The following is a 288,358-nucleotide window of genomic DNA, read 5'->3' as shown; positions in this document are numbered from 1 at the left end:
ATTTGCTGGTTGACACCCACCACCTAAAAGGATCCTGGACAAAAGCCTGCACCATCTCACAGGCACGACGGGTATTACACTACCACAATTTCCCCAGCTGCATACCCCTTTGTGTATAAGGAAACAGGTGCCACGCCATCTTCACAGAATCTCCCTGGAATCTTGGTTACAGCTACTACTCGCTTTGGGCCCACCACATGGATACATAAACGGATAAAGACGCCTTGTTATTCCATTCCGGGGTGGTAACTATTTCTCTGAATAGGGGAACATGTAGGAACGGGTACATGTAGGAACGGACTCTCCAGGCCATTTGATGCATTGTGGATGCCAATTTAATTTATCTGTTATACTGCGGTGTGTTATTTTATTGTTATCATATGTTATATTATATTATATTAAATTATAAGACCATCCAATTTCTATATATTATTTTTCATTTATTTAATTTTGGTTTAGCACTGCTGTTTCCTTCTTTTTCGTATATATACTTTGCACACAGGACTAAGGGCCTTATTGTGTTTGGTACGGTGGGACCGTATACGGGCGGATCGGGTTTTTTTTTCATTTGTGCATGCATATCTTTATCAATGCGCATGTGCGGCGACCTCACACCGCTCACGGACGGGTCTCTCGAAAAAACCTGTTCGCAAGAACACGGTCATTGTGGGTGGCATGTGGCCATTTTTATGGGAGCGGCCGGAATAATGAGGAAAACTGGGCGTAAAAATGGGCGTACACGGGGGTGTGCACACAAAATGCACGTTGCCACAACCGCCTCAATCGGCGAACGCATTTTGGCCCAAAAACAGGCGGACACCAAAGATAGCTCCAGACCACCCCTAGAGATACCGCATGACAGTGGACGCCTGGGTCTGCTAATTAACGCTGATTACTACACCTGAATGTAATAACCAATGCTGCAGCCTATTAAGTGAAAACCATGATTTCACTACCTGCAAGCCACACACAGCACTCAAACACATTGGAAGCTTATCTTTCTACACTTCTCTACATGTAAAGGTTGGTTTAATTTTAGGTAATAATCATGCTATGACCTGCTTATGTTAAGGTAGTTATTTTATAACCATCTACACCCATTCAGAAAGTGTTTTTGTATACTTTAAAAAGCAGGACACTCAATTCACAGGAGTCGACATGTGTCAACCTTTTCACTGTGACACAAACATACCAGTTTTTTATTATGAAAAAGACACATAAACCACGTCTAATGGTGTGTACACACGGGTGCGATATGGTTCCGATGTTGCCGATATAGTGCACATCGGAAGCCATATCGCATACCGATTGTGTACCTTTCAGGGCTTGCGAGCCCGATGCGCTGCCGATGCGCGCTCCCGAGTGAGCGCAAATCGGCAGCGACATAGTGAGGGCAGGCAAGACTATATAGTGCAGATCTGCACTATACAGTCTTTGTGCCTGAATACTCACTATAGCTCCGGCGGCCAGAGGGAGAGGGGCTTCTCCTGTGGCTGCGCTGCAGGGCTGATGACCCGGAAGAAGTCCGCCTAAAGAGGAGGGCGGGGGGTGTGGCCTGATGTCTGCACGGCGGGGGGGAAGCTGTTTGATGTGCCGCGGCGCCGGGTGTCGCAGCACGCTGACATCCCGGCACCCTGGTGACAGGTACTGTCCTCTGCTCTCCTTCATGGTCCCACACGGTCGACATGCTGCCGTGCGATGCGAGTCCCGATGCCATCAGATCGCATCGGGACTCGCATCGCACGGCAGCATGTCGACCGTGTGTACACACCATAAGAGCAACAAGGATTTTTTTGGACTCAATTTCTACTTGCAATGGTGGAATGGGATGCAGTTAAAATCCCGGCGGTCGGGATCCCGGCGTTCAGAATCCCGACGCTGGAATCCCGACCGACGAAATCCTGACACTTTCTCCCTCCGTGGGTGTCCACGACACCCCTGGAGGGAGAATAAACTAGTGTGCCGAGCGTAGCGAGGCACCGGGCCCGCTGCGTGGCGAGCGCAGCAAGCCCGCAAGGGGGGGCGATCCACGTCCCCCCCTTGTCGGCATTTCGAGTGTCGGGATTCCGGCGTCGGGATTCTGAACGTCGGGATCCCGACCGCCGGGATTCAGTACGGAATCCAGTGGAGCAATGTCCTAAGGCCATGGCCACTATTTTGCACACAATCTGTATATTTTTGCCCAACAACATACATGATGCACTTTCATATCTGCTCTGAACTTTATGTAGCACACTCTGTATGTAAGATGCCACCAAGCACATTATTGCAGTCACATATCTCTAACAAAGGATCCCAGCATCTGCCTATCACACTCTAAAGTCTTATTTTAAACAATATTAGAACATGTTTGCATGTGGCGTGCGCTGAGATATACGGAAGGTGTCGGTGGGAAAATGGACGAGATCCGTCTGTGCACTGTGGCGTACGCTCTGATGTATGCCAGGTATCGGTGGCTGAGAGGGAGATCCGTCCGTACATGGTGGCGTACGCTCAAGTGTACGCCACTCCCCATTGTCGGTGTCTGTGACCGTCCGTGTGCGGCTGTTCTGTGGGTGGACTTACAGGAAACGTACAGTGTGACGGACCGTACGTACATTTCACCGTACCAACCAGAATAACCCCCTATGTACCTTGTTTTTTTTAAGAAGCTGCTGGGGAAACCACTCGTACTAAGCGCCCCAGTTCTAACCCTCCGAGCAGGGCTAGTCCTATATTCTCTCACTGTTGAGGACATACAAGTACTAGTATGTTCTGGCATCCACAGCACATTAGAACATGCTATGCACAAAAAAGAAATTGTTAAATAAAAAATAAATAAAAACCAGTGCCAGGACAGTTGGGACAGTGCCAGGATAGTTGGGACAGTGCCAGGACAGTTGGGACAGTGCCAGGACAGTTGGGACAGTGCCAGGACAGTTGGGACAGTGCCAGGATAGTTGGCACAGTGCCAGGATAGTTGGGACAGTGCCAGGATAGTTGGGACAGTGCCAGGATAGTTGGGACAGTGCCAGGATAGTTGAGACAGTGCCAGGTCCTGGAAGTCTCTTGAACCCCTTTCACATTGCATGTTGTAACTGTATATTACCATTTCAATACCGTTTTTTTAACATTCACATTCAACCCATTTCACCCATAGAAAGCAGTGAATGTCATTTTAAATGGACATTTCTGAGACACAGGCTCACATATGACATTTTTACAGCATAAAAAGGAGGGGGTGGGTAAAGATAAAAATAAAGTAAGGCAAAATAAATAAGTAGAAATAAATAAATAGGGTAAAAATAAAGTCTCCTCTCTGCACAGTATGCATGGGGGATGCTATCAGAGGCATCCCCCGGGAAAGACCACCCCCCCGGGGTCTTGTCCAGGTCCGGTTTTACTTAGTCCCGAAATGATGGTCCTGACTATTCCATTGAGACAGGCTTTGTTATTTATTTTTTATGATCGCCAGTTTTTTTTTTGCTGATTTTTTAATTATTTAGATAGATAACATTTTCCCACAAACAACTTCTGCTTTCATCTACTAATTAAAAAAACTCCCCTCTGCACAAAAAAGGAAAAAAAATCGATGTGAAAGGAAGTGCGCACAAAATTCCGCCTGCAACTTGTGGTGTAGGGGCGGCCTGTGAAACTCCCTACAGCACTCGGGGCCTTATTCTGATCGGTGCGGCCGGATCCGATTATGCGGCCAGGACCGTGCGTGCGAAACCCCACCTTCCATACGGATCGCCAACTCCGTCCGTACGCGGTAAGAAGCTGGCCGAACGGACCGCACGTGTATTTTTCACGGAATACGCCTCCTCCATCTAAGGGAACCTCCCCCATCATTCGATGGTCGCAGACCATCGAATGCAGGACCGAGTGCTCCACCAGCTCCCGCAACCTCAGACTACACGGACAATTCTCCGTGCAATAGCAGGGATCTGGGCGGGCAGCTGACATCCGGCGATGTCATATGTCCGCCTCCTACACGTGCGTCACGGCCGCATTACCATACGTACGCCCAGCGTTTGCATGGGAACGCCCATGAAACGCGGGGCGTATGCATATGGTAATGAGCCCAAATAGCCCTTCACGCCCCTCTCCACCCCCTGTTCGGAGTGTTCACATTTCATGCGGGATTTGGCCGTACGCCCCGCTCGCACATGCGCAGAGACGCCTCTGCACATGCGCAGATACAAAACATCGGCGTCCCGAACGCACGCGGATATATCCGCACTGACCAGAATAAGGGCCTCGGAGAGGTGTCAGGTGCAGTATAACCACCGCTATTGGACCTTTACAATGAACATCTGTATCAGATGCTAAGTGCTTGTTATTATTATTATTATTATTAAGTGTGGCTTTTAATTTTCTTACACATTGGTCTGATAACCTTCAGGTGTGTGTGCATAGATGTGGCAGGTTCCGGCTTGTGCAAAAGGGAGGTTATTCTAGTTGGATCACTCCCCTGTGTGCACATGTGCGCAGCCGCGTTGTGCGAGCAGGCCATGGCGGATACATTATTCGCTGGCCGCTTGCACATCTCACTGCGGGTGGGGGGTGATGGGCCATGCTCCCTTCATTGGGGTTCCCATGTAAATGCACCAGTGATGCGGGGGCCAGGGGGGCCGGCAGCTGGCATCAGCGGATGTCAGCTGCTTGCCCCGCTTCCCGTAACAGGGACCGGCAGATCTACCAGAGAGCGGCGCCTTAGATCTGCGAGCGCTGTAGAAATCATTCGATGATCGGCGACCATGACATGATTTTGCCCCCACATGCAAGGCACGAATGGCTGTTTATGCGAAACCTCCATTTGCATATGTGCGGGGAAATTGGCGTGCAAAGGGGGCGGACGGACATGTGGGCGGCGTTTAGTCAACCAGAATAACCTCCAAGATCTGTCTGTAAGTCAGCCTGCTGGGGTCAGCTCCAGTAGCGCACGCAGGGGGGGTTTCTGGGTACCCAGAAACCCCCCCAGGAGTCTAAGGGCCCTATGATAAAAGCTGAGGGTCCCCTCTTTCCATGGGTACAAGAATTTTCAAAATCGGCCCTTGGGAACCGGAGATATCTGACTTCAAAGCAGTGGTCCCCATCCAAGCCTGTTAATTGCTCTTCCGAGTCAGATATTTCAGGTTCTGTCTGACTCAGAGTTTCGCTGAGGATATATTCCAAAAGCTGGGACTCTCCCCCATTGGAGGACACTAGTAACTTGTCTCTACTGTTGCCAGAACCAGAGATATCAGCCTTCCAGCAGCTGGTTACTGCTCCAGCTCCACACACCTGGTATGTAGTATTATATACTCGTGGGCAGATTGCTCTGCCTCCTGAACTCTCATCCCCTAGTCCCCATTACCGTTTGGTAGGTGGGATTCTCTAGTTTTTAAATCCATTAAAATCTAATAAATGTATTTCTGGGAACTGGAGATATCTGCAGTCAAGCAAGCTGTCTCCCACCAGAAAATTATGAATAATAAGCCCACTCCACTATTCACCTCTCCTCTGCATATTAAACAAAACATCCTCTACCACCCTGGAAGTTATGTGTCAGGGCCCCTTCATTCAGCCCAGTGCCCCCTTCTCCCACCCCATCTCCCACCATCTGTGCAGTAAAGGGGTAATTAATGGAAATTACTGATCCAGGCCCTACATGCTGAGCAGTTGATATAATACCCCCCTACCACCCGGGGGACATCAAAGCTTCCCCCACCTCTACCGCTGGAGGATCAGTAGTGGCCCCAATACATTGCTATGCCCAGGGGTCTACACTGCTGTTGACGCCCCTGTATGTATATATATATATATATATATATATATATATATATATATACATACAGATTGATCCGGCACTCCCAGGGTTAAAAATGCAGCTTGCTCTGGTGCCCTTCCAGCATAAACAGCGATATAGACAATCTTGTAGCGAGGGCGGCACTCTGAGACTTCATAAGAATTTTCAAAATGCTTTATTGCATATCAATACACCGACACAGTGTTTCGAGCTACTGCTCGTCCTCAGGGCATGACAAACTATCATACAATACACAGTAAAATACCCAAAAACGTGAATATCCCCGCCCACACATAATTGCATACTCACCTGGATCAGCTGTCCCCGCCGTCCTGTTGGCGCGAAGTCGGACCGTCCGGTCACTCACTCAGGCTTCCTGGTTGCGTCACAGCCGCAACCAGGAAGCCTGAGTGAGTGACCGGACGGTCCGACTTCGCGCCAACAGGACGGCGGGGACAGCTGATCCAGGTGAGTATGCAATTATGTGTGGGCGGGGATATTCACGTTTTTGGGTATTTTACTGTGTATTGTATGATAGTTTGTCATGCCCTGAGGACGAGCAGTAGCTCGAAACACTGTGTCGGTGTATTGATATGCAATAAAGCATTTTGAAAATTCTTATGAAGTCTCAGAGTGCCGCCCTCGCTACAAGATTGTCTATATATATATATATATATATACTTTTATGCCGGCACTCCCAATCTCCAGGTACAGCGGGTCCGGTGCACTCCACAGCAAAACAAACAAACGTCCAATGAAGGAGGCACACGGAGAAATAATTTCAAACAACGACTGTATTAGGGCATAACAGTATTCGAGCGCTTTCGGGGAAACCTCCCCGTCGTCAGGATATCAGCCCTTACACCAGGAAAGTGAAAATCCAAATATATATATATTGGTCTATCTATAATACTTTAACTGACCCGGCATATACTGGGTCACCTAAGTGTCCATCTCCGTGCTTTGCTCCGCCCCTCTGGAAACCCCCTTCTAAAAATCCTGCGTTTGCCACTGAGCTCGGAGGTGAGACACGCGGCGCATTACCACTAGTCTGGTGCGCTGTGGTTCGTGCATGGATCGCTGGAGGGGGAGTGTCCTGTCCTTGGCTCCCGCGACCTAGATGTTAATACAGAAGGTCGACACAAGCATTAGGTCGACAATGGCAAGGTTAATGGTCAAACGGTCGACATGAGTATTTTTTTATTTATGCCAACATGTGCCGACAGGCGGTATTTTATGCCCTACCATACACTAGGGCATGGAGGGAGAAAAGAATAGTGTGCCGATCGTAGCGAGCCATGGGAGGGGGCACGATACACGTTGCCAGTGTCCATGTCGACTATGTCAACATTCAGTTAAAAAACTGTAAAAAACTCACGTTGACCTTTTATCTGTCGATCGAATGCTTTGGTCGACCTTCCAACTCTGTCAACCTTAGCCAGACTTATGGCCTGCTGATCTTTAGTAGTTGATGCAATGCCTGTCGACCTAAAGTTGGTTGACACAGTGACCTATACCCACCTTACATATTGAACCCTCCTCATACATCTCCCCCTTGGAGTGTTTCTTGTACTTGGCACTGTACCGGCTTTCCCCGCTCGGTATGTGGCAAGAGAAAACAGCTTTATTTCAGCAGCATACTGTATAAGGACATCACGGCTTTCATATAAAACACATGTATTTGGTATCCTCATACTGTACATAGAAGTAGCTGAATACATTCTGTGGCCAATGTACAGTGTGTCTCTGTTATTGAATATCAGCAACAAGGGAAATATTACTGTGAATATCTGTCTTTCATTACCTTCGCCTGCATGCTCAGCATTTCATGTTACTTGTCCAACAGATAATGAGGTGCAGTTCTGTCTACGCAAGATAAAGGTTATATTTCTATGAACGTATTATTACGATTATATAGTGTGACACGGATCACAAACACGGGGACTCAGATCTTTATTTTCAACTGCAGGTCACAGCATTCCAGGTTAATTCCCCATGCATTCATAATAACAGGCTGTAGCATACAGGCAACCACAGCACAGCAGACTCTTGAAAGGCTCCAAAAGTCCCTACCATAGTCCATGCACCCCGGCCTATCACTTGGGGCGGCTAATCCACCATCAAGAGCAACATGACTCTGCCCTGGAAATCCTTATAGCAGGAAATCCCAGGTGCTGCTGATTACACACCTGGGTTCTACTACTGCTGTAAAACCTGGTCTGGATCCTCCACATTACTTTCATGTCATGTCTCTGCCACACTAGGGACTGATGATGACTTAGTTAGGAGCTTATTGGCTGGTACTTTATCTGTCTGCGCTTGAACACTCTCTTGCCGAGTCTTTATTTCAGTCTTGCTAAGTATATATGTAACTGCTGTATGGGGACTATTCCTTCATCTTTATGGGCCTGTTACATACAGCTGCGTCCTCACTTACTGGTTGTCTATACACCATATGCGCGCGATGCCCGGAGCGGAGGAGATGCAGCTGCTCACAGTGTACTGGAGATGCTGTGGCTTAAATGGCATATAAATTGGTTTTATACAGATGTAGCCGGGCTCATCTTTGCAGGGGATCTACCGCCATCCCCCGCCAGCGGCCGGCTACTGCCAGGGGCACGCGCGCGAGACGTGCACGCGCCCCGTGGCAACGGAGCAATTCGATCCTGATTCGATCCCTATGCGACCCCGATGGAATCGGGATTGAATAGAAAATAAATTGCACGATGTGTACAGGGCTTTAGGGTCAGAGTTAACAACAAGGGATATTTGTGGTATCACTCATTACGACTGTTAAATGGTATTTCAGCCAATCAGTTTCTGTGTTTGAAAAATGACGGGAGCTGATGCGCTGAAGCCTTATTTATCATTTGTAGCGGGTGATAACAAAAATATCACTCGATGTTAAATTTTCCCCTTAATTGCCAATGTGACAGTGTAATGGTTAGCATTACTGCCTCACAGCACTGAGGTCATGGGTTCTATCCCCACCATGTGTTATATATACGGGGCAGTACGGATGGTGTAATAGTTACATTACTGCCTCACAGCACTGAGGTCATGGGTTCTATTCCCACCATGTGTTATATATACGGGGCAGTACGGATGGTGTAATGGTTAGCATTACTGCCTGACAGCACTGAGGTCATGGGTTCTATCCCCACCATGTGTTATATATACGGGGCAGTACGGACGGTGTAATGGTTATAGCATTACTGCCTCACAGCACTGAGGTCATGGGTTCTATCCCCACCATGTGTTATATATACGGGGCAGTACGGATAGTGTAATGGTTACATTACTGCCTCACAGCACTGAGGTCATGGGTTCTATCCCCACCATGTGTTATATATACGGGGCAGTACGGATGGTGTAATGGTTACATTACTGCCTCACAGCACTGAGGTCATGGGTTCTATCCCCACCATGTGTTATATATACGGGGCAGTACGGATGGTGTAATGGTTACATTACTGTCTCACAGTGCTGAGGTCATGGGTTCTATCCCCACCATGTGTTATATATACGGGGCAGTATGGACAGTGTAATGGTTAGCATTACTGCCTCACAGCACTGAGGTCATGGGTTTAATACCCACCATGTGTTATATATACAGGGCAGTACGGACGGTGTAATGGTTAGCATTACTGCCTCACAGCGCTGAGGTCATGGGCTCTATCCCCACCATGTGTTATATATACGGGGCAGTACGGACGGTGTAATGGTTACATTACTGCCTCACAGCACTGAGGTCATGGGTTCTATCCCCACCATGTGTTATATATACAGGGCAGTACGGACGGTGTAATGGTTAGCATTACTGCCTCACAGCACTGAGGTCATGGGTTCTATTCCCACTATGTGTTATATATACGGGGCACTACGGACGGTGTAATGGTTAGCATTACTGCCTCACAGCACTGAGGTCATGGGTTATATCCCCACCATGTGTTATATATATACGGGGCAGTACGGATGGTGTAATGGTTAGCATTACTGCCTCACAGCACTGAGGTCATGGGTTCTATCCCCACCATGTGTTATATATACGGGGCAGTACGGACGGTGTAATGGTTACATTACTGCCTCACAGCACTGAGGTCATGGGTTCTATCCCCACCATGTGTTATATATACGGGGCAGTACGGATGGTGTAATGGTTACATTACTGCCTCACAGCGCTGAGGTCATGGGTTCTATTCCCACCACGTGTTATATATACGGGGCAGTACGGATGGTGTAATGGTTACATTACTGCCTCACAGCACTGAGGTCATGGGTTCTATCCCCACCATGTGTTATATATACAGGGCAGTACGGACGGTGTAATGGTTACATTACTGCCTCACAGCGCTGAGGTCATGGGTTCTATCCCCACCATGTGTTATATATACAGGGCAGTACGGATGGTGTAATGGTTAGCATTACTGCCTCACAGCGCTGAGGTCATGGGTTCTATCCCCACCATGTGTTATATATACGGGGCAGTACGGATGGTGTAATGGTTACATTACTGCCTCACAGCGCTGAGGTCATGGGTTCTATCCCCACCATGTGTTATATATACGGGGCAGTACGGACAGTGTAATGGTTACATTACTGCCACACAGCACTGAGGTCATGGGTTCTATTCCCACCATGTGTTATATATACGGGGCAGAACCAGGGGCTGGCTGGCAACTTTAGGCCTGGGGGGCAAGTCCAGAGCACTGGCCCATGAGTAACAGCGTTTGGCTGAGAAAACCCCCTGCTCTCCCTGTGTAATAACAACAACGGGATGCAGTTGAAATCCCGGCGTTCAAAATTCCGACGCTTGAATCCCGAACGCCAAAATCCCGACACATTCTCCCCCCGTGGGTGTCCACTTCACCCACAGAGGGAGAATAAATTAGTGTGCCAAGCGTAGCGAGGCACCGGGCCCACTGTGTGGCGAGCACAGCAAGCCCGCAAGGGGGGGGGCGATCCACATCCCGCCCCTTGTCGGGATTTCGGCGGTCGGGATTTTGAACGCCAGGATTTCATACCAATCCCGCAGCAGCAGCAGGACCCCGCAGGCTGCTCCTCTACTATAATAATAAACTAGGACACCACATGCTGCTTCCCCTGTATAAAAAAATAGGACACCACAGGCTGCTCCCCCTGCATAATAACACAACACCACAGGCTGCTCCCCCTGCATAATAACAGGACACCACAGGCTGCTCCCCCTGCATAATAACACGACACCACAGGCTGCTCCCCCTGCATAATAACACGACACCACAGGCTGCTCCCCCTGCATGATAACACGACACCATAGGCTGCTCCCCCTGCATAATAACACAACACACCACAGGCTGCTCCCCCTGCATAATAACACAACACACCACAGGCTGCTCCCCCTGCATAATAACACAACACACCACAGGCTGCTCCCCCTGCATAATAACACAACACACCACAGGCTGCTCCCCCTGCATAATAACACGACACACCACAGGCTGCTCCCCCTGCATAATAACACGACACACCACAGGCTGCTCCCCCTGCATAATAACACGACACACCACAGGCTGCTCCCCCTGCATAATAACATGACACACCACAGGCTGCTCCCCCTGCATAATAACACGACACACCACAGGCTGCTCCCCCTGCATAATAACAGGACACCACAGGCTGCTCCCCCTGCATAATAACACGACACACCACAGGCTGCTCCCCCTGCATAATAACATGACACACCACAGGCTGCTCCCCCTGCATAATAACACAACACACCACAGGCTGCTCTCCCTGCATAATAACACGACACCACAGGCTTCTCCCCTGCATAACTGGACACCACAGACTGCTCCCCCTGCATAATAAGGACATCACAGACTGCTCCCCCTGCATAATAAGGACACCACAGACTGCTCCCTCTGCATAATAATGACACCACAGACTGCTTCCCCTGCATAATAATGACATCACAGACTGCTCCCCCTGCATAATAAACAATGCCACAGGCTACTCCACCTGCATAATATCAGGACACCACAAGCTACTCCCCCTGCATTACAGGACTGAAGAGTCAGGACATCACAGGCTTCTCCTCAGTCCTGTTCTTCCCCTGTACAGATGCTCTTACCTGAGGCAGTGAGGCTGGGATCTTCACTCCCACTGGGCGGACACCACAGGCTTCTCCTGCAGCACTAGCAGGGGGGAGGTGGACGCACAGGCCGGCCGCCGAAAGTAGGGTGCCGTGCGATGTTCGGCACAGGCAGGCTGCTTGTTGCTGCCAGGCGCTGGCCTCTCGTCCTGCCCACAGCTCCGCCCCCTAGCGGCCTCCTGCACTCTCTAGATATGTCCCCAATGCAGGAGGCCGGCGGCCATTTTCTTAAAGCCCGGACAGAGGGAGCTAATGACCCGGGGAACGTGGCCGATACTCAAGTCACTGGACCACCAGGCGGCCCTCGTACTGATTGACAAAGCGGCCCGGGGGGCACATGGCACCCTGCCCCCCGGCCCAGCCCGCCCCTGGGCAGAACGGATGGTGTAATGGTTAGCATTACTGCCTCACAGCACTGAGGTCATGGGTTCTATCCCCACCATGTGTTATATATACGGGGCAGTACGGATGGTGTAATGGTTAGCATTACTGCCACACAGCACTGAGGTCATGGGTTCTATTCCCACCATGTGTTATATATACGGGGCAGTACGGATGGTGTAATGGTTAGCATTACTGCCACACAGCACTGAGGTCATGGGTTCTATTCCCACCATGTGTTATATATACGGGGCAGCACGGATGGTGTAATGGTTAGCATTACTGCCTCACAGCACTGAGGTCATGGGTTCTATCCCCACCATGTGTTATATATACGGGGCAGTATGGACGGTGTAATGGTTACATTACTGCCTCACAGCACTGACATCATGGGTTCTATCCCCACCATGTGTTACATTACTGCCTCACAGCACTGACATCATGGGTTCTATCCCCACCATGTGAACGGATGGTGTAATGGTTAGCATTACTGCCTCACAGCACTGAGGTCATGGGTTCTATCCCCACCATGTGTTATATATATACGGGGCAGTACGGATGGTGTAATGGTTAGCATTACTGCCACACAGCACTGAGGTCATGGGTTCTATTCCCACCATGTGTTATATATACGGGGCAGCACGGATGGTGTAATGGTTAGCATTACTGCCTCACAGCACTGAGGTCATGGGTTCTATCCCCACCATGTGTTATATATACGGGGCAGTATGGACGGTGTAATGGTTACATTACTGCCTCACAGCACTGAGGTCATGGGTTCTATCCCCACCATGTGTTACATTACTGCCTCACAGCACTGACATCATGGGTTCTATCCCCACCATGTGAACGGATGGTGTAATGGTTAGCATTACTGCCTCACAGCACTGAGGTCATGGGTTCTATCCCCACCATGTGTTATATATACGGGGCAGTACGGATGGTGTAATGGTTAGCATTACTGCCACACAGCACTGAGGTCATGGGTTCTATTCCCACCATGTGTTATATATACGGGGCAGTATGGACGGTGTAATGGTTACATTACTGCCTCACAGTACTGATGTCATGGGTTCTATCCCCACCATGTGTTATATATACGGGGCAGTATGGACAGTGTAATGGTTAGCATTACTGCCTCACAGCACTGAGGTCATGGGTTCTATCCCCACCATGTGTTATATATACGGGGCAGTACGGACGGTGTAATGGTTAGCATTACTGCCTCACAGCACTGAGGTCATGGGTTCTATTCCCACCATGTGTTATATATACGGGGCAGAACGGACGGTGTAATGGTTAGCATTACTGCCTCACAGCACTGAGGTCATGGGTTCTATCCCCACCATGTGTTGTATATACGGGGCAGTACGGATGGTGTAATGGTTAGCATTACTGCCTCACAGCACTGAGGTCATGGGTTTGATACCCACCATGGTCCTAACTGTGCGGAGTTTGTATATTCGCCCCGTGCTTGCGTGGGTTTCCTCTGGGTACTCCGGTTCTCTCCCACAATCCAAAAATATACTGGTAAGTTAATTGGCTCCCAAAAATTAACCCTAGAATGTCTGTGTGTGCATGTACATGTGGTAGGGAATATAGATTGTTGCTCCACTGGGGCAGGGACTGATGTGAATGGTCATATATTCTCTTTAAAGCGCTGCGGAATATGTGTGCGCTATATAAGAAACTGTTAATAAATAAATTATACCAATTAACAGCTTTACTTTCATTTATTTGTCTCCATTTGGGAAATAATGAATAAGTTCATCTTTTCTGTACATGGCTCTTTGGCCCCGTCCATGCTCTCATCGACATCTCACCATATGTTGTTGCTGTTGCTTCTATTTAACTTTTTTTATTTTTGCTTTGAGATTTGTCTGACACTTGAGTTTAGGAACATTTGGCTTATCAATTACTGATGATTGGGGAGATTTTTCTCCTGTAAAGCAGGAAGTCAGGAAAACATCTGGATTTTTATTTGCCACTAACACGTTGAATAATACATCCGCAATCACTTTGCATAGTTTTTTCATATTTCAGTCTTTAGCTTGACCTATTGTTCTCCCAAAAAAAAAAAACATGAACCCATCGGGAACAGGAAAACACTTTGAAGAACCATAAAAAGATTTTAAGTAAGACACACAACAATACTTAGAGGTCTAATGGAAATGAATATCCGTTCATTAAGTGTGTTTTTTCAGCAGACCAGAAACTGTTGCTCCCGGTTTCCACGGCAACCATTTACACAGAACATCAGACATCCAGCTCATTTGAATTAAAAGAAATAACTTTAACTTTGACGTCCCCCCAAACCTCACCCAGTGGGTGTAGAGCTGACATTCTTTACAATGTTTAATGGTCTGGGTGACTTAATGTTTGTACAAGTAGGAATGTCACCAGATTCCTACTTGGAACAAAAGTACTCACTGAACTCAGTAATCTAGCTAATGTTGTTTTAATGGATGTTGAATGTCGGTCCAAAAACACTATATTTAGTCTACCATTTCACCGTATATAAATTAAAAAATAGAAAGAGCTTTTGTTTCGGCTGCAAAAAAAAACCCAAAACATTATTTACATGTTGTAGTTCAGGAAATGACCAGTATTATTAGTTAATTGCTGGAATTAATCATGGAATATTAAGCAACATTTTAAACTGGAATGTTTTTTTAAATTTGAAAAAAAAAGTATTATTTTTATTTTATTTTATTTTGGATTTCATTCAAGTATATTTAGTTTTATTGTTCTGGTGAAGTTTATCTTACAGATGTTTTGAAAGTTTGGCATCATGTAGGACACATACTGTAACGATAGCAGGACCATCTCCCTCTTGTTTTAATCAGAGAATCTAAGATAAATATAGTTGTAATGATTAACCGCTTTACCGCGGCCAAATCTGCCTTTGAAGTTAGTATGGGAATAACTCCCCCCCCCAAAAAAAATTAAAGTCCAAAGATCACAGCCGGCTCACCTTGATAAATTTAGACTGGTATATATGTTGAAATAGTATTTTGTTTGCATTTCAAGCTAGAAAATAACACTTAGGGCCTTATTCAGGCCTGTTCACTAGGCAGGTCTGAATCAGGCCTGACTAGCATATGTGTTTTTGTACACATCCCCCCACCGCCCGCATCTACTTGCTATCATGCATGGTGATGCGTACAAGAACACATCCCCTCACACGCAGCCGCCTCTTTCCCTCCCCTGCCTGTCCATACTCCCTGGCGAGGTCGATACTCGCTGAAATCTTTTTCACAGGGGTCTTCAAATACGCTAATTCTACCATGCGTAGACCCAAACAATCGACCCCAGACGATTGAGCCTGAATTGAGCCCTTAATCTTCTGTATGCTTTTGAAATTTACTGTATTATATATGTTACTTTATAAGGTACTTGTTTCCTAGAACAGCGCCCATCGCGGGCATCTCATGTACATCGCATGCCATTATAATGGCATGCAATGCGACCGATGCGATGTCCGCGATTTTACATAGAAATGCATGGTAAAATGTAAATCGCGTCGGTCGCATCGCATGCGGCCAAAAAAATCGCATGCGATGCAACCGACGCGATTACCGATTTTACATAGGGAACAATGTTAAATGGCCCACAGACCCCAAATAGCCACCCTGAAGTGTGAAATGTCCCCCCCAATTGTTAACGCCACCCCACGATCAACGTGAACCCGAAGCGTGGCGAGCGCAGCGAGCCCGCGAGGGGCGGCGATATGCGTCCTCCGACCCTTTCATACCCCCACTATCCACGTCGGCGTGGAGTTGAGAATAGAAAGTGTGGCGAGCGCAGCGAGCCACCGAGCCCGAAGCGTGGCAAGCGCAGTGAGCCCCGCGAGGGGACGCGGATACCTGTGAAGCCCGCGAGGGGAAACGTATAGCTGTGAAGGTATCCGCGTCCCCTCGCGGGGCACGCTGCGCTCGCCACGCTTCGGGCTCGGCGGCTCGCTGCGCTCGCCACACTTTCTATTCTCAACTCCACGCCGACGTGGATAGTGGGGGTATGAAAAGGTCGGAGGACGCGTACCGCCGCCCCTCACGGGCTCGCTGCGCTCACCGCGCTTCGGGTTGACGTTGATCGTGGGGTGGCGTTAACAATTGGGGGGGCCATTTCACACTTCAGGCTGGCTATTTGGGGTCTGTGGGCCATTTAACATTGTTCCCTATGTGAAATCGGGTCAATTGGGCCATTTAACATTGTTCCCTATGTGAAATCGCAGTAATCGCGTCGGTCGCATCGCATGCGATTTTTTGGCCGCATGCGATGCGACCGACGCAATTTTTTTCCTTGCGATGCCTAAGATCAATATCGTGGGCGCCGTTCTAGGAAACAAGTACCCTTTATAATTAACAGTTGTAGTCGTAGCCTAATACCACTTTTCCACCAAATCGGATTCAAGCCGGGTCAAACCCAGGACAGACTGCATTCCCACTGCAGCTTCGACCTGGTAAATTCCTGGGTCTGCACCATTCACAATACGCATGGATGCAGTCTGTCTTCTATGGTGCTTGGAGATTACATAATCTCCAAGCACAGGGCAATTGTGCTCCCCCACATTTGATCAGGACCCCAGAACATGGCCTAGGTCCCACTTTATCAATGATGCTGCTCCACGTTACACTGTGGATGAACCTAGCATGTTGGCAGCTGCTGGTCTGCCTTAGCCTCCTGAATGCAGCACTGATTAGACGCTGCATTCATGTGTCCAGGGGAACAGAGCATGCTGTAAACATGTCCCAGGTTGGATTACCCAGGTTACATGATTACATTGCAGCTCAATTTGGTGAAATCCTATTAGCTAAAGATGGTGCTCCTCTCAGCCAGCCCAGGGGCTTGCCAGAATGTCCTCGCTGGCGATCGCCGGCGGAGAGGCGCTCCATCAACCTGACATACACGAGCATCTCTCACGCACACGCGTCCCAGTGTCCAGGTGGGGGACACAAACCGTGGCCATCTCAGCTTCAAGGAGATGGGCAGGATTAGGATGGGGGGTGTGGGGAGGCGGCGGCGATCGACGGCACTGGCGGGGAAGTGGCAGTGACTCCGTCGGAAGGGGACGCGCGAGCATCTCGTGTGCATCCCCCTCTGGAGGCTGGCTGTTGGTGATCCGACCGCTAGACCCCCGCTGAATGAGCAGTGCTATATCTGTACATGGGAATGATTGCTGAGTCACTGGAACCAGGTTTTTTTTATATAGTGGGGACTCTTGTTTGCACTGACAAATATCCTGGATTGATTCACATTCATATACAAAAATATGGTATATTCATGTCAGTGGAAAAGGGGTATTAGACTCCAATCCTAGATCCTCGCAACATGACATTAATATCCTTGTGGGCAGGGACTTGGTGAGTCTGTACCATAACATACAGTATGAGGGAGTTTCTGGTACATTAGCTCTGACTTAAACTTAAACTTTAAGGGGTTAAACTTGGGAAGGGAATCAGCCCTCCTATACTAAGTCAGTCACTCACTGTTTCCTATTGATGAATCCATTGTCACTAAGTCATGAATTTCTTCTTCTTGAATTTACAAGTATCGCACCAATTGTTTCTATTCTTTCTCCAACCAAAACCCCTTATTAAATATCACTGTGATTGGGAGTTTTGTTTGGAGTTCGTTACAGATTCGGTTGAAGTGGTCCTTATACCCTGGAATGCCCAGCAGTATTTGCCATTGTGGAAACAATTACGCCATTTATCTACCTATATTTGTGAGTGCATTATAGGAAATAAAAAATATTCTGTTACCTCAGAAATATTGCACCAATTGTATTTTTTGTCTTTTTCTCCAAATACCCCGCCCTGGAACATAAAATCCTGCAATTGAAGGGGTATAGGAGAAACCTTTTTTGCAGATTACCTCACTTTGGAATCTGAGATCATTGATGCATATTGGACTTCCGCCATCTGGAGTTATGTATTGATTTATGATTATCTGTATGAAATAGGAGCTTAGCACTTTGGGTTGTATAGAAATTTTTCTTACACTGAAGTTTTTTGACTTGCCCCGGTGCTGATCCCAGTACGTCAAAATAACCAGTGATGTCAAAAGAAATAAAAATGTGCAAAATAAACATTATAAATACTGTGGAGAGCTCCCCTTTTGGGCCTACATTGAAATACTTACACATTTTCTAAGCCCCATTCTTAAGTCTAACTTAGCTTCCTGTTTTTCCAAACAATGGGTGTAATCCCCTTTTCAGTATTGCAATGTTTGCAAATGGACGAAGGAACCACAAAATCTTTTAATGATATGTGGAGATGGAATTTAGAACAAATATTCTACCTAGTATTATCTTTAAATCGTAAAGTATAGCTGCAGCTTTAGGCCTTTAGTCTTACCAGATATTTTATTACTGTCCGTCAAAGTAATAACTTCTTTAACTTTGAAATAAATAGAACGTGTTCCAATAAGTAAAAAAAAACGGCGTTTGGGAATTAGTATGTCAAAAAGGAAGTTACTTAAATATATTAAATCAGTTCTATAATCCCGTCAGGTTTATTTGAGTAAATTGATAATAGTTTCTATTCATGGTAACTGATGCCATTAAATTGTTATATATACATAGACATTTGATGTAATCTTCTTCCCCTTTTCTTTTTATGTGCCGAGATATTTACATATACATGTTCATATATTGTTTATTTTTTATCATGTAAGTGCTACTCACAGGGTGAGATTTACTAGGATGAAAGATTCAGAAAGTGAGAGATTTGGTAAGAAATACCCAGTTTTTTTTAAAGCGGCAATCATTTACACTGCAAAATCAAACTGGTTTTGCAGTGTAAATGATTGCCACTTTAAAAAAACCTGGAGATTAAGGGGCAGATTTATTAAGCTTGATGAAGTGATAAACTGTCTGGTTTTTATTACCGTCCAATCAGCTCCTACCTGTGAAGTTACAGGCTTGATTTGAAATATGACAGGTAGGAGCTGATTGGCCAGTGATAAAAACCAGACACTTTATCACTTCACGAGCTTAATAAATCTACCCCTTAATACCAAATCTCTCACTTTCTGAATCTCTCATCCTATTCAATTTCCCCCCAATATATCTATATAAATTGTATCATTATAATTGTACTGACATTTTTTGGAAGATTTGTATAGTGAATTCAAATTAATGTTATACAGTATGTTTGTTTTATTAGTGTATATATATATATATATACATAAACCCATTTCATAAGTTTCATGAAATGTTTTATTGTTAAGATGTTTTCGTACTGTATGTTACCAATATCAGCATACGGTGGCTTGCAACAGTTTTTTTATAAAAGTACTGAGGATTATAAAATGACATATGTCTGACAAATAACACGTAGATTATTCTATAGTCTAGACAGTGATGTCATTGTGCACCAGTGGGCTAATAAAGTATTCTTTCAAACTCATAATTCATTATTTGTCTGCATAAAAAACATGAAACTTGCAATTTGCATAAATATTCAACCCCTTGTGCTATAGAACCTCCAAGTTTACAGGCACAGATGATAGATATTGCCCTAACTTTTTATTAGATGCTACCTATGAATCATTACAAAGTCAGTTTATTGGGGATGAAAGTGAAAGACCCCCTATTTAAAAAAACAAAACATTGAGTATACTGTTAAGATGAAGGAAAGTTGTGAAATGAAGACCAAAGACCATAAGAATGAGGTCATGGGTTAGATTCCCACCATGGCCCTAACTGTGTGGAGTTTGTATATTCTCCCCATACTTGCGTGGTTTCCTCTGGGTACTCCGGTTTCCTCCCACAGTCCAAAAATATACTGGTAGGTTAATTGGCTTCCAATAAAATTAACCCTAGAATGTCTGTGTGTGCGTGTACATGTGGTAGGGAATATAGATTGTAAGCTCCACTGGGGCAGGGACTGATGCGAATGTACAACTTTTCTCTGTACAGCGCTGCGGAATATGGGCCTTATTCTGGTCCATCCACACAGACCAGAATATTCGCAGTGGCTCCGTTGGTGGGCATGTTCATACGCCGGGAGCGTTCAGCCACAGCAAACAGGGTATTCACTGGGCTCACGCACCCAAGTGTGCGGGCAGGGTGCGTGGAGAGGTGTGGGGTGGTGGCCCGGCCCATTTGCATATGGGAACACCTAGCGTTTCATGGGCGTTCACATGAGAAGTGTGGGGCGGCGACCCGGTTCATACGCAAATGGGAACACCCAGCGTTTCATGGGGGTTCCTATAAGAAAGCTGGGCATTCTCATGCAAATGCCTCAATGGCCCGTGTGCGGGGAACAGCCACCTGACATCACTGGATGTCAGCTGCCCGTCCACTTCCTCCTGAGCGTCCACGCATATGTAAGTGACTTCAAAGTCACCTTTATATGCTTGCACGTTCAGCATCATTCGAAGGTCGCCGGGATTCCGACTGTCGGAACGTCCCATTTTCGTCCGATCCAACAGTAACTCAACAGCCAGAATTCAATGTTCGGAAAGTCCATGGATTGGCGAAAACGGCTGCAGCCGTTTCCAACAAAACAGATCTGACTTTTTGAAGAGTTGGATCTGACACCCTTCAATCTGGAAATATTGGCACAGATTGAATACCCCCCCCCTAGATCTGCCATCTGCACCCGAGTCCTCATCACAAAAGAGCACAGTGGCCACCGGGTGACCTGTTGTGGCTGGTTATGTGTAGCAGGTCACATTTTTGCCATACCAGTCCTGCGCTTGGTCAAATGTCTGGGGATTTTGAGTTAGATTTGACTACTAGATACCTGATTGTCAAATGCGCTACTAAATCATCTCAAAATGGACTGAAACTGAAAATAGACCTTTAGTCGGTAGACCCCATGATCCCTACGGAGATCAGCATCCACAATATAACGTCCTGGCCTTGCTGCCAGACCACCTTGTACTGTACTTCCACCAGTGATCACAGGTGAAGAGTCTTCAGCAGCCTCAGAGACATCACCGATGTGCATTCAGGGAAAAGCAAACGATTGTTGTTGCTTAGATGTTAAGACTGTCTCACCAGCTGCGCTGTGTCAAGTAACATCCTCAACACTGCAGCTACGTTCTGCGCCTCACTCCCACTCTCATGTACATTCCTAGAAACAACTCTAACCTCTACGAGCAGTATTGGCTAATATGAGATAAATTAAACAACTCTAAACTAACGAGTAAGCTTTTTCCACTAATTATCTAATAGTTTAAAGACCTAAAAAGACCTTGAAATAAACACTTACAACAACATCTACTGTATCTCTTTATTTGTTTGGACCGCTACTTCTTCCCGCAACCTTCACTTTTCTTTAACTATCTCATTTCGCCCATTGTTATTGTTCCATGATATTTAGTGCCTGGTTCTGACCTGTTCGCTTTTGTGGATAAAAGTTAGTATACTTACTGTTATCCTGAATGGAGATGGCCGAAAAATCACATTTAGACTATTATTTCGACTATTATTGAGATGCAAATTCACAGCAAAACAAAATGCTATATGGTGCGAATTTTAGTCATGAAAATGTGTGAATTTGAGGACATGTGCGACTTGGGAGACATGGCAATATATGTATTTGTGTAAAAAAAAAATGGCTTGGGGTCCGCCTTCCTGAGAATAACCAGCCCCGGCTTCTTCCGGAGAATTGCGCTGTCAGAGTGGTATAGAAGCACTCAGCCCTGATTGGCTGTAGGCATCTCCATGGAGGGACCTTATGTAATGTGTGTGTCCCCGGCTGTGGCATGACACTGCTGGCTGTTGGAGTCCGGTGCTGGTTCCAAAATACAGAGGACCACCAGTTTTTTTGTCCCCCCATTTTTTGTAACCAGGACCGGGCTGTTTTCAGAAATATTGGGGACTACTATGCTTTTTGTTCCCTGTATTTTTGGAACCAGGTCCACCTCAATGAGCCCGGAGCTGGTTATGATCAGGAGGGGGGAACCAGCGCCATTTTTTTCTAAATTTTAACTTTGACATGCTTTTTAAGACAGAACCATGCACATCATATCAATGATCTGAGTATGGTTCTGTCAAATTCACCAGAACCTGTTCTATTTTTCTTTTGGTAACGTTTACCAAAAATTGCGCCCTATCAAATCTGCGAGTTGTATACTTCAACAGGTCAAAATGTGCGATTTCAGTGGGAAAAAAAAGATTTTTTTGTGCAATTCGCTTGTGCGATTTTTAGAAAATGTGCGAATTCAGCTTTTTTTTTTTTTTCGAAAAAAATTGTAAAAGTCTAAAAATTGCACTCTATATATATTAAATCTCACCCAGTGTGTCTAACATATAAGCACATACTGTAGTTGCTGAAATGAATGGAGGGAATCATACTTCCCTTACCCCTACCCCGCCCCCAACCCAAATCGGCAGGCAGCCTATCCAGCCCTGCATACTTACGTTCTGCATCCCAGCAGTCAGGATACAGTCACCTGGACCCTCAAAAAAGCTAATGAGAGAAATTGCATTAGTCCACTGTTACATGTAAAGGTTATTAAAATGGAAATGTGTGTCCCTATATCAACACGTAATTGTTGTACTTTAAATAATGGACAATGGGGGAGAGGTATTACCACAACATACTGTAGTAGAGGTTATTTTATTACTATTATGTTGAGCATTTATAACGGTTATATGGTATTATAATAAAAGTCAAATTAAAATTTGCATACATGGCTCATTGAAATGTATTTGGGTTTTCTGCTATTTCTCTTGTTTCAGTCTGTTGCCGCTGGAGACGGCTGATCTGTTGTCTGCGACTATAGATCATTACACGAGGTTGGGGATGATCCAATAAGCAGCAGCACAAAGCGGTCATTCATGGAAAGTCTCAGACTGTCACAAAGTTGGAGGACTAATTACCTTAGCATGTGTTTCGTTTTCCATCAAAGTCTTAGCTTGCTGGTTCTTGGCTACTGTAACAGTAACAAGGGCTGCTGGAGATGACGATGGCAGTCTGAGTGCTACTTAGAGAGGTGAGAGACTGCGAAGAGGCAGCAAATGCAGATTCCGTCCATGTGTCTATACTAACATGTTCTCTTTCTACCTATTTGGCTTATTTACAGCACTGAATGATTTGAGGGGCAAACAAATGTTTTAAACGTAATCTAAATGTTTCCTTACACAATATTTCTGGGATCATTACCTCAGCTACTTCTTGTGTTAAACCAGGGGTGGAGAAACCTGTCCTCAAGATCTACCAACAGTTCATGTTTTTCAGGCAACCTGTGGGGACATAATGGGAATCATACTTACCTTACCTCTACCCCGCCCCCAACCTAATGGTTAGCATTACTGCCTCACAGCGCTGAGGTCATGGGTTCTATCCCCACCATGTGTTATATATACGGGGCAGTACGGACGGTGTAATGGTTACATTACTGCCTCACAGCACTGAGGTCATGGGTTCTATTCCCACCATGTGTTATATATACGGGGCAGTGCGGATGGTGTAATGGTTACATTACTGCCTCACAGCGCTGAGGTCATGGGTTCTATCCCCACCATGTGTTATATATACGGGGCAGTACGGACGGTGTAATGGTTACATTACTGCCTCACAGCACTGAGGTCATGGGTTCTATCCCCACCATGTGTTATATATACGGGGCAGTGCGGATGGTGTAATGGTTACATTACTGTATCACAGTGCTGAGGTCATGGGTTCTATCCCCACCATGTGTTATATATACGGGGCAGTGCGGATGGTGTAATGGTTACATTACTGCCTCACAGTGCTGAGGACATGGGTTCTATCCCCACCATGTGTTATATATACAGGGCAGTACGGATGGTGTAATGGTTAGCATTACTGCCTCACAGCATTGAGGTCATGGGTTCTATCCCCACCATGTGTTATATATACGGGGCAGTACGGACGGTGTAATGGTTACATTACTGCCTCACAGCACTGAGGTCATGGGTTCTATCCCCACCATGTGTTATATATACGGGGCAGTGCGGATGGTGTAATGGTTACATTACTGTATCACAGTGCTGAGGTCATGGGTTCTATCCCCACCATGTGTTATATATACGGGGCAGTACGGACGGTGTAATGGTTACATTACTGCCTCACAGCGCTGAGGTCATGGGTTCTATCCCCACCATGTGTTATATATACGGGGCAGTACGGGCGGTGTAATGGTTATATTACTGCCTCACAGCACTGAGGTCATGGGTTCAATAATTCCCACCATGTGTTATATATACGGGGCAGTACGGATGGTGTAATGGTTACATTACTGCCTCACAGCACTGAGGTCATGGGTTCTATCCCCACCATGAGTTATATATACGGGGCAGTATGGATGGTGCAATGGTTAGCATTACTGCCTCACAGCGCTGAGGTCATGGGTTCTATTCCCACCATGTGTTATATATACGGGGCAGTACGGACGGTGTAATGGTTAGCATTACTGCCTCACAGCGCTGAGGTCATGGGTTCTATCCCCACTATGTGTTATATATACGGGGCAGTACGGATGGTGTAATGGTTACATTACTGACTCACAGCACTGAGGTCATGGGTTCTATCCCCACCATGTGTTATATATACGGGGCAGTACGGGCGGTGTAATGGTTATATTACTGCCTCACAGCACTGAGGTCATGGGTTCAATAATTCCCACCATGTGTTATATATACGGGGCAGTACGGATGGTGTAATGGTTACATTACTGCCTCACAGCACTGAGGTCATGGGTTCTATCCCCACCATGAGTTATATATACGGGGCAGTATGGATGGTGTAATGGTTAGCATTACTGCCTCACAGCGCTGAGGTCATGGGTTCTATTCCCACCATGTGTTATATATACGGGGCAGTACGGACGGTGTAATGGTTAGCATTACTGCCTCACAGCGCTGAGGTCATGGGTTCTATCCCCACTATGTGTTATATATACGGGGCAGTACGGATGGTGTAATGGTTACATTACTGACTCACAGCACTGAGGTCATGGGTTCTATCCCCACCATGTGTTATATATACGGGGCAGTACGGATGGTGTAATGGTTAGCATTACTGCCTCACAGCACTGAGGTCATGGGTTCAATAATTCCCACCATGGCCCTAAACTGTGTGGAGTTTGTATATTCTCCCCGTACTTGCGATGGTTTCCTCCGGGTACTCCGTTTTCCTCCCACAATCCAAAAATATACTGGTAGGTTAATTGGCTTCAAACTAAACTAACCCTAGAATGTCTGTGTGTGTGTACATGTGGTAGGGAATATAGATTGTAAGTTCCACTGGGGCAGGGACTGATGTGAATGTTCAACTATACTCTGAACAGCGCTGCGGAATATGTGTGCGCTATATAAGAAACTGTTAATAAATAAATAATACATAAATCTATAGTAGGAAGGAATGCAGCATGCTCCGACTTTATGGAACTCATTCAGTTCGAGAGACCCCCCACTCTAGAATGCTTTGAAAACAGACTCAAGACTTTCCTGTTTACTCAAGCATTTCCTTCATTCCCTTAAGTTTTGTTTATGAAAAGTGTTTCTGTACTTCATTGTTCCTGTACTGTATTCATACTATACTACCCCTGTTTTATACTCTGAAATGATGATCTGCTTAGGGGTGGTACATCCCCTGTAGAGTGCCAAGCCATACTTTGCCAAGTACCCTAGTAAGATGGAATTAAGAGAAGCAAAGGATTTGGGAGGACAGCAGCTTACCTAGGTGCTGGGCTTGCCTCCAGCGTGGCGGTCCCGGGCTCCAGTCAGCACCGCAGTGTAAACGGAGAAAATCACAGATCCGACCTGGCTTGGAACCGTGTTCCAAATACTGGGTCGGATCCAGGATTTTGGTGTAAAAGGGGTATTATTGAAACCTGATTTTCTACTGGATTTGTGAGTGCCCTTGTGTTGGTCTATATGACCACAAACCAGGATATATATATATATATATATATATATATATATATATATACATACATCCCAACTTCTGCAAATTGCCAGTCAGGATCCCCACATGCACTGCACAGCATCTATTCACTGCTGCTCCCAACTGCCCCCCCTCCCCGCGGGACACTGTCAGCCCCAGGTGGGATGTGTGACCATCTAAAAAAACTGGAATGGTCCCGTGAAAATCACAACAGTATACAGTACATACCTCCCAACTGTCACGATATATCTAATTACACACACACACACACACACACACACACACACACACACACACACACACACACACACACACACACACACACACACACACACACACACACACACTGTAACTATAAACCTCTAACCATCACTACGAGCCAGAACTGGAAATGAATCCATTCAGGTAGAAGTGATGTAGTAATTGTTGTACTTCATTAGGAATTACATGTATAAATAATCTCAGCGCAAACAGATCCAACATGTTTGATATATGAACCTATTATGAAAAAAAAATCTGCAGGTTTTAACATGGGCTATGATTAACCAGTAACACAGTCCGGGGATATCTGGTTCCACAACAGTGTTCTATAAACCGCAGTGACGTCAGTCAGGCAGCCACTGATTCCTAATGTTGTGGCAGCGATTTACCGCAGCTAGAAAATTGGGTACTTGTTTCCTAGCACGGCGCCCATCGCATCGCATACCATAAGCCATACAATGCGATGTGATGCGACTGAGATGGGCACCCGATGGCATACAATGCCATACAATGCGATGCGATTTTAAATTGTATAAGCACCCTAATGGGTGCTTACAATGTTAAAAGCATCCCCACGCCACCACCAATATCAACGCCAACCCGAAGCGTGGCGAGCACAGCAAGCCTGCGAGGGGCGGCGGTACGTGTCCTCCGACCTTTTCATAGACCCACCATCCACGTCGGCGTGGAGTTGATTTTAGATAGTGTGGTGAGCGCAGCGAGCCACCGAGCCCGAAGCGTGGCGAGCACAGGGAGCCCCGCGAGGGGGCGCGGAATAAAAGTACGCGTCCCTCACGGGCCTCACTGCGCTCGCCACGCTTTGGGCTCGGTGGCTCGCTGCGCTCGCCATGCTGACGTGGATAGTGGGGGTATGAAAAGGTCGGAGGACACGTACCGCCGCCCATGCTTCGGGTTGACGTTCATAGTGGTGGTGGCGTGGGGGTGCATTTAACATTGTAAGCACCCATTAGGGTGCTTATACAATTTAAAATCGTATTTGGGGGACATTTAACATTGAATAAACCCACTAGGGTCTTATACAATTTAAAATCGCATCGCATACGGGCATATGGCATAAGATGCGATGCGATAAAAAAATGCCATGTGACTGAATATTGTGGGCGCCGTGCTAGGAAACAAGTACTGAAAATTGCATAGGCGGATTTAGATCTTCTGGGGCCCTACCGATTTGGGGCCCTTCTCCTTCAAAGAAAGTCCACCTTCTAGGTAAATAAACGTCCTCCTAGGGTATAGTGGATCCTAAGCTGGTCCCCAAAAAGCAATCCTCAGGCCAATGGTAAGGTGTTTACCATTGGCCTGAGGATTGCTTTTTGGGGACCAGCCTAGGATCCACTATACCATAGGAGGACACTTATTTACCTATAAGGTGGACTTTCTCTGTTAGAGGAACTGCAACACACCATGTAAGCTTATTCTTCACCAGGAGTGCATGGGACTGCATTATATCTAAAGACAACCTTCTATCCCACTTGTGGCGACCAGCTTGGTAACTATAACCACCTCCGGAGATACCCCTTATACCTCCATCCAGATCTGGCGAATTATGGCTACAATATAAGCCCCTAGGCCAACCACATATTGATGTGGCTACTTAGCACCTCAGGCTGATTTATCTTGTTGTACCTTTTTAATAATTGTGTATTTTATTTAATGTGTTTTATGATGATATATTAAATGTGGTTAATTTCACCAAAACCTGTCTAGCGCTGCGTTTTTTGCTTATGTGGTATCCGATTCCTCATTAGCAGAATTTTGCACTTTTTGTTTTTTGTGAGGACTGACTATCCTCAAAATGAAAGTAGCAGCTATATGCAAGTTTATAGAGAATACATCTCACATCAAGCGCTCAAATTTGTAACCTCGTTTACTTTGTTACGATACACATGAACCGTCTGCTCTGTCCAAGAAATCTCTGCCGGCGGCTCCGGTACCTCAGGTAAACCAAATTAACATTAATTAAAATGACAGCTGGCAAAGTAAAATTTAATTGGGAAGAAATAGTTGAAATGGGCCTCAGGGCTGCGCTTTGTAATAAAAGATAAACTGCCTCATTAACTGCTGTATATGCTTAATTGTGAATGCCTATGGAACAGTACTTTGTTTTACAGAATCTGACATTTATAGGTTTACGTTTTGGTGAACGATTGATGGTTGATGCCATTGTGGAACATACTGCTCGTTTAATCTTGCTATACATTTTATAATTGCTCCTGCTCAGAGGCGGAACTACCAGCAGATGCATTGCACCGGGGGCCCTGAAGACTAAGGGGCCCGCTACTGCCATCCACTGCTGGGTGGCATATTGTAAACTCGGAGGGGGGGGGCAAAATTATATTTTGGCACCTGGGCCAACCACCCACAAATTCCGCCACTGCTCCTGGTGTGTGTTATATTGTATTCAGGGCCCGAACAGGTAAAAGTCACCCACTGCCCCGCCAAATGCCTGCCCCTCTCTTCCGCAGCAAACGGCCCGAGAAGTGTGAAATTCGCCGAAGCTGTAAGCTCCCAGGGTTAGCGCATGTGCAAACCTTGACCATCTGTGATTTGACCCACAACAAACGGGTCTGAATCGGCCTCTCACATTGAAAGTACTAGTTTGAGCGTATTTGTCATCATGCTTCAATAAAGAAAAAAAATGCTTTAAAAAAAAAAATAGCAAGGCTGCTTGGTAACGATCAACAACATATTTGTTCTTTATTAATGTGTTTTTTTATTGACATCCTTTAATAACTCGTCTCCAGCCACAGAAATGTTCCGCATAAAGTTTTCCTGTTTCTAGAATCCTTAGAAAAAGAGTAAGAACCGTCCACAATGTATTCAAAATAAACTCGTAAGAAAACGCTTATTTCTTGTGTTGTGTGTTATGTTGTCCTGTATATTTATATATAGACAGCTGGAACGTTTGCATGCAGTCATATCCTGTTTATAATGGTTTTTGAAGCTTGTTTCCGTCTTTTTTAGATTAACTAATTAATCGCAAGACTGGAGACTACATCTGTAACTGTGATCAGAAGAACGAGCTCTAATTCAGCCGACCCATTTGCATCATTGGTGCATCATTGTGTACATAACTAAAATTCAGAGATTCATTATAGTAAGCTGGATTGGATATGGTCAGTCAGCTGGATCGGAGGTATTGACCAGGATTTAATCACGGTTAATGTCCGTGGTTCATGACACTTGGAAGTCAATGAACTTATACGGAAGTAAAGTCAGGGCCAAAGCTGAAGGTTCAAATGGGTACCGGACGGCCTCCTGACAGTCAGGTTTTCCGATGATCAGTAGACGATTAAAACCCAGACAGTCTGGATCCCGACTTACAGGGGCTATTCTTCCTCGTGGTGGTCCACAACACCCAGGGGCGGATCCAGGATAAAATGACAGGGGGGGCACCATGATAAAAAAGGGTTTGGGTGGGGGAGGGGCAGTGTTAGTGATGCCAGTGTACATGCTAAGAGAGCGGCAGGAGAGGGTGGGAATGGAATTAAAAATAGGCCCTGGCATTTAAAGTACGCAGGCTCACCATGGCAACAAAAGTGAAGGATGTAGTTGTGCGCGCGCCAAAGGCGCGCTCCGGAAAAGGGTGTGTGGCCACTCAACAGGGGGCGTGTCAACACCATATACAACTTCTACACATTATGCAACAAAATACTAGACCCCATTATACTTGCCCCTTACACATGATGCCAAATGGAATGAGCCAAAATTGACATAATGCCACATGGATTGAGCCAAATTCAAATAATGCCACACGGATTGTGTCAAAATTCACATAATGCCACATGGATTGAGCCAAAATTTACATAATAACACACGCGGATTGAGCCAAAATTCACATAATGCCAAATGGATTGTGTCAAAATTCACATAATGCCACACGGATTGAGCCAAATGCATAAAATGCCATACGGATTGACCCAAAATTCACATAATGCCACATGGATTGAGCCAAAATTCACATAATGCTACACGGATTGAGCCAAAATTCACATAATGCCACACGGATTGGGAAAAAATTCACATAATGCCACACGGATTGAGCCAAAATTCCCATAATGCCACATGGATTGAGCCAAAATTCACATAATGCCACACGGATTGGGAAAAAATTCACATAATGCCACATGGATTGAGCCAAAATTCACATAATGCCACACGGATTGAGACAAAATTCACATAATGCCACATGGATTGAGCCAGAATTCACATAATGCCACACAGATTAAGCCAAAATTCACAATACACTTCATAAACAGTGACATTGTCCACCAAAGGCTTGCATTAAACATTTACACCATAATGTCCATTACACGTTAAGTTACACGCCATTATGTCCATTATGTGTTATGCCAAACACCATAATGCCTATTAAAAATTATGCTACATAAGTGCTGCTTCTCTACATGCTCATTGCCAAGGGTTCCATGCTCATTGCCAGAGGTTCCATGCTCGTTGCCATGTGGGATTACATGCTCATTGCCAAGGGGGAATACATGCTCAAGGTAAATGGGGGACAGCCGCCGCCAGGCAGAAGTGATAGCCACTGACAGTGGCAGAGCCTGGCTGTATTCAGAGCACTGCAGGTCCCGGCTATTTGAAATAATACCCCTTTCACATCAGAAAATGCATTCCCAGGTCGGCCCCTTTTACACCAGCCTAGTCCCTGCATTTTCTGGTGTGAGGGGAAGAGAAAACCACCCCCCCCCCCTTTAACCAGTTATCTCATTTAACCGGCTATATCTTCGGAACCAACTGACCCATTTACATGAGAGAAGTATTATATTGAATAACTTTTGAGTGGGCTTTGAATTATTTTGGTCCAGTGAAACTGGAACGTTTGGTTCCAGAGTAATCTGCCCTCAAAGAACATGAACAGCCAAAATAAAAAAATCGGTTTACACGCAATATCTCTGGAACCGATTGACCGATTTGGACCATCCTGGTATCATATTGAAGGCCCAGCTTCTGTGATGCCAGGGCGGGAACTGGCAGCTGTCGGAACCGGGTGGGGGTCGGAATTGACAGGTCCCATATTATCCTATGGGGAAAAACCGTTACAGGTTTGCCAGGCGATATCTCCGGTTCCCGGGGGGCTAGAGACACAGGGCTGGGCTCGTTGGAAAGCCCTGGTCCTCAGCTACAAAATAAATGACAGGGGGGCACGTGCCCGGGTGCCCCCCCACCTGAATCCGCCACTAACAACACCCATAGAGGGAAAACAGAATCGGTGGTAAGTGCAGTGAGCCACCGAGCCCACAAACGGCTTCATAAAGCTCCGCCCCCATCCCGAAAGTTTAGATTCCAACAGTGGCCTAATGACAGTGGGAAATCCGCCTGTCGGCAGCTCATACCACTACCGTTCACAATGCTCATGGACAGTCTGGAACACACTAGGCCATGCTAGATGTAGATATACGCAAAGCCCTTATGATGAACTAGCCCTCCCGATCCTGAACAAAAAAAGAATTTGCAATCACGATGTTGCTTCCCTCAGTTCAGAACTTGGACTTAGAATCAGAATCTTGGGTCGGATTCAGCCTAGGTTGCAGCTTTGCGCGGAAACATAAAACTACATCCCCCGTTGCTAGCATGTTGGCGCTATGCCCATTATAGAAGGTTGTGACACCATCATACCTGTCTGTGTGTAATAATATCCTGTCTGATTTGATACTGCCGGAAGTTTGACAAGAACACGGCGTATCCATGTTGCAGCCGGGGATAAGGTTATTCAGGGAGGTAAAGCAACGACATGTCATCTTTTACGAACTCTGTGGCTTTGAAGTGGTTCATACTCTTAGCACTAGCTAGTGTGCATTAGGTGAGCACAATGGGCCTGATTCAGACCTGTATACTCACAGCCTAGCTTACAGGTCAGCGAGAACACATCCTCTCACATGTGGCAGAAGAAGACCATGGAAAGATTTTTCTCCCCTTCGGTAATAAATGTCAGTCTAAACTGACTTTTATTTCCGCCGCAGACCGCCGAAAAGGGGGTGGCGCTGTCATGTGATGCCAGCCCTCTGCCCCAAGCAGGCACCTAGCTGCCTGCATTATGGTGATGCCTATAAAACGCTGTGCATTCCTCTGCTACCGGCCCTTGCCTGCCCCCTCCCCTGCCAGTGCGAACGGATGGCGATTCGCTCTGAGGTCTGCACATGCGCATATTCGCCCATGCAAAGACCCCCCCACCAACGAATAGGGGGCCAATTTCGGACCCATACGAACGGGTCTGAATCGGCCCAATATGCTGAGCATAATGTATGCTCAAACCAGAGGCGCTTTAAGAAAGGAGGAGGCCTGTGTGCTGCCTTTTCCTTTCGGGCCCCATTCTCTCTCCCGGGCCGCCGCTGCCACTGCATTGTGCAGCACAGTAGGATTGGAGCACTAGAGGGCTCAGACTCTACTGCAAATGTGCAGAACTCCAGAAAAAATGTTGGCCAATTTGCCTTCATCGCAATACTCCGGAGAGGTAAGTATTGAAAATGGGTGCAGTACATGCAGTGTGGGTACCCCTGCGACTCAGGGGCCCATGTGTATCGCGTGCATTTTACCAATCAGAAATATGCCACTGGCTCAAACCAACGTGATCGGTCATACTGGACCCTAGTACGGTGGCCGCTTAGGTACAACATAAGAGGGGAGCAGATGCTCAGTGCCACCCAGCATAAAAAATTGCAATGACATCCCAAAAATCAGGATTGGAAGCACCAATCCCAATATTCAAATCCCGATGATTTTAGGCCAAAATACTGGCATCCCGCAGATCCCGATGGTGGAATTGGCGGTGGGGAGGTTTTTGCAACATTTCTAGAACTTTGAATAATGCAGAATTACAGATATGCTTTTCCTGCAGACTGTAGCGTATTTTTATGTATTGGATCTGAGACACAGAGAGGGACATGATATTCTCCAAGATCTATCTATCTGTGAAAAGAAACTGCTATAAGATTTTTCAGATATTCTGACTTGCTGAATCTTAAGGTACTCATACACTAGTGCGATTTGGGCACTTTTAATCCAATTCTGATGGATCGGTGTTAGGGATGCCATCAAGGTGGCATAGGTGGCATTGTTGCACTTGCCTATCAGTCCTTAAAGCCTCCTGCAAGCTAAGGCTTTACCTATAACAGCCACGTTTGTGAGGGTGAATTAGGTCCGCCCCCACTCCAGTGCCGCCAGGTCTTACAGAGGGACAATGTTGCTACAGGAGGCTGGGCAAGGCAAATACAGGACTGGAGTCAGACTGGGACACAAAAGGAAGAACCAGACACACAGGATAAACCATAGACACTAGCACACTACTGTGTGCGACTAGCACGAGACAACTGCGGCAGATAGTATACATGAGCAACACAGCACTGGAGATGGAATTACCAAGCACTGGGCAGTGAACCGCAATGGCCGAGGTGCAATCGATGTAGTCACTGTAACGCCTGAGTACAATGTGAGCAGACAAACAGACAGAACTGGAATGCTGCAGGTTGGCAGGCTGACACACAAGGCAGAGTGCTAATTGCCTAATTATGTGACAGGTGAAACTGCACACAGAACAAATACAAGAGTCACGCTGCATTTACACAGACCCGCTAGAGGCAGCTCGTAACAATCGGTCTAATAAATCAGAAGAAAAGTTTTAAATCGCATGTGTGTCACCTGCGCATCGGATCAGAGCCAGAGATCACAAGGCTGTACTATTGATGTATCGATTCCCACAGCCCTTGTCGGAATGGGTTGCGATATATGTATGCGATATATGGCATGGGATCATGCCGCTCGGGTAGCTTCCAGGTGGTTCAAGGGGGGAACGTATGCGACTTCTCTCCTCTGAGAAGTTGCATAGTGTATGGGGTTTTAATAGGTGAAATTTGAGATGTTCATCAGGATAATCCACAGGTGTAAGCTTCACAGTTGTATTTAAATCAGTTGGATTTAGGGCTATATGCTCTAATATGCCCCACGTCATTGCTTAAATTGCAACTTTATCCCACCAAACACCTTCTCTGCTATCGGCAGGTTGAATATTAGCCAGTAAGGAGGGTTCAGTCCATTAATATGTTGTGGTGACTGATTTTTATTGTTTTGTCTCTGATTGTTGGTCTACGGCAAATCCCAGTTGATCTGTAGGAATCAGTCTGGCAGTATGCGCTTAAGACGGTTTACAATTAATGACTTAGCAAAACATTTTACTATATGTCAAAGAGAGACATCAGTTGTTTTTGGAGGGATGTCTGATATATTGAAGGTGCACAGACAAACTGGAGATAGTTTCCCTTTGACTTATATTATGTTATGGAGAACATCAAGACCTGGGCTTTTTCCATTTGGAAAGGTTGTTCTAATTTTAATGCAGCCTCAAATGGGAATGTTGAGACGTCTGTTAAGTTTAGATGTTATTTCCCAGTGAGGTTATATGGGGCAAACAGAATAATATACAGTATACGGAATATGCTTACTATTCTCTTTCGAATGATGGTCTTGTCCAGTTGACTTTGGCATCCGGATGATAGCTCAACAGTCATATGGCCGACATGGTGAAAAGGTCGACAGGTTCCAATGGTCGACATAAAAACACACAAGATTTTAGCAGCGCTCAAATGGATGAGTGAATCAATGTGATAAAAAATTAACAATTTATTATTTAAAATACATATATATGGGAACTCGATTAATAACACTAGAATTATAACACACGTGTCATTGTGTACATTTTAAGAGTTTAATAATTAAACAATGGCTAGATGATTAGATCTCACATGGATGGGTGAACCCCAATTGAAGGTGGAATTATGTCCTGCACTGTCCACAAAGCGAAGGTCCAGATGTAAAAGGAGTCCTTGTAATACGGCAATAGATCTGCTGTGCGCTCTCCGAAGGAGTGGCTGTTGTTAGTGTGAGCTTACCTACAACCTCGTGGCACTTTGTATCCAAATTGACAGGTAATAAGCCGGAGACTTCCACAGTTTGATGGACCCGTGGTCAGAAGAATGAGCAGGTATTTGGTCACACGTTCTCTCTGGATCAGAATAGCCAAAAACAGCACCACCCAATGGTCAACATAAATTGTCAACACAAGTTGTTGCGGTTCAACTCCCGGTGGTTGAGATGCTTGGCGGATAGAATCCCAGAAGGCCAGAACCTAATTGTTAGGGTAGAAGGGGGGTAGGATTAGGCTGTGGCGATGGAGTGTTAAGCTGTGTACACACGGTGCGATTCAGGGTCAGTCCAAATCGAATAGAAAGTGACGCTGAATCGCACAGGTACAGCTGCATTCCACCCAGATTCGCTCCTGATGCGCATCAGAATCGAAAGCAGAATTAGACTGCTTTGATCTGCTAGATGGTAAGGTGGACCACGCTGCTTGTACCCCCCCCCCCTCCCATCCACACGGCGTCCCTGCCTGGTGCCTGGTCCCAGTGGCTGACAATATTGAAATGATATCAGCAGCTGCCACATTGGCACTGTGTTGTACACATCGGGTGCCGGACGGAATTCCGACAGTCATTTACCCGACGTCAGGATCTCGACTGTTAAAACACCTACAGCCAGGTTCCCGATGGCCACCGGCTATTCTCCCTCGTGGGGGTCCACGACCCCCATAGAGGGTGAATAGAATAGGTGGCGAGCGTAGCGAGCCTCCATGCCCGCAGCATGGCGACAGCAGCAAGCCCTCAAGGGGCTTTGTTGTGCTCGCCATGCTGTCTGAGTCCAGTGGACTAATGACTGTGGGGATCCCGACTTTAGGGTTAGGCACTTGGGCCCAAAATTCTCAAAATGGGCAAAATGATGTGCACTGCAGGTGGGGCAGATGTAACATGTGCAGACTTGTAACAAGACTTGACTTGAGAGTTAGATTTGTGTGAGTTATTTTGTTTCTGTGCATGGTAAATACTGGCTGCATTATTTTTACACTGCAATTTAGATTTCAGTCTCAACACACCTCACCCAAATGTAACTCTCTCTGCACGTTACATCTGCCCCACCTGCAGTGCACATGATTTTGCCCATTTTGAGAACAAATTTGTATTGTGAACAGATCTGAATAAGGACCTTGATGTGGTTGACCACTCTTGGTTGAACGCATCTAGTTAGATGCCTACAGATAGTCGACAACATCTAGATTCACAGTAACTAAAGTTAGACCCAAACGTTCGCTCGATGGGAATGTGATTGACAGTCAGAAGGGTGACACAAATTTGTCATTCTTTTTTTTGCTTTAGATCCAACTTGGTTCATACTTTACCACCTAAGTGGGCATAGAATTAGATAATTAGAATTATCCATGCGAGGGGACACTGGACACCTATTTGGTGTCCATGCTGACCTACTGTACAGTATGTCGGCATAGGCACCGCAAAAAAATGTGTGTCGACCTAGAAACTGATGATCAAGTCCCCGTTGATCTAACGATTGCGTCTAAATTTCATTGCTGTCGATCTAGACGCTGTCGTCTATATTTAGGCGAATGGTGACCCACGTTATTGTCAATCTAGATGCCGTTAATCCTCTACCAGTACCGGAGGGTTAGGGGAAAGATGCAGAGGGGGGGGGGGGGGTGAAGCAGGGAGGGTTAGGGCTATGGTAAGAGGGTGAGGGTAAATTCGGAGCCCCTGTCGGGATGCCGCTGTCAGGCTTTTGACCGTCCGCATCCCCACCACTTGGATCATGTATATATACAGCCAATATGGCTGCCTCCGTTGTAATATGTTTCTAATTCATGCAAATGTAAAGCACTTTGAGCCCTTTTAAATTCTCATGATCCACCCCTATAATTCAGTTTGTACACAACGCATCAAAGATGCGGCCCAATGTGATGTCCGATGCTTAGTATCTTTGTTAAGTGCCCGACATTACAGCCTTTGGGGATTTTGTATAGTACGGTCTTATTGTAAATGTTAGATGGCTAGCAGCCACATTCCTCTGACATGTAATTGTACGTACGCACACATATTCTGGTTTATATTACTGCAAATCTTCTTTCTATAATTAGAGACATACTGCGCAGCGTGCGGGAACCGTACAGCCGCTGGAACTGTCTAAACGATATGAAACAGAACTTTCCAACCTCACATATTTTGTCTATTTATAAAATAAATGGCAATAACAATATACACCAATATATACACGCCAGCAACACATAGCTACTGATGAGCTTCCAGAAACGAATACAATCAGTACAAAACAAACACATTGGGGGACATGGTGTGAGTAATTAGTAATAATACCCTTTTCACACCAAAACGCCGGGTCACACCCGGGTTTTTGGACCCAGTTTCAACCCTCGTGCTGGGACCCGGGGCCTGTTACCTTTTACACCGGCGTCCGACATGGCAAACTTCACCGGTGCCCCCCGTCTATTATCTTCTAGAAAGTGCTAAATAAATAAGAAGTAGATTCTGATTGGTTGCCCATAGCAACATCACATCTGAAATAAAACATCTTAGCAAATAAATGCCCAGGTGTCAACACTTTCACAAAAAAAACCCTATAAAATGAATGTCAACCTAATTATGCGTCGACCATTTCCATGTCAACATTTGGGTTAACAGGGGGTGGAGAGGGGCGTGAACGGCTGTCTGGGCTCATTACCATATGTGTACGACCCGCGATTCATGGGCGTTGCCATGAAAACGCAGGGCCTACGTATGGTAATCCGGCCGTGACGCACGTGTGGAGGGCGGACCGCTGACATAGCCGGATGCCAGCTGCCCGCCCATATCCCTGCTTTCATATGGGGAAATGTCCGAGTGGTCTGGAGCACTCGGAGCGGTCTGACCGCTCGGTCCATCATTGGATGGTCGGCGACAATCGGAGGATGGGGGAGGTTCCCACAGATGGAGGAGGTGTTCACATGAAACATCCACTAGCGGTCCGTTCGCTCAGCGTCTTACTGAATTCGGACGGTGTAAGCGATGTAAGAACACTCGGTGTCCGTCCGAAAATACGCATCCGTCCGAGTCAACTAGAATAAGGGCCTATATGTCTGACCCTATGAATCCTCATTTCCCTCTTCTCCCACTGTGGGAATCAGGGACAGTGAGGATGAATTTATATGGATCAGTTTAGCAACAAACACATAACTTGTAGCATTAGGACAGAAGCAGCCGATCCCCGAATAATGTATTCAGCACGTTCTTTATCAGACAACAAATCATTTCCTTAGGAACTAAAGACACATCCGTGCTGTAGGCTGGTAACCCCGGGCTTTGCTGTGCCTGGGAAATGTTGGCCACACAGCTGAACATGACCATTCCCAGCAGCCAGATACATGTGTGGCATACTAAAGGCTATGTTTGCAATCCGTTATTTACAGCGGAATGCCGTCAGCGCATCCATGTCAGCACTGTAATCACCCAGAATGTCGACTGTACAATGTCAACATTGTTAAAATGTCGACACCTGCAAAATGTTGACATGTTCACAAAGTCGACAAGTTCATTGCTGACATTTTCCTTCTCCCAGTGACGTTTTCCTGACCTCAGAAACGAAGCTGAGGTGGCAGTGCTGCGTAACCGATGATTCGAGGCTGCTTCCTTGGATGATAGGGGGAGGGTGTCTACTTACACCAGATGCCTGCTCCTGTATTACCATGCTTAAGGAACCAAACCTGAATCAGGCCCTTTGTTAACATGATAACATTTTGCTGAACATGTCGACATTTTGTATGTTGACATTATGACCATGTCAATGTTTAAACTCCACACAGACATAGGCATTCATCCACACTCACTCCACTTATCTAAGAAATAAAGACGCGTACAACTGAATGGGCTTAAAGGGGACGGCTTATTTATTTTGAGCAGGGGCGGCCTATTTGAATCTAACTCAAATTTATGTCCCTGCTCTAACTAAGGTGGCGGGCAAAGAACGGCATGCAAAATACATAACATTGCTGGAAAATAACAAAGTAATAAAAATAACAAACTCCGGATCTAAGGGCCTCCTGCCCTTAATTGCCAAGGACCGGCCACCTGCCAGGCGTCCAAGACAACGGCTCAATTATGAAGCGGACTTTTCAAAAGGGGCCAATTGCCCTTAAGGTCAGGGGGTTGACCTTCTGCTTCTGCCCCTGACCTCGCAAATATCACTAAGGCAGAGCTCACCACTCTGCCCGAGTCATCAAAAAATTGGGCCACCTGCCCTAAACTACAAATGTCCGCATGAATTTACGCTATCCGAAGTAGATGATCGTTAAGGTCCAGATGCGGGCCCACCTGGATCGGTGATGCCCACATCTCGACATCAACCACCAGCTAAGTGCAAATACAGCTCTAATTTAACTACCGTTCTTTCCGCCAAGACAAATAAGCCGACAACAACTAACGAATAAATGCAAACGACTTCTCAAAAACTAATTCTAGATAATAATTGGGGCGGGCGGGAGGGCAACGTTCCCTGAAGCAAGAGACAGAATCTTCTGGAAGCAAGAACATCACCCCATCAGTCTCCACCTCTGACCTCAACCAGCCTATCCTGAACCGTCATTCAAATCAGCCAACCCGTCAATCAAGATAAGCCGAACCCCCGGGCCCAGATCAAGTGTGTGAGCTAAGGATTCCTGCCAATAGCCAGGTGAGTTTATGCTGTTTTTCAGCCAGACAAGCTGGCTTCTACAGTCTTAAACTCCACACAGACATAGGCATTCATCCACACTCACTCCACTTATCTAAGAAATAAAGACGCGTACAACTGAATGGGCTTAAAGGGGACGGCTTATTTATTTTGAGCAGGGGCGGCCTATTTGAATCTAACTCAAATTTATGTCCCTGCTCTAACTAAGGTGGCGGGCAAAGAACGGCATGCAAAATACATAACATTGCTGGAAAATAACAAAGTAATAAAAATAACAAACTCCGGATCTAAGGGCCTCCTGCCCTTAATTGCCAAGGACCGGCCACCTGCCAGGCGTCCAAGACAACGGCTCAATTATGAAGCGGACTTTTCAAAAGGGGCCAATTGCCCTTAAGGTCAGGGGGTTGACCTTCTGCTTCTGCCCCTGACCTCGCAAATATCACTAAGGCAGAGCTCACCACTCTGCCCGAGTCATCAAAAAATTGGGCCACCTGCCCTAAACTACAAATGTCCGCATGAATTTACGCTATCCGAAGTAGATGATCGTTAAGGTCCAGATGCGGGCCCACCTGGATCGGTGATGCCCACATCTCGACATCAACCACCAGCTAAGTGCAAATACAGCTCTAATTTAACTACCGTTCTTTCCGCCATATCAGTTCAACTTGAACTGACCCGCCACCAACCTAATTCCAAATACTCCCTGAACTAAACCTCTAAACTTCTCAATGCGTCTATTAAAGTCTGAAAAAACAAATCCATCCCTACTAAAGAGAGGTGCACCCCATCCGGCCTGTACAGGGTCTCATTTCTAAAGGATATGGCCTCGTGCCTGACGACCACTCCGCCCTCTGTTACTATAGCCCTGCCGACTACGGAATTGATCCGCCTACGTACCAAATCAATGGCGCCCGGATTGAGTGCATCTCTCCAAACCCTCCTAGGTATAATCTCTGACCAGAAGAAACGGCAAAATCTCCATTCTCTGATCAGGTCCAGCAATAAATTCCTAATCTCAAATCGAATATTGAGACCGGAATTATGCGTGAGGTCGTTGCCCCCCAAGTGGATGATGACAAAAATTGGGTAACCAAACGCCCTAACTGACTCATCCAAGAGACCCCTCAACGCGGACCACCTCATACCTCTACGCCCCAGCCAACGGATAAATCGCGTCTCAGGGAAACGTTCCGTATCCGTGGTTACCTGGGACAAAGACAACCAATAAATAAATGAATGCCCCACCATCCATATCATATTGGTGTCCAAGCGTTGACCTGTAAGTTGAAATGATATATACCGTTAGAAATTTTGAAATAATGGCAAACATCTGGCAAAATTTTAAAGGGGGGCCCGGGAGATTCCCTTAAAGGTGATTTTGGAGTTCTATATTAAATTGTTGATAACTAATAGGACTGTGATTTGGGTGATCTATTTAAGACTAATTGATTATTTGACCCACTTGAATTATGTATAATCCCTACCTGTTGTTCCTTATTCTACGGTGGGAGGGGGGGGGGGGGGTGTGGGTCACCCGATTTGACTTGAGGCAAAAAACACAAATCTTCCACCAGTTGGCTAGAGCCTAATTTAAGACTGGTGATAACACAAAAAATTCCTCAAGGCCCCTCAAACACTAAAGCGTGTTTGGGCGAGCGGCTACTCCTCAAATGGGTTCACTGGACTATGTCGGCCTGATGTATCGCTTAAATGCACCAGACCGCCATCTTCCGAGTGCTCGTATGTCGACCTGAGACCAACCCGCCGCAGCGGCTGCCGAAGCGGCGCCGATACGAAAAGAGTGTGTCCCAAAATCGGCTGGAGAAAGACCCTGATGCAATATACAGCGCCTGAAAACCGACCTGAACTGGAAGTTAGTAAGGGGGGACCCGTCGATGTGCATCAGCCAGGCCCCGGGCAATTGGGGCCGCAATTCCACGTAAGCCAGAGCCGCCGCCACCGGACAGATCCGGCGGTCGCCACTCCGACCCAAATGGACCCACTGCCCCCTGCCCGCTACATCAGTCTTTGAGCGCTGTATCTTGCACCATAAACCGTCGTGGTGCACGTCGACATGGCCGAACAGCATAGGCGAGGGAGATGCCCTGGTTGCGGACACCAGTTCGCCTACTCTGAACGCCCCATGGAAAGCCATGGCAAAGGCCAGCCTGAAAAGTCGAACCTCGTAATCGTTCGAGCAAATTACTCTTAGGGACCTCGAGATTCGACGCAACAGGCCGGCATCAATCGGCCGTCGCCTGTCGGGCAAAGCCGGCCTGGCTCTGGCCCATCCCTTTAGCATCCTGGAAAGCATGAAAGACTTGGTGATGTCTCTCTTCCCACCAAGACGCAAAAAGAATGATATGCCTGCCAGAGAGCGTCCAACAAAACTTCTGGACTTACCCTCTGTGTACAGGTTCCATACATAGGCATTAATAAGACGCTTGGAGCTCTTACCTGTGCCACCCTGTTCACGCATGAACTCGCTCCAGCACTCCCATGAGGCCAGATAAGCTCTAAATGTAGCTGGCGCTAGCGACCGCAGGGCCAGCTCCTCTACCCCTCCAGAGGCACCTGCCATAAAAAAGATGGACATTGTTCACCATAGTTCTGGGCTAAAGGCACAAGCTGCCTGAATCTTACCCATTCGAAACGGGACAATGCATCCGCTACTTCATTGAGAACGCCTGGGACGTGCTTGGCTCGCAACGTAATGTTGTTCGCCAAGCACATCATCACCATCCGTGCTAAAATACGCAAAACTGGGAGAGAGGTTGACCTTAGTTGTGTAATGGATTGGACCACCCCTAGGTTATCGCACCAAAAAACAACCTCCCTGTTTCCCAGTTCTGCGCCCCAGAGCTCTAAGGCGACCATTATTGGAAATATTTCCAATAATAGCATATTCTTGGTCATGCCGTCTCGAGCCCAAGATTCGGGCCATGCTTCTGCGCACCAACGTCCTGCATAAAATGCTCCGAATCCGGAAGATCCTGCAGCATCTGTATATAATTCCAACTCCGCATTTGCAACGGCCGGAGCTTGCCATATGCATATGCCGTTGAAATTATCCAGAAACATTTCCCACACTTTCAGATCCCTCTTCATTTCTGAAGCTAGACGTAGAAAATGGTGGGGTTTGCGAATCCCGACAGTCGCTCGCTGAAGCTTTCTACAAAATATTTTGCCCATGGGTATAACTCTACATGCGAAATTAAACAGGCCCAATAAAGATTGAGCCTGTCTAAGTGTTAACTTAGCAGCCGCGATGGCATAACGTATTTCGTCATGTAACCTGTGTACTTTATCTAGTGGAAGTTTACACAGACCTAGCTCGGAATCAATTTCAATTCCGAGGTACACCAAATCAGTAGTAGGTCCCTCGGTTTTTTCCCCTGCCACGGGAACCCCGAAATCTCTAAATAAATCAAGCGCTATTTCTAGTAACCTAAGGCACAGGTCAGAACTTGGAGGACCCACTAAAAGAAAGTCATCCAAATAATGAGTAATGCTGTCAACTCCCGACACTTCCTGCAGGCACCACTGCAAAAATGTGCTAAAGCGCTCAAAATAAGCACATGAAATGGAGCAACCCATGGGCAAACATTTGTCTATGTAAAAACCCCCATTCAATTTAAATCCCATGTACTGAAATGCGTTCTTATGCAAAGGTAATAGTCTAAAAGCTGATTCAACATCCAATTTGCACATGAGTGCACCAGGACCAATTTTTCGAATGATGTCTATAGCATCCTCAAATAAACAATAATTAACTGTGCATAAATCGTCATTGATGGCGTCATTGACAGACGACCCTCTAGGACAAGAAAGATGCTGAATCAGCCTGAACTTCCCTTTAACTTTTTTGGGAACCACCCCAATAGGGGACAAAATTAGTCCCTCAACTGGTGGTGTTGAAAACGGGCCTGCCATGCGACCTAGTTTTACCTCTGCTTCAACTTTTTGTGATATTATGTCAGGATGCTCCATGGCTGAGCGTAGGTTTCCTTTAGTTCCCGCACTAATTGGAGCGGAAACAGGTAATTGAAAACCTTCAGAAAATCCGGACTGCAAAAATCTTGCTCCATCTCTGTCCGGATACCGTTCCAGCCATGGTAACATCCTGACCAATACTATTGGAGTTGGGGCCCTATCCAACGACAGGTGCCGCTGGACCGCGGCTTTGTTTTGTCGTGGACTGAGCCCCACCTCCCCCACCAGTTGGAGGTTTTGAGCAATCCTTGATTGCGTGTTGACCTCCGCATCTGATACAAAGGTGCCGAAAACGACACCGGTTCCCCAGGCTGCATTGCCCATTATTAAATGAGTAGCACCTACCATGGCCATGCTTCGTATTACCTCCCTTATTAATATTATTGTAAGGCCTGCTCCCATACTGTCTTACCCACCCCTTATTTTCAGGAGCCCTAATAGGTGTAGCTGATTCGGAAACTTCGCCGTATAATTCTACGTCTTTCTTGCCGAAATCGTACACCTCCCGGCCATGCTGCTTCCTCCTAAACTCTTCGTCATAGACCCGCCAACCGGGACCGACGTAAGAGGTGTAGAGTTTATGAATAAGGAACTGGTATCTCACCAGGTTCACATATTCATCTGGATGTGTCTCTAAATAACAGGCCGCAAAAATAAGTATGCCTCTAACCCAGTTATTATAACTTCGAAAGGCATCCTCGCTAGCGGGTCCTTTTTTCCTTGCGGCTAGGAGGGCCCGCCTATCTTTGCTTGTTAAAGCAAAGACATCTACATACCGCCCTTTTCTAATCCTATCCCTAGCCCTAGGGCGCAAACCCCGCTTAACAGCGGTGTTCGCGCACTGCACTGCGTCGGACTCAACCGATACGTTAGAGGATCCGGAGCTATGGGACCTATATTCCCTACGCCTCTTTCGCTTGCGCCTGCGCACGCCGCCGTCCGAAGATGAATTACCTTCGGAAGACGTCGACGCCAATGAAGAATCAGAAGTCTCATGTCTGCGTCGCCTCTTACGAGACTTGGCAGCCCTTTTACGCTTAGACTTCTCTGGTGAAGATGAACGGCGGGACCCATCGCTACCCGAAATGGCATTACCCTCACTAGTCCAGTCTGGATCATTAGAGGACTCACCCGCTTCAGATGCTCCAGCTCTTCGTCCTGCTCCTTCATTGTTGCTACGGCTCGACGACGGTCGGTCCATATTTTGCTGTGAAAATCCTCGACCTGCCAATATAGTATCATTAACGACACCGATAACAGGCACATCAACAGGCGATGGATTTTCCCTCTCACAAATTGCTCTTTCGCCCCCCCGCGCGGCAATGGTAGGCGCTATGGCTCGGGCTATGATGTCAGACACCGAAGCCACTGTAGCCGTAGGAGCAGCACTCCCTTGTCCCCCTGGGCCGGTGGTCAGCAAAGGAGCCACTGCGGATACCACCGCCGCGCAAATGGACGTCAGAGTCGATGAATTTAAAGTCACCGTATCTCCGTCCCGATTAGATCCCCTCACTGCATCCGCATAGGAGCGACCAGGCAGTATCTTGTTACCCTGTATACTTACAACACTCTGCCTGGCTGGTTCGTCAGCTAACCTCCTGCGTTCCCTACGCCTAGATCTCGCGTTACTTACCAAAGTCCTATACTGCGCCTGACCTTGTTGCTCGCTTTCCTGGCCGCCATCCGACGACCCTCTCTGGTGGCCGGATGGACCCTGCAAATTTTGAGAACCACTGCCGTTACTACTGCAAACGGTCGTCCCTGAAGACCCATCGGATGACCTTGAATCGTCCGATGAGTCACTGTTGGACTGCCAATCTTCCATAACGGACTCAAGCATTTGGAATTCTCTTTCGGACAATTTATTCCTAAATTGTTGAATAAATAGGTGCCTGTCCATGTTATTTCTAGTCGCGCCACTAGATGGCGCTGCAGGCTCATTATTGATTCCACTGCCTGCATTTTCATCATTATGTCTACGGCGGCCACTTCTCACAGCAGCCACCGCAGTATTGCTCCCAGTGCCATCTGGCACTGCACCCTTTCCCTTGCCTCTTTTTTTACTTTGTGCCCCTCTGTTGCTAGGGGCAACGGGACGTCTATCCCGCCCCCTAGCGCGCCCGTTATTTTTTTGAACAGGGGGAGAGGGAGCCGGGCCGGGCTGTATCCCGGCATCCCCCTCGCCCACCACCCTCAAACTGTTGTGCGCCGTGGTGTCTGCCGCCGGGCGCGACACCCGGCGCTTATTGCGTACACGGGCGGGGGGAGAAGGAAGCAGAGATGGTGGAGAGGGAGCCGGGCCGGGCTGTATCCCGGCATCCCCCTCTCCCACCCCGTCAGCTGCGTGCTGAGCCGCGCTTAACGCTGCGGCACGCGACCCCCGGCGTCTACTGCCTACCCGGGCGGGGGGAGGAGAGACCAGCGACGGTGCTGCTGACAGAGCACCGCGCGATCTCCCCCGCTGCCCGCCGCCATTGAAATTGGCTGCACGCGGCGTCGCGGGTTGAGCTCCGCGACGCCCTGCACGAGCCCTGGAAGTGCTGGGCAAAACTTGTGCAGGGGGAAGAACCCTGGTGCCCGCATTTCTTCTGCGCGGCGAAGGGGATAAGCCCCTTACATCGCCGCGCACCGGAGGCCTGGCCCTGGCCCTAATATCAGCCTCATCAAGGCTGATATATCTAGTGGGAGCCCCCACAGAACGCTTGGGCCTGGTAGCCATTAGAGAATAGAGGGGATAGAAACAGGTAGAAAAGAAAAGGTGACAGAAAGAGGAGGTTTAGTATCTAGAGAATATAGATGGGTGAACAAAAGGTTTTTAATGGAAAAATACAGCAATTAAGTTCAGAATCTAGCTAATCAAATGGATCTTTGTACTTAACAGTCCAACGTTCCCTGAAGCAAGAGACAGAATCTTCTGGAAGCAAGAACATCACCCCATCAGTCTCCACCTCTGACCTCAACCAGCCTATCCTGAACCGTCATTCAAATCAGCCAACCCGTCAATCAAGATAAGCCGAACCCCCGGGCCCAGATCAAGTGTGTGAGCTAAGGATTCCTGCCAATAGCCAGGTGAGTTTATGCTGTTTTTCAGCCAGACAAGCTGGCTTCTACAGTCTATCATGTCAATGATGAAGGTCTACAGATTTGTCATGTCACATCAACACATTTTTTGGGCTTACAATTGATAACGCTATGGCCTTGGCGTCAGTCAGTAAGAAGTGTTGTTTTATTCCGCTAAAGATGAAAAATGTAACATAAAAAGTATTACATAATAAAACACATATACAATACGTTTCACTACCATGAAGACAGAACCATGGAAAACCTTATTATTTGTATTGTATATCATCTGTGTGACCATGATTTGTACTATGAGGCAATGTAACTCATTGTAGCTAGAGTTAAGATCTCACAACAGGTCAGCAGTGCCCCGGTACAATGGTGGAGGAGTGGCCACCAGGTTGGGTGGGGCCTCTGGGAGGGGTTTGGCCACACCCCCATGAAAAAAATAAACGAGAGGGAGAGGACAGGCTACCGTTGCAGCTGTCTCTCTCCCCAGCTCAGAATACAGCACTGAGCAGTGTGTGCTGAGTTGGGGAGAGAGGCTGTGCTGCCAACTCTCTCCCCACTGCCTGGCTCCCTGCAATGGGGGAGGGGGAGTGGGATCCAGACCCTTCCAGCAGCCCTGAGCCTGGATACAAGTACCCCCCTTCCCTCTTGACACCACTGCTTCCTGGAGTCAGATATATGCAGTTAAAGGAAAGAAAAGAAGACTCTCTGCTAGGTGAACTCTTCTTTTTCAAACGCATCCTGTAACATGACAATTAGGAGCTGAGATGGTCAGTAGTTTATCTCTCTCAAACACAGAAGTGACAAGCAATTCTTAGTGTGCGGCAGCGTATAGCAGTACCCAAGCAGCCATATACAGTATACTGCTCTGTAGATGTTAATTACCTTATTCAAGCAAGATATATAAAAGTTTGGTTTCTAGAATGCAAACGTTCTCCAGTGGGTTATGCAATTGAACTCTTTTTCTATTGGATATAAGTACAGTATGTAAATTAGACATCCATCCTCTTCGCATGCAGGCAGTAATTAATTCGCTTGATTCAGCTGGTAGTAGTGTCCCAGACTGTTAGTGCAGGTAAAGGGAGAGTGTTAGGAATTGCATACTATTCATAGCTTCCACCATTCAGAGAACACATGCAATCCCTATTCAATCCTAACATGCCTGTTATATGCTCAGCTGCCATTGAATTTGGCAGGAGTAAAGTCTCTAAATAGGCTTATCCAACAGTATGATCACACCGCATCATGGGAAGCACAGAGAGGGGTATAATGCACTCTGATAGATGTCCTGACATCTGTTCAATCTATAGGTGCACCAAAAACCATGATCCAAAAAGGTATCAAGTTTATTTTACAGCACAATTATATGGGTGCCGGACGGGTTCCCAACAGTCGGGATCCGACAGTCATTTACCCGACGTCGAGATCCCGACTGTCAAAACACCGACAGCCGGGTGCCTGACGGCCACCCGCTATTTTCCCTCATGGGGGTCCACGACCCCCATAGAGGGAGAATAGAATAGGTGGCTCGCGTAGTGAGCCACCATGCCCGCAGCGTGGTGAGCGCTGTCTGACTCTGGGCAGTTGGGATCCCAACGTCGGGATAATGACTGTCGGGATCCCGACTGTCTGAGTCCCATACCACACCCCAATTATATTACTTTTGATGTGCTCTTGCTTTTAAAAACACTAGGTACTGCAATTGGAACCAAGTTTGCCCCCAATTTTGCAAACCACAATATGGGCAAATTTGCACATATAATGCAAGCAAAACAGGGAAAACCTGGCTCACTACAGTAGATACATTGATGATTTTTGGGGGATTCGGACCTTGAGTCATTCACATTGATCACAGATAGTTGTCATTTAAATTCTCTAGTTAATCAGCACACTTAGGCCCTTATTCTGATTCGGTCGGTACGGCCCGCGTGCGGCCGTACCGCCGATGTTTGGACTCTGCACATGCGCAGAGGTCAATCTGCGCATGTGCAGCCCCCTTCGCCGCAGACGTATTTCGTCCGCCGCAAAGGGGGCGTATAGGGGCGTGAGAGGCTTCATGCCCTCATTTCCCTATGTGTACGCCCCGCGTTTCATGGGCGTTCCCATGCAAACGCGGGGCGTATGCATGGTAATGAGGGCATGACGCCCTCATTACCATGACATGGGGGCGGAAAGCTGACGTCGCCGGATGTCAGCTTTCAGCCCCCATACAAGCTACCACACGGACGATTGTCCGTGTGGTCTTAGCTTGCGGGAGCTGCCGCGGCGTGCGGGCCTGCCTTCGATGGTCGACGACCATCGAATGCAGGGGGCAGCTCCCACCATGGTGGAGGCGTAGCCTCCACCATTTTAATGCGGATCGCCAGCCGTCCGTGTACGGACGGCCGTGGCGATCCGTCTGGTGGGCGGCCCTTGGTTTGTGCGGTCGGAGCCCCGTGTGCGGCTCTGACCGCACCAACCAGAATAAGGGCCTTAGTTATCACTGTATTATTTGTATTTTTGGGGAGAGGGGGGCCCTAGACTGCACACCCTGTAATGAGAGGTGCTACCTTGCTGAGATTTTTAGCTATATGCAAGACAGAGGGGTTTTGCAGGTGCACTATGCACTCATTACTGCTGACATATATTCCTTTTATAATTCATTTATGAGGTTGTTAGCATACATTTGGCCAAAGATATGTACCTGCCAAATGTATGCTAACAACATGTATATACATACACCCAGAAGTTATTCCTAACAGGATAATCAACGGAGGAAACATAATATCGCCGTACAGCGATCTGTCTCTAACACATACTTCCTGGTTGTTATGTATCCAGGAACATATCTGGGTGGAGGTCCAGCTAATCACGCTGGGGCACCTCCGGCGGATAGGGGAAGATCCGGTTTAGTGGGTGGAACGCATATGCGTTCCACCTAACGAAATACATTAAAACAAGTGCCTAAAACCACTCGTTTTTAATTCTGCACAACAACAGAGTCGCCCTGAGTTTCCTGGGACCAAGCCCAGCATTATATAACGGTCTTTACCGTTTATAAACCCAGTTTGGTTAAAATAGCAGCCGGTCACATGACCGGGAACCCGGAAGTAACATTAAAGTAGTTAAACAGATTTTTTCATAATAAAGCTCTTGAAGATTTACAAATATAATGCATTACTGTTATTCTTTATATACCTTTGTCTCCTATTCTCTGACTTAGCCTTACTATTGATAATGAGTTTGTTGATTGTTTGATTGAACACCAATTGGATATCCATTACTATGGTTATATATACCCCTAATAGTCACATCACAAATCACCTTTGAAAAAGCCACAGCCAGTGGTGAAACGCATCAGTTGTTTGTTTTTAAACTTCAAGAACTGGACCAAGAACCACCCTACATTGCCACCCACCATTCTGTTGTCACTTGTTTGTCACAGGACACATACATGATACATTGTGGCCATCCATTTGGATAACCATCAAGCAATTACCTCCAGGTGAACTTTCCATCTCAGTCACCTGTCAGAGGACAAAAAAACCTTGGGGAATTCCCAGAGGACCTACAAGGACCCCATCCACAATTGGGATAACTCATCAGTTGAATCCGAGTGAGTCCCAGGATATATAGCTGCCTAAAGGGAAATATCCATTCAAAAGCATTGAAGACGCCCACCCATACAATCCTCCAGCGGCCATCGGGGCCACGTGGCACAAGAGAGGAGATTGGGCTCAGTTATATAACTGACTTCCTTGAAAAATCTTACAGATTCTTTCAGCGATAAGCATACAAGATTCCGTATCTAATAGTGAGAACCTGTAACACCCCCCCCCCCCCCTTTCTTCAATATTGGGACATACCGCTCTTACAGTGGCACCATAATGGTGGAAAAGTAAAGTGCACTTACCTTTAAAGGGACATACCACCAAAAACCAACATCATTCTTGGATCCAGTAATCCTCTTGAAAGTGAGATACCCTTCTTTTTATTAACTCTTAAATGTTATTGTTATTTTTATGTGTATGTATGTGAATGTAATGTTATTTCAGGTGTTTTTAATCTATATAAAAGGATTACACATTTGTTGATGGAGGTTCATTGTAGTTGTAGCGCTGCTCCCTTTTTTTTCTTTTTTGTTCAATCCGAATAGGGAGTGACTACCCCTATAACCTAGCAGCTGCTCTAGGGGAACAACTCTTGTTAAGGCGGCTTACAAATTCTCTAGTAGAATACACAGATTTTTTATTCTGAAAATCTGTCTAGCAAATCTTTACAGTATAATTATCTAAGCTATGTAGTAGCCCAGCCACTACATCTCTCCAGACCAACAGATCTGGGCTATTCAGAAGATCTGTCCAGCATCCCTTTACTGTGGAAATCACATGTGCTGTTTAGAAGATCCGTACAGCATCTCTCTACAGTTCAATTATCTGTGCTATTCAGAAAACCTGTTACTTGTCAGCATTTCTCCATAGTGCAAATCCGTATTCTTTATAACTGATATGTGAGCATTTCCCTACGGTGCAAATTATCTGTACTGTTAAAAGATCTTCCCAGCATTCATCCCCAGTGCAATTATATGTGCTATTTAGTAAACCTGCTAGCATACTTTTCCATGCCAAATACAAATTCTATTCTGAAGATCTAAGTAGTTGTTTCCTATCTCTTATATATTTAGCCACATCTCTCAATCTGTGACTGTGTGTATGATGCTGGGTGGAGTCAGACAGTGAACTCTGCCCCCTGCCCAGCGTTATACACACAGCCCACAGATGATACACAGATGTGGCCAGCCCAGCTGCACACTCCCCAGCCCTACACATATTATGGGTCACCCACCCCACCACAGACCTGCTATTTACCGCGGAACACGTCCGGACCTCCAGTGATGTCACCACTGGAGGCGTGCTATTGTGGCCATTAGGGGCATGCCTTCAGCTACCACACACCCCCAGACCCTGCCGCCGATGGACGGGGGAGGAGCCGCTCTACCTGTAGCCCAGCGCATTTGCGCAATCCTCATGCCGCCATTCCTACCCGCCGCACACAGCCATCTTCCCACCTTGCCCGCCCCCCTCCCAAGCTTACCGGTATGTAGCTGGAGCCAGGCTGCATATGGCGCTGCAATGCTGAGCCGGGCGCTGCCAGCATCCCTCAGCGTCAAGCTTGCATCAAGCCTAACCCTCCCTCCCTCAGCATCAACCCTGACCCACCCTCCCTCAGCGTCAACCCTGACCCTCCCTCAGCGTCAACCCTGACCCTACCTCCCTCAGCGTCAACCCTGACCCTCCCTTCCTCAGTGTCTACCCTGACCCTCCTTCAGCGTCAACCCTAACCCTCCCTCAGTGTCAACCCTGACCCTCCCTCAGCGTCAACCCTGACCCTCCCTCCCTCAGCGTCAACCCTGACCCTCCCTCCCTCAGCATCTACCCTGTCCCTCCCTCCCTCAGTGTCAACCCTAACCCTCCCTTAGCGTCAATCCTGACCCTCCCTCCCTCAGCGTCAAGCCTGACCCTCCCTCAGCGTCTACCCTGTCCATATAGCATTTACCTGTTAAGGGGGCGGAGCAACTTACGACGGTGTGAAGAGCGCCCATAGGGCACCATGAATCACCTAGTATATAATAATTATTTATTTAGTTGCCATATTTAGCTAGTGTTTTTTGTTGTTAGTGCCATCTAGTTAGATATTGGTACATTTAGCTTGTGCTTGGCTTGTCCCTTTAAACATGTGTCTCTTTATCTTGAGCCTGCACTACTAGGAGTTGAAGTTTTGGCAGGAGCTGCGTACCAGTGAATGATAGTGGCTCTGGGCAAAGGGGTTGTTATAACTGAAGTACCCTGCACGTTGGTTCTGCAGGATGAGGGCCCTCAGAAGAGGTAATTGGAAGCACTACAAAAGAGTGATGAACACTAGAGAAAAGCACAGTGCACCTTGTAACTGTACTGAGACCCTAACGTCTATTGTGGTGCAGCTAAGGACACCTCTTTAACGTGAAGTGGTGAGATCATACTACTGGATAAGCCTTTTTAGAGACCTTACTACTTCAATGGCAGCTGAGTATACAACAGGCATTTGGGGATTAAATTGGGATTGGGGATTGCGTGTGTTGTCTGGTGGCTATAAATAGAATCATATTCCTAACACTCTCCCTTTCCTTAAATTACACTAACAGTTTAGGACACTGATAAGCTCCACTACAATCGGCTGGATCAAGCTAATTACTGCCTGCTTGTGAAGAAGGGAGGTCATTCTGGTTTGCTGGCTAAGCAGCGATAGTTTATGCTTATCGAGCCTTGTAACACCGCCCGCCGGGATTTGATTTTGGGATTAGACTGCGCATGCTCAGATGCTGTCCGGCTGTTCCTGACCCAAGCATGTGGCTCTGCTCAGCATGATGGTCAGAGGTCACGCTGCAAAGGCTGCGCCACTGCCGCCACTCCTGCTGCCCAGCCGACAGCCCTCCTCTTTTGGTGGCACCCCCACTCTGCAGCACTTCCGGCCGCACCACCCACCGATGCATATACAGTGTGTAATTGAGCGGCGTCGGTGCTTTGGGGGATGGGCAAAATACAGCCCAATATTTACTGTATGAAGCAATGTACTATCAGTTATAGCACAGCAAATTGGGGCTCAGCCTCCTCCCATCCCCCACGACCCAATGGCATTGTGTATCATTGAGACACCAGACCGCCCTCTTCTCTAGGGGAGTGAAAGAACCTGGAAGGTTGGTTTAATCTCTTATATATTTGGCTACATCTGTCACTCAAAGTGTGTGAGTGTGTCTGTAACGCTGGGTGGAGCCTCTGACTCACATGACAGAGAACCAGCCCAGTGAGCCCACAGTGCCAGACACCCTCTGCCTCCCCATGTTGCCCAGGAACCTACTCCACAGCCACCAGGTGAGTGCTCCCCACCCCCCCTCCCGCGACCCCCCCCCCATGATTTGCGGCAAAAAAAACCCTCCCCCCTCCCGCGATTCGCGGCACCCTCCCCCCCGCGACCCCCCCTCCCGCGATTCGTGGTACCCCCGCGACCCCCCCTCCCACGATTTGCGGCACACCCCCCCCGCGACCCCCCTCCCGCGATTCGCGGCACCCCCCCCGCTACCCCCCCCGTGCGATTTGCGGCACCCCCTCCCGCGATTCGCGGCAACCCCGCCCCCACAACCCCCACACTCCCGCGTTTTGCGGACACCCCCCACCTCCCACGATTCACGGCAACCCCAGGATTAAATGGCACATGCAAAACACTGACATGGCTATGGTCGACAATGAAAAAGGTTGACATGAGTTTTTGAAGATTCATTTTTCAATTTTTTAATGTTTTCATATTCATTCTCATGTGTCGATGTGGACACCAATGAAGTGCCACACTTATGTCAACATTTCCATTTGTTGACCTTTCTGTGTTTATTTTTTCTTGTGGCGATTCACGGCACCCCCTCCCCCCGCAACCCCCCCTCCCACGATTCGCAGCCCCCCCCGCCCCGCGAACCCACCTCCTGCGATTCGCGGCACCCCCCCACCCCGTGACACCCCCTCCCACAATTCGCGGCACCCCCTTCCGCGACCCCCCCTCCCACGATTCGTTATCTATATAGCACATTTCACCTATAACTCAAGGTGCAATACAGGCATCTTTCATACAATTCTCACCATATTTCTCATATACAAATGTTCACAAATTAAGGGGGCGCAGCCCCTTACGCCGGTGTGAAGAGCGCCCGTAGGGTGCGATGAATCACCTAGTCTCTCATAAGAGCTCCCCAAATTCAGGACCCTCCAGACTTTCCCGCATTTATGAGTTAAAAGACTGTGCTGAAGACTTAAGTTTCTCAGAAATTCCTATTGAAAACCCAGACGCCTGGTGAGTTGTTGTCCAAGTTATTATCCAGCTGGAACTGAACATTTTCCCTTTATGTTTTGCTATGAAAACATCACAGTAAACTAACTGTCTACATCTGCTGCTTCTAATTATTAGAAGGGCATCTGAGTTCCTCTAGATATGAGAGATTGCAGACCTAGATCTAGAATCATGTGCTTCCCTCTTTCATGTCTTGTGGGTACAAATCCAGTTTTCTCCAACGCATTTTGCAGAATCAAAATGTCAATTACTGCTGAACATGCCACGGAAGTATCAGATTAGTGCCCTATGCTTAGCAAAAAAGGCTTATTTATCAAGGAATATTTGCAGGATAGCCTCTGAAAACACCAGTGATCCACAAATATTAAGCATCCAATGGTATTTTCTATGTGGGTATGCAATAAATATGATGGATATCTGCTGCAATCTCACATTTTCAATCACAAAAGCATCCCCGCTAGGCTTATACGAGTTTGGCCAGATGATGTGAGCCATTGTAGCCTAGATCAGTGGTTCTCAAACTGTGTGCTTTGGCACCCTGCGGTCCGAGCATGCGCGCAGTTCCTGAAAGAGAAGTGATCACAGTAGCGTATATTTTAAGATAAAAGGACATACTTAGCATGTAAGCTTACTTTGAGTTGCACGGATAACTCAATGGGACCAGATGGGGTACATCTAAAAGAGTATAAGGTGGTGCTAGAAACTCCATTAACAAAATTATTCAACCAGTCACTAGCTACAGGAGTAATTCCAAAGGACTGTAAAATAGCAAATGTTGTCTCACTGCACAAAAGTGGAAGCAAGGAAGAGGCAAGCAATTACAACCTTACAAAAGGAAAGGGATCTAGGAGTCCATATTTCAGATACCTTGAAGACAGGGAAGCAATGTAACAAAGCAATGAGGAAAGCAAGTCAGATGATTGGTTGCATAGGGAGAGGAACCAGCAGCAGAAGGTAGTAATAATGCCAATGTGTAGGTCATTAGTACAGCCTCATATAGAATACTGGGTTCAATTCTGGAGGCCATATCTGCAGAAGAACATTAATACATTAGAGATGGTACAAAGACAGACAGCTAAAATGGTGCATGGCCTACGTGACAAAACTTACCTGGAAAGACTAATGTATAGTTTAGAGCAGAGAAGGGAACGGGGAGGGGGATGTAATAGAAACTTATAAATATATGAAGGGTTTATCTATGAGGAAGACATTTTTCAAAGATGATTAGAACTCAAGGATATGCACTGAAACTGGAGGGAGGTTCAAGGTAAACCTGAGGACACATTACTTCACAGAAAGGCTAGTAGACAAGTGGAATAGCCTCCCATCAGAGGTGGTAGAGGCTGATATAGTAGAGCAATTTAAATGGAATAGATATGGATGACCTGCTTTGGGGATGCCAATGGTCCAAATACCGACGCCAGCATCCCAAAGGAGTGAATCCCAACAGCGGTCTGGTAAGTATACTTACCTAACCTTCCTCCTGCCCCCCCTAACCTTAGCCCTTCCTCCAAATAGCCTAACCATAACTCTCCCTCCTCACAGGGCCTAAACCTAACCAGCCCCCCGCAGCCTAACCCTAACCCTCCCCCCGTAGCCTAACCCTACCCACTAGTGCCTAAAGGTGCCAATACACTGTATCTCACAGCAGTGTATGGACACCTGATACCCTGCGAGCCGCCGGAACCATGCAATCCCTTACAATTTGTTGTGATGGATTGCAGGCATCCCTGCTCCCCGCTGGTCTCGCCACCAGGAGGGAGATCCAAGGAAGGATGGTCGGACGGCCAGCAGGTCTAACCACCTGCTTTGGTCCGATATGCACGGGACCGCACATCGGACCGGACGGCATGTCAGGGACAGCCGATTTGGTCCGATTTAACAGGCCGATTGGTCCAAATTGGCTCAGTGTATGGGGGGCCTTAACTCTAACTTAACTATCCTGCTGTTTAACCCTACCCTCATGCCCCACAGCCTAACGCTAACCCCCCCTTCCAGGTGCCTAACCCACCCTCTCTGCAGTCTAACCCTAAAACCCCCACTAGTTCTTAATCTCTGTTCATGAAGAAAAATGGTGCATTTTTGTATACAGGGCGTGTGATGCGAAATGTATGCATTATGTATTCATGTGTCTACCGTTTTCATGTTTTATTTTTGACCCTGTCGACCTTTTGACCCTGTCGGCCTTCCTATATCGACCTTTTAACCATGTAGACCCTTTGAGGTAGACCTATTGACTGTATATCTTGACATTGTGGAGAAATTTACTAGGTACTTGTTTCCTAGCACGGCGCCACCGATGTCAATTATATGACATCGGGTCGGAAAAATCGGTCGCATCGCATGTGATGCGACGCGACCAACCCGATTTTTACATTGGACCCAATGTTAAATGGTTCCTCAGACCCGATTTTACATTGGATCCAATGTTAAATGCCCCCAAGACACGATTTTTAATTGTATACCCACCCTAATGGGTAATTACTATGTGAAATGCCCCCCCCCCCATTGTTAACGCCACGCCATCAATGAAAGCCAACCCAAAGCGTGGCGAGCGCAGCGAGCCCGCAAGGGGTGGCGGTATGCATCCTCCGACCTTTTCATACCCCCACTATCCACGTCGGCGTGGAGTTGATTTTATATAGTGTGACGAGTGCAGCGAGCCCCGCCAGGGGACGCGTATTTCTTCACACGTATTACGCTTCCCCTCGCGCCCCATGAGGGGACGCGTAATACGTGTGAAGTAATGCGCTTGCCACGCTTCGGGCTCACTGCGCTCGCCACACTATATAAAATCAACTCCACAACGACGTGGATAGTGGGGGTATGAAAAGCTCGGAGGACGCATACCGCCGCACTTCGCGGGCTCGCTGCACTCGCCACGCTTCGGGTTGACCTTTATCGTGGCATTGCGTTAACAATGGGGGGCATTTCACATAATTATTAACCATCAGGGTGGGTATAAAATTAAAAATCGGGTCTGGGGGGCATTTAACATTGGATCCAATGTAAAATCGGGTCTGAGGAACCATTGTATCTGGCTGAATGTATCTGTGAATTCAGGTCAAAGTATGAATGGAAAATAGAACACATTTTGCATGCACGCATCAATCAGATCCGAGCATGCTTCTATGTGTAAAATTTTAGAAATGAAAATAATTATATCTTAAAAAATGGCATGAGGTCCCCCCTTCTCCCCTACTAGTACAACCAGGTTCTTTGAGCCAGTCCTGATTTCCGAAATACAGAGGAAAATTGGGACGATTGAGGTCCCGCCTGTATTTATAAAACCAGCACTCTTGGACCGGTCCTGGTTACATAAAAATGGGGACAAAAAGACCAGGGGGAAATTTAATAGGGTGAGAGATTCAGAAAGTGAGAGATTTGGTCAGAAATCTCCAGTTTATTTAAAGCGGCAATCATTTACACTGCAAAATCAAGCTTGTTTTGCAGTGTAAATGATTGCCGCTTTAAAAAAAACCTGGAAATTTCTTACCAAATCTCTCACTTTTTTGAATCTCTCATCCTATTAAATTTCACCCACTGAGTCCCCTGTATTTTTATAACCAGCAAGGTGACCCTTTACTTTGCAGTCAGGGTCATTTGCCAGTTTCCACCATATGAGGCCGTATTAAACTCCTTACATGGGCTCCTTATGATGAGAACCACTCATAGACTCCCATGTTAATTTCTTAACATGAAAGTCTATGGAGATGCGCACAGTCTCTCAGGCGCCGAACTCCTATGGAGCTCGCTCCTGATAGGCTGAGGGGAGTTTCATTGACTGATGTTAATGGGATTCCCTTCAATCTCGGATGGTGCCACATGTGTAAACACACATGCGGCTCCTCAGTCTGTCGATCTGGGACCTTCGTTTTTTTTATTTTAACGCCTGGGATGCCTACTTGGAACGAAGAGGACCGATCTACACTGGAAGAAGTAAGCATAATTTTTTTTTTCAAAGGTCCAGATTTGATTTATCTGGAGAAGAGGACCAAACCTATGTGTCAAGATAGGCGAGTAAATGTATATATGTTGTATGTATGGTCTGTGCAGGTATGTAAATAACGTTTTTATAAATTTTTGCCTTATAGTGCCCTAGTTAAAATATTATGCCCAGTCGTCAACCACATACACAGAGATGTTCTTGAACATCTTCCATGGAGCTTACCTATCCCACATCGAAGCTTCCTAATGGGGCGCTCCACATCCCATGCGTGTTATAGATGCGGAGAACCTAATGCGGACTTATACCATTGTTTCTGGTCCTGTCCGATAGTCCGGTCATTCTGGTTAAAGGTCAAACAATATGCGGAATTATCATTAATTAATTATGTCCCATTTACACCAGAATGGGCCATTTTTGGTATAACATCATCCTCCACGAGAACAACTAAGGGGGTTAGGCATCTCCTGCTGGCGATCAGCGCAGCAGCACGGAAAACTATCCTTCATGAGTGGATCTCTAGTTCACCCCCAACATTCCCTTTATTCAAATGTAAACTCTTGTTCAGGATGGGCCCTTATTCTGATTGACGCGGACTTTACCGCATACTTTCGGATCGCGTGTTTTCGGCGTCTGCGCATGCGTGGAGAACGCAACGCGCATGTGCCACGCCTTGACTCCGTACCAGTTCGGCCAAATCCCGTACAAAACTGTTCCCCGCAATCAGTCGGGAAATATGGGCGTATTATGGGCGTCATGCGGAATGACACATGGGCGTAGTTTCAAAGTGGGCAAAACGGGGCGGAAACATGGGCGGATACGGGGGAGTACACTTATGTTGGGGGGCGTACATTCGGATAGCACTCCGAATGCACGCGATCAAAAAGGGCAGAAATGTGCGGTGTCCACAAGTGTACTATTGCTTAGCGGACACCACTCGTTCATGCGGTAGGCGAACGGACCGCCTAATGACTACAAGCATTAACACCTGAACCCAATAGAATCGACTCCTTTACTCATTACTCACTAATAGGACGCTTGTCAGTGCTTTAATTGAAACCATTGCACTTCAATTGCTGTAAGGGTTAATGTGTGCAATGCATGTGTTAGGCATGCTTGTAAGGATATATTGGCATCTAATTGATTCCAATTCCAAATAAGAAGTTTTTTATGAGGATAGGTATTTGAATAAGTGGGTCATGTGATGTCTTGCAGAAGATACATAATAGTGGGTTGTTTGGCGTAAATACTCCGCTTACGTGCGGTAGCACCGCTTGGCTCCCGTTCGGATGCGGTATTCCCGAGCATACTCTGTAATACTCTGTAATACCGTGCAGAATCGGAGTGTTTCTCCCGCACACGCATGGTTTGTATGTCGTCCGTAAACACGCCCTGTTCTTAAAGAGTGAGTCCGTCCGAATGCGGAGGACCCGTGGGCGTTTCTACGGACGATGGCCGCACGCGGCAGAACACCGTGGCGTGCGGACCGCACCGTAAGAATGCGGGAATATCCGCACCGATCAGAATAAGGGCCATGGACTGGATTGAGGTCAGTCTGGACAAGGAACACAAAATAAATAAGTTCTTTACAATATGGGAGAGTTATATCGCCACATTGTCGGTGGACATGAGACAACAAATCCACCAAAGTTTACAAAACACATCTTGGTATCTACTTCGCCTAGTGGCCAATGACCCTCCCATTACATTTGATGAGAGAATAACATGATTTCACCATTTAAAAAACTGGGTCGCGGGATGGGGGGTGGGGGTTACGGGATGAGAGAGAGAGTCACAGACTACTAAATATTCCTTATTAGGTAATTCTATCAGGGATGCGGTCATTTGGTCTACTGCATTATGGTAGAAAGTCATTAGGTCGAATCCATTAGGTCGACATGCTGAAAGGTCGACATGACTCTAGGTCGACATGGGAAAAGGTCGACATGATTCTAGTTCGAAAGGTCATTAGTTCGACAGGTCATTAGTTCGACAAGGTCATTAGTTCGACATTGTCTATGTCGACATTCACAAGGTCGACATGGAGTTTTTCACTGTTTTTTGTGCCCGACGCATTGCGAGCGCAGCGAGCGATGCGAGGGGATGCAGTGCACTTTAAACTGTGTCCATGTCGACTGTGTTGACATTCAGGTAAAAAAACAGTGAAAAACCCCATGTCGACCTTGTGAATGTCGACATAGACAATGTCGAACTAATGACCTTGTCGAACTAATGACCTGTCGAACTAATGACCTTTCGACCTAGAATCATGTCGACCTTTTCCCATGTCGACCTAGAATCATGTCGACCTTTTAGCATGTCGACCTAATGGATTCAACCTAATGACTTTCTACCATAATGCAATAGACCAAATGATCCCAACCCTTCTATCATTATGTAATGTTTCAACGTAACATCTTGTTTAATATATTTATATCGTGGACGTAGATGTTATGATATAATAACGGACCATATCTGTGCTGTCACATGGGTTATATATTGTTCACTATTTCGCTACTTAATGCGTCATTGTAGAACTCATGGATGACAAAATATAATACCAAGCTTAACCACGAAGTTATACTTCAGTATTTATCTATGATATTAATCCGTCCTCACTGAAATGATGACACTGTACAATCTACGCATGAAAAAGTTGTATTTTATTGTTCACAGTACCTCAATAAAAACATTTTTGAAAAAAAAAAATATATTATGCCCCCTAGTAGTGCCCTAGTTTATTTTATGAACCATTATACTTTAATTCCTTAGTTTACATTATGTCACATACACTAATAGGGCTGCCAGTACACATTATGCCTCACAGTATTCCCAATTCATATTATGACATACAGTCCAGATCATACTGTTCCACATTAGAATGTCCTAGTTTTGTAACCTTATAGGGTACTCTTTACCTAGAAGGGCGCCAGCGATTGAAATCGCGGTCGTCGGGGGTAAAAATCGCGGTCATCGCGGTCATCGCGGGCATCGCGGGTAAATCGGGATGGCCGCGATGCCCGCGATGACCGCAATTTTCCCATAGGGAACAATGTTAAAAAGGCTGATTGACCGCGATTTGACTGTTAAATGCCTCAATGGACCCGATTTGGCCCTAGGAATCAATGTTAAATGGGCCACAGAGCCCAAATAAGCACAATTAACCCTTAAATGTCCCCCCCCCAATTTTTAACGCCACCCCACGATCCACGCGAACCCGAAGCGTGGCAAGCGCAGCGAGCCCGCGAGGGGCGGCGGTACGCGTCCTCCGACCTTTTCATGCCCTACTATCCACTAGGGCGTGGAGTGAGAATATAATAGTGTGGCGAGCGCAGCGAGCCACCGAGCCCGAAGCGTGGCGAGCGCAGCGAGCCCCGCGAGGGGACGCGGATACCTTCACAGGTAGACGCGTCCCCTCGCGGGCTTCACAGGTGTCGGCGTCGCCATGGACACCTGTGAAGCCCGCGAGGGGACGCGTATAACTGTGAAGGTATCCGCGTCCCCTCGCGGGGCTCGCTGCGCTCGCCACGCTTCGGGCTCGGTGGCTCGCTGCGCTCGCCACACTATTATATTCTCACTCCACGCCCTAGTGGATAGTAGGGCATGAAAAGGTCGGAGGACGCGTACCGCCGCCCCTCGCGGGCTCGCTGCGCTCGCCACGCTTCGGGTTCGCGTGGATCGTGGGGTGGCGTAAAAAATTGGGGGGGACATTTAAGGGTTAATGGGTTCTGTGGCCCATTTAACATTGATTTCTATGGCCAAATCGGGTCCATTGAGCCATTTAACAGTAAAATCGGGTCCATCGCGCCTTTTTACATTGATTCTTATGGGAAATCGGGAGCATCGCGTCGCGGGCATCGCGGGTACATTTATGGCCGGCCGCGACGCGACCGACACGATTTCCATGTTTAACATGGGTTTCAATGGGAAATCGCGGGCATCGCGTCGGTCGCGTCGCGGCCAGACATAAATGTACCCGCGATGCCCGCGACGGGCGCCCTTCTAGGTAAAGAGTACCCATTATAGTGACCTCCACATTACAATGAGCAGATCAGTTCCTGAAACACGACAGTGCCCTCCTGTGTATATTGTGCCACATTACAGTGCCCTCCTGTGTATATTGTGCCACATTACAGTGCCCTCCTGTGTATATTGTGCCACACTACAGTGCCCTCCTGTGTATATTGTGCCACATTACAGTGCCCTCCTGTGTATATTGTGCCACACTACAGTGCCCTCCTATGTATATTGTGCCACACTGCAGTGCCCTCCTGTGTATATTGTGGCACATTACAATGGCCTTCAGTTAATGATGCCAAATTACAGTGCCCCCTTACCAATATCCGTTACGCACACCTCTCACCAAAAAATACAATGTCACATAATTTAGGCTGAGCATTAGGCTGAGCATTATAACCTAGGTCCAAGCTCCCTATGCCTTTGGGCCATACCTGCCGACTTTTTATAACTCCTCTCCAGTAGAAGCCCGGAGAGGAATGAAAGAGGGGCGGGTCGAGGCTACATGTCGGGGGCGGGATGAGGCTGATGTCACCAAGCCCCGCCCCCATGACAGCCAGCCGTGTTAATTTGTAGGTCTGCCGATTGGGGGAGGTGTTAAAATGAAGGGGCGGGGGCTGAGGCGGTGATGCGGGAGACAGCCTTCCAGGGGGCCGGGAGGGGGACCCTCCTGGCCACTCCGGGAGGGTAGGCAACTATGCTTTGGGCCCCATAACAATGGCACCCCTGCGCCCACTATAGTCCATGATAGCAAATATACCTAGTGCATACATTTTTTTATTTATTAATAGTGCACACATATTCTGCAGCACTTTACAAAGAATATTTGAACAATCTATATTCCCTACCACATGCACACACAGACATTCTACAGTTAATCTTTGTTGAAAGCCAATTAGTCTACCAGTATATTTTTGGATTGTGGGCGGGGAGAATATACAAACTCTGCACAGTTAGGGCCATGGTGGGAATCGAACCCATGACCTCAGCGCTGTTAGGCAGTCATGTAGCCATTACACCATCCGTACTGCCCGAATATATAACACATGGTGGGGATAGAACCCATGACCTCAGCGCTGTGAGGCAGTAATGTAACCGTTACACCATCCGTACTGCCCTGTATATATAACACATGGTGGGAATAGAACACATGACCTCAGTGCTGTGAGGCAATAATGCTAACCATTACACCATCCGTACTGCCCTGTATATATAACACATGGTGGGAATAGAACCCATGACCTCAGTGCTGTGAGGCAGTAATGCTAACCATTACACCATCCGTACTGCCCTGTATATATATAACACATGGTGGGGATAGAACCCATGACCTCAGTGCTGTGAGGCAGTAATTCTAACCATTACACCGTCCGTACTGCCCAAACATGATAATGTACCACAGTAATAACAGCTAGGCACTGTAATATATATATAATTGAAGTGCCCTGTCCGTATCCTGTATATATTACACACACACAGAGTTAATTATCTGGGTGTGGTGGGAACAGACTTGTACTGGAAAGCTCGGCAAATTTCCAGTCTGCATAATATTGATTTGAGGTTTTTACTCTGGAGATGGAACAGTAAAAACAGGAAAATCTCCTAATGGTTCTTAATGGTTTTAATGCAAATGACAATTTTTCGCCGTTTGTTTTATTTTGTTCAGTAAAAACAAGAAAGGACAATGGACAGATGAGAGCGTAACAAAAATAAGCAGAAGGGGTATAAATGACAGCGTCAGCCCCCACGTAACGGAACAGAGCAGCACAAAGACTGAGCCACTGAATGCATAACATATAAGAAATGCAGCATGCGGCAAAATGCGGTGCATTATTTACCGGAACCATATTCATACTTGTATGAGGGTCGCACCATGTAGTTTATCTATAGTAAATAATCTTGCACGATATGCAGCTCATAGATGCCTTCCTATTACACACCACATGGCAAATATAACTGGTGTAACACTGCCCTACCGGCTCAGGGTGATGCAGCCTGTACCGGTTGTCAATATCCGAGGTGGTTACACCAAAATGTATGCTCCTGCTCAGTGACCAAGAGCTGGACGCTGCAGTGTGACATTATCGTGCAGTGACAGTCACTTGGTTGAAGAAGAGGTGTTGGCACTGCAGGGAGAGTCTCTGCTGGGCGATATTAACGTATGGGCTCAATGGGCAACTGCCCAAGGACCCCCCAAATCTAGGTATGATTGGGTTGTGGGCATCCACCTCCTGAGCTTCTTGGGGGGCAGTAGAGAATGTTGTCCGGTTCTATCAACCAATCAGAGCCCAGTATTCTCTAGGTGCCTCCCATCCTAAGCCAGACAGTGATTGACTGTCAGCATGCTGATTTCTGACAGGATGGAGCTCTCCACCAATTGGAGTCCAGCATTCTCTAGCTGCCTCCCAACATGCAGTGAGACAGTGGATGCTGATTGGTGGATTGCTGGAACCCTGACAGCCATTCACTGTATGGAAGCAAGTGAAGAGATGGCGCACAGGTAGACAGGAGAGGCATGAATGGGTGTGGAGGGGCCCCAAATGCATTGCTTTGCCCGGGGCCTACAATGCTGTTACGATGGCCCTGAGTCTCTGGGGGCGCTGGGCATAGCGCCATAGTAATGAAAAGAGGACTGCATGAGGCCGCACACAGGCCACACCCTTTTTTTGTTGTCTCTTTGGTGTATCAGATGTCACTACCCTTCACCAACAATTAAAGGGGGTGAGCAGGGCTTATAATACACCACAAAGTAATGCCCCTTATTTACATTGTGTCTTTCAGTAGTGCCCTTATTCATGTTATGCTACACAGTAGTACACGTTACTTATACACAATGCCCACAGTTGTAGTGCCCCTTACACACAATGCCCACAGCAATAGCACTTTTTGATGGCTTGAACTCACATACATTGTGCCAAAAAAGGAAGCTGCTACGACAGTCTTATCTGCTAGAATTACTGTGCAGGGCTGTGGGGGAGGGGGGAAGGGGCTAGTTCCCCCTGCCATTAGAGGTGGTGTAACTCAGTTCCACCCAGTCATCCCCCCCCCCTCCCCCCACACACACACACACTTTAACCTCTGATGGTGAGTTAAATTGATTTGCAAATTCCACATATTAAGCTGGCAGAACACCGCCTGTTCTGAATACTTTTTGGGGGGGATTACAAGAGTCACATTACAGGTAAAAAGTCTTGTGTCATTTATTCTGATTTCAGGCTTTACATTACAGATCCCTGCAATATCAGTAAGGGTGCATAGACTTCCATCTACTGGTTCTTTAGAATCTGGGAATTACACGATGGGAATCTGGGAATTACACGATGGAGAAATGCAAGAAAGTTTAATCCGCACAATCGCATAGGTTTTAGTCAGTCACCCTATTGATTCTATCATCCAAAATTCGGGTATTAATATATAGGGAGGTGCTTCCCAGGAATTGGTATACATGTACAGAAAACGAAAGAGACAAGAATTCCTACAAGGGGCACTCTGGGCTGACATATGCAAATTTCATCAGCATATATTCCATATATTGTGTTAAGTGTCCCAAGAAAATGTTAAAACTTAACTTTTATTTATTCTACTGTTAAGAACTGCGAAATATTAAAAATAAAGTGAAAAAAAGGTGCATTCAAGTGATCAAAATAATTAAAATAGAGCTGTCCGTCTTCAATGTGTCTTAGATCTTTTTGTCAAATGACTTATTGGCTCTGCAGCTGTACCGCGAAAAAGTATAAAAATCAGTCAATAATTATCCCTTTAATGGTATAGAGTCTCTCAATTGATTACTATGTGAGAATGGTCATTGGGTACCATATAACCACTCTGTCTTTATCATATATTGTGGAGTGAGCTGGATCCAGTTATGGGTTAAATTGCCCTTTTAAATGAACACATCTCCTCAGTATATGGATGAATATTCGCCTGATAGTATTTTCCCCGATGGATATATAGCACCTTTAATTAGCAGTATAAATACCTGCAATTTCTCTAAAACTTATTGTATATATAAGTATGTGCCATTTGTCAGGGTTGAATGTTGGAAACTGAGGGGATGGTCCTCGTTTAATAATGACTGATCTCCACACTCCACTAGAAATCAGTGGTTATTGGGATTAATATTATAATACAGTAGGAGGTAGATTGTTAGTACATCCTCTATCGATCAAGAATGATTAGAGGGAAATATCTTTATTATAATATCAAATCGATACAATATGTATCAGAGCATCCACATAGTAATATCCTCTGGTGAATATGTAGCAGTAGTTTGGCAGTATAAATACCTGCAGTTTTTCACTGGACATTAATTCTACAGTCATATATGCTACTCATCAGGGTTAGGTGTTAGGAATGAGAGGAGTATCTAATTATAATAACTGATTATTATATATGTCATTATTAAACCACTAATGTATTTCACCTTAATAAAATTAAAAAACAGCCTCATATACCACCTACTATGATAATACCTATTGGAATATGTTTAGGAGAAATTAGACATATAAAAATACAAAAACATCCAATTGTGACAAACTTGACAATATCCATATGATATTGACATAATTTTAAGATTGTTCTACTCTCAATATGTTCAATAATCTCATAAAAAAGAGATAAACATTCCCAACAATTATAATCCATAAGAAAAATGAAAAATAAATAATAAATAACACATAATAAATATAAAAATATAAAATAATTAATAAAGGCAATAAATAATAATAAAAAATGTAGGTGCTCTTTGATATATTTCTATATTTAAATATATATAAACAAATAACTAAAATCCATAATATTCAGCACTTGATTATGATAGAAAAGAAGTCACTTCGTGGTCATTTAAAATCAATTATATAATTTAATGGATAATTGTTGCCAATGTACATGTTTGATAAACAGTCAGTAAGAATGAAAAAGAACATCATAGGCTGTTAATCCTGCCAATCATCAATTGTAGACAGACCATTCATCTAATGGGAGATCGAGAAATATAGCTAAACCACCATTGGATAACTAACATGTCACTCAGAGAAAAAGCCAATTGATTGGCGGCTTTTGCTAATAAAAACCCCTTCCAGCCCGTCAGTCGGGTTGGTCCTATGAGTAAGCGTTTGCGAAACGTACGTTAGGAGAATACAGGGGGGATACGGCACTGATATTGTATGTGACCGACCCACCCTGTTAGAGTCTGTCCGCCTTAAGAAATGTGTTACAGCACACGCTGTGAATAAAAGGATATCTGCGCTGTACCGCGCCTGCTAATATTACACAGACTACACTATGTGCAAATAGCGGGTTCACTACACGTGGCCCGCCGCCAATTAAAACCATTATGGGATTATCTGTGTAGTTCTGAACATATTGCTTTCATGTTTTAACTATATATGTACCAGCCTGTATTAGGGGGAAGCGCCTGTTAATATTACACAGACTATACTACGTGCAAACAGCGGGTTCACTACACGTGGCCCGCCGGTAATTAAACTATTACGGGGTTATCTGTGTAGTTCTGAACAAATTGCGCTCATGCCTCAATTATATGTGTACTAGCCTGTATTAGAAGGAAGCGCCTATGCTACATAGCAGACAATTTGTGAGCGATCCACAATACAGTAAATGGATACAATTTAGCACAATGTGGTAAATGACCCCCAATGAGTCACAAACAATGTGACCATATTAAACATTACTGCTCGATATTTATCTTGTGAAAGGGCTATATTTGTGGACTGTGTGATACTCCTGATAATAACCAATCGATCAGGATAGCACAGCCATTTTATTGGAAATCATTAAACCACAGTGCACGATCACTGCATAGGCATGGTAAAATTAATCTATTAATGTGATATAATAAACATGATTAGCATTTTCTTTTTGTGATGAATCACTAATAGTACATGTTGAATATAATAGCATCTTAATCCATACCATCTGGTCTGTAAAAATTGCGGATGTTTGTACCGCTAATCACAGTTACCAATACATGGCCAGAAATTTCCTGTGATAAACTGTGAATACAACACACACAGAATTAATACTATTACCATCTACATCCATCTATCTGGTAATTGGTATACTTGACTACAAACCCTACTGTCAGCCAGCAAATGCGGGTATTTATACCGCTAATTATAATTGCTAAAACTGACTAGATAAAAAGTAGATGGATGGTTTAAACATGTATAATAATAATCAGTTATTATAATTAGATACTCCTCTCATTCCTAACACCTAACCCTGATGAGTAGCATATATGACTGTAGAATTAATGTCCAGTGAAAAACTGCAGGTATTTATACTGCCAAACTACTGCTACATATTCACCAGAGGATATTACTATGTGGATGCTCTGATACATATTGTATCGATTTGATATTATAATAAAGATATTTCCCTCTAATCATTCTTGATCGATAGAGGATGTACTAACAATCTACCTCCTACTGTATTATAATATTAATCCCAATAACCACTGATTTCTAGTGGAGTGTGGAGATCAGTCATTATTAAACGAGGACCATCCCCTCAGTTTCCAACATTCAACCCTGACAAATGGCACATACTTATATATACAATAAGTTTTAGAGAAATTGCAGGTATTTATACTGCTAATTAAAGGTGCTATATATCCATCGGGGAAAATACTATCAGGCGAATATTCATCCATATACTGAGGAGATGTGTTCATTTAAAAGGGCAATTTAACCCATAACTGGATCCAGCTCACTCCACAATATATGATAAAGACAGAGTGGTTATATGGTACCCAATGACCATTCTCACATAGTAATCAATTGAGAGACTCTATACCATTAAAGGGATAATTATTGACTGATTTTTATACTTTTTCGCGGTACAGCTGCAGAGCCAATAAGTCATTTGACAAAAAGATCTAAGACACATTGAAGACGGACAGCTCTATTTTAATTATTTTGATCACTTGAATGCACCTTTTTTTCACTTTATTTTTAATATTTCGCAGTTCTTAACAGTAGAATAAATAAAAGTTAAGTTTTAACATTTTCTTGGGACACTTAACACAATATATGGAATATATGCTGATGAAATTTGCATATGTCAGCCCAGAGTGCCCCTTGTAGGAATTCTTGTCTCTTTCGTTTTCTGTACATGTATACCAATTCCTGGGAAGCACCTCCCTATATATTAATACCCGAATTTTGGATGATAGAATCAATAGGGTGACTGACTAAAACCTATGCGATTGTGCGGATTAAACTTTCTTGCTCTCTAATAAATTGTAACTGAGATCTGATCTCAGATTCCTCTAATCCGAGCACGTCCATTCAATTGAACAATAATTTAATACAGTGTCCCATATAGTGACGTGTTATCAACCAAACATAATATCCAAAAATGGCTGGTTTTAACCTATCAGCTGAATTGTTGGGAAGGAGACAAAGATGGGATAATGAAGTAGACACCGTCTTCTCAACCAATACAAGTGAAGGATCTCCACAACAGGGATGGGGAGAAGATCTATTACAACTAAAACACTATTTACAAAAACAGACTAGTGTATGGTGGGAAATGACCACATTTGAAAATTATATTAAGCATAGAATTACCCCTCGAGGCTTAAGGCCAAGAGTCTTCCCCTCCTTCGATTTAGCGACCGAAAATTTGAAAACTGAGTGGGAAGATGCACTCAAAAAATGTTCACAGGAACTGATGTTGATCTTGATAAAGCATGATAACCTAATGCTGGAGCAATACAGCAAAGAGATTGATCAACTAAGTGAAAAATTAAAAGTATACGAACAAGATCAACAATTCCAAATCAAATTTGAGGTATATAAAAAAGAACTAGGGGAATTGGAGTCCGTAATTACTGAAAGGAAGAGGAATAAATTCTCTAGGGATAGAAACGATTATGCAAAAAATCAAGTATTCAAATGGAATTTTCGAAAAACAAGGAGAGGTAATGAAAGAGTCAATCTGAACCCACATGGGTATGAGACCACAGATGTGGAATCCTCTGACACAGAGGGCTCAAATCACTCTTTTAGACTAAAAGACAATCTACCCTCCCACAGCTCGAGGAATTTTTTAGAGGTGTCTCCCGGAACCTCCCTAGATCCAGGAGGAGGAAGATCAGAAGGGGGCAGAAACACCCAAAGGGGCAGACGAAAAGGCAAAGAAACAACCAAATACCAGAGGAGAACCCCACGAACCCAGAGACCCTAACTAATTCCACTAACGAGAAAGAGAATAATTTGCGAATCATAAATCTATCCAAGAGGCAATTAAATCAAGGACATCTAATGATACTAAATAAAGGCCTCACTTTCTCACCATCAGCCCACTTCAACAGGTTCAAGTGGGAAAAGGACCTTAATTTGTTTGGGAGAAAGCTCCTACTTAAAAAATTCTATAGCAAAACATCAACGGAATCCCAGCTGAGATCCAACACTGAATCCTCCCCATCGAACCCATCCATTGAAGAATATGATCCAAACACTCTAACCCCAGACGATGAAGTAGCGGTCGAAATTTTGGAAGAATTGATGACGGATGAGGAACCTCAGTCATCATCAAGGCCCATCTGTAGAAAGAAAGGAACTTTCTACCCCCCCACAAATGTATGTCCAGTAGTTGGGACTTTTGTCGGATTAGTGTCCAGAGATCTTGACACACTTTGGACCAAAAAAACAACAAAAAGCTACGACAATCTAACACCAGAGGAGCGCATAGCACTCAAAGATATCCAAACCTGGGACGACGTCGAAATTAAAACCTCCGACAAGGGAGGGAACGTCGTTATTTGGCCCAAAAGTGAATATATTAAGGAAGCCATGAACCAACTGATGGACCATACATGTTATACACGCTTATTGTTTAACCCAATGCAGGATTACAAGAGACAATACAATCGTATTATCCAGAATGCTCATGACCAAGGTATAATTACAAAAACAGAACTTCAATTTTTGGCAACTGAAGACCCCAAGATACCAACATTCTATATGTTGCCGAAGATTCATAAGAATGAGAGCACCCCTCCAGGCCGTCCCATAATATCTGGGAACGGCTGCCTTACTGAACAAGCCAGCAAATACCTAGATACACACTTGCGGAAATATGCCACCAGCGTACCATCTTATGTACAAGACACCAGTGATGTCTTAAGGAAATTGGATGAGATCCACATAGATGACGGTGTACTTTTAATAACTTGCGACGTTGAATCGCTATACACCAGTATTAAACATCTAAATGGTATAAAAGCCCTAAGACATTTCTTGAGAAACGAAACCAACTCATCATATGCAGATTTCCTGGTGGAACTAATGACCTTTGTACTGAATAAAAATGTCTTTGTCTTCAATGACAAATTCTACTTACAAGTGCGGGGCACAGCTATGGGGGCAGCCTGTGCCCCCACTTACGCAAACATGTATCTGGGATGGTGGGAGGAGACCATGGTATTCTGTGAAGAACACGAACAGTACACCCAACATGTCCTAATGTGGCTACGCTACATAGACGACTTGTTGATTGTGTGGGATGGCCCAGTAGCTCGATTCATTGAATTCATTAACATTTTAAATGATAATGACATGAATCTGAAACTAACCTATGAAACGAGCGATAAGGAAGTAACCTTCTTGGATCTTAAAATCCAAAGGGATCCAAGTGGACATATTCAAACTGACCTATACAGGAAAAAGACTGCTACTAATAGTGTTCTACACAGATCAAGTGCCCACTTCCCACCAGTTCTGAGAGGTATTCCATATGGCGAATTTCTCAGGTTGAAAAGGAACTGCTCAAATCCTACCCAGTTTAACATCAGAGCTGAAGAATTAACAACCAGGCTAATTACCAGGGGGTATAGCAAGAGAGCAGTCAAACGAGCCAAATATGAAGCCAACCGGAAAGATAGGAATTCCCTCCTATACAATAACAAGAATAAACAATCAGAATCGGAAGTCATCAGACTGGTGGGGGATTTCTGTTCTGAATGGGAAGAGATTCAGGATATAATCAACAAGCATTGGAATATCTTGAATATAGATCCTGACTTGGCCAAAAACTTGGGCACAAGAGCCAACATCAGTTGGAGAAGATCCTCCAATCTAAAAGATAAGATTGTCCACAGCCACTTCTTACATTCCAGGAATAAGAAAACCACAGTACAAGGGTCATACAAATGTGGTGGATGCAAGGCATGTCACCACATGATTAAGACCACGGAAATTACAGACAAGTACAACAAAATCCACCCAATAAAAGACTACATTAACTGTAAGTCCACAGGAGTGGTATACTGTATTTTGTGCCCTTGTAATCGACGATATGTCGGTATGACCACTAGACCCCTAAAGCAGAGGATCCTGGAACATGTCGGTACGGTGAGGAACTCCAAAACGGACATCAGCAAGTCCAAACAACTAACGACAGTGGCCAAACACTTTCATGATTATCACCAGGCCGATCCCCAAATACTGAGAGCCTTTGGGATTGAACAAATCCATTTAGGAATAAGAGGAGGCAATATTAATCAAGAACTACTAAAAAGAGAGAGTTACTGGACATTCATCCTGGGAGGATTACAACCCTCGGGGATGAATGAACATATTAACTACGGTGCCTTCCTATGAATATTCAATCTCATTCTCCAAAATTTTGAACTCATGTACTTACAGAATCTCACATGTACTACTGGCAACAGACCAACTATATAAAGGACCTTCGATGTGCTATCTTTATAATATAACAATACAATACAAATCGGCAATTCAGATCTCTTTTCAATAACAATACACTTATAGAAAATTAAGTGGTGGTAAAAATACATTATATATTTTAATAACAATAATTATTATTCCAGGCACCATTGTCACTTATATATATATTTCCTCACTTGTTAATCACTTTTTTTGTTTTGATTTTAATTTGGTCACATTATAACACTTTTTAGTATTCCCCTTATAGGATGACACAACTGACATACATGATTTGTTTATTATTATTCTGCACAGTTCAATCATAATTCACTATCTGTGGATTATATAGATATTATTTGATCACTCACGGACTTATTCCTAAATAACATAGACATGGTCAACATTTATGGATCATGTTCATATAGTTTGATTACTCACTTGTGCACATTTAATTATTTAAACACTGTCATTATTAAACCACTAATGTATTTCACCTTAATAAAATTAAAAAACAGCCTCATATACCACCTACTATGATAATACCTATTGGAATATGTTTAGGAGAAATTAGACATATAAAAATACAAAAACATCCAATTGTGACAAACTTGACAATATCCATATGATATTGACATAATTTTAAGATTGTTCTACTCTCAATATGTTCAATAATCTCATAAAAAAGAGATAAACATTCCCAACAATTATAATCCATAAGAAAAATGAAAAATAAATAATAAATAACACATAATAAATATAAAAATATAAAATAATTAATAAAGGCAATAAATAATAATAAAAAATGTAGGTGCTCTTTGATATATTTCTATATTTAAATATATATAAACAAATAACTAAAATCCATAATATTCAGCACTTGATTATGATAGAAAAGAAGTCACTTCGTGGTCATTTAAAATCAATTATATAATTTAATGGATAATTGTTGCCAATGTACATGTTTGATAAACAGTCAGTAAGAATGAAAAAGAACATCATAGGCTGTTAATCCTGCCAATCATCAATTGTAGACAGACCATTCATCTAATGGGAGATCGAGAAATATAGCTAAACCACCATTGGATAACTAACATGTCACTCAGAGAAAAAGCCAATTGATTGGCGGCTTTTGCTAATAAAAACCCCTTCCAGCCCGTCAGTCGGGTTGGTCCTATGAGTAAGCGTTTGCGAAACGTACGTTAGGAGAATACAGGGGGGATACGGCACTGATATTGTATGTGACCGACCCACCCTGTTAGAGTCTGTCCGCCTTAAGAAATGTGTTACAGCACACGCTGTGAATAAAAGGATATCTGCGCTGTACCGCGCCTGCTAATATTACACAGACTACACTATGTGCAAATAGCGGGTTCACTACACGTGGCCCGCCGCCAATTAAAACCATTATGGGATTATCTGTGTAGTTCTGAACATATTGCTTTCATGTTTTAACTATATATGTACCAGCCTGTATTAGGGGGAAGCGCCTGTTAATATTACACAGACTATACTACGTGCAAACAGCGGGTTCACTACACGTGGCCCGCCGGTAATTAAACTATTACGGGGTTATCTGTGTAGTTCTGAACAAATTGCGCTCATGCCTCAATTATATGTGTACTAGCCTGTATTAGAAGGAAGCGCCTATGCTACATAGCAGACAATTTGTGAGCGATCCACAATACAGTAAATGGATACAATTTAGCACAATGTGGTAAATGACCCCCAATGAGTCACAAACAATGTGACCATATTAAACATTACTGCTCGATATTTATCTTGTGAAAGGGCTATATTTGTGGACTGTGTGATACTCCTGATAATAACCAATCGATCAGGATAGCACAGCCATTTTATTGGAAATCATTAAACCACAGTGCACGATCACTGCATAGGCATGGTAAAATTAATCTATTAATGTGATATAATAAACATGATTAGCATTTTCTTTTTGTGATGAATCACTAATAGTACATGTTGAATATAATAGCATCTTAATCCATACCATCTGGTCTGTAAAAATTGCGGATGTTTGTACCGCTAATCACAGTTACCAATACATGGCCAGAAATTTCCTGTGATAAACTGTGAATACAACACACACAGAATTAATACTATTACCATCTACATCCATCTATCTGGTAATTGGTATACTTGACTACAAACCCTACTGTCAGCCAGCAAATGCGGGTATTTATACCGCTAATTATAATTGCTAAAACTGACTAGATAAAAAGTAGATGGATGGTTTAAACATGTATAATAATAATCAGTTATTATAATTAGATACTCCTCTCATTCCTAACACCTAACCCTGATGAGTAGCATATATGACTGTAGAATTAATGTCCAGTGAAAAACTGCAGGTATTTATACTGCCAAACTACTGCTACATATTCACCAGAGGATATTACTATGTGGATGCTCTGATACATATTGTATCGATTTGATATTATAATAAAGATATTTCCCTCTAATCATTCTTGATCGATAGAGGATGTACTAACAATCTACCTCCTACTGTATTATAATATTAATCCCAATAACCACTGATTTCTAGTGGAGTGTGGAGATCAGTCATTATTAAACGAGGACCATCCCCTCAGTTTCCAACATTCAACCCTGACAAATGGCACATACTTATATATACAATAAGTTTTAGAGAAATTGCAGGTATTTATACTGCTAATTAAAGGTGCTATATATCCATCGGGGAAAATACTATCAGGCGAATATTCATCCATATACTGAGGAGATGTGTTCATTTAAAAGGGCAATTTAACCCATAACTGGATCCAGCTCACTCCACAATATATGATAAAGACAGAGTGGTTATATGGTACCCAATGACCATTCTCACATAGTAATCAATTGAGAGACTCTATACCATTAAAGGGATAATTATTGACTGATTTTTATACTTTTTCGCGGTACAGCTGCAGAGCCAATAAGTCATTTGACAAAAAGATCTAAGACACATTGAAGACGGACAGCTCTATTTTAATTATTTTGATCACTTGAATGCACCTTTTTTTCACTTTATTTTTAATATTTCGCAGTTCTTAACAGTAGAATAAATAAAAGTTAAGTTTTAACATTTTCTTGGGACACTTAACACAATATATGGAATATATGCTGATGAAATTTGCATATGTCAGCCCAGAGTGCCCCTTGTAGGAATTCTTGTCTCTTTCGTTTTCTGTACATGTATACCAATTCCTGGGAAGCACCTCCCTATATATTAATACCCGAATTTTGGATGATAGAATCAATAGGGTGACTGACTAAAACCTATGCGATTGTGCGGATTAAACTTTCTTGCTCTCTAATAAATTGTAACTGAGATCTGATCTCAGATTCCTCTAATCCGAGCACGTCCATTCAATTGAACAATAATTTAATACAGTGTCCCATATAGTGACGTGTTATCAACCAAACATAATATCCAAAAATGGCTGGTTTTAACCTATCAGCTGAATTGTTGGGAAGGAGACAAAGATGGGATAATGAAGTAGACACCGTCTTCTCAACCAATACAAGTGAAGGATCTCCACAACAGGGATGGGGAGAAGATCTATTACAACTAAAACACTATTTACAAAAACAGACTAGTGTATGGTGGGAAATGACCACATTTGAAAATTATATTAAGCATAGAATTACCCCTCGAGGCTTAAGGCCAAGAGTCTTCCCCTCCTTCGATTTAGCGACCGAAAATTTGAAAACTGAGTGGGAAGATGCACTCAAAAAATGTTCACAGGAACTGATGTTGATCTTGATAAAGCATGATAACCTAATGCTGGAGCAATACAGCAAAGAGATTGATCAACTAAGTGAAAAATTAAAAGTATACGAACAAGATCAACAATTCCAAATCAAATTTGAGGTATATAAAAAAGAACTAGGGGAATTGGAGTCCGTAATTACTGAAAGGAAGAGGAATAAATTCTCTAGGGATAGAAACGATTATGCAAAAAATCAAGTATTCAAATGGAATTTTCGAAAAACAAGGAGAGGTAATGAAAGAGTCAATCTGAACCCACATGGGTATGAGACCACAGATGTGGAATCCTCTGACACAGAGGGCTCAAATCACTCTTTTAGACTAAAAGACAATCTACCCTCCCACAGCTCGAGGAATTTTTTAGAGGTGTCTCCCGGAACCTCCCTAGATCCAGGAGGAGGAAGATCAGAAGGGGGCAGAAACACCCAAAGGGGCAGACGAAAAGGCAAAGAAACAACCAAATACCAGAGGAGAACCCCACGAACCCAGAGACCCTAACTAATTCCACTAACGAGAAAGAGAATAATTTGCGAATCATAAATCTATCCAAGAGGCAATTAAATCAAGGACATCTAATGATACTAAATAAAGGCCTCACTTTCTCACCATCAGCCCACTTCAACAGGTTCAAGTGGGAAAAGGACCTTAATTTGTTTGGGAGAAAGCTCCTACTTAAAAAATTCTATAGCAAAACATCAACGGAATCCCAGCTGAGATCCAACACTGAATCCTCCCCATCGAACCCATCCATTGAAGAATATGATCCAAACACTCTAACCCCAGACGATGAAGTAGCGGTCGAAATTTTGGAAGAATTGATGACGGATGAGGAACCTCAGTCATCATCAAGGCCCATCTGTAGAAAGAAAGGAACTTTCTACCCCCCCACAAATGTATGTCCAGTAGTTGGGACTTTTGTCGAATTAGTGTCCAGAGATCTTGACACACTTTGGACCAAAAAAACAACAAAAAGCTACGACAATCTAACACCAGAGGAGCGCATAGCACTCAAAGATATCCAAACCTGGGACGACGTCGAAATTAAAACCTCCGACAAGGGAGGGAACGTCGTTATTTGGCCCAAAAGTGAATATATTAAGGAAGCCATGAACCAACTGATGGACCATACATGTTATACACGCTTATTGTTTAACCCAATGCAGGATTACAAGAGACAATACAATCGTATTATCCAGAATGCTCATGACCAAGGTATAATTACAAAAACAGAACTTCAATTTTTGGCAACTGAAGACCCCAAGATACCAACATTCTATATGTTGCCGAAGATTCATAAGAATGAGAGCACCCCTCCAGGCCGTCCCATAATATCTGGGAACGGCTGCCTTACTGAACAAGCCAGCAAATACCTAGATACACACTTGCGGAAATATGCCACCAGCGTACCATCTTATGTACAAGACACCAGTGATGTCTTAAGGAAATTGGATGAGATCCACATAGATGACGGTGTACTTTTAATAACTTGCGACGTTGAATCGCTATACACCAGTATTAAACATCTAAATGGTATAAAAGCCCTAAGACATTTCTTGAGAAACGAAACCAACTCATCATATGCAGATTTCCTGGTGGAACTAATGACCTTTGTACTGAATAAAAATGTCTTTGTCTTCAATGACAAATTCTACTTACAAGTGCGGGGCACAGCTATGGGGGCAGCCTGTGCCCCCACTTACGCAAACATGTATCTGGGATGGTGGGAGGAGACCATGGTATTCTGTGAAGAACACGAACAGTACACCCAACATGTCCTAATGTGGCTACGCTACATAGACGACTTGTTGATTGTGTGGGATGGCCCAGTAGCTCGATTCATTGAATTCATTAACATTTTAAATGATAATGACATGAATCTGAAACTAACCTATGAAACGAGCGATAAGGAAGTAACCTTCTTGGATCTTAAAATCCAAAGGGATCCAAGTGGACATATTCAAACTGACCTATACAGGAAAAAGACTGCTACTAATAGTGTTCTACACAGATCAAGTGCCCACTTCCCACCAGTTCTGAGAGGTATTCCATATGGCGAATTTCTCAGGTTGAAAAGGAACTGCTCAAATCCTACCCAGTTTAACATCAGAGCTGAAGAATTAACAACCAGGCTAATTACCAGGGGGTATAGCAAGAGAGCAGTCAAACGAGCCAAATATGAAGCCAACCGGAAAGATAGGAATTCCCTCCTATACAATAACAAGAATAAACAATCAGAATCGGAAGTCATCAGACTGGTGGGGGATTTCTGTTCTGAATGGGAAGAGATTCAGGATATAATCAACAAGCATTGGAATATCTTGAATATAGATCCTGACTTGGCCAAAAACTTGGGCACAAGAGCCAACATCAGTTGGAGAAGATCCTCCAATCTAAAAGATAAGATTGTCCACAGCCACTTCTTACATTCCAGGAATAAGAAAACCACAGTACAAGGGTCATACAAATGTGGTGGATGCAAGGCATGTCACCACATGATTAAGACCACGGAAATTACAGACAAGTACAACAAAATCCACCCAATAAAAGACTACATTAACTGTAAGTCCACAGGAGTGGTATACTGTATTTTGTGCCCTTGTAATCGACGATATGTCGGTATGACCACTAGACCCCTAAAGCAGAGGATCCTGGAACATGTCGGTACGGTGAGGAACTCCAAAACGGACATCAGCAAGTCCAAACAACTAACGACAGTGGCCAAACACTTTCATGATTATCACCAGGCCGATCCCCAAATACTGAGAGCCTTTGGGATTGAACAAATCCATTTAGGAATAAGAGGAGGCAATATTAATCAAGAACTACTAAAAAGAGAGAGTTACTGGACATTCATCCTGGGAGGATTACAACCCTCGGGGATGAATGAACATATTAACTACGGTGCCTTCCTATGAATATTCAATCTCATTCTCCAAAATTTTGAACTCATGTACTTACAGAATCTCACATGTACTACTGGCAACAGACCAACTATATAAAGGACCTTCGATGTGCTATCTTTATAATATAACAATACAATACAAATCGGCAATTCAGATCTCTTTTCAATAACAATACACTTATAGAAAATTAAGTGGTGGTAAAAATACATTATATATTTTAATAACAATAATTATTATTCCAGGCACCATTGTCACTTATATATATATTTCCTCACTTGTTAATCACTTTTTTTGTTTTGATTTTAATTTGGTCACATTATAACACTTTTTAGTATTCCCCTTATAGGATGACACAACTGACATACATGATTTGTTTATTATTATTCTGCACAGTTCAATCATAATTCACTATCTGTGGATTATATAGATATTATTTGATCACTCACGGACTTATTCCTAAATAACATAGACATGGTCAACATTTATGGATCATGTTCATATAGTTTGATTACTCACTTGTGCACATTTAATTATTTAAACACTGTCATTATTAAACCACTAATGTATTTCACCTTAATAAAATTAAAAAACAGCCTCATATACCACCTACTATGATAATACCTATTGGAATATGTTTAGGAGAAATTAGACATATAAAAATACAAAAACATCCAATTGTGACAAACTTGACAATATCCATATGATATTGACATAATTTTAAGATTGTTCTACTCTCAATATGTTCAATAATCTCATAAAAAAGAGATAAACATTCCCAACAATTATAATCCATAAGAAAAATGAAAAATAAATAATAAATAACACATAATAAATATAAAAATATAAAATAATTAATAAAGGCAATAAATAATAATAAAAAATGTAGGTGCTCTTTGATATATTTCTATATTTAAATATATATAAACAAATAACTAAAATCCATAATATTCAGCACTTGATTATGATAGAAAAGAAGTCACTTCGTGGTCATTTAAAATCAATTATATAATTTAATGGATAATTGTTGCCAATGTACATGTTTGATAAACAGTCAGTAAGAATGAAAAAGAACATCATAGGCTGTTAATCCTGCCAATCATCAATTGTAGACAGACCATTCATCTAATGGGAGATCGAGAAATATAGCTAAACCACCATTGGATAACTAACATGTCACTCAGAGAAAAAGCCAATTGATTGGCGGCTTTTGCTAATAAAAACCCCTTCCAGCCCGTCAGTCGGGTTGGTCCTATGAGTAAGCGTTTGCGAAACGTACGTTAGGAGAATACAGGGGGGATACGGCACTGATATTGTATGTGACCGACCCACCCTGTTAGAGTCTGTCCGCCTTAAGAAATGTGTTACAGCACACGCTGTGAATAAAAGGATATCTGCGCTGTACCGCGCCTGCTAATATTACACAGACTACACTATGTGCAAATAGCGGGTTCACTACACGTGGCCCGCCGCCAATTAAAACCATTATGGGATTATCTGTGTAGTTCTGAACATATTGCTTTCATGTTTTAACTATATATGTACCAGCCTGTATTAGGGGGAAGCGCCTGTTAATATTACACAGACTATACTACGTGCAAACAGCGGGTTCACTACACGTGGCCCGCCGGTAATTAAACTATTACGGGGTTATCTGTGTAGTTCTGAACAAATTGCGCTCATGCCTCAATTATATGTGTACTAGCCTGTATTAGAAGGAAGCGCCTATGCTACATAGCAGACAATTTGTGAGCGATCCACAATACAGTAAATGGATACAATTTAGCACAATGTGGTAAATGACCCCCAATGAGTCACAAACAATGTGACCATATTAAACATTACTGCTCGATATTTATCTTGTGAAAGGGCTATATTTGTGGACTGTGTGATACTCCTGATAATAACCAATCGATCAGGATAGCACAGCCATTTTATTGGAAATCATTAAACCACAGTGCACGATCACTGCATAGGCATGGTAAAATTAATCTATTAATGTGATATAATAAACATGATTAGCATTTTCTTTTTGTGATGAATCACTAATAGTACATGTTGAATATAATAGCATCTTAATCCATACCATCTGGTCTGTAAAAATTGCGGATGTTTGTACCGCTAATCACAGTTACCAATACATGGCCAGAAATTTCCTGTGATAAACTGTGAATACAACACACACAGAATTAATACTATTACCATCTACATCCATCTATCTGGTAATTGGTATACTTGACTACAAACCCTACTGTCAGCCAGCAAATGCGGGTATTTATACCGCTAATTATAATTGCTAAAACTGACTAGATAAAAAGTAGATGGATGGTTTAAACATGTATAATAATAATCAGTTATTATAATTAGATACTCCTCTCATTCCTAACACCTAACCCTGATGAGTAGCATATATGACTGTAGAATTAATGTCCAGTGAAAAACTGCAGGTATTTATACTGCCAAACTACTGCTACATATTCACCAGAGGATATTACTATGTGGATGCTCTGATACATATTGTATCGATTTGATATTATAATAAAGATATTTCCCTCTAATCATTCTTGATCGATAGAGGATGTACTAACAATCTACCTCCTACTGTATTATAATATTAATCCCAATAACCACTGATTTCTAGTGGAGTGTGGAGATCAGTCATTATTAAACGAGGACCATCCCCTCAGTTTCCAACATTCAACCCTGACAAATGGCACATACTTATATATACAATAAGTTTTAGAGAAATTGCAGGTATTTATACTGCTAATTAAAGGTGCTATATATCCATCGGGGAAAATACTATCAGGCGAATATTCATCCATATACTGAGGAGATGTGTTCATTTAAAAGGGCAATTTAACCCATAACTGGATCCAGCTCACTCCACAATATATGATAAAGACAGAGTGGTTATATGGTACCCAATGACCATTCTCACATAGTAATCAATTGAGAGACTCTATACCATTAAAGGGATAATTATTGACTGATTTTTATACTTTTTCGCGGTACAGCTGCAGAGCCAATAAGTCATTTGACAAAAAGATCTAAGACACATTGAAGACGGACAGCTCTATTTTAATTATTTTGATCACTTGAATGCACCCTTTTTTTCACTTTATTTTTAATATTTCGCAGTTCTTAACAGTAGAATAAATAAAAGTTAAGTTTTAACATTTTCTTGGGACACTTAACACAATATATGGAATATATGCTGATGAAATTTGCATATGTCAGCCCAGAGTGCCCCTTGTAGGAATTCTTGTCTCTTTCGTTTTCTGTACATGTATACCAATTCCTGGGAAGCACCTCCCTATATATTAATACCCGAATTTTGGATGATAGAATCAATAGGGTGACTGACTAAAACCTATGCGATTGTGCGGATTAAACTTTCTTGCTCTCTAATAAATTGTAACTGAGATCTGATCTCAGATTCCTCTAATCCGAGCACGTCCATTCAATTGAACAATAATTTAATACAGTGTCCCATATAGTGACGTGTTATCAACCAAACATAATATCCAAAAATGGCTGGTTTTAACCTATCAGCTGAATTGTTGGGAAGGAGACAAAGATGGGATAATGAAGTAGACACCGTCTTCTCAACCAATACAAGTGAAGGATCTCCACAACAGGGATGGGGAGAAGATCTATTACAACTAAAACACTATTTACAAAAACAGACTAGTGTATGGTGGGAAATGACCACATTTGAAAATTATATTAAGCATAGAATTACCCCTCGAGGCTTAAGGCCAAGAGTCTTCCCCTCCTTCGATTTAGCGACCGAAAATTTAAAAACTGAGTGGGAAGATGCACTCAAAAAATGTTCACAGGAACTGATGTTGATCTTGATAAAGCATGATAACCTAATGCTGGAGCAATACAGCAAAGAGATTGATCAACTAAGTGAAAAATTAAAAGTATACGAACAAGATCAACAATTCCAAATCAAATTTGAGGTATATAAAAAAGAACTAGGGGAATTGGAGTCCGTAATTACTGAAAGGAAGAGGAATAAATTCTCTAGGGATAGAAACGATTATGCAAAAAATCAAGTATTCAAATGGAATTTTCGAAAAACAAGGAGAGGTAATGAAAGAGTCAATCTGAACCCACATGGGTATGAGACCACAGATGTGGAATCCTCTGACACAGAGGGCTCAAATCACTCTTTTAGACTAAAAGACAATCTACCCTCCCACAGCTCGAGGAATTTTTTAGAGGTGTCTCCCGGAACCTCCCTAGATCCAGGAGGAGGAAGATCAGAAGGGGGCAGAAACACCCAAAGGGGCAGACGAAAAGGCAAAGAAACAACCAAATACCAGAGGAGAACCCCACGAACCCAGAGACCCTAACTAATTCCACTAACGAGAAAGAGAATAATTTGCGAATCATAAATCTATCCAAGAGGCAATTAAATCAAGGACATCTAATGATACTAAATAAAGGCCTCACTTTCTCACCATCAGCCCACTTCAACAGGTTCAAGTGGGAAAAGGACCTTAATTTGTTTGGGAGAAAGCTCCTACTTAAAAAATTCTATAGCAAAACATCAACGGAATCCCAGCTGAGATCCAACACTGAATCCTCCCCATCGAACCCATCCATTGAAGAATATGATCCAAACACTCTAACCCCAGACGATGAAGTAGCGGTCGAAATTTTGGAAGAATTGATGACGGATGAGGAACCTCAGTCATCATCAAGGCCCATCTGTAGAAAGAAAGGAACTTTCTACCCCCCCACAAATGTATGTCCAGTAGTTGGGACTTTTGTCGAATTAGTGTCCAGAGATCTTGACACACTTTGGACCAAAAAAACAACAAAAAGCTACGACAATCTAACACCAGAGGAGCGCATAGCACTCAAAGATATCCAAACCTGGGACGACGTCGAAATTAAAACCTCCGACAAGGGAGGGAACGTCGTTATTTGGCCCAAAAGTGAATATATTAAGGAAGCCATGAACCAACTGATGGACCATACATGTTATACACGCTTATTGTTTAACCCAATGCAGGATTACAAGAGACAATACAATCGTATTATCCAGAATGCTCATGACCAAGGTATAATTACAAAAACAGAACTTCAATTTTTGGCAACTGAAGACCCCAAGATACCAACATTCTATATGTTGCCGAAGATTCATAAGAATGAGAGCACCCCTCCAGGCCGTCCCATAATATCTGGGAACGGCTGCCTTACTGAACAAGCCAGCAAATACCTAGATACACACTTGCGGAAATATGCCACCAGCGTACCATCTTATGTACAAGACACCAGTGATGTCTTAAGGAAATTGGATGAGATCCACATAGATGACGGTGTACTTTTAATAACTTGCGACGTTGAATCGCTATACACCAGTATTAAACATCTAAATGGTATAAAAGCCCTAAGACATTTCTTGAGAAACGAAACCAACTCATCATATGCAGATTTCCTGGTGGAACTAATGACCTTTGTACTGAATAAAAATGTCTTTGTCTTCAATGACAAATTCTACTTACAAGTGCGGGGCACAGCTATGGGGGCAGCCTGTGCCCCCACTTACGCAAACATGTATCTGGGATGGTGGGAGGAGACCATGGTATTCTGTGAAGAACACGAACAGTACACCCAACATGTCCTAATGTGGCTACGCTACATAGACGACTTGTTGATTGTGTGGGATGGCCCAGTAGCTCGATTCATTGAATTCATTAACATTTTAAATGATAATGACATGAATCTGAAACTAACCTATGAAACGAGCGATAAGGAAGTAACCTTCTTGGATCTTAAAATCCAAAGGGATCCAAGTGGACATATTCAAACTGACCTATACAGGAAAAAGACTGCTACTAATAGTGTTCTACACAGATCAAGTGCCCACTTCCCACCAGTTCTGAGAGGTATTCCATATGGCGAATTTCTCAGGTTGAAAAGGAACTGCTCAAATCCTACCCAGTTTAACATCAGAGCTGAAGAATTAACAACCAGGCTAATTACCAGGGGGTATAGCAAGAGAGCAGTCAAACGAGCCAAATATGAAGCCAACCGGAAAGATAGGAATTCCCTCCTATACAATAACAAGAATAAACAATCAGAATCGGAAGTCATCAGACTGGTGGGGGATTTCTGTTCTGAATGGGAAGAGATTCAGGATATAATCAACAAGCATTGGAATATCTTGAATATAGATCCTGACTTGGCCAAAAACTTGGGCACAAGAGCCAACATCAGTTGGAGAAGATCCTCCAATCTAAAAGATAAGATTGTCCACAGCCACTTCTTACATTCCAGGAATAAGAAAACCACAGTACAAGGGTCATACAAATGTGGTGGATGCAAGGCATGTCACCACATGATTAAGACCACGGAAATTACAGACAAGTACAACAAAATCCACCCAATAAAAGACTACATTAACTGTAAGTCCACAGGAGTGGTATACTGTATTTTGTGCCCTTGTAATCGATGATATGTCGGTATGACCACTAGACCCCTAAAGCAGAGGATCCTGGAACATGTCGGTACGGTGAGGAACTCCAAAACGGACATCAGCAAGTCCAAACAACTAACAACAGTGGCCAAACACTTTCATGATTATCACCAGGCCGATCCCCAAATACTGAGAGCATTTGGGATTGAACAAATCCATTTAGGAATAAGAGGAGGCAATATTAATCAAGAACTACTAAAAAGAGAGAGTTACTGGACATTCATCCTGGGAGGATTACAACCCTCGGGGATGAATGAACATATTAACTACGGTGCCTTCCTATGAATATTCAATCTCATTCTCCAAAATTTTGAACTCATGTACTTACAGAATCTCACATGTACTACTGGCAACAGACCAACTATATAAAGGACCTTCGATGTGCTATCTTTATAATATAACAATACAATACAAATCGGCAATTCAGATCTCTTTTCAATAACAATACACTTATAGAAAATTAAGTGGTGGTAAAAATACATTATATATTTTAATAACAATAATTATTATTCCAGGCACCATTGTCACTTATATATATATTTCCTCACTTGTTAATCACTTTTTTTGTTTTGATTTTAATTTGGTCACATTATAACACTTTTTAGTATTCCCCTTATAGGATGACACAACTGACATACATGATTTGTTTATTATTATTCTGCACAGTTCAATCATAATTCACTATCTGTGGATTATATAGATATTATTTGATCACTCACGGACTTATTCCTAAATAACATAGACATGGTCAACATTTATGGATCATGTTCATATAGTTTGATTACTCACTTGTGCACATTTAATTATTTAAACACTGTCATTATTAAACCACTAATGTATTTCACCTTAATAAAATTAAAAAACAGCCTCATATACCACCTACTATGATAATACCTATTGGAATATGTTTAGGAGAAATTAGACATATAAAAATACAAAAACATCCAATTGTGACAAACTTGACAATATCCATATGATATTGACATAATTTTAAGATTGTTCTACTCTCAATATGTTCAATAATCTCATAAAAAAGAGATAAACATTCCCAACAATTATAATCCATAAGAAAAATGAAAAATAAATAATAAATAACACATAATAAATATAAAAATATAAAATAATTAATAAAGGCAATAAATAATAATAAAAAATGTAGGTGCTCTTTGATATATTTCTATATTTAAATATATATAAACAAATAACTAAAATCCATAATATTCAGCACTTGATTATGATAGAAAAGAAGTCACTTCGTGGTCATTTAAAATCAATTATATAATTTAATGGATAATTGTTGCCAATGTACATGTTTGATAAACAGTCAGTAAGAATGAAAAAGAACATCATAGGCTGTTAATCCTGCCAATCATCAATTGTAGACAGACCATTCATCTAATGGGAGATCGAGAAATATAGCTAAACCACCATTGGATAACTAACATGTCACTCAGAGAAAAAGCCAATTGATTGGCGGCTTTTGCTAATAAAAACCCCTTCCAGCCCGTCAGTCGGGTTGGTCCTATGAGTAAGCGTTTGCGAAACGTACGTTAGGAGAATACAGGGGGGATACGGCACTGATATTGTATGTGACCGACCCACCCTGTTAGAGTCTGTCCGCCTTAAGAAATGTGTTACAGCACACGCTGTGAATAAAAGGATATCTGCGCTGTACCGCGCCTGCTAATATTACACAGACTACACTATGTGCAAATAGCGGGTTCACTACACGTGGCCCGCCGCCAATTAAAACCATTATGGGATTATCTGTGTAGTTCTGAACATATTGCTTTCATGTTTTAACTATATATGTACCAGCCTGTATTAGGGGGAAGCGCCTGTTAATATTACACAGACTATACTACGTGCAAACAGCGGGTTCACTACACGTGGCCCGCCGGTAATTAAACTATTACGGGGTTATCTGTGTAGTTCTGAACAAATTGCGCTCATGCCTCAATTATATGTGTACTAGCCTGTATTAGAAGGAAGCGCCTATGCTACATAGCAGACAATTTGTGAGCGATCCACAATACAGTAAATGGATACAATTTAGCACAATGTGGTAAATGACCCCCAATGAGTCACAAACAATGTGACCATATTAAACATTACTGCTCGATATTTATCTTGTGAAAGGGCTATATTTGTGGACTGTGTGATACTCCTGATAATAACCAATCGATCAGGATAGCACAGCCATTTTATTGGAAATCATTAAACCACAGTGCACGATCACTGCATAGGCATGGTAAAATTAATCTATTAATGTGATATAATAAACATGATTAGCATTTTCTTTTTGTGATGAATCACTAATAGTACATGTTGAATATAATAGCATCTTAATCCATACCATCTGGTCTGTAAAAATTGCGGATGTTTGTACCGCTAATCACAGTTACCAATACATGGCCAGAAATTTCCTGTGATAAACTGTGAATACAACACACACAGAATTAATACTATTACCATCTACATCCATCTATCTGGTAATTGGTATACTTGACTACAAACCCTACTGTCAGCCAGCAAATGCGGGTATTTATACCGCTAATTATAATTGCTAAAACTGACTAGATAAAAAGTAGATGGATGGTTTAAACATGTATAATAATAATCAGTTATTATAATTAGATACTCCTCTCATTCCTAACACCTAACCCTGATGAGTAGCATATATGACTGTAGAATTAATGTCCAGTGAAAAACTGCAGGTATTTATACTGCCAAACTACTGCTACATATTCACCAGAGGATATTACTATGTGGATGCTCTGATACATATTGTATCGATTTGATATTATAATAAAGATATTTCCCTCTAATCATTCTTGATCGATAGAGGATGTACTAACAATCTACCTCCTACTGTATTATAATATTAATCCCAATAACCACTGATTTCTAGTGGAGTGTGGAGATCAGTCATTATTAAACGAGGACCATCCCCTCAGTTTCCAACATTCAACCCTGACAAATGGCACATACTTATATATACAATAAGTTTTAGAGAAATTGCAGGTATTTATACTGCTATTTAAAGGTGCTATATATCCATCGGGGAAAATACTATCAGGCGAATATTCATCCATATACTGAGGAGATGTGTTCATTTAAAAGGGCAATTTAACCCATAACTGGATCCAGCTCACTCCACAATATATGATAAAGACAGAGTGGTTATATGGTACCCAATGACCATTCTCACATAGTAATCAATTGAGAGACTCTATACCATTAAAGGGATAATTATTGACTGATTTTTATACTTTTTCGCGGTACAGCTGCAGAGCCAATAAGTCATTTGACAAAAAGATCTAAGACACATTGAAGACGGACAGCTCTATTTTAATTATTTTGATCACTTGAATGCACCTTTTTTTCACTTTATTTTTAATATTTCGCAGTTCTTAACAGTAGAATAAATAAAAGTTAAGTTTTAACATTTTCTTGGGACACTTAACACAATATATGGAATATATGCTGATGAAATTTGCATATGTCAGCCCAGAGTGCCCCTTGTAGGAATTCTTGTCTCTTTCGTTTTCTGTACACGATGGAGAAATGTTAAGAAAGAATAAAATTTACTTTTATTTTTTTTTAAATATTGTCTCAAAACTTTTACTGTCAGTATTATGTTAAAAAGTAACATATCTGTCACCTTGAAAGCATATAGTAATTGCAAGGCAAAGATCAAAAGTAATACCGATAATGGCAGACAGGGTTGCATGCACTTGCAGGGCTGTACGGAGACAGGCAGGGAGAGAGATTACAGCTACAGTATGTGCAGGAATTCATCTGAAGATAAGGCATCATCTACTCATAATGGCAGAGTTCAGGAGTACGTTAGCTATTAGGATACATATGATCATTAACACTCAGGAATTACCACTGATTAGTAATCACAGCCTCAGCCTATCGTAGCGTCGGTCGTACTGTTTCACAAACCAGAGTCAAAAAGATTGTGGGGTTTATTCTGGTTTATTCGCAAGGTTGCGAATTCCCAGCCTTTGCGAGTTCACCAAACCCTGCCTTGTGAATGGTTGGCTGGTGCCACCCATTCGCAAGGGCGTTTCGCAGGCAGGGGCTTGCAAGTGGATGTTACACAGTAACGTCCATTCGCAGGGCAGAGGGAACCTCCCACATCTTTTGATGGTCGCGACCATCGAAAGATGTGGAAGGTGCACGCATATAAAAGTGACTCTCAAGTCACTGTATGAATGTATGAAAAGTAAATCCGGTACTTATGTAATATCTGGGCTCCCGTTTTTCTTATGAGACCGTGTCCCCTCGCGGGGCTCGCTGCGCTCGCCACGCTTCGGGCACGGTGGCTCGCTGCGCTCGCCACACTATATAAAATCAACTCCATGCGTATTTGGATAGTAGGGGTATGAAAAAATGGGGTGCATTTAACATGGGAGTCCAGATAATACATAAGTACCGTAAATCCTGTATATTGGGCACAATTCAGCATCGATCGCTAAGTTGGGAAAACGCAATCCGTCCGCATGCCTGCTGCAATTATCAAATGATTCTGCGTACGCATTCTGCTTCAGTGCAATTGCAGAATTGTGGAAGCCTTTGCCTGGCGCATTGACTCTCCAATGTTCTGGTTTTCGCGAATGGATCTGTGAAGTGGGTAGAATGCGGGAGGGGTGCCCACTATACTGGGAGTTCTGGGTAATACCCCAAAAATCAGAAGTCCCCCGTTGGATTTGCAAGAGAATTTTGTATGGGTAAAAATGACCATCATAACCATAAACCCTGCAAGACGTCACGGCCAGGGCCAGCTTTGTCACTACACCCGTGAGGCACGGGCCTAGGCTGGCACCTATTATGGGCGGCAGGCTGTGACCAGAATTAGTGACCAGGCAGCAGGATGTGGAGCGCGAGCCTCTCTCCTCCTCCTCCCCCCCATCCTGCTACAGAGGTGCTCCTCTCCCTGCTCTGCTACACTACTGCCACCGGATGCCACTTGTGCTGCCACTGTCGCATAGGCAGTCATGCCACGAGCGCAAAGCACACTCCAAAGCTGCTGCCTCAGCAGTGTCCCATGTCAAACCGGCAATCCCTGGGAACCGCGATAGGGAAAGCAATGTAGTCCGGTGGTAGAGGCAGCAGTACGGCGTAAACCAGTCCTGACTCTTCACTGCCTGAAGTAAGTGCATTTGCCAGTGGCGGAGTGGGGGGTGGTTCATTTGACCCTAGACCACCAGGGGCAGCCTAACCATTAAAACTGGCCGTGATCACCGCACCACTAGATTTTCACTCACTCCCATTCAGGGGATGCAGTCAATTAACCTACTGTATAGTCAAAATACAGACCACCGTTGACTGATGGTCAAAATACCAACATGTTCAAAATGCTGACATTCATTATGTCGACATACAGTAGACACCCAAAAATAAATAGACCTGCTGACATATTAAAAGTTGCATTTGGACGTGTTTTGTCATTTTGATTGTGTCGACATAATGGAAGCCAGCGTTTTGAACGTGTCTGTATTTTGACCGTCGGGCGTCGGCTATTGGTGGACGGTACTTTGACTATAGGTAAATCATACTGAACACCCATTCAGAGGCACTCTTTGACCTTTATTTTTAGGTAGAATAAAATGAAATTCAGGAACAGTGAAACATATTATAATGTAAAGCAGTAACTGCACTTTGGAGGTTCTGAGCCCCCTCCGCCGCAGCTTCTTGTTTCCTGCGTACGGTTATGATACTCTTCTCATCTGTGACTGTGTATTTTCTAAAACCACAAGTGTCGAAATAACATAGTAACTGTCAGTGTGTTTGCTTTATTTTCTCGTTTCCAGATCATGTCTGCACTTCGCTCACTTTGTGCCACTGCAACTCTCAGACCGCATCTGATAAAAATAACCGAGTAACTGAGTGTTTTTGCTTTATTTGGCTGTTTCCGTAGCAACCCAATGTAAGCCTGGGTGTAGCTGTAAAGCCGCAGTTAATGGATGAGTGATTAGTGACATAGATGCCAGACAGTCTTTACATTTTAATATTGGGATTGTAGTTAAGATGCTTGTTCTTAGTAAATAATCTTTGACACTTCTGGTTACAAAAAAGGTAGTTTAGGCCTGTGCTACTGAGGTCCCATACATATAATTGTAGGATAAACGCTTAAATATTATACTTTCACTTAATCTGCAAATGGGCTGTGAGAATAAAGGCAGCTGTACACACAGTACAAACACTTCTAGCAGTTTTAAAACGATTAGGATTTAAATAAAAAAAAAAACTAGCAGATCGAATATACGGTAATCAACATTCTGGCCCTGATTCTGATTGAGTCGGATGGCTCCGAATGCGGACGGACGGTTGATGTTTTGTGTTTGCGCATGTGCAGAAGCGTATCTGCGCATGTGCGAATGCCGCGCACGTCCGAATACGGCGTGAATTCTGTACAGAAAACAATCGGTTGGAACAATCCGAACAGGGGGTGGAGAGGGGCGTGAAGGGCTGTTTGGGCTCATTACCATATGCGGACGCCCCACGTTTCATGGGCGTTCCCATGAAAACACTGGGCATACGTATGGTTATCCAGCCGTGACGCACGTGTGGGGGGCGGACAGCTGACATAGCCGGATGTCAGCTGCCCGCCCATATCCATGCTTTCACATGGAGAAATGTCCGAGTGGTCTGGAGCACTCGGTGCTGTCTGACCACTCAGTCCAGCATTCAATGATCGGCGACTATCGGAGGATGGGGGAGGTTCCCACAGATGGAGGAGGTGTTCACACTCGGCGTCTTACCACGTTCGGACGGTGTGAGTGATCCGTATGGAAGGCGGGGCTAAGAACACTCGGTTCCTGTCCGAAAATACGCATCCAACCGATTGAACTAGAACAAGGGCCTAAGTAAAATTATTTTGGTTGACTTGCACGGCTGCCCCATCCACCATCCCCCCCCCCACCCCCCGAACCCCCGCAGGCATGCGAATGAATGATTTGCATAATTATCCAATCGCAGCTGATCTCCTGGTCGGGTCAGAGGAGTATGTTTGCTGGGCTCCTCCAATCAGGGCTCAGCACAGTGTCTTGTGTACCGTGGAGGAACCTATTAGCACAAGTAAGTGTTGTATCAGTTGTTAGAATATTTAAAAATATATATAAAAAACTGTATATATACTGTGTATGTACTATATGGAAATAGAGATTTACTTGGGAAGGATCAATTAGACCTTAAATTACGGCGGTGCCTACACAAGGATTACTGGGCCCATTTATCAATGAGTTGCGTATGTCAAATATTGCTCCAGCCAAAGAGCTCCTATCATGAAATGACATTTAGGAGCTAATTGTCTGGAGCCCCGTAATCACAACAAATCAGTGTCTACTCATCTTCACAGGTGAATGGTTGCTTATGGCAACTTCTCAGCTGGTCCACTTCTCCACTCTTTTCACTGTTTCATACATCTCCCGCTATAGTTTCTTTTCTGGACCATATATTTATCTCTGTAGTACCATGTTGGTGTCATATTTTTAATTATTTAGGTTAACCTTAGAATATATATTTGTACTGTAGTATCCAGTGGCGCCGAGAGGGGGGGGGGTACTTTTTACAAGTGTCAGGGCCTGCTCCCCCTTTGCAAGCAGCGGGAGAGAGATGACATCAGGCCGCAGCACAGCCTCTCTCCCCACCCATCCACACAAAGTCTGTTGGTGTTTTTGTCCTTCAGATGGCCGCGGCCACACCTCCCCAGCGTGTGTGTGGGGGGGGGGGGGGGGGGGGGCAGTAGGTTGAAGTTATGCCTAGGGTGCTGAGAAACATTACACTGTCCCTGCATACGGCAATCATTGCTTTTGCTAAGTGGAACATTAGGAAACTGCCTTAATGGCCTCGCTTCCAGCAGAACATTCTTTTCATACTTAAATTATATCCCATTTACAGAAATAACTCTGGGACAAGCAGTAACCCCAGGAGCATACAGGGAACTGAACTCCTAAATATATTCGCACATTTCTCTATTTTTTCTGTGGGAAAAATGTACCAGCTCTAAAGACAAAATAAAAAGTATTTCAATGGAAAAGGATATATACAGTATACAGTATATTACTGACATCTTTATTAATGGTTCTGGTCCAAAGTTACCAACGTGGCACAATTAAACACTGATATCGATCATTTTACATGTGAAAATAATGTAATCAAATCAAAATTAGGTCTTCTCATTTGAATATTATTATTGTTATTACAGGAACACCATCGTTTAACCAGCACCTGATAGTCCAGCATCGGCAAAAATGGGGCATGGCCCCGTGGTAGCATTGCAAGTATAGGCAACGCCTCCTTCCTGCTAGGTCACACCCCCAATATTTTGGGCACATGCATTCGCCGTGCACAGGATCCCCCTTCCAGGGCATCGCATGTTTGGAGGAATAAAAATGGAGGAGCCATCACTTCTTTAAACAATTCCAAACGCCTCTATTACTCGTACCCGTAAGCTAGACAAATTAAATTGGATACTTGAAACTGAGAGAGAAAATAACATCCTGTCACTCCCTCTGATTGTAAAATGCGACTTTGTCTTTACAGACTTTTCTAACAAATGTTCGATGTAAAAGAAAATACACAGTGGCGTAACTACAAAGTTTGCACCCGCCTGCCCAAAAAGTTTCTGTCGCCCCTCCCCCCCTCAAATACATTAATTTTAATATTTTTTCTTTACCTACATGCTTGTTGCCTGGGGTTTCTTTCTCATTGCCATTGGATTGCTTGCTTGTTGTCAGGGGCTTACATGCTTGTTGCCAGGGGGCTAAATACTCACAGCGTGCCATCGCTCCCAGAATCTGCCACTTCTGGGTAGCGCTGTATGCACTGCGCTTCCCTGACAGATACTAGCATCTGCCTGCTCTAAGGCGGCGGACATTTTTGGAGGGCCATTTAACCATATTCCATGTGGACAGCCAGATCGCATGGAATCTGTGGCGGCCCTGTGCCCCCACGGCTCCGGCGTCCCCTAGCCACAGCTTGGTCTGAGGTGTATATATTATAAATGGTTAAAATTAGAGCTTGTGTTCTTTGTGCTTCCACTGGTTATTACAGACTCTGGGCTAGATGTACAAATGGTCATCATGGATGAGAAGCAATGTCAGTGGCATTATGTGCCCTGTATGAAGGAGGAGGTTTGCTACCACAATATACAGGGCAAGGTGTGAATAGTCATTAGCGATAAGGGGTGTTACATACTGTAGGTGGAAGGAATTAATAGGAATGCTAAAAAGTGTTACACTGGTCCCCATAGACAAACACAGGGGGGAGGTTTCTGGTTGCCCAGAAACCCCTCTTGGCAAGTGCCTTCAATTATGACAATAGCACTGGTATATAATATGATCAGTAGAGCTGCCACCACACCATGCAGTGTAAGGAACAGAGCAGAGCTGCTGCACATGCCCAGTGTACCAGCTTCTTCTACCACATTTACTGTATGTGTGGATATGAGCCCTCAAACATCTCAATGGACCAGAGAGCAGCTTCCAGGAGGAAGAGACCGGCGCCTTACAATGAAGTGGGAGATTGTGAGCTTAGAAAGTGCAGTACTGGTTTTCCTGACCACTTATCTTATTTAAATGTCTGAAACGGCCTATACTACAGACCATCTGTACTGTTAAATATTAATACTGTATTCCATATATGTATGCATGTATAAAAAGACCAATTTTCAGGGCTGTTCCGTTCCTCCAGACTCCCGTACTTACTCGAATGGGCTGCAGAGTGGGAGATTTTGGGGTACATTTGGAAACACCCCTCTGCCCCAAACTCATCCCTAAAAGTGTAGCTAAGTAATATTTAGCATTATTATTCTCTTTAATGAACCCCACCCAAAACCGAATAGAATTTTGGTTGGTAGATACTTTAATTATGTTATTAATTTTTTCCTTTATAGCTAATTATATTTATTTGGTATTCCCTTTTAGTGTCAAGGGAATTTGTCAAAATAGGTGTGAAAATTGCCAAGCAAAATAGTAATATTCTCTTATTTGGCATTACAGTTTGTGACTCACAGATTATATAGTAATTAGAGGACAGTAATTCAGAAGTAGCCGCAATAAATTGAAAAATACACGAAACAGTATTTAAGGAATGTTCTGAATACATTAAGGCCAATATTCCCAAATAAGGACAGCAGTGGTTGAACTTACCTATTTTTAGACATTCTAGAAAAACTCTGATCTATATTAATTTTGGTAATCTGTGCAGCATACCAGGAAAAGCTAGGAATGACATTTTACATGGGTGACAGTAGCAGTAATGTAGATTCAGTATGTATTGGACAATAGTTTATTATTATTTAGAAAATTGACATTACAAATCTTCAGAGATAGCAGGACTTCTTTTTATATTAGGTTTTACAAATTATAACAATATATCAGCCCCATTGCACAGTGGCTCTTATTCTGGTACACTCGCAAAGGCATATTCCTTCTCAAAAGGACAAAACCATGTGCACTGCAGGTGGGGTAGATGTAACATGTGCAGAGAGAGTTAGATTGGGGTGGGGTTTACTTTATAGTGAGATCTATATTGCAGTGTAAGAATAAAGCAGTCACTATTTTCCCTGCACAGAAACAGAATAACTCACCCAAATATAATTCTCTCTGTACATGTTATATATGCCCCACCTGCAGTGCACATGGTTTTGTCCATTTAAAAAGGGCCAAAATGAGAACAATGTAGGATTCGCTGGCCGGGGACACCATCTTGGATAAGGGCAAACCAGTGATTGGCCAGGTTGTGGAGGTTTCCCATCCCACTGTTCAGTGTGTCTATGGCAGCAACCCTCTTGCTATAAGGAGGGCCTGCTTAGGGCCTTCTGGGTCAGTGCAAAGTGTTCCTATGATTGTTCACTTCCTGGAAGCCTCCTGACTATCATAGTGCCTAAGTTCACAGCCCTGTCTGTATGGTTCTGCAGCACCCTTTCACTCTCCAGCATCCATTCTGTCTGACCACCTGCCTCCAGCCTTCCTGGCCTTCCTGGCTTTGTTGGACCCAGCAGCATTCCTCTATCTCCGGTAAAACCTTCCATCTCCTCTCTCACCACCGTCTGTTTATATTTTTTCAAGTAACCTCGCAAGGACTTGAAAATTATTTTTGTTACAGACTGTATCCATTTCCCTCCAGGTTCTCAAGCAAAGACTGCTCCTTTACGTTTATCGTTATTATTATTATTTATTCGTCAAAGAAGTATTTGACATATCTATGTTATCCCTATATGAGTTATTTTATTAAACCTGCACGTTTCAAACCTCCATCTTCATCCTCAGTCCTTGAGCACCACTTAACACCATCAACATCACCAGTCCTGACAGATTGCATATTGCTACATTGAGATATCCCTGCTACTATGTGCTCCAGAGTCCTGAACATACCTAGTACTTTATATTAGTACTCCTGTTAATTGAGTTCCTGCCATACTGGTATTGCCTGATGCAACTACTTCATCTGAATTCAGTCAATTATATCAGCCCCTACTGCTTGAGGTTTAAGACACGGCGGCATCCTAATTACCAGGGAACAACAGGTGGCTGTTATAGACAGAATATCCACTCTGGGTCTGATGTAATTGTACAGGAGTTCCCTAAAAGGCAGTCACTGGTACTCTCTCTATTAAATGCTGGTTAAAGATACTCTCCATATTATATGATGGTCACTGATGCTCTCTGTCTTATACGCCAGACACTGTGGTGTTCTGTATATTTTATGGCAGCCATTGCGATAGTCTCTGCATTAAACAGTAGGACAGTCATATAGTTGGAGGGTGACCACTATATACTGATCTACTGGCTGATGCTGGGGGGGGGGGGGGGGGGGTTAATCTCATCCACCCACGAGGCAAAGTTTACCCTTTTGTGCACTATATGCCTCTGCATTGGGTGTCCTTCAAGGTAAGGATCTGTTGCTAATACCAATACTATATTAACTATGCCCCCCCCCCCCCATTAAGAAAGGCATTGCACTCCATAGACAAGTATTGAACGAGGGGGCTAACCCTCTCTGCAGCACCAACGCACAGCTAATGTACCATGAAAGTCCAAAGTATCTTATTAAAAACAAAACACAGTTTTTGGGATGGGACACAGATCAGGTGATTGACAGAAGCCTAAGGCTTAACATTTAAACACAGAATATCATGATCTTAGTCATTATTTACTAAGTAAATGGTGACAAAAACAAATCATGTCTCGTCATGTAGATAGTGTTTGATTAAGTCTTAGAAAATGCAATAAATAGACGCTTTGTTTTTTTAGTTGGAACCTCGGGTCTGTCCTGTGCATGGCAAAAGGTTGAATTTTGCATAAAGGGTCCCCTGACGTCATTAATGTTCCCTTATAAATGAGCGATACTGACAAATCATAATATATTCCCTTGAATTGTACTTTTAGGCTTCCTTCCAGAGACACCGCAAGGACTGTGGCTGCTCCAGAGGCGTACTAGTTGGCATAATTGTTCCCCAAACATTTTAAGAAGCAGCAGTAAAATTATAATGTGACTGGAATTCATGCATTTATCATTTTAATAGTTAAAATATGATTAAGACCCTGCTAGTTTTAATGCCGCACGCCGCTGGTGCATTCGCCCCCCCTTCCCCCTCACTCGGCGAGGACCCCGGGACCAAATCATTCTATGGTTAGGGACCATGGAATGATTTGGTACATAAACGCAAAACTAAAACAGTCTCAGGTGTCTCTGTATGGGAACAGGGCGGGTGGCTGACATCCGGTGATGTTAGCAGCCAACCCCTGGAAGCCGCGTCACTGATGAATTTCCATGGGAAACGATGGGTGCTCCCATGGGCGCGTCAACGTGCCACCACACCACGCCCCCTGCCCACAATGGTGGGTGTGAATGGGACAGCGAACTAGTAGTTCACTGTGCCCGTTCGCACCCAGCATATGTACATGTGCAGAAATGCGCTGCGCTGTGCAAAATCGTCCCCCCTCCCCCCGCTGAGAGCGCCGGGCAAGGGGGAAAGCCGCTCAGTGTGTATGCACTGAGCAGCTCCCCCCCCCCCCAGCGAAAACAGCGATCATCTCTTTCCATACACGCTGAGCATAGGTGCCTACAGTGTATGGACCTTCAGGGATGCCAATCCCGGGGCATTTTTTTTATCCCGGGAATCGGGATTGAATAATCCTCAATCCTGGGATTCCTGGAATCCCAGGATTGGCACCCCTACAAGATAAACACCCCACATCTCCCATATTAACTTACTTGGGCGAGAGGGGGGAGCAGGTGGAGGCAGTGGGGGGGTCATGTGGAGGCAGTGGGCGGGTGTTGCGCCGGGCGGTGAGGTGCCAGGTGGCTGAACTTCTGAAGTGGAGCTGGGAGTGGGATGGGGGAGGGTTCTGGCAGCTCCGTGAGCAGGCTGCACGCCGGGGTTGGGAACAGCCGGGCAGCATTTGAGCAAGGGAAATCCCGGACATTTTGGGGAAAAATCCCAGGATCCTGCCAATCCTGATCCGGATCCCTTACACAGCGCGAGATTGGCCGGTTTGTAAATGGATAATTGGTTTACAGTAAAGGGTGGGGTGTACTGGACAAGGGTGGGGTGTACTGGACAAGGGTGGGGTGTACTGGACAAGGGTGGGGTGTTCTGGACAAGGGCAGGGTGTACTGGACAAGGGCGGGGTGTACTGGACAAGGGTGGGGTGTACTGGACAGGGGTGTACTGGACAAGGGTGGGGTGTACTGGACAAGGGCGGGGTGTACTGGACAAGGGCGGGGTGTACTGGACAAGGGTGGGGTGTACTGGACAAGGGTGGGGTGTACTGGACAAGGGCGGGGTGTACTGGACAAGGGTGGGGTGTACTGGACAAGGGTGGGGTGTACTGGACAAGGGTGGGGTGTACTGGACAAGGGTGGAGTGTACTGGACAAGGGCGGGGTGTACTGGACAAGGGTGGAGTGTACTGGACAAGGGTGGGGTGTACTGGACAAGGGTGGGGTGTACTGGACAAGGGTGGGGTGTACTGGACAAGGGTGGGGTGTACTGGCCCACAAATCTGAATTGCATGTCTGTGACTTTCAAGACAAAATTTGACTGAATCACTGCTGTTTCCTCCTATGTTAAATTAAGCCCTTAATACAGGGGTTCCCAATCTTTTTCTAATCACGGCACCCTAGAGTATCAGAATTTTTTCCACAGCACCCCTAGGCCCCCAAATAAATATATATCAAATTAAGTAGATTGTGTTTGTATGTTCTTCTTAGGTTCAGTTATGTGGTAAGGGGCAGGATTTGGTTCTGGTTGTAGACATTTTATGATTGGCAGCCACCAGCACTGGTTTTGTCCAGAAATAATTGATCATAAATCATTTGAATTGGTCCTGGACGACCAACCCGAGGCACCCCTGCAAGTGTCCCGAGGCACCCCAGGGAGCCTAGACACACAGTTTGGGAACCACTGCCTTAATAGAATCCCAAATGTGTGTGATAGTGTACTGAGTAATTCAGGATTTGTGTGCCTGCACTGCCACCTGCTGGGGGCACTTTATATCACAGTCTGTATCTGTTCTCCATTCTCTCAGCTGATATAACTTCCTACAAAAAGAAACTTGGGTACTTGTGTATTATCATGGCGCCCGTTAAGTAGTGTCCTATTCAGCGTAGTAGGATCGCATGCGATGTGATGGTACTTGTGCAGTTTCACGACACCCTTGCATCGCATTACTTGACGTGTATTCTGTTCACCTCGCGGGGCTCGCTGCGCTCACCACGCTTCGGGCTCGGTGCTCGCTCGCCACACTTTATAAAATGAAGTCCCCGTCGATGTGGATAGTGGGGGCATGAACGGGTTAGGAGGACACGTACTGCGTCTCATCGCGGGGCTCGCTGCACTCGCCACGCTTCAGGGTGACGTGGATAGTGGGGGTTTGGGTATTGGCAGCTCTGAATACAGCCCCCAACACAGGGAAACACCCATGATTATCGAGTTTGGAACGTTTGGTCAATATGTCGACCACTATTGGTTGACGGGCAGAAGGCCGACATACATTAGGTTGACACAAGCAAAGGGCCAACATGGAAAGGGTTGCAAGATTTTTTCATTTTTTGGGGGTGTCAATGTCGACATAGGTCGACATGGACACCTTATTAGTGTGATGTGTCCCCTCGCTGCGCTCACCATGCTTTGGGCACATTGATATATTCCCCCTCTCTGCCCAATGGGATGGTAAAGTATGAACAAGTCGGTTTAAATTTAAAAAAAAAAACATTGTGAAAAACTTATGTCGATCTTTTTCCATGTCAACTTTTTGCTTATGTCGACCTTTTGGCCATGTCAACCGAATGCATGTTGACCTTTTTACGCGTGGACCTTCTGTGGGGGATTATTCCAAAAATCTTGTATGACATACACAGCACACGCACAGGACCGCAGAGAGGTATGCTGGGACCAGGGACGTGCAGTCAGGGGAGGCAGGGGAGGCAGAGCCTCACCTGTCATAAATCATACATATACTGTGTTATAAATATCCTACTTCTATTTTTTATTTTTATAATTTATGGTGTGAGAGGCTGTGTGAGCGTTGGGAAGCAGCAGTAGCTGTGCCTCCAGCTGACAATTTAAAACTGTCAGCAGCAGGGGGCAGGGCTAAGTTGCGGGCACAAGCAGAGGCTGAAAAGCCCATTGAAAAAGAATGGGGAAACGGCACCTACTCCTCTGCCTCAGTGACAGGGACATGCCTTCAGCTCACATCAAAGCACGCCCCTGTCACTGAGACAGATGTCATTGGACAGCGGATCAGTCTGTCACACACTGACAGACTGATCCGCTGTCACACGTGGCTGGGTAGGAGGCTGCTGGACCCACTAACGGCAGTCGAGCTAGCCCAGGACCTGGCTGCAAAGATCGAGCTGGTGCGGGGGCAGAAGCATGGCCTGGAGCGGAGCCTGCTTTGCTCGCTCAGCATCGCCAGCAATAACCTGCAGTCCCGGGAGCGCAGGGTGCCCGGGGATCTGGTGCGGGACAGGCTGTGAGGACAGAGGTGTATTGGCTGCAGTGGAGGAGCGGGTACAGTTTACCCGACATGTTACGGTGGCCCAGCTATCCTCCCTCCTTCTACCCCGGCCTCAACCCCACTGGACCCTGCTCTCTTCTTATGCTGTGGCCGTATCCATGGAGCACGCTGGGAGGCCTGGCTCCCCTCACTCCTCCAGCTACCGCTCCCTGCTCTCTTCAAGATGACCCTGTAGCGGCTGTATATCGGGACCCCGCTGTGAGACCTGGCTCTCCTCCTTCTTCCTGCCACTGCAGCCTGGGATGACTTTATTCATGATCTGCGTCTGTATCATCCCCTCCGCTGGGCCACACGGCTGTACTCCCTCATCCCGCTGCCAATGCCGCAGGAGCCCTGGTAGGCTTCAAAAGTAAGTGATGATTCAGCCCTATGTCCCCACTGTCACTCTCCCCACTGTCACTCTCCCCCATCCCCCACTCTCACTATCCCCGCTGTCACTCCCCCATCTCCCGCTGTCACTCTCCCCACTGTCACTCTCCCCCATCCCCCACTGTCACTCTCCCCCATCCCCCGCTGTCACTCTCCCCACTGTCACTCTCCCCCACTGTAACTCTCTCCACATACCCCTCTGTCACTGTCCATAAAAGATCCTGCCTCACCTAACACTAACCTCACCGCACGTCACTGGCTGGGACCAAGTAACATTTTAGGGCGTGGCCTAACCGTGGGAGGCATGGTCACCTGCCGTGATTAGGGCATGCCCCCAAAATGTTTAAGGTGGGTGAAAAAACCCTGTAAAGTTGAGGGCGGGGTGTTATTGCCCACACTGTCCGTGAGACGCTCATGCTGAGCCTGCTGTAGGTGTGTGCTGCTGCCCGGGAGGGGCAGAGGGGGAGGTATGGGGGATCGGACCAGGGCCCCCGCCGGCCCCTCCAGCAAGCCCAGGCCTGGATAATTAGTACCTGCTTTTTGGTCCACCTTAAGCTGGCCATACATCAGAAAGATCGATCTTAAGATCGATTGCGCTCATGATTGTGTACAATTTCCCTTGAAATCCCCAGCAGTCCTTGGTGGTTTTTGGACACACAATCTGCATACAATCCATCATACAATCAGTCATACAATCCATCTGATGATTGATTGTATGATTTGTGTACACAAGCAGGGGCGGATTGGGATGAAAAACCAGCCCGGGAAATTTCTAAAAGCAGCCCAACAAAAGGGGTGGAGTCAATGAAGGGGGTGGAGTCTTTTAAAGCGGGAAAGGCAGGGAACCCTTTATCAAAAGCAACAGCTCCCTTAAGGGGAAGACTTAAAAGGAGGAGGAACAGGTAGAGACGTGAGAGGCGGAACGGAGACACTTCAGATGAGGAACAGGGAGAGATGAGAGAGGAGAAGAAACAGGGAGAGACCTGAGAGGAGGAGATGAACAGGGGGAGACATGAGAGTAACAGAGGGAGGCATGAGAGTAGGAGAGGAACAGGGGAAGATGTGAAAGGAGGAGAGCCTTGAGAGGGGAAACAGGGAGACATAAGAGGGTGTGACATGAGAGAAGGAATAGGGGAGACATGAAAGGAGGAGGAACAGGGGGAGACGTGAAAGGAGCAGGATCAGGGGTAGAGGTGAAAGGAGGAACGGGGAAGACGTGAGAGGAGGAGATGTAAAAGTAATAGGGGAAGATGTGAGAGGAGGAGAGAAATGGGGAGACGTGGGAGGAGGAGAGGAACAGGGGAAGATTTGAGAGGAGAGAAACGTGGAGATGAGAGGGAGAGAAACAGAGGGAGATGTGAGAGGAGGAGAGGACAGGGGGAGATGTGAACGGAGGAGAGGACAGGGGGAGATGTGAGCGGAGGAGAGGACGGGGAGATTTAAGAGAGGGAGAGAAATGGGCAGACATGAGAAGAGAGGAACAGGGGGAGACATGAAAGGAGGAGGAACAGGGGGAGAGTAGAGAGGAGGAGGAATAGGGGGCGACTTGAGAGGAATATATATTTGTACCACTGCTTCCAGCCACACAGCCAGGCTGCATTGCATCATATATTAATTATTAGTTTAATGTTATGTACCTTATGTATTCTTAGTTTTAATGTTAATGCAGTCACCTCAATCTGCAGCTGTGCTGTCCAGGTTCCGCCCATTCTGTTGTTGATGATTCTCGGCCGCGTGAAAAACTCCTGCATTGCCTGCTGGGTAGATCCAACCCTAGCCAATTGGGTGACCTAGGCAAAATTTTGGCTGGTGCCCCCTAGCCCTGCTGCTAGTTTCACCTATGTTTCAAAACATTCTCCCAGCAAAGGCAGGGTTAGGCAGGGTTAAACACTTGGAGGAGGTTAGGGTTATGGTGGGAGCAGTGCCAGATTAAGGGGGAGAATAGGGGGTTAGTACCCTAGGGCCCTACTCTTTAAGAGAGCCCACCGGCAAGAGCTGCTGCACAGGGATGACTGCCCATATTTAGGCTCCACCACCAGCGGCAGGGCTTGAAATGGTCATGGAGAGGTGGTAGAACTCACTTTCCCTGCCAATGCCCTCCCCAAGGGCTGGCGCTAGTGTGTTCAGTGCCCCCTACAAATTATAAACTGTGCCCTACCGCCAAAATGTTATAAAGGAATAGTGCACGCTGAAGGTGCACACCAAATAAAAAGGGTGGAGTATCACAAGAAATAAGTGTCGTCACAGAGTAGTACCCCCAGTTCAAAATATTATGCTAGAGTCAGTGGCGTAACTACAGAGGGTGCAGGGGATGCAGCTGCTATGGGGCCCGGGGCTTGGGGGGGCCCCAAGGACCAGCTTGCTATACCCTGTACCCTTCTGTAGTTAATTTTATCTTTATTTTTCATGCTGCGCAGTCGGAGCTTACCAGAGGTAGCAGGGCGTGAGTACAGTACGGGGCGGGGGTAGCGTGCCAGGCATGGAGAGATGTGTGTACTGTAGTGTGCCGGGCGGGAGTGTTGGATGTGTAGCGAGCCGCCTGGCTGAGGAACTCAGGGCTGTAACCTGTGCAGTGGGAGCAGCGCCTAGAGATGACAAGAGGTAGCGGGCGGGGGTAGCGTGCCAGACAATGGAGAGATGTGTGTAGTGTGCCGGGGTGGGGGTGTTGGATGCGCAGCGTGCCGCCCGGCAGGGGAGCTCAGGGCTGCCTGCTGCAGCGGGAGTTTACCGGAGGTAGCAGAGCGGGGGTAGAGACCGGGGGAGGGGGCCAGGCGCGGATCTCCCTGGTGGTGAGAAGTATTGGAGACGTAACAGCGAGATCTGGAAGTTAAGTTCTGCTGTGCGGTGAGCTCAGCAAAGTTTAATTAATTAAACTTCTGGTGACTAGTCGGTCCATACACAATGGGCAATATATTGAGCGATATTGCTCATTTTGGAATGAGTGATATAGTTCAATATATCACCCATTGTGTACACTGGACAATTTGCTAATCCTCACTGTCATCTGGCCACCACCTTTAACACACTGTCGTCACTACCCCCCCTCCCCCCAGCATCAAGTAGTGTGTACAGTATGCACTTACTGATGTCACCTGCTGTCAATATCGGCAGCCGCAAGAATCCCTCAGTGTGTATGAGCTTTTACACACCATATTCATGCGTACACACTTGGCGATGCAGGCAGCGGGGAGCAATGGGGGTGGGGGTTAACAATCCGCAGCCTCATCTGTACATGCACAGATGACAAAGGCGGTATTTAACTACCCGTGGGAGCGTGTGATGTCATGTCCCTATATCCACTTTTCCTTTTTTTTTTACTTTTCGGTGTCAATAAGGGAGGGGGGGGGGCCTCTTAAGATTTTGCTATGGGGCCCACGAGGTTCTAGTTACGCCTCTGGCTAGAGTAGAACAATCCTATTCACCTTACACAAGTAGTGACCCATATTGAAATTACACATCACGTAGTGACGCATACTCACATTACACAGCACGTAGTGGCCTCTATTCACATTACACAGCACATAGTGACCCATAGTCACATTACACAGCACATAGTGACCGATATTCACATTACACAGCACGTAGTGACCCATAGTCACATTACACAGCACATAGTGACCGATATTCACATTACACAGCACGTAGTGACCCATAGTCACATTACACTGTGCGTAGTGACCCATAGTCATATTACACAGCACGTAGTGACCCATATTTACATTACACAGCATGTAGTGACCCATAGTCACATTACACTGTGCGTAGTGACTGATATTCACATTACACAGCACATAGTGAGTCTAGTGACCCATATTTACATTACACAGCACGTAGTGACCCATAGTCACATTACACTGTGCGTAGTGACTGATATTCACATTACACAGCACGTAGTGACCCATAGTCACATTACACAGCACGTAGTGACCCATATTTACATTACACAGCTTGTAGTGACCCATAGTCACATTACACAGCACGAAGGGACCCATAGTCACATTACACAGCACGTAGTGACCCATAGTCACATTACACAGCACGTAGTGACCCATAGTCACATTACACAGCAAGTAGTGACCCATATCCACATTACACAGCATGTAGTGACCCATATTTACATTACACAGCACGTAGTGACCCATAGTCACATTACACAGCACGTAGGGACCCATAGTCCCATTACACAGTACGTAGGGACTCATAGTCACATTACACATCACGTAGTGACGCATACTCACATTACACAGGACGTAGTGACCCATATTTACATTACACAGGACGTAGTGACCCATATTCACATTACACAGCACGTAGTGGCCTCTATTCACATTACACAGCACATAGTGACACATAGTCACATTACACAGCACATAGTGACTGATATTCACATTACACAGCACGTAGTGACCCATAGTCACATTACACTGTGCGTAGTGACCCATAGTCATATTACACAGCACGTAGTGACCCATATTTACATTACACAGCATGTAGTGACCCATAGTCACATTACACTGTGCGTAGTGACTGATATTCACATTACACAGCACATAGTTAGTGACCCATATTTACATTACACAGCACGTAGTGACCCATAGTCACATTACACTGTGCGTAGTGACCGATATTCACATTACACAGCACGTAGTGACCCATAGTCACATTACACAGCACGTAGTGACCCATATTTACATTACACAGCATGTAGTGACCCATAGTCACATTACACAGCACGTAGTGACCCATAGTCACATTACACAGCACGTAGGGACCCATAGTCACATCACACAGCACGTAGTGACCCATAGTCACATTACACAGCACGTAGTGACCCATAGTCACATTACACAGCAAGTAGTGACCCATATCCACATTACACAGCATGTAGTGACCCATATTTACATTACACAGCACGTAGTGACCCATAGTCACATTACACAGCACGTAGGGACCCATAGTCCCATACACAGTACGTAGGGACTCATAGTCCCATTACACAGTACGTAGGGACCCATAGTCACATTACACAGCACGTAGTGACCCATATTTACATTACACAGCACGTAGTGACCCATAGTCCCATTACACAGCACGTAGGGACCCATAGTCCCATTACACAGCACGTAGGGACTCATAGTCCCATTACACAGTACGTAGGGACCCATAGTCACATTACACAGCACGTAGTGACCCATATTTACATTACACAGCACGTAGTGACCCATAGTCACATTACACAGCACGTAGGGACCCATAGTCACATTACACAGCACGTAGTGACCCATAGTCACATTACACAGCACGTAGTGACCCATAGTCACATTACACAGCAAGTAGTGACCCATATCCACATTACACAGCATGTAGTGACCCATATTTACATTACACAGCACGTAGTGACCCATAGTCACATTACACAGCACGTAGGGACCCATAGTCACATTACACAGCACGTAGTGACCCATAGTCACATTACACAGCACGTAGTGACCCATAGTCGCATTACACAGCAAGTAGTGACCCATATCCACATTACACAGCATGTAGTGACCCATATTTACATTACACAGCACGTAGTGACCCATAGTCACATTACACAGCACGTAGTGACCCATAGTCACATTACACAGCACGTAGTGACCCATATTCACATTACACTGCATGCATTGATCCATGTTCATGTTATAAAATAAATCGGTTCTGGCTCCAATCGGAATGCAGTTCCAGCTCACTAAACCCTTGGGTTAGTGCCGACATGATGGAGAGGGCCTATCAGGGCCGTAACTAGGGGGGGGCTAAGGGGTCACTCCTGGGTGCTGGATTAGGGGGGAACTAAATTACATTTGGCCACTGCCTGCGGTACTCTTGGCTGACTGCTGACCGCCACCCAACTCAGAGTCCCACTGATGCTATTCAAATCCCGGCCCTGCCCGAGGTCCCTGTTTGTGCCTGGGGTGATTTGCTGTTCCCTTCCTCCTGTTGCGCAGTGCGGATGACATCATGACACCATCGACTGCACATGCGTGTGATGTGGGAGGGAGGAAGAGCCGGACAGGACAGAGAAGGTGCAGAGAGGTCGGGGAGGGAACAGGGAGGCCACGCTGCACACGTATTAAGAAAAGCAGTGCAGTAAGCCGTGCAGCAAGCCAGGGACAGACTGCCAGGTACATAATAGATAGTTTTCCTTGTACTACAAGTCCCAGCATGACGTGTCAGTTTCTACTAGCAGTCTATCAGCAGCTGCCAGAGGACCACAGGCTATCTGATCCTCAGCATGTAGGTATACATGAATGAATGTTCAAATCTGTATACTAATAGAAACTAATCATGCTGGAACTTGTAGTACTAGCATAATTCAATATCCAACATATATGAAAATGATACTTTTTATGGTGTTTCTGGTGGGGGGAGGAGGGGGGGTGGGCAGTATGAAATTGCTGCCGTGCCCCTCTCCCTCAAGTCAGCACACATGCTGTATATCAACACACAGATATACAGTATCACACAGTGTGGTGACATGGTCCCCAGTCCATGATGCACACACACATTACCTGGCTTCTGGACGTGGATCACACAGCAGCCAGCTAGTCAGCTACTGCAGCGCAGACAGAGCCAGGCAAATTTGGGGGCGTGGCCTAATCGCGGACCCCCCGTGACCACGCCCCCTTTCGGAAACCTTCTTGCTGCAGCCGGAGAAGGTACCGTTCACCAGTTCCCCCCTAGGCTGGCTCTGAGTCTGCAGTGCTGCTGATGATCAGGGACACACTACCAAAGCCCCGCGGGAGGAGCTGCTTGTGGGCGCGCATGCGCAGAAGCCCTCCCGCGGCCATCTTTGATCTGGGCAAAACGCTGTGGCCGCGATTACGCGGTCAGCGGCCCAGACTGGGGGGGAGAGCGGCCGGATCTGTGGTCTTAAGGACCGGCCGACCGGGAAATGTCCCGGTTTCCCGCCAGGCCAATCCGCCCCTGTACACAAGATGTGCACACAATCTGCATACAATCCATCTTACAATCAATTGAGATTGTATGATTGGGTACAATATCTTTCTGATGTATGGCCACCTTTAGTGTTGCCTGGTAACAATTCATCTTACTGGCAGTGCAAAATGCTAGGCAGGGCAGTGAGAGCTACTGTGCAGCGATGGGGACCTAGGAAGGGGTATGGATCATTGGGTCAACCATATTTAAGTCAACATGCATTAAGTCGACCACTGAATGCCGTGGGCTGATTGTGCATATGTGGCTGTGTGTATACCGAGGTGTATGTGTGTATATATATATATATATATATATATATATATATATATACATGTGGGTGTATGTACATATGTAGTTGTGTGTATACATGTGTGTGTGTGGCTGTGTGTATACATGTGTGTGTGTGTGGCTGTGTGTATACATGTGGGTGTATGTGGCTGTGTGTATACATGTGTGTGTGTGGCTGTGTGTATACATGTGTGTGTGTGGCTGTGTGTATACATGTGTGTGTGTGGCTGTGTGTATACATGTGTGTGTGTGTGGTTGTGTGTATACATGTGTGTGTGTGGCTGTGTGTATACATGTGTGTGTGGCTGTGTGTATACATGTGTGTGTGGCTGTGTGTATACATGTGTGTGTGTGTGGCTGTGTGTATACATGTGTGTGTGTGTGTGGTTGTGTGTATACATGTGTGTGTGGCTGTGTGTATACATGTGTGTGTGTGGTTGTGTGTATACATGTGTGTGTGTGGCTGTGTGTATACATGTGTGTGTGTGTGGCTGTGTGTATACATGTGTGTGTGTGGCTGTGTGTATACATGTGTGTGTGTGGCTGTGTGTATACATGTGTGTGTGTGTGGCTGTGTGTATACATGTGTGTGTGTGTGGTTGTGTGTATACATGTGTGTGTGTGGCTGTGTGTATACATGTGTGTGTGGCTGTGTGTATACATGTGTGTGTGTGTGTGTGTGGCTGTGTGTATACATGTGGGTGTATGTGGCTGTGTGTATACATGTGTGTGTGTGGCTGTGTGTATACATGTGTGTGTGTGTGTGTGTGTGGCTGTGTGTATACATGTGTGTGTGTGGCTGTGTGTATACATGTGTGTGTGTGTGGCTGTGTGTATACATGTGTGTGTGTGAAGTTGTGTGTATACATGTGTGTGTGTGGCTGTGTGTATACATGTGTGTGTGGCTGTGTGTATACATGTGTGTGTGTGGCTGTGTGTATACATGTGTGTGTGTGGCTGTGTGTATACATGTGTGTGTGTGTGGTTGTGTGTATACATGTGTGTGTGTGTGTGTGTGTGGTTGTGTGTATACATGTGTGTGTGTGGCTGTGTGTATACATGTGTGTGTGTGTGTGGTTGTGTGTATACATGTGTGTGTGTGTGGCTGTGTGTATACGTGTGTGTGTGTGGCTGTGTGTATACATGTGTGTGTGGCTGTGTGTATACATGTGTGTGTGTGGCTGTGTGTATACATGTGTGTGTGTGTGGCTGTGTGTATACATGTGTGTGTGTGTGTGTGGTTGTGTGTATACATGTGTGTGTGTGGCTGTGTGTATACATGTGTGTGTGGCTGTGTGTATACGTGTGTGTGTGTGTCTGTGTGTATACATGTGTGTGTGTGTGTGTGGCTGTGTGTATACATGTGTGTGTGTGGTTGTGTGTATACATGTGGGTGTATGTGGCTGTGTGTATACATGTGTGTGTGGCTGTGTGTATACATGTGTGTGTGTGTGTGGCTGTGTATACATGTGTGTGTGTGTGTGTGGCTGTGTGTATACATGTGTGTGTGTGTGGTTGTGTGTATACATGTGGGTGTATGTGGCTGTGTGTATACATGTGTGTGTGGCTGTGTGTATACATGTGTGTGTGTGTGTGTGTGTGTGTGGCTGTGTGTATACATGTGTGTGTGTGTGTGGCTGTGTGTATACATGTGTGTGTGTGTGGTTGTGTGTATACATGTGGGTGTATGTGGCTGTGTGTATACATGTGTGTGTGGCTGTGTGTATACATGTGTGTGTGTGTGTGGCTGTGTGTATACATGTGTGTGTGTGGCTGTGTGTATACATGTGGGTGTATGTGCATATATTTATTACCAGTTACTTATATAGCGCACACATATTCTGCAGCGCTTTACAGAGAGTATTTTAACATTCACATCAGTCCCTGCCCCAGTGGAGCTTACAATCTATATTCCCTACCACATGTACACGCACACACAGACATTCTCGGGTTAATTTTGTTAGAAGCCAAATAACCTACCAGTATAATTTTGGATTGTGAGAGGAAACCGGAGTGCCCGGAGGAAACCCACGCAAGCATGGGGAGAATATACAAACTATACACCGTTAGGGCCATGGTGGGAATGACCTCAGTGCTGTGAGGCAGCAATGCTAACCATGTGTGTATACATGTGTTTGTGAGTGTATTTGGCAGTGTGTATACATCATACTTGCCTACTTTTGAAAACTAGTTTCAGGGATATTATAGTTGGTAGTAAAATTTTGCACAGCGCCTCATTGAGGGGATGTGCAATGCTCCTCCCAAAGGGCGTGTCTAGTTCCATATATGGGCCCTTATTCTGAATCGGACGGTACGGCCCGCGTGCGGCCGTACCGCCGATGTTTTTAGTCTGCACATGCGCAGAGGTCAATCTGCGCATGTGCAGCCCCATTCGCCGCAGACGTATTTCGTCCGCCGCAAAGGGGGCGTATAGGGGCGTGAGGGGCTTCATACCCTCATTTCCCTATGTATACGCCCCGCGTTTCATGGGCGTTCCCATGCAAACGCGGGGCGTATGCATGCTAATCAGGGTATGACGCCACTGATGGGGGCGGAAAGCTGACGTCGCCGGATGTCAGCTCTCAGCCCCCATACAAGCTATCACACGGACGATTGTCCGTGTGGTCTCAGCTTGCGGGAGCTGCTGTGGCGTGCGGCCCTGCCTTCGATGGTCGACGACCATCGAATGCAGGGGGCAGCTCCCACCATGGTGGAGGCGTACGCCCCACCATTTTTATGCGGATCGCCAGCCGTCCGTGTACGGACGGCCGTGGCGATCCGTCTCGTGGGCGGGGATTGGTTTGTGCGGCCGGAGCACCGTGTGCGGCTCCGGCCGCACCAACCAGAATAAGGGCCATGGAGAGAGTGTGAAAAGAGATTGTGAACATGGCACCTAGCAGCGTGGGTGTGTCCTGCTACATCTGAGGGGAATCTTGTAAAATTACTTATATCCAAATGTTGATGAGCCCCAAAGCAGTTAGTAAGAGCTACTATACTTGGTAATGTGCTGGGAAATGGTGCAGATGATTCAATGTAAATGTATCTATCTCTCATTCCTTTTTACCCCCAAAATGTATCAGTGTAATATGGGCTAGGTGACATGAGGGAGATTGCTAGACTAATGAGGAAGAGAGGGAGATTGCTGCTATGTCAGGGAGTCTCCTGCAGAATGCAGGAGGGGAGGTAACTATGATGTAACAGTGTAATGTGGGCTAGGAGACATGAGGGAGATTGCTAGACTAATGAGGGAGAGAGTGAGATTGCTGCTATGTCAGGGAGTCTCCTGCAGAATGCAGGAGGGGAGGTAACTATGATGTAACAGTGTAATGTTAGCTAGGTGACATGATGGAGATTGCTAGACTAATGAGGGAGAGAGGGAGATTGCTGCTATGTCAAGGAGTCTCCTGCAGAATGCAGGAGGGGAGGTAACTATGATGTAACAGTGTAATGTGGGCTAGGTGACATGAGGGAGATCGCTAGACTAATGAGGGAGAGAGGGAGATTGCTGCTATGTCAAGGAGTCTCCTGCAGAATGCAGGAGGGGAGGTAACTATGATGTAACAGTGTAATGTGGGCTAGGTGACATGAGGGAGAATGCTAGACTAATGAGGGAGAGAGGGAGATTGCTGCTATGTCAGGGGAGTCTCCTGCAGAATGCAGGAGGGGAGGTAACTATGATGTAACAGTGTAATGTGGGCCAGGTGACATGAGGGAGATTGCTAGACTAATGAGGGAGATTGCTGCTATGTCAGGGAGTCTCCTGCAGAATGCAGGAGAGGAGGTAACTATGATGTAACAGTGTAATGTGGGATAGGTGACATGAGGGAGATTGCTAGACTAATGAGGGAGAGAGGGAGATTGCTGCTATATCAGGGAGTCTCCTGCAGAATGCAGGAGGGGAGGTAACTATGATGTAACAGTGTAATGTGGGCTAGTTGACATGAGGGAGATTGCTAGACTAATGAGGGAGAGAGGGAGATTGCTGCTATGTCAGGTAGTCTACTGCAGAATGCAGGAAGGGAGGTAACTATGATGTAACAGTGTAATGTGGGCTAGGTGACATGAGGCAGAGTGCTAGACTAATGAGGGAGAGAGGGAGATTGCTGCTATATCAGGGAGTCTCCTGCAGAATGCAGGAGGGGAGGTAACTATGATGTAACAGTGTAATGTGGGCTAGTTGACATGAGGGAGATTGCTAGACTAATGGGGGAGAGAGGGAGATTGCTGCTATGTCAGAGAGTCTCCTGCAGAATGCAGGAGGGGAGGTAACTATGATGTAACAGTGTAATGTGGGCTAGGTGACATAAGGGAGATTGCTAGACTAATGAGGGAGAGAGAGAGATTGCTGCTATGTCAGGTAGTCTACTGCAGAATGCAGGAAGGGAGGTAACTATGATGTAACAGTGTAATGTGGGATAGGTGACATGAGGGAGATTGCTAGACTAATGAGGGAGAGAGGGAGATTGCTGCTATATCAGGGAGTCTCCTGCAGAATGCAGGAGGGGAGGTAACTATGATGTAACAGTGTAATGTGGGCTAGTTGACATGAGGGAGATTGCTAGACTAATGAGGGAGAGAGGGAGATTGCTGCTATGTCAGGTAGTCTACTGCAGAATGCAGGAAGGGAGGTAACTATGGTGTAACAGTGTAATGTGGGCTAGGTGACATGAGGGAGATTGCTAGACTAATGAGGGAGAGAGGGAGATTGCTGCTATATCAGGGAGTCTCCTGCAGAATGCAGGAAGGGAGGTAACTATGATGTAACAGTGTAATGTAGGCTAGGTGACATGAGGGAGATTGCTAGACTAATGAGGGAGAGAGGGAGATTGCTGCCATGTCAGGTAGTCTACTGCAGAATGCAGGAGGGGGGGTAACTATGATGTAACAGTGTAATGTGGGCTAGGTGACATGAGGGAGATTGCTAGACTAATGAGGGAGAGAGGGAGATTGCTGCTATGTCAGGGAGTCTACTGCAGAATGCAGGAAGGGAGGTAACTATGGTATACATGTGGGTATACAGTATGTGCATATGTAGCTGTGTGTGTACATGTGTTTGTGTGTATGTGTTTGTGTGTATAATTGTGGGTGTATGTGCATATATAGCTACTGTATGCGTATGTGACTGTGTATAGATGTGTGTTCCTGCGTGGCTGAGTGTGTATATGTGTGTGTGTGTGTGTGTGTATGTGCCTATGTGGGTGTGTCTGCATAATAGGATGGCTAACCAATAGTATAAAGAGCGCAGGGGTTTGGGGAGGGGGGGGGGGCAGCAACATCAGACTTTCGCCTCCGGGCCTCTGTTATACGCTTACACCACTGCATGGCGGTGCTGCTTACAGTATACAACATAATACATATTTTTATTTTCTTAAAACTAATTTGGTTCTAAAATGTTTTTTTATTTTGATGGCGTACAGGAGCTGATGGGTGATGTGGGCATACTGTATACATTGACCAAGGACATTTCTGCCTCTGCCTCCACCAACTAGAGTAACTTGGCTGGCGCAGGGATGGTGACTACAGCCACGTCTATCTGGCTGTGGGATGCCCGATGCAGAGGTAATACAATGCCACCATATGACATCATGGACACCCACAAAAGTGTTAGGCATCGCAGCAGTAATGTCCCAGACTGCAAGGGTATCGCGTGGGCACTGCGGGCATTTAGTCTCTCCCCTACTACATTATCTGCCCTTGTAGCTTTACAGCAATTCCAACAAATGGCAGACTTTCCACACGCCATACGGGCAGGAAATGGTACATACGTTACCCAGGTGCCAGCTGGAAGAAATCAACATTTCCATTCCATCAATGCCCAGGCAATATGTGACACATCACTGCTAATCCAGAGTCTGGCTGCCAAATATCCCGGGTACACACATGACTCCTTTGTGCCGCAGTCACATGGCACAAATTATCACAGAGGCAAGGTGGAGACGCGAGGCTATTCGGTAATAATGATGTTTGTTAGGAGCTGCGGGAACAGGATGTATCCAACTTCTTACTTCCCAGACTCCCCTGCAATGTTCTATCCCTTGTTCCAGATTTATGTCAAATTTGAAACTTTAGAACTGTAGATGTTTTCTAGTTCATTAAATAGACTAAAGCTCATTAATAACACCAACAATGGTATGTGTCAACTTAAAAGTTCGAAACTCATCTTTTTAATCATTTTCCGGAGATCGCCCCTACTCTTTCCGATGTTACACCCCGCCACGCACAATGCATACAATGCCGGACATGTCTTCACCAGATGACTTATTGAACGTTCATTGGTGTACTGCAATCTAGGCATGGCCATCGACCATCGATGATTAGAAATCATCAATGGTTTATGGCCGATGTCGAATAGTTTTGCCATCGATGGGCGAGAACCAGATGGTTTCCCACCATCGATGTCAAGCTTAAACGAATAGTTTCGTTTTTGCGTTTTCCTCAAGGTGCTGAGACACGGAGCATAGCTCCGCCCCTGGCATCCACAAAGACCCTCCCCCACATTTAGATTGGCCAACATACCAATCAATCAAAGATAATGGATGACCATCGATATTTAAAATCAACGATGGTCATCCATTGAATATTTCCCCATCCATTGAAAACGACATGTCGACCTTTTGACTGTCGACATTGCCCATGTTGACCTAATGTTTGTGTTGACCTAATGACCTGTCGACCTAAAGTCATGTCGACCTTTGTCCATGTAGATCTAGTGGTGTCGACCTAAAGCCATGTCGACCTTGCTCTTGTGGCCCTAATGTGACGCCACTAAGCCCCGCCCCCATGATGGCAAACTGCCGAAATCATGGATCTCCGTGGAGGGGGCGGGGCTGAAATGACCGATTGTGACATTTTAGCTCCGCCCCCTCCTCTGAGACCCGAGGATTGCGGCATTTTAATGCCACGATCCGGGGCGCAGGGGGGTCCCCCTAAATGCGGGAGGGTTGCCCACCCTTCCGGGGGGCCGGGAGCAGTGTTCCCTCTAAGCTGTGCGCACGTGCGCGCGCACACACCTTGAGGAGCATGCGCACAGACATTACAACTGAGCGCACAAAGCAGAAGTGGTCCCTTTTTGTAGTTGTGGACTCAATTAATGTGTGTTTCACCCATTAACTACATTGTATACTGTATTTTGAATGTTTAAATGTTTAATATCATTTTGAAGTAAAGATAACACAAATGCTGAATGTCATTTTCCAGTTATATATAAGTGACGCACAAAAATTTTAATTTCATTCCAAAGTTGCACAGCCAAAATCTTTAGCCGCACACAGCCTTCGTAAAATTAGAGGGAACATTGGCCGGGAGGGGGTCCACCATTCCGGGAGAGTCGGCAACCCTGAAATATATATATCCTGCTGCTTGGTCCATGCTGTGCTTTAATTGACTGGTTGCAGAACTCCTGATGAAGGTCCTTATGGGACAGAAACGTTGAGTACATTTTTGCTATCTTTTTGAATTGCTAAAATACACAGCTCTTTTACTTGCATTTATATACTGGAGAGTGTGTCCTTTTTTTCTATATAAATGGACTCCTATGTGTTCTGGATGTCACCCTAGAAGATGTATATGCTGGATGGAGTGCGGTCTTATGTTATGGTTATAAATATATATATATAATATAATATATATATATATGCCTGTGTATATATATATATATATATATATATATATATATATATATGCTTTATGGTTTATGCTCTGTTTTGCCCATGTGGCTTATGCTCTGTGGGCAAAACGGAGCGACAGTTCAAAGAAAGAATGGCCCAACATCGCTCGGCGATCAGGGCAGCGCTGGCAAGCGGGGCTAGTGAACAACCAGTAGCCCGCCACTTTGCCAGGCTACAACATGGGGTGGCCACTATGCGACACAAGATTATTGACCAGGTCTTGCCGTCCCCGAGGGGAGGAAATCGGGGCAAAATGCTGCTCCAACTCGAGGCGAGATGGATACATCGTCTCGACACGGTACATCCCAGGGGACTTAATGAAGCCCTCTGGCTGGGGTGTTTCCTCTGAAACACACGAAAGGTGGACTCTGCTACCCAGTGAAGCTGATATGTGGTTTTGCTGCCCAAGTTATGCAAAAACCGCTACGTGTTACACAGAGGGGATGCTGTTTATATGTTGTTGACACATGTTTTCCTAGGTCGACACACTTAGGAAATACACACATATTTAGAGGAGGGAGTCACCCTAATAGGGTTAACCGCAGGTGACCGGCACTGGTCCTTAGGGACACTCCCGATTACACTGTGGCAGCATCAATTGATTATACAATTGATGATAGATGATACATGCAGCCCTTCATTCTAACAGGTCAGGGCACAGGTATGCCGTACTGGTAGTAACACACATGCATTATACTGACAGAGAACTTTCCTTATTGTCTCTTTACCGTTCCCTGCACTAAAAACCGTTAGGCACACACTGTCCACAATTGACAGTTTTTCACACTCATTTTTCCCATTTTTAGCATCACCCCACGTACATGGACACACACTGAATGTGGTGGCACATCAGCGCTGTTTCACAGCGGATGCGCTCACCAGGCAGTGGACTCCTCTTTTCATCAATTTCACATTTGAAGGCGCACGACAGGGCTAAACTGCCCTGCACACACTTCACGATTGATTGCTACTAGCTCCTATTTAGTCTTTGGCCACGTATTTTAGAAATAGACACAGTAGTTTTACACAGCACACCACTTCTGATGATGTTATGCTGTTTTTTATTGTAGATTTTTAATTATGTGCAGTGAATGTTTGTTGGTGGTTTTGTCTCCGTTACCTAGGTAACAGGAGAAGCCGCATCCCCCACCCGACACACGGAGCGGCTCAGCTGTTCTGACAGCTTCCGCCCACGTCAGCAGCTCAGTGAGAGAGGGCTGGAGACGGGCGGAAGAGGAAGGTCCTGGCGTGCAGCCCGTGCACGGAGGGAGAGGGAGGCGCCAGATGCGTTCGTTAAGGTATTTATTCTGTTTTGATTTCACTGTTATGCACTTGTTGTTTTTTTGGCTTGAGAAAGGGGTCAGCCCCGAAACGTTGCCGCACTGCTAATAAACCTGTTGAGGTTTCACCTTTAAAAAAACCGTCTCTGAGTGCCTCCTGCTTCGTCTTCATATATATGCATGTATGTATATTATGTTTAAAATAAAGAGTGGGATGTCTATGGAGGGAGAGTCAGCCACAAAAGCAATATCGACAGCTTTCAATTAACTCATTTAAACTTGCAGGGGAGAGGTGCCCCCTTGAGAGCAGGAGCCCGGTGTCAGATGACTCCATTGCCTCCCAAAGTTCTGCCTCTTAAGCCAGTCATTTATTGGAGCACATTAACAAATTAAGAATTTGGAATTATTTCTAACATTAAAAATGCAAAAATATACTTGGGCCTCTCAAAATACGGAGCTCATGTACTGTACATGTCATTTTTGCACTTTTTTCCTGTCAAATGCATCTCATTCACAACAGTATGCAAATTGGACACACAAGCTGTAATTGTGTTCTTGTTATTGCCGAACACGACTCACCACAAGACTAAACAGCTCTATTTATGTCCATCTTTCTAGAACTAACAGGGCTGCCATAACATCCTAGCCTGCAATTGGTATTCTATACAACACATTCCTGTTGCTCTGAAAAAGTCAGATTAGATTTGCATTCAGAGAATTAAAGATGCACACCATTACATTGGCTGAGTTGCGGGAAACAGTTGTGCGACTTTTTCCCAGCCAGTATAATCGGGTCCCATTACATTTTTTGTGGTAGTATGTGTAGTATTTTGTGAATTGTTGCTAATCATACAACATAAACCATATACAGATTGAGTATCCCGTATCCAAAATGCTCGGGACCAGGAGAATTTTGGATAACGGATTATTCCGTATTTCGGAATATTTTAATATTTCAATGATGTATTTTAAAGTATCTTGCATTTATGCTGTATAAACACACCAACCACATGAAATACACACAAATATATTTTATTTGTTCAAAAAAACAAGGTTTCAAAACATGAAACAAAATTTGTGTACTATCTCAGATATTGAGTTTGAATGCCAAGCAATCATTTTCTTGCACATATATAGTGCCAGTTACATATCATGTCCCCAGTGATGCTGTTACAAATGTCCCCAGTGAGTTTTTAGCAAAAATAATTTTTTTTTTTCACTTTCTGGAATGTATGGTTTTTGGAATAATTCGGATAACGGATATTCGGATACGGGATACTCAACCTGTAATAATAAACTACAGCTCCCAACAGTTGTTGTGTTATTGCTGTGGTGGACATATGCAAGCATGTCAGGAGGTAGTCGGTCAGTCTTTTAAAGGGGAAGTGTTTTTATTTTTTTGCTGTGGGGCCAATTACATTTATTTATTTTTTGTGGGGGCAATGCATTTTATTTTTTTGTCCAGTGTGCACCAATCTGTTCAATTTTTTTCCTGTGGGTGCATGAGAACAACATCTGGCAAACCGTTGCTGGATGTACAGTGTGGATAGTTTTCAGACTAGTGAATATATAAGACTTTATTTGGCATGGTAAGATCCTTAAAACAAGCTGTTCTGGTGGAGTGTACACATTGTGAGTGTTACTTGGCATAGAGACACTCTGCCCTTTAATATCTATGAAAGCATTTGAATATCGAGATGTGAGATAAATCTGAGCAAATCGGTGCAAACAGAGGTTATAGAGACTTAAACAAGTCGAGTCGTTTGTAATTCCAGTTACTGTATATAATACCACATAAGAACTGCAGAAAGGGAACCTAGACAATTATCTTGCCAGGGAATGTGGACTTGGTGAGTAATGATGCCCCAAACCTACATTCCAGCTCTTCAGACATCAAAATAGCTCATTTTGAGTACACAGCCCTTTATGTCCTCTTGTTACGCAGCAGAGATGTTATATGACCAGACAGAGGTTTCAATACAGGATAAATGCAAATGAAATGTTGGATGAATTTGGGGAAGTAAAACATTTCTCTAACACAGATACTTAATCACCGGTGAAAGTTTAAACTGAATTGTACAGTATAGAATTTTGTTGAATGTTGTTTTATGCCAGTCCCACTGAGTATAGCTGACACAGTTTAAGACTTTCTTGTTCCTACAGCACAGCGATGTTTTTAAAACATCATGTATAACCAATATCGCTCATCTTGGCCCTTCTGAGATATATAGTTCTAATATCGTTCAGTGTGTACGCTCAACATCGTTAACAACCAGCCCCCTCCCCCCCCCCTCCGCGTCGCCTGTGCTGTATGCTCAAAGTTGACTATATTGCAGTGAGTCAGACTAGCAGCACAGGATGAGTGACATCACCGAACGATATTGTTCAGTGTCTATGCACGTATATCGTTCATCCTGAATTACCCTCGATATCGGTAACAATATCAGGAGTGGATATCATCCAATGTGTATGGGGCTTAAGGGGCATGTTCATTTACCTCTGGGGTTTAATTGAATATCCTTTCCCTGCACCATGCGTTGATTAAGCTGACTATTAGGCTAATTGAATATGCCCATAAAAGATTGCGGGCCAGATGAATTAAGCAAAAAGTGATCAAATGTTTACAAATATAGCCAGCCAGCTCCCAACTGTCATTTTCAAACATGACAGTTAGGAGCTGATTGACTGGTTGTCTATCACTCTCTATTTTATCAATTTTTAAAGCTTGATACATCTGGCAATAATTCTTCAGTACTTGTGTATTATCACGGCGCCCATCGCATCGCATACCACTAATTAAGGTATGCGATGGGATGCGATGGGACCCAATTTTTGCATCGCATGCCATTAAAATGGCATGCGATGCAACGCAATTTTTTATTGTACAGGCACCCTGATGGGTGATTACTATGTCAAATGCACCCCCATTGTTAACACCACCCCCATTGCACCCCCATTGTTGACCCGAAGCGTGGCGAGCGCAACGAGCCCACGAGGGGTGGCGAGATGCGTCCTCTGACCTTTAAATACCCCCACTATCCACGTCGGCGTGGAGTTGACTTTAGATAGTGTGGCGAGCGCAGTGAGCCACCGAGCCCGAAGCGTGGTGAGCGGACGCGGAATACATGTGAAGTAATCCGCGGCCCCTCGTCGCGCTTCGGGCTCGCCACACTATCTAAAATCAACTCCACGCCGACGTGGATAGTGGGGGTATGAAAAGGTCGGAGGACGCGTACCGCCGCCCCTCGCAGGCTCGCTGTGCTCGGCACGCTTCGGGTTGGCGTTGCTAGTGGGGGTGGCGTTAACAATGGGGGGGCATTTAACATAGTAATCACGATCAGGGTACCTGTACAATAAAAAATCGGGTTAAATCTGATCGCATCGCATGCGATCGCATACAATCGGGTCGCATGCGATGCGATCAATGCGATGGAAATCGTGGGTGCCGTGATAATACACAAGTACCAATTCTTCTTTAAGGTGCCCATACACGGCACAATGGGCCTTATTCTAGTTCACTCTTTCTGACAAAATTCTTCTTAGTTGGACAAAACCATGTGCACTGCAGGTGGGGCAGATGTTACTTGTGCAGAGAGAGTTAGATTTGGGTGGGGTTTTACTTCAAAGCAAGATCTATATTGCAGTGTAAAAATAAAGCAGCAGGTATTTACCCTGCACAGAAACAAAATAACTCACCCAAATCTAATTCTATCTGCACATGTTACATCTGCCCCTCTGCAGTGCACATGGTTTTGTCCATCTAAGAAGGATTTTGTCAGAAAGAGTGAACTAGAATAAGGCCCAATATGTGCTAGGTGCATTTTGTACTAGATCGCAGCGCATCTAGTTCCAATCGCATGCGATACGCTACAAAAGTGTGCGACATGAACTAGATGCGATGTCATGTAGTACAAAAAAGTACGGGCTGCAAATACTTGTTTGTTTAGCGATGCGAACTAAGTGGGAGAGCATATCGCATCACAAGCCAAAAAAAACAAGGTGTGAGGTGTGTGCACCATTAGTGTTAAACATTTCTTTTCTTTGTTTTTGTTTTTTTAAATGAATACCATCAGCAAATATTAATATTCAGTTTTTCCTTTATTCTACAATAGACTAAATTCCATTCAAAGCCAGTTTCAGGATCCCCACACAAGCGCACTCCTATTACAACAGAACTAAATTGGTCAATATGCTCCGGTAATACAATAAATATATTTATGTGGGATATAAAAGAGACATGCGTTAAAGAAGCCGGTATACAAGAGTAGGTAATACTGTATTATAAATTGAATATGTGATACATCAAGGAGATTATTGTTTATTTGGTTTTGCTGTACGCAGAGTGACTGTATGTTGGCAAGAAATAATACAATGCCCACTAGTTCTAAATGTACGTGATTTATAATACAAAATATGAAACACTGCGCTGGTCCCTGTTACTGCTACATTCATAGTGGGGGTATATTAGTGTTCTGGACTTGCTGTGCCTGCGGTGCACTTACAGGGAGTAGCCACATACCGTATATACTGCAGGAATCATTACATCTTCGTATAGGTGATTTTGGAAGTCACAAGCATTGTGGTGCGGTTCGTGAACACAAAGATTCTTCATTTGCTGCTGAATGACAGATATTATTCGCCCTCTCTTCAGACTAAGTGCGATCACTTAGTGGTCGACTGAACAATTTGGTTACTACCCATACCTTGTTTGGAATGCTGATTTGGGATACAGACATTAGGTCTACAGCATGATGGTCGACAAGAATTGGGTTGACATGGGGAAAGGTCGACATGGGACAAGGTCGACATGGGTCTAGGTTGACATGGGAACAGGTCAAAATGTCGACCAGGGGCACTTTGCCCGAGCGCAGCGAGCCATGCGAGGGGACTTGGTGCACTTTAACCTGTGTTTATGTCGACTCTGTCGACATTTGGGTAAAAAAACAGCGAAGAACCCCATGTCGAACTTTTGCCTGTCGACATAATGCTTGTGTTGCCTGAATGACCTGTTGACCTAGACCCATGTTGACCTAGACCCATGTCGACCTAATGGTGTTGACCCAATGCTTGTTGACCTAATTGCTGTAGACCTAATGACCTAAGGACAGTTTATTTGCAATAGCAGAATCGCTTTCTATAATCCACGGGTGGATTAGATATTGTGCAAGTATAAAAGATATATATATATATATATATATATATATATATAGCGCAGTGATTACAGATCGAGTACCATCTATACACACTGAATCCGGAGGTGCTGTGATTGGAAGTTATTCTATTTCCGAATTTTGGCGGTGTTCCTACACTTAAGCACTCAGCATACGTGGGACCCGGGGCTGGCAATGTACATCCTTGGTAGAGTAAATCAGATGCGCTAGGTCCTCCCACTTCTATTGCAGGGAGCAAAAACATTTATGAAATAGGCAGGAATTGTGTTTTGATAATATAAAACGGTGAGGCACGGTGGGCTGACATAAACAGGACAGATTTGGATGTGTTCCTCCTACCTGGGAACGTGGGCTAGTGATGTTCAGCAATCGTTACTGCACCAATGTTACTAGAGCACAGCAATCCAACAGTCATTTAATAACAGCCATGGCAGTCATTGTGATTCGCTGATCATCCCAACACTAAACTCACCGATTAAAGGGGAACAATCTGCATGTTAGTGTTTATTTCCACTATCCTTCATCTCCCTTATGGTGCCTAAAGAATTTTAATTGAGGATATTATCTGGTTAACATTGGATCATTCATTTCGCAATCCCCCCTAATTCTTCTTATACCCCAATTCACACCAGAAGCAAATTCCCGGGTTAAAGATGTTCAACCCGGGAATTTGCTGGAAAAACCCGGGATTTTCTTTGGTGTGAAAGGGTCAACACGGGTCTTAAATCCTGGCACTCTGCCCCTGCTCTTGACCAGGGTCGGAGTGCTGGGATTTAAGACCCACATTGACCCTTTCACACCACAGGAAAACCTGGGTTTTTCAGCAAATTCCCGGGATGAAAAGCTTTAACCCGGGAATTTGCTTCTGGTGTGAATTGGGGTCAAGCTTCACCCAGCAAAATGATCCGGCACTCAAAAATGCCGGGTTATTGCCGGACGGCCGGTGTAAAAGGGGTATTAGAAGCATTGGAATAAAACTTAAAGAAGGTGATAGTTCCCTTCACAATCCATTGCTCGCTACAGTAGATTACATACTGGACACATTTGGGAGCATTTAAAAATGTAAGCAGCAAATTAATTAATGAGCTGTAAAGTTAATTAGTTAATCGTAGATTGCCGGGCTCATCGCCGGATGACAGTATAACATTTTCTGTAAAACCTGCAACAAAACTAGGATTATGATCATATTTTGTGAACCGTTTATATATATATATATATATATATATATATATATATAAATATATATATATATATATATATATTACTGCCGCCACAGTTTTAAGAAATGGTAAGAATTTTGCAGTTGGAGGTGTAACTACCCTTTCTGATAAGTTTTCCCGCCAGTGGGACCAATTGACAGTCATCTGTGAGGTATGACCCCGATTTGGATTTGGAACAAACCATGTTGCACTGCAAGGGATGCGAAAATACATTTATATTTTTTTCTGTGCAGGGTCAATACTGTCTTCTTTTGCATGCACACATATTAGACATTATTATTTTAACACTGCAAGTGTGGGCAGTGTTTAGAGTGTGCGCTCTCTCTGCACATGTTTCATCTGCCCCATCTGCAGTCCAAACATGGTATTTCCCAGGTGCACAGTTACTTGCTTTTTTTTGTCTTTACTCCCAAATGAGAATCGGGCCCTATATGCGGACATTGTCCGTATATCTGTGTAATGTTTCGGAACCGTGTAATGCTAAACATCGCAAGAGCCATCCACAAAATGGACCTGTGTTACGTTAGGGCTGCCATCAAGTTTGTTTATAACAAATTATACTTGATAGACTGAAGTCCTGAGCCCGCTACCGTCCAGGCCTGGGATTGTAGTACTGTCAGTCGACCCCCCCTCCCCCTGAATCCGCCACTTTAACTATAAAGGTTCAAGACTACTAAAGATGTGACCTAGTTGTAAAGCTGCTTATGCACCATGTCATGTTCAATGTGTGTGGAACTTCCGTACTTATAGAATATTAAAGAACAAATAATACTGCAATTCTTGGAAAGCACATACAGAAACAATCATGTAGTACAGGGCTCTGCCTGGCTTCTAACGTAGTGAAAACTATACATTGAATCACGTATCATTTAAAGTCAGCATCGATTTTAACATCGGGTATAAAACATGGAACTTGTGACCAAAGCTGTATTATCTACGCTTCTCTAATAACCAGTTTAGTGTCATCAGCTAGAAGTAATACAAATATTGTGAGGGGGGTCTCCCGGGGGGTGACGCTGGGACATCTGTGGGAACGTCTTAGGGTTGAGCCTTTGCGTCTGGTTCTTTCTCATAGATGTAACTGCCGACACCTCCTGTGTTCACACCTGTAGAAAGACAAACGTCACTCTGTTTACATAAGCCGGGTAGGGACTCTCACACGGGCCATGCTGCCTGATATACTGCAGAAAGGAATAGATTACTGTGCACATGTCATACCGAAATATCGATGTAAATGGCCTTACTCAGGGTCAACTTAACGGTAGTGTAGGCCCTGGGCAAAGCAAGGCACCGGGGCCCCTACCCATCCATTCACTGGAATAAATAAAAAGTGACGGATCCCACCTGCAGTCCCGGCTATATCTCCAATCTCTTTGCATGCTTCTCTGCTGTGAACGGCTGTCAGCGATATGATTGGTGGATAGATCCAGCCCACCACCAATCAGAATGCTGGAAGGTATTCACTGTCTGGGAATGTAATCCACAATCAGAGCGCAGCATTCTCTGCCTGCAGTGTTGTGCTTTACAATTGGAAATAATGATACAACCAACTGGGTAATTACAGGCATGGTAGAAGGGCCCTGCATCTCGGCATGAATTATCAGCTCAATTTCAGTGTTTGTAAACTAACCTTTTGGTCCAAAAAGGATTCCGTAGCAAGGCTTGTGACAATAGGGCTTCTCATCATGCTGACGGATAAAGAAAAGAACAATAGGAAACATGTAAAAATAAGCAGCCAGTGATCTTACAACAATAAAGTAACACATTGAGATATTCTTCTCACACAAACAAAGAGGCGTTCCAGGCGTTTCCCCACACCAGGCGTTTCCCCACACCAGGCGTTTCCCCACACCAGGCGTTTCCCCACACCAGGCGTTTCCCCACACCAGGCGTTCCCCCACACCAGGCGTTTCCCCACACCAGGCGTTTCCCCACACCAGGCGTTTCCCCACACCAGGCGTTTCCCCCACACCAGGCGTTTCCCCCACACCAGGCGTTCCCCCCACCAGGCGTTCCCCCACTTCCCCCACACCAGGCGTTTCCCCACACCAGGCGTTTCCCCACACCAGGCGTTTCCCCACACCAGGCGTTTCCCCCACACCAGGCGTTCCCCCCACCAGGCGTTCCCCCACTTCCCCCACACCAGGCGTTTCCCCACACCAGGCGTTTCCCCCACACCAGGCGTTCCCCCCACCAGGCGTTCCCCCACTTCCCCCACACCAGGCGTTTCCCCACACCAGGCGTTCCCCCACACCAGGCGTTCCCCCACACCAGGCGTTCCCCCACACCAGGCGTTCCCCCACACCAGGCGTTTCCCCACACCAGGCGTTTCCCCACACCAGGCGTTTCCCCACACCAGGCGTTTCCCCACACCAGGCGTTCCCCCACACCAGGCGTTCCCCCACACCAGGCGTTCCCCCCACCAGGCGTTCCCCCCACCAGGCGTTCCCCCACACCAGGCGTTTCCCCACACCAGGCGTTTCCCCACACCAGGCGTTTCCCCACACCAGGCGTTCCCCCCACCAGGCGTTCCCCCACTTCCCCCACACCAGGCGTTCCCCCACACCAGGCGTTCCCCCACACCAGGCGTTTCCCCACACCAGGCGTTTCCCCACACCAGGCGTTTCCCCACACCAGGCGTTCCCCCACACCAGGCGTTTCCCCACACCAGGCGTTTCCCCACACCAGGCGTTTCCCCACACCAGGCGTTTCCCCACACCAGGCGTTCCCCGCACCAGGCGTTCCCCCCACCAGGCGTTCCCCCACTTCCCCCACACCAGGCGTTCCCCCACACCAGGCGTTTCCCCACACCAGGCGTTTCCCCACACCAGGCGTTTCCCCACACCAGGCGTTTCCCCACACCAGGCGTTCCCCGCACCAGGCGTTCCCCCACTTCCCCCACACCAGGCGTTTCCCCACACCAGGCGTTCCCCCACACCAGGCGTTCCCCCACACCAGGCGTTCCCCCCACCAGGCGTTCCCCCCACCAGGCGTTCCCCCACTTCCCCCACACCAGGCGTTCCCCCACACCAGGCGTTTCCCCACACCAGGCGTTTCCCCACACCAGGCGTTTCCCCACACCAGGCGTTTCCCCACACCAGGCGTTCCCCCACTTCCCCCACACCAGGCGTTTCCCCGCACCAGGCGTTTCCCCGCACCAGGCGTTTCCCCGCACCAGGCGTTTCCCCACACCAGGCGTTTCCCCACACCAGGTGTTTCCCCACACCAGGCGTTTCCCCACACCAGGCGTTCCCCGCACCAGGCGTTCCCCCACTTCCCCCACACCAGGCGTTTCCCCACACCAGGCGTTTCCCCGCACCAGGCGTTCCCCCACTTCCCCCACACCAGGCGTTTCCCCCACACCAGGCGTTTCCCCCACACCAGGCGTTTCCCCCACACCCGGCGTTCCCCCACACCCGGCGTTCCCCCGCACCCGGCGTTCCCCCGCACCCGGCGTTCCCCGCACCCGGCGTTTCCCCACACCCGGCGTTTCCCCACACCCGGCGTTTCCCCACACCCGGCGTTCCCCCACACCAGGCGTTCCCCCACACCAGGCGTTCCCCACACCAGGCGTTCCCCCACACCCGGCGTTCCCCCACACCCGGCGTTCCCCCACACCCGGCGTTCCCCCACACCAGGCGTTCCCCACACCAGGCGTTCCCCACACCAGGCGTTCCCCCACACCCGGCGTTCCCCCACACCCGGCGTTCCCCCACACCCGGCGTTCCCCGCACCCGGCGTTTCCCGCACCCGGCGTTCCCCCACACCCGGCGTTCCCCCACACCCGGCGTTCCCCCACACCCGGCGTTCCCCCACACCAGGCGTTCCCCACACCAGGCGTTCCCCACACCAGGCGTTCCCCCACACCAGGCGTTCCCCCACACCAGGCGTTCCCCACACCAGGCGTTCCCTACACCCGACATTTCCCACACCAGGCGTTCCCTACACCAGGCGTTCCCCACACCAGGCGTTTCCTACACAGGCGTTCCCTACACCAGGCGTTCCCCACGCCAGGCATTCCCCATGCCAGGCGTTCCTTACACCCATAATTTCCTACACCGGGCGTTCCCCACACCAGGCATCTCCCTACACCGGGCGTTCCCCACACCAGGCATCTCCCTACACCAGGCGTTCCCCCACACCAGGCGTTTCCCCACACCAGGCGTTCCCCGCACCAGGCGTTCCCCGCACCAGGCGTTCCCCGCACCAGGCGTTCCCTACACCAGGCGTTCCCCACACCAGGCGTTCCCCACACCCGGCGTTCCCCACACCCGGCGTTCCCCGCACCAGGTGTTCCCCACACCTGGCATTGATGCCGGTCTTTATTGACTGTCACCTTGTTACAACTGTTTAGTTGTTACCTTGTTTGAAAACTTTACAGGAAGACAGAAACAGTAACGTGCGCTGCGTGATGTGCTGCAGCTGCGCGATGTGCTGCAGCTGAGGTGAGAGGTTCTACAACTCACTAAAGGTTTCAGTTATGAGACTGTGGGCCTGATTCAGATCCATCGCTCATCTGCAAAGTTTGACCCTACCAGTCCTCTTTAACAGAGACGGGCTGTTCAATTCTGGTGCTGGAGTCACAGATTCTCCCTGACAGCATACGATTACCCCCCCCCCCCCCAAAACGCCGGCTTCTTGTCAACCTCCAGTCACTTTGCATGTGCAGTCATTTGCAGCGATGTATTGCAGCTGATACAGTGCGATGCGCATGGAGTGCGATGCTGCGGGCAGCGAGAAGGGTGCAACGGGGAGAATTGAAATATTTTATTCAAAGTACTTGGCCACCACTGATTGGTTGACAGAGCTCTCTCCACCAGTCAGCGGCTTCACAGTCTTCTGAATAGGATTTTTCAATTCTGCTGCCCCCCAATTCTGATTTTGATCGGATCTGATTTATGGAACCTGGCGTGCCAAGAAGGTGTTAACACTTACAGCAATGTTTGCCAAATCACGTGTAATCATTATTAGACATATCATTAGCCCCACCTGGTGGCTGCAGCTGGAAAAACAACTTAATTATTTCACGCTCATCATTATAATAAGTCTGAGTCCCATGCAGCAGCCAGGGGCACTATTCAGACATGCTCGCTAAGCTGGGTATTTTCAGAGCCTAGCGAGCAGGTTTACGCTGCCCCAGCGAAGGTCCCCACGCGCCGCACGTATCCCAGAAGTCACTGGGTGTCTAACCCCCAAACAGGCAGTGGTAGGCCTTCGTTCGCTGGGGCCTGCCCGCCCAGCCTTTCTATGGGTGCGCCCTCCATTTTTGTAGCCATGCTGGGGGTCCACCCCAGAACGCCACCTGCCTGTCAGTCACCTAGCATATGGCCAGTGAAGGGCAATCTTAGCACGCACGGTTTACCGATGTTCGGATGCAAATTCGCCGCCCTCCGGACAAGTGTGAATCAGGCCCTTAATACACAAGGGCCAATGCCAATGTTATGTTTAATATGTTATATAAGCAAAGCGTGACAGAAAATCTGCGTTTGTCATGTGACAATATAACACACAAGCAGTTACCCGTGTACCTATTAATAGTGTACAACTGACTGGCTGCTAATCACTGGAGGTAACGAGATAATGAAGGAAATTAGTCAGCAAAAAGGAATCTCGAAACAATTATGCATCAATTAATCATGGAAGACATTCAATGCCGGAGAGTTCTGCACGGATTCCCATACTAATACGGACTGGTATAGGGCAGGTAATAGAAGCACTTGTACATTTTGCTTGAATAAACAGCTATTCTTCTAAACAGATCAGGAACCTATGAGTGCGTTACAACACCATAAAGATGGGGAAATAATGCTCGTGTCCCCCAGGGCTCCAAAACAAAAGCCTGATTAGGAACATGAATAATTTGTTCTTGGGTTTCACAAACAGAAATGAGAGCGCAGGGAGGCCGAGTGCAGACATAACGCACGTCATACCCAGTCATCCAGTGCGCTGGGTATACAAAATAGGCTGTAAAACTACTGCGGGGGTGATACAGGGACAGACACAAATAGCATTGCTGCTGCGTCTTTGGACTTAAAATATCCTAAAATATGCTACTGATACAGGAGTCAACTGAGGGCAAAGGATGTCTAGGATATGACAATATGCACATGCGCAGAACTTCACCATCGGTCCCATGTGCGAATGCACCAGGGATGCTCACTAATTAGACTGAGGGCCCAGATAAACATTGGGGCGGAGGGAGGTACTGCGCCAGGCCTTCACATAAGAAAAAGGTCCATCATGATAGCAAAATAATCAGCAGCCACTATCTGGCCGCAAATCGTTAAAGTATTACATTGTATTTATATTTTCCACACAAAATGATGCAATTTTTGCCTTTTAGGGGCCCATTTACTAAGGATCTCATATGCAATGCGATACAGGCGGATCTTACCGCCCAGGATCACATTGCAATATGCGATGCTATCGGTGCAATGTATCTCACTGCGATCTGCTGTGCTGGGTGCCGGGGGGGGGGGGGGGTGTGTCTGCGCATGTGCTGTAAGAATGGCGGTAGCTGCAGGACCTGATGCGATGACGCCTGATATTGGTACATTGGGAAGAAATAGAAACCTACGGGGGAGGAGGTGGTTGCCGGCATCATACATTTCAGAGGTACTTGATATCCATGGCTAACATTAATTAGACGCAAATATTAAATGATAAATAGGTCCCTTAAGGAGACATTGGAGGTGATACTGTACATCAGGCATGTCCAAACTGTGGAACCCCGGCTGTTTTGAAACTACAAGTCCCATCATGCCTTGCCACAGTTTTGCTATTAGGGAATGCTAAAACTATGGCAAGGCATGCTGGGATGTGTAGATCCTTCCCAGCATGCCCTGCGGCCAGCGCCTTGCTCTGCGCATGTGCAGACGGATTCTCGGGGCTCAGACTCGGAAGTCCAGCGCCGTGGCCGCATCGCAAGGGACCGCTCTTACCGCAAGAGCTGTCCCTAGCGTTAATAACCGCATATGTTAGAGAATATGCGGTCATTAATAATGAGGTGACCGGCGATACAGGGCTGCGGATGTTACAACATCCCGCCCTCAGTGTGAAACCTGACTTCATCTCTGCACCACCTATTAAATGTACAAATCTCAAACCATTCAATGTGTAATATAAGGAGGATTAAACGCGGTAGTAATCAGACATTGTTTCTAGTATAAGCATTGCTATCTGTGTCCACAGCCACACAAATGATTGCACTTGAACAGCGGCCGGTTCTCGGATAGGGGGCACCTGTCAGGCCCTTGTGGCGCACACGCACTGGATTAGTTGCGCCGATCGTCTGCAGATTCTGCGGTTACTGAATGGGGCTTGCTAGACAGTTAGTATATGAAGTTACAGTATGTGTGTGACAACATGTGTGAGGCATATGACAGATTATATAAATGATACGCTTGGACACTGCCTGCCAAGTCCATCTGCTGAGGAGAAGTCATTTCAAATAAAAATCATTATCAAATGTCTTGAGAACTTGATGAAGGGATGTAGCGGGGGTAAATTTAATAACGCTTCTAAAAATGAAAAGAGGAGATGTTGCCAATGACAACCATCAGATTCTATTTATTGTTTCTCTATTGCATCCTAGAAAAGAATACACAGAATAGTGCAATAGCTAATTGGGTCCATATGCAGATACACGGAGAGCCCACGTGGCAGCCAGCACTATACACACAGACATACGGAGGATTGGGATACAGTTACAAGGTCAGCCCTTTAGGTCAACTGAAGGTCGACATTGCTTTGGTTGACAATTTAAATGTGTCGACATGGCTAAGGTGGACAGGGTTGGAAGGCCGACAATGGGAATGTTGTGACCCATACACGGAGGCACAGTACAAGCACAGGACCAGAGGGGGTCCATGCAGCGGGTGACGGACGGGTTCAGTCGTTTACCCAATGTCGGGATCCCGACTGTCAAAATGCCGACAGCCGGGTGCCCAACGGCCACCCACTATTTTACCTCGTGGGGGTCCATGACCCCCATAGAGGGAGAATAGAATAGGTGGCTCGCGTAGCGAGCCACCGTGCCCGCAGCGTGGCGAGCCCGCAAGCGTCTTTTTTGCGCTCTCTTTTTTTGTTGATACCTTCTGGGTCCAGGAGGACCTGGACTAAGGTAAGCCAGAGGGAGGGGGAGAGGGGGGGTCGGCGGGTTTGCGGCGGAGGCGTCGGGCGGCGAAAAGAAGCTCATAGGCTTCTATAGGGTATACCCTTAACTGCGGTAACGAGGCGGCGGGGTTTTAATACATAGGAAAATGCGGTAAAATGGGGGTTTTACCGCATTTTCCCCTTAGTACATCCCGCCCCCTGTGTTTGATTGGTTGATACTATTGGGGAAATTTACTAATGGAAATTTGTAAAAAATAGGTGTATTTGTATCCAGAAATACACTATCCCGAAAATAGGGCAATCAATACGAATACGAATTGCCGTATATTCGGGATAGTAAATGTCAAAAATAAGTGTATTTCTGGATACAAATACACCTATTTTTTACAAATTTCCTTTAGTAAATTCCCCCCTATGGGTCAGATGTATCAAGCTTCAAAAAGTGATCAAGTGGAAAGTGATAAACAACCAACCAATCAGCTCCTACCTGACATTTTTCAAACTCAGCCCGCAACATGTCATGTAGGAGCTGATTGGCTCTCCGTTTTATCACTTTTTGATACATCTGGCCCTTTATCTATTTCCAGGGCTTAGTACCTAGGAACCTTTATGAACAAAATTGATAAAACAAACCAGAGATCTCACCTCAGCATGGCCGCCTGGAGTCAGCGTTTTTGAGCACCGTTCACACCGCAGACAAGGCCGGTGCCAGTCCTTCCCCAGAGAGGTCACTTTTTCTGCTACAATATTAAGAAATAAAAGTATTTACGATTTTAGAACTATTAACACATTTCTTTTCCTTGGTAAATAAATATGCATATCCAAAAGCGGTAAGTTTTGGCTGTGTATTTCACAGGGAAGGAGGAACAACATGAGCAGATGCACAGGTTTCCATGGCAACCCCTAACCATCACCTTACCATGGCACCCCCCCCCCCCCCCCCCCGATTGCCCCACCTCCCTGCGTCTCCTCAGATGCCAACCATCACAGTGACATAACTTTGGTTCCCAATAGTGAGATCTCTGAAGGGACTTGGCTCTGTAGCTACAGTACACCTTCCTATGTCTGAGTAATGTGACAGGTTAATATGTAGCCTAACACATTACCTTCACCTTCACTGAGTGTTATCACAGCACACATGGAGAACTGGACATAGTGACTTAATTTCACGCCCCCTTCTATTCCTGTCAGCATCACTAGCGATTGTAGGCTACGGACACAAACGTGCGTCTGTGGGTCTGATTCAGCCCGACCGGCGGGCAGTAGCGAACAGGAAAACACTGCCTGCCGACTGAACGCCCCCCATCTTTTGATCAGTCAAGACTGCCTTTTATTTACGTACTGTACTTGTCCTTAAATTAAAAATAACTATAAGTTCTCCAACTACAATACATCACTGTGAAATAATAATTTAAAATACTGACTTCAAACCAGAGATCACGGACAAAAGCCAAGTAGCAGAATTTACTGCAGTATTAAGTCAAATGAATGAAAGTAGACTTGTAACATGAATATGAATATATACATGTAAACAGTGTATTCTCTGCAACCTATAAAGTGGCAAAAGGTGACATAAATCACCTTGTATTAAAAAGTGAAATAAATAATAGTGAAATATAATATATCTTCTTCAAATAAAATAAATGAACTTGAAAAAACATGTTGTGCGTGTACGGAAAAGCTTTTACCTCAGATCCTAAAGCTTCTGTTTGAGTTTTCTGCAAAATATTCTGTCAGATATTTGCAAAAAAATAAAAAATAAAACTATATATAGGCCAAAATTTACTAAGATAGGAGTTCTATTTCAGATAGTTGCTATGGGCAACCAATCAGAATCGACATCTTATTTATTTATCAACTTCTAGAAAATAATTACAGATTATGGGCGAGATTTACTAAAGGGAAAATGCCGTAAAACCCCCGTTTTACGGCATTTTCCTATGTATCAATCCCTGTCCTCCCCGTTTTCGCAAGGCTGGGTATCACCACCCCCTGGGTGGCGATACCCTAGAGAAGCCTAAGGGCTTCTTTCGCCTCCCGCCGTACGACGTCCGCGCCCCCCCCCCCCCCCTTCCTCCCGTCCTCCAAAATCTCCTCATCCCCCTGGTGTGACAGCCGGGAGGACATCCGGCTTCAGGGGGAAGGAGGAGACGCAGGGGGACGCTGCCAGCCGCTGGGAGGTGACAGAGACCCCCGCAGCCCACATCACAGGTATCGCGGGGGTCTCCGTCACCGCAACCCGATGCTGGCCGCATATGTTAGTACATATGCGGCAGCATCGCGGCGGCTGCAGTGCGAAGGGCGGCGATGTATGTTAATACATCCCGCCCAGTATCTGATTGGTTGCCCGTAGCAACTCTCCCATGTGAAATTGAACTCCCATAAATTTTCTCCATAGTGCATTGTGATTAACCCCTTCAGTGGTGTTTTTTTTTTAAGGTAGCGCTCCATACTGGGCGAGTTTTTTATGGGGAGCGCTACCTAAAAAAAGCTACCACGCTGTCTCCCGGGGCCGGGCAGCGCAGCTAAACACTGTGTCAGCCGCTGCCCGGCCCTGCCCCCTGGCAACTCAGCCCTGCGGAGGGCGGGGAGAGGAGGAGATGCGGTGGAAGAGATGGAGCGCTGATCAGTGGCACTCCCGAGAATTTTCCGGGCTTGCCAGTCTGGGCACTTAGGCATAGCCCGGAAAATTCTCAGGATTACCACTGAAGGGGTTAATCAGTGGTAGAATTTCACCTCCACAGTAATGTATGTGGGAGAATGAACGAATACAGATTCTCAGGAATTCCAAGCATGAGGAACCACCATTAATGCCTGACAGGGTCTATGATAACTACAACTGATAAAGACCTCAGGTATTCCTCATTAAACAGAATTTGTGGCCAGTTTAATATCCTCTAGTTAGCTCGTAAAGATGTATTCCAAAAAATGCACTTTCATAACATAAATTCATATAGACAGAGATAAAACCACCCAGATATTAACCCCGGTGTGCTCGCTAATGTCAATCTTCCTACAGGATTAATGAGAGAATGGGGCCATTGCCCAAGATGTTAAATAGTCCCAGACAGGGGCCCTTTCAAATACGAGAGGGTCCATGTGCAGGCTGTGATTGGGCCCCCTCCTTTCTGGTGGTGCAGTGGACTCTTGCATCAGAGTCTTTTGTGGCTGTGCAGGTCTCCAGAAACATGGCGTCTGTGCAACATTTCCGAGGACACCTCTATTGCGCATATCACTAAGAAAATGGCTGTAATGGGCATTTTCCCAGTCATTTTTTTGCCGTTGTACTGCCGGCGCTAGACTCAGGTGAGTATGATTAAATGGGTTCAGCGTGTGTGGTGGTTGGCCCCCTAGACCCCTGCACACAGGGTTCTATGTGCGTGGCACCCATTATATATATGCCATTGGTCCCAGGTTAAAGCAAGGCAAACATTTGTTCTCTTGTGCCAAGGAAGTTCCATGGTTATTCATAGGTGGTTCTGGCTCTTCATAACTGATAACTGACAACTGATAACTGACAACTGATAACTGACAACTGATAACTGACAACTGATAACTGACAACTGAGATCAGCTTCATTTTTGCAAATCAGATTTTCTGTTGATGGTGTTGCCAGGTTTCAGCATGTGCCAGGGAAGTACCAGTCACCCGGGTACCCTGCAATAGCTCCCGGTCTTCTAGTCACAAAGCTTGGCTATGGGTTACTGTGACGAGCAAATGAAGGTCGTTAGGTCAAGATGGGTAATGTCGACAAGGTTGACACAAGCATTAGGTCAACAATGGGAAGGTCGATAGTCAAAAAGTCGACATGAGTAAAATGTTGACTTCGGACATTTCTGTTTACTACCCCAACACTCTGTAGTAAGGGTAGGGCTCGCCGAGCAGTCTTGAGGTATACACTTACTGTACACCCAGAAGAATAATACAACAGGCCATGTTTTCTGCCTCCCATAAGAGAACGTAGTTATGGCTTGTTTGTATACTTTATATAATCTATCCCCCTCCGATATCACTCACAGAGGTTTATTTATCATTAATCACAATCTTAGTGCTATCTGGGTGCAATATTAGCACACAGCATCACCGTGCAGTATGTCATTACACTGGGCAAATGTATTAATGGGCAACTGCGGGGACACAGGGCTCATCCCTGCGATGTACTCCACGTGGAAGCGAATGTCTGTGCAGGTGCGGTCCCGCTGATCATGCATACGTGCCGATGCTGGGGAGGGTCCAGGTTATCCTCTGCCAGATACTTATGCATAGGATACAGCAGACGAACACCATCTTCAAATGGCATTATCTGCAGATGTCCATTCCTGCAATCCTTTGCATTCTGGAACTTGGCAAATCTGTCAGCATCACATCACTCATAGAAATGGGGGTTGCAGCTTCAAGGGGGAATGGCGGGATCATAGCAGATACCAATAAGGTGCTACTAAATATATGCAGTTACCCCACAAAACACCCCTGGAAACATGATCTTATTCCTTTGCTGAAAGTCCTTTCCCCCCTCTGAATGTGTCTAGCATGTACAGAAACACGTTTTTTGTTTTAAAAACTTTTCCAGCAAAGCATACATAGATAATGAACGTCATGTCACGAAGAAAGCATGTTATCATTATGTAAACAATGGTGAATAAGGTCATTGTTGAATTAATAACTGTGCAGATAAATTCAAACTATTGTAATCTAGATGCCCAGCACCAACTCCTCCGCTTAAACTCATTCCTACACGTAATGCTTAAGCCTATGCACAGATAATATATCCCTTCTTTAGTGTTAAATGAAAAGAAAATGCTAAATCCCCTTATCCATTACAAATGGAAAAGTTACAACGTAAATGATGCAAAAAAAAAGTAAGGGTAAAACTCAGGAAGAAAAGGAGGCCTACAATGTAATGTATGATATTAATGAGCGTAGGCTGACCTGGAACCCAAGGCCCAAGCCCCAATGCGCATTTCTCAACAGCTCCATCAGGAGGTTTGTGGGAATCCAGGAACAATGCCTACAAATAGGTGGTATGGGGTGAGGATGAAATCATGAAGAGAATTACATAGAATGGGATTAATACATTGAAGTTAAGCAACTGCAGCAATATAAAGTAGTGTCAGAAAGAGTACTGCAAGACAACCCTTGACATCTATGTATGGAGTGCAGCAAAAAATAAATAAAAAAACATCCCGGCATTGCGCTCTAACTATATGACCTCTGACCTCAAGACAACCCCACATGATGCACCTAGAATGCATTGGAGCCCTGGCTGACCAATCATATTGCCTGCTGCCGCTTGAATGGAATAAGGATGACCTGGGTGGATATACCAGCCGTCAAAATACTGATGCCGGCATCCTGAAGAAGGGAATCCCAACAGGGGTCAGGTAAGTATATGTACCTTCCCCCTAACCCCTCTTCCCCCCCTCCCTCCCCCTGACCATAGCTTCTCGCAGCCTGACCCTAACCCTCCCTAGTAGTGCCTAACCTCTATACCCTGCTGCCTAAACCTACCCCCCCACCCCCACCCCCAGCAGTCTAACTCCTCCTCTACGCAGCCTAACACTAATTCCCCCCACTAGTGCCTAAACATGTGTGGGTGGGGCTTCCTGTATACTCATCGATCGGGATGCTGACTGTCAGTATTCTGTCATCGGCATCCTGACCTCTTCAGAGTTGCAGCGCCGTTCTTGCGAAGGCTATCGCGATACCAGCGTCTGTATTTTGAACGCTGACATCTGGACCGTCGGGATGCTGATTGCATTCCTCTCATATAACTACATTCTCTATTCCTGCAATGCTTTGTACTGATCTCTTCTTTGGATTATATGCATTTACTAAAGGATGACTCCCCCACACATTACGTACAGTGACGATATTACACGTCTAAGTGTAATCAGTGTCTGATATCTCATGCAGGTGCAAACGATCTCTTACCAAAAAATACTTTCTTCTCACAGCGAGGACACAGATTGGGTTCCCCTGTAAATGTCGTTATACTGGAAGCTGAAAGAGAACAACATAATAGTGTCATCAAAAAGTCAGAAAATGAATTTAAATGAAATCTGTGAGCACAGGACACATATTTATGGTTTCTGCAATCCAGAAGATGAATACAGTTCTCTTTCCTCATGCATGGCGAATGTATCATTACGGGCGGAGATAAAACTGTTACACTTAATCCTACTGTATATAGTAGAAGTGTTTTCTAGATTGGTAAAGAATAAAAAAGACACAAATGAAGAGGTGGCGTATGAGGCATTTGAACGGGTGCCACATATCACACACAATTTTTCCATCCCTAACGTTTCGTTCTCCAAGTCTCTGAAACGCTTAAAACATTTTACAGGCTCCAACACAACCAGGACTGGCAGTACTGTAGTTACCAGGACGTCTATGAGGGCAAACCTGTGGAGCTGGCTCCTCGCGCCTAGAACCGGCCAAAACTGTTTCTCAAACTTGTTTTTTTTTTAAACCAGCTGGATTCTCTTAAAATGTGAAACTTTGCTGGAATTTCTATAAGCACCAGTTTGCCCTGGCGTCCCAGGCCTGCTGGGACCTGTAGTAACTCAAAGAGTAGAACTATGATGAATACACACCTATCAGTGGTGCTGCAACATCAGAAATCACCCAGAAAATGCGCACTAGATATTTGCCACTGGAATGACCTGTCTCCTTTTCCATCTTCCTTGACAACTTGATCCCCGACTTCCCTGTTTTTTTTTCTTTACGACTTTCCCTCCCCATAGATGATCCTGTGGACTATGGCACTTCTAAACTTCTGTCCCTCAACATTCCCTTCCCCATCACCTCATCCACCTCCCTCCCTTTTTCAACTCTTCTCCTAAATCCACCTGAACTCTGCTCAACCTTGACGCCTTGAACCATGTAGCTTTTTTCCTCTTACCTGGACTCTTTTCTGAACCCATTCTACACCCTTTCCTGCCCTGAACTGGCTGCTTCCCCTTATACCTCCACCTCAACTTCTGCTCTTGATTCCTCGGTCATTAATACCCTGACCCTTACACACGCCTCTCTCTCCAACCATGTTACCTGCAACCTCCAAAAATCTTAACGCTCAGTCAGACATCAAATCCACTAAAGTCACCAATGCAAGAGATTCCTCTTGATCACCTTCAATTCTCTTCTTTGCCACCCACCTCTACTGTTCCTGTCTATGACACTGCTACTTTTGTATTCTCAAAGATTGCTACTTTATGACATTTCCTCCTCCAAGCCCTCACTGCCTCCCACACCTTCCGGTAGTGATGTACAGATCATGTACTCATCCTTCTTTGTTGCCTATGATGACTAAGTCCATTCACTCCTCACATTGTCTTCCCTCTAACTACCCAACAGACTCTATTACCTCTTAAACCATCCCCCAAATCCTTATTCTGCCAATAGCCTCCTAGGTCTTTCAGCAGCTTGTCTTCCACTACCACATTACCTTTATTTCCTCTCATTACATGTTTTATTGAATCTGACTTTTGCCTACATCATTCCAAGGAAAACGCCCTTACCAAGCTCACCAGCAACTCCTTAAGTCTAATGGGGCATACACGCAGGGTGATTTAAGTCCCATTTACATAGTAACATAGCAATTAAGGCTGAAAAAAGACGTTAGTCCATCGAGTTCAACCTATCTGATGTGTAACTACTGACGTGAGTAAGTCATATCTATAGGATTCCCTTAGTGGGCAAAAATGCACAGTAGTTACAGTAGTTGCTGTGATCACCCCACCGGCAATGAGTTCCAGAATGTTACTGCTCTAATGGTGAAGAATCTTCTTAATTCAGTACGGAATCTCTTTCCCCCGAGCCTCAGTACATGCCGTGTGTCCTAAGTATAGGCCTGTTAGTGACCAATCATCTCCCAGTTCCATATGATTCCCAATCCTGTATCTGTACATACTAATCATATCACCTCTCAGCCTCCGTTTCTCGTGATAACATATTCAGCTTGGTTATCCTATCTTTGTATTCTAGTGATTCGAGACCTTTTGCTAGATTGCTCAGAAATAAAGCACAAATTGTTGTGTGTGTATGCCCCACAGGGATAGCATGCTTGAAATATCTAATCATCGCCCATGTTCTCTCTATTGAGAACACTGGTAGTTACAGATCGCTTTGGTGCAGTGTGTGTGTGCTGAACTATCTGAGTGATAACTCGTCCCATGTGTATGGGGCATAAGGGTTACTATTCTACAATCAATAAAACACCGCCTATAAGATAATGACAGTACAGTATATTTTCTCCCTTCCAGTTAACCTCCGAGTTAGCCTAAAATCCTTTAGACTGTAATCTCTTGCAAGAGAGCCCTCTACACTTTTGATTGCTACCCCCAATGAGATAATGTCAATGACTTTGATCCCATCCATCTGTCCTTCCCTGGCATGGGATAATCGTTTGCTAAAAGAATTGTATCTCATTTTGTTGACTAGTTTTGTCATGTTTGGGATTTTTTTTGCTCTGTTGTGTCTGTTTTATACAGAATCTTATCATTTTTATTAATTTTGTCTAGCCGTTTATCCTTTTGTGTTATTCTTGTGTGGCAACGTGTATACTCTGTGCAAGGGCGTAACTACCATAGGTGTAAGGGGTGCAGCTACCAAAGTTTAAGTAATATGTTTGACATATATTTGTCAGTTGCTAAATACTGGGCCCTTACAAACTTTTGCTATGGGGCCTATGAATATCTAGTTACGCCCCTGACTCTGCGATAGAATAAGGACAGCTTATAATACCTATATGAGGAATTTGCGGGTGACTATTGTTCCATTGAAATGTGGAAAACAGCTTTTTAAAGTCAGGAATCAAAACCAAAAACGTACAGCGGACGCACGACTTGCTCCTGGCTTCTCTGCAGCACAAATACCTGGACTTGTCTGCAAGTTACTAGTGTGGCTATTTCCCACTGCAGTCATTTCCCACTCCAATACCTACCATCAGTGATCCATGAGAAGCAGGTGTGATGCATTGGCTATAACAGGCTTTTATCTATACGCGCTGGATTACCAACAAGGAAATAAAAGGAGAAATAACCTAAAAGGAAAATGGAGTCTTTATACTGTGATGAGGAATATACCAGGCATTGATGTGCTTAGACATCTCTACCCAAGTCTATTGATATGCTCATATCAGTGCCCTTCTCTTCCAATGGCCAGGGAATACCTGAGTGGGACACTCCCACAAAATGCTGGGTTACTGCGCCCATATGGTCGACGGTGGTCAATGACCCTGCGCACAGCCAGCGCTGGCTAGCCATCACTGGCTGCCTTTGTACAGATGGCTTGCGCACTGCAGACCGTGCGCATGTGCAGTCGTCCGAAAAATCACTCGGGCTGCAAATTCGCAGCACTGCGATTGAGGCTGAATCAGACCCTAAGTAAGTGCCTTAGTCTCCTGGGGCCAATGATTTTGAAAGATTTAACCCTTCGCACACATTGCCCCTTGTACACTTCCAAAAATCCAGGAAACAAATGACTTCCCTGCAAATGGGCTATTTATCTATCTAGGGTACACCTGTGGTTGGCATGTATTTTTTTTAAAAAGGCACACTGATTGCACAAGTGTGCAGTGCGTTACTGGGAGTTGACTTAGTCCCATGAGACTGCAATAGAGGTCAGAGGCCGGGAGGCTTGTGCTGAGCTCTGCTTGGTGGAGCTTATCTTGTGCTTCTCAGGCCCATGGAGGACAGCAGCAGCAGTGTCTTGTCATGGGAGGGTTTATAATCAGATGCAGCGCTGAGCCTGTCAGTATGTGTTTATAGTAAACCCCCCACCCTGCAGTTACCCATTGCCCAAGTTTATACTGCCTTTACTTTTGACAGTGTAATATTCTCCCGTGCAGTAGATAACTATAGATAATAAATTATATAACTACTTATACCCCTTTCACACCAGAAAATGCAGGGACCCACCTGGGAATTCGGCCCAGGGATCCTGGGTTGGCCCATTTCACACCAAAAAAGTCCCTGCATTTTCTGGTGTGGGAAGGAGGCGGCCAGGAGGCGGGCAGGAGCTGGGATGGCAGTGGAGGCCGCTGAACAGTTCTCACCCTGGGTTGCTGGTCCTCGGTCCAGGCCAGTGATCCACACAGGTGGCAGGCGCAGATTGCGATGTTGCATCGCATCTGATCGCATAAGTGTATGGGCACCATTACTCTACTGCAGAGATGGAATAACAGAATGAATGGGGACAATGCACTATAATGACTGTGGTGGGCTGTCTATCCTGCGGGAGGTGGGGCAACATGTCAACAAACAAAACAGCCTCCGGTATATGTTGGCCCACCGGGAATCTACCCTGCTGTCCCTATGGGCAATCCGCCCCTGGTGAGAATTGAAACCGATGGTAACATCTCTTACACACATCCAGTGACTTCACATATAAAAGAGGTTTCCGTTTTTTGGAAAACCTGCTCCTATTCAGCTGTCTCCCCATGTAGCCCAGTGATGTACCCGAGGCTTTGCAGACTATCACAACCTCTACAAAACAGCGATCTGCTTTGTGTTGCAGCACTGAGAGGTGATGATGGAATGTACCAGTGTTGCCGTACAAAGTATACTGGCACAGATATTGTGTAATCAGCCGTCACACTGGCTACACTAACTGCATCTTGGTACTTACTCATCTGTTTGTGTGAAATGAGACCATTCTTGTGCATTACTTATCATTTGGATGGCTGTAATATAGTAAGATTTAGGCTGATGGCACTTTCGGCCCAGGACACCGATAGTGGGAATACTAATAGTTTCCCTCCTACCTCCATGTCTGTCTGTTTTTATCAAGTTTGTTCTATCACTGTTTGCAATTGTAATTGTCTATTTTGTCATTGCCTAGGTACCCACTTTCATTACAAGTCAATATACTGTAGCAGGCCTGGTCATCCTGTGGCTCCCCAGCTGTTGTGAAACTATACATCCCAGCATGCCATTCACAGTTTTAGCATCCCCTCATAGCAAAATTGTCGCAAGGCATGTTGGGATTTGTAGTTTTACAACAGCTGGATCGAGCCGTGAGTTTTCTGCAAGTATTGTGCGGCTTCCCTCTGCCAAACTGAATAAGGATGTTTCACATTCACAGCATACCTCCAGTCCTGGCATTTCCTCCCCATGCTGTTACATGCAAATGTCCAATGTTCAGCCAACAGTCCCCTACTCGGCAAATACATCTGCAGCGATGTATACTTGTCGCCCCTGCCAGCTTAGATGATTACAGAGAGTATTGCTGAGTGTTCAGGCTCAGAGGTCTCACCTTTGCTAAGACTCCTTGTGGGCCCACTAGGTCTCTTCTCTTCCACCTTTGGGGCATCCTCAGTGGGAGACAGAGGTTTGTCCTCGCTTGGTTTCCTGTAGATGTAGGAACCGGCTCCTCCAATATTAACTCCTGAAACAGTTCCAAATATACATTTTGAAACAAAGATCGGTTGAATTGTTGTTAGAATGCAAAAATTATATTCAGAGAATATAAAGTCATTTTAGGTCATCTACACCGGGCTGGCTCTACCATTGGACATCTTCATGGAGCTCGCTAAGGCACCAGGATCTGGGAGGGGGGTTGGGACGCTACTGAGTCTGCCTATCACATGTGGGCCCGGACAGGGTTCGAGCACTCTTGGTCGAATGCGTCTAATTAAACGTCTAAAGATAGTCAACAGCGTCTAGCTTGACGGGAACGTGATCGACAGGGATCAGCTGGATAAAGTATCCATAGAAATAATTCATAAATATAATACCTGCCTGGCATTAGGCAATGCCCAGTGCATGCCCATCTCATGTAACTCAGATATCCATAAATATACGACTGAAGAGCCCAAGTATTATTGTGCCATGTTCCTAAAACTCCAGGGGGTAAATGTAATGTGGTGCGAGAAGCCCGAGGTGGGGGGGATTTACTCCGAGAGGGCCAAATGTAATAGGTTGTGGGAATCGGAAAGTGAGAGATTTTGGGAGAGTTCTCCAATTATTATTTTTTAAAGCGGCAATCAAGCACATGGCAAAATCAACCTGGTTTGTCAATGTAAACAATTGGCATTTTAAAAAAATGGGAAAACTCTCCCAAAATCTCTCACTTTCCGATTCTCACACCCTATTGCATTTGGGCCCTGATTATGGCGTGCTTGATAAGCTTACTGAGTACCAGAGACGCCGCCCCGCCGAATACCAGTGGGGGGATTTGTCGTCTCTGCCATGGTTGCACCTGCGCTGCGGCTGACTAGCCTCCGGTGCTCAGCCAGTGGGCAGCGGCAGGCAGCAGCATATCAGTGCGTCGAGCGGGTGCCGGCACCCACACAGACCCCACTGTGACTTGCTCCCCCAAGCGGCAGCTGGGGCTGCCTTACAGTAGTTACACCACTGGTGCTAGCTATCATCATGTTGCGACTACAGCTGGGGGCTATTTGGCGCGGCGGCAGCAATGACGTACGAGGATATATCTGTATGCGCCATTTCTACACTTGTTCACATGTCCAGGTTTAATACATTTTCCTTATAGATGACTAAATCTCACGTCAAGGGAGAATGTATAAGTCCTGGGCAGGAGAGTGTAAACTCCAACGTAGGGAGGGCCGGAGGGGGCTTTCCCAATAAATAAGAAGCCAACTCACATAATTTAATTCCATTTCAGAGATTTTGAAGTTTGCTGGATGTAACAGTTCATCCAAAATAGAAGCTGCACCCATGAAACACTTTCCTCATTGTTACCCCTTATAAAGCCTCCCACTGCAAGACTTCATTTCCTATACACCCACAGATACGGCATAGGGATCGGAACATTTCCTTATCACAGTATAAATGTGGCTGGCGACAAAACTTTCCCTGTGCTAATGTGAAAAAAGTATCATTTGTTCTGATTTTAACTCCACATTGACAGATTTAAGCAGTGTCCCATTTAAGCAGTGTCCCATTTGAAGTATAATACTATAGATGACAAGTTTTGTATGTCTTACAGCACAGGTTCTCAAACTCGGTCCTCAGGACCCCACACAGTGCATGTTTTGCAGGTCTCCTCACAGAATCACAAGTGAAATACTGAGCTCCCCCTGTGGATCTTTTAAAATGTTGCAAAAGGAAGGAGAGGGAAAGTGGACTCTTTTTGTGGGGCACTCTTGAAAATATGATAGATTATTAAAACTTAACTTTTATTATATTTTATTCCATAAACTATTCATGGACTGACACACTGTTTGGTGTCCAACAAACAATTAAGACAGACAAAAGGACTAACAAACAATGATTGCAGTGAGCTTGAAAAATATATGCTATGCAATGCGAAATGGAAGGGTGAGTTCTTCTATAGTGGAACTATCTCCTTCCTTTTGCAACTTATTACGGACTCAGGGGAGCACCACCAGTAGAAACCGACACTATCTCCGGAATCAGGGTATAATCGTCCATCACAGCTGGTCCTAGGCGACCCAGGCCGAAACCCACCAGCATGGTGAAAGGGTCTCACTTGACCCTTCTCACATGAAGTGGGCGTAACCTTGTGCGGCTCCCAAAACCCCACTCCCTTACCCTGATCTTTTAAAATGTGTCAGTAATGAGTGCACCTGTCAGGTGATTTGGAAAACGTGAACTGTGTGGGGTCCCAAGGACCGAGTTTGAGAATCACTGTCTCACAGTAAAGAAGTACAAACACACCTTTTGGTCCGTACAGAGAGGCATAGCAGGGCTTGTGACAATATGGCTTCCCGTCATGCTGAAACGAAGAAAAGAGAAAAGACGCTCAATGAAATAGTCATTGTTAGTTGGGCAAACACATTCATATTATACTATATAACAACTGACACCGCCTTTCAAATCTGCATTTCACATACCAGTGCATAATTACCCATAATGCACTCCTCAAAAAGTGTAGTGTGAAAAATTAAGTACATTCTTACTGCTTCCATATCAATGAAGGTAGATAACCACCCATTATCCAAACCCTCCACTCCTCTTACCACCAAGGACACAAGCTGGACCCAGTGTGTTGGAGTTTGCCTGTGCTCTGACGTGACTACCTGGGCCTTCTGCAGCAGCGGGCCACTAAAGGGGTTGTAGACCATACTTGCCTACCTGACCCTCTCCGTGAGGGAGAAAATGCTGTTCCTGGACTTCCCTGGTAATGTATGATTGCCAGCACCTGTGGTGACACCTTTCTTATCAGTTACCCAGCTCCCCACAGGTGCTGGCAATCATACATTATCCATACCTCCCAGCATGCCCCTCTCCAGGAGGACACAATGCTCTGTTCCTGGGCTTCCCTGGTAATGTAGGATTGCCAGCACCTGTGGTGAAACACTTTTACCTAGCTCCCCACAGGTGATGGCAATCATACAGTACCAGGGAAGTCCAGGAACAGACCATTTTTTCCCTCACGGAGGGCTCAGGTAGGTGACCCTGTTGTAGACCCACCATCTTGGGGGCAGGATTCCTCCTACCTATTAGGTAACTAGACAGGCCCAGGTACTTTGCATCTGGCCCCCCTTGGGGTTTAAAGTACAGTTATAATGACACATTTGAACAATACACTTACGATAAATGGGAGCAATAAAAAGATCCAAGGTAACATAGTAGAAATTGTTTAAATGTCTCTCGTGATTGCTACTTTATCTCTCCCTGTTCTAACTCTTATCTGTGAAAACAGCAGCATGTAAGTGCACATTCCTCTCTCTGCCCCCCCTCACACCCTTGCCACTTGCATTTATGGACTTGTGCACTGGAGAAGTACGAGGACAATATCTATCTCCAACACTTCAACTCTCCCATTCCAATGACTCGAAGAGCATTTATCTCGCTGCTTCTGTATCTCTGAGGATGTGGCTTCTGTGCCAGCCTACGTCGCCAGGCATAGCAAATGCAAACACAAAGTGTCGCTGCCCATGGTTGTCTCCGGTGTTATGGGTTAAACCTTACATGGAGATTGCAATAAATAAATAAATATTAGTTAAGTGCTGCCAACTGTCCTGTAAAATCCACGGGACTTACACATGTCTGGGAAGCTTAGGGTGTGGTTTAATAGAGTTACAGTAAAAACATTGACAATCAATAGGTCGACATGACAAGGTAGACAGTATAAAAAGATTGACAAGTACAAATAGTCGGCAGGGTCAACAACAAAAATGGTTGACACCAGTGTGTGTGTGTGTGTGTGTGGGGGGGGGGGGGGGGTTAATGTAATTTTGTGTGTTTTACTATATGTGAGCCAAATTAGTGGAAACCAGTACACTCCCGGGCAAGCTTTGCTTACCATTGGTAACGGTTCCAATGCCAAGATTTTGGGATTAGACTGCGCATACGCAGTCCAATGCCGGGCAGTGTCCGAGCTGGTGCCTGCCCGATCGCCCACCAACTTGCGCGGCTCCATCGCCCGCCCACCTGGCTCCATCGCACATGTAAGTAAATGTGTAGGGCGGCCGGGGCGGGTTTTTGTATCCCGAATTCCGGAATTGAAAAAATGCCCTGCCATACGCCACTCCCTCAAATCCTTTCATAAGGTGTGGACGCCTTGGATGACTTCTCAGAACACCCCCCCACCATATGATATAGACTAACGGAAGTCCACCCCCTCCCTCAACCTTCCCCCCCCCCTTAACCCCCCACCCCCCTTCCATGCCCCACTGTGACACCACCTGGCTTCCTTGGAAGGGACAGGGTGCCCCGCTGCCACCGGGAGGACGCCCTTTACCCTTCTCTTTTTGCTTTTTTTCTTTTTTCCCTCTCTTCTTATATCTCCTCTTTTTTCCCATCACTCTCTATTCCCTTTCTTTCCTCTTCTTATAAAAAACAGAAAATTCTTTCTCTCTTCCACTCTTCCCCCCTTTTACTCTGGAACACGACATCGCGGAAAACTAGACTCGTATATTGTTTGCAACCCTTGATTATGTGTACCGTGTCGTTGAGATTTCAACTGTTTGTACTTTGACATGTTCCAACCAATAAAATGTGTTTAAAAAAAAAGAAAAAATGCCCTGCCATCCCTAATTCCCAGTCGTAGTCCATGTGATTGGTAAATGATGGAAAAGTTGAAAGGGGAAAAAAAAAACGTTTGACCTTGTTGACCTTAAGCAACGCCTACCTTTTACCTGTCGAACTTTTTGACCCTTTCGACCTTTCAATGATGACCAATTGACCATTGACCTATTGACTGTCAGTATAACGGGATACCAAGTTGTACATGAAAGCCAATCAGCTTGTATCTATCATTATAGAATGTATTTCGATAAATGACATCTATAAGCTGATTGGATGCTAGGGGAAGTTTCTCCACTTGTTTGATACCTTCCCCCAAAGCTATTAAACCTAAGTATTATTAACTGTTTTACTATGGTATTTAATTGTTTGACAAGTACAGACATCCTATAAACCAGGCTAGCCTCCTGTGTAGATTTATATGGAATATTCTCTACGCTGACAGAGAAAACCCAGCAAACACTGCAAGGGCTGCTCCACCTTGTTGGCTTGACATCACTCCCTCTGGCAGACAGAGCACAGGTTCTATCTGGAATGATGCTATGAAATCATTTCCTTTGCAAATAAAACGATCATATTGTTACGGTAACATAATGCGAGTCTACCATTGTACAACGTACGTTGGTTGGATAAATATTCAGCTCTGGTTGTGTCATGAGCAGCAGATAATGGCAAAACTAGATTGCAGGCATAATCTGCTTGGCACTGCCAATAGACATTAAACAGCCACAACCACCACAAAGAAAGCATTGTGCGATCTCCAGTATTGCGCCATAAGTGTCGGCAGTGGCGAATACCAGATGGAGGAAATGTCACATACCATTTGTAGAAGTTCTCAAGAACCAGGCTTATTATTATTATTATTATAATTTTATTTATAAGGCGCCACAAGTGTTTCGCAGCGCCGTACAAAGGAACAATACAGGGAAACAAAACTTGGCATAACATTGAATAAATAACAAAAATACAGTACAAATAAAGAGCGCCACAGATCAATACACATTACAGCTTGGATATAAGTAGTGAGGACTCAATCAACATACAACTAGAGGCTTGAGGCCAATGATGGAGATGAGTATGAAGATGGTCACTGAGTGTTGGAGTAAAGGAGAGCTGTGAGTGAAATGTGAAGAGAAGTGGGCTTTGACAACAGGAGGGAAGAGGGCCCTACTCGGAGGAGCTTACAATCTAGTAGGAAGGGGAGACAGACAGATTACAAGAGGTGCAAGCGAGGGGGTGGTGGTTAGATAGCAGGATGTAAACAGGAAACAGGCAAGGGGTCGGAGAACCAGCTGGTTTATGCAGTGGAAGGGTACGCTTTGATGAATAGGTGAGTTTTCAGTGCCCGTTTGAAGCTTTGCAAGGTCGGGGAGAGTCTAATGGAGCGAGGGAGTGCGTTCCACTGAAGGGGTGCAGCACGGGCAAAGTCCTGTACTCTAGCATGGGAAGCAGTGATCAGGGTGGAGGAGAGACGACAGTCGTCAGCTGACCGTAGAGGGCGGGAGGGTGTATGAATGGAGATGAGGTTAGAGATATATGGAGCAATGGAATTAGAGATGGCCCTGTATGTGAGTGTGAGGTGTTTGAAGAGGATTCTGTAGGGGAATGGAAGCCAGTGCAGATTTTGTTGAAGGGGAGTGGCAGAATTAGAGCGGCGGGAGAGGAAGATAAGCCTGGCTGCAGCATTGAGGACAGATTGGAGAGGAGGCTTGCCCTAACCCCCCCCCCCTCTCCGTGTATTGCATTTCAGCCTCAGTTTTGCACTGTGACAATCCCCAAAAACGTGACTGTCCAACCAAAATCCGGACATTTAGAAGGCATGTCTTGAATATACTTCCTTTCTTGGAACCCTTACTAGTTTATGTATTTATCGGGGTCATGAAACTCATATATACTGTAACTGGGACATCTGTATATTTTAAAGATTGCAATACGTGTATTTTTATTATAATACTAGTTAAAAGCCCGTCAAAATGACAGCTTCTGCAATGTGCTTTTACTTTGATCTGTGACAGTTTTTACATTCACTTTGAGCGGTGACAGTTTTAACCCCACCCCCAGTACCTAACTGCTCACTGGTGGTCACTGGTGGTACTTTACTATATAGAGGGGAGGAGGGGTTTGCTGTATATATATATATATATATATATATTTTATATATAGAAGAGAAGCAGAGACAAGGCCTTAACATCTGAATTACTTTTTGCTATTATAGTATTTAACATTTTCCGTTTTTTCCATATAAATGACTGATGCCTTTGTTTTAGTGAGTCTTGGCAGGGCAAAAGCACTGAATTCCTTTGTTTGGATCTAGCAGGATTGTAATAAAAGAACGTGTCTGTTCATGATGTCTTCCACACAGTGATCATTTCCATGTATAACAGCCCAGTGTGTACAGTACTGTAGTTCTTAATTCATCTTCCCTCTGTTTTGTCTTCACTAGTGATCAGGTCGTGACACTCATTGTCAATACCTAGAAGCACCAATATCATTATCATCAATCCCACAGAAGTCATGAAGATGAACAACTACTGAGGGTTTTTCCTCTGGTCATGCATTATTGGAATTGCTGGCACAGGACAATAATAGGCAAAACGACAGTAAATGCCCGTACACACTGGGTGACTTTGAGCTGAAAGCACTCGAATGAGCTTCTTTCAGCTCAAAAGCTGTGTGTACGGGGCAGCCATGAGCAGTGAGCAGTGAGCGCTGATGCGCGCTCCCGAACCATCGCTGGCCCGGTCGCTCATCTGCTGGTACTACCAGCTGCCGAGCGACGGGGATGACAGCTTTCCTTAATGTCCTGCTATGGAAAGTCATCCACTCCTGGGAAAATCGCTAAAACCGGCGAAAATCGACCAGTGTGTACGCACAATATTTGAATAAACTTAATTTCATTGACTTCAGATCATTTGCCGGCAATAACTAAAGTGATTGATATCCCTCGACTACGGCGCTGGCATTTTCAATGGATGTTTTGCACAACTCTCGCAGCAACGTTGGGTTAAGAGGGAGTCGGAGCTGTTGCCTGACATCAACTCCTGCTATCCCATGTCTATTTCCTCCAATTACATTCTCTACCAAGATTCCCACCAACCCTCCTGCAAACATTAACTCCTTCCCATGGATGGCCACTACTTGCATGACTATTAGTTCTTGCATGAAGCCCCCGACTGTTCACTCAACAGCAACCGACACAGAAATTACTCCTCAATCAACTACTAACAACTCTATCATCCAACCTTCTACAAGTTTAGAATCTGTTACTGTCTCCCCATCATCTCCACATCACCTGGTCGTCCCGAAAACCCTCTGAGTTTTGGCCATATATCCCTGCTATCCCTCCCCACAAGAGACTGCTCTGTTATCTTCTACACCACATCACCATGTCAAGCGATATCAAACAACAAATAACATTTATTACTCCTGGCATACCGACCTATATTAGTTAATTAATGGGAAACAGTGCTGCAGGCCATAGAGAAAAACACGGTTAACTGTAAAAGGACATTTTAGGGAAGATTAGCCTGCATAGTATGCACCAAAAAACCCGTCAAAACCTCATGTTGGCCTTTTTCGCGTCAACCTTTTTTTACTGACCTAGACTTGCGGCGTCCGGGTCTGGTTGGACTCCTGACATCTTGTGACATCATCAACCCCCCTCCCAGAAGACGCGTTCACCTGGAGTTACCCAGCGGTTTCCTAGGCGCACCCACTGAAATGTACGAACGCCGCAACGACTATGCAACTCGCCGAAGGCATCTGCACAGCCCTGCTCATGCCCATATGCGACTAAGCACATGCGCAGAGCGTAAATATCGGCCCCCATTGCGAATTCGGGGGACCAAACAGACCAGAAAGACCCCCTATATTGCCAGGAACCAGGTCTATAGAAAATATCCCTATATCTTGTCAGTTTGGCCAAAGCCATGTGCACTTTTTCTCTCAATACGCCACACATGACATACGAGATTTCGGCCACCTGATATGTGACCACACAGTATTTGCCGACAAAGGCTATAAAGTATAGAATATCTTAATGAAATTCTATAGTTAGCTATAACGTACAACAGCTGCAGGTTCCAGCACATTTCATGGAAGCCAAACACACTTTAGTACAATTGAAATGAAAGAACTTGGAACACATTCCAATTATGAAATAAGGGTGGAAACAGGAATAAAAACGATATAATTGTGCACGGATTTGGTTTCCATAATGACAGCGCCATTACCGAAGGGTTTAAACTGGGATTTTAGCTAAAGTGCAATGCTAGAACCTTATTTTGTGAGGTAATAAAGTCATCTTTGTTAAGACTGAGACTAATATTTCTTCATGTTTTACTGCTACTTCACTTAAGAATCCACCTAATTTTTGGGTGTATGTTATATAATTACATAACTTAAAATAGTAAATAAATTTTACCCATAAAGGCGCTGAAGCAGAGCATGGGTGGGATGTATTAATATACATCGCCACCCTTCGCCGCCCGCCTGCCACAATGCCAGCGCATATGTACTAATATATGCGGCTGGCATCGCGGTGCAGTGATGGAGGCTCCCCCCGCGATACCTGTAATGTGGTGTGCGGGGGGTTTCTGTCTCCTCCCTGCTGCCTCCTGCTCCCCTCACGCCGGCTAAGCAGGCTGTCCTCGGCGCCTCCTCCTCCCCCCTGCAGCCGGAAGGACCTCCGGCTGCGTTTACCAGGAGGACCTGCACTAAGGTAAGCCAGAGGGAGGGGGAGAGGGGGGTCGGCAGGTTTGCGGTGGAGATGGCGGGTGGCGAAAAGAAGCCCATAGGCTTCTATAGGGTATCGACCACCCAAAGGTGGTGGCGGGGTGTTAGTACATAGGAAAATGCGGTAAACCGGGGGTTTTACCGCAGTTTCCCCTCAGTAAATCCCGCCCGTCTGGTGCAAAATTGCACCATGCATTCCCCAAAATCCGCCATATGCAAATGTTTGATTGTCACCAGTCCCTGAATAAAACATAATTAACATGTAACAAGCTATAGTGTTCCCCCAAACAAAGTGCCTCAGACATATGCAGATGCCACGGTGATGGTGAGCCCCTTACCAGATTCTCTGGTGCGATGACTGAACAAGATCCCGTGACACACACAGCGGGCTTGGTAGGAATTCTGGGTATTTGCAGTAGCTACATTCCACCCTTTATATTTCACTTGTTAAAAGCTTGTCAAATAATGTAATGTAATGTACTTTCACTTTAAACTGTGACAGTTTTTAGTTTCACTTTAAACTGTGACAGTTTTTAGCCGACAAACTCTCCACCCCCACCCCCAGCCCCTATCTGCTCCTACCTCCAATCTCTGTCTTCACAGCTCCCTCTCTCCATATCCGGAAAGTTTGAAACGGCAAAAATTGCTTTCACTTTCTGTTAAGGAGTCACATAGAGGTGAGGCGTAGTTAGCCTTTCATATACTGTATATAGATGTAGTGGCTGCTGGCAATGCTGTGAGGAAGGGGGGTTTCCCGGCAACTAGAACACCCCTCCCCCCACGCTGCCTATGCCATGCAATGCAAGATTGGCCAGAGGTGGGAATACACCTATATTTGCACCAAGGATGGGGATATTGTAATTCAATTACATACGGATGATTGCCAATGTGAAGCCCACTGTACAGTTTGCTAATTGAATCACTTTGATTTAGAGTATAAAACACGTGACATAAATGCCATTCAATGAAGAATCAAACGAGGGCCCGATCAAATTCCATCGTCATTTTTGGATTACAGCACGCAGCCTACACCCTTGGGAACCACCTGTTCTCAACCAGAAACAAGATTTCTATTGTCTCCGAGATGGAAATGGGTGGTCTCCATAGTAACCAAACATGAAACTACAGAGGAGCTATTTCGAGGCTGTAAGATGGTAATGTTTCAAGAAAGATGAGGAAAGTCACAGCTGGACAGAGACATGTGCAATACCATACCGAACAGATGATAAATGTAACACATGCATCCGGCTCGCTCAAAATGATCCTGATAAGGAATTTTGTAGGAGATTTTTTTTATTTTTTTATTTAATAATATCATCTGCTCCACTGGTGTATAAAATTATTTGCAGACTGAAAAGTTGGAGGTCTTGATCCGCATCGCTTTACCGGTAGTTGACATTCAGTACTAAATATACAGCTATATAATTCAGAGATTTCATTTGACAGTTTCTGCAATCAGCGCTGTTTTTCAGGCACAAACAAATATAGTTACTGTCGAAAAGCTGGGTACACCAGCTGCACCCCTAAAGGAGCAAAACGGAAGTATGCAGAGATAAAAACCTGCCTCAATAATCCCAACCTGGTAATGGAAGATTCTGGCGGTAGATACACAATGGTGCTCAGTACTCCCTGTGCTATATAGATTCTCCAATACATTACTGTAGGACAATTGCTGCTGGGAAGGATTATCTGATCCCAAAACAAACATTACAATAGAACTAAGTGAACAATGTCTGACTGTACATGGGGTTCATATATTTGTGATATATATATTGTACTAGTGTTGTTATGAACAATTCAGATCTTGCAGGTTCCTGTGGATTATGAATTTATAGGAACCTGAATAAAACACCAAGATAGAATGGTAAATCAGTGGTGTAGCAATAGCCCCTGCGGGCCCCGTGGCGGTTTGGAGGTGCTTGGTGGCTTGTAGGAGCTGGGGGTCTTTCCGGGGCAACTGCCACAACCTGCTGATGTCTGTGGTCCCTCTGTGACTGCCCCAATTAATATAAATGGCCTTTTGGGAAGGCCATTTCTAATGGGGACATGCGAGACAGACCTGCAGCAGCAGGAGAGGGAGGGGGAGACCCCTTGCAACTACAGGACCCCTGTCAGGGAGAAGGACATTAGGCAGCGGTTACGGTCAAAGGGGGGAGGAATCCCCTGACAATGAATTGGTGCCATGTGGGGGGGGGGGGGGGAGGGGGTGGTTGTCTAAATTTTTTGGCAGCGGGGGCATCTGCTTTATAGTTAAGCCATTGTGGTAAACACCAGTGCCGTAACTAGATATTTTGGTGCCGAGGCAGTAATGGAATTGGTGTGCCCATACTTACAATAGGATATGCACGTTGAAAAATTTAAAGGTGTGGCTTTATTGGAAAGGGGCGTGGGCACATAATAGTACCAATTCACATTACACCACACAGTAGTGTCCATCATTCATCTCGTTCCTGTGCTCTATCACACTGATGCAATCCCTCACCCTACAGCCTGCGTTCTATCGCACTGCTTAATCCTACTCACTGGGGCCTAACCCTAACCCTCATACCTAGCCACCTAACCCCCCCCCCCCCAGACCTTACCCTAACCTCCCTCCCCGCAGCCTAACCATATCCACCCCTAAGGGATTTTGACAGCCACGTACACACACACACACAAGTTCACAAGCAAAACACACACATGTTTACATGCAAGATACACACAATTACCACTCACTCTTACCTTCCAGAGTGCAGGATCACTTCAGCAGGCCCTCCTCTCCCTCTCGCTGCTGCAGTTACAGCCTGATTCCACTTAGTTCCACCCTCCCCGTGTAGCTGTGCCCCCTTTGAGTTCCCAGCAGCAGCCAGCAGGATGCAGAGCGGGGGGAGTACCTCTCCTGTCCGGCGCTTCCCCACTCTGAAGACTAGGGGCGGGATGTATTAAAATACATCGTCGCCCTTCGCGGCCCCCCGCCGCGATGCCGACGCATATGTACTAACATATGCGGCTGGCATCGCGATGCGGTGACGGAGGCCCCCCGCGATACCTGGAATGTGGTGTCACCTCCCAGCCGGCTCCTGCATCCCTCACGCCGGGGACAGCTAAGCAAGCTGTCCCTGGCGCTTCCTCCTCCCCCCTGCAGCCTGAAGGACGTCCGGCTGCGTCACTAGGGGGAGGAGGGGTTTACCTTCCGGGGTCCAGGAGGACCCTTCAGGAAGGTAAGCAAGAGGGGGGGTCGGCGAGGCGGCGTGTTTGCGCCGGCGTCGGCGGGTGGCGAAAAGAAGCCCATAGGCTTCTATAGGGTATCGCCACCCAAAGGTGGCGATACCCTACACTGCGGTATAATTTTTGATACATTGGAAAATGCGGTAAAACCTGGGTTTTACCGCATTTTCCATTTGATACATCTCGCCCTAGGTGTGTGCCAGAGGTGCAGCTGTGGGCAAAGCACCACTGGCACACACCTAGTTACAGCCCTGTTGACGTCAGCTGCCCCCCCCCCCCCCGTATCTGCATCACCAGTGAATTTCCATGGCCCGCCACCCCACCCGCACTGCTGTGCGCGAGTGGCCAGCAAATAATTAATTCGCCGTGACGGCTCACAAAATGCAGCTGCACATGCGCGTAAATGCTTGTGCGCAGTCTCTAAAAATCCTCTGTGTGAATGCGAAAGAAATGAAAATGCAGATAGGCACACCAGGCACTGCTAATCTGAGTAATTATAATCATTGGTACTTGTTTCCTAGCACGGCCACACCGATTTCCAAAAATCGCGTTGGTCGCATCGCATGCGATTTGGTCGCATGCGATGCGACGGACGCGACCGACCCGATTTTTTTATTGAATCTAATGTGAATAGGGTCCCTGGTACCCGATTTTACATTGGATTCAATGTAAAATATTCTCTAGACCCCCAATTTTACACCGTAAATCCCACCCCACGATTGACACCAACCCATAGCGTGGCGAGCGCAGCGAGCCCGCGAGGGGCGGCGGTGCGCGTCCTCCAACCTTTTCATTCCCCTACTATCCACGTCAGCGTGGAGTTGAGAATATAAAGTGTGGCGAGCGCAGCGAGCCACTGAGCCCGAAGCGTGGCGAGCGGACGCGTATAACTTCACAGGTATACGTGTCCTCTTAGCGGGGCTCGCTGCGCTCGCCACGCTTCGGGCTCGGTGGCTCGCTGCGCTCGCCACACTTTATTTTCTCAACTCCACGCCGACGTGGATAGTAGGGGAATGAAAAGGTCGGAGGACGCGCACCGCCGCCCCACGCGGGCTCGCTGCGCTCGCCACGCTTCGGGTTCACGTTAATTGTGGGGTGACGACGGGGACATATATAATGTGAAATGGGTCATATTGGCCCATTTCACATTTTTTACTATGTGAGATGGACTTAATCAAGTCCATCTCATCTTGTGCCATTATAATGGCACAAGACCGACACGATGCTCCCGATTTCAATGTTAAAAAATATTTTAACATTGAAGCCTATGGCAAAATCGCGTCGGTCGCGTCGGGGCCAATGTTAGTGGTCGCGACCGACGCGATGCCCGCGATTTTCCCTTTGCCGGCAAAATGGACCTGATTTCAAAGGAAATCGGGTCCATCGCGGGCATCGTGTACCTTAACTTAAAGGTACACGATCCCAACGATTGTGGCCGTGCTAGGAAACAAGTACCTAATCATTAATTATAATTAAACTCTGAAATCTAACGTAGAGAAAAATCTGAGCGGAGAAGTCACAGCCGATCCCACTTGAACCTCCCGGGACCTTTTCCAAGCAGCAGGATCGCATAGGATCACAGCAATCTAGCGATGTAGGGACTCTGATCCGATGCGTACAGGACTGCGCTTCGGTTTAGACTCAGAGTGGATCTAAAACGCATGCGATTTGCCCGTTTTCACCTAATTTCTCAGCCCGATGCGTTATAACCGGGTGAAATCGGCAAAAATCGCACTAGTGTATGACCACCTTAACATTCATACTAACCTTGGCCTGTCACAGTAAATTAGTAATTAAGCAAACATAGGTCATTATATTCACGCCTTTAATTCTGAGTATGAGCTGGGCCGTTGTGTACATTCATGTGTTTATGGGACTGAAAGGACGTGATTGTACCGGAGAGCACTTACCTCAGCGTGCCCACCGGGATTAAGGGTCTTGTTACAGTGCTCACATTTCAGGCAGAACTTGTGCCAGTCCTTTCCCAAAGAGGTAACTTTCTCAGCTGCAGAAAGGGGAAGAAAGAACATTTGTAATGGAACAAACTGCTCCTCGGTGACAAATGTACTGGCCGCAGCCTTTACAGACACAAACAGAATGACAACACAAATGTGACTTATTGCTTGTCTGTTTTATCTATAAACAGCATGAAATGACTCCAGTCAAATCTGTAATGCAGAAAAAGTATTTGTTTCACGTAAAATCAAAAGTTGTTTTTTTTTAAGCATTTTTATTTTAAATTTTGGATTCTGAAGAACAAAAAGTGCATTAAAACCTTTCGGGGTGAGGTATTCCTTAGAAAACTTGTTTTCTCTGTCTATGCGCAGTAGACAGACTTAGGACTGTGCCATCAGCCTAAGCCCTCATGGATCAGTCCCCACAGTGGCTGAACTAAATGGAAATAGGAGACCTGCTCAGCTTTACCAGGCAATGACTTTAGAACAAAATGGTCTTGGTTCAGTATAAATATCCCTGTCATAGTATTTGCGCCAGGCTGTTTTATACCGCTTTTCCAACAAAATCCCTGGTCACACACGTGATTTTTGATATGGGATTTTGGCGGGTCTCCTACCCATGTCCCTGTTTCCATTGCCCTGTTTTCCTGGGTTTACACCATTTCATCTGAAACGGGAAACCAAGTAAAGCAGGGCAGCGGGTGGGCACCTCAGCGGTGGGCAGCTGTAAGCTCCGGGCCATCAGCTCAGCAGGAGGCACCCAGGTAAATGGCGGCAGTGTGCAGGGACCAGCAGGCGGCCAGCGTGCTGGTGGCAGGGCAGCATTCTGGGACCAGCAGGCAGGCGGCCGGGCAGCCTGAGGCGACTGGTAGGCACCCCAGGAATAATGCGGGTCTGGCCAGCTGCTCCTGTCCGGGTCGAAAATCCAGAGTAAGAGCTGTTTCCACAACTCGTTACCTTGGAAAGACCCGCTAAAAGCCCTGATAATGACCATGTAAAAATGCCAGGTCACTTTACCTTTTCACCATTTCCACTGACAAAAGTCCCGGGTAGGCAAAAAAACTGGGTATACCCTAATTAGTGACATTGGAGGAGCTTTCCCGTCCCAAATAGAGACACCAACAGCACCAAACCCTCTTCCCAAGTAGCCACACCCCCTTTTCGAGCTTCTTTAACTACAGAAAGTGTGGTGAGTGATAGGCTTATCCACAGTCTCATGGTACCATATATTTTGCAAGCTGGCTTTGATACTATGTATTGCTAAAGCTAATTTTTAAGGACTAGATACAAAAAAACTTGGAAATCTGGAGAACAGGATCCAACCAGCTTCTGCCTACCATGTCACAGACTGTGTTTGAAAAATGTCAGGCAGGAGCTGATTGGCTGGCTGTTTATCACTCTCCATTTTATCACTTTTGGAGCTTAGTGCATCTGGCCCATAATCCCTTATGCTGGATCACTCGCAAGGGGAAATTCCTTCTCAAATGGACAAAACCATGTGCACTGCAGGTGGGGCAGATGTAACTTGTGCAGAGAGAATTAGATTTGGCTGGGGTTTTACTTCAAAGTGAGATCTATATTGCAGTGTAAAAATAAAGCAGCCAGTATTTACCCTGCACAGAAACAAAATAACTCACCCAACTCTAACTCTCTCTCTGCACATGTTACATCTGCCTCACCTGCAGTGCACACGGTTTTGTCCATTTGAGAGGGAATTTGCCTTTGCGAGCAGAGCCGGCCTTAGCCATAGGCCAACTAGGCAATTGCCTAGGGCATTTGGAATGCCTAGGGGCATCAGCAGCTTCTGCTGATTAAAATGATATGCAGCATGCCTATATTCTGTGTGTGAGTGAGGCTGTATCTGCATATGAAATAAGTGTATTCATGGAAATCACTGTAACCTAGCATTCCGTATGCAGGTACAGCCACAGTCGCACACAGAATATAGGCATGCCGCATATCATTTTAATCATCGGAAGCTCCTTGTGTGTGCTGGTCATAACAATGCAAATAAGACGAATTTTCAGCAAAAAAGGCACCCAACGTTATCAGAACAGGCCAGGAGCTGCATGACCTATTGAGGAAACATCTGTATCCAAGCAGAGGCAGAGGTCACAGTGTTAGCGGCTGTGCGAGTGCTGTCTGCGGGTGGGTTGGTTGTGCAATAGTGTTCGGCATATGTGTAACAGGCATTATGTGTGTCATGTATAAATGCATTAATAATGTGCGACATATGTGTAATGGGCATTATGTGTGTCATGTGTATAAGGGCATTAATAATGTGCAACATATGTGTAAGGGGCATTATGTGTGTCTTTATGTGTATGAAGGGCATTAATAAAGGTTGGCATAATGTGTAAGGGGCATTATGGTTATAAGGACATTAATAATGTGTGTTATGTGTAAGGGGCATTATGGTTATAAGGACATTAATAATGTGTGTTATGTGTAAGGGGCATTACTGTGTGGTATTATCAGGAGTGCCGAGAGAAAGGGGTAGAGGGGAACAAATTACCCAGGCCAAAGTCTGACGGAAGGGCCCAGTGGGGGCCCCGGGCCCCCTCCCCTTAAGTGACAGCAGCAGCTGCAGCTCCTCTCCTCTGCCCAGCACACACTGCTTTGTGCTGGGTTGCAGTGTGGCCATGGAGGTGCTTAAAATACAATATTTTCTCAAGATTTTTTTCTAAGGGTATAATGTGAATAATGTGAGGAGTAATGTACATAAGGTAAAGTGGTACTACAGTGTGATGTAACGTGAATAAGGGACACCATCGCATGATATAATGTGAATAAAGTGAGGAGTAATGTACATAAGGTAAAGTGGTACTACAGTGTGATGTAACGTGAATAAGGGACACCATCGCATGATATAATGTGAATAATGTGAGAAGTAATGTACATAAGGTAAAGTGGTACTACTGTGTGATGTAAAGTGAATAAGGGACACCATCGCATGATATAATGTGAATAAAGTTGCACTACTGTGTGGCATAATTTGAATTGGGGGTACTATTGTATGGCCATGCCCCTTCCCAACAAGAACACACCCGTTTGGGCTGTGCACCGAATGTGTGCACTGTTTCTATTTAAAATACTGCGGGTAGGAGCACCGAAATGATGACTGCTATGATGAGGGTTGATGGTGCTGGGAAAGGGGAGCAGGGTCAGAGGCGGAACTAGTGGCGGTGCTAGGGGGCCCCAGCCAAAATCTTGCCTAGGGCGTCATTTAGGCTAGGGCCGGCTCTGTTTGCAAGTGAACCAGAATAAGGGCCTCACTCCATCTCTGTCATTGTCACAGGCTGGTAACTAGTTGTATATAAATGACCCGTTGTGTTATTTGCCTCAGTTTCTGTCCCCGCCCATATATGTGTTATTCCTACTATTTTGTGTGAGCTATTTTTACACGTAAGTGAGAATCTTAGTTTTCCATTCTGTATTATAAATACCACTAGCACAGACCCAAACTGCTCTATCCCGCAGGGTGTGACCTTGACTGGACATGTCAGCCTCATTTTCTTCATTTCCTGATGCATTCCTATGGAAAGGCTTTTCATGGAACAAATGACCTTATTTCCTGCATACGCTATAAATAACGCAAACCGCTCCAGCACATGGGCACAGAATGAACGCCCAGCTTCTGCGGCTAGTCCTTAGGTCAGACTGCCCGGGGAAATCAGGCGAAGAAGCCGGGGTAATGATCCCAGGACAGGAGGCCGTCCATGCGTTACTAACTGATCGTTCACACGGCTTTGTTACAATGCTGCGCAAAGCAAACTATTGTCTTGTCACCAAAATCATTTATTTTACAGGTGAACAATAACCTGCATAGGCTGAATACAAAGGAGGCAAGTCGTAGGCATCGGCCAACAGTCTCCTGGTAACGCATACACTGCCAGATTCAGAGTTAGGATGTGAGGCCCATACACACTGGGCGATATCGAACTAAAAACGGGTCAGTTTTGTCGTTTGAGCTGCTTTCGGCGCTGAGCACGGTCCCTCATCTTCACCGGCTGCCACCACTCACCTGCTGGTATTACCAGCGGATGAGGGGCGGGGTGGGTGGCTTCCCATAGCGTCCTGCAGCCTGAGTGCCCCCCCAAAGTGTCTGAGGCACAAGTCAGAGCAGCTTTCCCTTGAGCTCCCCGGAAGTCCTCCATCCGACTTGGCACTTAAACCGCATGTGGTGTTCGCTATGCGTGTATGCTCCTTATTCTTTCAAAAGTGATACAATTACCAACCAATCAGCCCCTAACTGTCATTTTCAAACACAACCATTACATGACAGTTAGTCGTGTAATGTTTGGTTTCTACTTTATATTTCTCCACTTTATCACTTCTAAAGGTTCAGGGCCTGATTCAGATTTGGCGCTGCGCATGTGTATAGATGCACAGTCGACGAGGCACGGGGGTGGGGTGGGATGGAGGCGGTCAGGGGGATGGCGCACTGGAATGGGCGTTCCCATGGGTATGCGGGTGGGCCGATGCCTGCCAGGCGTTCTCAGAGCCACATGCCGCAAATACAGGTCAGTCAAAACTGAGTCATATTTGCAAACAGGGGAGAAATCATCCGCTGGGATGGATATTTATGGATGTTCATTCGCAAAGCGCCGCGGATGTTCGGACGGCGGCGTGTGGATCAGGTCCTGAGAACATTTCGCCAGTGATGTTTGCAGTGTATCGGTCATGTGCTTACATTATGGACATACGCCCGGAGCGTGCGGCCACGGTGCACGCAAGACGGCGGGCGGGGGGCGGCAGCAGATAGTCCCGCCCATGTGAACGCCCATCGTTTTAATGGGCGTTCCCATGGAAATTGCCCAGTGATGTGGGTGCTGGGGGCAGGGAGCTGGCATCACCGGATGTCAGCTGTCCACCCACTTCCTTCCGAATGTCTAGATCTAAGGTTACCTCAGAGTAACCTTAGATGTGCGTGGGCCTTTCACATCATTCGATGATCGGCGACCATCGAACGATGTGGATGTTCCCCCTCAGCCCGAGCGCACGAAAGCGGTGTGCGAGGGAGGGCGTACGTATTGGCATTCGCAGGGCGGCTTCTGGTGGACTGGCAACGCTGCAAATTCGCAGCCTTGTGAATCATCCAGAATAACCCCCTATTTGTATGTGGGTGTTGGTGCCATGTTTTTAGCTCCCCCTAGTTGATGCTTCCTGACAAACTTGCCAATATCCAGGTAAAACCAGAGCATATGAGTGTGTGTGTGGGGGGGGGGGGGGGTCATTGACTCTCCAAGCGCCATCCATAAGGGTAGGAAGCCCTCTCTACTTCAGAGTGAACCCCTGTTCTGAATGCAATGTATAACCGTGTCGTGCTGCTACATTCTTGGCCGGACCTCTGCAGGATTGGGTAAAATAATGTATTGTCTGATGAGGGGAGAACAATATATACACTTTATGCCAATGCAAATGTTGCCCAACACCTGTCACTAGAAGAAAATGAGTGTATGTGGGCGTTATGCCAAAGTGGAGGATAACCACGTACATTACATAACCCGATGTGTGAGGGCGTCAGGGAATGGAAGCCAGCACGACTGTCACTGAATCACTTGAATTCCATCAACCCTGCGCATATCTATTGTGGCAGTACTCAGTCCCAGGAAATACTGTGCTGCCGCCCAGCAATGGATCTACAAGGCCCTGGTATATGGGCCCCTAAGGCTAGGAGGCTGCGCCTGACTGGGAAACAAAGTAGTCCCTGGCATTTACAGCATGCACAGGCCCACCTCAGCAACAGCATCTGGCTCCTGGCATAGATCCCTCCTTGTTTACAGCCCAGGCGGATGCGGTAGCCTGGCAGAGAATTTGCGCTGGTAGTGCGCCAGGTCACATGTTGGGTGACAGAGAGCCGACCCACGGTGGCGGCCGTCAGCACAGAAATCTCTCTCAGAAACTGCCTTATGTGTAATGGCGTCGGACTCGGGTGGTGCAGGCGTGTACGCAGCTATGACATAAGATGCACATACACTAGGGCGGTTCACATGCGATTTTCATTGTGCCGATAAATTGATTGATAAGCATCCAAAATGGCGTGCGACTTACATCAGGTGTGATGCGATGCGCGATCGGAGCCTGATAATCGCACGGGCTGCAGGTAAAATGTGTTGCATCACCAGCTGGATTGTATATGATACATCGTACGCAGAATGACTGTATACAGTGTATGCGGTCCTGCCGCCTGGGATCGCCAGCGACTTATTCCCTTGGAGAAGTCGCACAATGTTATGGCCACCATTAGAGGAACCCTGACAAATGAGCACAACCAGAGGTGTGTTGGCTGGACTGTCCGTCTGCCATTTGTCACAACTGATAGACAGCCGGTCCGGCCCTGCTAGTGGGGCCCACACCGCTCATCCTGAACCCAATCACCGGAGTCATCTAACCCCTTGTGCCTGTGCGAGGAGGTGAGGGGCACACAGAGACTGCACACTGGGCCTGATTCAGACCTGTTAGCATGGCTGCAATTTTATCAGATGGACAAAACCATGCTGCGCTGCAGTTGGGGTAGATGAAACGCGTAGAGAGTTAGATTCGGGTGGGATGAGTTTAAACTGAAATGTACATTGCAGAGTAAAAATAAAGCGGACTGTATTTACCCTGCACAGAAACAAAATAACTCAGACAAATCTAGCTCTCTCTGCACTGGTTACATCTGCCCCACCTGCAGTGCAGCATGGATTTGCCCATCTGCAAAAAGGTATATGTTCACCACAGGAAGGTCGGCAGATATTAAGATGACACACTCAAAAGGTTGACGTGGCTTTAGGTCGACAAGGTCATTGGGTTGACACAAGCATTAGGTCGACATTGGGACGGTCGACAGTCAAAGGTCTTCATGGGTTTTTCTCTTTTTTCCAAATGTGCCGACAGGCGGTATCTGATGCCCACCATACACATATCTGATGCCCACCATACACATATCTGATGCCCACCATACACATATCTGATGCCCACCATACACATATCTGATGCCCACCATACACATATCTGATGCCCACCATACACATATCTGATGCCCACCATACACATATCTGATGCCCACCATACACATATCTGATGCCCACCATACACATATCTGATGCCCACCATACACATATCTGATGCCCACCATACACATATCTGATGCCCACCATACACACATCTGATGCCCACCATACACACATCTGATGCCCACCATACACATATCTGATGCCCACCATACACACATCTGATGCCCACCATACACACATCTGATGCCCACCATACACACATCTGATGCCCACCATACACACATCTGATGCCCACCATACACATATCTGATGCCCACCATACACATATCTGATGCCCTACCATACACATATCTGATGCCCACCATACACACATCTGATGCCCACCATACACACATCTGATGCCCACCATACACACATCTGATGCCCACCATACACATATCTGATGCCCACCATACACATATCTGATGCCCACCATACACATATCTGATGCCCACCATACACATATCTGATGCCCACCATACACATATCTGATGCCCACCATACACACATCTGATGCCCACCATACACACATCTGATGCCCACCATACACATATCTGATGCCCACCATACACATATCTGATGCCCACCATACACACATCTGATGCCCACCATACACATATCTGATGCCCACCATACACATATCTGATGCCCACCATACACACTAGGGCGAAAAACTCATGATGACGTTCTGCTGATCTTCCCATTGTCGACCTAATGCATGTGACAACCTTCCTACCCTGGAGACCTTTGCCATGTCGATTTATATCAGGTGTTGACCTTGAGTGGTCGACACAGAGCATGTCGACCTTAACAGGGTGGACGTAATGACCATGTCCCAGCTGAATACCACTGACGATGTGGCAGCCACAAGTGTACCAGCACAAGTAGATCTAATCCCGGCTGCCATGTCATTTGTTCTGTGTGCCCAGAATCCTTCATCTACAGACACCCCCCCCCCCCCATGTCCCCATCATTACTATAGTAATAATACCAGATCGTATCATATACATAATCCCCCCCCCCCCCATGTCCCCATCATTACTATAGTAATAATACCAGATCGTATCATATACATAATCCCCCCCCCCCCATGTCACCATCATTACTATAGTAATAATACCATATCGTATCATATATATAATTTGGCCCCCAAAAAAGTTATAAAAAAATTGCCATTTCTTGATTAAAACGTAGATCACGGATCCTAAAGCTGATTTACTAAGAAAGTGGCTCAGGAATCCTGCTGCAGTGTCTGACAGACTGAAGAACCAGATCACCCCCCTCGCCCCCTGGCGTTATTCCCTGCATCTTAATGTCTGTGCCCATCCCCTACGTCAGACCACTCATATCACATGCGTGCAGCAAAACAGAGGTTTGTGGATTCCTTCAAGCGACAAATTCAGGTCATTCAAGCACTAAAAATAGCCGTCATGGACATGCGTAAAGACAGGGGCTGATTACATAAAGCTGCTGCTGCGGGAGCCTCATACGGAGGAAGGCGGAGAGCGGGGACCAGGCAGATGTGAAAGATATGGAAATTGTCAGAGGATATTAACATTAGGGGGAGATGGTGAGAAGAATCAACCAATCAGCTCCTGTCATTTAAAAAAAATCCAGCCAGCAAAATGACAGGAGCTCATTGGTTGGTACTTTATCTCTCTGCACTTTGGGCCTGATTCACACCGGACCTCTGGGCTGTGAATCTTCGGAGCCCAGCAATCAGGTTAACGCAGCCCCGCACACGCTAATTCCTGCCACTGTGCATGGCTGCCGCTGAGCACACAGGGAGAAACCCATTTACCCCCGGACTTACGGTATAAGGTTGTTAGGTTGACTTGCATTGGGTCGACCAATGAAGGTTGAAATGCACCAAGGTCGACACTTAATAAGGTCGACATGGGGTTAGATCGATGGGGTCATTAGGTAGACCCAAGCCTTAGGTCAACATGGCCATGGTCAAGTCAAAAGGTTGACATGGGGTTTTTCACTTTTTTTGAGCCAACATGTGCCGACATGCGATATTTCATGCCCTACCATCCACTAGGACATGGGGATACTGTGCAATGTTACTGTGTCCATGTCAACTGTGTCGACATTTGGGACAAAAAAGTGAAAAAAAACAAAACAAAAAACATGTCGACCTTTTGACTGTCAACCTTGGTCATGTCGACATAAGGCGTGCGTCGACCTAATGACCGTGTCGACCTAACCCCATGTCGATCTTCTGATGTGTCGACCTTGGTGCATGTCAACGTTCCTCTTGTCAACCCTATGACCCATACCCGGACTTGCAGCACTCGGCACTGCGATGTCAGTGGTGAGAAGGAGGCCGCTGGTGATGTCAGAGGCCCTCCCACCCAACGGCCGGGGAATGTCTGCGCTTTCTGGGGCACACCCAGAAAACAATGGTGGCACGCCCCCAAACGGCCGCCCTCTGTCAATCACACAGCATGCAGCCAGCGGGCACAGGCGTTCGGAGCCTGTGATCACACAGAGGGCTCGTGCATGCGTGGTCCTCCGATAATCATTGCGATCAGGGCTGAATCTGCATTATATAACTTCCCCAAACTGAGATACGCCACCATTATATATTCAAGTTGAATTATCAATGTATAAATCACAATTATTTTGCTTTATAACTAACTAGTTACCAGCTCGTCAAAATAACAGAACATAACAGTGATGCCAGCGGCTGAGCACACCTGATCGGTGCAACACTTCAATTGCTATATTGGGTGCCATCTAGTGGCAACAAGTGAGCAAAACACTTGAATCCCCCCCATAGAGGTGAGGAGGAGCGTTAACCTTTTGTTATATAGGATATTTAGTGTAGTGCCTAACACTAGCTCTGTGTGTAGTGTGATATACTTGCAGGCTATACAGTAATACTATACTTATAACATGGACCTAAAGGTGCCCATACACTAGTGCAAATTTCCCTTGAAGCTTCCCTGCCGCCCTCCTGGAGGCTCACTTCCCATTTGGCACTTGTTCAATTTTCACAAGCGATTTGTATCAGATAAATTGCATGCAATTTATCTAGTGCACATCACAAGTACCATCAGATTTATCTCTGTGGGTGGGTGGGTGGTTGGATAAGTGGGAGGGTCCAGGAATATGTCAGTCAAGTGCATCAGATAAATTGCATGTCATTTATCCAATGTGCTTAAAAATAGGCCCAATTTGCACGTGACGCGTGCGATCCAGATACATTTTATGTGCAGCACGTTCAATCTGTTAGGTCCGATCGGATGTGCTGTCAAACACATGCGATTGGTTCAGATTTATCGGCCCAATACATAGGAATTGGCCAAATCGGACTAGTGTATGGGCACCTTAACATTGACCTCATAACACGGGCTATTAACTTGATATTTCGTCCCGTGGTAATTGTTGGTCTTTCCAATTAAAGCCCCTTTTTTTGGGCTGAAAATGATGATTTTCGGGCAAAAGCACATGGGATCGAAGATAAGTTCCCGAAACTAGTTTATTTTTGTAGTACCGGGGCTCTCGGGGTTGGTTATCGGGTGTTTTTGTTTTGTGTGTATGAGGTACAGGATATAATCCTCGATAACTGCCGGCACCGGGGCTAATTGGATAGTTCCAGGCGAGTCAATTAGCCGCGGAATATGACCATGGATAATTGGACGCCGTCTCCTTCCAGTGATCACATTTCTCTCACGCACGCGGCACAGACTATTTTCTAGCAAAAGTAAAGGGCAAAAAAGGTCAGAAGTGTTCTGATAATTATTTTAATCTGATAATATCCTGAATTTAATTGGAAAACAATAGCGACATGCAGTAATTTCCTCTTAGTAAAAGTAATTACAAGACATGTTCCTCTGAGTCAGGTAATACGATTTATTTCCATATAACGATGTACTACATAGCTCACAAACCAAGCAAACACTGTAACCACTTAGCAAGAAACACATACAGTAGTTACATACCGATATAGTTACCATTCAGTAGAGACTGACAGTTATATACCGATATAGTTCCCATTCAGTAGAGACTGACAGTTATATACCGATATAGTTCCCATTCAGTAGAGACTGACAGTTATATACCGATATAGTTACCATTCAGTAGAGACTGACAGTTATATACCGATATAGTTCCCATTCAGTAGAGACTGACAGTTATATACCGATATAGTTCCCATTCAGTAGAGACTGACAGTTATATACCGATATAGTTACCATTCAGTAGAGACTGACAGTTATATACCGATATAGTAACCATTCAGTAGAGACTGACAGTAATATACCAATATAGTTCCCATTCAGTAGAGACTGACAATTATATACCGATATGGTTCCCATTCAGTAGAGACTGACAATTATATACCGATATGGTTCCCATTCAGTAGAGACTGACAGTTATATACCGATATGGTTCCCATTCAGTAGAGACTGACAGTTATATACCGATATAGTTCCCATTCAGTAGAGACTGACAGTTATATACCAATATAGTTCCCATTCAGTAGAGACTGACAGTTATATACCGATATAGTTCCCATTCAGTAGAGACTGACAGTTATATACCGATATAGTTCCCATTCAGTAGAGATTGACAGTTATATACCGATATAGTTCCCATTCAGTAGAGACTGACAGTTATATACCGATATATTTACCATTCAGTAGAGACTGACAGTTATATACCGATATAGTTCCCATTCAGTAGAGACTGACAGTTATATACCGATATAGTTCCCATTCAGTAGAGACTGACAGTTATATACCGATATAGTTCCCATTCAGTAGAGACTGACAGTTATATACCGATATAGTTCCCATTCATTAGAGACTGACAGTTATATACCGATATAGTTCCCATTCAGTAGAGACTGACAGTTATATACCGATATAGTTCCCATTCAGTAGAGACTGACAGTTATATACCGATATAGTTCCCATTCAGTAGAGACACTGACAGTTATATACCGATATAGTTACCATTCAGTAGAGACTGACAGTTATATACCGATATAGTAACCATTCAGTAGAGACTGACAGTTATTACTGAAGGCAGGTGAGCGAACATAGTTTCGCCTGCACAGGTGCAGCCAAGTGTGCGGGCAGGGGGGGTGTGTGTGTAGGGGCGTGGTGCAGTGGGCCGGTCCATTTGCATATGGGAACACCCAGCATTTCATGGCCAATCACATGAGAACGGGATGTCAGCTACCCGCCTATTTCCTTCCCAGCGTCCATTGAATGATGTGGGTGGATCCCACTAGGCTGCGAGTAAATGTTACTGTGTACCATACATTCGCAGGCCCTGCGAGGGAATCGCCCTTGCGAATGGGTGGCGGCCAGCTCATCATTCGCAAGGAGGGGTTTGGTGGATTTGCGAGGCTGTGAATTTGCAGCCTTGCGATTCAACCAGAATAACCCCCTGAGTTTCCATGTCACTGAGTGTAATCCGCATAATGCATTCTGGTAAATGTCACCTTACAGGACAGTTCATTTGTGCCCAATCAGTTCGGGTACAGTCATCACGCCCATGCGTCAGGCAATTTGCCATTACACAAGTGGAATTTGTACAACAAATTCCACAAAGTGCCCACCCAAGAAACACTTAGCCCGGAAAGGTCAGCCCCAGGGAGACTAGCTCCCTCCATTGTGTGACTTCTGCCTTTATCTCCGTCTCACAAACAGAGCCGTTATTTATCAGGCGCAGGGGGCTGTGTGACGTCACGTCTGTTATCTGTCACTTGGGGAAAGTGGAAACTGGGATAAGCTCAGCGAGGACAGGAGGGTCCTTATCTGTCACCGGCAGTTATTTAAAGGAAAATCTACAGTTAATACACAAATTTAAAATCAAAATAAAATTTAAAAAAAAACAATAAGTTTGAATAATTTCCATGAGGTTATTACAGGAGGATAAATGAAATTACCATGTGTATTTAAGATGCAACTAAGGGCACAATTCAGGCCTGTTCGCTAGGCTGCATATATTCGAGCAGGTTAGCGCCACCCCGCCGATTGCACACCATCCCACCGCCCGAATACCCGCACTACGCTGTTTACATATCCGCTTGCATGCGGCCACAGAGGAGAAATCAATCGATGGTATCTCACCATCGAACAATGTTTTCCTCTGTTCGGTATGACACGTAAGCCTACACTTACATTTCACATGGCCGCCTTCCACCGAATTCGGCAGGGCCTTGTCTGCGTTTGCTGCGGTCCGTCCAGTGTTTCCATTGGAGCCCCCACTGCTTTTGTGACCCCAGCTCCCGCCCCAGCCTGTCACTCATTTTGTGAACGCCCCGGCGGGTGAAAAACTCGCCGAAGGTATTCGCTCCGGGTGTATGCACATGTGCATGAGTGACTATGCATATACGTACACCCACACCATCGGAGACGGGGCCCAATATTTCATTTTGGTTACTTTTTTTAAACAAAAATGTAACAAAACGTTTGTACAGATTGAGTATCCCTTATCCGAAATGCTCGGGACCAGGATAAGGGATTTTTCGGTTTTTTGGAATTTTTTTTTTTTTAACATACTTACCTGGTCCCCTGGTGGTGCCCCGATGGTCCTCCGGCATCCACGGTGTCCCAAGGCATCCACAGTGGCCTTCGGGATCCTCTTCAGTGGTCCCAGGGGTGCATTGCACGAGTTTGCAGCCACGATGGTGACATCGCCGGCGCGCCCACGCACTCATGGTAAGTACGAAAAAAGGGGCAGGGGGGAAAAACAACAAAAATTTGTAAAAAAAACCTAAATATTCTGAAAAACCACGGTTTTTGGAGGATTCAGTATGAAATCCCGGCGGTCGGGATCCCGGCGTTCAAAATCCCGACGCCGGAATCCCGACCGCCGAAATCCTGACAAGGGGGGACGTGGATCGCCCCCCCTTGCGGGCTCGCTGTGCTCGCCACGCAGCGGGCCCGGTGCCTCGCTACGCTCGGCACGCTAATTCATTCTCCCTTCGGGGGTGTCGTGGACACCCACGGAGGGAGAAAGTGTCGGGATTTCGGCGGTCGGGATTCCAGCGTCGGGATTCTGAACGCCGGGATCCTGACCGCCGGGATTTAAACTACATCCCTTTTTGGAATATTGTGGCTTTTGGATATAGGGATACGGGATACTCAACCTGTAAATCTTTTGAAATGAATAGGAACGGTAAAGTTCTACATTTGCGTAGCTTCAGTTGTTTTGCTTTCCAGCGATCATTTCCTTAGTGCTTGATTAGATTCATGTACTGTAACTTATTATCGATGTCTGGAAAATGTAGAAGCTGTAGGAAGTTAATGGATTACAGGGCATTCCATTCGCTCCACTGAAGTCATCATTCCTAAAGTAAAAAATAAACCTCTGCCATTATTGCGCTGGGGGAATTGTGGCTTTTTTTTTTAATACTTTAGTACCAAAGAAAAGCAAACACAACTAAATGTTCCAAACACTGAGTTCAAAATCGACAGCGGTGAAACAGTTGGACTACTGCGATGGGCCTACACACGGAGCAATTCAGGGCATTTTCTAAGCGATCTAACTAGGTAATAGAGCGCCTCTCAGTCAGCGCCGGACTCACCTGAATGTCCTCGCTGGTGAGCGCCGGTGGAGAGGTGCTCCATTTAACTGGGATGCACGAGCGTCTCTCACGCACGTGTGTCCCAGTTTCCGGGCAAACCCTGCACGTCTCCGCTGCTTCGAGGGTGTGGGGAGGACATGGCGATCGCCAGGGACTGGCAGGGATGCGGCGGGGAGCTCTGTCACAGGGGGTCGCGTGTGCGTCCCCTTTCGGCGGCTGGCAGTTGGCGATCCGACCGCCAGACCCCCGCTGAATGAGCCTAGGTACATCTGTACATTGCAATGTATGTAGGAGGCCATAGCAATGCACGGCCCCGTGCGGCCCCTTTGCCCAGCGATTAATATACAGCATGCTGTATATTAATTGGTCAGGGCCAGTGTCCTCACCGGGCCCTGACACATCGCTGTGTGCTGGGCGATCTTGCTGAGCAATCCCTATGAACGCTCAGCAAATCTCTGCATGTCTAGGCCCCTTAAGGCTGGCCACACAACACATCAATAAGTGAGAGGATAGGGCAGGGAGCCTGGGTGGAAAAGCACTTATTCAATTAAGTGCCATATTATTGGCTAGTCACTGACTCGCCCCCACAGTATTCAATTGCACGTTGTTTTTCCCATGCTTTTTCACTTTTTTTGGGGGGGGGGGGGGGGTGTAGGGGGGGTGGGCAATCAGCATGGTTGAAATGGATCCAAAATGGGGGGGGGGGAACGCCCACAAATTTGACCAAACAATGCTGAAAACACATGGATCGGTGCCGAATTTTTGCTGGATTTTTCGACCAGATGAAAACTCGTCACAGGAATTGATACGGACGAATACAATTAGTCCTAAAAATGACCAAAAATTGCTGATTTTTTGCAGTGTAAGTTTCGGCAATAAATGAATAAGTATCTACCCCTGGTCCCATCAATCACCATTTAAATGCCAAATGCATCAGTGGCATGGAGACATGACAATCAGGACTTCAAGGCAGAGCCGTGAAACCAGTACACTCCTCGTGATCTCAAGACGTGTGAGAGGTATGTGTGCTGATCATTTTGAATTGGCCAAATATCAATGCAAGTTCCCCAAAATGATTTGCATGTCCAAGAATGAACTAAGAAAACAATAACATGTAAAGCATTGTAGCAAATGGGCAAAGCAATGCGCTGAGGCCCCTACTCACCCAGTCATGGGAAGAAGTAAACAAAAAATCATTACTTACCCTCCTGCAGTCTCAGGCCTTATCTCCACATGCTTCCATACAGTGAATGGCTGACAGCACTCTAATTGGTGGATAGCTCCAGCCATCCAGCAGGCTGACAGCCATTCACTGTCTGGCTGAAGACTGTGAGGCATGTAGAGAATGTTGCACTGTGAGTGGTCGGTAGCTCCAGCCAATCAGCAGACAGACAGCCATTCACTGTCTGACTGAATACTGTGAGGCATGTAGAGAATGTTGTACTGTGAGTGGTCGGTAGCTCCAGCCAATTAGCAGGCTGACAGCCATCCACTGTCTGGCTGAAGACTGTGAGGCATGTAGAGAATGTTGCACTGTGAGTGGTCGGTAGCTCCAGCCAATCAGCAGGCTGACAGCCATTCACTGTCTGGCTGAAGACTGCGAGGCATGTACAGAATGTTGCACTGTGAGTGGTCGGTAGCTCCAGCCAATTAGCAGGCTGACAGCCATCCACTGTCTGGCTGAAGACTGTGAGGCATGTACAGAATGTTGCACTGTGAGTGGTCGGTAGCTCCAGCCAATCAGCAGACAGACAGCCATTCACTGTCTGACTGAATACTGTGAGGCATGTAGAGAATGTTGTACTGTGAGTGGTCGGTAGCTCCAGCCAATTAGCAGGCTGACAGCCATCCACTGTCTGGCTGAAGACTGTGAGGCATGTAGAGAATGTTGCACTGTGAGTGGTCGGTAGCTCCAGCCAATCAGCAGGCTGACAGCCATTCACTGTCTGGCTGAAGACTGCGAGGCATGTACAGAATGTTGCACTGTGAGTGGTCGGTAGCTCCAGCCAATTAGCAGGCTGACAGCCATCCACTGTCTGGCTGAAGACTGTGAGGCATGTACAGAATGTTGCACTGTGAGTGGTCGGTAGCTCCAGCCAATCAGCAGGCTGACAGCCATTCACTGTCTGGCTGAAGACTGTGAGGCATGTAGAGAATGTTGCACTGTGAGTGGTCGGTAGCTCCAGCCAATTAGCAGGCTGACAGCCATCCACTGTCTGGCTGAAGACTGTGAGGCATGTAGAGAATGTTGCACTGTGAGTGGTCGGTAGCTCCAGCCAATCAGCAGGCTGACAGCCATTCACTGTCTGGCTGAAGACTGCGAGGCATGTACAGAATGTTGCACTGTGAGTGGTCAGTAGCTCCAGCCAATCAGCAGGCTGACAGCCATCCACTGTCTGGCTGAAAGCTGTGAAGCAAGTAGAGAATGTTGCACTGTGATGTCATCAGCGGCCTCCTCCCCACGGCCTTTGCAGCTCTGGGTTAGTCTTGACACATTCGAATGGCGAGTGATTCCAAATGGCTTCCCCCCATATAAATGGCTGTGAACGCATTGGCAGCCGTGCACATGGGCAGGATTACACTCTGGCGGGGTGGCGTTGGGCACCGTTTACCTACTTGTCGGGCTCTAAAAACTTTCAGCCCCATGAGCAGGCCTGAATCGGGCTCAGAATGTAGTTCCATAGTGTCTGCTGTAATGGCCGAGTTAGCGCATTGCAGCCTGACAAGCATTTTGTGTGCACAATGACCAACAAGAACACGTTCCCCGGTCACATCTGAACAAGCACATGCTGTGTCTGCACTAGATATCTGTGCGATAGATCAGACAGAGGCCAAGTCTTACCATGAGCAGCTGGGGAAGTTGTTAGAACTGATACTGCCAGGCGCCATGTCCAACCCCAATCTCTCTTCATCCCTAATTCCCACAGCTGCCTTCTATTGCTTTATGTGACCTCTATGTCTACGGTTCTCACCCGCAGGGCATACAATAAGATTCACACCCACTACTTTGGTGACAGCAGGATTTGTTCCTACAAGTGGCAAGATTAACAAAATAAACGATCATGCATTGTGGATACTGATCTATATCCGACTTTTGCCTACTTTTAAAGCCTCAACTCCAGAAGCCCGGAGAGTAGACTATCAGCAGCACTGATAGGGGGGGGGGCTGATGTAGATGTCATCAAGCGGTACTGGAGGGTTGTCCATTTTGTGATCATTTTTATTATGGAAAATCAATCAGTATATTTGCAGCCAAGTGAATATGTCCAAAACCGTTTGTAAAACACGCGAGCTCGGTGTAGCCGGCAATCACCGGCGGTTTTTCAAAGCAGAGCAGCAGAGATCACAGCCTCTCCCAACCTGTCCCCCCCCCCCCCCCCTGTTCTACAGATTTGTCATCCAAGTTCCACCACCCAAAAGAGATGGTAAGAGATCCAAGTCTTCTGCATCTTAATAACCATTGAATCCAGTAACTAGATACCCTAAAGGGTTAAGGGCCAGATGTATCAAGTTTCAAAACATGATAAAGTGGACAGTGATAAACAACTAGCAAATCAGCTCCTAACTGCCATGTTACAGGCTGGGTTTGAAAAATGACAGGTAGGCGCTGGTTGTTTATCACTCTCCACTTTATCACGTTTTAAAGCTTGATACCTCTGGCCCTTAGAGGGACTGCTGGATTGCATTTTCACCATAAAGCCATACGCTAAGCTGACTTGTCCTAAGGACGGGAAAGTTGAGCGATCAAATGAAACCGCTGGCGCACACCTACGGACCTAATCGGTGCTAAAAAGCACCCGCGATGTACCGCTGATGGGTCAGATTCCAACTCATCTTATGTTCTGCAGATCCGACCCCCGACTCCATCGGAATTGGATGAAAAGAGGCCAGATTGCACCAGTGTATGGGGTACGTTACATTGTTATCCAGACTTGTGTAGCAGAGCCATTGTCATGTACCTACTTATGTACTGCAGGCAGTAACGTTACCAGCGTGTGATCCTGTGATTACATTTTATCTTATTGTGGCATTTCCATAGACTTGTATAATTGTTTCCATGGCGATGTGTCCACTTCGGTTTTGACATAATGTGTTCCACTTCCAAGACAGCATGGCGACCACTGCGTGATGCTACTTAGGGAAAGAGCCCCACTTCCTTTACTGACCCTGACAAAAGAAGAACACTTAAGATCTGAAACATTGGAACAATTACCTTGGTATCGTTTCTTATATATCTCTCTATAATGAAGTTGATACTATCAATAAATCTATCTATCTATCTATCTATCTATCTATCTCATATCTATCTATCTATCTCATATCTATCTATCTATCTATCTCATATCTATCTTTCTGTCCCCACACAGCCCGCAAATATAAGTCTCCAGTGACTTATATTTGCGAACCCAGGAGAAATCATCCTGCTGCGGGCACATGCGAGAGGATGTTTTTTCATAACACATGGGGGTGGGGGGATATTTGCCGGGGTGGCGCCACAACCACTTGGTAAGCTGCGAGCTTCGTGGCTCACCGAGCAGATCAGAATCACGGCCTCAGACCCTTCATATGATTCTCTTTGTACATTTTTTCTGTGAATTCTTCTAAACAAACACTAATCTTCCCACATACTATTGTTATGATATTTACTCTTTTATTTGACAAAAACTTGTTACATGGAATATTTATCGAAATATGTGCACAATGTGTCTCTATTGTTTTCACTTATGATGCGTCAATAAAAGAGATTTCTGAAATAATGAAAGAATGACAATGACCTCTGCGTGAATGAAGCGTATTGATGTGTTGGCGTACATGGTACCGAGGGGATTCGGGACGGGTGGTGTTTATGGGCTGTATGCTACCTAGCGAGCCAAACTGAATCAGGCCCTATGTACAGTAGCTGCACTATTATCGATAATGCGCAATTGTTATGCTTGACGCTAGACTCTGGGGAACAGTAGCGGAAAATGGGGAGTGGGAGGTCAGGCGTGAGCCCGTAGCCGGGACCGCCGGTTAGGACGGCCACAGCGAATCCTACGCTGACTCTGTTGAGTACCCCGGGCAGATGACAAACCCCTGCAGGTACTAGGCTTCACCTGTGGCCGCCGCGTTCGAAGGAGCGAGTTAGGCCCGCTCCAACCCCGATGCAGCTAGGTCTATGAGGGGACAAGGGGTAAGCAATCGTCAGGGGTAATCTCAAAAGGATGATCTTACTACGGGGCCTAACTGAAACAAAACCCCTGTCTGCCGGCACCGGGCCAAATCCGGGAATGTGACCCAGTCACAGGCACAAGCGACAAGAGACGGGGAATCTCCACATAGGACACTGATGACAAAATAATAGGTAGCGAATCCCCAAAACAAGGACCGAGACAAGAGGTGGGAAGGCCCTGCCTATCCGAGGAGAACTACAGGCAAGCAAGGGAAAAAGGGGTACCTGAAGAGGAATGGATATAAACGTGTGAGCCAAGCCCACAGAGGGGCAAGGTCAAAACACCCCTACAGATATAGCCAAACAAGCGACTGGTTAGCCTACAGGAAACAGAGCTAGGCAGCTCCAAAAGAAAGGACCCAGGCTCCACAGGAGCACTTACGTTACCAAAATGAAAGATCACCAAGGTGGCTGGGCTGGGAGACAGGAGCAGGATGGTGGAAACTCCTATTCCCACCAGCAGACACAGACAGGAGCTCGCCTGGCGGGACCAGCATCGCGTCCGGAGGACAGGAGGCAGATACTGCGCCAGGGACCGGGGAACAGCTACAGAAAGCTATAACCGGCGTCTGTTCCCAGCAGACGCCGGCTCTTTATTTGAAAACTCGCGCCGCCTAGCTGACGTCAGCTGGCAACGCGGGGAGCCGCCGGGCGGAAGTTCGGGGTCGTTGCCTAGCAACGCCCCGACGCCTGACACCACAATGAGGCGTGAGACGCTGCCGGGGACCGCCCCCAGCGCTCACGTGCCCCGAAACATCCGCCGGCTGTCCGGGTGCAGGAGATCCCGGACAGCGGCGTTTAACAGTTACCCCCCCTTGAGGAAGGGTCGACAACCCCTTTCCCCCGGGCTTATCCGGGAACTCTCGGAAGAAAATCCTTTTAAGATTGGGCGCATGAAGGTCTTTGTCAGGAACCCATGACCTCTCCTCCGGACCAAAGCCTCTCCAATGCACAAGAAATTGCAACGAACCTCTTGTCAATTTGGAGTCCAGAATTTTTTCTACGCGAAACTCCTGTTGTCCCCGTACCATCACTGGGGAAGACCCAGCGTTACTCCTGCGATGAAACTTCAGAGAAAAGAACACAGGCTTGAGAAGAGAGGCGTGAAAAGTATTGGCGATCCTGAGGGACTTGGGTAGAGACAGGCGAAATGCTACCGGATTCACCCTCTTGATGATCTGAAAAGGACCAATAAATCGAGGTCCCAACCTGGCTGAAGGTTGGTGAAGTTTGATGTTACGGGTCGAGAGCCAGACATAGTCACCGACCTTAAAGTGACAAGGACGTCTAGACCTGTCTACCGACACCTTCTCTCTTAATGCAGCCTTCTTCAGAGCAATGTGAACACTCCTCCAGATGACTCTGAGTCGAGAGGCCGAGGAGGACGAAGCTGACCCAGAAGCTTCAGGTCCCAAGGAGTTGGCTCGCGGATGGAACCCATATAGAGCAAAGAACGGAGAGGTCCTGGAGGCTGAATGGTGTGCGTTGTTATACGCAAATTCAGCAAGTGGTAAAAAGCCTGCCCAATCATTCTGCAATTTGGACACAAAACATCTCAAGTATTGTTTAAGGGATTGGTTCAACCGCTCTGTTTGTCCATTGGACTGTGGGTGAAAGGCCGACGTCAAACTGGTTTTGATCTTTAATGCAGAACAGAACAGTCTCCAAAACTGAGCTACAAATTGCGGACCGCGATCAGACACTATATCAGTGGGTAAACCGTGCAATCTAAAGATGTGTTGTAGAAACAGAGCTACCAGCTCCTTGGCCGATGGTAATTGTCTCAAGGCCACAAAGTGTGCCATTTTCGAAAACCTGTCGATCACGACCCAAACCACTTGACAGTGAGCGGAAACAGGTAATCCTACAATAAAATCCATCGCCAAATGTGACCAGGGTCTGACAGGAATAGACAGAGGAATCAATTCCCCCAAGGGCCGAGACCTCGGAACCTTATGCCGCGCACAACCATGACAGGATAATACAAACTCCCTGGTATCACGTGACATGCCAGGCCACCAAACAACACGAGAAAGCAGTTTCCAAGTCTTGAAGACCCCTGGGTGACCCGCCAGTTTGGAATCATGAGATTCTGACAGGACCCTGCGTCTAAGAGACGGAGGAACATACAACTTGTTGGTGGGGGTTTGGGCCGGAGCCTGACTCTGAGCTTGGCGGATGAGAGCTTCCAGAGTCTGCTGGGCTCCTGCATGAATGCAAGATGTGGGCAAAATGGGACTCTTGCTGACTTTGTCTTCATGTCGGGGAAGAAAACACCGAGACAGCGCATCAGCTCTGATGTTTTTCGAACCCAGTCTATAAGAGATAACAAAATTAAAGCGCATAAAAAACAATGCCCACCGAGCCTGCCGGGCGTTGAGCCTTTTCGCCGTTTCGATGTATTGCAGATTCTTGTGGTCCGTGAGGACAAGAATCTGATGAACAGCTCCCTCTAACCAATGACGCCACTGATCAAAGGTCCACTTGATGGCGAGCAACTCTCTATTTCCAACATCATAGTTGGCCTCTGCCGGGGAAAACTTCCGAGACATATATGCACAGGGATGCAAATCCAATGACTCTGGATCCCTTTGAGACAATGCTGCTCCTGCCCCTACTTTGGAAGCATCCACCTCCACAATAAAGGGAAGATCAGGATTAGGATGTTTAAGAACAGGAGCTGAGACAAAGGCTTGTTTCAATGATTCGAAGGCCTGTTCTACCTGAGGGGACCACTGTGACGGGTCGGCCCCTTTCTTGGTTAATGTCACCAACGGAGCAACAATCGAAGAAAAAGAGTGAATAAACCGCCTATAATAGTTTGCAAATCCCAGTGTCAGGTCTGGGGTCTGTTGTGTTCCCGACTCTGACCGTGGTGGACCAGTGGAGGGCGCTGAGTATCGGAAGGCTGGAGGCCTGATGTATGACATGCACAGAGGCAAGGCCTTGCATACCAGAGTGTTGGCGGAGACCACAAACAGAGGCGCGGAGTCTAACCTGCCAGCGGTATTCACCAGAGACCCCCGCAAGGGGATATGGACTTAGCTGCGTCTGACAGGCAGGTCGCGGCCCTCTGCCCTGGCCCTCTGGACGTAGGCTGGGACTGAGGCTGTGAGCACAGGAGATGGTAGTAATAATGACACTGGAGACACTGGCAGGTGGAACAGTCTCTAGAAGGCACAGTGTGAAAGTGTCAACACCGATGTCGACAGCGGGGTCGATGGGATCACTCAACTGCACGATGGTAACTGCAGGAGGCTTCTGGAGATGGTATGCCAGGTGAGGATGGTAGCAGGAATAGTTACTCAACTGCAGAGTGGAAATAGCAGGAGTCTTCTGGGGATGACAAACCAGGTAGTAGCTGCAGGAACTGCGAGAGGTACACGGGGAGACCGGATAACCAGGAGCCTTGGAAACAGCTGAACACAGGAGGTACTGGGATCAGATGAACACAAGTACAAGGCAATGACTGAGGATTAGAGACCGGAATATATCCCCCTTGCTGAGTGCTGATTGGGTAGCTGCAGCAGCACCAATCAGTACAGGGAAAGAGTGAGCATACCTGAGAGGTATGCAGGTGTGTGGGTCAGAGGTTACCCTGGCTGAACAGCGGGATTGGACCTTCTGGTCAGCTGAGCGCATGTGTCATGGCGGCGCCCATGACGCGCGGAGTCCAGCGTGCCGGCATGTCGATGACACGGGTCAGCACCCGCCAAACATGGGACATCTCGCCAGATACTAACAGCGACCAGAGGCCTTACTCTCAACGCTGACCACCGGGAAGGTAATGGACGTGGTCTCAGACGGGGCTGAGACCCACGGTTTGTGACACCCAGAAAGCGTTGGATTGCCTTCAAACTGGTAGGACGGGCCCAGTCTACCACAGCTTGAAGCTTTTTTGGGTCCATTTGGAAACCCTGAGAAGAAATAATGTAGCCCAAAAAAGAAACCTCAGTAACTTCGAACTCACATTTTTCCAGTTTGGCAAATAATTGGTTTTCTCTCAACCTTTGCAGGACTTGCCTTACCTGAATTCTGTGTGAATGTAAATTCTGTGAAAAAATCAAGATGTCATCTAAGTAGACGACTACGAATTGACCTAAAAAATCACGAAGGACATCGTTAATGAAGTCCTGAAACACCGCGGGGGCATTAGAGAGGCCAAAGGGCATCACCAGGTACTCATAATGCCCCGTCTGAGTGCTGAAAGCCGTCTTCCATTCATCGCCTTCCTTGAATCTAATGAGGTTATAGGCACCTCTGAGGTCGATCTTGGAAAATATATTTGCGGACTGCAATTGGTCAAAAAGTACCGCAATTAATGGAAGAGGATAGGTGTTTTTCACCGTGATTTTATTTAGGGCACGGAAATCAATACAAGGCCTTAAGGAACCGTCCTTCTTGGCCACAAAAAAAAACCCTGCACTGAGGGGGGACTTAGACGGGCGGATGAACCCTTTTTTGAGACTCTCCTGTACATAATCATCCATCGCTTTAGTCTCCGGAATGGATAAGGCATATAATCTACCCTTGGGCAAGGGAGCGTTGGGGACCAATTTGATGGCGCAATCATAGGGGCGATGGGGTGGGAGCCTGTCTGCCTTCCCCTTGGAAAACACATCTGCAAAGTCTTAGTATGGGGAAGGTATCCCGGATAGGGAGACAGACGCCACCAAGACTGAAGTTTTAAAACAATGCTGAGTACAGTAGGGACTCCAGCGGGCAATCTGCGCCGAACTCCAGTCAATCATGGGGTTATGTTTGACTAACCAAGGATATCCCCAAACTATGGGAACGAGAGGACAAGAAGTTAACAAAAAGGAAATCTCCTCCGTATGAAATAAACCGATAGTCATCACGACAGGGGGAGACTGAAAAGAAATTGCCCCATTGGATAAGATATTCCCATCTAAACCCTGAAGAGTAACAAGCCCCTGGAGTTTCAGATGAGGAATACCCAATTTCTGGGCTAACCTGATATCCAGGAAATTTCCGGCCGCACCACTGTCTATGAATGCTGTACCGGAAAATAGGATTTTGGGTACCTACCGGTAAATCCTTTTCTCGTAGTCCATATGGGATACTGGGCTTCACTACTATGGGGATTGAGACCTCCGCAGGAGAGACAGGCACATAAAAGAACTTTCAGTGTGGGTGCACTGGCTCCTCCCCTCAATCTCCCTCCACTAGTCAGTTAATGCAAAAACTGTGCCGAAGGAGAGCATGTGAGGAGTATGTGATAATGTATTGTGGTGAGATTCATCCAGCACACCCAACCGAACAACAACATATAAAAGAGGTGAATCCTAACAACTTAAGAGGACACCTGTAACTAGAAAACAAATCTATAGACATATCTATCCTATAGAAAACCAAGGCAATAAGCCTAACAATGAAATAGTATCTGACAGCAGAAAAAGCCGCACCGAGGTGGGCTCCCAGTATCCCATATGGACTACGAGAAAAGGATTTACCGGTAGGTACCCAAAATCCTATTTTCTCTACCGTCCAATGGGATACTGGGCTTCACTACTATGGGGAGGTCCCAAAGCTACCAGAACGGGCGGGAACGTGCGGATTCTGCTGTAGAACCGCATTCCCGAACTGGGAATCCTCCCTGGCCAGGGTGTCAAACTTGTAGAACTTCACAAATGTGTGTTGCCCTGACCAAGTTGCGGCCCTGCAGAGCTGCATTGCCGACACCCCTCGAGCAGCCGCCCAAGAGGTACCTACAGACCTGGTTGAATGAGCCTTTACTGAGAAAGGAAGCGATAAACCAGCTGATGCATAAGCCTGTTGGATAGTACATCTTATCCATCTGGCAATGGTACGCGTTGAAGCAGGTAAACCCTTCTTCTGCGCATCATAAAGCACAAACAGGCTGTCCGTCTTACGGATCCTAGCTGTGCGCTTGACATATCCCTTAAGGGTGAGGACCACATCCAAGGTATCTGGTATATCAGGGTGTGTCGCGCTAGAAGGAACCACAATAGGTTGGTTTAGGTGGAAACCTGACACCACCTTTGGAAGGAATTGTGGTCTAGTCCTGAGTTCCGCCCTATCGTTGTGGAACACAAGGTAAGGGCTCCTACAAGGTAAGGCCCCTAGCTCGGACACCCTCCTGGCCGAAGCTAGAGCCAGCAGAACAACTGTCTTCCACGTGAGGTGTCGCAGCTCAGACTCCTCCAGTGGAACAAACCGGGCTGATTTCAAGAAAGTAAGAACCACTTCCAAATCCCATGGTGCAGTGGGAGGCACAAAGGGGGGCTGAATCCTGAGAACCCCCTGCAAGAAGGTCTGCACTTCCGGCAAGGCCGCAATCTTTTTCTGGAAAAACACAGACAGTGCGGAGATTTGGACCTTTAAGGAACCCAATCTGAGTCCCTTATCCAAACCAGCCTGAAGGAAACGTAGCAGGCTGTTTAATCGAAAACTGGCCGGAGGCAAGCCATTCTTCTCGCACCAGGCAATATATCTTCGCCATATTACATGATAATGAGAAGCCGTCACCGGCTTCCTGGCTTTGATCATTGTAGTGACGACCGAGGGATGGAGACCCTTTTGGACTAAGATCTGCCGCTCAACCTCCAGGCCGTTAAACGTAGCCGCTGTAAGTCCTGGAAGACGAACGGGCCCTGGAGGAGCAGGTCTTTTCTTAGGGGCAGACGCCACGGGTCTTCCACTAGCATGGCCTGAATGTCCCCGTACCAGGCCCTTCTTGGCCAATCTGGTGCCACCAGTATTGCCTCCGTCCCCTGATGCCGGAGCCGCTTTAGCACCCGAGCCAACAATGGGAGAGGTGGGAACAAGTACACCAATTGGAAATCCCAAGTCCAGGTGAGAGCGTCCACCGCTATGGCCCCTGGGTCTCTGGTCCGTGCACAGTACTTTGCTACCTTGTGGTTCAAACGTGAAGCCATCAGGTCGATCTGAGGGAGCCCCCACAGATCCACTATGGCATTGAACACTTGCGTGTGAAGGCCCCACTCTCCCGGGTGAAGATCGTGGCGACTCAGGAAGTCTGCCTCCCAATTGTCGACCCCCGGGATAAAAATGGCAGACAGGGCCAGGACATTCTGTTCCGCCCAAGACAGAATCTTTGACGCTTCTCTCATGCAAGGCATGCTCTTGGTACCACCCTGCCGATTTATGTAGGCCACAGTGGTGGCATTGTCCGACTGGACCTGGATCGCCTTGCCCTGTAACAATGGAGCTGCCTGTAACAGGGCATAGTAAACCGCCCTCAACTCCAGCTTGTTGATATGAAGGCCCGACTCCAGTGGGGACCATCGACCCTGTAGGCGGACTCCCTGTGTCACAGCTCCCCAGCCCCTCAGGCTGGCATCCGTGGTTACCAGAATCCAGTCCTGGATTTGGAACCGTCTGCCTGCCAACAGATTGGATGAATCTAGCCACCACTGTAGCGAGATCCTGGTTCTTGTTGCAAGGCCAATCCTTCTGCGCATCTGCAGGGGGGAGCCGGACCATTTTGTCAGAATGTCCAATTGAAAAGTCCTGGAATGGAAGCGGTCAAATTGTATTGCTTCGAATGAAGCCACCATCTTGCCTAGAAGCCGGAGGCAAAGATGGATCTGTACCAGAGGTGACTGTAAGACCTCCCTGACCAGCTGTTGTATTGCAGTGACCTTTTCCATCGGCAGAAAGACCTTTTGTTCCGATGTATCCAGGATCATGCCCAAGAAAACCATCCTCTGGGCCGGAACCAGCGATGATTTGGGCATGTTCAGGATCCACCCGTGGTCTCTTAGAACCTGTATGGACAGATTTAGAGCACTGCTTAAAGCCTCCGCCGACCCTGCCTTTATTAGCAGGTCGTCCAGGTATGGCACTACATTGACCCTTCGGATCCTGAGTAGTGACATCATTTCCGCCATTACCTTTGTGAAAACCCGCGGGGCTGTCGACAGGCCGAAGGGCAACGCCCGGAATTGGTAATGGTCGTTCCCCAAGGCAAACCTGAGATAGATTTGGTGTGGGGGCCAAATAGGAATGTGTAGATAGGCGTCTTTGACGTCTATAGAGGCCAAGAACTCCCCTTTCTCCAGACTGGCGATCACAGAGCGCAAGGACTCCATCCTGAACTTGAACACACGCAGGAAGGGGTTCAGTGACTTTAGATTCAGGATGGGCCTTACTGAGCCGTCTGGCTTCGGGACCAGGAATAAGTTGGAATAATATCCCTGGCCCTGCTCCGTGTCTGGCACCGGTACAATTACCTGAGACTGAAGCAGCCTGGTAATGGCCCCCTGAAGGAGCACCTGATCTTCCTGGGATGCTGGGAGTGCCGACCTGAAGTATCGTCTGGGAGGAGGTTTGTCGAATTCCAGCCTGTAACCTAGAGAAATGAGACCTCTGGCCCAGGAATCCAGACCCGATGCGTCCCACACCTGGCTGAAATGCAACAATCGCGCTCCCACCGCGAGAGAGTCTCGTGGCGGGAAAACCCCGTCATGCTGCAGGCTTAGAGGAAGCCGCGGCATTTGGACGGTCCTGGGTGTTGGAGGAGCTAGGCTTCCTAAACTTGCCTCTCGTGCCCCTGCTGGCATTGGAGGCGCCCCTGGCCTTGGGGCGAAACCTGTTCCCACGAAAGGACTGCTGGGAAGCACCTGTGAAGGTACGCTTTGCAGCCGTGGGAGCTGATGGAAGGAAGGTAGATTTTCCTGCCGTGGCTTTGGAAATCCAACCGTCTAATTCACTCCCAAACAGCCATTCTCCTGTAAAGGGAATACCCTCCACACTTTTCTTTGAGTCTACGTCTGCAGACCACTGACGTAGCCACAAGGCCCGTCTGGCTGAAACTGCCATGGCTGAATTGCGCGCGTTTATTGCGCCCAATTCCTTTTGCGCCTCGCACAGGATCTTAGCGGTATCCTGAATGTGACGCAGACTGTCACCTATCTGGGCCACAGTCATGTCACCCAACAACCCTTCCTGAATCTGGGTTGACCATGTATGAATTGCCTTAGCCATCCAGCAGCTGGCTAAAACTGGGCGCTGAGATGCCCCACTAGCCGTATATATGGACTTGAGGGTAGCTTCCAGCCTCCTATCCGCCCCATCCTTAAGGGTGGATACCCCTGGGACTGGTAGCAACACCTTTTTAGAAAGGCGGGAAACAGAGGAGTCCACTACCGGTGGCTCCTCCCATTTCTTTCTGCCCAAAGGTTCAAAAGGATATGCATTTGTGAACCGTTTTGAAAGAGTAAACCTCTTATCAGGGTTTTGCCATGCAGCCACAAGTAACCTGGGACTGTGACTTTGGCACAAACTTGGTGCTACACACCATACAAGTGAACTTTTTCACCATGATGAGATAGTACTACAATGTCTGCAGTACAACACAACCCCCACGCAGTCACACACGTGCACACACCACACTGCTGGATGTGAAAAAACAGACTATGTGTTTGTTTTATGCTGTGCTGTAACTAATCAGTGGGGAATAAACAGAGCAATTGGGGAGCCAAGTGCACCCTTAACCTGAACTCACAGATCTGGGTGAGCTGGTAACGCTAAACACAGTGATATGAACAACACAGTGTCTGAATCAGCCAGATAGCGCAGCAGCGCTAAAAAGCTATAAAAAAAAACCTGGGGCGAAATGTAATAGAGTGCGATTTTTTAGACATGTGCGATTTTTGGTCAAAAACGGACGAAATCGCACATTTTCCGAAAATCGCACATTTAATAGGTTGAAAATCGCGGTAAAAAATCGCACTTTTTACCGCGAAATCGCACTTTTAGAAGTGCGATTTTTAGTCACATTTCAATTCGCATCCAGATGTTTTCCCATTATAAAGTATACAACTCGCAAATGTAATAGGGTGCGATTTTTGGTCAATGTTACCAAAAATCGCAAAAAAAATAGACCAGGTTCTGACAGGCGAATTTGACAGAACCATGCACAGATCATTGAGATCTGTGCATGGTTCTGTTAATAAAAATGTGTAAAAGTGTTTTTATAAAAAAAAAAACGGCGTGGGGTCCCCCCTCCTAAGCATAACCAGCCCCGGGCTCATTGAGCCGGACCTGGTTCCAAAAATACGGGGGAACAAAAAGCATAGGGGTCCCCCGTATTTCTGAAACCAGCCCCGGACTCTTGGACCGGTCCTGGTTCCAAAAATACGGGGGACAAAAAATCTGGGGGTCCCCCGTATTTTGAAACCAGCACCGGGCTCCAACAGCCCGCGGTGTCATGCCACAGCCGGGGGACACTTTTTATACAAGGTCCCCCGGCCAAAACATGAGCACCGTGGCTGGTCAGCCTTGGACGGGGTACCTGGAGGAGTGGGGACCCCCCCAATAAAGGGGTCCCCCCCCCCCAGGCTTCACCCGTCCAGGGCTGAAGCCCGGGGCTGTCACCGGCGTCCGTGGCCAGTGGACGCCGGCCTGATAGGGTTAAATCCATCATACATATCATTACATTGCTTTTTACCGGCGAACTACAAGTGCCAGCAGACCTCCCCCGCATGCTGGGACTTGGAGAACCACAAGTCCCAGCATGCAGGGCATTAATGGGCCCGCTGGGACTTGTAGTCCACCTGTAAAAAGAATGTTTATAAAAAACACACACACAGAGAAGTACAAGTTTATTACACACACACACCTCAATTTTACACCAGCATACTTACCATTCCTGGATCCAGCGCTGGTCTGGCTGCTTTACAGCCGGCTCCCCCCGCACTGACAGGCAGCGGGGAGAACCGCTTTCTCCGTTGCCTGTCACCGGCTTTCTCCGTAGCTTCTGTAGCTCTGTCCCAGTGCTACAGAGGCTGAGAGCGTGATTGGCTGAGCTACAGTATGCGTCTCCATGGAGACGCATAGCTCAGCCAATCAGGACTGAGCTATGCGTCTCCATGGAGACGCATACTGTAGCTCAGCCAATCACGCTCTCAGCCTCTGTAGCACTGGGACAGAGCTACAGAAGCTACGGAGAAAGCCGGTGACAGGCAACGGAGAAAGCGGTTCTCCCCGCTGCCTGTCAGTGCGGGGGGAGCCGGCTGTAAAGCAGCCAGACCAGCGCTGGATCCAGGAATGGTAAGTATGCTGGTGTAAAATTGAGGTGTGTGTGTGTAATAAACTTGTACTTCTCTGTGTGTGTGTTTTTTATAAACATTCTTTTTACAGGTGGACTACAAGTCCCAGCGGGCCCATTAATGCCCTGCATGCTGGGACTTGTGGTTCTCCAAGTCCCAGCATGCGGGGGAGGTCTGCTGGCACTTGTAGTTCGCCGGTAAAAAGCAATGTAATGATATGTATGATGGATTTAACCCTATCAGGCCGGCGTCCACTGGCCACGGACGCCGGTGACAGCCCCGGGCTTCAGCCCTGGACGGGTGAAGCCTGGGGGGGGGACCCCTTTATTGGGGGGGTCCCCACTCCTCCAGGTACCCCGTCCAAGGCTGACCAGCCACGGTGCTCATGTTTTGGCCGGGGGACCTTGTATAAAAAGTGTCCCCCGGCTGTGGCATGACACCGCGGGCTGTTGGAGCCCGGTGCTGGTTTCAAAATACGGGGGACCCCCAGATTTTTTGTCCCCCGTATTTTTGGAACCAGGTCCGGCTCAATGAGCCCGGGGCTGGTTATGCTTAGGAGGGGGGACCCCACGCCGTTTTTTTTTTAACTTTTTTTTTTTGCACAAAAGCGCATTTATAAAAATGCGCACATTTTCATGACTGAAAATGCGCACATTTTCATGACTAAAAATCGCGGCAAATCGCATTTTTTTGCCGCTAATTCGCATCTCATTACATATGCGAATTCGCGGCAAAAAATGCGATTTTTAAAGGTGCGATTTGGTGCGATTTTTTTTTAGTCTAAAAAATCGCACCCTATTACATTTCGCCCCTGCTGTCTCTGCCGTGCTGCAAGTACCCGGATCCACCACGCCAGTGAGGAGCCCTCTGTAATGGAGTCTGGCAGCGTGTGAAGAAGCAGGAAGTGACAGCGCGCGCCCAGCAGAGCTTGGTCCCGCTCTGAGTGAAGCCCCGCCCCCTGTGCACGGAGCTGGCGCTTCTATATATTTATACTGACATTAGGTGTAAATATATATATATGTATCATACATTTTAACCTGAGGGGTGTCCCTGGTGGTCCAGCGGCAGCACCCCTATGCCAGTTACCAGACGCGGTGTTCACGCAGTCCCTGCTGGAGGGCCGCCATTACTAGCCGTCGTCTTGCCGCACCAGAAATGGCTGCGGGGACCCCTTGTGGGACCCCCAGCCTGTACTCACCACTGAAGTCTTCTGACCTGTCAGGGGTGTGCGGCGGCTAGGGGACTTGCTCGCCACAGCGCAATGCTGTGCGGTGACAAGTCCCACTCAGGACCTAAAATGTCCTGTAGCAGGGTCAGCTCTGCACCTGAAGAGGTCGGGGACTGACCCTTCCCCTGACACCCACGAAGCAGGACAGCTGTGTGGTCACCACAGCACCCCAAAATAACAAACTTGAAAATAAATGTAGAAAAACTCTGGAGCATCCAGAAGCACTGCCTCTCCTGAGGCACATTTTTCAAAACTGACTAGTGGAGGGAGATTGAGGGGAGGAGCCAGTGCACCCACACTGAAAGTTCTTTTATGTGCCTGTCTCTCCTGCGGAGGTCTCAATCCCCATAGTAGTGAAGCCCAGTATCCCATTGGACGGTAGAGAAAAATTATTTTCCTGAAAACAAATACCACATGGCACTAGTAAAGAATCGTGAGAGGAAAATAATTGTAGGCCTAAGTGAACCCTCTCCTCGTTCACTTGGCCAAGGCTTTTACTGGCCTGTTGGGACAATTCTTAAGAATATGCCCTTTGTTCCCACAATATAAACACAGGCCCGAACTAAACCTACGGAGATATGCGAGTAGCCCCAATCTGCATGGGCTCATCGACCTCCTCTGGAACTATGGGAACATAGGGAAGTGATCGTGCTTGGAGACGGCGGTCAATCTTTATGGCCAGTTCCATTAATTTATCCAAGGAGCTGGGTACAGGGTACTGGATTAAGCTGTCTTTGATGATGTCGGACAGACCACAGCGGAACTGACTCCGTAAAGCAGGATCATTCCATCCGCAATCGTTTGACCAACGACGAAATTCAGTACAATAGACCTCTCCGGGGTCTTTCCCCTGTTTAAGGGCTCGGAGATGAGTCTCCGCGGAGGCCTCTCTATCTGGGTCGTCATACAACAATCCTAATGACGTAAAGAAGCTCTCCACCGAAGATAAGGCCGGACTGTCGGAAGTCCGAATGCCCATGTCTGAGGGTCCCCCTGTAATAAGGACATCACCATGCCTACTCGTTGAGACTCTGAACCGGAGGACCGGGGACGGAGTCGGAAATATAACTTGCAACTCTCCCTAAAGTAGAAAAACGCCCTCCGATCCCCAGAGAATCGGTCGGGCAAATTCACCTTAGGTTCCAACACCCCTGGATCTGGAGGACGCATCCTCTGTTCTTGGGAGGCTACTTTTAAGGACAAATCCCGGACCATTTGGGTTAGTCCCTGGAGTTGATCCAAGAAAGTCTGAGGAGTGGGATTCATAGAATACAAACGGCAAAAAACAAGACAAAAAAAAATTGTTATATAAATCCCTTTTTATATAACCTGTATGGCCGGTTATAATGTTATGCTTGACGCTAGACTCTGGGGAACAGTAGCGGAAAATAGGGAGTGGGAGGTCAGGCGTGAGCCCGTAGCTGGGACCGCCAGTTAGGATGGCCACAGCGAATCCTACGCTGACTCTGTTGAGTACCCCGGGCAGATGACAAACCCCTGCAGGTACTAGGCTTCACCTGTGGCCGCCGCGTTCGAAGGAGCGAGTTAGGCCCGCTCCAACCCCGATGCAGCTAGGTCTATGAGGGGACAAGGGGTAAGCAATCGTCAGGGGTAATCTCAAAAGAATGATCTTACTACCGGGCCTAACTGAAACAAAACCCCTGTCTGCCGGCACCGGGCCAAATCCGGGAATGTGACCCAGTCACAGGCACAAGCGACAAGAGACGGGGAATCTCCACATAGGACACTGATGACAAAATAATAGGTAGCGAATCCCCAAAACAAGGACCGAGACAAGAGGTGGGAAGGCCCTGCCTATCCGAGGAGAACTACAGGCAAGCAAGGGAAAAAGGGGTACCTGAAGAGGAATGGATATAAACGTGTGAGCCAAGCCCACAGAGGGGCAAGGTCAAAACACCCCTACAGATATAGCCAAACAAGCGACTGGTTAGCCTACAGGAAACAGAGCTAGGCAGCTCCAAAAGAAAGGACCCAGGCTCCACAGGAGCACTTACGTGACCAAAATGAAAGATCACCAAGGTGGCTGAGCTGGGAGACAGGAGCAGGATGGTGGAAACTCCTATTCCCACCAGCAGACACAGACAGGAGCTCGCACGGCGGGACCAGCAACGCGTCCGGAGGACAGGAGGCAGATACTGCGCCAGGGACCGGGGAACAGCTACAGAAAGCTATAACCGGCGTCTGTTCCCAGCAGACGCCGGCTCTTTATTTGAAAACTCGCGCCGCCTAGCTGACGTCAGCTGGCAACGCGGGGAGCCGCCGGGCGGAAGTTTGGGGTCGTTGCCTAGCAACGCCCCGACGCCTGACACCACAACGAGGCGTGAGACGCTGCCGGGGACCGACCCCAGCGCTCACGTGCCCCGAAACATCCGCCGGCTGTCCGGGTGCAGGAGATCCCGGACAGCAGCGTTTAACAGCAATATTCTAAGGGGGGTATTCAAACTCGGGTTCTGTCGGATAGCTGGAACCCTGGCCTGTTTTTGGTCTGCTCGCCAGTTTATTTGCAGGCGAGATTCAATGTTCCGCTTTCTGAGCAGCGAAAAGGGGGCGTGTCGGCGAAGACGGCCATGGAATGTTGAGATCCGGCCACGATCTCGACAATCAACGTCCATTTTCGGCAAAACGGAACCCGACTGCTGACTGTCGGGTCCATTCTGTCAAGCTGCCTGTTCAATGCTGCCGGGAATGACAGCATTGAACAGGCGCCCGCCGCTATTTTCCCCATTGGAAATAGTGTCAGGGATTGAATACCCCCCGTTATTCCATCATGAGTTATAGAGTGACCGTATAGGCTAAAAATGCCCCTTTGTATCATCATCCCACATCCGTTTGTAAAGCATATCTGTATCAGGGCCAGATTATAATGGGGGCACAAGGGGTCAGTGCCCCTGGGCCCCCCTCTAGCTAGGGGCCCCCTGTGGTTGGCATGTATTTAAAAAAAAATATATATATATATTTTTTTTAGCTAAAGGTTTTGTGCATGGGAGTGGGGTAGTGCTGCAGCTTCACCTTTCTGCCAATGTGACAATGATTAATGGTGCTGAGCATTGGGAGCCAAGTGTGCAGTGAATTACTGGGAGTTGACTAAGTCCCATGACACTTTGCACCAGGGGGCAGAGGCTGAGACGTTTGTGCTGAGCTCTGATTGGTGGAGCTCATTACATGCTTCTCAGGCCCATGGATAACAGCAGCAGCAGCCCAGTCATGGGAGGGTTTTTAATCAGAGGCAGCACTTGGACTGTGAGGTCTCCTACAGAGTAAGGTTCAGAGGGACAAACACAGGCTTTTCATGTGGTATGTATGTATGTATGTATGTATGTGTGTGTGTGTGTATATATATATATATATATATATATATCCCCCTGAAGTTACCCATTGACCAAGTTTATACTGCCTTTACTCTGTGTTTTGACAGTGTAATATTCCCCCATGCAGTAATGACAAGTGCAAGGGGGGCCCCCCTGTCTAAAGTGCCCCGGGCCCCCCGAAGCCTTAATCTGGCACTGATCTGTATACACGTTGTATCATATAGTATGTGATACGCATGTGCGCCATTATCAGGGCTTAGTGGTCATGCAGAGGTGGGGGAACTCATTTCTCTATGCCACCTATTTACGACCCCCTCCTCTCACCCCCATGAAGCAGAGACAGGGCCAGTGGTAGGATATTTGGCATCCCCCCTGCAAACTAGAATGCTTTTCCGTGAGAATTACTGTGCAGGGCCAATGTGGAGTTTAAAATGTTCCACCTCGCCATTAGAGGTGGTGGTACTCCGTTCCATCCCCTTCCCCCTCACTTTAACCCATGGCCATAATGACATAAACCTTTAGCTGACATTAATATTTGCCCTCCAGAGAGGTACATAAAAATAAATAGGTAGAGTCTCCCCCCGGAGAGCTCTTATCCGAAATATTCCAAAAACCGTGTTTTTTTTAGAATATTTTGGACCCCCTGCCCCTTTTTGTCATAATTATTAAGTTCCCCGATGTCCACGGCAGTCTTCAGGAACTTCTTCGGCGTCTTCAGTGGTCCCAGGAATGCATTGCACGGGTGCGCCGGTGACGTCACCGGCGCACCTCCAAACTCGCGCAATGCACCACTGGGACCACTGAAGAAGCTCCTGAAGTACAAAGGGGGACGTCGTGGGACCACCCACCATACCAGGTAAGTAAAACAAAAACAAAAAAATCCAATAACCGTAAAAGTTTGAGTGTTTATTTCATGCATTTCTGCGCAGACGCAACCTGCAACAGCGAATGACCGCAGCGATTTACAATGTCGCTGTGCCCTTTGCGAAGGCAGGAAAAATTATTCAATGGTCACTGACCATCAAATGATTTTTCCTGCTGCGGGCACATGCTAGGGGACGTGTCATTCCCCGGGGCGGCGTCACAAGGATTCGGTAAAGCTGTGAGCTTTGCAGCTTACCGAGTCAAATTGAATCACCCCATTTAATCTGATCACGGGTATCATTTAAAATGTTCCACTACTCAAATCAGGAATGTTGGGAGCAGATACAGACTGTGGCATCATTACACAGGACCCATGCATGATCAGAATAAGAAAGTTTGAGCGGCTTCAGCTCAAAGCCGCCCAGTGTGTCTGCCCCGACGATGCTGCGCGCTCCTGCATCATCGCCGGAAAAGCCGTTCATGTGCTGGTTATACCAGCAGATGAGCGGCTTTGAGGAAGGATTTGCATAGCGCTGCGCTGTGCATAGCCGCCCTTCCCCCTCTGTCGACGCGGGGCAGCGGGAAAGCCGCTCAGTGTGTATGCGGATTTCCCCCCAGTGATGAACATGATCATCGCTGTCTATACACGCCGGGCATAGTCGCCCAGTGTGTACGGACCATTAGTCTTATTTATCTGTACAGATATTTGAAAACACTGGGTTCCATGATGTAGAGAACAACGTGTAAATTTATTTTAGCACTACCAACAAATTAACTAATGTGTTAGTATTGCTGTTATAAACTACACACGTTAATAAAAAGTTGAGGCTGTGTCATTATTTTCTTTCCTTTATAATGTTCCCTAAGTCAACAGCTATTAAGATATGTTTCAGTATCGCTGCATTTCAATACAGATTATGGGTTATATTTAGCGAGCATCATTAACGGTAAGGATTTTTACCGCTGTAGACAATCGGGGAATAAATTACTGTATGAGTCAATAAGCCAAAAAGTCACGAGAGACAGTACAGAGTATAATATAACACTAATGATTTATAATACTAAATGAGTGTCCATATGAATAGTTTAGAAAAAACAATTACTGATGGAACTGACTATTTATACCATTTTCACATCGCAAAATGCAGGATCGCATGGGGAAAATGGTCCAGTCCCGGTGTGACCCTGCATTTTGCGCTGTTCAGATCGCAATATTGCCGGTTCGTTGACGCCATGCAGGGGCGGGGCAGATTGGTGGTGCGTCATTGGGGGTGGAGGCAGCTCCAAGCAGTGCCTCCTCCTATGTGTGAATGGGAAATGGATCGCTCGACCCGATTAACCCGTTCACACTGCAAAGCAACACGGCGACGAACCGGTAAGAACCCTTCTTTTTACCAGTTCATATTGCCGCGATGCTACCGGTTTGCAGGACCAGGTAACCCCTTTCGCATCGCCCCCCCTCTCACCTATGGGAGGGGTTTGTGTATGCTTACACATCATTTTTTTTTCCCAGACACAAATAGAAGTGAGTCTAGACCGCCTTTTATTTCCAGCAGAGATGGACGAAAAGGGGGCGGGAGCTCACGTCATGTGATATCAGCTGCCCCCACCCCCGAGCAGTAACCGACCCACCTGCATGCGCAGGGCAGCGGCCAGTGTTTTCAAGGGAATGCTCAAAAAAACTACTGGGTGTTCCGCTGCACCAGCCCCCTATCCGTCCCCCTACCTCCCCGAAGCGTTCCCATATGTGGTCTACACATGCGCATATTTGCACATGCACCGACCCGCACCATCGAAAATGGGCTGAATTTGGCCTGACCGATCAAGCCTAAAACAGGCGCTCGTTTTCCAGGATGCAATAGAGAAATGATAGAGTCCAATAGGTACCTGAGGATCCACATATAAAGTGTTTGGCCTTTAGGGGCAAAATGACCAAATTGGGCAACCAGTTCTATGGGCCCGATTCAGACCGGCCTGCTGGTCTGCGAGTATTGGGAAGCCCTGCGAGCAGGTAAGCACCGCCCCGCTGAGCTCCCGCCCCTGTGCGAATGTGACCACAGTGGGAAAATCTCGCCATCAAATGATTTCCCCTCTGCTCGCAGCTCTGAGTAAATCTAGACTCACTCTGCGCAGGCCGCGGGGAGGAGCTCGCTGCTGGTGTCAGCGGCCCTCCCGCCCAACGGCGTTCTCCGGGACACTTCTGGAAAACGCCAGCATCACGCCCCCAAATGCCTGGCACCTGTCAATAACCTTGCGAGGGGATCACGCGCACAGCGTACTGTGCACAAGTGCGGTCTTCCGATATTCGACAGGGCTAAATCAGACCCTTTGGGGGAAATTTAATAAAGGAAATTTGATAAAAAAAATAGGTGTATTTGTATCCAGAAATACACTTATTTTTGGCATTTACTATCCCGAAAATACGGCAATTTGTATTCGTATTGATAGCACATCAATACGACTACGAATTGCCGTATTTTTGGGATAGTAAATGTCAAAAATAAGTGTATTTCTGGATACAAATACACCTATTTTTTACAAATTTCCTTTAGTAAATTTCCCCCTTTGTGTGCGCGACCAATTTAATGCTCAAGTATCGTATATCAATATCTTCGAATGATATCTTAGAATCTGAAACCTTTAACACTTATACCCCTTTCACACCAGCCTAAATTCCCGGGTTTAGTCCAGGAACAACCCGGTACTACCGCTGGTGTGAAAGGTACCCGGGACAAATTACCGGGCTAATTTGCCGGCAATCTAACCCTGCTAAGTAGCAGGGTTCAACCCGGGGACCTGGCTGGTGTGAATGGGGTAGGGTATACTTACCCGGGTTACCGGTCCTCGGTGTGCTGTCCGGCCGGGAATCCACGCAGGCGGCAGGCACAAATGACGGGACAGGCGGTGGATGATGATGACGACGCAGCTCTCCGGCGTCAGTGAGGGCGCCGGAGAGCTGGGTCATCATCATCCACCGCCTGTCCCGTCATTTGCGCCACCGCCTGTGTGGATCCCTGGCCTGCGCGGAGGACCAGCAACTGGGGTGAGTATTCTTTCCACCTCCTGCCCACCTCCGCCGCCATCCCGCCGACTGCCCAACGCCATCCCGCCGACTGCCCGCCTCCTCCCCACCTCCTGACGGCCTCCTTCCCGCATACTTGCCTACCCTCCCGCATTTAGCGGGAGTCTCCCGTTTTTTGAAGCCTCCTCCCGCTCTCCCGCAAATCCCTCAGTTCCTCCCGGTTTTTGTCCTATTTCCAAAAAAAATGGACTGCGCATGCGCGAGCGCTATGTTTCGGGGGCGGGGCTCTAATGCGCGACGTCGTCACATCATTTAATATGCCGGGTACCGCGGGGCTGTGTGGGAACTGAGCCGTGGTGCGACAGGTCTGAGCAGGAGCAGCTTCCGCCTTCCACGAGCGGCAGCACTGCAGCAGCAGAGTGTGAGCGGAGCGGGAGCTGGGAAGAAGCGCACGGAGTAGGAGGGCAGCGCGGAGACTGTGAAGTGTCAACATTTGACTGTGAGTGGCAGCAGGAGCCGGGACCACCAGCAGTGTATACAGTCTGCAACCTCTCTCCCCCGGGTAAGAGCTCCGGCACTCTGGGGAGGGGGGGCCTGGGGGTTCTGATGTGTGCAGGCAGGGAAGTAGGAGCATTAGCATACTGTCCGTGTCCAGGGTCAATCAGCGTTTAAGAGCTCCGGCACTCTGGGGAGGGAGGGAGGGAGGGGGTCCTGGGGGCTCTGATGTGTGTAGGGAAGGAGCATCAGTATACTATCCGTGTCCAGGGTCAAACAGTGGGTAAGAGCTCCGGCAGCAGCACAGAAAATAAAGTCTTGTCCACACCTCCAGAACAGCAGTGCAAAGCCCCGTCCACTCACTCTCTGCTGACCTCAGCCACACTGTCTCACATCAACAGTGAGCCACAGCTGTCTGAAAGCCCTGCCATATTACACAAAGCTGCTGAAACCCCACTCTCTCAGAGCAACCCCAAGCCAGTAAAACACCACCATCCTCAGCCGCGACCCTCAACCTGTACCTACCTTAAAGCACCGCTCATTTACATGCAAATAGTGTAAGCCCTGCCCACACACGGAGCCCCCCAAACCCCGCCCACTGACTTTCTGAAGCTCCGCCCATTCACCTTTCAAATCTGTGCTTGCCTGCAAAGGCTGAGCTCCAAATGGGAATACTGTGATGAAGAACACATTTTTATATATGGCTAGGTTACCAGAGGTGATATGTACAGTACATGGAGGCTATTAAGGTTGGTATAATGTCTGGTGCCACACTTTGTGTGCTGTGTTCTTATCCGTGGGATCCCTTTTATGTGTCCCTCTCTAAGGGGCGCATTTATCATTAGAGAGCGATGCCGGCACGGTGACATCGCCGGACATTGCAATACAGGAGCCGGAAACCGGGGGGTCTGCTCATGCGTGGTTACGCGCTGACCCCCTCCGACCCCTGTGACCGCACTGCCCCACTCGGCAGTGCGATCCCGCAGCCATAGGCTACAATGGGCTATCGCCATATCAGAATGGCAATAGCCCAGGGCTGCGATGCCGGGCTGCCCGATGTTGATACATTGGGCAGCTTCGCACCCCCCATAGAAACCTATGGGGGATGCGGCCGGCGGCTCTGCAGGGGGGGATCGCAGCAGGGATTGGAGATTCCTGCTGCAGCCCCCCTTTAATACATTTAGGTGATACTTAATATTTGCGGTTAACCCCCCAAAACGGGTGTTTTGGGGGATTTAGCCGCAAATATTACTTGATAAATGGGCCCCTTAGTGGGAGGCTCCCGTTTTTTAATCCTCCTCTCGCTCCCCTGCAAATCCCTCGGTTCCTCATGGTTTTTGTCCCATTCCCCCCAAAAAATTGAATGCGCGAGTGCCATTCACTGTGTTCCCATATACACTATATATATATATATATATATATATATATATATATATACATGCATACAGCGTGTGAGGTGACACTCCACGGACTTCAAAAGCACGACACAGAGTCTTTATGTGACATCAACGTTTCAATTGCATAGTCGCAATTTTCATCAGGACAAGTTACAATAATACAGGTTACATATATACTTACAGGGATACAGACAAACATATATATATATATATATATATATATGACATGCAATATAATAAAGGCGGCACTCAGAGACTTCTTTAATGCAAATTCTGTGCCACCTTCGCCATATTGCATATATAAATATATATGTGTGTGTGTGTATATGTGTATATATATATATATAGTATATTTTAATATACATTTACTAATATATGTATTCCAGCTTTTTAAACCACCTATTTTCCTTAACTTAATCTATTCACTTCTTCATGCTCTTCGTTTTACTGTTTTATATGCACTGTTTTACACCTGTACACTTATATTTCCAGACAGCAGCAAGCGCCGATAATCCAGAGTCCCGGGGTTGCTAGGTGACGGGGGGCGCGGCTACAGACCAGCTCCCTGCAGTTGCTGGAACTATGCTGACGTCATCCCCAAGCGCCTGTCAGCGGAGGGAGGACGGAGAACGGCGCACTGTGATCTTGAATCTTATTTACGAGGTAAGTGTCACTTATTTGAATTGTTCACTTGTTGTCTGACAACGGAGCTACGTTCTCCGAAACGTTGCCATTAAATACACCACTGATTAAAGACCCTGGAGTGCTGTGTGGATGAGTACCTATATATGGGATATCGATCAGGCGGCACTCCTGGAATTTGGTGAAAGCAAATGTGGTTTATTTTTCCAACATGTTTCGGGCTATTGCCCGTCCTCAGGTTCCCTGAGGATGGGCAATAGCCCGAAACATGTTGGAAAAATAAACCACATTTGCTTTCACCAAATTCCGGGAGTGCCGCCTGATCGATATCCCATGCATACACGGACCCGCGGGTCCAGAGAGGAAGGCACCGGGAAATTATTGCAAGCTATTTATTGTGGAGTGCCGGGCTATACTGGAAATATATATATATATATATATATATATATATACACACACTGGATGCGGCGGCACTCAGTCCAAATAATTCACCAAACAGATGCCTTTGGGCGTCTAAAGGCGTCTGTTTGGTGAATTATTTGGACTGAGTGCCGCCGCATCCAGTGTGTATATCGGAGTGTCTGTTGTGCACGCCGCACGGAAGGCACCAGGAACGTTTCTACAAGTAAGCAGTGTGTGCCGGGCTCCTGATTGGATATATATATATATATATATATATATATAACAGGTTTCCAGGGGATGGCCGGCACTCCAAATAGCAGAAAAACAGGGCCGGGTGCCCTCCCAGGGGAAGAGAGATAGAAGCTCGCTCCAATATAACAGTATGCAGCGGGTGGCACCCGTGGCAGTCAGCTGCCCTGGTGCCCCTCCAATATGAATGGTATGAGATGGAAGAAAGGATGGCACTCCAGGGTCTTGAATCAAACGTTCTGTATTTCAAAGCAAATTAGCCAACGTTTCGGAGGTGGCCCCCCTTTGTCAAGGCATGTGGATGATAACAAAGATAAAGTGGACAGTGCTTACCTTATAAAGGAGAGGAGGGAGCGTGTCCGTAGCGCGCCGTACACCCGCCGCCGGCTGGTTTGGTATATACACAGTATATATGTGTGTGTAGAGGGAATCCCCGGCACTCCGGATAAGTAGTAGTCCCACTAATTGGAGACTGTCCTGCTGTTCCTCCTGCGGGTGACAGTGTCCAGTGGGCTGGGTCAGTTGGGGGAGCTGGAGATCTCAGCTGCCCTACCGAGCAACCGGTGATAGCTGAAGAGATGCCATGCACATGTTCATGGAAACTCCAGTTCAGGGAGAAAGCCAGGGCGCGCCCCTTTATTCAGAGCCCCACCCATTTTCAAGGTCACAACTTCTATCACACCAAACTTGGGAGGTATGCTGCTATGTCTTTCTGTGCCCATATGCTTTTCTATTATAATTTTTCAGCCTGACTGAAAACATGCCCTTATTTATATGAAAATATTTCATGAGCATCAAACACATTGCAACCACACATGATTGCTGGTTTCAATTGTACAGTTTCTGTTTGTAGGTTGCCCTTATACAAACTTGCTCTGGTGGTATGCGGCTCTTCATATTTTTTATCACCAGCCACTGCAGGACACACCCCTGGGTGGAAAAAGATACGCCCATATGTGTCACTAGACACGCCCTTTGGTTGATGACACACCCCTTCAATGGTGCGCGACGCTGCGCTTGGTGCATTTTTTGCTAGCATCTAAAATCTCCCTCATTTTGCTTTTCAAAAGTAGGCAAGTATGCCTTCCCGCCCCCTACACACCAGAAAATACAGGGACTTTTCTGGTGTGAAAGGGTCCCAACCCGAGAATGTCCCTGCTTGTGTTTGTCCCTGCATTTCTGGTGTGAAAGGGGTATAATATATATATATATATATATATATACAGTGGTCGAAGTGGGGCGGTATGGGACGGTATGTCATACCGTCACCTTTCCTCCCCTGACCCGGAAATGCCTTTTTTTTTTACACTAAACAGTTTTCAGGCCAGGGCTATCTATGTGACACCCCAGCCTGGAGTGCCCCGTTCCTTACAAGGCACCCAGCGGGGAGCCTAATAGGAGGACCCCGCATGCAGGAGGCGCAGGATTGGCGCCGCGACGTACAGCAGCGCCTGACATCTGACCCCGTTTTCCTGTTGGATGGGGAGAGCGCACACGCGGAAGGAGGAAGAGGGGAGGTCTGAGGAAGGAGGAGAGCGGGTGACCCGGCCCCGTGAGGAAAGACGGCGTGCACCGGGGACGAGAGAGAGCAGCAGCCGGCCAAGGGGGCAGAGAAGAGGAGCAGCCGTACAGCAGCAGCCAGCGTCGGGAGCCAAGAGAGTAGGACAGCGCGCTCCAGCGGGAGGAGTCCAGTGTGGTGTGCAGCAGACTGCAGTGGTGACTGAGTGCACCCCCGGCAGAAGAGGGAACCTGACAGCCAGCCGTCCAGACATCAGGGGACCGAATAGTGACGAGCAGGAGCCTGCAACTAGTTCCAGACTACAGGTACTTGCTCTGCGCGCCACCCCAGGCAGACAGCAAACGCACCTACATGTGCTCTTCCCAGCACACCCAGAGATCCTCAGCCCCCACCTCTGAGGGTTAAGTCGGCACTTGTATTGTTGGCACTGTGGGGGCATTGGCACTGTGGGGGCATACTTGCTGGCACTGTGGGGGCATACTTATCGACACTGTGGGGGCATTGTTGGCACTGTGGGGGCATACTTATTGCCACTGTGGGGGCATACTTATTGCCACTGTGGGGCATACTTATTGCCACTGTGGGGCATACTTATTGCCACTGTGGGGCATACTTATTGCCACTGTGGGGCATACTTATTGGCACTGTGGGGGCATACTTATCGAGACTGTGGGGGCATTGTTGGCACTGTGGGGGCATACTTATTGGCACTGTGGGGGCATACTTGCTGGCACTGTGGGGGCATACTTGCTGGCACTGTGGGGGCATTGTTGGCACTGTGGGGGCATTGTTGGCATTGTGGGGGCATACATATTGGCACTGTGGAGGCATACTTATTGGCACTGTGGGGGCTTTCTTGCTGGCACTGTGTGGGGCATACTTGCTGGCACTGTGGGGGCATACTTGCTAGCACTGTGGAGTCATACTTATCGGTACTGTAGGGGCATTGTTGGCACTGTGGGGGGCATACTTGTTAGCACTGTGGGGGCATTGTTGGCACTGTAGGGGCATACTAATTGGCACTGTGGGGGCATAACCGGCACTGTGGGGGCATGTGTATCTGACAATGTGACCACGCCCCTTTATAGGCGACCATGCCCCTTTTCCAGTGACCACGCCCCCTTTTCTGGAGCGCGCGTGCCTTCGGCGCGCGCATAAAAAAAATCCTTTGTTTTTCCATACTTTAAAATTTACACTTCGAGCACTGTATATATATATATATATATATATATATATTGGGACGGTATTTTGTATGTGCTTTCTGCTTGCATCGCTTCTGTTTTATCTAGATAAAAAGGGAGGAAACTGAAAATCTGAAAGATTAACTTTAAAAGAACAGATCCGGAAGTGACAGGAAATAAACACCGCTTCTGAAATAATGAGGGTACACTGTTCTGTGACAGGGGCAACTAATCTTCTGAATAGCCTATTGTGTAGATCTATAAATACTAGTAGTAACGTTTGTGTAAGTAGAAGAAACAATTCCTCCAATTACACAAGTTGTCCTCGCTCATCGGAATTAGTGAATTACACACTCAGGCTTCCTTCCATTATTACGGTTTATTAGCTACAAATAGAAATGTTATTTTAACGCAGTGTAACACAGAACAAAGGGAACAGGTAACTTGTTTTGTATAAAGAGTAACAATGCAAAGTGATGTTTTTGTGAAAATAATTGGACTTACAGACGAACACACGTAGTGGAGACAATGAGAGGATTGGTGAAGTAATGAAGATCCTTGAACTTCCCCGCTGAGACCTATCTACTGTACATGACATTACTCTTCTGCGGAATGTTATTTACCCTCAGTCCTGTATCCACCACATGTTAAGGGCATATCCTGGGATTGTATGGGTGTGGAACATTTGGTCTACAGCAAGATGGTCGACAGTCATTAGGTCGACACCATTAGGTTGACATGCAGAAAGGTCTACATGGGTTTAGGTTGATATGGGTTTAGGTCGACAGGTCACTAGGTCAACACAAGCATTAGGTTGACATGGGTAAGGTCGACAGTCAAAAGGTCGACATGGTGTTTTTTACTTTTTTGTGCCGACATGTCGACATAGACACTGAAACGTAGCACCGCGTCCCCTTGCTGCGCTCGCCATGCTTCAGGCACAGTGCCTTGGTCAGCTTTGAGAAAAGGTATTGGATTCACTTACTGGTAACATAATATTCCACAATAATAAGATCTAATGATGATGAAAACTAGGGATGGCCATCGATCATCGATGATTTGAAAAGATTTGAAATCATCAATGGTTTACAGCCGATTTTGAATACTTTTGTCATCGATTGGGGAGAACCAGATAGTTTCCCTCCATCGATGGCACAACAGAACCAATTTTTTTTTTCAAGGTGGCGGGATATGGAGCATAGCTCCGCCCCCTGACAACCCTGAAGCCCCACCCCCACATTATGATTGGCCTACGGCTAGTCAGTCAAAGTAAATTGATTGATGACCATCGCTAGCTAAAACTATCAATGGTCATCCATCACATAGTTCATTGCCATCGATGGTTGGTTGCAGCATCACCATCGATGGTGACTGCACCGATGGCCATCCCTAATGAAAACATAGAACAGCCATTTTATCTGCAAATATTAAAATTCATGCTAATCTGCATAAAAACAGAATATCGTCTGCTGGGCACCTATTGCTTATGTTTGCCCAAAAACAATTGAATCCCCCACCCCCAGAGGTCTAGTCCCATGAATAAAAGTGGCTTAACTCAACTGGAACACTGTCAAAGTGCAATCGCAAAGTGCAGACGTTGCACAAGCATCGGCGTTGAGGCAGTGGTGATGCAGTGTTTAGATCAGGAGTCCAGTCATCGCAGGCGTGTCTGGACCACGTTTAGGGGTGGCTGCATGACGTCACATGCAGCAGCTGAGGCGGGAAACATGGTGCCAGCCTGCTCACCCAGGCAAGGGTCTACCCTAATCACTACAATTGCAGTATTTTCTGAGATACGATCGCAAGTACATTGCGACTGCAGTGCAGGGCAGATCTTTTCATGCTTGGCGGCCTTGTCCTGTGGTGTGCAGCCCCCAGCTTGAAACTGAATTAGCCCCTAATCGATTGATCGCGGGATTTCAAGGAAAATCACTGACGATATCATATAGTTTTCACATCGTATAATGTGCACCCAGCTTTAGTAATCATTATTTCTATAGCCACCAGTTCAGACGCCTTACACCAGGCATGTCCAAACTGTGGCCTTGTGAAACTACACATCCCAGCATGCCTTGTCATAGTTTTTAGCATTCCCTAGTAGCAAAACTGTGGCAAGGCATAATGGGACTTGTAGTTTCACAACAGCTGGAGGGCCATAGTTTGGACATGCCTGCCTTATACCTACACTATCATGCCTTGCCACAATTTTGCTATTACTATGGCAAGGCATGCTGGGATGTGTAGTTTCACAACAGCTGGAGGGCCACAGTTTGGCCGTGCCTGCTATAAATGATGACTAGTCCATCCAGATAATACTGAAATCTGTAAGGGTTCCCCCTATTTGAATTACACCTATTTAATAAAAGGGAGCAAATCACTAAATTGAACCCTTTGAGCGCCAAGTGAAATTATCAAAATAGGTGTGAAAATTGCCAGGCAAACATTTTTATCCACCATAATGACCTGTAATGTTACCTTATATGGGAAAAATAATCTTTTTTTTACATTTTTTTTTATTTGAATTTATATAACAAATGTGAGCGGCGCTGGCATTTTTAGTGGATAGTTTGAACATCTCTCACAGATGTTTGCACTCAAAGGGTTAATCCTCCATCTCAGTAGGGTATTGGCTTATCAGTTAATTTTCTTAATATGCCTATAAAGATATCTGATACAATGGACACTGGACGACAATCAGAATTTATTGTTACCTTTTATGAAGCGAATTGAGGAGAGTGTATGGTCATCTATAGCTGAGGGACTATATTATACTGGCGCTGTCAGGGAATTTACTGCAGGCACAGGAAGGAGACACGTGTCGCACTTTATTGGTGAATACAGCAAATTGAGTGCACGTCACTTGTATGAGTCTATCACAAAGCGGCAGATTATCAGACAGTGACACACGCCTCGGGAACAGGAGGTACATTATACAGCAGCACAGTCACTGGCGTGCTCACAGAAAACAGGCATATAGTCCAAGAGCAATAGAATTAGCATTACCAGACCCATTAAACTGCAGGGAATAACACAGGCCGGAACAAAGCTGGTATCAGGGAGACAAGATACAGAGATATATGACTCCCAGCAAGATACACAGCCAGAATGATTCCCATGTATAATACAACACACACAAAAAGGCACAGGCCATAAAAACGGTACTGTACCCGCCAAAAAGGTACAGTTGGACTCAGTGGTGGCTCTTACTGTTTTGGAGGAGGGGGGCTGCCACAATGCGCTCCCCCCCCCCCCCCCCCCTCCACTGCCACCGTTACGCTAATAAAATTATGACAGATAAAGTACCAACCAATCAATACCCTGCATAGTGTGTTAACAACAACAACAAAAAATAGATTGGCCACCGGTGGTTCTTGTGAACTTTTGCTGAATTCTGACATTTTTCACTAGCAAATAAAATCTAAGGGGGAAATGTAATAGGATGAGAGATTCAGACAGTGAGAGATTTGGTAAGAAATCTCCAGTTTTTTTAAAAGCGGCAAAACCAGTGTGATTTTGCAGTGTAAATGATTGCCGCTTTAAAAAAACTGGAGATTTCTTACCAAATCTGTCACTGTCTGAATCTCTCATCCTATTACATTTCACCCACAGTGTGAACAGAATTCCATGTGCTTTCCTCATTTCTACACAGGAGTCCCATAGTCCAGACATTGACGTGCGCTACTCACAGACATAACTGGGAAGTGGTGGGTTGGTCAATTTAGATTCCAGATGACAAATACAGACTATATTACACATTATATATGTGAAAAGGATTTGGGAGAAAATGTGACCGCTGCTACTGAGCTAGCACCTTCCTGTAAGAGAAGACGTAATATTTCTGTAGTTCTCAAAGTGAAAAAAATAGGTATTTAGGTATTTTTGTGGCAGAAGTATTAAGCCTGGCGAAGTGATAAAGCGGTGATAAATTGCAAGCTTATAACGCACCATGATTGCGGCTTTTAAAAATCTGACAGACTCAGCAGTCCGGGACGCTGAGTCTGTCAGATTTTTACACTGGGGCAGATGCAATAAGTCTGATGAAGTGATAACTCTGATGAAGTGATAAAGTTGAGATAAACACAGCTGATTGTCTGGTGAATTATCACCTTCCACATTATCTCCACTTTATAACTTCATCAGGCTTAATACATCTGCTCCTGTCTCTTATTAAATTGTGGAACTTTAGAAGAAATTCAGACTCTTTGGGCTAAATGTAATGTCCGCCGTGTTCCTGGGGTGCTGGACTTTTGTTTGAGTCTGATATTTTAAAGCTGCAATCATTTACAAGGCAAAACCAACCTAAAGCAATTCAATTGCTGCTCAATTCGGGAGTGAACAGTCGCAAGGAGACAAATATCAGCTCCCCGTGCTGACGAGTAGAAATTTGCAAAAAGTGACCTGTTTGGGTGCCAAAACCTCACTTTTCACATTGCGCTGAGCACTTCCGTTGCCTTTAGCCATTTTACGCAGCTAAACCTGACACTTCCGGGTGCAAACCACACAAATAAACAACAACATTTGAATATCATCCCCAATCTCCTGTCACTTTAGATTTTAGAGGCTGAAACAATTGAACAGTTTCCAGCAGGCGCACATGACTGAGGGTGGCAATAACAATTGAATGACTTGAGGTGTAAAAATAATGGTTGCGCACTACAGAAATAGGGAGCACAATCATATCACCAGCCCAACATTTCATATGTGCACATAGGATTAGTCAATGGTGCATTGCCATATATTTATAAATGGGACCGCAGCCCAGGGTCCACAAATTGTAACTTCATAAGTAGGGTTGGAGGTTATACTGTCAGAGAAGTGGCAGAGAAATCCCTATTAAACCAGACGTGCCCAACATTTCTGTCAGAACACAAACCAGCTCCTGTCATTTTGCAAACGCAGCCTGTAACATGAGCGTTAGAAACCGATTGGTCAATCCTGTTTATCTCTCCACGTTATCTGCCCCTTTGTACATAACGTAACAAAAAGCAGAGTATAGAGAGATAAGCACCACATCTGCTGGAATACAGCTGATACACAAATGAATCCAACCAAAATGTATAATGTGACTTTGTACAACACTGGGGTGTTACCTATTCACACCACAACACAAACTGCACACACACTATTTACAGACACACCCCAGCCAGCAGCTGCAAGTAACACAATGGGGGAATTCTCTTCCACACCACACTGTACCCTACTGTACATTCCTGCAAACTCTGAAATCAGTCCCATCATTAATATTGCATGTCAATGTACTGTATAATGACACAGCGACAGTGTACCCAGAGGAAAATCACAGTCACAGCCCCATGCATAATAAAAGCACCAACTATTGATGTCTGCCATCTCTGCCACCACAATGGGTCAATAATTAGTTCATTATTTTAATTACATGTCAATATGTTTTGCAATATTGCTGATGCTGCTGTGCCATGTGTGTGGGTCTGGACCAGTGGGTGCCAATGTGGCAGGGGCACAGCCCATTGTGCTGGTACAGCATGGCTGGCACATAGATGCTGTGTGTATGGGCAGCAGCTTCAGTGCACAGCACCAGGCACACTGCACTCCCAGGGATGCATATACTCCCATATAGGCTATAGAGATGGCTGGGGGGATGCTGGGATCAGGTGCACAGGTGGCATCACAGCCATGCCATTACTGCAGAGAATACAGCTTACCGAAATACACGGTCTTGTCACATTTGGGGCACTTGGATGCCATGACTGCGTCCTTTGTGGCTGCTGCTGCTGTCTCCCAGCACGATGGTCTATGGGGGACTTGCGTCAGTGACAGCAGCTGCGCTCACTCCCGGCTCCTGCTATTCCTCCTACTCCCAGCGCTGCTATTGGCTGAGACGCGCAGCCCCGCCCCGCCCCATCCCCGGGCTCCTGCTGCCGCCGCCGCCGCTACTGTCTGTCACAGTGCCATGCCCCACAATGCAGGCTGCTTGGGCCAGCTCATCACTGTACATCGATGTTCAGGCCAACATCGCTGCAGGCCATCGTCTGGTTCTCCAGCCCGGTGCCCAGTGATGCTGTATTTATGTAGTGTGGGCGATGGCAGCCTGTAATAATAACCAGTAGCTGGATGCTTGGGTGTCGTATGTGATGGTTTCAGTGATGCATCTTGTACGTTGCTGTGTGTTGTGTGAGGTGAGGATACGGATCTCGTTGTCTATATGGAGGGATAGGGGCAGATTTAAGGTCCGTACACACGGGCCCTTATTCTGGTTGACTCGCTTGGTCGCAAGTTTGCACCTTTGCGGGTCAACCCTGCGAATGGTGGTACACCTGCCCCCCTTCGCATGCGTGGTTCATTCGCCCGGCATGGGAATAGATGTTTTGCATAAACATCCATTTGCATGCCAGTGGGAACCTCCCCCATCGGCTGGGGATCCGCGGATTAAATGACGCGAATCGCGCCGTTTTAGCCCTGCCCACCGCAGAGCAATGCCTTAAAAATGGCATTGCACGTCGTGGAGCGTGGCTAAAACGGCACAATCATTCTGGCCACGTCCACAAGCAAGTAGCCACCCGTGTGGCTCCACCCCTTTTCACTCCCCGCAGCCCCACCCCATGAGCTGGCTGCCCTCTCCCGGAAAGGGCAGCCAGAATGTAGGTAAGTATGTCCTAAACCCCCTACCCCACTAAACGTAACCACCCCAGACAGTATAACCCTAAGCACCCTCTTATTGTCTAACCCAGGGGTTCCCAATCTTTTTTCAGTCACGGCACCCTAGAGTATGGATTGTGTTTTTATGCGATTCTTAGGGTCAGTTATGTGCTAAAGGGCAGGATTTGCTTCTGTTTGTAGTTGTACACCTTTTATGATTGGCATTGGTTTTGCTCATAAATAATTAACCATTAATAATTTGAGTTGGTCCTAGACCGCCAACTCAGGCACACAGTTTGGGAACCACTGGTCTAACCCCAACCTTCCCCTACACAGCCTAACCCTAAATGTAGGCATGTACAAACTGTGGCCCTCCAGCTGTTGTGAAACTACACATCCCAGCATGCCTTGCCATAGATTAGCAAAACTGTCGCAAGGCATGCTGGGACTTGTAGTTTCACAACAGCTGGAGGGCCCCAGTTTAAACATGCCTGTCTTACTGCCCACAGCATCCAAGCCTCAGAATGTATCGCATTCTGGGTTTGGTGTATATGCAGACAGCATTTTCGGAGGTTTGGCCACATTTTTGACTTTCGTGCATCTTGCCCAGGGCTTTAAGTGGTCCCAGAGAGGTGGTGGAGCCAATTTCCCCTGCCAGCCACCCCTCCCCTCCCTCATTAGGGGCCAGATTCTCTAAGCTTCAAAAGTGATAAAATGGAGAGTGATAAACAGCCAACCAATCAGCTCCTGTCTGACATTTTTCAAACATGGGGGGAGATTCTCTAAGAATCTCCGCCCCCCTTCACCGCCCATCGCATTTATAATTATCGCATATGTTCTAACATATGCGATAATTATAGCAAAGGACAGCTCTTGCGTTAAGAGCTGTCCTTTGCGGTGAGAGTCACCGGGTCCCAGCAGGTCCCGGCGGCTCCCCCCTCACTCACACACCCGGCGCTGCTGCTGCTGCGCCGGGCTCTCCTCCTCCCTGCACCCGGAAGAGGAGGAGGTCACAGGTCCGGGCAGCACTGCTCTGTGCTGCCCCGACACAGGTGAGGGGGCGATGCGGGGGTCCGTGCGGGGGGTTGGCGCTGGGCGGCGGAGGGTTGCAGTAGAAGCCCATTGGCTTCTATGGGGCATCGCCAGATTTTTCTGGCGATGCCCCCCGCCGCGTTAACTCGGCGGGGGATGCTTACAGCATCCCAATATGCGGTAAAAACCCCGATAACGGGGTTTTTACCGCATTTCTTGTTTAGAGAATCTCCCCCACAGTCTGTGACATGGCAGGTAGGAGCTGATTGGCTGGCTGTTTATCACTCTCCATTTTATCACTTTTGAAGCTTACAGAATCTGGCCCTAGGTAAGCCTGGGCCAGTGCTAGGGTTTTGGCAACCCCTGCAAAGTAAATTTGTGCTTTACATCCCTTACTTTATAAAGGGACAGTGGTCTCACAGGAAAGGGTGCGGTCACACAATAGTACCCCCAATTTATATTACACAATAGCACATTCATATTCACATTACACTGCATGTAATACCCCTGATTCATATTACACCACATAATAGTCCCCTTATTCAAGTTATGACACACAGTAGTGCTCCTCATTCACATTACATCACTCAGTAGTGCCTCTTATTCATGTTACACTATAAAGTAGTATTCCTTATACATGTATGCCACACAGTAGTGTTTCTAATACAAAATGCCCACAGTAGTAGTACCCCTTACACATAATGCCCACAGCAGTAGTACCTTGGAATGGCTTAACATCACATATGCCCAGGGGCGTAACTAGAAGACTGTGGGTCCCCCGCCCCGGCTGCCTGGGGGATCCGGGAAGCGGGGTTCACACACTGCTGAGGAGGCTGCGGGGTCCGGCATGGGCACAGTACTTTGGGTCCCTCTGCATGCTGGGCAGTGGGGACGCAGCGGGGTCCATCCCGCATGGGCACTGTGCTGGTCGTGGATTCGGGGTTCAATCTGGGTCCGGCCGGTCCCTGCAGCTGATGGGAACTATGCGCATGTCTACTGAGCGTCGTGCATATCAATGAGCCGCTCATTACATGTGCGCATATGTAATGAGCGGCTCACTGATATGCACGGCGCTCATTAGACATGCGCATAGTGGGAACTATTTGTTCCCATCAGCTGCAGGGACTGCCCCGACGCTGAATGGACCCCAAATGGACCCTGCTGCACCACCAGCACCCACAGCACAGTGCCCATGCGGGATGGACCCCCGCTGCGTCCCCACTGCCCAGCATGCATAGGGACCCGAAGTACTGTGCCCATGCCTGACCCCGCTGCCCGGATCCCCCACGCAGGTAAGTATCAGGGGAGGGTGGGCACAGGGCAGGTACCAGGGGAGGGGGAAGTAGTGTGGTATTTGAAATACCGTTTAAGAGGCATTCCCACTGCCTAAAAAATGGTATTTAAACGTGTAGGACTCTGCTTTTTAAACGGGTTGAAATACCTGTTAACTTTAACCGGTAAATCAACTCTGGCGCTTTCCCACTGCAGCCTTAAATGGTAAATAGTGGGGGAAAAACTGCAATTTACCGTTGGAGCTGCAGTGGGAAAGGGGCATTACTCTATTCCATACAGGATCCAGTGAATAAAAATAAACATTTTTACGTTGTACAGGGTCATTGCTCGGTTCTTCTACCGCTCCCCCAGACTTCCACACATACTCCAATGTTCTGCAGAGTGGGTAATTGCGGACTGCATTTGGGAACCCCTCTCTAGAAAAAAAAAGAGGGGATGTCATCAATATGCCGGCGGTCGAAATCCCGACGGACATAATACCGACGCCAGAATCCCGACCGCCGCAATGCCGTCACTTTGTCCCTCTGTGGGTGTCCATGACACCCATAGAGGGAGAATAAAATAGTGTGCCGAGCGTAGCGAGGCACCAGGCCTGCTGTGTGGCGTGCGCAGCGAGCCCGCAAGGGGGACAATCCATGGCACCCCCTTGTTGGCATTTTGACTGTTGGGATTCCGACTGCCAGCATTTCATACCGAATCCATAGGGAGAGGATAGGGAGATGTAGGGTGGTAGGCAGGTGATAAATAGATAGATGCCAGGCTGAATGGGACAGGAGGAGAGAGACACAGTGAGGTAGGATAAGGATAGATAGATGCAGGGCAGTAGGGAGGGGGAAGACAGATGTCGTGTGGTGAGATGGGTATAGATGCAGGATGGTTGGCAGGGTATGGAGAGATGCAGGGTGGTAGGGAGTGGGAAGACAGATGTCGTGTGGTGAGATGGGTATAGATGCAGGATGGTAGGCAGGGTAAGGAGAGATGCAGGGTGGTAAGGAAAGACAGATGCCGTGTGGTGAGATGGGTATAGATGCAGGATGGGAGGCAGGGTATGGAGAGATGCAGGATGGTAGGCAGGGTATGGAGAGATGCAGGATGGTAGGGAAGACAGATGCCGTGTGGTGAGATGGGTATAGATGCAGGATGATAGGCAGGGTAAGGAGAGATGCAGGATGGTAGGCAGGGTATGGAGAGATGTAGGGAGGGGGAAGACAGATGCAGTGTGGTAGGCAGGGTATGGAGAGATGCAGGGTGGTAGGGAAGACAGATGCAGTGTGGTGGGATGGGTATAGATGCAGGATGGTAGGCAGGGTATGGAGAGATGCAGGGTGGTAGGGAAGACAGATGCCGTGTGGTGAGATGGGTATAGATGCAGGATGGTAGGCAGGGTATGGAGAAATGCAGGATGGTAGGCAGGGTATGGAGAGATGCAGGATGGTAGGCAGGGTATGGAGAGATGCAGGGCGGTAGGGAGTGGGAAGACAGATGTCGTGTGGTGGGATGGGTATAGATGCAGGATGGTAGGCAGGGTAAGGAGAGATGCAGGGTGGTAGGGAAGACAGATGCCATGTGGTGAGATGGGTATAGATGCAGGATGGTAGGCAGGGTATGGAGAGATGCAGGGTGGTAGGGAAGACAGATGCCGTGTGGTGAGATGGGTATAGATGCAGGATGGTAGGCAGGGTATGGAGAGATGCAGGGTGGTAGGGAGGGGGAAGACAGATGCAGTGTGGTGGGATGGGTATAGATGCAGGATGGTAGGCAGGGTATGGAGAGATGCAGGGTGGTAGGGAAGACAGACGCCATGTGGTGGGATGGGTATAGATGCAGGATGGTAGGCAGGGTATGGAGAGATGCAGGGCGGTAGGGAAGACAGATGCCGTGTGGTGGGATGGGAATAGATGCAGGATGGTAGGCAGGGTGTGGAGAGATGCAGGGCAGTAGGGAGTGGGAAGACAGATGCTGTGTGGTGAGATGGGTATAGATGCAAGATGGTAGGCAGGGTATGGAGAGATGCAGGATGGTAGGCAGGGTATGGAGAGATGCAGGATGGTAGGCAGGGTATGGAGAGATGCAGGGCGGTAGGGAGTGGGAAGACAGATGTCGTGTGGTGGGATGGGTATAGATGCAGGATGGTAGGCAGGGTAAGGAGAGATGCAGTGTGGTAGGGAAGACAGATGCCGTGTGGTGAGATGGGTATAGATGCAGGATGGTAGGCAGGGTATGGAGAGATGCAGGGTGGTAGGGAGGGGGAAGACAGATGCAGTGTGGTGGGATGGGTATAGATGCAGGTTGGTAGGCAGGGTATGGAGAGATGCAGGGTGGTAAGGAAGACAGACGCTATGTGGTGGGATGGGTATAGATGCAGGATGGTAGGCAGGGTATGGAGAGATGCAGGGCGGTAGGGAAGACAGATGCCGTGTGGTGGGATGGGAATAGATGCAGGATGGTAGGCAGGGTGTCGAGAGATGCAGGGCAGTAGGGAGTGGAAAGACAGATGCCGTGTGGTGAGATGGGTATAGATGCAGGATGGTAGGCAGGGTAAGGAGAAATGCAGGGTGGTAAGGAAAGACACATGCCATCTGGTGAGATGGGTATAGATGCAGGATGGTAGGCAGGGTATGGAGAGATGCAGGATGGTAGGCAGGGTATGGAGAGATGCAGGATGGTAGGGAAGACAGATGCCGTGTGGTGAGATGGGTATAGATGCAGGATGATAGGCAGGGTAAGGAGAGATGCAGGATGGTAGGCAGGGTATGGAGATATGTAGGGAGGGGGAAGACAGATGCAGTGTGGTAGGCAGGGTATGGAGAGATGCAGGGTGGTAGGGAAGACAGATGCAGTGTGGTGGGATGGGTATAGATGTAGGATGGTAGGCAGGGTATGGAGAGATGCAGGGTGGTAGGGAAGACAGATGCCATGTGGTGAGATGGGTATAGATGCAGGATGGTAGGCAGGGTATGGAGAGATGCAGGATGGTAGGCAGGGTATGGAGAGATGCAGGGCGGTAGGGAGTGGGAAGACAGATGTCGTGTGGTGAGATGGGTATAGATGCAGGATGGTAGGCAGGGTAAGGAGAGATGCAGGGTGGTAAGGAAAGACAGATGCCGTGTGGTGAGATGGGTATAGATGCAGGATGGTAGGCAGGGTATGGAGAGATGCAGGATGGTAGGCAGGGTATGGAGAGATGCAGGATGGTAGGGAAGACAGATGCCGTGTGGTGAGATGGGTATAGATGCAGGATGATAGGCAGGGTAAGGAGAGATGCAGGATGGTAGGCAGGGTATGGAGAGATGTAGGGAGGGGGAAGACAGATGCAGTGTGGTAGGCAGGGTATGAAGAGATGCAGGGTGGTAGGGAAGACAGATGCAGTGTGGTGGGATGGGTATAGATGCAGGATGGTAGGCAGGGTATGGAGAGATGCAGGGTGGTAGGGAAGACAGATGCCGTGTGGTGAGATGGGTATAGATGCAGGATGGTAGGCAGGGTATGGAGAGATGCAGGATGGTAGGCAGGGTATGGAGAGATGCAGGGCGGTAGGGAGTGGGAAGACAGATGTCGTGTGGTGGGATGGGTATAGATGCAGGATGGTAGGCAGGGTAAGGAGAGATGCAGGGTGGTAGGGAAGACAGATGCCGTGTGGTGAGATGGGTATAGATGCAGGATGGTAGGCAGGGTATGGAGAGATGCAGGGTGGTAGGGAAGACAGATGCCGTGTGGTGAGATGGGTATAGATGTAGGATGGTAGGCAGGGTATGGAGAGATGCAGGGTGGTAGGGAGGGGGAAGACAGATGCAGTGTGGTGGGATGGGTATAGATGCAGGATGGTAGGCAGGGTATGGAGAGATGCAGGGTGGTAAGGAAGACAGACGCCATGTGGTGGGATGGGTATAGATGCATGATGGTAGGCAGGGTATGGAGAGATGCAGGGCGGTAGGGAAGACAGATGCCGTGTGGTTTGATGGGAATAGATGCAGGATGGTAGGCAGGGTGTGGAGAGATGCAGGGCAGTAGGGAGTGGGAAGACAGATGCCGTGTGGTGAGATGGGTATAGATGCAGGATGGTAGGCAGGGTATGGAGAGATGCAGGATGGTAGGCAGGGTATGGAGAGATGCAGGATGGTAGGCAGGGTATGGAGAGATGCAGGGCGGTAGGGAGTTGGAAGACAGATGTCGTGTGGTGGGATGGGTATAGATGCAGGATGGTAGGCAGGGTAAGGAGAGATGCAGGGTGGTAGGGAAGACAGATGCCGTGTGGTGAGATGGGTATAGATGCAGGATGGTAGGCAGGGTATGGAGAGATGCAGGGTGGTAGGGAGGGGGAAGACAGATGCAGTGTGGTGGGATGGGTATAGATGCAGGATGGTAGGCAGGGTATGGAGAGATGCAGGGTGGTAAGGAAGACAGACGCTATGTGGTGGGATGGGTATAGATGCAGGATGGTAGGCAGGGTATGGAGAGATGCAGGGCGGTAGGGAAGACAGATGCCGTGTGGTGGGATGGGAATAGATGCAGGATGGTAGGCAGGGTGTGGAGAGATGCAGGGCAGTAGGGAGTGGGAATACAGATGCCGTGTGGTGAGATGGGTATAGATGCAGGATGGTAGGCAGGGTAAGGAGAGATGCAGGGTGGTAAGGAAAGACAGATGCCGTGTGGTGAGATGGGTATAGATGTAGGATGGTAGGCAGGGTATGGAGAGATGCAGGATGGTAGGCAGGGTATGAAGAGATGCAGGATGGTAGGGAAGACAGATGCTGTGTGGTGAGATGGGTATAGATGCAGGATGATAGGCAGGGTAAGGAGAGATGCAGGATGGTAGGCAGGGTATAGAGATATGTAGGGAGGGGGAAGACAGATGCAGTGTGGTAGGCAGGGTATGGAGAGATGCAGGGTGGTAGGGAAGACAGATGCAGTGTGGTGGGATGGGTATAGATGTAGGATGGTAGGCAGGGTATGGAGAGATGCAGGGTGGTAGGGAAGACAGATGCCGTGTGGTGAGATGGGTATAGATGCAGGATGGTAGGCAGGGTATGGAGAGATGCAGGATGGTAGGCAGGGTATGGAGAGATGCAGGGCGGTAGGGAGTGGGAAGACAGATGTCGTGTGGTGGGATGGGTATAGATGCAGGATGGTAGGCAGGGTAACGAGAGATGCAGGGTGGTAGGGAAGACAGATGCCGTGTGGTGAGATGGGTATAGATGCAGGATGGTAGGCAGGGTATGGAGAGATGCAGGGTGGTAGGGAGGGGGAAGACAGATGCAGTGTGGTGGGATGGGTATAGATGCAGGATGGTAGGCAGGGTATGAAGAGATGCAGGGTGGTAGGGAAGACAGACGCCATGTGGTGGGATGGGTATAGATGCAGGATGGTAGGCAGGGTATGGAGAGATGCAGGGCGGTAGGGAAGACAGGTGCCGTGTGGTGGGATGGGAATAGATGCAGGATGGTAGGCAGGGTGTGGAGAGATGCAGGGTGGTGGGATGGGTATAGATGCAGGATGGTAGGCAGGGTATGGAGAGATGCAGGGCGGTAGGGAGTGGGAAGACAGATGTCGTGTGGTGAGATGGGTATAGATGCAGGATGGTAGGCAGGGTATGGAGAGATGCAGGGTGGTAGGGAAGACAGATACCATGTGGTGGGATGGGTATAGATGCAGGATGGTAGGCAGGGTAAGGAGAGATGCAAAGTGGTAGGGAAGACAGATGTCGTGTGGTGGGATGGGTATAGATGCAGGATGGTAGGCAGGGTATGGAGAGATGCAGGGCGGTAGGGAAGACAGATGCAGTGTGGTGAGATGGGTATAGACGCAGGGTAAGGAGAGATGCAGGGCGGTAGGGAAGACAGATGCCGTGTGGTGGGATGGGTATAGATGCAGGATGGTAGGCAGGGTAAGGAGAGATGCAGGGCGGTAGGGAAGACAGATGCCGTGTGGTGGGATGGATATAGATGCAGGATGGTAGGCAGGGTAAGGAGAGATGCAGGGCGGTAGGGAAGACAGATGTCGTATGGTGAGATGGGTATAGATGCAGGATGGTAGGCAGGGTAAGGAGAGATGCAGGGCGGTAGGGAAGACAGATGCCGTGTGGTGGGATGGGAATAGATGCAGGATGGTAGGCAGGGTGTGGAGAGATGCAGGGCAGTAGGGAGTGGGAAGACAGATGCCGTGTGGTGAGATGGGTGTAGATGTAGGATGGTAGGCAGGGTATGGAGAGATGCAGGATGGTAGGCAGGGTATGGAGAGATGTAGGATGGTAGGCAGGGTATGGAGAGATGCAGGGCGGTAGGGAGTGGGAATACAGATGTCGTGTGGTGGGATGGGTATAGATGCAGGATGGTAGGCAGGGTAAGGAGAGATGCAGGGTGGTAGGGAGGGGGAAGACAGATGCAGTGTGATGGGATGGGTATAGATGCAGGATGGTATGCAGGGTATGGAGAGATGCAGGGTGGTAAGGAAGACAGACGCCATGTGGTGGGATGGGTATAGATGCAGGATGGTAGGCAGGGTATGGAGAGATGCAGGGCGGTAGGGAAGACAGATGCCGTGTGGTGGGATGGGAATAGATGCAGGATGGTAGGCAGGGTGTGGAGAGATGCAGGGCAGTAGGGAGTGGGAAGACAGATGCCGTGTGGTGAGATGGGTATAGATGCAGGATGGTAGGCAGGGTAAGGAGAGATGCAGGGTGGTAGGGAAGACAGATGCCGTGTGGTGAGATGGGTATAGATGCAGGATGGTAGGCAGGGTATGGAGAGATGCAGGGTGGTAGGGAGGGGGAAGACAGATGCAGTGTGGTGGGATGGGTATAGATGCAGGATGGTAGGCAGGGTATGGAGAGATGCAGGGTGGTAAGGAAGACAGACGCCATGTGGTGGGATGGGTATAGATGCAGGATGGTAGGCAGGGTATGGAGAGATGCAGGGCGGTAGGGAAGACAGATGCCGTGTGGTGGGATGGGAATAGATGCAGGATGGTAGGCAGGGTGTGGAGAGATGCAGGGCAGTAGGGAGTGGGAAGACAGATGCCGTGTGGTGAGATGGGTATAGATGCAGGATGGTAGGCAGGGTAAGGAGAGATGCAGGGTGGTAAGGAAAGACAGATGCCGTGTGGTGAGATGGGTATAGATGCAGGATGGTAGGCAGGGTATGGAGAGATGCAGGATGGTAGGCAGGGTATGGAGAGATGCAGCATGGTAGGGAAGACAGATGCCGTGTGGTGAGATGGGTATAGATGCAGGATGATAGGCAGGGTAAGGAGAGATGCAGGATGGTAGGCAGGGTATGGAGATATGTAGGGAGGGGGAAGACAGATGCAGTGTGGTAGGCAGGGTATGGAGAGATGCAGGGTGGTGGGATGGGTATAGATGTAGGATGGTAGGCAGGGTATGGAGAGATGCAGGGTGGTAGGGAAGACAGATGCCGTGTGGTGAGATGGGTATAGATGCAGGATGGTAGGCAGGGTATGGAGAGATGCAGGATGGTAGGCAGGGTATGGAGAGATGCAGGGCGGTAGGGAGTGGGAAGACAGATGTCGTGTGGTGGGATGGGTATAGATGCAGGATGGTAGGCAGGGTAAGGAGAGATGCACGGTGGTAGGGAAGACAGATGCCGTGTGGTGAGATGGGTATAGATGCAGGATGGTAGGCAGGGTATGGAGAGATGCAGGGTGGTAGGGAGGGGGAAGACAGATGCAGTGTGGTGGGATGGGTATAGATGCAGGATGGTAGGCAGGGTATGGAGAGATGCAGGGTGGTAGGGAAGACAGACGCCATGTGGTGGGATGGGTATAGATGCAGGATGGTAAGCAGGGTATGGAGAGATGCAGGGCGGTAGGGAAGACAGGTGCCGTGTGGTGGGATGGGAATAGATGCAGGATGGTAGGCAGGGTGTGGAGAGATGCAGGGCGGTAGGGAGTGGGAAGACAGATGCCGTGTGGTGGGATGGGTATAGATGCAGGATGGTAGGCAGGGTATGGAGAGATGCAGGGCGGTAGGGAGTGGGAAGACAGATGTCGTGTGGTGAGATGGGTATAGATGCAGGATGGTAGGCAGGGTATGGAGAGATGCAGGGTGGTAGTGAAGACAGATACCATGTGGTGGGATGGGTATAGATGCAGGATGGTAGGCAGGGTAAGGAGAGATGCAGGGCGGTAGGGAAGACAGATGCCATGTGGTGGGATGGGTATAGATGCAGGATGGTAGGCAGGGTATGGAGAGATGCAGGGCGGTAGGGAAGACAGATGCAGTGTGGTGAGATGGGTATAGACGCAGGGTAAGGAGAGATGCAGGGCGGTAGGGAAGACAGATGCCGTGTGGTGGGATGGGTATAGATGCAGGATGGTAGGCAGGGTAAGGAGAGATGCAGGGCGGTAGGGAAGACAGATGCCGTGTGGTGGGATGGATATAGATGCAGGATGGTAGGCAGGGTAAGGAGAGATGCAGGGCGGTAGGGAAGACAGATGCCGTATGTTGAGATGGGTATAGATGCAGGATGGTAGGCAGGGTAAGGAGAGATGCAGGGCGGTAGGGAAGACAGATGCAGTGTGGTGAGATGGGTATAGATGCAGGATGGTAGGTAGGGTATGGAGAGATGCAGGGCGGTAGGAAAGACAGATGCAGTGTGGTGAGATGGGTATAGATGCAGGATAGTAGGCAGGGTATGGAGAGATGCAGGATGGTAGGCAGGGTATGGAGAGATGCAGGATGGTAGGCAGGGTATGGAGAGATGCAGGGCGGTAGGGAGTGGGAAGACAGATGTCGTGTGGTGGGATGGGTATAGATGCAGGATGGTAGGCAGGGTAAGGAGAGATGCAGGGTGGTAGGGAAGACAGATGCCGTGTGGTGAGATGGGTATAGATGCAGGATGGTAGGCAGGGTATGGAGAGATGCAGGGTGGTAGGGAGGGGGAAGACAGATGCCGTGTGGTGGGATGGGTATAGATGCAGGATGGTAGGCAGGGTAAGGAGAGATGCAGGGCGGTAGGGAAGACAGATGCCGTGTGGTGGGATGGATATAGATGCAGGATGGTAGGCAGGGTAAGGAGAGATGCAGGGCGGTAGGGAAGACAGATGCCGTATGTTGAGATGGGTATAGATGCAGGATGGTAGGCAGGGTAAGGAGAGATGCAGGGCGGTAGGGAAGACAGATGCAGTGTGGTGAGATGGGTATAGATGCAGGATGGTAGGTAGGGTATGGAGAGATGCAGGGCGGTAGGAAAGACAGATGCAGTGTGGTGAGATGGGTATAGATGCAGGATGGTAGGCAGGGTATGGAGAGATGCAGGATGGTAGGCAGGGTATGGAGAGATGCAGGATGGTAGGCAGGGTATGGAGAGATGCAGGGCGGTAGGGAGTGGGAAGACAGATGTCGTGTGGTGGGATGGGTATAGATGCAGGATGGTAGGCAGGGTAAGGAGAGATGCAGGGTGGTAGGGAAGACAGATGCCGTGTGGTGAGATGGGTATAGATGCAGGATGGTAGGCAGGGTATGGAGAGATGCAGGGTGGTAGGGAGGGGGAAGACAGATGCAGTGTGGTGGGATGGGTATAGATGCAGGATGCTAGGCAGGGTATGGAGAGATGCAGGGTGGTAGGGAAGACAGACGCCATGTGGTGGGATGGGTATAGATGCAGGATGGTAGGCAGGGTATGGAGAGATGCAGGGTGGTGGGGAAGACAGACGCCATGTGGTGGGATGGGAATAGATGCAGGATGGTAGGCAGGGTGTGGAGAGATGCAGGGCAGTAGGGAGTGGGAAGACAGATGCCGTGTGGTGGGATGGGTATAGATGCAGGATGGTAGGCAGGGTATGGAGAGATGCAGGGCGGTAGGGAGTGGGAAGACAGATGTCGTGTGGTGAGATGGGTATAGATGCAGGATGGTAGGCAGGGTATGGAGAGATGCAGGGTGGTAGGGAAGACAGATGCCATGTGGTGGGATGGGTATAGATGCAGGATGGTAGGCAGGGTAAGGAGAGATGCAGGGCGGTAGGGAAGACAGATGCCGTGTGGTGGGATGGGTATAGATGCAGGATGGTAGGCAGGGTATGGAGAGATGCAGTGCGGTAGCAAAGACAGATGCAGTGTGGTGAGATGGGTATAGATGCAAGGTAAGGAGAGATGCAGGGCGGTAGGGAAGACAGATGCCGTGTGGTGGGATGGGTATAGATGCAGGATGGTAGGCAGGGTATGGAGAGATGCAGGGCGGTAGGGAAGACAGATGCAGTGTGGTGAGATGGGTATAGATGCAGGGTAAGGAGAGATGCAGGGCGGTAGGGAAGACAGATGCCGTGTGGTGGGATGGGTATAGATGCAGGATGGTAGGCAGGGTATGGAGAGATGCAGGGCGGTAGGAAGACAGATGCAGTGTGGTGAGATGGGTATAGATGCAGGGTCAGTAGAGATGCAGGGCGGTAGGGAAGACAGATGCCGTGTGGTGGGATGGGTATAGATGCAGGAGGGTAGGCAGGGTAAGGAGAGATGCAGGGCGGTAGGGAAGACAGATGCGGTGTGGTGAGATGGGTATTGATGCAGGATGGTAGGTAGGGTATGGAGAGATGCAGGGTGGTAGGGAAGACAGATGCAGTGTGGTGAGATGGGTATAGATGCAGGATGGTAGGCAGGGTATGGAGAGATGCAGGGCGGTAGGGAAGACAGATGCCGTGTGGTAGGATGGGTATAGATGCAGGATGGTAGGCAGGGTATCGAGAGATGCAGGGCGGGAGGGAAGACAGATGCAGTGTGGTGAGATGGGTATAGATGCAGGATGGTAGGCAGGGTATGTAGAGATGCAGGGCGGTAGGAAGCGGGGGCCGCAGCACAGAAATTATCCAGCATGAAGCATTTCACAGATGGGATCTTCGCTTGCTGTGGGCCCCTCTTTGATCCATGGTACAGTAGTACCATGTGTACCTCCCTCACGGTGGCCCTGGGTGCAGGGTGGCTGCTGCCCCTACAGGCTGCTGGGGCCAATAGCAGCTGCATCCCCTGCACCTACATCAGTTACTCCACTGGTGCAGGGGATGCAACTATAATGGGGCATCATCTTTATCTTCAATCAACCCCCCCACACACACAACCACACACACACACACAGAGACACACCGCTAATAGCTATATCTGCTGCAAACCAGGTTGTGAGCCCAGCATGTAGGACGACTGTGGTGGAGGTGGAACTCCTGCAATTAGAGGTGGGGGAACTCAGTTCCACCCCACTTTCACCCCTGAACTTGCCCTTTATCTCTCATCAAGCGTTAAACTCTATTGTCTTATGCACTTATGAGTCTCGTCTGACTGCCAGTGACCATGATGGAGAAAGCAGAGGGACATCTGTCGCTTTCTAGCTCAGCAATGACAGATGTGCATATACACCAGTGTGCACTAATCTGTGCTGATGTATTTATTTCTAAACTAATATGAGTCTCACAGGGATTCATTTGAAACAATATTCAATCCAGTGTCTGAAAAAATAATAATTTAAAAAGCCACTAAAAACAGCCTGAAGTCCAGTTTTTAAAGAGATTGATGACAATCAACGGTTTGTGAAAAATGTTACAAGTGAACAAAAACACAAAGTGCAAAGAATGATTTCCCTGCCCTCAAATCAATGCGCTGATCATGGCCTCAGCCTGTAACTCTGCCAGACGGAGGCTGTGCTTGCCACCAGCGCCAGGTATCTTGTGACTGTCCCCGGTGTTAAAACCCAAGGAAGAGCATCCTTCATCCTCTACTTGGTGTCACCCGCTGCCTCTCTCCATCACCCTCTTCCTGTCACTCACTGCCTCTGCCCATCACCCTCTTCCTGTCACTCATTGCCTCTGTCCATCACCCTCTTCCTGTCACTCACTGCCTCTCTCCATCACCCTCTTTCTGTCACTCACTGACTCTCTCCATCACCCTCTTCCTGTCACTCACTGCCTCTGTCCATCACCCTCTTCCTGTCACTCACTGCCTCTGTCCATCATCCTCTTCCTATCACTCACTGCCTCTGTCCATCATCCTCTTCCAGTCACTCATTGCCTCTGTCCATCACCCTCTTCCTGTCACTCACTGCCTCTGTCCATCACCCTCTTCCTGTCACTCATTGCCTCTGTCCATCACCCTTTTCCTGTCACTCACTGCCTCTGTCCATCATCCTCTTCCTATCACTCACTGCCTCTCTCCATCATCCTCTTCCTGTCACTCATTGCCTCTCTCCATCATCCTCTTCCTGTCACTCATTGCCTCTGTCCATCACCCTCTTCCTGTCACTCACTGCCTCTGTCCATCATCCTCTTCCTATCACTCACTGCCTCTCTCCATCATCCTCTTCCTGTCACTCATTGCCTCTCTCCATCATCCTCTTCCTGTCACTCATTGCCTCTCTCCATCACCCTCTTCCTGTCACTCACTGCCTCTCTCCATCATCTTCTTCCTGTCACTCACTGCCTCTGTCCATCATCCTCTTCCTGTCACTCATTGCCTCTCTCCATCATCCTCTTCCTGTCACTCATTGCCTCTCTCCATCATCCTCTTCCTGTCACTCATTGCCTCTGTCCATCACCCTCTTCCTGTCATTCACTGCCTCTCTCCATCATCCTCTTCCTGTCACTCATTGCCTCTGTCCATCATCCTCTTCCTGTCACTCACTGCCTCTCTCCATCATCCTTTTCCTGTCACTCATTGCCTCTCTCCATCACCCTCTTCCTGTCACTCACTGCCTCTCTCCATCATCTTCTTCCTGTCACTCATTGCCTCTGTGCATCACCCTCTTCCTGTCTCTCATTGCCTCTGTCCATCACCCTCTTCCTGTCATTCACTGCCTCTCTCCATCATCCTCTTCCTGTCACTCACTGCCTCTCTTCATCATCCTTTTCCTGTCACTCACCGCCTCTCTCCATCATCCTCTTCCTGTCACTCTCTGCCTCTGTCCATCACCCTCTTCCTGTCACTCACTGCCTCTCTCCATCACCCAGGCGGCTTTACGGGAGGGTTGTCCCTCTTTCCGGGGGGGCCGGGAGGGGGACCCAATTTTCAGGACCCTCCCGGTCATTCCAGGAGGGTAGGCAACCCTGTCAATAAGTGAGCAACCCCAGCGAATGAAACATTCACAGAGGGTTCTCGCTGCGGGGGTTTAAACATGCACAGGCCCCCTCCATTGGGGATGAGGCCGAATAGAGACCTGTGCAAAGAGGTCTGAATTTGGCTCCTAAATGTAGAAATCCCTGATGGTGCAGGTAACTTTCTAAAATCTCATATGCTTGTGAGAAAAAATTGGCTAAACTATCATTCATGGGATCATTAGACTACCTTAGTCATCAGGCTCTGTTCTCATCCAAACTGATATTAGTAACTAAACTGTGTTATATTAAGGATATGAAAATCTCTTTACACAGGTTATATAATAATCTAATGTTCAAAATGACCTGAAGAAACAGAGCTGCAATTACTGCAAGTCACCACTGGAGGGAGTCATGTTCACATTATTTGAAGAAAAACTATGGTAAAGGAAATGTTGTTCATGTTGCCAAATTTAATTAGTGTTGTTTATTACCAGTTTCTTATATAGCGCACACATATTCTGCAGCGCTGTACAGAGTATATTTGAACATTCACATCAGTCCCTGCCCCAGTGAAGCTTACAATCTATATTCCCTACCACATGTACACGCACACACAGACATTCTAGGGTTAATTTGTTGGGAGCCAATTAACCTACCAGAATATTTTTGGATTGTGGGAGGAAACCCACGCAAACACAGGGAGAAAATACAAACTCCACACAGTTAGGCATACCTCCCAACTTTTGAAGCTTAGCAGTCGGGACGCTGCTGCTGCGCGCCGGAGGCGAGTCGAAATTTTCGGGGGCGTGGCCTAATTTGGGGGCGTGGCCTATACTCGCGGCTGCCCGCGAGGCCACGCCCCCATTTTGCCGCTATGGGGGCATGACCCAGAGGCTCTGTGAGCCTCTAGCCATGCCCCCAGCCCCCCAGCGTTTATTCCCCGCTGCTTAGCAGCTGACAGGGGGGACTCCCAACAGCCCCCCCACACCGCGGGACACTGACGCCCGCGGGTGGGACAGCGGGACAGGCCCTGACAATCGGGACTGTCCCGATAAAATCTGGACTGTTGGGAGGTATGGTTAGGGTCATGGTGGGAATCAACCCCATGACCTCAGCACTGTGAGGCAGTAATGCTAACCATTACACCGTCCCTGCTGCCCATACATTAGGGCAATCGGACGCGGGGTGATATTGTGCTTCGATTTCCTTTGAATTGCATCTGAAGTGCTTTTTCCCTCATTTGATGCATTGTGCATGCAATCTTGCAATAAATCGCATGCCCCATGTGACCTGAAATCAGGCCTATACCATCTTAGCAACCCCTGCCCTTTCTAGCCCCCCATCCCCATCCATGTCCTTCCTGCCCCGTCCACTCCCTATCCTCTAACAATTCGATCTCCCCCTGCCCCCTCCAGCCCCCTCCCCATCCCATTTCTTTCCTCACCCTCTTAAATCCACCCAGAGCAGCATACCCAGACGATGGCATGGCAGTGGTTTGGAACTGGAATATGCTACACAAGGACCTCCAATGACCATAAGTTTAACAAGAAAATGTAGATATCTTATAATGTTGTTTCATACACACGTATATGTGCTTTTTAATATAAACATAACAATTCTATGTTGTAATTGTATAGTGGCCACTACCTGCATCTAGCCTATCAGGACACCCGCTGCAGTTTTGCGCCTGGAATATTGTTTCTGTTTGTGTTACGGGACCGAATGATTTTCCAGTTTTCCTGAGGAAACACGGGAATGACGGGGTTCTGTTTGTGTTACGGGACCGACTGAGATTTTAAACTTATCAGATGTTTCTGGGTTGTTGCTGGACGGAGGCTATTCACATGCATGGAGATGGTCCGTCTTTTAGGCGGTTTATGCCAGTGTAGCGGGCATGTTGCAGAAGTGATGCTGACGCATAATCACTCACATTGGCTAGGGCTACCGTACTGTGGCTTGTGCACGTTTCCATGGCGCGACCAATAGTTGCATTCAAAAATATATCAAGTGGGATCGTTGCATCTGAAGACGCACAAAGTTGGTGTCCTTTGCACACTCAGACGCGCACATGTAGACCAGGGACAGGCTGATGCTAGTGCTAGCATAAAAGTCGCTGCCACAACTGTAGCAAAATACGCAAACTTGGACGTCAAAGTTTCTGACTCCGATTCCTGCCCAGAACACATGAGAGAAATCAGTTTAGTACAGGATTCAAGTTCTTTGAATAATTTGGGTGAAAGTGATTTGAGTTGGTGAAATTAATTCTTAAACACGTGCACCGGTTCTCCGCAAACATCCGAGGCCTCTGGTTATTGAAGGACGTCATATATGTCGCTGCTCTTTGTTGCTTGGTTAAGACTCTCATAGAAGTTTGCGTTGTCCACAGAGAAAATTCTGTTTTCATGTTTATCGTCATTGGGTAAGTCAATGGTTTCATATATACATTGCTGGTTTATGTAGGTAGGAAAGGGGTTTCCAGTTTTTTGTGAAAAAGGCTCACAGTCAATATAGTGATTTCCTGTATCAGATAAACAAACAACAAATATATAAATGTATAGGTATGTAAAGTGTAGATCGATACATACAAACATACATACATACACACATACATACACAGCACACGCACACACATCGTGCCTGCATGTCTATTTCTGCTTCTATCTGCCAGATCGAGGGCAGTTTAATGGCGCTCAATCCAGAACCCACTCCCTCTCTCGGCATGCCGTCCTTGAGCCGGCCATCCCTCCCTCGTCGATGCTGGCATCCAGCGGCTGTCGATATGATGGCCGCATTGGTTGAGGACCATGGAGTTCAGGACCATGGAGAGCAAACTACATCAACAGTCCTACATTCAACTGTGCATCATCCCCGAAATATCCACCATCAGATGCCACACCACAAATATTAAGCAAACCAGTAACTCCACTATATCATGAGTGAAATGAATGGTTATTAGTCTCAAGCACTACATTCTTATTTGATAGATTTAGGATTTCTAATTACTAACCTTGCACTTGCTGTAAAAAAAAAATTGTTTGATTTTTTTTGCATGCAGGGCAAATATTGTCTCCATTTGCATGCAGCCCACACTATTTCTACGCTGCAACTTAGAGCTTTTACACACCCCTCTCTTATCTACTCCCCCCCCCCCCCCCCCCACACACACACACACACACACACACACACACACACACACACACACACACACACACACACATACACACACACTACATGGTTTTGCCCAGGTACATAGTTAATTGTTTTTGTTTTTGGCTTCCCTTTGCCCTCCTATTTTTCACTGACCAGGAATCGTACCTCGGGCCATGTTAGCGCTTGGGAGTTTGATCTGTCTTCTTCTGTACACAAAGAAGATAACCAACAGGATCAGCAGCACAACGGCAAATACTACAATTATCGAGATGATCATCACTGCAGGGGGGGAAAGGGACATTACTTAGATTTAAATACAATTATTATCACGTGTTACAACATAGAAACTATTCCTGGGAAATTCAACATTGCCCCAAGTCATAACATATAAAATGAATTAAAATTTGCTTCCAAGATCTTATCAAAGATTCATTAATGGTTTAATGCTGGGAACGAAATGTAAAGAAGAGATAAACACAAACTGACAAACTTTACTTTTTACTATCACAGAGACGACAACATAATCGTATGTAAGATCACAACATATATCTGACTACAAATTCTAACTTTTAATGAAAGCTACTGTGTAACTCTTTCTATAGAGGAGTGAAAACAATTCACACCATGAGGGTTAGGAAGTATTCTACATTATTAATAACATGAATTCAGCAATTGGTCAGCGGAGTGGACCCCACATTGCAGCAACCATGATGCAATCTCCAGGCTGATTAATCTATGTCAGGCATCTTGGCCTAACATTGGGGGTTATTCTGAGTCACTCGCAAAGGCACAATCACTCTCTAATGGACAAAACCATGCGCACTGCAGGTGGGGCAGATGTAACATGTGCAGATTTTGGTGGGGGGTGTACTTCCAACTGATATCTATATTACAGTGTAAAAATAAAGCAGCCAGTATTTACCCTGCACAGAAAAAATAAAACATCCAAATCTAACTCTCTCTCTGCACATGTTACATCAGCCCCACCTGCAGTGCACATGGTTTTGTCCATTAGAGAGTGATTGTGCCTTCCCTAGTGAATCAGAATAACCCCCATTGTTAAATATTACCAATGTTTTTGTGGTACTGACTTGTCTAATGTCTACATTTAAACATTGTTCTAGGTGAACGATAAGCCTTTAATACCACTTTCAGACGGCAAATGCAGGGTCGAACCGGGACTTTGATACGGTGCAGTCCCGGTGCGACCCAGCATTTTGGTCTGTTCACACCGCATCAGCGAACCGGCATTATTACCGGTTTGCTGAAGTCATACAAGGGGCGAGCGGCGGAGCGTCATCGGGGGCGGGGGGAGGAGGCAGCGCTCAGAGCTGGCGCTGCTCCAAGCCCCGCCACCTCCATAGTGTGAACTGGAAACGGGTCGCTCGACCCAATTAACGCGTTCATACCGCAAAGCAACAAGGCAACAAACCGGTAAGAACTCTTCTGTTTTACTGGTTTGTATTGCCGTGTTACTACCAGTTTGCTGTAACTGGTAACCTCTTTCACATCGCAACAATTACCGGGTTCATCCGGCAAGACACCGGCATGAACCTGTTTTTTAGGTGCAATGTGACAGGGGTATTAGTAATCTCTGTGCCCATTGGTGCCTCAGACGTTTTCATGGAACCCTGGTTGCCAAATGATTGTATGACTGTACAGGGTATGGCTAGAACTCTGAAGGAACGGCCTGCTCTCAGATTGTGCGCTCAGTGTTTGTAGGGGATACGGTCATTAGGATGACCCTATTAAGGTCAACATGCATTGGGTCGACAGGCGCTCAGTCAACACCAGAAAAAGGTTAACATGGCTAAGGTCGACAGGGTCAGAAGGTCGATACAAGGTAGACGATGGGAAGGTCTACAGTCAAAAGGTCGACATGAGTTTATCACGTGTTTTTTTGAGCCGACATGTGCCGACAGGTGGTATTTCATGCCCTACCATCCACTACGGCGTGGTGGGAGAATAACATAGTGTGCCGAGCGCAGCGAGCTATGTGCGGGGATGTGGCGCACCTAGACGGTGTACACTATGTTGACATTTAGGGCAAAACTCACGCCGACCTTCTGCCCGTCGAGTTTCCCATTGTCAGCCTACTGCTTGTGATGATATTTCAACCCTGGCCGTGTCGACATATTTCAGGTGTCGAACTACGGCCTGTCGCCTTAGGATATAATGGACATGATAATGTGCAGTTTATAACTTTATACGGTCAACCTCCCCTATAGCATAATGGGCCCAATTCAGACCTACTCACTGTGCTGCATGTGTCCGGAGCCCAGCAAGCAGGGTAATGCCGACCCGCTGGACGCACACACCGCCGCCGACATGCGAGTCCCTGTGCAAAGCTGTGGACAGATGTGTTACTTACCGTCTAAGGACTTATCCTCTTACCGGCGAATGTGCATATGCCAGGTGCGTGCGGCCAAGTCCGCGGGCCGGGGTGTGTGGGGCGGCCGGATGTCAGCTGCCCGCCCACTTCCTCTCGGATGTGCAAGCGTATCTAAGTGGCCTGAGAGTCGCTTTATATATGTGTGCACTCACCACATCATCGAATGATGCGGGAGTTTCCCCTGGCCTGCGAATGCATGTTTATGTAAACATCCATTCGCATCCAGAGCGTACGAATACTGCGTGCGGGGGGGGGGGGAGAGAGCATGCGCAGGGCGGTGTTTGGGGAACGAAGAGGGTCCGAATTCGGACCAGGTCTGAATCGGCCCCAATAGGTAGTAAATTTGCATTTGACAATCTCACACCACATCATCCAACAGTGGTTGCAAAGGGAACAAAGAGCAAGTTCTGATTTCATTATCGCTGAGCCATCACCGGTGGAGCATGATGTAAGTTTGTCCGGTACGTTTTACTACCTATAGAGGAGTTGGACAATATATAAAATAAAATAAACATTTAAAAAGATCTCTATAGACCTTTGTTATACTTAAGAATTTACCTTCAGCTCCTCAAGCTCTCATTGGTTTTTTTATCCCTTTGAAAGCCAACATCTCTGTGAGAGATATGCAAAATAGCCGCTAAAAATGCCGGCGTCGCTCACAATATAAGGTAACGTTACAGGTCATTATGATGATTAAAAATGTTGGCTTGGCAATTTTCACACCTATTTTGACAAATTGGCACTTGGCACTCAAAGGGTTAAGCATCTTTTTTAAGCATACCCTTAGGATTCATGGCTATCCAAAAGCCATAATGCCAGACAGACAAACAAAATTTTGGGCCATTTCTAGAGAGCGTATATAGTATTGACGCAAGTATACGTCTGGATTTTCATTCAACCGACTTTGATGTTTGACAAAGACGAATGGGCTGATATTTTCATCACTTTGGAGTTTGAACACAATAGTTCTGTGCATAGTTTCACTAAGCATTTTCTTTATTATCACTCATGGATTTCTTCCTTTCTTCCACTACCAGCTGTTATGCTCTCAAGTAACCATGCTATGCTTGCGCAGGCAAAATGGGCTTCACCTCACAGCTGATGTTCCCAAGTAAGTTCACCTGCTACTAGGATGCCACCAGGTCTTAATACAGGTACAAGGAGATAGCATAAAACTTGATGAGCCAAGAGTGAGCTGAAGTGATAAATGAATGCTGACTATGCAGGAGGCAGGGCAGGAAAGTCTGGCAAACAAACCCAGGACCAGGGAGGTCTAGAACAGTCTGGGATCCATAAAACAGACAAGACATTAACAAGGGCAGGGTGCTTGCAGAAACTGGCAGAGTGGCTCCCCTTAAACATCAGCCAATTGCACCTGATGCCACAAATGCGTCCATCTCGGCGATAAGTCCGGTGCAGGTCTTAAATGATTAAAATTCTGATAAATTTCCAAAGCAAGTTTCATACATATTAGTGTCGGCTCTATGACCTAAACCCCATCTATTAAATGTGAGTTTTATTGTCTCATTAATGATTTGCCGTTTGCATTATTACACTACCTGTAGTTTGATTACTGCTTATTCCATGTCCGGCCTGACCAGGAATTGTAATGACATTTTGCAAACTGTTTACTGTACCATTAGTCTGCAACAAAGGGTTCTGGGAAATTATCATCTCAGTGGCATTTGGGACAAGAACTGTAACAGATAGAGAGTTTATATTAAGTACAACTGCAATGAAATGTATGAAGGTGGGATACGGTCATTAGGTTGATCCTCTTAAGGTCGACGTCCATTGGGTCAACCACTGAATGTCGACAGGCCTTATGTCGACACTTGAAATAGATCAACATGGATAAGGTCGACAGGGTTGGAAGGTCGACACAAGCATTAGGTCAAAAATAGGAAGATTGACAGTCAAAGGGTCAACATAAGATTTTCAAGGTTCTTTTAGCCCTACCATCCACTAGGCATGGCGGGAGAATAAAATAGTGTGCCGAGCGCGGTGTCCATGTCAACTGTGTTGACATTCAGGACAAAAAAAAGGTGAAAACTCATGTCGACCTTTTCACTGCCGACCTTCCCATTGTTGCCCTTCTTGTGTTGACGTTACCCATGTAGACATATTTCAGGTGTCAACCTAAGGCCTGTCAACCTTCAGTGTTTAACCCAATGCATGTCGACCCAATGACCCATTCCCAGGAAAGTAGTATGTGAGCTCCACCCACTGTGGCAACCAATCAACACACAATTCTTATGCACTGCTCCTGTGTCACTTCGTGACTATTCAACAGGCACAAAGTGACCAGGATAAGTAGCCAGGTTCTGGTCTCCGGAATATGCTGGGTGGGTAATTGTGCATTCAAGAAGATCTGGGCGGAATGTAATGTCGCTTGAGTATGTTTTTTTAAAGGGGCGATCACTTGTAAGCTACTATCCAGGCAGGGGAAGATTGATTAATACGGGCAGTGAAAGTTCATTCTTTAAGAATGAAGCGTTTCGGACCCCACAGCCTCCGATGATAAATATCTAGACCAACCTGGAAATTGCATACTGTTATGTAATAAGCGCACTCATCCTTCTAATCCTGCGCATATTGTGATGATTATATTACCTGTGGTTTGCGGCATGACTGTCCCAGCTTCGGTCTGAGCAGATGTCGTTGTCACAGTCCCCAAGGCGCTACTAGTGCACACAGAAACGTTCCCTGAGATATTGATCACATGACTTCCATTGTGTGAATGTGCTGCAAAACATAGGGTATTAGTAATCACATTCCGGGTCAGTGCCGAGAGCCGGGTCTATGAAATAAAACATCATTAGTACTGTACATCGGATAACTATTCCATTCAAAGGGATTGAGAAAGAACTAAGAGGCCCTCTCCCATCAGCCGCCCTCTGCTGCCCATTCATTGGCTGTCATGTCTCCGTTGACCAGTCATCTCCGGATGATCCTGTTTTTTTTAAACTTCAGAATATGTTTCTGGCTTCATAGGGGCGGCCATCTTTCCTGAGGTCAGCTGACAATATTGCAGCCATTCGCAGAGACCTAATTCTCTCATAACTTTAATGCCCAATCCTGGTGCAGTGATCACTATATAAACAATTCCCAGGCACCCCTGCTTCGCAGGTTCAGTTGGTCTTTGAAGTAATTCCTGTCTTCTGTACCTGCAGCTCCAATCACCTCAGTTTCCCAAAATATAACTGCAGCTCCAATCTGCAATCCCCTGCAGTTCCCCCCTGTCCCAGAAGGGCCGCGAATCACGGTATTTGCAGAAATGGGGGTGGGGCCTAATGGTGGCAAGCTGCATAGAGTATGCAAGTATGGTAATATTACCAGCCGGTCCACTGTTTGCTCCGCTCCATGGGCCTTATTCATTTTCTCTAATGGACAAAACCATCCTGCACTGCATGTGGGGCAAAGGTAACATGTGCAAAGAGAGTTAGATTTGGGTGAACTGAAATCTAAATTGCAGTGTAAAAATAAAGCAGCCATTATTTACCCTGCACAGAAACAAAATAACTCACCCAAATCTGCACATATTACATCTGCCCCACCTGCAGTGCAGCATGAATTTCCCCATTAGAGAAAAATGTACTTTGCAATCCTGTCAGAATTAGGCCCTATCTCCGCTACCTTCTGGTGTTACTGTGAGTACAGTTGAGCAATCTGGGCACGCCTGCGCTTTTCCTCCCTACCAGACAATGTCTGATTACCCCCCCCCCCCCCCCCCCCAAATGCCGACTCCCTGCGAGTGGATTGCGATGAGATATTTTCACTACCGCTGTTGCTATTTGGGCTCGAGCATGCGCGCTATGATCCCCACGCATGTGCAGTCATACGATAATCTAACAGATTGCACATTCACACATCAGCAATCAACTCTGAATCGGCCCCATAGTTAGCTAGTCCCTTACAGGACTTACCTACACATAAAGGGTCACTGACAGGTGAGACAAAGGACACGTTTTTCTTCCACGTTTCGTACTGACAAGCGTATAAAGCAACGCCGTGTTTCTCTGGTTCCCTGAGGTTGTAGATTACACTCTTCTGAGTCTTTGAAATGGAATTTCTGGTTAGTGTAGTGTTGTTTGTTGTATTCCATATGGAAACGGTTAGATTCAGGTGCAACGCTGGAACAGCGCATCGCAGCTCAACTGAATGGTTTGTAATCACAATGGAGATCGCCGGTTTGGGCAACTTTTCTATAAGGGGGGGGTGGGGGCAATAAAAATGATTAAAACATGGTTTACATGACAACTGGAAAATAAAAAAAAAACAATATTCCACAGTTTTATGTTTTTAAGCACAACTCCACCTATGTAATCCATACTGTAGGTCCTTCCAGGGCCATAGGATCATCCCAGTTGCCCCCCCCCCCCCCCCTATGCATATGTAGTTATATACAAACTCACACCGGGCAAGATGTACTAAAAAAAAAAAAGAGGTAAAAACCGATGTTTGCACATGCTCAGAAGGATTTTCTGTTAGAAACAAAGAAGTCCAGGCAGCGATGGGGATCGCAAAGGGCAGCTCTTATCGGGGGAACTGCCCTTTGCGTTGCTCATCCCATTTGGGATGAGCATTGGCGCAATGTGTGGTGGGATGTACCACCGCTGGTTTGTACAACACGCCCTTGGAAATAGATAAAGTGGCCGGAGAGAAAGAACCAACCAAACAAACAGCCCCCAACTGTCATTTTTCAAAAATAGCCTGTAACATGGCCGATTGGTCTGGGAGAAAATATGATGCCATGTCTGGGGGTGCAGGTGACCGCACCCCACTGATGTGTAATACTTTCCTACTAGAAATCAGTCATCGTTACCTGAACAGACAGCACTGGCATCCTCGTAGTGATAACAGTTATGCTTTCCCCAACCATTACTGGGGCACAGAGAGATATTGGCCTCCGTTCCGACACATGTCACATCATCCAACCAGATAGTGCCGTTAGCTTGTCCATAAGCTGCATTTGGTGGGGCTGCCAATGCGACTCCACACTCCAGCTGACTGCACACAACCTGCGCATCGGCGCTGTCCCAGAAATCGTCACACACCGATCCCCAGTTATTGTCGTAAAATACTTCAACTCTCCCAGCGCAGAGGCCAGGTCCGTTTACCAGCCGTATGGGTACCGGTCCTAAAAAAAAAATATGGGTTGATATATATGATAAGTAGGATGAAGGGAAATTCACATTAAAGGCCTAATTCAGACCTGTTCGCTAGGCTGCATATGCATGCGAGGGGATGTGACGTCAGCCGTACGCCCTGAGCAGGTTTCAACACGCCTGCGTTCACAGGAGAACACCCAGCTTTTTTATGGGCTCACCCTTTAAACGCTGTGTGTTCCCCCTACTCCAGCCCCCTGCCCACCCCCTCCCCTCACAGAATGAGCACCTCAGCGAGTGTGATTCTTGCACATATTCGAGTGTAGACCCCCACCATTGGCCGGGGGACTGAATTTGAGCCGATCTGAATCACCCCTAATTGTTATATATGTGTTACTCTTCTTTGTGTCAGCATATTCATTTCAGTTATTAAATGGGGCCAGATTCTCTAAGCTTCAAAAGTGATAAAATGGAGAGTGATAAACAGCCAGCCAATCAGCTCCTGCCTGGCATTTTTCAAACACAGACTGTGACATGTCCGGTAGGAGCTGATTGGCCGGCTGTTTATCACTCTCCATTCTATTACTTTTCAAGCTTAGAGCATCTGGCTAACTAATATTTACTTAAATAGCACCAGCATATGCCGTTGCGCATCACAATGTTTTACATATAAAGCCCCCCAATAACTGTTACTTACACCTCAAATTAAAGATGATCGCTGATTGTTTGTAAAACATCGATTGTTGGCAGCCGACGCCAGACAGTTTTGCCATTGATGATAGAGAACCAGTGGTACCCCACCACTGATAGTACGGGTCATTATTTGTTTTACTTCAGGACATGTAGCAGTTATTATTTATTTATTTACAGTGTCTTATATAGCGCAGCAGATTCCGTTATAGCGTTGTTAAAGTCGAGTTGCATACACGCCATTTTAGGATAGTATGGCCGCCATTTTGGTTCGCAGAGTTGCGCAAATAAAGTTTCCATACCCGAGTCTGTGTGACAAAGTGGACCAGAAGCGTAGCCATACTATTACACATAAATTCATAAGAACATACTGACACTAAATAAAATATACCGTGTTTCCCCGATAATAAGACACTGTCTTATTTTTTTTTTTCACTCAAAAAAGACCATAGGTCTTATTTTCGGGGGAGGGCTTATTTTAATAGACCTTTTGAAAAAATAGCCCCCCTGCGCCTTTAAGAAATTCCCCACTGCGCCTTTAAAACATTCAACTGCGCCTTTATGAAATGCCCCACAATTTAATGTGCCGGTATTTTACATTTTCCATGCCCCCACCTGTTTGTTTGTAGTTTAAATGGATATTCGTTGATGGCGCTGTGTGGTGAGCAGCAGCCAGCCAGTCAGCCGCGTGATGTGCGCGGCGCGATGTGCGCGGCGTGACGTCACGCCGCGCCTACCGCAATGCATCCCTGGGAACGGGAGCTGCGGTGCTGCTGGTGAGTGAGCGGAGGGCAGCGGGGGTCAGCGGGGGTCAGCGGGAGTCAGCGGGGGCCGAGCGGAGGGTACACATATGGTGTACATACAATTACATGGGAAAAATGGTAGGGCTTAATTTCGGGGGAGGGCTTATTTTGGACCAGCGTCCAAAATCTGGGGTAGGGCTTATTATCGGGGTAGGTCTAATTATCAGGGAAAGACGGTAGTTAAAGGTTTAGAACGCCACACATAGCTTAGTTAGCATTGCATACATCCGTCTGTATCATGTTTAGTATCGTTACGTTCCGTTTCTTATGCGCAGTATTCCGGTCATTGCGAATATTTCGCAATACATACGGTCCGATAGTTATGGACAAAATCCATATCTCCAAGACAGTTTCTGTTTAAAAGTATATAACAAAGGAATCTAGTTGTAACCGGTTTCTACTGCTATTTACAACCCCTGACGACGATACCAACAAACAAAGGACTCCAAAGTTCACTCCCCTGCACCTATTCAAACCAGGTGCATCATTTTACCCCCAATCACAGAGAACCTGACATACGACCTCCGACCAATAGGAATGGCCTTTGACCTCCCCCTTCTGACCCTATAAGATAGGTGACCCAGGGCGGCCTTGGTCACTTCGGCACATCTTCCTTTCCCTGACCTTCGACCGGGCTATAGTTCAACCCTGAACGATAGCGAGCTCCGACCGGACTGCGCTGCGCATATTTGATGAGACGGTAAACGGTTGCATTCACGGTACTTATTTTCATTGTATTGTTGGCTGATTGTATCCTGTATCTGTATTTTCTTCCCCTAGTAGAGCCTGTTTAGTATACTCATTGTTAGACTATTGTATCACTTGTTATACCTGTATTCCTGTAACCCCCTTTTGTCCGTTAGGGACTTAAATACATCTTTTTACGGAGTTCCTATCTCCTTACTTCTATACTGTGGTTGTGTCTGTTCATTCGCATATAGCGATAAGGTATATTACGGACACTGTCCTTAAAGGTATATTCGCAGATTAGAGTCAGAGTACTGCGAAAGGATCTCAAATTAAGGTATTGGTTCTTTGGTGTACAATACACAATAAAGGTACGCTACGCTGCGCTACGCTTTGTTCGCACGTAGCTAGGTATAAAGGGTATGCTGGTTACGGACATAATACGTAACCTGCGCTTTTCACTTATTGTTTCTTTGGTCATATTTAATCGCCATTAACAATTGGGGGCATCGTCCGGCCGTTTCACATTCTGGAGCTCAGTACCAGGCGCGCGGCTTGACCTATACCAGCAAAAGGGTGGAAGTATTTATTATCCATTGCTGGATGGGCCAGGTCCGCGGCGGTGCGGGGTTCGAGAAGTGCTAGCGTTGAACCCGAAGTACAATAAGTGAAACATTAAGCCACGTGTTTTAAAGCATATCTAAGTGTTTAGTAAACTGTACTTCTGCCTGCCACAAGTAGTTTAACGGGGTATAGTGTCTTGAGTTGCTTGTTTATTACAGTATATGTGCCACGTGCGATAAAGTTCGCACACGTGGAGACAAAGGCCTGTGTTTTATTATAGTACATAGAGGATCCCTTCTGTGCAAAACTATAACTTTTATTGTTAGTTACTGCAGGGACAGGGACTCCGCCACGTGGCGATAAGTTCTGGGCCTTTTTCAGTAACGTAAAGCGTCTATTGTGTATTACGCAAGGTGCGCGCGCACGTACTCACCTCGGTAAATTTTCGCATCTTTGTACGTGATTTACGGATTAAGTGTGGGACTTATTTCGCATCTTGATACGTAACTTTCGGACGAAGTTAAGGGATTTATTCCACATTTAGTCGCAATTACTGCGTATAGCGAAACTCGAGCGCAACCTTGCAAATACACCATAGAACACGTGGGTGGCCGATTCATCGGCGGCCTGTGAACAACGCACGTACACACGTGGCTGTTCATTGGCACTGCACATGCAGCACACATAGGAACTCAAAGGTGAACAGTATTAAACCACTAGCTTTATTTAAAACAGTATAGTAATATACTGTGGATAAGAGGGTGATTAATAAAAGAAAATAAGTTTTTTTTTTCTTTTTGTTCATTTAAAAAAAAAAAAAAAAAACAAGCAACCCAAGCATTATTTTAATAGATTCCTATAGCCATTTAAAAGGGATTTATACCTGCATAAGTATCTAGTGAGAAGCTACCAGCCTGGGAAGATTTTCTGTACAGAAATATTTCAAATTTAAGCATAAGACCAAGGTGTAACTAGCGCCCAGTGTGAAACAAAACTGAGGCGAACGGGTGTGTGACGGCACGACTCAAGCGCAGTGTAGTCCAGTGTAGGACAGTCCAGGTAGGACAGGGTGCACGTGACGACGTGCCCATAGGAACTGCCCCTCCCGTGGAACTACCTATTTTGATCCACTAGGAGGGTACAAGAAGCTAAATCGGAACCCAGTGATCCGATTAGCTGATTTAGAAAAAACAGTTTTTGGGGGTACAGGAAAACAAGTTTGTTGTGCCCTGGAAAAATTTAGCCGCACCTTGCAAGTTGATTAGTAGTTCGCTACTAGTTGAAAGACTTGGTGATTGAGTATCATACCTCGTAGCCTTCGCACCCACTTGATTGTGGGACTGTTCTAGGACGCTGAGAAGTGAGTGTTTTGGGGAGCTCTCAGACAAGTAACAACCCACCGGTATCTACTAGCTGTGAACATTTATTCCTGTAATTATGGGTAATAACGGGTCACGCAGTGATAACCTGTCAGTTAGGGAGGAAGCGAGTCGACCCAAAGGGTCGGCGGCTTTCATTATGTGCTGTAAGCACGGTGAACGAGCAGTTGTTTACCAAAAGAAATGGAAAAAGATGACACAAGGCAGCAAGTTAGAATTTCCCAGTGTTGGTAGCTTTGATCCAGAAATCTTATCGGCAGTAAAAGATGAAATATGTCTACTCTCCAGTCGTAAGAAGAGAGTGAAGCACATAGAAATTCTTAATTTGTGGCAGAAGGAAGGACAGGAACAATGGGGAATCAGATGTCTGGCAGTGCCAGATACAATCAGCCACAATAAAAATGGAACCGTAGCCGCAACAGCTCCCCCACCCCCATATGTGCCGAAGGGGTTAACGACTAATAAGCAAGACATGAGCAATAATGTAACCGTTGCTAACTTGTACCCTGTCTTATCCCCTTATAAGGAAACCCGAGAGGAAAACGAGCAGCTGTTGGCACTGGCCGTCTCCCATGCAATTAATATGCTTGAGGGAAAAGTTGAACTGGCTAAACCTGCTGCTGGGGCCCCTGCACAGGGAGAGGAGACGGCTGATGCCAACAGCATAGTCATGGACTCAGGTAAGATAGCACCACACAGCACGGACACAGACGACTCCCAACCAGGTCCCAGTAATGCGGATGTGGTACAAACATACCCTGTACGCACACTGGAGGTTCCCTATGGTAAGGCAGACAGAGAGGGTGTGATACCTACCAGAAAGATGACCATGCTAAACCCATGGACACGGTTAGAGCTGCGGTCCATCATTACAGATTTCCCTGATCCTAGGAAAGATCTGGCTTTGAGCCGGAAATTTGTAAGGGATCTGGGAAACTCTGATGAGCCCACCAACAAGGATTGGAGAATCATGTTGAGGGCCTGTCTCCCTACCCACATAGATATCCCGAAATTCATTCAGGATAGTGGATTGAAAGTGGACAAGGAGATAAATGATGAGATCAACCAGGAAAATATACGCCTAATCAACTTACAATTGGGAGTATATTTTCCTGCGGCAGTGGAATATAGCAAGATTTTCACCATCAAACAAAAGGATGGTGAATCTGCTGCTGATTATTTCGCTAAGGCCTTGCTAGCGGTATCAAAATACACTGGTGTCTCCGAGCCTAAGGACGACCCCCACCTGAGGGAGATGATTGTCTCTGTGCTGGTGGAAGGGCTTAAAGAAAATCTGAGAGCCAGAGTCCAAACCTCTTTCCCAAATTGGCGTGGAATGACAGTGGATGCCCTACGGGAATCTACTGTGGACCACGACCGTAACATTAAGAAGCACAGAGAACTGCAAACTGATAAACTGATGATGGTTAGCATCCAAGCTCTTACAAATGCCCCAAATAAAGCTGCATACCAACGAAACACCAGGGACACAGGTAGAAAGCAGATTATTTGTTACAACTGCAATAAGGAAGGACACTACTCAGCACAATGTAAGTCAAGAAACCCCAGGAGTTACAAAACACATAGGCGAGAATGGGAGCCTCACCAGGGTGAGACAAGGAGATACCCAAACACTAGACAATGGGAGGAGACAGACAGGTCACGCAACATGCCTCCTCCCCATCTGATGGCTGACACTGTACTAAGGGCAACCCAGGTAAGACAATAGGAAACAGGTCATACCTGTATCCTACAGCCAGTTAGACTAACACAACACCTTAGAGAGGAACCTCAGGTGAAGGTTGATATAGCTGGAGTAAGGCAAACCTTCTTGGTTGATACAGGGGCGGCCAGATCTGTTCTCAACACTCCTCTTCACTTGGGTTTCACCGACCAATCAGTAGCAGCAATTGGGGTAACAGGAAAAATACAACATTACCCACTGACGAAACCAGCAGAGGTTACAATCGGGCCTCTGCATACCAAACACTCTTTTCTGTTGGCTGCAGCGGCCCCGACTAACCTCCTGGGTAGAGATTTACTATGTAAAATGGGATGTGTCATCTATTGCACCCCTGATGGGGTATTCCTGGACACTCCTAGAAATCTTACACAAGAAGTGCAAGATATGCTGGACAGTCCTCAGAGGCTAATGTTGTATTCCACTGTTATAGAGTCAAATCCATCTAGGGTAGCTGAAATTACAGCACAAATACCGAGTTCCCTTTGGACTAAAGATGGACAGGATGCTGGGCTGATGGCAAATGTAGCTCCAGTAGAGATCCGTTTAAAAGAAGGCAGGATAGCCCCAAAAATACCGCAATACCCTTTAAAACCTGAAGTTGAGCTAGGAGTATACCCTGTGATCGAACGATTGCTCCAACAGGAAATCCTAGTTAGAACTTCCAGCACGGCCAATAGTCCCATCTTTCCTGTGAAAAAGAGCGGGGGGAGGGGCTACAGACTAGTGCAGGATTTAAGAGGGGTAAACAAAGTAGTTGAGAGCCAATTCCCCGTAGTGCCAAACCCAGCTGTCATCCTAATGCAAATCCCACCTCACTGTACTCATTTCACAGTCATTGACTTGTGTTCTGCGTTTTTCTCTGTCTCTTTACACCCTGACAGCCAGTATCTGTTCGCTTTTACCTACAGAGGAGTACAGTATACCTGGACACGACTCCCCCAGGGATTCATAGACAGCCCCAGCATCTTCTCCCAGGCCTTGCATGATTGTTTACAATCCTTTCAACCCATGAGTGGTTCGATACTAATGCAATATGTCGATGACTTATTGTTGTGTTCTGAGTCACTGGAGTCATCAGTGGATGACACTAGACAGCTGCTGATGCATCTCTCAGAGACAGGACATAAAGTATCAAAGGATAAGCTACAATTATGCCAGACCAGGGTTAAGTATCTGGGCCACTGCCTTACCCAAGGGCTGAGACACCTCACCGACGACCGAATCCAAGCGATTCGAAACATGGCACTGCCACAGACCCAGCACCAGATCCGTACGTTCCTAGGCATGTGTGGATACTGTCGCAATTGGATCCCAGGATTCTCTATTCTGGCATTACCACTACAAGAGATGGTTTCCTCAACTAAGCCAGACCGGGTCTCTCATACTGAGGAATCTGAGCTGGCTTTCGAGGAACTAAAGGTGAGCCTAACAAAGGCCCCAGCATTGGGAATGCCAGATTATGGGAAACCCTTTGACTGTACGGAACTGAATCAGCTGGGTGTGCGGCAGGAGTACTTGTACAAAAACATGGTGATGCCAACCGACCAGTAGCGTACTACAGTGGCCAGCTGGACACAGTAGCACGCTCACTCCCAACTTGCTTACGAAGTGTGGCCGCAATAGCACAACTAGTAAACAAGAGTGAGGATGTGGTGTTGGGACACGATTTAACTGTTCATGCTCCCCATGCTGTCTCTGCCCTCCTAAATTCTGCCCAAACACGTCATGTGTCCTCAGCACGGTTCACCAAGTGGGAACTGGCGCTGATGGCCCCAGTAAATATTACCATCAAAAGATGCAACACACTAAACCCAGCCACATTCCTTCCTCATGTGCCCTCCAAGGCACAAAGGGTGGAGGGTGATGGGAATGTTGCTGAATATGGTAAAGCAGAGTTTAGTGAGGGTGAGGACAAGCATGATTGCATGACCTACCTGAATCAGACCTTTACAGCACGTCCTGACATAAGCGACAGCCCATTAAGTGAGGTAGACATAACCTTATTCACTGATGGTAGCTGTCATAGACAGACGGAGACGGGAGAGCTGTGCACAGGCTACGCGGTAGTAGATGGAGAATGAATTGTGGAAGCTGAACCCTTGGGACCACCTCACTCAGCACAAGTAGCGGAACTGGTGGCATTGACCAGAGCATGTGAACTGGCCAAAGGAAAATCAGTTAACATATATACCGACTCCAGATATGCTTTCGGAGTAGTACATGATTTTGGAGCCCTATGGCGCCTCCGAAATTTCATGACGGCGGCTGGCACACCAGTGGCGCATGCGACATACATTAGAAGACTTCTGGGAGCTATCCAGCTTCCAGACAGAGTGGCTGTTATCAAGTGCAAAGCTCACACATCAGAGAAGGACCCGGTGTCCCTTGGTAACAGCCGCGCTGATGAGGCAGCGAAAAGGGCCGCATGCCCTGTAAATATTTCCACCCATCCTACAAACCTCTGTACACTGAACATGGTATCCACATCCAAACTGATAGACATGCAGAATTTGTGTTCCCCACAGGAAAGAGCAGTATGGAAGTCGAAGGGATGTGGCCAAGAGTCCACCGGACTTTGGAGAGATGGACACGGGAAACCAGTGGCCCCCAGGGCATATCTTCCTAGTCTAGCCGAGGCGGCCCATGGGCTGACACATCTTGGGAAGGAAGGTATGTGCAAGCTGGTAAAGGCCTACTGGTGTGCACCAGGGTTCGCTTCTCAAGCAGGTAGAGTGGCAATGTCATGCCTCACCTGTTTGAGGAAGAACATTGGAAAAGCCATCCCAACAGAGCCATCCCACATCCCTCCTACAGAAGGCCCTTTAAGGTAATACAAATCGACTTCATACAGTTACCACCCTGTAGAAATTTGAAATATGTATTAGTATGTGTTGACATGTTTTCCAGCTGGGTGGAGGCTTTCCCCGCTGCCTCCAACACTGCTACCTTTACAGCAAAGAAAATATGTCAAGAGTTTGTCTGTAGATATGGTATCCCAAAGGTCATTGAGAGTGACAGAGGCACTCATTTCACAGGAGAGGTCTTCCAAATCATGTGTAAACTCCTGGGGATTAATAGTAAACTTCATACTCCATATCGTCCCCAGGCGAGCGCCAAAGTTGAGAGAATGAATGGTACTATTAAGAACAAATTGGGTAAAGTTATGGCTGAAACAGGGTTGTTATGGCCAGAGGCATTGCCTATTGTGCTGCATAGCATTAGGACCACTCCCAGGGCTCCGCTCAACTTGTCCCCCTTCGAGATATTGTTTGGTCGGCAGCCACACGTCATGATAGACCCACAGGATGATCTCAAATGTAACAATGAGCTAACTGTACAGTATATCCTAAAGCTAAACAAACAGCTAAGGAAACAACAAAAGGAGCTGAATTTATTGACACCTGATATGCCTACCGAGAATTGTCATAATCTTAAACCAGGAGACTTTGTTATGATCCGAAATTTTTTACGCTCAGGTTGTTTGATAGACCGTTGGGAAGGACCGTACCAAGTTTTGTTGACCAGCACTACATCAATTAAAGTCGCAGAGAGAGAGACTTGGATACATTCGTCCCACTGCAAGAAAGCCAGTAACCCAGAGTTCCAGTGTGCAGAGAGCGAAAGAGAAGAAGTGTCGCTAGAAGCATTGTTCCGGGAAGACTGAAAGGCAGCCAAGGTCAAGCAACCTGAGCGAGCAAAGGTCCAAGAGCAGAGCAAATAAAAGTCCCCTGGTAGAGATGATGGAAGGACTCCAAGCAACAGGTTCACAGTTATATATCTACAGTATTTCCTTGTTTTCTTCCTGTTTCCTCTTCCTTATCCAAGGATACTCGGTGGCTGCCACATTCTAGAGCGATCGGAGCGGAGTTCTGACAGTGTAATAATGGACCCAGATATGGGTGAAGTAGAATCCCTAAATCAGCTTCATACTTTACCCATAACAGGAGAAGGTAAAAGGTATGAGGAAAACGTAGTTCAAGGGCTATGTGATGGGTTATTGTCTGGTGAGTACTGTGTCTGTAGATATTGTCAACCGAAAATGGAAGAAGAATGCATCCAGCGATGTCAGTCGACAAGTAAGGCAACTACAGGCCGACATCCCTTGAGTGATTACCACTCACTAGTGGGTAAGGTCTTAAACCAAACAGAATGCTGGGTGTGTTCACAAGTGCTACATAAAAGGAGTAGTGTAGGCCTAGTCCCATACCCGCTTAATATTTCAGAGATAAGCGTATTAAATAAAGGGAGGCCACTGGATAAGAGATACCTGTATACCAGGTCCCCTAGTCTTAGATTACACCCATACCAAGTGGATAAGTCCCTGGTATGTATGAACTTCTCGAGTTCCAGAACGATTGGTACTTGGGAAGTGACATGGCACAACCAGACAATAACTTACTCCCAGCGTCCAGATGGAGAGCCTATTGATAAGGAATTATTGTTAAAGATCCGCACCAGTGGGAGACATTATAAATATGTCTACACGGTGAAGAAAAGTAAAATGATGGCCGGCAGAGTATCAGCCGGCTACTGTAATATGACTTTACAGCCAGAAACCTGTGAGGAACAAGTCAGGGAGCAGGGGACAGGAATGTTCTTATGGATAATGTGTGACAAAATCATGAAATACTCTGTCCCTTATTTCCTCCCTGACGACGTTTATTATATTTGTGGTAGAAGGGCGTACAAATGGCTCTCCATGAACTACGTTGGAATTTGTTATTTAGGTAGAGTGTTACCTGAAGTGATGACCCTCACACATGAGGAGATGGTAAGCATACACAGAGGTATACCTCCTCCTTACACTCATACCCATTATGATCAAATCCATAAAAGGGATTTAACAATCAAGAAAGAACCCCTAGCTTCGGAAATGATACACGAGTCGTTCGGTATCCAACTCCTCATTGCATTAGATATCACCCATACCGCCAGAGGAGTCATCAATTTTAAGTATATTCAAGCATTAGCCAGCTTGGTAGATAACATCACTGAGATTTATGATGACACCTTTAGATACACTGGGAAAGAGTTACAAGCGTATAAAAGAGAGCTAGTCCAACATCGGATGGTGTTGAACTATCTGACAGCTATGACAGGAGGATATTGTGTCACCCTCTTTAGACAGTTTGGGGTGAAATATTGTACATACATCACCAACAATACTGAAGACCCAGAAGAAATCATCGATCATCGGATGGATAAGATTCTTCAGCTTAAATGGGAATTTAGAAGGGAACACAATATCAGCCTGGCAGAAATAGGTAACAAAGTCAGCGAATGGACCTCCTGGTTGAATCCAATGCACTGGTTCTCCGGTTTAGGAGAATGGGCGCAAGGAATCATAGCTAACATAGGAAAACTCCTTCTCTGTATCGGTGGTGCCATCATAGTCTTTGTGCTACTGTTCAAATGTTTAAAGGTGGTGACCCGGGGAAAGACAAAACGTACCGAAATCATGAGTGTAAGAACGAGAGATGCAGAGGAAGACCAGGGTTTGGTATATGACCCTAGAATCGAAACCACCTCCCTTTAAAGAAACCATATTTGTGAACGTGTATATGTTGTAACCTCCCTTGTTTTTATTTTTATCCCAAAAATTGTACATTATCCTTCGTCACCCTGAGTAGATTGTTCGATAAATGCGGCCCATCGTTTATCCATGATCCTGGATCAGCCAAAGAGCAGATGGTTTACTCCCCTTATATGTTCAATTCACGGATCCAAATTTCTCTGTTAGGATTATGAATTTCTGTATTGTTGTTTAAAATGTTTTGTATTGTAACAGTTTTATATTTACTGTTAAAGGGTGGACTGTTAAAGTCGAGTTGCATACACGCCATTTTAGGATAGTATGGCCGCCATTTTGGTTCGCAGAGTTGCGCAAATAAAGTTTCCATACCCGAGTCTGTGTGACAAAGTGGACCAGAAGCGTAGCCATACTATTACACATAAATTCATAAGAACATACTAACACTAAATAAAATATAGTTAAAGGTTTAGAACGCCACACATAGCTTAGTTAGCATTGCATACATCCGTCTGTATCATGTTTAGTATCGTTACGTTCCGTTTCTTATGCGCAGTATTCCGGTCATTGTGAATATTTCGCAATACATACGGTCCGATAGTTATGGACAAAATCCATATCTCCAAGACAGTTTCTGTTTAAAAGTATATAACAAAGGAATCTAGTTGTAACCGGTTTCTACTGCTATTTACAACCCCTGACGACGATACCAACAAACAAAGGACTCCAAAGTTCACTCCCCTGCACCTATTCAAACCAGGTGCATCATTTTACCCCCAATCACAGAGAACCTGACATACGACCTCCGACCAATAGGAATGGCCTTTGACCTCCCCCTTCTGACCCTATAAGATAGGTGACCCAGGGCGGCCTTGGTCACTTCGGCACATCTTCCTTTCCCTGACCTTCGACCGGGCTATAGTTCAACCCTGAACGATAGCGAGCTCCGACCGGACTGCGCTGCGCATATTTGATGAGACGGTAAACGTTGCATTCACGGTACTTATTTTCATTGTATTGTTGGCTGATTGTATCCTGTATCTGTATTTTCTTCCCCTAGTAGAGCCTGTTTAGTATACTCATTGTTAGACTATTGTATCACTTGTTATACCTGTATTCCTGTAACCCCCTTTTGTCCGTTAGGGACTTAAATACATCTTTTTACGGAGTTCCTATCTCCTTACTTCTATACTGTGGTTGTGTCTGTTCATTCGCATATAGCGATAAGGTATATTACGGACACTGTCCTTAAAGGTATATTCGCAGATTAGAGTCAGAGTACTGCGAAAGGATCTCAAATTAAGGTATTGGTTCTTTGGTGTACAATACACAATAAAGGTACGCTACGCTGCGCTACGCTTTGTTCGCACGTAGCTAGGTATAAAGGGTATGCTGGTTACGGACATAATACGTAACCTGCGCTTTTCACTTATTGTTTCTTTGGTCATATTTAATCGCCATTAACAGCGTCTTATATAGCGCAGCAGATTCTGTTACAGTGTCTTATATATCCCAGCAGATTCCGTTACAGTGTCTTATATAGCGCAGCAGATTCCGTTACAGTGTCTTATATAGCGCAGCAGATTATGTTACAGTGTCTTATATAGCGCAGCAGATTCCGTTACAGCGTCTTATATAGCGCAGCAGATTCCGTTACAGTGTCTTATATAGCGCAGCAGATTCCGTTACAGTGTCTTATATAGCGCAGCAGATTCCGTTACAGTGTCTTATATAGCGCAGCAGATTCCGTTACAGAGTCTTATATAGCGCAGCAGATTCCGTTACAGTGTCTTATGTAGCGCAGCAGATTCCGTTACAGCGTCTTATGTAACGCAGCAGATTCTGTTACAGCGTCTTATATAGCGCAGCAGATTCCATTACAGTGTCTTATATAGCGCAGCAGATTCCGTTACAGTGTCTTATATAGCGCAGCAGATTATGTTACAGTGTCTTATATAGCGCAGCAGATTCCGTTACAGCGTCTTATATAGCGCAGCAGATTCCGTTACAGCGTCTTATATAGCGCAGCAGATTCCGTTACAGTGTCTTATATAGCGCAGCAGATTCAGTTACAGTGTCTTATATAGCGCAGCAGATTCCGTTACAGTGTCTTATATAGCGCAGCAGATTCCGTTACAGTGTCTTATATAGCGCAGCAGATTCCGTTACAGTGTCTTATATAGCGCAGCAGATTCCGTTACAGCGTCTTATATAACGCAGCAGATTCTGTTACAGCGTCTTATATAGCGCAGCAGATTCCGTTACAGCGTCTTATATAGCGCAGCAGATTCCGTTACAGTGTCTTATATAGCGCAGCAGATTCCGTTACAGCGTCTTATATAGCGCAGCAGATTCTGTTACAGTGTCTTATATAGCGCAGCAGATTCCGTTACAGTGTCTTATATAGCGCAGCAGATTCCGTTACAGTGTCTTATATAGCGCAGCAGATTCCGTTACAGTGTCTTATATAGCGCAGCAGATCGTCTTATATAGTGCAGCAGATTCCGTTACAGTGTCTTATATAGCGCAGCAGATTCCGTTACAGTGTCTTATATAGCGCAGCAGATCGTCTTATATAGTGCAGCAGATTCCGTTACAGTGTCTTATATAGCGCAGCAGATTCCGTTACAGTGTCTTATATAGCGCAGCAGATTCCGTTACAGTGTCTTATATAGCGCAGCAGACTCCGTTACAGCATCTTATATAGCGCAGCAGATTATGTTACAGTGTCTTATATAGCGCAGCAGATTCCGTTACAGCGTCTTATATAGCGCAGCAGATTCCATTACAGTGTCTTATATAGCGCAGCAGATTCCGTTACAGTGTCTTATATAGCGCAGCAGATTCCGTTACAGTCTTATATAGCGCAGCAGATTCCGTTACAGTGCCTTATATAGCGCAGCAGATTCCGTTACAGTGTCTTATATAGCGCAGCAGATTCCGTTACAGTGTCTTATATAGCGCAGCAGATTCCGTTACAGTGCCTTATATAGCGCAGCAGATTCTGTTACAGTGTCTTATATAGCGCAGCAGATTCCGTTACAGTGTCTTATATAGCGCAGCAGATTCCGTTACAGTGTCTTATATAGCGCAGCAGATTCCGTTACAGTGTCTTATATAGCGCAGCAGATTCCGTTACAGTGTCTTATATAGCGCAGCAGATTCCGTTACAGTGCCTTATATAGTGCAGCAGATTCCGTTACAGTGTCTTATATAGCGCAGCAGATTCCGTTACAGTGTCTTATATAGCGCAGCAGATTCCGTTACAGTGCCTTATATAGCGCAGCAGATTCCGTTACAGTGTCTTATATAGCGCAGCAGATTCAGTTACAGTGTCTTATATAGCGCAGCACATTCCGTTACAGTGCCTTATATAGCGCAGCAGATTCCGTTACAGTGTCTTATATAGCGCAGCAGATTCCGTTACAGTGGCTTATATAGCGCAGCAGATTCCGTTACAGTGTCTTATATAGCACAGCAGATTCCGTTACAGCATCTTATATAGTGCAGCAGATTCCGTTACAGTTTCTTATATAGCGCAGCAGATTCCGTTACAGTGTCTTATATAGCGCAGCAGATTCCATTACAGTGTCTTATATAGCGCAGCAGATTCCGTTACAGTGTCTTATATAGTGCAGCAGATTCTGTTACAGCGTCTTATATAACGCAGCAGATTCTGTTACAGCGTCTTATATAGCGCAGCAGATTCCGTTACAGCATCTTATATAGCGCAGCAGATTCCGTTACAGCGTCTTATATAGCGCAGCAGATTCCGTTACAGTGTCTTATATAGCGCAGCACATTCCGTTACAGTGTCTTATATAGCGCAGCAGATTCCGTTACAGTGTCTTATATAGCGCAGCAGATTCAGTTACAGTGTCTTATATAGCGCAGCAGATTCCGTTACAGTGCCTTATATAGCGCAGCAGATTCTGTTACAGTGTCTTATATAGCGCAGCAGATTCCGTTACAGTGTCTTATATAGCGCAGCAGATTCCTTTACAGTGTCTTATATAGCGCAGCAGATTCCGTTACAGTGTCTTATATAGCGCAGCAGATTCCGTTACAGTGTCTTATATAGCGCAGCAGATTCCGTTACAGTGCCTTATATAGTGCAGCAGATTCCGTTACAGTGTCTTATATAGCGCAGCAGATTCCGTTACAGTGTCTTATATAGCGCAGCAGATTCCGTTACAGTGCCTTATATAGCGCAGCAGATTCCGTTACAGTGTCTTATATAGCGCAGCAGATTCAGTTACAGTGTCTTATATAGCGCAGCACATTCCGTTACAGTGCCTTATATAGCGCAGCAGATTCCGTTACAGTGTCTTATATAGCGCAGCAGATTCTGTTACAGTGGCTTATATAGCGCAGCAGATTCCGTTACAGTGTCTTATATAGCACAGCAGATTCCGTTACAGCATCTTATATAGTGCAGCAGATTCCGTTACAGTTTCTTATATAGCGCAGCAGATTCCGTTAGTGTCTTATATAGCGAAGCAGATTCCATTACAGTGTCTTATATAGCGCAGCAGATTCCGTTACAGTGTCTTATATAGTGCAGCAGATTCCGTTACAGCGTCTTATATAACGCAGCAGATTCTGTTACAGCGTCTTATATAGCGCAGCAGATTCCGTTACAGCGTCTTATATAGCGCAGCAGATTCCGTTACAGCGTCTTATATAGCGCAGCAGATTCCGTTACAGTGTCTTATATAGCGCAGCACATTCCGTTACAGTGTCTTATATAGCGCAGCAGATTCCGTTACAGTGTCTTATATAGCGCAGCAGATTCCTATACAGTGTCTTATATAGCGCAGCAGATTCCGTTACAGCGTCTTATATAGCGCAGCAGATCGTCTTATATAGTGCAGCAGATTCCGTTACAGTGTCTTATATAGCGCAGCAGATTCCGTTACAGTGTCTTATATAGCGCAGCAGATCGTCTTATATAGTGCAGCAGATTCCGTTACAGTGTCTTATATAGCGCAGCAGATTCCGTTACAGTGTCTTATATAGCGCAGCAGATTCCGTTACAGTGTCTTATATAGCGCAGCAGACTCCGTTACAGCATCTTATATAGCGCAGCAGATTATGTTACAGTGTCTTATATAGCGCAGCAGATTCCGTTACAGCGTCTTATATAGCGCAGCAGATTCCATTACAGTGTCTTATATAGCGCAGCAGCTTCCGTTACAGTGTCTTATATAGCGCAGCAGATTATGTTACAGTGTCTTATATAGCGCAGCAGATTCCGTTACAGCGTCTTATATAGCGCAGCAGATTCCGTTACAGCGTCTTATATAGCGCAGCAGATTCCGTTACAGTGTCTTATATAGCGCAGCAGATCGTCTTATATAGTGCAGCAGATTCCGTTACAGTGTCTTATATAGCGCAGCAGATTCCGTTACAGTGTCTTATATAGCGCAGCAGATTCCGTTACAGTCTTATATAGCGCAGCAGATTCCGTTACAGTGCCTTATATAGCGCAGCAGATTCCGTTACAGTGTCTTATATAGCGCAGCAGATTCCGTTACAGTGTCTTATATAGCGCAGCAGATTCCGTTACAGTGCCTTATATAGCGCAGCAGATTCTGTTACAGTGTCTTATATAGCGCAGCAGATTCCGTTACAGTGTCTTATATAGCGCAGCAGATTCCGTTACAGTGTCTTATATAGCGCAGCAGATTCCGTTACAGTGTCTTATATAGCGCAGCAGATTCCGTTACAGTGTCTTATATAGCGCAGCAGATTCCGTTACAGTGCCTTATATAGTGCAGCAGATTCCGTTACAGTGTCTTATATAGCGCAGCAGATTCCGTTACAGTGTCTTATATAGCGCAGCAGATTCCGTTACAGTGCCTTATATAGTGCAGCAGATTCCGTTACAGCGTCTTATATAACGCAGCAGATTCTGTTACAGCGTCTTATATAGCGCAGCAGATTCCGTTACAGCGTCTTATATAGCGCAGCAGATTCCGTTACAGCGTCTTATATAGCGCAGCAGATTCCGTTACAGTGTCTTATATAGCGCAGCACATTCCGTTACAGTGTCTTATATAGCGCAGCAGATTCCGTTACAGTGTCTTATATAGCGCAGCAGATTCCTATACAGTGTCTTATATAGCGCAGCAGATTCCGTTACAGCGTCTTATATAGCGCAGCAGATTCCGTTACAGTGTCTTATATAGCGCAGCAGATCGTCTTATATAGTGCAGCAGATTCCGTTACAGTGTCTTATATAGCGCAGCAGATTCCGTTACAGTGTCTTATATAGCGCAGCAGATCGTCTTATATAGTGCAGCAGATTCCGTTACAGTGTCTTATATAGCGCAGCAGATTCCGTTACAGTGTCTTATATAGCGCAGCAGATTCCGTTACAGTGTCTTATATAGCGCAGCAGACTCCGTTACAGCATCTTATATAGCGCAGCAGATTATGTTACAGTGTCTTATATAGCGCAGCAGATTCCGTTACAGCGTCTTATATAGCGCAGCAGATTCCATTACAGTGTCTTATATAGCGCAGCAGCTTCCGTTACAGTGTCTTATATAGCGCAGCAGATTATGTTACAGTGTCTTATATAGCGCAGCAGATTCCGTTACAGCGTCTTATATAGCGCAGCAGATTCCGTTACAGCGTCTTATATAGCGCAGCAGATTCCGTTACAGTGTCTTATATAGCGCAGCAGATCGTCTTATATAGTGCAGCAGATTCCGTTACAGTGTCTTATATAGCGCAGCAGATTCCGTTACAGTGTCTTATATAGCGCAGCAGATTCCGTTACAGTCTTATATAGCGCAGCAGATTCCGTTACAGTGCCTTATATAGCGCAGCAGATTCCGTTACAGTGTCTTATATAGCGCAGCAGATTCCGTTACAGTGTCTTATATAGCGCAGCAGATTCCGTTACAGTGCCTTATATAGCGCAGCAGATTCTGTTACAGTGTCTTATATAGCGCAGCAGATTCCGTTACAGTGTCTTATATAGCGCAGCAGATTCCGTTACAGTGTCTTATATAGCGCAGCAGATTCCGTTACAGTGTCTTATATAGCGCAGCAGATTCCGTTACAGTGTCTTATATAGCGCAGCAGATTCCGTTACAGTGCCTTATATAGTGCAGCAGATTCCGTTACAGTGTCTTATATAGCGCAGCAGATTCCGTTACAGTGTCTTATATAGCGCAGCAGATTCCGTTACAGTGCCTTATATAGCGCAGCAGATTCCGTTACAGTGTCTTATATAGCGCAGCAGATTCAGTTACAGTGTCTTATATAGCGCAGCACATTCCGTTACAGTGCCTTATATAGCGCAGCAGATTCCGTTACAGTGTCTTATATAGCGCAGCAGATTCCGTTACAGTGGCTTATATAGCGCAGCAGATTCCGTTACAGTGTCTTATATAGCACAGCAGATTCCGTTACAGCATCTTATATAGTGCAGCAGATTCCGTTACAGTTTCTTATATAGCGCAGCAGATTCCGTTACAGTGTCTTATATAGCGCAGCAGATTCCATTACAGTGTCTTATATAGCGCAGCAGATTCCGTTACAGTGTCTTATATAGCGCAGCAGATTCCGTTACAGTGCCTTATATAGTGCAGCAGATTCCGTTACAGTGTCTTATATAGCGCAGCACATTCCGTTACAGTGCCTTATATAGCGCAGCAGATTCCGTTACAGTGTCTTATATAGTGCAGCAGATTCCGTTACAGTGTCTTATATAGCGCAGCAGATTCCGTTACAGTGTCTTATATAGCGCAGCAGATTCCGTTACAGTGTCTTATATAGCGCAGCAGATTCCGTTACAGTGTCTTATATAGCGCAGCAGATTCCGTTACAGCGTCTTATATAGCGCAGCAGATTCCGTTACAGTGTCTTATATAGCGCAGCAGATCGTCTTATATAGTGCAGCAGATTCCGTTACAGTGTCTTATATAGCGCAGCAGATTCCGTTACAGTGTCTTATATAGCGCAGCAGATCGTCTTATATAGTGCAGCAGATTCCGTTACAGTGTCTTATATAGCGCAGCAGATTCCGTTACAGTGTCTTATATAGCGCAGCAGATTCCGTTACAGTGTCTTATATAGCGCAGCAGACTCCGTTACAGCATCTTATATAGCGCAGCAGATTATGTTACAGTGTCTTATATAGCGCAGCAGATTCCGTTACAGCGTCTTATATAGTACAGCAGATTCCATTACAGTGTCTTATATAGCGCAGCAGCTTCCGTTACAGTGTCTTATATAGCGCAGCAGATTCCGTTACAGTCTTATATAGCGCAGCAGATTCCGTTACAGTGCCTTATATAGCGCAGCAGATTCCGTTACAGTGTCTTATATAGCGCAGCAGATTCCGTTACAGTGTCTTATATAGCGCAGCAGATTCCGTTACAGTGCCTTATATAGCGCAGCAGATTCTGTTACAGTGTCTTATATAGCGCAGCAGATTGCGTTACAGTGTCTTATATAGCGCAGCAGATTCCGTTACAGTGTCTTATATAGCGCAGCAGATTCCGTTACAGTGTCTTATATAGCGCAGCAGATTCCGTTACAGTGTCTTATATAGCGCAGCAGATTCCGTTACAGTGCCTTATATAGTGCAGTAGATTCCGTTACAGTGTCTTATATAGCGCAGCAGATTCCGTTACAGTGTCTTATATAGCGCAGCAGATTCCGTTACAGCGTCTTATATAGCGCAGCAGATTCCGTTACAGTGTCTTATATAGTGCAGCAGATTCCGTTACAGTGCCTTATATAGCGCAGCAGATTCCGTTACAGTGTCTTATATAGCGCAGCAGATTCAGTTACAGTGTCTTATATAGCGCAGCAGATTCCGTTACATTGTCTTATATAGCGCAGCGCATTCCGTTACAGTGCCTTATATAGCGCAGCAGATTCCGTTACAGTGTCTTATATAGCGCAGCAGATTCCGTTACAGTGGCTTATATAGCGCAGCAGATTCCGTTACAGCGTCTTATATAGCGCAGCAGATTCCGTTACAGTGGCTTATATAGCTCAGCAGATTCCGTTACAGCGTCTTATATAGCGCAGCAGATTCCGTTACAGTTTCTTATATAGCGCAGCAGATTCCGTTACAGCGTCTTATTTAGCGCAGCAGATTCCGTTGCGCTTTACAATAGTAGACAGTAATAAAACAAACTGGGTAACAACAGACAGACTTGGAGGTAGGAGGGCCCTGCTGCAAGCTTACAATCTATAGGGATATAGGAGGGAAACACAAGGACAGGCACCAGTAATAGCATAGCATTCCCACCAAGTTACAAGTCCAGAAGGGAAGCTATATAATACATAAGTGCCTCAGAGGGTTATGTGTGTGGCAGTGGAGTAACTATATTCTATGCGCCCCCCGCCAATATTTTGGCAGCACTCCCCCCCACACCCCAGGCGCCCGTGCCCCCTGGCCACCAATGCCCCCCCTGTGTCCCCCGTGCCTTACCTCTCCACGCAGCAAGGGCTCGCAGAACTTTTCGTCTGTGCAGTCCCGGCTTCCCTCCTGGCTTCTGCAATGAAAAACCGACCATTACAAAATGTCCGCCCCCATACAGCAGACAGTTCCAGTGAACAGTCCGCTATATGGGGGCAGACATTTTATGATGGTCTGTCTCCATAGCGTCAGAAGAACAAGCCAGGAGGGGAGCCGGGACCACAGCGGAGGGGAGCCGGGACGAAAACAATTAAATCTGCGGGTCTGTGGCGGCGTTAAAATAGCTCTGCAGCCCCCCGGCGCCCACACTTACACAGCGCCTCCCTGCTTCCTCGGGGGCTACAGGGCTATTGGTATGCCACTGGTGTGTGGTACTTAAATATGGCAGGCTTACCAGAAGAGCTGAGTTTTCAGGGAACGCTTGAAAGTTTGGAGGCTAGTAGAGAGCCTTATTGTGCGTGGAAGGGCATTCCATAGGATGGGAGCAGCCCGATGATAGTCCTGTAATAGTGAATGGGAGCTAGTGATCCGTGCAGAAGAGAGACACAGATCTTGTGCAGAGCGGAGTGGTCGAGATGGGAGATATTGTGTGATAAGTGCAGAGATATAAGCTGGTGCAGTATGGTTAATAGCTTTATATGCTAGCATAAGGGTTTTATATTGAATACGGTAAGATACAGGCAACCAATGGAGGGACTGGCAGAGCGGATCAGCAGACGATGAGCGTCTTGCTAGGAAGATCAGCCTCGCAGTTGGATCAGGGCCGGATATTACGTAATACGACTTCCAGTCAAACGTCTGGCCACGCTTGCGTTTTTCCTCTCATTCCCAGAAAACGGATGGCTACCACCCCCACTATATATTTATATTTGTGAAAGTGCTTCATTGTTTAGTGGTGTGTTACATAATTTACTGTGTTGACTAACCAGAAATTCTTCCAGCTAGGAGAGAGATCAAGCCAGACGAGTTTCTAGTTAAATAAACTGTAATTAAATTGCTGTGTACTTTATTAAGATAAGTAATAGTTTCCGTGTGAAAAGATATCTCTCCGTGTCCTTGTGAGACAGTGGTGGCACCTGTGTCAGGCAGGCGATCCAATCACCAGGTGCCAGTAAGAAATGCAACCCAGGTGGTATCTGCTACTGGAGCACCTAAACTTCTAGTACTTACCTGGAAACCTACACAATAGTCACCTGCCTGTCACACTTAGCCACAGGGTATAGAACTTTACTGACATTTTGTATGTATGTCGAAGCGGATCGGACACCATGACAGGGGAATGTGTGCGAGGCAGCTACATGTGTTATTGCAAAAGTGCCCCCTATCACCACCGCTAGTTTCGACTCTCACACATTGCTACACACAGTATTGCCCTTGATACACAATACACCTCACCTTAGTGCACCTTATACACATCATGCCAAAAAGAAATAGCGACCCTTATAAATTTAATGCAACAAAGTAATGCAACTACAAATTATGCCACACATTATTACAAAGCAATCACCCCGACTCTGCCCCCCTCTGCACAGCACTCACTCAGGCTGGACTTTGTAGGAATTGAAACCTGGGATGGCTGCAGGGAGTCAGTCAGTCCAAGCTCATTCTGCTGAAGGCCCTTAGGAGGAGGAGCTGTTGGGAAGGTGGCCATTTTTTTACTGCCCACCACTATCTTTACCATCTGTGCTCCCCTCACTGGCCCTCCTACTGCTGCTGGATCAGTTGTATGAGCTGTATGCCTCTATATATTCTAAATGCCATAGGCATTTGCCCTGTTTGCCTACACCTAGGACCGACTCTAAATAGAAGTAAGTGGATGATGCCAGGGGGAGATAATAGGTGATATAGAGGATGACGGTCGGCAGAGAGGGTTATAGAGAGAGGCAGTGGGTGAAGCCTGGGGGAGGCAGTGGCTGATGTCACTGAGAGGGAGAGAGTGACAGGGAGAGGCAGAGGCTGATGTCACGGAGGCGGAGAGAGTGACAGGGAGAGGCAGGGGGTGACATCACGGAGAGGGAGAGAGTGACAGGAAGAGGCAAAGGCTGACGTCACGGAGAGGGAGAGAGTGACAGGGAGAGGCAATGGCTGATGTCACATAGGAGGAAAGAGTGACAGGGAGAGGCAGGGGATGACATCACGGAGAGGGAGAGAGTGACAGGGAGAAGCAGAGGCTGACGTCACGGAGAGGGAGAGAGTGAGAGAGTGACAGGGAGAGGCAGAGGCTGATGTCACGGAGAGGGAGAGAGTGACAAGGAGAGGCAGAGGGTGACATCATGGAGAGGGAGAGAGTGACAAGGAGAGGCAGAGGCTGACATCACAGAGGGAGAGAGTAACAGGATGAGGAAGAGGGTGACATCACGGAGAGGGAGAGAGTGACAGGGAGAGGCAGAGGCTGACGTCACTGAGAAGGAGAGAGTGACAGGGAGAGGCAGTGGGAGACATAATGGAGAGGGAGAGAGTGACAGGGAGATGCAGGTGGTGACATCAAGGAGAGGGATAAAGTGACAGGAGAGGCAGTGGGTGACCTCACTGAGAGAGTGACAGGGAGAAGCAGAGGCTGATATCACGGAGAGGGAGAGAGTGACAGGGAGAGGCAGAGGCTGATGTCACAGAGAGGGAGAGAGTGACAGGGATAGGCAGAGGCTGATGTCACAGAGAGGGATAGAGTGACAGGGATAGGCAGAGGCTGATATCACGGAGAGGGAGAGAGTGACAGGGAGAGGCAGAGGCTGATGTCACAGAGAGGGAGAGAGTGACAGGGAGAGGCAGAGGCTGATGTCACAGAGAGGGAGAGAGTGACAGGGATAGGCAGAGGCTGATATCACGGAGAGGGAGAGAGTGACAGGGAGAGGCAGAGGCTGATGTCACAGAGAGGGAGAGAGTGACAGGGAGAGGCAGAGGCTGATGTCACAGAGAGGGAGAGAGTGACAGGGAGAGGCAGAGGCTGATATCACGGAGAGGGAGAGAGTGACAGGGAGAGGCAGAGGCTGATGTCACAGAGAGGGATAGAGTGACAGGGAGAGGCAGAGGCTGATATCACGGAGAGGGAGAGAGTGACAGGGAGAGGCAGGTACTTGGGATAAGGGAGGCGGTGTTACCTATATAGCATACCTTCCAATATCATAAGGCAGCAATGAGAGACCTGGCACGTGGGTATCAGATCAGGATAGTGCCCAAATAGCAGGACTGACCAGCTGTAATTGGGACAGTAGTGAGGTATGATACAGGGGGCACTCAGCTGAGAGGGAAAGTGGCTGTGAGATTCTGATTGGGGGACACCATTCGGGAGAAAGCTGCACCCCCCTCCCATAAACAATCACACTTGCCAATGCCAGATTCGTCAGTTGGGTGTATTAATTCTGCAGCATGACCCTCCTGTCGTGTCGGTGATGATGCGCGGGAGCACGCATCATAGACATTGTACGTACACATTTGGCAATATTTAGATTTTGTCATTCCGTCATCCCGACCAATCAGATTCAGCAAAATCATTATATTATCAAGTGTGTACCCAGCATTAGGGAAATCATCGAAACAAAAAGAAAGCACAAAGAAATATATCGTTTTCTACAGTTGTAATAGTTACACACACAGTAGTTACCCATCATGTGACTATAGGACTAGGAAGCCGTCTCGCACAGTTATAGGTGGGCTATTTCCTATGCTGGGTACACACTGGACCAATGTGATGCCGATATTCTGTTCCATAACGACATATCGCTTACATCGCTGGCTGTGTACCGCCAATATTCCTGCTCTCGCTTTCTCATGCGACATCATCAGATTTTATGTGCTGAACATCAAACCTGGTGATCTCACTAACGACCTAATGCTTGCTAATGAAGGGCCGAACATTAACAGTTTATTATATAGCGCACACATATTCCGCAGCGCTTTACAGAGAATATTTGAGCATTCACATCAGTCCCTGCCCCAGTGGAGCAGTGTGGTATATTCCCTACCACATGTACACGTGCACACAGACGTTCTAGGGTTAATTTGTTGGGAGCCAATTAGCCTACCAGAATATTTTTGGATTGTGGGAGGAAACCAGAGCACCCGGAGGAAACCCACACAAGTACGGGGAGAATATACAAACTCCGCACAGTTAGGGCCATGGTGGGAATGGAACCCATGACCTCAGTGCTGTGAGGCGGTAATGCTAACCATTACACCGTCCGTACTGCCCCGTATATATAACACATGGTGGGGATAGAACCCATGACCTCAGTGCTGTGAGGCGGTAATGCTAACCATTACACCATCCGTACTGCCTCGTATATATAACACATGGTGGGGATAGAACCCATGACCTCAGTGCTGTGAGGTGGTAATGCTATAACCATTACACCGTCCGTACTGCCCCGTATATATATATATATATATATATATATATATATATATATATATAACACATGGTGGGGATAGAACCCATGACCTCAGTGCTGTGAGACAGTAATGTAACCATTACACCATCTGTACTGCCCCGTATATATAACACATGGTGGGGATAGAACCCATGATCTCAGCGCTGTGAGGCAGTAATGCTAACCATTACACCATCCGTACTGCCCTGTATATATAACACATGGTGGGGATAGAACCCATGACCTCAGTGCTGTGAGGCAGTAATGTAACTATTACACCATCCGTACTGCCCCGTATATATAACACATGGTGGGGATAGAACCCATGACCTCAGCGCTGTGAGGCAGTAATGCTAACCATTACACCGTCCGTACTGCCCCGTATATATAACACATGGTGGGGATAGAACCCATGACCTCAGCGCTGTGAGGCAGTAATGTAACCATTACACCGTCCGTACTGCCCCGTATATATAACACATGGTGGGGATAGAACCCATGTCCTCAGTGCTGTGAGGCAGTAATGTAACCATTACACCGTCCGTACTGCCCCGTATATATAACACATGGTGGGGATAGAACCCATGACCTCAGTGCTGTGAGGCAGTAATGTAACCATTACACCGTCCGTACTGCCCCGTATATATAACACATGGTGGGGATAGAACCCATGACCTCAGCGCTGTGAGGCAGTAATTCTAACCATTACACCATCCGTACTGCCCCATATATATAACACATGGTGGGGATAGAACCCATGACCTCAGTGCTGTGAGGTGGTAATGCTAACCATTACACCATCCGTACAGTCCGTATATATATATATATAAATATATATATATAACACATGGTGGGGATAGAACCCATGACCTCAGTGCTGTGAGACAGTAATGCTAACCATTACACCGTCCGTACTGCCCCGTATATATAACACATGGTGGGGATAGAACCCATGACCTCAGCGCTGTGAGGCAGTAATGTAACCATTACACCATCCAGGCTGCCCCCGTATATATAACACATGGTGGGGATAGAACCCATGACCTCAGCGCTGTGAGGCAGTAATGCTAACCATTACACCGTCCGTACTGCCCAGTATATATATAACACATGGTGGGGATAGAACCCATGACCTCAGTGCTGTGAGGCAGTAATGTAACCATTACACCGTCCGTACTGCCCCGTATATATAACACATGGTGGGGATAGAACCCATGACCTCAGCGCTGTGAGGCAGTAATTCTAACCATTACACCATCCGTACTGCCCCATATATATATAACACATGGTGGGGATAGAACCCATGACCTCAGTGCTGTGAGGTGGTAATGCTAACCATTACACCATCCGTACAGCCCGTATATATATATATATATATATAACACATGGTGGGGATAGAACCCATGACCTCAGCGCTGTGAGGCAGTAATGCTAACCATTACACCGTCCGTACTGCCCCGTATATATAACACATGGTGGGGATAGAACCCATGACCTCAGCGCTGTGAGGCAGTAATGTAACCATTACACCGCCGTCACGTGACCGACGTCCGCGGGTCCGTCCGCCTATAGGTTAAGCTGTGTGGGCACGTTCTGCCCTCCTTAAACATGGCCACTATGGAACTTCCTGTATCTTGCGTACTATGGATGTTTCTAAGTATTGTCCGTGACGCCCGCAGATGCAGGTCACATGACCGCGGCGACGTCTTACATTCTCTGCTGTTTATATATCTTAGTTGTTATAGCAACCTGATGCATCTGTAAAAAAATGTAAAAAGACGTAAATTTTACAAAACAAGTGTAGAAGATATCACCCTTTTTTTGTACTTTATCCTGTTTTGGAGGGGTTGTGGAATTACCTCCTAGATATCTTCAATACTATTGCTGCACACCTGGGTGCGCACCTGTCTGTGATTTCAAAACAATTCTTTCTTCTATACGTGTTTACCTTTTCCACTGCCTTTGATATCACCTGTGGTGCGACAATATGTTCAATTACAGAGACCATAGACGTTTAATGCTAGAAAAATTATTCAAGGATAATGGCAGCAATATAGAATTACTGGATACAAATCTAGAGAGTGTAATGAAAAAACTAGAAACTACTCTTTTAAAAGAGAATAGAACTTGGTGGGAAACTGTCATTCTAGAGAAATATTTAGTAAGCCAGATAGTCCCCAAAGGTTTACAAATAGATAAAAAACCATCATTTAATTCATCGTCTGAAAACTTTAAAGATACTTGGGATAAGATTACCAAAGAATGCTCCTTTTCTCTTATAAAATTGATCTTGGAAGAGAGACGGAGAGAGTTGGGAGACCTTAATGACGAAATTAAAAAATACAGGGAACTTATACAACCTTTCTGTGATATGCCGGAATATAAAGAATTGGAAACCAGAATAGAATCCAATATTAAAAGTAAAGAGAAAGGGTACTTCTTTACTTTCACGGCGCCAGCATGGCGCCGCGCGTACTTCCGGGTTACGCTCGCCACTAATTAAGTTAAATAAACTAAGTTAACGCCATGCCAACATGGATAGTTCATACCTCCACTATCCATGTTGGCATGGAGTTGATTTTAATTAGCGTGGCGAGCGTAGCGAGCCACCGTGCCCGCAGCGTGGGCGAGCGAAGCGAGCCCCGCAAGGGGACTCTGACGCGCGGCGCCATGCTGGCGCCGTGAAAGTAAAGAAGTACCAGAGAAAGCAATAATTGATAAAAAAGTCAGGAAGTTCATAAGGGACAAAAGAGAAGATGGGAACCGTGAGAACACTCCCACCCCAGACATCCCAATCCCGGAATGTAACTGTCCTGACTTTTCTATACATACCCCCGAAATTAGACCTAAAAAGCGAAAGATGGGATATGTCAGGAATCAATCTGACAACAGATATACAAAGTTCAATAATAGAGGGACCCCTAGAAGGGAAAGGTCACGCTCTCACTACGGGGAAAGGAAAAACAATTATTACTCTGACAGGAACTTCAGATCACAGAAAATTAACTTTAGACAACAGAGAAACACTCATAACAGAGGTTATAGAGATAACTGGGAACATAATAACAACGAAGGATATTCATATAATAAGAGGAATGTAGAAGAAGGGGAATGGAGGACAAGAAATAAAAATAGATTCTCCCCCTACAAATAGAAAATGAGGAATCCCGTTTTTTAGGGAGAGGGAGATTACAATCCCAACACAGGGAAAGGAGGTTCAATCGGTAAAAAAGAAGAAAAAAACCCATAGGGGTAAAAGAGGGAAACATCCCCCTAAAAAACAGAAAAATAGGAAGAAAAAGAAAAAATCAAAAAACAAGGAACCCCCCATCGAATCGGTCCCAAATCCCAATTTAGAAACAAAAGGGGTTAAAATCTTCAATATTAGCTCACATGAACTAAATACCTACGAAGAAAGAGTGCTAAAAAGAGGATTGAAGTATGCCCCCTCAGTTCCGGTAAATAAATTCTCTACCTTTGTTGATTTAAATAAATACATCAGGAAACTGTGTATTAAAAAATTTTTCTTAATGAAAGAGGACAATCAGACTGAGAATGGGGAAGATGAGCTACCACTCACATCGTTCAAACCTAAGTCAGTTTTCTTCCCTTCACATATAAAGGGGAGTTTTATTGACACTTTCAGTTCCCTGATTCAGGATGATCTCAAACATTTAAAATCTGATAAATTCCAAAGCAATTTAACTTACAATGAGAGGAAAGCCCTGGAGGGTCTTAAAAAGAACACTGAGCTCATTATAAAACCCACCGATAAAGGTGGAGGGGTGGTATTGATGGACCGACAATGGTACGAAACGGCAGTCAGTACACACCTAGATGACCACACAACATACAGGAGACTAAAGAATGACCCCACGGATAGAATTCAGAAAGACCTAGAAAAGTTAATAAAAAAATACACTTTAAATGGTACACTGAGTGAAAATGAAGAAAAATTCCTCATTCCAACAGAAATAACAATTCCCGTTGTCTACTTGTTACCCAAAGTCCATAAGGACCCAATAAATCCTCCTGGACGGCCCATTGTGGCTGGTATTAACTCGATAACAGCTAACTTATCCGAGTTTATAGATTTCTTTCTTAAACCTTTGGTGATGTTGAATGACTCGCATCTGCAGGACACGGGGGACGTCCTTAAGTTTCTACCCACGGTCCAGTGGGAGGAGGGGATGTTCCTCGTGACAGCCGATGTGAAGTCATTATATACAATCATAGAACACGAAAAGGGCATAAAAGCAGTTTCGGAATTCTTGGACAAAAGTGATATTAATCCACAAGCTCAGGAGCTCATCAAAGAAGGGGTGCTCTTTATATTAACAAATAACTACTTTTTATTTAATGGCACATTCTTCATACAGCGGAATGGTACCGCTATGGGCACCAGGTTCGCCCCTAGCTACGCCAATATATTCATGGGCAGTTGGGAGCTCGAATGTATTTGGCCAAAGGAGAGGCATGGGGCGGGCCTGGTAGCCTGGAAAAGGTACATAGACGACGTGCTCTTTATTTGGAGTGGTGACAGGGAGTCATTGGATGCTTTCTGCACCACCCTAAACGATAACACTTGGAACATTGAATTAACGTTCAATGTAAGCACTAAAAGTGTTGATTTCTTGGATCTCACGATTTTTCCCGAAGGAAATAAGTTATGTACAAAAACTTTCCACAAACCTACAGATTCCGGGTCATATATCAATTATGACAGCTGTCACCATCTTAATTGGCTTAACTCGATTCCGAGTGGCCAATTAAAAAGGATGAAGAGAAACTGCACTAATAATGAGACCTATCAGGAACAAGCAGGGAATCTGATAACAAAATTTTCAGAATGTGGTTACAGGAAGGATGTCATTGAAAAAGCTGCAATCCAAGTGGAAGGAATAGATAGACGGGAATTGCTACATAAAGAAAATAGTGAAACATCCACAAGTAATAAATATGAATGGGCCTTCATTACAGGTTACAATGTTCAATTTAAAGAAATTGAGAAATCATTTCGTAAACATTGGAAGGTCCTACATAAAGACCCTGTATTAAAAAGTGTTTTGCCAGAGAAACCAGCTTTTATCTATAGGAAGGCCCCAAATTTAATTTAATAAAAAGCGATGGTAACAGCAAAATAGAAAAAATTTAAATTAATGGAAAAGAGCTAGTCATCAGAGATTTCATTACATGCCACACCAGCAATATTATATATATGCTAAAATGTACATGCGATCTGGTATATATAGGGAGAACCTCCAGGCCACTTAAAGCTCGCCTGGGGGAACACCTAAGAAATATCAAAAAGGGTCTGGAGACCCATTCACTATCTCACCATTTTAAATTAAAACATAATTGCTGTACTAGTCACAATAAATGCTTTGCAGGCATAAAACTCATTAAAAAGAATATGAGGTACAAAAATATTGCATCAATGCTTGCAAAAAAAGAAATGCAATATATATATGAATATGGCACTCTGGCACCTGAAGGTCTAAACTTAGACTTTGAACTCAAATGGTTTCTGCAATAGACCTTGCTGGGTTTTCATGTGTCAGTCACCCTGGTTTGATTCACTCTATGTCTAAATTGTCAAAACATTATGTTTTGTAAAATTTACGTCTTTTTACATTTTTTTACAGATGCATGAGGTTGCTATAACAACTAAGATATATAAACAGCAGAGAATGGAAGACGTCGCCGCGGTCATGTGACCTGCATCTGCGGGCGTCACGGACAATACTTAGAAACATCCATAGTACGCAAGATACAGGAAGTTCCATAGTGGCCATGTTTAAGGAGGGCAGAACGTGCCCACACAGCTTAACCTATAGGCGGACGGACCCGCGGACGTCGGTCACGTGACGGCGGTGACGCCGCGACAGGGGCGTCTAAGTTTAGAAGCCTCTGATTGGATATGTAGGACTCCTCTGTGCTTTAAAAATCTGCCCTATGGCAAAAATGGACATTCACCTTCCACTGCCTTGAAAAAGACCACGGACGTGGTCGAAACGCGTCGGCCTAAAGAGGACCCTGGTGACCCGCCATTTGGAGCCCGAACAGAGGGAAAGTGACGCTGCCGAAGGACTTCTGCAGAGTTCCAAGAGCGCCATACAGCCGCACATCTTATCCTTACAGAGAACCGAGTACATCTTGGGTTCTCAACAAGACCTGGTAATTGTGTTGACTTTTTCTTCCTTCTGTTTGGAGTGACGTGGCGGACCATCTTTTATAAAGTGTTTTATGCTTATGTAGAGAACTTGTTTATAGTTCTCACTTTTATCTGGTAATTGCAATTTTTACCAGCATCGTGTTTGATGTATTTTAACCTTATGTGTTACATGTCTTATTAAACTGTTTTACACTATGGTTGTTTTACAATTCTCTCTTATATGACATAAAACGGAGAGAATTTGAAGAAGAGATCAGATTTGGACCAACTACTTTAAAGCTAAGATATTTCTGGAAATTTTGGTGTATTTGTCACATATGAAAGTGTGGTGCGCATAAGTGTAGAAGATATCACCCTTTTTTTGTACTTTATCCTGTTTTGGAGGGGTTGTGGAATTACCTCCTAGATATCTTCAATACTATTGCTGCACACCTGGGTGCCCACCTGTCTGTGATTTCAAAACAATTCTTTCTTCTAACCATTACACCGTCCGTACTGCCCCGTATATATAACACATGGTGGGGATAGAACCCATGTCCTCAGTGCTGTGAGGCAGTAATGTAACCATTACACCGTCCGTACTGCCCCGTATATATAACACATGGTGGGGATAGAACCCATGACCTCAGTGCTGTGAGGCAGTAATGTAACCATTACACCGTCCGTACTGCCCCGTATATATAACACTTTATGGGAATAGAACCCATGACCTCAGCACTGTGAGGCAGTAATGCTAACCATTACACCATCCGTACTGCCCTGTATATATAACACATGGTGGGGATAGAGCCCATGACCTCAGTGCTGTGAGGCAGTAATGTAACCATTACACCATCCGTACTGCCCCGTATATATAACACATGGTGGGAATATAACCCATGACCTCAGTGCTGTGAGGTGGTAATGCTAACCATTACACCATCCGTACTGCCCCGTATATATAACACATGGTGGGGATAGAACCCATGACCTCAGTGCTGTGAGGCAGTAATACTAACCATTACACTGTCCGTACTGCCCCGTATATATAACACAGGGTGGGGATAGAACCCATGACCTCAGTGCTGTGAGGCAGTAATGCTAACCATTACACCATCCGTACTGCCCCGTATATATAACACATGGTGGGGATAGAACCCATGACCTCACAACTGTGAGGCGGTAATGCTAACCATTACACCATCCGTACTGCCCCGTATATATAACACATGGTGGGGATAGAACCCATGACCTCAGCGCTGTGAAGCGGTAATGCTATAACCATTACACCATCTGTACTGCCCCGTATATATAACACATGGTGGGGATAGAACCCATGACCTCAGTGCTGTGAAGCAGTAATGCTATAACCATTACACCATCTGTACTGCCCCGTATATATAACACATGGTGGGGATAGAACCCATGACCTCAGCGCTGTGAGGCAGTAATGTAACCATTACACCATCCGTACTGCCCCGTATATATAACACATGGTGGGGATAGAACCCATGACCTCAGTGCTGTGAGGCAGTAATACTAACCATTACACTGTCCGTACTGCCCCGTATATATAACACAGGGTGGGGATAGAACCCATGACCTCAGTGCTGTGAGGCAGTAATGCTAACCATTACACCATCCGTACTGCCCCGTATATATAACACATGGTGGGGATAGAACCCATGACCTCACAACTGTGAGGCGGTAATGCTAACCATTACACCATCCGTACTGCCCCGTATATATAACACATGGTGGGGATAGAACCCATGACCTCAGCGCTGTGAAGCGGTAATGCTATAACCATTACACCATCTGTACTGCCCCGTATATATAACACATGGTGGGGATAGAACCCATGACCTCAGTGCTGTGAAGCAGTAATGCTATAACCATTACACCATCTGTACTGCCCCGTATATATAACACATGGTGGGGATAGAACCCATGACCTCAGCGCTGTGAGGCAGTAATGTAACCATTACACCATCCGTACTGCCCTGTATATATAACACATGGTGGGGATAGAACCCATGACCTCAGTGCTGTGAGGCAGTAATGTAACCATTACACCGTCCGTACTGCCCCGTATATATAACACATGGTGGGGATAGAACCCATGACCTCAGCGCTGTGAGGCAGTAATGTAACCATTACACCATCCGTACTGCCCTGTATATATAACACATGGTGGGGATAGAACCCATGACCTCAGTGCTGTGAGGCAGTAATGTAACCATTACACCGTCCGTACTGCCCCGTATATATAACACATGGTGGGGATAGAACCCATGACCTCAGTGCTGTGAGGCAGTAATGCTATAACCATTACACCGTCCGTACTGCCCCGTATATATAACACATGGTGGGGATAGATCGGTACTGCTTTCCTAGCACGGCACCCGTCTCATTGATTGTATGCCTTAAGTTTAAGGTACTTAAGGCATACAATCAACGCGATGGACCCAATTTTTTAATCTCATGGATCTTATGCATCCATAAGATGCATGAGATCCATGAGAGCCCGAAGCGTGGCGAGCGCAGCGATCCCGCGAGGGGCGGCGATACGCGTGCTCTGACCTTTTCATACCCCCACTATCCACGTCAGCACGGAGTTGATTTTATATAGTGTGGCGAGCGCAGACTACTTTACATGTATTCTGCGTCCGCTCGCCACGCTTTGGGCTCACTGGCTCGCCACACTATATAAAATCAACTCCACGCCGATGTGGATAGTGGGGGTATGAAAAGATCAGAGGACGCGTACCGCTGCACTCGCCACGCTTCGGGTTGGTGTCAATAGAGGGGTGGCGTTAACAATGGGGGGGGCATTTCACCCATGAGGGGGGGTTAGCAATTAAAATTGGGGTTTTGGGGCCTTTTTACATTGATTCCAAAGTAAAAATCTCGTTGATTGCATCATCTCATGCATCTTATGCCGCACAAACACATAAGATGCATGAGATGCTTGAGATATCAGCCCCACACATACAATCTAGATTGTGGGCGCCGTGCCAGGAAAGCAGTACCCATCACACTGCGGGGCGCTGGGCTGCACCAACAAAACAGGTGTACCTAGCTTGAGGTGTGCATAATACTTGTTCACTTCCACAAAGATTACTCACCACAAAAGGACAATTTGATCAGCAACATCAAGTTACACCATGGATATTGTTTCCCGAACATCGTGTCGCTGTAATGATAGTATAGATAGAAATGTTCTATTTATTATTTTGCTATAAATACATGTACAGAGATATTTACCATCTTACATGGGACTTTCAATGATTAGATTTTCATAAAGAAGTGAAACTATAATTCAATTTACTGTCCAAATTCATGCATTGCGTCACTTGCTCTGATGACATCTGGTGCCCCCAATCGTGAAAGAGGGCGTGGCCTTGCAGTAGGGTTGCTTTGCCAAAATGGGCGTGGCTTCACAACTCAAACATCCATGATCAGCTATACCGAGGTAGTCGTCCATGGGAACGCCCACCGTTTATGTAAAACATCCATTCGCATGCCTTGCGAATTAATCTGGAATGATGGGCCGGCGTACCACCGTTCACAGGGTGGGTTCTGGTTGACTCGCTAGGGTGCGAATTCGCATCCGAGTGAGTCAACCAGAATAACCCCCATTGTCTGTGAGCTATACCACATCATTATCTCCCCCCCCCCCCCCCCCCCCCCCACCCCTTTGCAGGGCTATAAGGAATTATTGCTGGTCATTATTCTGGTAACTGTAACGGATTTGCTTGTGTTATTCATTACTTTTTTCTTTTTTATAATATTAGACGAACTATACAGAATATTGTTGTCACAGTCACTTAGACTTGAGGATATATATGAATCAGTATTTTGTTTATAAAAATATCATTTGCATTAATTCTCATTTTAATTGAGACAACAGTATGTTGAAATCTAAAGGATAATTTGTGTTTTGTGATTAGGCAAAGGCGCAGTCTTATAACAGTTGTTTGTGCCAACACCTGGGGAATAATAATAATGGTCAGAATGACAATATGGCCATACCCTAACACAAGTAAGTGCTTGGGTAAATAACAGATAATCCGTCTAAAGCTTATAAAATGCTTTAGAGATAAGAGCCAAGTGCCTGACGGATCATATTATGTCACACTACTATTGCAGACATTATTTAGAGGCAACTCTGCTGATTTTCGTGGGACAATCCCATTTTTGGGGGGCTGTGCCGCTGTTCCGCCCGCAGTGGTGGTGGTGGTGGGTGCGGGGGGGGCAGTTGGGAGACTTGTTGCCACTCAGCTGCTCTGCTTAGCTAGGCGTCGGTGAATAGACACTGTGCAAATAGTTATGGTGTATTAGGTCGACCAAGTCTATCGCTAGGTCGACACCCATTGGTCAACAGTGAGTAGGTTGACACTTATGAATGGTCAACATACTCATGGTTGGCAAAGGACAACACAAACTTTAGGTCGACCATGGCAAGTTAGACATGTCGACCTACTCTGTCGACCATTGTGTAACGACCTAGTGATTGTCGACATAGACATGGGCTACCTAGAGTCCAGATACTGTGCAAATACACACAGCGTCTAATCATGGGAGCGAGGGGCTGGGGGCATGGGGGGAGTGCTGGCCAGGCCCCCATAGTGGTGCATGATGTCATTCCTGCTTAGTCACGCCCCCTATTGACATGGTCTTGCCTTTTTTCAGGGCACGCATGGTACCCCTATTTCCGGAGATGAAATGTTGGGTGCTATGATAGCACAAGAAGTTTGTAGAATATGCTTTAAGCTGGGTACACACTGTAAGGTATAGTTATCAATAAACCACAAATCTATATTACACCCAGAGGCGGAACTACCATAGGTGCAGCGGGTGCAGTGCACTGGGACCCTCTTCCTGCCTCCGCTTCAGCCCCTGCACCCCCTTCCTCTGATGGTCAAATACCGACATTCGTGGCTCTTTTGGGAGGGGACGGAACTAAAATGATGCACATTGCATCATTTAGTACCAACCCCTCCCCAAAGAGCCACGAATCACTGGATTGATAGGAAAGGGGGAGGGCTTTATGATGGCAAGCCAGACCACCAAGATACGTTGCAGAAAGTCACCTCTCCGGGCTTCTCCCAGAGAGGAGACACTCAAACTATTGCCTCAAGATTCCTTCATTTATTTAGCCATAGAGGCTGATAGAGACTTTGGTATCTATTGACTTATGGGGCATACACACGGGGCGATTCCAGGGATATTTCAAGTCACCAAGGACGTTTGCAAAGGGGACCTGCGCATGTGCATAAAAGACCATGCACATGCGCACTCCCGAACTCACTATATAGCGAGCAGATTAGAATCACCCTCTTGGTTTGCTAATGGACAAAACCATGTGCACTGCAGGGGGGCAGATGTAACATGTGCAGAGAATTAGATTTGGGTGAGTTATTTTGTTTCTGTGCAGGGTAAATACTGGCTGCATTATTTTTACACAGCAATTTAGATCTCAGTTTGAAGTAAAACCCCACCCAAATCTAATTCTCTCTGCACAAGTTACATCTGCCCCACCTGCAGTGCATATGGTTTTGTCCATTAGCAAACAAATGTGCTCTGCAAGCCAACCTGAATCACCGCCATAGTCAAAATTGCACAGTGTCACTTGAACTCTTGAGCAAACGTTATATTATACTAACTGACATCATTCTGTCCCCGCACTATACATGCAGTCGTGGACAATACAGTAAAATTCTGCTGCAGGTACAGTCGACTTAAAAATACATCATTAACAACCTGTGGAGGGCGCGTATCTTTAGCGACATTGCGTGTACACACCGGATGATATTACAAATTATATCGCTCACAATTGTCAAAATATCTCTTACTGTGTAATACAACTCATTTATACATTACTAGTCAAAAGTCGGACAAAATGACAGCTTCTGCAAGGTACTTTCAGTTTGAGCTGTGACAGTTTTTACTTTCACTTTGAGCTGTGACAGTTTTTAGCCCACAGCCCCCCAGTTCCTATCTCTTCCTATTTCCAATCCCTGTCTTAGCAGCTCCCTCTCTCCATATCCAACAAGATCAGTGTCCCTGCAAAAATTGCTTTAACTTTCTGTTAGCGCATCTTTTAGCACACAAAGGATTATTTTGGTCTGTAGAGTGGCCACTAGTGGTCATTGGTGATACTTCACCTCATAGAGGTGAGGAGTAGTTAGCCTTTTATATATATATAGCAGTCAGACTGGCACTCACCCCGGATGGATGTGATGACCTGGGTGCCCCCTGAATCAATGATGCAGTATTCGGTTCGGGACAAGCAGCGGCAGCATACTTGCCTACTTTTGAAAACTAGTTTCAGGGAGATTATAGTTGGTAGTAAAATTTTGCACAGCGCCCTATTGAGGGGGCGTGTCAAGTTCCATATATGGAGAGATTGTGAAAAAGAGTACTGCTACATCTGAGAGGAATCCTTTTAAAATGACTTATATACAAATGTAGATGAGCAACAAAGCAGTTAGTAAGAGCTACTATACTTGGTAAAGTGCTGGGAAATGGCGCTGATGATTCAATGTAAATGTATCTGTCTCTCATTTCCCCCCCAAAAAATGTAAGTTTAATGTGGGCTAGGTGACATGAGGGAGATTGCTAGACTAATGAGGGAGAGAGGGAGATTGCTGCTATTTCAGGGAGTCTCCTGCAGAATGCAGGAGGGGAAGTAACTATGATGTAACAGTGTAATGTGGGCTAGGTGACATGAGGGAGATTGGTAGACTAATGAGGGAGAGAGGGAGATTGCTGCTATTTCAGGGAGTCTCCTGCAGAATGCAGGAGGGGAGGTAACTATGATGTAACAGTGTAATGTGGGCTAGGTGACATGAGGGAGATTGGTAGACTAATGAGGGAGAGAGGGAGATTGCTGCTATGTCAGGGAGTCTCCTGCAGAATGCAGATGGGGAGGTAACTATGATGTAACAGTGTAATGTGGGCTAGGTGACATGAGGGAGATTGCTAGACTAATGAGGGAGAGAGGGAGAATGCTGCTATGTCAGGGAGTCTCCTGCAGAATGCAGGAGGGGAGGTAACTATGATGTAACAGTGTAATGTGGGCTAGGTGACATAAGGGAGATTGCTAGACTAATGAGGGAGAGAGGGAGATTGCTGCTATGTCAGGGAGTCTCCTACAGAATGCAGGAGGGGAGGTAACTATGATGTAACAGAGTAATGTGGGCTAGGTGACATGAGGGAGATTGCTAGACTAATGAGGGAGAGAGGGAGATTGCTGCTATGTCAGGGAGTCTCCTGCAGAATGCAGGAGGGGAGGTAACTATGATGTAACAGTGTAATGTGGGCTAGGTGACATGAGGGAGATTGGTAGACTAATGAGGGAGAGAGAGAGATTGCTGCTATTTCAGGGAGTCTCCTGCAGAATGCAGGAGGGTAGGCAACCATGCGGCACTCCACAGGATTTAACAAACAATCAAAACATTTACTGTCAAAACCGACGTTTCGGGGCCATAAACAGAACCCCTTTTTCAAAGTGTAGATAGATAGATAGATAGATAGAGTGTGGAAGATAAACTTCACTTTTAATCAAGGTCCTTCATAGATCTGTAAGACTTATATCAATCAATTAAGAGACGAATGAAGTGCGCGCATACAGGTTGCAATTCCAACACACGACTGGTCTCTCGTTTATTTTGTCCAGGGATATATACATGCATATACAGTTTCCATACATCATATTTAGATAAGCAATACATGAGAGAGACTGATTCTTTGTTTCGGGGTCCTGCTCACCCTCCAGCCCCCCCCCCCCCCTTTTTGGTGTCTGTTGGTACCAAGACATTCCTTTGCTCTGAAACTTTCTTCATGTTATCTTGATCATAAAGTGGGGGGTGGGGGGTCTATAACCATACTGGTTCAGGACTAGAATACAGAGTGTCAGCATCTATTATAACTCCTAAAAGAAGAGACAAAATGGCTTCTCTCATGATTATTATATTGTTGTCTCTTTCAATAGATAGATAGATAGATAGATAGATAGATAGATAGATAGATAGATAGATAGATAGATAGATAGATAGATAATGTTTGGACTGTATAACAGAGATATTGAGAGTCCAGGGCCTGAACATAATTATTTTATTTTTATATTTACAAGGAGTTTATTTTGATCATATATATATATATATGTGAATTCATCTTACTTTAACTTAGGTATAATTTTAGAGCAAAACTAAACTCTTTAACCCTTTGCAGTCCAATATATTTTTTTTTTGCAATTCAAACAGTCTGGTCTTAAATGTTTAAATTAATTGAATTTTTTTTATTATTATTCAAAAGTGGTCCACGGTGAATGTTGTACGATGTTCTCATTTTAAAATGGATCTGCTACTCGCGCTGTTGCTGTTGAGCCTGACTAGACGTTGGAACTGAAAGGGTTAATGTATATTGTATAATTTGCAATCTATACTATATATATTAAACTGGTTGATTCCGTATTATTACCCAATGAAATTCATAACCAGTTTTTCAGTTATCTTAAAAAGAATTTGAGAGACATTGTAAGACCTTTTTATGTAAAGCCATAGAATTAGCGCGTTCCGTTTCTTCCATCCAGGATTTCCTTATTCTCTGGCAGCAGCTCTGAGTGTTTAATGACGTTTAAAAGCCACTGAAAAGTTTTATTTGTTTATATTTAATTGTCTCCAACGATGTTCATGTCGATAATGATATTTAGTTTTATTCCGACCATTTATAGCCCATTCCTTCTTAAAATGTATTATAGTTTAAGATACATATTTATATAGTTTAAGTTAGTGGTTCTCAAACTCGGTCCTCGGGACCTCAAACAGTTTACGTGGTACTTATGTAGTATCTGGGCTGCCGATTTTTTGATTGTATGCCTTAAGTTAAGGCATACAATCAGATGCGATGCGATGCGATATCGCATCGCATCGCATACGATGCGATGCGATGCGATGACCCGATTTTTCCATAGGATTCAATGTTAAAATGGACTGAGTCCATTTTAACATGGAATTCAATGGGAAAAAGGGGTCCTTTTCATACCCCTACTATCCAAGTGGGCATGGAGTTGGATATAAACCTGTGGCGAGCGTAGCGAGCCACCGAGCCCGAAGCGTGGCGAGCGAAGCGAGCCCCGCGAGGGGACGGTATTCTGTGTCCCCTCGCGGGGCTCGCTACGCTCGCCACGCTTCGGGCTCGGTGGCTCGCTACGCTCGCCACAGGTTTATATCCAACTCCATGCCCACTTGGATAGTAGGGGTATGAAAAGGACCCCTTTTTCCCATTGAATTCCATGTTAAAATGGACTCAGTCCATTTTAACATTGAATCCTATGGAAAAATCGGGTCCATCGCATCGCATCGCATCGCATCGCATGCGATTTGGTCGGGTGCGATGCGATGCGATGGACCCGATTTCAAAATCGGCAGCCCAGTTACTACATAAGTACCGTTTACGTTTCTCCCAGGTCACCCCGCACAGGTGTGGTCATCACTCGCTGACAGGTGGAGCTAATAATTTTTCTTGCGATTCTTGGGGGTCCTGAGTACTGAGGGGGTTATTCTGATTCACTCGGAAAGGCACAATCACTCTCTAATGGACAAAACCATATGCACTGCAGGTGGGGCAGATGTAACATGTGCAGAGAGAGTTAACTTTGGGTGTTTTATTGTTTCTGTGCAGGGTAAATACTGACTGCTTTATTTTTACACTGCAATATAGATATCAGTTTGAAGTACACCCCCCACCCAAATCTAACCCTCTCTGCACATGTTACATCTGCCCCACCTGCAGTGCATACGGTATTGTCCATTAGAAAGAGATTGTGCCTTTCCGGGTGAATCAGAATAACCCCCAGAGTTCGAGAACTAAGCAGTATGTTATACATTTTTCTAATAAATTCTGTAAAAATGTGTATTATATATAAATAAAAGAAATCTATCCCTACCTCCAGATCTCGCAGCTCCAGCAAAGGTGTCTGTATCCAGCAGGTATATTTTGGCTCTGATAGAACACACAAAAGTCCCAGGAAGTCCTGTACGGTACGCAGGGCATTCCCCCAGCTTTGTTACAATGCGTGCTTGTGTACTTCAAATTGTAAAGACAATCTGGTTCCTCACTCTTATTTATTAACAATGCTGTATATTGTGAGACAGAAACTATACAAAGTAATTAATATGGATGATTAATCCATGATCCACGCCATGTTTCCAATAGTAGGCATGAAAAAATGGGAAATAAAGGAATAAACTCTGAGCTACAACACATAAAACATTATCAAATGTGGTGACAAGGCTCTGGAGAACTTCACAAGTGTGTCTTTACTTGCTGCACCTAAGCTGCAGGAGCACTTCTTGTAACAACAATGTCATGCACTTATGCCCTGCAAGTCATACAGCATATATCTACACACAGTTTGCAATTGGGGGAGGGTGTGTGTGCGTTTGTGTGTGTGTGTGAGGAGCGGGTACTAATTACCAACAGTAACCGCTTGAGGACATCGAAATCCCAGCTCCTGCTCCATGACAGGAGTCGGGTGTTGCACTGTAACATTAAGGGCAGGATCCGACAGCCATAGCAGTCTCCGGGGTATAGCAGGCCTATTCTGGCTCCCCCCAAGTGACGGAAAAGGAGACGTTTGGGACCCACAGCCACACCCCCTAAAGCTACTCTACAAAGCCACACCCTCTTTCACATTTACCACTGTTGTGTTGAAGAGCTCCAACAGTGGTAAGTGAAGGCTCTGATCAGGCCGTGCCCCTTGCAGTACCTCGCCAATGGAAATGCCCAGCGTTTCATGGGTAACCTGGAGGGTTAAGTCCAACCCAGAAGAAAGGGCGTGAGTGACGAAACGTGTTGGTAGTCCTCTACCTCAGCACTTCCGCCAGAAATCGGTTTATTAGACCAAAACCAATCCTGTATTCCACAGGCAAAAGAATGTATCAGAAAAAATGGAGCGCTCCATAGTGCAAGCATCCATGTAAAACAGTTTTATTTGGTCACGCACACACAGGAAGGGGCGTGGCCTAGCGTGTCCATTGAGAGTACAGACAGAGGTGACCGGGAGAGAGTGTAACCGGCTCCAACAGTAAAGAGGCTGATTTGAGTGTGGTGATTTGAGCCGCTTGTTGCGTTGTACGTGATCCCAGTTCTCTTCGCGTGTGTGTGACCAAATAAAACTGTTTTACATGGATACTCAGGGCCGGCACCATCACTAGGCAGCTTTAGGCATTTCATGGCAAAGCTGACAGGGGTCAGCGAAACGCGTAGGTGCTTTGTGGATTTCCCAGTTTATAACCTTGCCTATTGGATTCACCTGCTCAATCTTCTGGACCTGAGCCCCAAATCCTGGGAGAACTCTTTTTCAAACTTGGATATAATACTGCAAACATCGTCGAGGTTGTTCCAGCGTGTGGGTACACTTTGCCCTAATTCAACAAGGACTTTTACACCTCCAGCGGCCTCCAAAATTCATTGGTTCCCCCAAGGACTTTCTACAAAGGACTCATGCCCGGTCCAGTGCAGGTCATATTATGTGCTAAGGTTAAAATCCACTTGCAATTTCTTTGTTTTTAATCTTTTATTATTTTTATCTTTTATTATTAAATCTCTTTTTATATCCGGATGAATGTATATTGTGCCATTAAAATTGTTATTTTAGACATTGATTCACTTGCAATTAATGGATTAATTTATACAGCGCTGCTTTCTTCTTTTTTCCTTTTTTCAGCTTTAGGCATTTGCCTGGGGGCGGCACTGGCCACTGGAAGGCGGCACTTGGGAGCAGGTCAGTGGCGTGGAGCAAGGTGAGTGGCGCCTACACCCCATCCCCCCCATCAAGCCAGTTGAGCCCCATCAGCACCGCTCACCCACACCACCGCTGACTTTCTGTGGCAGCGAGGATTTCCCCAAAACGTAGAATAGGGCGAGCGGGGGGGCTTGGCCAAGGCAGGATGTGAGTAAAGGTGTGTGCTCGTGCCTCCCTGTGTCTGTGGATGCAGCATGGAAGTTTTCTCCCCCATGTGTGATAGCCCGGACGCCTAGGAGTGAGCTGACGCTGGGCTAATATTGTGTACTGGAACCCTCCTCCCTTGTCCCCTGGCACGGTGCACATACCCAGCGGCGAGTCTGATTAGATCCAGCAGCCTCAGTCTCGGGCACCGGAGATCAGTGTGCTGGTGCGGAAGCAGGACGCAGCAGCGGGTGACATCATCTCTATCCCTGTCAGCCCCAGCGACGCGGGAGTCAAGCCGAGAGTCAAGCCGGGAGTCAAGCCGGGAGTCAAGCCGGGAGTCAAGCCGGGAGTCAACCCAAGAGTCAAGCCTGACATGAGAGAGACGGAGCTGGGCTAAGGTTATTCAGCCTGTACCTCACTGAACTATCTGGTGTTATTGTTGCGGTCTGCCTGGGACTACTGTGAGGGACGGTGCAGGGCTATTGTGACGTTGCCTATACTCAGCTGTATTACCAGTTGCTATCGCTACTGCGTGCTTGGGACTGCTAGCCCACCCGTCAGTGAGAGGGACGATGCAGGGCCAGGGAGACTGTGCTCATATACAGCTGCAGTATTAGATGCTACTGTTACTATCTGCCTGGGACTGCGTGAGAGAGACGGAGCAGGGTCAGGGTAATTCTGCTCACATTCTACTGCTACCAGACTTTACTTTATACCTGTGGTATCTGGCCAACTAACTATTTTGGTCTCTGGGTAGGATACAAGTGCAAGCTGCCAGCACACTGGTGCTGTTTCCTAGAAATATGGGAAAGACAGGCCCACCCACCTCGAGAAATATGCTAGGTCACAGGATGGAGGTAACTCTCAGTCAAGTACCCCCCATACCACTCCAATTAAGGAAAGTAAAAATCCATCCATCACCCTACAACAAGTACTAGAGGCTGTAAATACCTGTGAGTCGCACCTTCTGGAACAGATAAACAAAGTTCAAAGTGACATCATGCTTCTAAGAAACGATGCGCAAAAGATTCGAGAAAGCGTTACGGAGGTGGCAAACCGGGTATCGGCCGTGGAGGATATAGTATCTCCTTTGAAATGTGGAACCTGCACCAAATTTGGAACCTGCACCGAATTTGGAACCTGCACCACCAAATTTGGAACCTGCACCAATTTGGTTACCAAATTCGGTGCAGGTTCCAAATTTGGTGGTGCAGGTTCCAAATTTGATGCAGGTTCCAAATTTGGTGCAGATACCAAATTTGGTGCAGGTTATCAACACCAAATTTGCAACCTGCACTGAATATGGTATCTGCGCCGAATTTGGTGTTTGCACCAAATTTGGTGCAGGTTCCACATTTGGTGCAAACACCTGCACCAAATTTGGTGCAAACACCTGCACCAAACTTGGTATCTGCACCAAATTTGGTATCTGCAGGTTATCAACAACAAATTTGGAACCTGCACCAAATTTGGTATCAGCACTTGCACCAAATTTGGTGGTGCAGGTTCCAAATTCGGTGCAAACACCTGCCCCAAATTTGGTATCTGCACCAAATTTGGAACCTGCACCAAATTTGGAACCTGCACCTGCAGATACCAAATTTGGTGCAGGTTCCAAATTCGGTGCAGATGATTTGCACCAAATTTGGTGCAGGTTCCAAATTTGGTGTTGATAACCTGCAGATACCAAATTTGGTGCAGGTTATCCACCAAATTTGGAACCTGCACCGAATTTGGTGTTTGCACCGAATTTGGAACCTGCACTAAATTTGGTGCAGGTTCCAAATTTGGTGTTGATAACCTGCAGATACCAAATTTGGTGGATGTTATCCACCAAATTTGGAACCTGCACCGAATTTGGTATCTGCGCCGAATTTGGTGTTTGCACCGAATTTGGAACCTCTGGTGCAGGTTCCAAATTTGGTGCAGATACCAAATTTTGTGCAGGTTTCAAATTTAGTGCAGATAGGAGGCCACCTTTGCGTGGTAATGTGATAGGAGGCCGCCTTTGCGTGGTACTGTGATAGGAGGCCACCTTTGCGTGGTAATGTGATAGGAGGCCGCCTTTGCATGGTACTGTGATAGGAGGCCGCCTTTGCGTGGTACTGTGATAGGAGGCCACCTTTGCGTGGTACTGTGATAGGAGGCCGCCTTTGCGTGGTACTGTGATAGGAGGCCACCTTTGCGTGGTACTGTGATAGGAGGCCACCTTTGCGTGGTACTGTGATAGGAGGCCACCTTTGCGTGGTACTGTGATAGGAGGCCACCTTTGCGTGGTACTGTGATAGGAGGCCACCTTTGCGTGGTACTGTGATAGGAGGCCACCTTTGCGTGGTAATGTGATAGGAGGCCGCCTTTGCGTGGTACTGTGATAGGCCACCTTTGCGTGGTAATGTGATAGGCCACCTTTGCATGGTACTGTGATAGGAGGCCGCCTTTGCGTGGTACAGTGATAGGAGGCCGCCTTTGCGTGGTACTGTGATAGGAGGCCGCCTTTGCGTGGTACTGTGATAGGAGGCCGCCTTTGCGTGGTACTGTGATAGGAGGCCGCCTTTGCGTGGTACTGTGATAGGAGGCCGCCTTTGCGTGGTACTGTGATAGGAGGCCGCCTGTGTGTTGTACTGTGATAGGAGGCCACCTGTGTGTGGTACTGTGATAGGAGGCCGCCTTTGCGTGGTACAGTGATAGGAGGCCGCCTTTGCGTGGTACTGTGATAGGAGGCCGCCTTTGCGTGGTACTGTGATAGGAGGCCGCCTTTGCGTGGTACTGTGATAGGAGGCCACCATTGTGTGGTACTGTGATAGGAGGCCACCATTGTGTGGTACTGTGATAGGAGGCCACCATTGTGTGGTACTGTGATAGGAGGCCACCATTGTGTGGTACTGTGATAGGAGGCAGGCTTTGCGTGGTACTGTGATAGGAGGCCGCCTTTGCGTGGTACTGTGATAGGAGGCCGCCTTTGCGTGGTACTGTGATAGGAGGCCATCTTTGCTAGAGACAGAGATAAGGGTGGTCTTGCACTTCCGAATTTTAAAACATATTATATGGAAGCACAATTGGTCCATTTATGTTCATGGGTAAGGCAGGAGGAAGTCACGGCAGAACTCCATGAATTTATAGAGGTGGGGGATCCAAATCTAATGCCACTCCAAAGATTAATGGCGAAGGGGCTTCGCCGAAATCTTCCACCTATAATTGTGCAAGCAGTTAAAGTATGGAGATGGGTTAGTAAAATAACCAATTTGGGGGGTCTGGACCCAGATACCTCTATTTTTACTATATATAAACTGAAGGAAATTAGAGAACAGCAGGGGTGGAAGCTGTGGCATAGGTTTGGTAGAGGAACAGTGGGCCAAATGTACCAGGGAGGGGTATTGAAGTCTTTTTCCCAAATACAACTAGAGAATAATTTACCTAAGAATATGTTTTTTAGATATCTTCAAGTACGAAGATACAGCAGAGGTGATATGGTGCGCCCGGAAGAATCCCCATGTAAGAAGTTTCTTAAACAGCTGGGAAAGGATAAACGGATGTCTAAAATATATGGCTTCATCTGCTCATACTCACAAGCAGAGGAAATGGGGGCCTTAAGGATTAAATGGGAGGAGGATATCCGCCAGGTAGACGAGATGAATTGGGGAGTGGCATTATCTGCCCCAAATACACCACCAATTCAATGCGGATACAGCAGATACAATTTAACATTCTACATAGGATCTATATAACGCCAGCAAAGTTGAAAAAAAACTTTGCTGGCGCTGTATCGGATAGATGCCCCAAATGTGGACAAGGGGATGGCAAGTTCTGGCATTTGTTATGGACATGTCAAAATGTAAGTAGATTTTGGGCAGAAATAATTAGCATCATGGAACAAATTGGAGTCCCAAAGAGCTATTTACACGAAATTAATATGGTACTGGGGGTATGGAAGGAGGGTGGGTTATCACAAGATCTGAAATACTTGGCTAGGAATTTATCTGCCCTTGCGAAAGTGGTTATTGCCCAACATTGGATGGCGGTCAAGGGTCCAGAAGTCATAGAATGGGTAAACTTAGTAAATTCTACCTACGGCCATGAAAGATATGTGTATGCCACTCGAGGCAAGTTACAGAAATTCTATAGCATATGGGGGCCTTGGAACCGATCAATATATTATTAAGCGTTGAACTATAATCACCTTAGATAGGTAGGGTAATACACAGTCATTTGGAATTTGAGTATTGGAACTCGCGGTTTGATATAGTGCACTTGTGTTAAGTATGTAGCGTATAGTGGATAATATATATAACTTGTTGCACAGAAATAGTAAATATTATATTCAAATTTTTTACATAAATGAAACCCGTGTGTTTTATTCATAATGATAAACATGTCGTTATGTATGTGTTATTAAATATAAAGACTCAATTAAAAAAGAATAGGGCGAGCGGCCGGCGAGGGGGTTAAACAGCGAGGATCGCTTGTTTTCTGCAATACATACATACATACCACCACTTCCAACGGCCATTCTGTCTACCGCTGCTGTGTGGCAACGTTTTGATGGATGTACTCTCATTTATTTAAATGCTGTGTGTTTGTGCTGCGTTGCTTCGTTGAACCAGCCAGCCCTTGGCCTGTATTGGTGAACAATATTGTGAGCTGTGAGACAGTTAAAATTGGCTGAAAGTTAACGTTATGGAGTTTAAAAATACTGTATGAAGAATAAACGGCCCAACATGAATTTTACCGGATTTTAATCAATGAATCAATTTAATTGAAAAAAGGGTACGTTTCCTAGCACGGAGCCCGTCGGGTTGATCGCATGCCTTAAGTTTAAGGTACTTAAGGCATGCGATCAACCCGATGGACCCGATTTATGTCAATCACCAGTGTACTTGCCGGTGAAAGACAAAATCGCGTTGATCGGGTCCAGCGCAGGCCATTATAATGGGCCGCGACGCGACCGACGCGATCAACCCGATTTTTCCATAGAGAATAATGTTAAATTATTTTTAAAGTTAAAATCGGGTTGATCAACCCGATTTTACATAGGGAACAATGTGAAATGGGCCAATATGGGCAATTTCTCATTGTATAGGGTTAGAAAGTATGGTTAATGTCCCCCCATTGTTAACGCCAACCCGAAGCGTGGCGAGCGCAGCAAGCCCGCAAGGGGCGGCGGTACGCGTCCTCCGACCTTTTCATACCCCCACTATCCACGTCGGCGTGGAGTTGATTTTATATAGTGTGGTGAGCGCAGCGAGCCACCTAGCGGACGCGTATACCTGTGAAGTTATGCGCGTCCGCAGCTGTAATCTGGGTATTGTGTGGCAGGGGCGAGTCTGTGATGATGTCATTTTGCAGACACGTCCCCTGTTCTGTCACCTCCTCCATGCTAAAACAAGCCCCCCAAACCCGAGGGGCCACACAGAATATCGACAAGTATGATACAGGGTCTTCGTTGTCCTGCACAACAAATCATAATTTCTTGTGCTTTCATTTTCTTTGACCTGTGCATTTATACTCGACCACACCCATATCTGGTTGAAGCTTCATGTATAACACTTCTGTAATATACAACAACCCTCTGTCCCCAACACTGTGTCTGTCTACTCTGGCAACTGGTTGGTTCTATGCTCTGTTTCTTATAAATACTGTATTGTGTGGGAACAGCTTCTTTATCTGGTAGGCCTGGCAGGTTGCGCCAAGAACAATAATAAGATAGGCCGCAGTGCCAAGGTAAATACCAGTTGGTTATTTGCATGAAGCCCAGTATACGGGTTTTCCCTGATTGTGTGAGGATAAATCGCACAGAGGTAGAACAAAGAGGTGCGCACAACCAGATTTTTTTGGATAATTCCATCTACTCATGGAGCTGTATTCAATGCGGCCGGCGAGGGGGTTAAATAGCGGGGATCACCGAAAACAAGCGATCCTCGCCATTTAACCCCAGCTCCGGCCACTCACTCTATTCAACGTTCTGGGGGTATCCCCTCACTGTCACGAGTCGGGCGAGGAGGATTCCTCCAAACAGTGAGGCTCGCGGCTAATGCAGGGAGCCCGCTGCAATTAGCTGTGAGCCTCACTGTTTTAGCGGCCACACACCCCGTTTCCCCCCGCACTACAAATACCTAGCGACAGGGAAGCGGCGCGTGCAGGGGGGTCAGCTGAATACTGACCCTGCGAGCTGTGACAGTGAGCAGTCAGCACCGGTCGCTGTCACAGCTCACAAAAATCATTGAATACACCCCCATACATGAAAACAAAATAGGTCCATTTGTTTGGTTACTGTATTAATATTATAGTCTGATCACTGTTTTACTTTTTACTGACCCCTAATCTTTTCTAGACATCGTCCGATATGGTATTTGGGCTTTTGTGGCCTAGTACGGTATGAGATGTACAACCAATGTAGGATTGGATATAGTAGGTTTTATGGCTGTAGTGCATCATGGAAACTTATTACAAACCCCGATTCTTCTGTAAGATCTCTCTACACCAGTGGTCAGGGAATTCGGTTACCCCACGCAGTGCATGTTTTGCAGGTCTCCTCACAGAATCACAAGTGAAATAATTAACTCCACCTGCGGACCTTATAAAATGTGTCTGAGTAATTAGTACACCTGTGCACCTGCTGGGTTACCAGCAAAACATGCACTGTGTGGGGTAATGAGGACCGAGTTCCCTGACCACTGCTCTACGCTGTTTCAGAAACACTGATAGGGGTTGTGACCGAATTTAGCTCACTGCGCCAGGTGACCACAAGTTTGTTTGATCACACAGAATTTGGGTTCCAAAACATGTGACTGTTGGGGTGAGGGGGTGCAAGGTGGCATGCGAGCTCACTCGTCTTTCCTCCCAACTTACTGCTCCCCCTGCAGCTCACTGCCACCCTTATATATCACGGCTCACCTCACAGCTTCCACTGCAGCTCTCTGCCACTCTCATGTCTCATACAACACAGCTCACTGCCACTCCTATATCTCACACATCACAGCTCACTACTGCACTTGTATCACACCTCACAGCTTCCACTGCAGCTCACTGCCACTCCTATATCTCACACATTACAGCTCACTACTGCACTCGTATCTCACCTCAAAGCTTCCACTGCAGCTCTCTACCACTCCCATGTCTCATACATCACAGCTCACCTCTGCCCCCTGCAGATCACTGCCACTCCTACATACCCTCCAACATGACCCATTCCATTAGGTACAAAATGCTCTGTTCCTGGACTTCCCTGCCAGTGGCAGTTACAGATGTTGGACTCCAGCACAGTCCAAAATTCAAAGAGGGGGGTCACATCAACTGCCAGTGAGTCCAGGACAGTGATGTTTGGGGTGACATTTGGTGTGGCTCCCCTTTTTTAATATTGGACTGTGCTGCAGGCTCACATCTGCCACAAGTCCAGAAACAGAGCATTTTGTACCTAATGGAATGGGCCATGTTGTAGGGTATGCTCCTATGTCTCCCATCACTACTCCCCCTGCAGCTAACTGACACTCCCATGTCTC

The 288,358-nt window shown here is 46.5% G+C and overlaps 2 protein-coding genes across 2 annotated transcripts; both read right to left on the bottom strand.

Annotated features, from left to right (window-relative positions):
* Positions 1-123,456: 123,456 nt before the first annotated feature.
* LOC146050163 (cysteine-rich protein 2-like) lies at positions 123,457-210,783 on the bottom strand. The gene is made up of 8 exons (XM_083167050.1): positions 210,600-210,783; positions 159,688-159,782; positions 147,524-147,581; positions 145,137-145,268; positions 139,815-139,883; positions 134,529-134,623; positions 127,399-127,456; positions 123,457-126,874 (listed from the first exon to the last, which is right to left on the bottom strand). The coding sequence occupies exons 1-8, from the start codon at positions 210,640-210,642 to the stop codon at positions 126,807-126,809; spliced, it is 618 nt and encodes a 205-aa protein (XP_083023176.1). The 5' UTR covers positions 210,643-210,783; the 3' UTR covers positions 123,457-126,806.
* A 17,671-nt stretch (positions 210,784-228,454) lies between these two features.
* LOC146049586 (uncharacterized) lies at positions 228,455-240,729 on the bottom strand. The gene is made up of 7 exons (XM_083166108.1): positions 240,712-240,729; positions 237,252-237,630; positions 236,353-236,631; positions 235,040-235,171; positions 233,986-234,123; positions 230,200-230,313; positions 228,455-229,402 (listed from the first exon to the last, which is right to left on the bottom strand). The coding sequence occupies exons 1-7, from the start codon at positions 240,727-240,729 to the stop codon at positions 229,194-229,196; spliced, it is 1,269 nt and encodes a 422-aa protein (XP_083022234.1). The 3' UTR covers positions 228,455-229,193.
* Positions 240,730-288,358: the final 47,629 nt, after the last annotated feature.

The sequence above is a fragment of the Crinia signifera genome, chromosome 12 (genome assembly GCF_055691185.1).
Source record: "Crinia signifera chromosome 12, ASM5569118v1, whole genome shotgun sequence".
Taxonomy (NCBI): Eukaryota; Metazoa; Chordata; class Amphibia; order Anura; family Myobatrachidae; genus Crinia; species Crinia signifera.
The sequence above is the reverse complement of the archived record's forward strand: the minus strand, read 5'-3'. Positions and strand labels throughout refer to the sequence as shown.

What these genes read in the sequence shown, in the direction of transcription:
- LOC146049586 (XM_083166108.1), bottom strand. An exon ending in TGCCAGTGCTGTCTGTTCAG is followed by an intron (nt 236,632 to 237,251) that starts GTAACGATGACT and finishes CCCCCCTTATAG; the next exon opens with AAAAGTTGCCCAAACCGGCG. An exon ending in AGTCATGCCGCAAACCACAG is followed by an intron (nt 234,124 to 235,039) that starts GTAATATAATCA and finishes TATCTGTTACAG; the next exon opens with TTCTTGTCCCAAATGCCACT.
- LOC146050163 (XM_083167050.1), bottom strand. Translation starts at nt 210,642, where the DNA reads ATGGCATCCAAGTGCCCCAAATGTGACAAGACCGTGTATTTCG. An exon ending in CTCCAGGCGGCCATGCTGAG is followed by an intron (nt 127,457 to 134,528) that starts GTGAGATCTCTG and finishes TTTATCCGTCAG; the next exon opens with CATGATGAGAAGCCCTATTG. An exon ending in AATCCTTTTTGGACCAAAAG is followed by an intron (nt 126,875 to 127,398) that starts GTTAGTTTACAA and finishes GTCTTTCTACAG; the next exon opens with GTGTGAACACAGGAGGTGTC.